General features: G+C 43.9%; 1 long non-coding RNA gene across 2 annotated transcripts; it reads right to left on the reverse strand.

The window, feature by feature from the left end:
* Nucleotides 1-20,393: 20,393 nt before the first annotated feature.
* On the reverse strand, nt 20,394-140,245 carry LOC143810169 (uncharacterized). Of its 2 annotated transcripts, XR_013222684.1 has the most exons (4): nt 140,155-140,245; nt 113,709-113,753; nt 21,185-21,333; nt 20,394-20,801 (listed from the first exon to the last, which is right to left on the reverse strand). It is a non-coding gene; the product is annotated as an uncharacterized LOC143810169 (long non-coding RNA). The 2 variants fall into 2 exon arrangements; XR_013222683.1 differs by lacking the exon at nt 21,185-21,333 and having other exon boundaries at nt 140,155-140,239.
* Nucleotides 140,246-288,358: the final 148,113 nt, after the last annotated feature.

The raw sequence follows: 288,358 nt of genomic DNA on the forward strand, positions 1-288,358 counted from the left end.
ACGAATTGGGTCCCTCTGTCAGAAACGATATTCTCAGGAATACCATGCAAACGAACAACATTTTGAAAAAACAGAGGAACCAACTCGGAAGAAGAAGGTAACTTGGGCAGAGGAACCAAATGGACCATCTTAGAAAAACGGTCACACACCACCCAGATGACAGACATCTTCTGAGAAACAGGCAGATCTGAAATAAAATCCATCGAGATGTGCGTCCAAGGCCTCTTAGGAATAGGCAAGGGCAACAATAATCCACTAGCCCGAGAACAACAAGGCTTGGCCCGAGCACAAACGTCACAAGACTGCACAAAGCCTCGCACATCTCGTGACAGGGAAGGCCACCAGAAGGACCTTGCCACCAAATCCCTGGTACCAAAAATGCCAGGATGACCTGCCAACGCAGAAGAATGAACCTCAGAGATGACTCTACTGGTCCAATTATCAGGAACAAACAGTTTATCAGGTGGGCAACGATCAGGTCTCTCCGCCTGAAACTCCTGCAAGGCCCGCCGCAGGTCTGGAGAAACGGCTGACAATACCACTCCATCCTTAAGGATACCTGTGGGCTCAGAGTTACCAGGCGAGTCAGGCTCAAAACTCCTAGAAAGGGCATCCGCCTTAACATTCTTAGAACCCGGTAGGTATGACACCACAAAATTAAACCGAGAGAAAAATAATGACCAGCGCGCCTGTCTAGGATTCAGGCGCCTGGCAGTCTCAAGATAAATCAAATTTTTGTGGTCAGTCAATACCACCACCTGATGTCTGGCCCCCTCAAGCCAATGGCGCCACTCCTCAAAAGCCCACTTCATGGCCAAAAGCTCCCGATTCCCAACATCATAATTCCGCTCAGCGGGCGAAAATTTACGGGAAAAGAAGGCACAAGGCCTCATCACGGAGCAGTCAGAACTTTTCTGCGACAACACTGCCCCAGCTCCGATCTCAGAAGCGTCGACCTCAACCTGAAAAGGTAGAGCAACATCAGGCTGACGCAACACAGGGGCAGAGGAAAAACGGCGCTTAAGCTCCCGAAAGGCCTCCACAGCATCAGGGGACCAATCAGCAACATCAGCACCCTTCTTAGTCAAATCGGTCAGTGGCTTAGCAATATCCGAAAAACCAGCAATAAATCGACGATAAAAGTTAGCAAAGCCCAAAAATTTCTGAAGACTCTTAAGAGAAGAGGGCTGCGTCCAATCACAAATAGCTTGAACCTTGACAGGATCCATTTCAATGGAAGAGGGGGAAAAAATATATCCCAAAAAGGAAATCCTCTGTACCCCAAAAACACACTTAGAACCCTTCACACACAAAAAATTAGACCGCAAAACCTGAAAAACCCTCCTGACTTGCTGGACATGAGAGTCCCAGTCATCCGAAAAAATCAGAATATCATCCAGATACACAATCATAAATTTATCCAAATAATCGCGAAAAATATCATGCATAAAGGACTGGAAAACTGACGGAGCATTAGAAAGACCAAAAGGCATCACTAAATACTCAAAGTGGCCCTCGGGCGTATTAAATGCGGTTTTCCACTCATCCCCCTGCCTGATTCGCACCAAATTATACGCCCCACGAAGGTCAATCTTAGAGAACCACTTGGCCCCCTTTATGCGAGCAAACAAATCAGTCAGCAACGGCAATGGGTATTGATATTTAACAGTGATTTTATTCAAAAGCCGATAATCAATACATGGTCTCAAAGAGCCGTCTTTTTTTGACACAAAGAAAAAACCGGCTCCTAAGGGAGATGACGATGGACGAATATGTCCCTTTTCCAAGGACTCCTTTATATATTCTCGCATAGCAGCATGTTCAGGCACAGACAGATTAAATAAACGACCCTTTGGGTATTTACTACCCGGGATTAAATCTATGGCACAATCGCACTCTCGGTGCGGAGGTAACGAACCAAGCTTGGATTCTTCAAAGACGTCACGATAGTCAGACAGGAACTCAGGAATTTCAGAGGGAATGGATGATGAAATGGAAACCACAGGTACATCCCCATGAGCCCCCTTACATCCCCAGCTCAACACAGACATAGCTCTCCAGTCGAGGACTGGGTTGTGAGATTGCAGCCAAGGCAATCCTAGCACCAAATCATCATGTAGATTATGCAGCACCAGAAAGCGAATAATCTCCTGGTGATCCGGATTAATACGCATAGTTACTTGTGTCCAGTATTGTGGTTTATTATTAGCCAATGGGGTGGAGTCAATCCCCTTCAGAGGAATAGGAGTCTCCAAAGGCTCTAAATCATACCCACAGCGTTTGGCAAAGGACCAATCCATAAGACTCAAAGCGGCGCCAGAGTCGACATAGGCGTCCGTGGTAATAGATGACAAAGAACAAATCAGGGTCACAGATAGAATAAATTTAGACGGTAAGGTGCAAATGGAAACAGATTTACCAAGCTTTTTAGTGCGCTTAGAGCATGCTGATATAACATGAGTAGAATCACCACAATAGAAACACAACCCATTTTTCCGTCTAAAATTCTGCCGCTCGCTTCGGGACAGAATTCTATCACACTGCATACTCTCTGGCGACTTCTCAGTGGACACCGCCAGATGGTGCACTGGTTTGCGCTCCCGCAAACGCCTATCGATCTGAATAGCCATTGTCATGGACTCATTCAGACCCGCAGGCACAGGGAACCCCACCATAACATCCTTAATGGCATCAGAGAGACCCTCTCTGAAAGTCGCCGCCAGGGCGCACTCATTCCACTGAGTAAGCACAGACCATTTACGGAATCTTTGGCAGTAAATTTCCGCTTCATCTTGCCCCTGAGATAGGGACATCAAAGTTTTTTCTGCCTGAAGCTCCAAATGAGGGTCGTCATAAAGCAACCCCAAGGCCAGAAAAAACGCATCCACATTGAGCAACGCAGGATCTCCTGGTGTCAATGAAAAAGCCCAGTCTTGAGGGTCGCCCCGGAGCAAGGAAATCACAATCCTGACCTGCTGTGCAGGGTCTCCGGCAGAGCGAGATTTCAGAGACAAAAATAATTTGCAATTATTTCGAAAATTCTGAAACCCGGATCTATTCCCCGAGAAAAATTCCGGCAAAGGAATTCTCGGCTCAGATACAGGTGCATGACAAACAAAATCTTGCAAATTTTGTACCTTCGTGGCGAGATTATTCAAACCTGCAGTTACACTCTGAAGATCCATTACAAACAGGTGGACACAGAGCCATTCAAGGGTTAAGAGGAGGTAAGAAGCAGCTAGACAGCAATTAAGGGCTAGGCAGCAAAACTCTGAGGGGAAAAAAAAAAAAAAAAAAAATTTCCCTTCAACACTTCTTTTTCTCCTGCTTCAGCCCAAACAATTAACACTTTGCGCGCCGGTCAAACTGTCATGATCTCAATGGCAAGAGAACATAGCATAAGCATATATAGGAACTAGCTCTTGGAAGATGGGAACTGAGCTGACCATGAACTAAACCTAACGCACAACTAGCAGTGGCCGGGTAGCATGCCTACGTTGATTCTAGATGCCCAGCCCAGCCGGAGGACTAAATAAAGCTAGCAGAGGAAAATATTAGTCCTAGCTCACCTCTAGAGAAATACCCCGAAAGGAGACAGAGGCCCCCCACATGTATTGGCGGTGAGTTGAGATGAAATAACAAACGTAGTATGAAAATAGGTTTAGCAAATTTGAGGTCCACTTACTACATAGCAGAAGACAGAAAGGACACTTTCATGGTCAGCTGAAAACCCTATCAAAAAACACCATCCAGAAATTACTTTAAAACTCTGGCATTAACTCATAACACCAGAGTGGCAATTCCCGTTCACAAGAGCTTTCCAGACACAGTAACGAAACTACAGCTGTGAACTGGAACAAAATGCAAAAACAAACATGGACAAGAGTCCAACTTATCTAGTAGTTGTCTAGGAGCAGGAACAAGCACAGAGAGGCTTCTGATAACATTGTTGACCGGCAAGCAACTAACAGAGCAGCAAGGTTATATAGCGACTCCCACATCTTGATGGGAACAGGTGAACAGAGAAGATGAAGACACCAGTTCAATTCCACCAGTAGCCACCGGGGGAGCCCAGAATCCAAATTCACAACACCGCTGCAACCATTGGTAGGTCTTTGTGGAGCCAAAGTGCGCTCCGAATTCATGGGCTTCTTTAGCTATTTCTTGAGCCATTCTTCCTGGGATGACCACTTGCCACCTTACTTCCATATCTTTTGGCTGTTGCTTCTTACGATATAGTACTGACTCTCGCACTTCCAGTCTATCCCACTGGTGCAACACACTCCTCGTTTCAGAGTCCAGATTATCTCTCTCTTGTTTGACAGGCTTCCGCTTTTGCGTTACCCACCATTTCATCTGTCTCAGCCCTTCGTCTTCATCCTGAATGTGCCCCCATTCTTCATTGGTTCTTCCCAGGGACCGAGGTAAGGCGCAGGCCTCCCTTCTTGACTGGGCCACAACCATCGGGGGCTTGAACTTATTAAAGTCTGGGGTTTCCTCCTCTTCGAGTTGTTCGTCAAGATCCCCCACTGGAGTCTCCACAGGCACTCTGAACAGCCCATCCGCATTTGCGTTTTCGGTAGCAGAGCGATAGCGGATAGTAAAGTCGAACTTGGCCAGGCGAGCCATCCACCGTTGTTCTAAGGCCCCCAGTTTAGCATTCTCAAGGTGGGCCAGGGGATTATTGTCTGTTCGGACTTGAATTTTTGTACCTGTCAGGAAGCCTGCAAACTTTTCTGTCATGGCCCACACCAGAGCCAGGAGCTCTAACCGGAAGGAGCTGTAATTGTGAGGGTTTCTTTCGCTGTCTCGCAGGGACCTGCTAGCATACCTGATGACTCTCTCATGTCCATCCTGTATCTGAGAAAGTACTGCACCGAGTCCATGTAGGCTACCATTGGTGTACAACAGGAACGGTTGATCAAAGTCTGCGTAGGCCAAAATCGGGGCCGAAGTAAGGGCATTCTTTATAGCCTGGAAGGCCTCATGTTGTCCCTGTGCCCAGGGGATGCGCTGGGTCTTCGGCACTCCAGCGGTCCCCCTCAGCAACTCATTGAGAGGACCGGCCAGCTTCGCAAAGTCTTTAACAAACCGACGGTAGTACCCCGCGAGTCCCAGGAAGGCCTGGAGTTCTCTCACTGTTTGAGGGACTGGCCACTTCTGGATAGCAGCCACTTTTTCTGGCGAGGGTAGAACTCCATCTTGTGACACAATGTGACCTAGGTACTCGATCTCCCTCTTGAAGAGGTGGCATTTCTTTGGCTTCAACTTCAGGTTATGAGCACGCAATCTTCCGAGTACCTGTCCAAGCCGGGCAAGGTGGTCTTCGAAAGAGGATGAAAACACAATGATGTCATCCAGATAGATCAGGGTAGCCTCGAAATTTAAATCTCCCAAACACTTTTCCATCAGCCGTTGAAAGGTGCCTGGAGCATTGGAGAGCCCGAAGGGCATCCGGTTAAACTCGAACAGTCCCATAGGGAGGATGAAGGCAGTTTTCTCTCTGTCTTTCTCTGCCACGGCTACTTGCCAATATCCGCTTGCTAGGTCCAGGGTGGAGAAGTACTTGGCTTTCCCCAACGCTGTCAAGGATTCTTCGATGTGGGGCAACGGATACGAGTCTCGAACAGTGCAGGCATTGAGTTTTCTGTAATCTACACAGAACCGGATGGTCCCGTCCTTTTTCTTGACGAGCACCACCGGGGCTGCCCAAGGGCTCTGAGTACTCTGCACCACTCCGGAATCCAGCATCTGCCTCAGTAATGTTTTCACCTCTTGGTACATTTTGGGCGGGATCTGCCGGTATCGTTCTCGAATTGGACGAGCTTCCCCAGTCGGGATCTCATGCGTGATGGCTTCAGTACAGCCGAAATCTTCGGCATGATGGGCGAATGCGGCCTGATTCTTCCACAGCATAGTTTCTATCGCTTGCACACGCTCAGGGCCCATAGCCTTCACATCCACTTCCATTTGCTCAAGGATGACCCATCCACTCCACTCCGGGGATGGTGTCTCTTCGTCTTCCGCAGCAACTGCTAGGGTCCACCCCACGCCTTCTTTCGGTGATAAAGACATCTCTTTCTGACTCACCACTTCACCCTTATGCAGGTACACCAGGGCCAGATCTGTCCCTCGTGGCAAGGCGACCTCCCTGGGGCTCACATTCAAAGCTCTTATGGGGACATGTCCTCGCTGGACCACAGCTATCGTACGAGCTATCATGACTTCTTGATCCACTCCTCCGCCTACCACAGGCTGAACAACCACTTCCAACCCATCAAGGTTGCGGTGAGTCCCCACTGGAAGGTACACTATAGTTTCTTGCTCGGGAGGTAGGATTACAGGTTCTTTCCCAGGAGCCCGGATGACCCCTACCGTCTGATAAGATGACACACTCTTCTGCGTCCCACAGACGCGGATCAGTCGTTGAAGGGCTTCTTGAGTAGGCTTATGTGGGGTAGCCTTCTTCCAATATCCAGGTCCCCGTTTGGTAAACATAATCTGATCGACTTCACGTAGGATATTCATTCCCAGTACTACAGGTGTTATGACCCCAGTGGACAGGGTCTCAGAGGAACGTGTAAGTCTGCAAGATACAAAAATCCAGCTCATAGGGCTGTGGTAACTGGGTTGACCAAATAGCTACTCCTAACGCCAACACTAGAAGTAGCCGGGGATCATGCCTACGGTGATCGCTAGATGACTCGCGCCAGCCGGAGAATCTAACTACCCCTAGGAGAAGAAAACAAAGACCTCTCTTGCCTCCAGAGAAAGGGACCCCAAAGCAAGATACAAGCCCCCCACAAATAATAACGGTGAGGTAAGAGGAAATGACAAACACAGAAATGAACCAGGTTCAGCAAAGAGAGGCCAGCTTACTAATAGCAGAATATAGCAAGATAACTTATCTGGTCAACAAAAACCCTATAAAAATCCACGCTGGAGATTCAAGAACCCTCGAACCGTCTAACGGTCCGGGGGGAGAACACCAGCCCCCTAGAGCTTCCAGCAAAGGTCAGGATACAGATAGGAACAAGCTGGACAAAAATACCAAACAAAACAAAAGCAAAAAGCAAAGAAGCAGACTTAGCTTGAAAAACAGGAACCAGGATCAGAGGACAAGAGCACAACAGATTAGCTCTGATTTCAACGATGCCAGGCATTGAACTGAAGGTCCAGGGAGCTTATATAGCAACGCCCCTGAACTAACGGCCCAGGTGAGGATATAGGAAAAGACAGACGCTCCAGAGTCAAATCACTAATGACCACTAGAGGGAGCAAAAAGCAAAATCACAACATACAGGCACATCTTTCTTGAGAGGCTCAGGGTCTAGTAGGATCCCTTTTCTTCCAACTGCTTGTCCACAAATTCGAATATTCATCCACACGACCCCTGTGACCAGAATCGGTTGTTGGTTGGCAGCAAACAAGCGAATCAATGTCTCTTTTTCTGGCTTGGCCAGGTTCTGGAAATGCTGCTTGAAGTACGCTTCTGACATCGTTGTCACTTGGGACCCGGTATCTACCAGGCAATCCACCAGAATTCCTTCAAATTCAGCACGTAGGATGGGGCTCCCAGCAATCAAGTGTTCATTATGATATGGAGCGGCCTCTCTTCTCGCCTCCCCCGCAGAGTACCGCACTACCGCGGGGGTTGGTAGTTTAACGGCGGCCTCCACTGGCCTTGGGTATAGTTCCGACAGTCTCTTGCAAGGTGCCCCCGTCCTCCACACTCCCAGCATTGAATGCCTCCCCCTCGCCGAGGAGTACTTCGAGCCTGTCCTCGTGCCGCCGATGCCTGACGGGAGGGGGCTTGTTCCCACTGATCCCTTGTCGATCGGGCCGAAGGATGATTGCATGAGTATGGTGGGTCAGTCTCTTGTAGTTCCCACACTCTCCGCTCCATCTGGGTCAGTTTCTCTTGCACGTTAACAAGGGACCGCTGCAAGTCTTGCACTACCTGGACCAGCACTTCTTGATGGTTTGAGTCCCCTCTGGAATTGGTGCCCTGGACACGCGTCACTCCAGACGCATAGCTTTCTTCTTTACTTCGGGCCACTGTTTCCGCCAGGACTTGACGAAACGTAAGGGCTGGATCTGCCCGGACCCGTTTTGACAGTGCTTGCCTCAAGGATGTGCTGTGTAGTCCCAAAATGAATTGCTCCCGGAGTATCCGGTCTTTAGAGACCATGCTGCCAAATCCATCTGCCTCCTTTCTCTGCACCTCTTCGAACACTTCTTGCAGTGCTGTTGCATACTGAGAAATTCCTTCTTCTTCCTGCTGCAGCCTAGAGAAAAATTTGGCGCGAAGATGCCCCGCTCTAGCAGTCTCGCCGTAGATCTCTTCCAGGAACTTCACTAGCTCCTTCAGGGTACTGCGGGTGAGTTCTGGTTGTAGGCAGACATTTCTGCGGGCTTCCCCATCTAGGGCAGTTAAAGCAATGTCCACTTCGAGGTCTGAGCTTATGTTATAAATCTTCAGGGTGCATTGCAGCCGGGACACCCAGTCGGACAGTGGCATATTCTTGCCGTCAAACTTTGGGAGCACACTAAATATGGTGCCCATAGGGAGTGTCCTTGCAGGGGTTCCACCAATGCCCACAGCATCCCCATTAATGTTAACATTCCCGCCATTGCTGTCTGCTGCCTCCATCCTGATGACAGTACCCTGCTCGCAGCGCCACTTGAAGCGATGGCCGGGGGACCACCACGGTGCAGGAAGACTACTGTACACAAGATGAGGTGCAAACAACAAAGGATAGATTTATTGGGAAACAGGAAATGGAAAGGGCAAGGAAGGTGCAAACAGGGGTCTACAATAACAAAAGATAATGCACATGAGTCAATTTGTCTGTAAATAGCACAGTGCTTGAGCAATTGCAAACTCAGAATCTATCTCACAAGCAACTTTACACAATAAAACATATATCGTTGCTACTCTGCATATAATCTCCCTGGCCTTTACTACGCAGGCCGTACGGCTACCGTGCTCTAACTACTGAAGCCTGTGCTAGGCCCTAACTGGTGCACCAGACAGGAACAGACTCACGGTGATGTTGGGGACACAGGTCCAGTCCCAGGGGGCCCCCAAAGTCCAGAACGGTGGTGCGCACGGATTCCTGTCGGCTCTGTAAAGCGTGGCCTTCTCTTTGCTCCTGGAAACCGTAAGTCCCCTTCTCCGTATCTTCGTGGCTCCGCAAACCAGCACAGAACAGCCACCCTTCGCTGCAACCGGGAAAGTCTATTTAACAATCGCAGTTTGTCTCAAGCTGTGTAATCTTCCTTGCAACCAACGACTCTTCCTTGCAGACAGAACAGCTCACAGTTCCCTCAGTTCCCTCTGGAAACTTCTTCTCTCTCGTTGCTCAGCTCCACCTCCTCCACACAGCCCCGACCAGTCCATAGCAAACACAAGAGTAGGGGAGAACAGCAGAACATACCATCACATAAGACAAGGGGATGCAGCCTCTTAAAGGGACAGTGTGTTTCTTATTATCCATAACAGCACCACCCTCTTACATTACGGCCGGCAGTCAGTCAGAGCGGGAAGCAGACGGCAAGGGACCTGACGGACACTGGAATGTGAGTATGTACTGTTTGGGTTTTTTTACATTTACGATGGTAACCAGGGTAAACATCGGGTTACTAAGCGCGGCCCTGCGCTTAGTAACCCGATGTTTACCCTGGTTACCAGTGAAGACATCGCTGAATCCGTGTCACACACACCGATTCAGCGATGTCAGCGGGACCTCAACGACCAAAAAAAGGTCCAGGCCATTCCGACACGACCAGCGATCTCACAGCAGGGGCCGGGTCGCTGGTACGTGTCAAACATAGCGAGATCGCTACTGAGGTCGCTGTTGCGTCACAAAACTTGTGACTCAGCAGCGATCTCGCTAGCGATCTCGCTATGTGAGACGGGGCCTTTACCCACAGTTCAAGCAGACTTCATGATTTTAAACCAGAGGCATAGCTAGGATTTTGGTTCAGGGGGGGTGAAGCTTCTGAGTGGGCCCCTAACCAGGTAACCTTCATTACAATTCGGTGATGTGCCCTAATAGTGGAGGAGAACCTCAGCAGATGACCGCGCTGTTACTGAAGATAATCTCTATTTAAAGACCAATATGGAAATTACCGCCATATGGTTAGTGGTATATACCAGTCCCACAGAACATAGATCACAGCACAGTTACAGATCATGTCTTACCGCTGACGTTCTTTCTGATGGAATTTTCCTGTCTTTTCCATCTGGCCCAGACCGACATGACAACTTCTTCCAGCCATGACTCGGCTGCAGAGAATACAACAAAGACACTTTTCACTTCTCATATTCCAGCCCCATCACCATCTATTCCCAACCTGCACAAACTCCTCATCCTGTTGATACCCCAATACTGAGCCGCTGCTGCCGTATGTGTCCCTATTACTCCACCTGATACCCCAATACTGAGCCGCTGCTGCTGTGTGTCCCTAATACTGCACCTGATACCCCAATACTGATACTGAGCCACTGCTGCCATATGTGTCCCTATTACTGCACCTGATACCCCAATACTGAGCCGCTGCTGCTGCATGTGTCCCTATTACTGCACCTGCTGTGTGATTCTCTGTGCCATCTAAATTCTAAAGCACCCCTCTATAATATAGAAATGCCGAGTGCAAGTACCCTAGAAAACAGTGCCCATATTTTGCCCCTAGAAAGTAATATTGTCCTGTATGCCCCTTTGATAGTCACTGTAACCTGAGTTCTCCTATAGCAAGAAGTGCCCACTTTACATTTAAAAATGTCCCGAGTCTCCCCCCTGTACAGCTCCCCTATACACAGTCTGGTGCTCTCTTATACACAGTATACTGACCCCTTAGTAGCCTCTAAACTGTTTGATGGCTCCAACACTACAATCCCCACACTGTATGATGCCCCTCTAGATAGCCTCCATATAGTATAATGCACCAGATCGTCCTCAATATAGTATAATGTACCAGATAGTCCTCAATATAGTATAATGCACTCCCCATAGGCCTACTCTATATTGTATAATGCACCCCCCATAGGCAGACTCTATAGCACAAGGCAGCACCCCATGGGCAGACCCTGTAGTATAAGGTAGCACCCCACAGGCAGACCCTGTAGTATAAAGCAGCACCCCTATAGGCAGACCGTGTACTATAAGGCAGCACCCCTATAGGCAGACCCTGTAGTATAAGACAGCACCCCCATAGGCAGACCCTGTACTATAAGGCAGCACTCCTATAGGCAGACCCTGTAGTATAAGACAGCACCCCATAGGCAGACCCTGTACTATAAGGCAGCACCCCTATAGGCAGACCTTGTAGTATTAGGCAGCATCTCCATAGGCAGGCCCTGTAGTATAAGGCAGCACCCCCATAGGCAGACCCTGTAGTATAAGGCAGCACCCCATAGGCAGACCCTGTAGTATAAGGCAGACCCCCCCATAGGCAGACCCTGTAGTATTAGGCAGACCACCCATAGGCAGACCCTGTAGTATTAGGAAGACCCCCCAATAGGCAGACCCTGTACTATTAGGCAGATTCCCCCACATAGGCAGATCCTTAAGAGTGTGAAACAGCAGGTTACAAGAGGGGAATGGTATATACAAGATTGGGAAAAAGCAAGCTTGTGGTGGAAGGGGGAATAGGCTTCGTGTTCGATGCTTACATATGGTTATGTGTTAATATTAATCAAAGCTAAGTGAACAATCACCATCTCGTCCTATCCAAAGACCACAGACAACATCTGTTAATGGACGGGCTACTCCACTCCCTTTATTTTGCAGCCACACAGCGGTACAGCTTGTAGATAAGGGCCAAAAAGAGCAAGTGCTTTAGTGGATGGCAAGCACTGCATCAAGTGGCCTCTCCTCTTTTTCCACACACACAGTGCAATCCTCAGAGGTGGCACCCCAATGCCCCTTGTTTCCCGCTGCATCAACCACTTCCAAACCCCCAACCGACTGTGGGGAATTACAGGTGTGCCATTCTGCAGAGCTGTTCACACATTCTATTCCATGATCATCGGATGTCTTCTCCAAAGATTCACAGAATCAAGAGGAGGATTGCATCTGCACGGATGCTCAAATTTTTTTCATGTTGTATTGGGGGCCAGACGAAGTATGGTCTGAGCAGAATCCAGACCCTCATCACCAGACGTTAACCACCAAAGGTAAAAGTGATCCTGATGAGACTTGGAAACCAGAGGCGCATGCAGACTGTACTGTGGTGTCAGGGCAAGAAGACGAGGAGGGTGACTCTCAGGTTGAAGAGTGTGAGAACAGAGAGGATGATGATGATGTTGTAGATCCCAGTTGGTGTGAACCCTCAGGTACGCTGCTGAGTAGCTCAGCAGAGGAGGAGGAGGAAGACGAGGAGGTTACGTTGTGACTTCCCATATAGACACAAAATGATGCAACCATGACAAGCACTGCATCCTCAACCCCATCTCTGGCTTCGGCCAGCATCAGTCGCAAGTATACAGTTCGCAGGAGCGGCAAGGGTTGCCTAGCCTGGGCATTATTTGAGACCGCAAAGGATGACCTAACACACATTATCTGTTAAATATGCACAAAAAAACCAACTCAGCAGTAGTGTTGAGCATTCCGATACCGCAAGTATCGGGTATCGGCCGATACTTGCGGGTATCGGAATTCCGATACCGAGATCCGATACTTTTGTGGTATCGGGAATCGGTATCGGGATTAATATCAATGTGTAAAAGAAAGAATTAAAATAAAAAATAGGGATATACTCACCTCTCCGACGCAGCCTGGACTTTACCGCCGTAACCGGGAGCAGTTGTACCTAAAAATGCGTGCTTGAAGGGCCTTAGATGATGTCACGGCGCTCTGATTGGTCCGTAGCGGTCGCGTGACCGCTACGCGACCAATCACAAAGCAGTGACGTCACCTAAGGTCTTTCAAGCGCTTGAAAGACCTTAGGTGACGTCACTGCTTTGTGATTGGTCGCGTAGCGGTCACGCAACCGCTACGGACCAATCAGAGCGCCGTGACATCATCTAAGGCCCTTCAAGCGCGCATTCTTAGGTAAAACGGCTCCCGGTTACGGCGGTAAAGTCCAGGCTGCGTCGGAGAGGTGAGTATATCCCTATTTTTTATTTTAATTCTTTCTTTTACACATTGATATGGATCCCAGGGCCTGAAGGAGAGTTTCCTCTCCTTCAGACCCTGGGAACCATGCAGGATACCGTCCGATACTTGGTGTCCTATTGACTTGTATTGGTATCGGGTATCGGTATCGGATTAGATCCGATACTTTGCCGGTATCGGCCGATACTTTCCGATACCGATACTTTCAAGTATCGGACGGTATCGCTCAGCACTACTCAGCAGAGGTAGAAATAAAAAAATGCAATAATTTTACAACTGCATACATGAACCAACACATGCATGATCAACATTCCTTAGTGTGGGAATCTCACTGCTCTATAATGTGGACTAGCGGGCCTCGCCAACCACCGGCTGTCCCATCAACCACATCTGCTGCTTCTTCCTCCTCCGCCACTGTGCCAAGTTTTCTCCCACAGGTGTCCAGCCGCAGAAACACCAATGGTTTACCCCCTACAGTCGGGGTGAGTGAGAGCCCGTCAGCTGTTATTGAAGTGGACATGCCTGCTGTTTTTGTGTCAACTAGCACAACACATCTCAATCCACCATAAAATCTCTGCCTGCACTTCACTTACAGTCCAGCTGTTTGACCTGTTCTTCATACTCCACCCTCTTTCAGCATAGCAGCCAGCCCTTGGTCCCACAGTTCTGGTCACGAAAAAGAATGTTTCCTCCTACACATGCCAAAGCTAAGAGCTTCAACTGCACCATCTCTAATTTGTTTGGCCATGGAAATGCTGCCTTTCTGTTTGGTGGACACAGATCGTTTCAGAAAATTAATGGCTGTTGCAGTACGCCAGTACCAGTTGCCCAGTTGCAATTTCTCCTCTTAAAAAGCTGTGCCTGTCCTACACCAGCATGTCACAGACAACATCACCAGTTCCCTGAAAAAATCCATGTCTGCCACAGTGCTTTTCACCACTGACACCTGAACGAGCAAACATGGGCAGGTGCGTAATATGTCGCTGACTGCGCACTGGGTGATTCTGGTGGCTGTAGGGGCAGGAGGTCAAGAGACTGCAAGTCTTTAAATCCTCAAGGCTTGCGGGATAAACTTCTGTATCTAACACTTCCTCCACTGCTTTTTGCACCTTCACCTCCTCTAGGGCCTCTACCTGTACCCGCAACCTTTCTCTTAATCAGGCACTTGTTCCAACAGTGCAGAAAAAATCTCCCCCCTCCTCCATACTGTGCAGCCATGGCTCACTGCAGTCAGGCAGTGTTCAAATTAATATGCCTTAGAGATCGTAGTTCCACAGCTCAAGAGTTGTGGACAGCTATCCAGGCCTGAGTTAGATCAATGGCTGTCTCCACGGAACCTAAAGCCAGAGAAGGCCATGTGCGATAATGGTGCAAACCTATTGGTGGCCCTACGCTGGAGCAACCACACACACGTGACTTGCATGTCTCATGTCCTCAATCTGGTGGTACAGCAATTTCTCCACCACCATCCTGACCTGGATATGCTGTTGCAGAAAGTATGGTCGCTGTGGGCTCACTTCCGACGATTGCACCTCGCAGGTCATCAACTTGCATCACTACAGAGGTCTTCCCGCCTACCGGTTAACCCTTTGATTTTCGATTTTCCAACATGGTGGAACTCCACTCTACACATGTTGCAGCAACTGTGGCAGCTGTGATGAGCCGTGGCGCATTATCTGCTTTTGCATAGCCTAGGCCAATGCAGAACGGACATGTGCAAATCATGCTTGTGGAATGGGCACCGATGAAGAACCTCTGCGCCTTTCTGAACAGTTTTGAAATGGCTAGATGGTTAGAGCTGACGATACCTTCATCTCAGTCAGGAGATGAAGGGGATAATGATTCACTCTTTGTTGTCTGTTGTTGACGGGAGTGGTCGGATGAAGCAACCTAGAGTGTTACACTGCCACCAACACACCATGGACTTTAAACTCATGGAAGTGCCTGACACATGAGCGCCTTCTTGCTGCACTATCGGCCACATGATGCCCGTGTTCTTATGTTCTTGCGGTTAGAAATAGTGCTGACTACTGGGTTGCTATTCTACTAGATTCACGATACAAATATAAATTTAGCCAGATGCTTCACCCCCGGAAAGAGACGTGCGCACGCTGGAGTATCGAAACATGCTTGATGACCAACTTAAGAGTGCTTTTCTGTGTGCATCACAGTTCTTGACATCTGACCATGGGAACATCAAGTCGTCATCGCAAAAAAAAAAAAAACATTAGCAGCATCAACAGTGTAAGCGGCATAAGAAACTTCTGTAAGTCGTTTCACACATTTTTTACACCAGCCCGTTCACCAGCAGAACAGAGTATCTGGAGTATCGTGGAGTATCTGGAGCTCAATATCAATGCCATTGGAGTTGTTTAGACATTTTTTACTTTTGTCATGCCTGAAAGCCAGCATTCTCTCAGAACGTGTCTTCATTGCTGCTGGTGGTGTCCTGATTGATAAGATGTCCCCTGAAAGTGTAGACAGTCTAACTTTCATCAAAATGAACAAGTGGTGGATCTCCAATGACTTTTGCACCCCAGTCGCAGACGGGGCAGACTAGTCAATGGTGTAGTTTTTGGTGTCATGTATTGATCTTGCGTTATTGCAGTCTGTGCCACTTTTGTGGTGGCTTCTCTGCCTGTTGTAGCTACTGCGGCTGGTGTTACAAACAATTATTTGAAATGTGGAGACTCGAAGTTGAATCTCCGTCTGGTGGGTTGCTTGTAGTGGAAGGTGTGTTAGAGGAATATTATACTAATTGTGCTTCGTGGAAATTGATGCCACTTTAGTGGTGTGTGACAATATTTTTTTGAAATGTGGAGACTCGAAATTGGGTCCCCATCTGGTGGATTGCCTGTAGTAGAAGGTGTGTCAGAGGCCTATTATAACAGTTTCTATTCCACGGAAATTGATACTACTTTAGTGGTGTGGAACCATAATTTTTTGAAATGTAGAGCCTCAAGTCGGGTCTCCATCTGATGGGGTGCATGTAGAAGAAGGTGTGAAACAACATCGTGAGCACAGCTACAAAGTGGTGCTATAGTTAGGCTCCCACGCCATATACTTAATCAACATAAAACTTAGCACTCAACTTAGGATGCTGGAACAGAAGAATTTATTTTGCAGTATACTCAAAACGTTTCAGTTCAACATGAACCTTCTTCAGTTACGCATACGGAATTCATGTGATGAATGGGGCCGGAAGTCAGTGGGCCACAAAAATTCTATGCTGGGGAACCACAGCCGAGGTATGCAGAGAGAAGTGCTTTAGGAGAGCGAGGTGTAGGCGTGCATGCCACCAGACGCGGAGTCCACCGCTAGTCTCCGCGTCTGGTGGCATACATTTTTCTACCAATAGTATTGTATGAAACTGATGTTTGTGCCATCTGAGTGTGGCCGGAAAAAAAAATTTGGAGGTGTTGCATGACGTGTCCGGGCTCCCAGCTAAGAAGGCTTACACGGCTCCCCTAACCACCAGGTCCTAATTGAAACTTCAATTCAAAGCTGTAAATGCTGTCCCAGACTCTGATATCTCATGCATAGCCCATGGCTGACTGCTTATGTGCCATTACAAAAGGTTCTACTGTGGATCAATTTATCAGTCAACTACCTGCATTACTTTCCTTACATTTTTCTAACAATAGAACTATGTGAAACTGATGTTTGTGCCATCTGAGTGTGGCTGGAAAAAAATGGAGGTGTTGCATGAGGTATTAGGGCTCCCAGCTAAAAAGGTTTACACTGCTCCCTTAACCACCAGATCCTCATTGAAACTTCAAGCTATAAATGCTGGGCCAGACCCTGATACCTCATGCATGGCCAATGGCAGACTGCTGCTGTGCCATTTGCAAATTTCTACTGTAGGTCAATTGATGCCACTTTTCATGGTGTCTGCCCCTAATTTTAGCTGTTTGGGAAGCTTTTTGTCACCCCTTAAATCATTGTCAAACTATTCTGCGAACATGTTCGGTGAATGTCTAAACGTTTGGCGAATCGAACCGAACTAAACCTTAAAAGATCTCTAATAAGGAGGAAGATGATGATGAGACACAGATGCTACTAATTTTTGTTGTTGTTAAGTCACAAAGTCAGGAGTACTGGGGTGCATTGGTGGAAGATGTGGTGGTGCAGATGACGAAGGCATCGACCTAACCTGGAAAGCTGGCAAGCAGAGCGTGGCCAGCAGTGCTAAGGGGGAGAGATTGACAGCACCAAAACAGATAGGATACACAATGGGGTGAACAGAGGGAGATGGAAGGCAACTGTTCCGCAGAGGACCGACACTCCTGAATTTCATCATCAAAGAGTTAGGTATTCCTCAGTCTGGGACTTTTTTAAAGATAGTTCTGAAACAAACAAATTGGCCATTTGTAACCTGTGCCATGCCAAGATAAGCAGGAGCCTGACCAATAAGAACTTAAACACCACCATCATGATCAGGCGTATGTCATCTAATCATTCGACTTGTTGGGCCAAAGTCCTGCGTCTATGATTCTTGCCATTGGGTGACACCATTGCCTCTTCCCCTGTGCTAGGTGCTTCCCAAACCCCTGTCCAAAACACTAGTGCAGGTTCTTCTGACTTACCATCATCAGGCATTTCCAAATCTCTGTCCAAGCACAGCGTTCATGAGTCTGCCGACTCATGGCAGCAGCCATCACTCAGTACTCAGTCCCAAGCCACCACTTTTTCTCTGTGTGGCATCCCTGCCTTGCCTCTTCAGGAAGAAGGAATTTAGACACCGAAACGTGCGTTGGGGAGCGAGTGCTGGCGCAACTATCAGTGGTTATGACGGGTAACTAATAACTGTTTTTCATGGCATGTGTTGTCTTTCTATGTTTGTACCAACGCTACCAAGTGTGTTCTATTGGGCCATGTTGATTGGATTTGTCTGCATGGGTGTAGTCTAATACACTGGGGCAGCTATTGCTGCCGATATCTGATGTCCACTAGGACACACACCGGTTTGAGGACTACATTTAGGCATTTATTACAGCTCTACATACTTGGTGGGCAGTAGACAAGTGATATATTATACACATGCTATGTGATACCCTTCTGCTGCACTGATATTTTGCACTGGTACTTAGCTTGGATTCATCTGCGAAATACCTTGCATTTTAATACACTGGTATATGAGCTATTTTGTACTCTGTGCTCTCTGGTTTTAATATTTTATGTGTGATTTATTATTAACAATAAAGTTTTTTCATCTTTGGTATATATCAGAATTGACTCTTTTTGCTCCTCATGGTTTCATATGATTTTTGAGTCGTTTTTTCTATGTTCACAGCATGCAATGTAGCATGCGTAAGCAAACGGTTGCTGGGTAACATATTTACCTTTTCTTGACATACAAAAATGCGTTTGGGACTAATTTTGCAAAAGATAAAACAAGGTATAAACTGGGTATCACCATGCAGAGCAAAGTTAACATCACATTACACAGTGAATGCTGTAAAAAAGAACATTTATAAACAATTCCAGACTTAATGCTTTTTGTCCATGCCTATTACTTCAAAAAAGTTATTAAAAAGTTGTTTGTACCCCAAAAAAGGACCAGGATAAAGTACAGTTTATCCTACAAAAAAATTGCTCCATCTACAGAAAAGTAAGAAAGCAATGGGTATCAAAATATGGTGACCAAAAACAACACCCCAACATTTTTTTTAGCAAGTCATTTTTTAATGCAAAAGTAGCAAAACATAAAATAAAAACTATTTGAATTTTGTATTGTTGGAATTGCATCAACCTACAGAATATAATAGATCAATTATACTTAATGGTAAAAAGTGTTTAGAAAAATAAATAAAATGTAGAATTGCTGTTTTTTTTGTTAATTTTGCCTTCCAAAGAGTTAATTAAAAAAAATCAAAACGTCTCATGTACCACAAAATGGCACCAATGAAAACTCCAGCTTGTCACGCAAAAAAATCAGCCCAATGATAAAAAATTGTAAAACTGTTGGCTCTCAGAATATGGGAACTAAAAAGCATTTTTTTTTCAAAGAGTGTATTAAATATCCAAAAGTGATAAAGTGAAATAAATTAAACCATAGAAATTTGGTATTGCTATAATTTTGCTGACCCACAGAATAAACTCTTTATTTATGCAGCAGGATAAATGGAGTAAAATTTTAAACACAAAATAAACAATGACAGAATTACTCATTTGTTTATATTTTATCCTATCCCATAAAGAGTTAATAAAAGTTTGTTAATGAGTTACATATGATGAAAAATGATGCTTCTTACAACTACAAAAATTAAACCATCCTGAAAAAAAAGTTTATTACTATGCCGCTGAAAAAAATATTATGACTCCAGGAACGTCACAATAAAAGAATGAAAAATAAAAGGTTAATCATAAAGACTAAAACTGGTTTTGATGCCAAACGGTTAAAGTACCGAACATAAAAATAATAACAACTATCATTCTTATTATTTTTATTTCATGTTATCAACTTTTTTGTTATCCAAGCTTCAATTGCTAATTTTTACTTTTTGAAATCCCATTTTATGCCGTTGACATTGGTAGCGCATTGCTTGAAAAGCTACAATAGGAGCAAGATTAAACCGAAAAAACGAGAGAGTGGATATATTGGAAGGCTGTGGAAAGGTCTGAGCCGCTGTAGATTTAGCTGGCAGATAGGTGGGGAGGAAGAGCGGAGGAGAAAATTAACAAAGGAACAGGTGTAATGGAAAGTACATGGATGTGAATGGAAAGTACATTAGGTTTCTTATTGCAGTCAGCTGCAAATGGTCAAATGAATACAGAGCTGCTAAATATTTGGCTGGAGATTGGCAAGCCATAGAATTATCTCCCAGTGACAGACCGGAGCATGAATTGAGTGGAAAATTACAGATACCAATTAGAAAGGTGTCCTGTGTATTTATTTATCAAGGTCTTTTAACATTACCTTTGCTTAAATAATTGAACTAATTTGAGAAATAAAACTTTGGAATGTGGGGTTATCTAGCTGAACGGGTGTTCAACGGCATTTGTTAAAAATGAAATGTAAAAAAATTAGACTACTTAGAGCTCCTTCATGCGTTTGTACAGATTAACCATAGGGCACTCACAAAGGTACATGTGGCCTTTTTATACCTCCATATGTCTCAGTAGGAAATCAGGATTTGTGCTATATTAGAGTCCGTGCACACTGCATCTTTTTAAGGCAGATTCCGCTTCGAACCCATGTGAAAAAGTACTAAGAAAACACTGCAAAGAATGAACATAATTCACAGCAATGTCAAAACAACTGGCTGTGCATATACATATGCTGTCTCTTTTCACTTTATTTAAACAGCTTCGAAAGTCTTCCCGCAGTTTGTGCTTGGAAGCCACTACTATTTTATATGTAGAGTGCAGGAAAAAGACGCCAGTAGGTGGTAGCAAAAGTCATCAAAAAATAAGTCACAAAAGATGCTTCACAAAAAATGTTGCATTTTGCCAAAGTGTCTTTGCCACGGAAAACTTGGTAGGTGTGCCAGGTCTAAAAGATGTCGTGAGCACATACTTTTACAGAGGTTTCAAAAGCAGGAAAAAAATGAAGCACAAAGGGCACTCTGGTAGAGGAGTATCTATAATATAACTGGAGATGTGCCCTTCTGTTTGAAACCTCCGGGGCATGGCAGTCGTCGCTTGGAGCAATGTTGGTTGGAGCATCAGCTGCTTCACCTACGGGGATGGGAGAAAAGAGAAAGAGAAGTAGATAGAGAGAGAGATAGAGACTATTTTGTGAAACATTCAAATGCACCATCAACAGTGCGCACACAGTGGGCATAGTTGACTATGAACTTTATTCTCTCCACCAGCACTGGGTTTCAGTCACAGGGCCAGAGCCAGTTCAGTCACCGCTCGGAGTATACAGTGCGGCCGCTGTAACCGCACCCCCGACACTGACTGACACTGGCTCTACATTGAAGCTCAGCTGTCAGTCAGGGCCAGGGGTGTGATTACAGCTGCTGCTCTGTATACTCAGAACAGTGACTGAACCGGCGCCACCCCCTGCGCCCTCGACTGAGACCAAATGCTGGTGGGAATAAAGTTAATTTTCTCACTGCTGCATAGGCTGGTTTCACACTTGCGTTGGGCCAAGCTGTTCATATGGGATGGATGGGGGAGCCGGCAATTGTTCAGGACCCCCCAGGTGGACACAATTTGGTCATGGTGAGTAGTGGAACTCCTGCATAAAGGGGCCTTGGTGGACCTGTGGGTAGTAATTATGAATACCCTTTGTCAAGAAGAACCCAAAATAGTCACTGAAGTAACTTGAAACTGTCAAAATAATTTTCAATTTAAATATCAACTATTGAAAATCTGTCATTGTTTTTCAATAGGTGTTCAACAGAAAAAAAAAGCTATTGAAACTGGCCTGAACAAAAATTAGGTTACTATTAACTTATTTTTTTTGTTGCACAACCTTTGGAGTTAATCACTGCAAACAAATGATTTCAGTAATTCTCATTTAAACTTCTGCACCGGTCCACAGGTATATTGGCAAACTGAAAAACTTTCAAAGAGACTAGAGGTGAACGCAAAGGTTAAGGTATATCAGTGTCTAGCAGTTAATGCAGTAAAAAAAAGAAAATTTATAAAAAGGAACAATACTATTAAGATAGGTAAGACAAAAAGAAAGGAGACGTGTGTTGTGAGTCTCAGAAGTGGGACTGCACTGGATCAGGGTCACCGGACATACAGCAAACCTACACAAACATATTAAAATGAATGGGCAACCTGGTAGCTCCGTGGTTAACATTTTAGCTTTGAAGCCCTGGGTTCAAATCCCACCAAAGACAATATCTGCAAGGAGTTTCTATATTCTCTCCGTGATTGCGTGGGTTTCCTCAGAGTTCTTCGATTTCCTCCCACGCGCCAAAGACATACTGATAGGGAATTTAGATTGTGAGCCCCAAAGGGGACTTTGATAATGTCTGTAAAGCGTTGTGGAATTAATGGTGCTATAAAAGTAAGTAAAATAAAAAAAATAAAGCCTTGAGGTGCTAATGTCTTCAAAGTGTATATTCAGACACTTTTCATTTTGAGCAATTTTCATAGTGTACGAAGGATGTCTTACAGAGGTTGAAGCACATTATCAGATGCACAGCAAAGGATACCAAACACAGCAAAATATGGGTGACTTGCCCTTCTGTTGCGGCCAACTGGACAACCTGTAAGTTGCACATTACTAATATAAAAATATATTAGACTAGTGAAAAATATACACACATTTGCAGAGAAGAGGTTTATTGCTATCAGCAGAACATTACAAATTATTGATAGCTTGAAGGGACTGTTTTACTGGATGGAAGGACATGTCATGCTATTATGAAAAAATTCTACCTTCAAATTTACAATATACCGAATGTTTCACATAAATTTTCAACTGAGCTGTCATGTGTGTGTGTGTGTGTGAGCAGGTACCAGGATGTAAGTAACGGTCGGAGGCAGAACAAGGGTTAACTAGATGGGTATTTCCTGAAGGAACTACAGATAGTGCTTTGGAATGGTGCCAGGGCTGCCCCTGCAAGACTTTCGCACTTGGGTGCCCCTCAGGCGGTCCGATTTGGTAGGCGGAGTCACTCTGGGTCTGATTTGGTGGGTTGGGTCAATCTGGGTCAGATTTGGTGGGCAGGGTCACTCTGGGTCCGATTTGGCGGGCGGGGTCACTCTGGGTCTGATTTGGCAGGCGGGGCCACTCTGGGTCCGATTTGGCGGGCGGGGCCACTCTGGGTCCGATTTGGCGGGCGGTGCCACTCTGGGTCCGATTTGGCGGGCGGCGCCACTTTGGGTCCGATTTGGCGGGTGGCGCCACTCTGGGTCCGATTTGGCGGGCGGCGCCACTCTGGGTCCAATTTGGTGGGCGGCGCCTCTCTGGGTCCAATTTGGCGGGCGGGGCCACTCTGGGTCCGATTTGGCGAGCGGGGCCACTCTTGGTCCGATTTGGCGGGCGGCGCCACTCTGGGTCCGATTTGGCTGGCGGGGCCACTCTGGGTCCGATTTGGTGGGCGGGGCCACTCTGGGTCCGATTTCGTGGGCGAGGCCACTCGGGGTCCGATTTGGTGGGCTGCGCACCTCGGGATCCGATTTGGTGGGCAGGTCACTTTAAGAGTTGATATTATCTGGCAAAACTGTGTCTTGGTAGAGTTCGTAGGCGTTGGCATAGTAACTGAGTCTGACTGTGCATATCAATGAGCTAATCAGCCAGGTGGCAGTTGGCAGTTATTTTTAGAAATTGCCTCAGAAATCAGGCCCATTATAAACGTATGGGAAAATTTCCCTATTGAAATGCATTGAAACACTTTTTTCAAACACAAATTGCGCCAAAACTACAAATCCGATCGACACGAAAAATACTTAGCACACCTCTTGGGGACGCTGGCTTCGAAATAACACCTCACTGGAGTCTGTGAGTGAAGCGGTTCGGGCCGCATTAACCGCGGACTGAATAATAAGAACTAGATGGGTATTTCCTGAAGGAACTACAGATAGTGCTTTGGAATGGTGCCAGGGCTGCCCCTGCAAGACTTTCACACTTGGGTGCCCCTCAGGCGGTCCGATTTGGTAGGCGGAGTCACTCTGGGTCTGATTTGGTGGGTTGGGTCAATCTGGGTCAGATTTGGTGGGCAGGGTCACTCTGGGTCCGATTTGGCGGGCGGCGCCACTCTGGGTCCGATTTGGTGGGCGGCGCCACTCTGGGTCCGATTTGGCGGGCGGTGCCACTCTGGGTCCGATTTGGCGGGCGGCGCCACTTTGGGTCCGATTTGGCGGGCGGCGCCACTCTGGGTCCGATTTGGCGGGCGGCGCCACTCTGGGTCCAATTTGGTGGGCGGCGCCTCTCTGGGTCCAATTTGGCGGGCGGGGCCACTCTGGGTCCGATTTGGCGAGCGGGGCCACTCTTGGTCCGATTTGGCGGGCGGCGCCACTCTGGGTCCGATTTGGCTGGCGGGGCCACTCTGGGTCCGATTTGGTGGGCGGGGCCACTCTGGGTCCGATTTCGTGGGCGAGGCCACTCGGGGTCCGATTTGGTGGGCTGCGCACCTCGGGATCCGATTTGGTGGGCAGGTCACTTTAAGAGTTGATATTATCTGGCAAAACTGTGTCTTGGTAGAGTTCGTAGGCGTTGGCATAGTAACTGAGTCTGACTGTGCATATCAATGAGCTAATCAGCCAGGTGGCAGTTGGCAGTTATTTTTAGAAATTGCCTCAGAAATCAGGCCCATTATAAACGTATGGGAAAATTTCCCTATTGAAATGCATTGAAACACTTTTTTCAAACACAAATTGCGCCAAAACTACAAATCCGATCGACACGAAAAATACTTAGCACACCTCTTGGGGACGCTGGCTTCGAAATAACACCTCACTGGAGTCTGTGAGTGAAGCGGTTCGGGCCGCATTAACCGCGGACTGAATAATAAGAACTAGATGGGTATTTCCTGAAGGAACTACAGATAGTGCTTTGGAATGGTGCCAGGGCTGCCCCTGCAAGACTTTCACACTTGGGTGCCCCTCAGGCGGTCCGATTTGGTAGGCGGAGTCACTCTGGGTCTGATTTGGTGGGTTGGGTCAATCTGGGTCAGATTTGGTGGGCAGGGTCACTCTGGGTCCGATTTGGCGGGCGGCGCCACTCTGGGTCCGATTTGGTGGGCGGCGCCACTCTGGGTCCGATTCGGCGGGCGGCGCCACTCTGGGTCCGATTTGGCGGGCGGCGCCACTCTGGGTCCGATTTGGCGGGCGGCGCCACTCTGGGTCCTATTTGGCGGGCGGCGCCACTCTGGGTCCGATTTGGCGGGCGGCCTAGTGCTTTGGAATTGTGCTGTGCTATCACTTTAAGAGCTGATATTATCTGGCAAAACTGTGCTGGTGTGGTCATGTACAGTTCGCAGGCGTTGGCATAGTAACTGGGCCTGACTGCGCATATCAATGAGCTAATCAGCCAGGTGGCAGGTACATTTCAAATTGCCTCAGAAACCCGGCCATTATAACCTATGTGAAAATTTCCCTATTGAAATGCATTACAATGAGGGGAAAAAAAAAATTTCAAACGCAAATTGCGCCAAAACTACAAATCTGATCGACACGAAAAATACTTAGCACACCTCTTGGGGACGCTGGCTTCGAAATGACACCTCACTGGAGTCTGTGAGTGAAGCGGTTCGGGCCGCATTACGTGAATAATAATAAGTTATCCACGATGGAATAACAGTATAGTGCTTTGTTCCAAAGCACTATAACAAGGAATTTTAATGAAACAGAGTTACTCCACGCAGGGAGAGGGCAAATGGGGGGATAAGGATAATAAAACGGTGTTTGGTGGACATAGGTATAGCAGGGGCAATAGAGGGTTGAGGAATGTACAAAGGTATCAAACTTATCAGTCCGGCGGTGTTGAGGATCAGTCTCTGTGAAGATAGCGGTGGCATTCCGGCCTGAACGCTTGAAGAATCCGGCGTTGTCCTGGTCAGAGATGGGTCCTGGGTTCCGGGGTCAGCAAGGGTCCTGGAATGTCCTTCGGGTCCACGATGGGTCACGATGGAGAGAGAGCAGTCCTTTTTAAGTGTCGGCACAACGCTAATACATGTGGGAGAGTCTATGTACGATGGCTGCACTCTGTTCATGGCCGGGATCTCGAGTCTAGAACTGCGCACCCTGTGGTCTGGTGATGGGGAGGGCTCACTCACGCTCGGTGACTCTGCGGGAGTGGATGTCAGGGATCTTAGTAGACGTCTCTTCCTACAGTCTCCGGTAAATCTCCATAGGCCTCTCTGACTTAAGCCTAATTTGTCCTACTGTTCAGCACAGGAGGGCTCTCACTCTGCCTTCGCACACTACAGCTTCCCACCAACCCGAGTCCCTGTTCCCCTCTTATACCCTTCACGCCCCCTGATCTCAAGTTCAAAGGTCTGTTCGGGGCACTAAACTCTTCCCCCTGCAACTTGAGTGACAGCTCTGATGGTTCCGGATTCATCCCGGGCAAGGCACGCTGAGGCTGGCTCTCCTTCTTACATGTGCATGAAGAATTACTCAATTTTGGGATATTACATGATTTGTGTCCTGCATTTCAACCCCAGGAGTACAAAAGATTTGATGGTCCCTCGTGAAGCCTTTTTATAAATTTACCCCTGAGGTCTGCAGCCCATTCTTCAGCTATCATTGCATCTAAGATAAAAGTGGGACTCGTCAATAAAGAGGAAAGCCCTTCATCCCAGTTTCCATTGCTGTCTTGCTCCACGCAGTGATATCCTTTGAGAGTGGCGGTATGATATTAATAGAAAATCTCTAGCTGGACATCAGGCTTGTTATATTTTTAGTTATTTATTAAGCAATGACAGCACAGTGGCTTGCAGTCTCGCAAGTCTGTAAATGATATCAGGTGTCCTTTATAATTAACAAGTTCCACAGTGTCCTTGCAGCAGGAACTACCACAATGTAGTGCATGTACAATAGATCTTAAGTTTAAAGCTGTAAAACTGACAATATAGGTCTTAGTTTAAAAAAAATGTGTGCACTCTTCCTTATATTATCAGTGCTATTATGGCAGGTCACATTTCTACATAACCATTCCCATATCTGTAATCTGAGAGTAGGCATTCTTATCATATGTTACCTTGCTAGAGGTCAGGGGCACTTTCCATCTAGCACACCTGCAGAAAATATATTGCTAAAAATCCCATTGAGCTTAATAGATGAGGTAACGTGGACAATAGATAGATATGATTGCCGAAAATGATGACTTGACTCATGTGAACGAAACCAGATTGTTGACAGGAGTTTTTATGTGGAGCATTATATCACTTTATCAAATGAACTTATATGTTTACCACAATGTTAACGAGCTGATAACACATTTATTACTGCTATAACGTGCAGGTGGATGAGTAAAGGTCTTGTAGGGAGAAATCTGATGTATTCAAGGCATGTGTGAGAACATATTAACCTGGAAATGTAACTTAGGAATGTAATACCATCCACTCCCCATATCTAAAAACTCACAAAAACATATACTAAAGCAAACACGTCCTTTTGACTATTTCATGTAAATTTCACAAATCTAAAGATGTAACAACTCCTTATGTAAGGATTTATCAAGAGTTATATTGGTACATATAAGTATGATAGGCTAACTGTAATATTACAAACAGTACTTTAAAATAACTGAAAAGTGAAATAAATAGAAATATAGAAAAGTTTGAATAATAATAATAATTTTATTTCTATAGCGGCAACATATTCCGCAGCACGTTACATTTTAGAATAGCCTTTTTTTCCCAGTTTAAAAAAATTAAAAATAAACAAATTTGGTATTGCTAGAAAAAGTCTGATATCTCAGAATAAAAAGGAATTAACCAATATGGTCAATGTAGTTAGAAGAACAAAATAAATAAAAAACTAAACTTGCCATTTTTCAAACACCTCACTAAAATTGAAATAAAGAGCTATCAAAACCCGAAAATGGTATCAATGAAAAACTTGTCTCACCCCTTGAAAACAAGGCCAAACATAGCTCCAATTATAATGACTTTCGGTAAAGTCTTTTATCTAAATTTTAGATCTTTAAAAGAGGACGTTACGTAAAAATTTGCCTTATCTCAGTTTTTCGCAGTTTTTAAGAGTTCTGCTTGAAGTAATTTCTGGTCATCTGATGGACACATGTACAGTTAATGAAGCTAATTTTGTTAAAAGTTCTACATCCCAGTGTCCATCATATGCCAGGGCAGAGTTTTATCCACAGGAAGTAAGTTAGGAAAGTTCCCATTGAATGACAGCAAGGAGAGGTCCTGAATCCCAAAAGGAATTGATGCATAAAGTTTTTTTTGGAGACTAGGAGAACTTTATTATTATACAGTGAATAATAATTAGACATAAGCAAATCAATTTGATGCAAATCGGATTAATGTGGAATTATTAGAAATTCACTGAACCTGGCAAATTTGAAAAATTTTTTACTCACTTTGTGTGGATCACTTTAAGTGATCACCACCATTTTATGCATTGCAGAAGATTGCATCAGCCAGAGAAGGCTTACATGAACTCAGGAGTGGCGATGGTTGTATTGCTGCCACTGCAGTTCACTTACCCATTTTTTGCATTTATACAGAAACAGGCTGTCATGATTCCACCACTCACTGAGTCCTTGAGACGCTATGAATGACAGCTCTTCCGCTCTATGGGATCAAGGGCTTGCTGAGCTGTCAGGATTGCTGAATGACAGCTGAGCCACCCAAGCTGAAGCAGAGGGGTAAGTATTGTGAATAACAGCTCAGCCATCCTATCTGGTTAGGTCTGTGGGATATCCTTCGGGTGTCATTCATTCTGGCTAATTACAGGGCTATTTAGCTCTCTGACAATGGCCAGATCATTGCCAATTGTAGCTTTGCTCAAGTGGTCTGCTCTTCCTCTGTGCTCTGAGTTGCATTCTGATCACTGCTGCGGACCTTGGATTTACCTTGATGATCTATTTGACTTATCTTTTTGCTTTGATCCGCTATATTCCTGATAGCATGACCTCGGACTGTGACCTGACTTTGCTTTTGTCTTTTTCCTTTGTTTATTATGAGCCCTATTGGTGCTGACTCGGACCTCTTGACTATACTGCCAGGAGTAGTGACTAGCGTCACATTGAGTAGTGACTAGCATAACACAGGTCACCGATATAGCAGAAAGAAAAAAAACATTTAACTCTGCAACTGCCTCACAAAGTGTGCATGTCACAAAGTACTGATTTTTTCCATATCTAGTATATTAGACAGTTTTGACAAACATAGCAACAACACCAATACTGTGACCTGTTGCCGGTGTTAATTATAGCATTGATCTATCTTTCCTTGGTCCTTTTTAGGAAATGAGGAATTGTGTTAAAAAATACAAAAGGCAAGTAAAAACAGACATTTAACTGTGTGACAATCTGCCTCACAGAGAGTGCAGGCCACAAACTGCTGATTTTTTTGCACACCCTTTTTGTTTGCCAAATTTGACATTTGTAGAAACCACAACAATGCTGTGGCCTGATGGCAATGTTGCTTTATGAGTATGCAGTGAGCCTAGCATTTCATGTTTGGTGTTTTTTGGGAAGGGGGAGGATTGTGGTTCAAAACAGTGACAAAAGTTAATTCTAGTGTAGTAAAATAATGTATGATAAAAGAAAAAATGACAATGGTAAAAATGAGTGATGGGCGGACCCGTGGATGTTCTGGTCTGTGTGGTTCAGCCGAACTTTAAAAAAACAATTCAGTTCAGGTATCAAAACGGTACCCAAACTAGAACCTGAACCCCATTCAAATGACTGGCTCAAACAGCCAGCATTTCCCAAGTTGTCATCTGTGTGACAGAATTGGAAACATCAGCTCTGATCAGCGGTGTGACGACCCAGCATTTCTTCTTAATAATGCCAGACGTAAATTCAGTACATACAAAGTCATAGACTAGTATCTTTATGTTGAGTTTTCAGTTTATTTTTATTGTAACTTATTGTCTGCTATCTTTACGAGGTAGGGACACAGGGTCATTGAACAATGGACGTTTGCTTAATTTGTTGATTGACCATTGCGTGGGTCCTGTGGCTTGTTGACCTGCAAAACAGAGAAGAACAAACTATGCAGATTGATTAAATACTAATCTCATCACACCTTCCTCTTTACTTCTGGATGATGGCTTGACAGATAACAGTTGTGAACTATATAAAGGAGAGTCCAGAGAATTTACAAACCTCAGCCAGGAAATTTCTACAGGATATTAGCTTAGGGGACTATGACACCTGCTGGAAGAAGACAGATCTGCTCTATTGACCATTGCTGAAACCTCAGTGATGTCTTGAAGAATCCAGGTTGGGACAATCAGGTCACCTGGCCACACACCTCACTGTTCTCGGTCAGCTTTCTAAGCTTGTCGTTACCTTCTCTCTGTGCTTTCCACAAGTGGGGTTAGTCAACCCTGGAAGCCCCAAAGTCGCAGCTGCTATTATCTTAGAGAGACAACGGAAGGGTGAGACTCTGTAATTTAGCACCATCTTGGGTATTTTTTCCTGGGACTGTTCTATGTATTACTGTCTGTTCGTGGTTCAATAAAGTATTGCCACACTGCTTTACCCTCACCCTGTGTTGTCTAAGTAGTACTATGCCAATGGTAAAGGGAGAGCAGACTATCAGTGGGATGATCCCTGGTCAATGTGGTCTTGAACTAGCGGACTAGAGCACCGCTGACCCCGTGTCTCCACAAGAGGTAAGATTTTCGTTACGGTTTCCACGCTGTCACTTTACTGTTTGGGTTCACCCATCTCTAGCAAAGAACAAGGTAATGTAATAGAAAAAATGTGGGAGCAACAAGTAGTAGCACCATCACCTGCACCAGCCATCTGGGTAGGAGCACTGCAAAACGCTGTTCACAGTTGTCCACCTCTGCCTCCAGCAAGTGTATTAGTGGGGGGGATGTGGAGTGCTCTATGGCTATATGACACATCACTCATCTCAGTTACAGCAGGATTATTATTATATAGATGCAAGCAATTTATGCGGCACTCACCAGTTCAAGTGATATAGTAGTCCTTTTATTCCATAAAGTGGGTACAGGACATTAAAATGATGTGCTGGGTCCAGTTGTGTGGACCCATTGAAGGGTTGTTACGTGAAACGGCCATCGTCCACTCTGCCTCTCCCTGCATGCCTCCGTAACCTGTACATTATGTTAATGTCCTGTACCCACTGTATGGAATAAAAGGACTACTATATCACTTGAACTGGTGAGTGCCGCATCAATTCCTTGCATCTATATTTGAACATTGTATATTCTGTGAGGAGCATCTAAAACAGTTCACCCAGCCGCTGTAGCTCTATAGTGTAGAATCTATTCATCCTTCCATGGATCATTACTACGTTGTCTGGTGCCACTACTTTTCTTTTTGAACATTTCAGGATTATTATTATATTTTGCTTTTATATTATTATGCATTGCTTACATAGGGCCATCATATACTGCAGCGCTTTACAGACATTATCATCACTTGGGGGTGAATCTAAATCTCCTGTCAGTTAGTCTTTGGAATATGGGAGGAAACCCACACAAACATGTGAAGAACATACCATCTCCATGTAGATGTTGTTCTGGTGGAATTGAACCCAGGACCCCTGTGTTGTAAACCAGTGCTAACCACTGAGCCATCATGCTCCCCATATGATGTTATCGCTGACAGTGACACTGTCAGTTTCAGTTAGTATGAACTTTTGAATCCATCAATAGCACCTGTCTTTTCTGACCTCTAGTCCCTTAAGATATGAGTGATAAGGAAGATATGCTACAGGAACTTCTTCCAGTTGATGTATTGGATGGGATGCCCAGTCAACATTTGGACTTGGGTGAGATAGGGCCAGAGGAGATAGAGTGAATAATTTTCTCCATGTTTTAACTGTGTTGGTGGTGGTAGTAGCAGTGATACTGGCAGTGCTAACACACCTTTGTCACATTCTCCACGTCTTCCTCATTGTATATCCACAGTAGCTATAGGGCACAACAATATATTCAATGTCCTACAGGATGGCTCTTCGTCAGCTGTAATTGGGCAATTTAGTAAGTGACAATGCCAGAAACATCATGGATGCCATGTGTTTAAACAAAGTAACACATGCTGCCTACATAGCGCACATTCTCAATTTGACTGTACCACATTTTTAAACAACTATATCAACATGAACATGGTGGTGCTCATTGCCTGGAGAGTGTGTGGACACTTCTACCATTCTTATGTTTCAAAGAAAGGCCTCAAGGATTTGCAGCGACAGAGCAGTATAATTGAGCCCTCTCTGATTTGTGACATGGCAACATGATGGAATTCAATGCTAAGAATGTAAAGTAGAGAAGTGACTGATGATATAATGGGGCAGAGAAAGTGGTGCTTGTGTTACCTTGAGATCTTCTATTGGCAGGTGATGAGGGATGTATGTATCTTAGGGCTCATTAAGACGTCCATGGAAATCGGTTCTAAACTGGACTGCAATGCACGGAATGGCCACAGGTCTCCAGACCCAAGCGTGAAAGCTTCATAAAAATATATGAATCTGTTATGCTCAGGTCAGAAGATCCGCGACCAGTCCATGCATTTCGCTATGATCTTGGACCATCTTGCATGGATGTCTCAATGTGCCGCAACTGAGGCCAATTTAAGAGGCTAAAAGATGTTAGTAGGGTAAAATGAGTTTTTATGCCCTTTATTTTGCTCTTGTGACTGTTCCAAACAAAATGCAAGGTTCACTTGAAGAATTGAGCCATCCATGGCCTTCAGGTTTACTATGATCATCGCCAAAAATATACATAGAACTTATAGCGGTAATCTAGACACCTACTGTTTAGAAAAAGCATAGAGTATTTTGATACAATATTAAATTTGAATCTGAGAACCAATAATTGCTGCTACTCTGATGGTAGCCAAAATCATTAGTCTACCTATAAGAGGATAGATGGAAAATCCTGAAGACTTTCCTGAGAGCAGGTCATACAATTTTAAAAACATTATCTTAAAGAATTGGAAACTGACTTAAATTTTTTTGCTCTAAAATTATTCTAATAATTGTGACTCTCCTGCACTTAGTGACAAATTATTATTTGCAGATAGTCAACTCTTACTAGTCACATAAACCTAGATGGTTTCAAATATATACAAGGCAATGTGAGGGAATATATTGTATGTATCTACAGGAATCAGATTGCAATATAATAGAATGTGGGGCGATATCTAGTATTTGCTGAAAAAAAAACTGTTATCTGATTTGCGCCATCAAAAATAGTTTCTCTCTTCCAAAGAAGTTCTATGCAGGAAAGCGCACTTGTGCTAATTCACGGCTTGGAGGCATACGCATTCAGCAGCATTATGTTGACTTGGCTGTGATATATTTGGCTTTGCATACTGAAGCATATGTGCACTACGCAGGTTGTTTGGCAATCTTTTAAAAAAGAGAAAAAAAAAAGTTTCTTGACATCTGTCCTGCTGTCCTCTTGCGGTTACTCATGCCTGCCTGTCACATCTGTCCCTCAAGTTGCAAGTCTGAACGTAATCACAACGAGGTATTTTCTTAACAGTGGGGCTATAAAAATCTGCTCAATTGTCAATTTTCTGATGAAGAAAAAAACCTGTTTTCATCTCCAGCAGAATATTTTTATACATGGCAGTTGGAGCCGAAAATTATTTTGGCATTTCTAAATATTCTGATATCATTGGGAGAAAAGTTTACTATTTTTCCATCTTTGTCTTCATTTTCCTTTTATACAGCTAATTCAGATTTGCGAGAAGATAACGTTCTACGAGTAGTAAGAGTGCTCTACTATCAACATCTTCTAAATCCCAGTAAAACGTTTGGACTCTCAATTTTCATCTTAATTCCATAACTACCAGTGTAAATTATATCATATACAGAATGAGCGCTCAGAAGACAGCTAGCGCTCCATTGCCACCTATTGGTTAGGTGGCACAAAAGAGCCAAATTTCTTACTCCTCAAGGAGGAGCCTTACAGCCGGCGGTCTACCCAAGGCAAAACAGTATCCCATATACTGTATGAAGAATTTTTGAAATCTTACATATTAAAGAATCTCTCCTATCAAACTTTGCATCCTCTAATTATATTGCAGTCATCATATTATATAGCACTGTGCACTTACAATTGCTTATTTTGCCCTTCTACGCAGCTAATTCTTCTCTTTTCCATTCAGTCTATGTCATCACGTGATTAAGAACTGACTAGCTGAATCCCTCTAAGCTCTATGTAGAAACAGGAAGTCTCTTTTCCCTGCACGAGTCAGCATTGGAACTTCACTCCTACTAGGACAATCCCTTTAAACACTCTGAGATGTGGATTTTGGAGCAAATCCACATAAAAAAAACCTTTGTGTGAACATACCCTAATAAGATTGTATTAATCACAGATCCACCCAATATAAATATACGTGGTAATTATTACTGATATAAATAATAAATACATTACAAAAAGATCTATAATGACAAAGTAACTACATCTCCTACCCACCATGGCCAGGGTTCAAGATGCATACTTGTGGGACCCATAACTTGGAGTAAGGGGCGCCATACGCAACAAGTAGCTGTCAGTGATGGTTGTAACAATGGTCCAGCGGACAACTATCTTTCATTACTCCTTCATACACAATAGCGCTCTGGTTTTCTCCATGAGAAAAACATTGCAAGTCTTCAGTCTTTAAACATATGACCCAAACCCATTACCACACACTAGGGATGGGTAACACTCTATTCAATCACTAAACATACTGATCCGCTCAACAGTTATTAAGCTGCACGCTGAATCGAGAAGTGTTGTACTTTTTTAGATAAAAAGTTATAACTTTATTAAGACAAACAATACAAGAAATAAAACAATGCCTCAAAACCATAAAAATCAATTGTATAATGGCAGGTAGGCGTGGAAAGAATCCTAATGGTAGCGGAAAGCACCCAGGTAATAAAGACAATATTATATTTAATAAGCCGGCCAATAGAGCATGCTAAGAAAATATCTAAATAAAATTAAATTAAATTTGGCACATGTAGTTGTTATCTATGGTTTAGAATGTTATAAGTATGCTCCAAACCTGAATGTTAATCAAATAGTGAAAAGAGGGGCTATAAATTGTGCGATATTTTTTATAATAATTTAATACTCCCACATAGGTGCTTAAGAAGTGCTATACAAAGCCCATAATCAGGAACGCTAACCAATTTGATTAACAAACCATAGACATATATGCTGCAAGCAATGAGCCCAATATCTCTGTGCAGATGGAGTGAGCGGATGAACAATGATCACTACGCCTTTTAATAAATGCTGCACTCAGCCCTGAACCAACTTAATTCGGATTGCCCAATAAGAAGAAATTTGTTCAAACCTGCTACTGTAAACAGTACAGCGAAGGACCATATATGTGATCATGTAATGTGCACTGACCAAATATGCCAGATTAATATAACTGCAACGCAAAAAACTGCATGGACTAATTTATCCTACAAGATGAATAGAAACCACTATATATGACCCACATATACCAGCGCTAGAAAGATTTTCTAAACAGAGCAAATGCCAAGTTCAATACATACAATTCTTATCAGCGCTCGCAACTAAAGCTGAGAACTGCAACTGCAATGGTGCAGCCGCGGGCAATGCAAACATGCAAACTCGTGCATGCATATAACCAGCAGTATCAAAAATATGAAACAAGGAAACTATAATATACGTATTACCTAAAAATGCGGTGCTCCCCGCTTACAGCCACACGTGGCACGCCAATCTGTGCCAAACCCCGATGTGCGTTTCGCGACAGCTTCCTCTTGGGGGAGTGCAGCATTTATTAAAAGGCGTAGTGATCATTGTTCATCCGCTCACTCCATCTGCACAGAGATATTGGGCTCATTGCTTGCAGCATATATGTCTATGGTTTGTTAATCAAATTGGTTAGCGTTCCTGATTATGGGCTTTGTATAGCACTTCTTAAGCACCTATGTGGGAGTATTAAATTATTATAAAAAATATCACACAATTTATAGCCCCTCTTTTCACTATTTGATTAACATTCAGGTTTGGAGCATACTTATAACATTCTAAACCATAGATAACAACTACATGTGCCAAATTTAATTTAATTTTATTTAGATATTTTCTTAGCATGCTCTATTGGCCGGCTTATTAAATATAATATTGTCTTTATTACCTGGGTGCTTTCCGCTACCATTAGGATTCTTTCCACGCCTACCTGCCATTATACAATTGATTTTTATGGTTTTGAGGCATTGTTTTATTTCTTGTATTGTTTGTCTTAATAAAGTTATAACTTTTTATCTAAAAAAGTACAACACTTCCTGATTCAGCGTGCAGCTTAATAACTGTTGAGCGGATCAGTATGTTAAGTCTTCAGTCTTGTCTGGTAGTGCAGTATCTGACCGAGAACAAAAAGATTGTCAGGCTAAAATTTTACATGCCAGGTCCTTATTTCTCCCAAAATAATTTGTAAGGGAAAAGTCTGGAAGTCCCCATGAACATTAGACTGTCAAACAACCCCCTCCAATATCAAAGGTTTTGCCTGCATTAGTCTTATGTTCTTGGGCGCCTCCTGACTCTTCCCAGATGATGTCAGAGGTGATACGGATTTCAGACTGCCAGACCTTTTGTTCTCAGTGTGATAAGCTAGTGCCAGAGGAATCGGTCAACGGCTTTATCATTGAGAACACAAGAGCACTCCTGTCTATGGAGGAGTCGGAAGAGATAGCTGCTGGCTGAACAATCCACCAAACCATCACTGACAGCTATCACTTATGAATGGCGCCCCTTAGGGTATGTGCACACGTCCGGATTTCTTGCAGAAATTTCCTGAAGAAAACCGGAAATTTTCTGCAAGAAATCCGCATTTTTTTTTTTGCGTTTTTTTCCGTTTTTTTCGCGTTTTTTTAGCATTCTGCAAGCGTAATTAGCTTGCAGAATGCTAAAGTTTTCCAAGCGATCTGTAGCATCGCTTGGAAAACTGACTGACAGGTTGGTCACACTTGTCAAACATACTGTTTGACAAGTGTGACCAACTTTTTACTATAGATGCTGCTTTTGCAGCATCTATAGTAAAAGATAGAATGTTTAAAAATAATAAAAAAAATAAAAAAAATGCTTATACTCACCCGCAGACAACTGATCTCCTCACCGGCGTCCGTTCCGTATAGATGGTGTGCGCGCAGGACCTTCCATGACGTCACGGTCACGTGAGCGGTCACATGACCGGTCTCGACCAATCACAGGACCGTGACGTCATCGGCAGGGTCCTTCACCGCACACCAGCTACAGGAACCAAACGGCAGCGTGCAGCACAGAGGCGGGAACACTGCGGGGGACATCGATGGTGAGTATAGGACTATTTTTTATTTTAATTCTTATTTTTTGACCAATTATATGGTGCCCAGTGCGTGGAGGAGAGTCTCCTCTCCTCCACCCTGGGTACCAACCGCACATAATCTGCTTACTTCCCGCATGGTGTGCACAGCCCCGTGCGGGAAGTAAGCAGATCAATGGACTCCTAGGTGTGCGGAATCCCTGCAATTCCGCATTTTTAATGAACATGTTGCTTTTTTTTCCGCGATGCGATTTTTTCGCGGAAAAAATCGCAACATTTGCACAAAAAATGCGGAATACACTGTAAATAATAGGAGGCATATGTTAGCGTTTTTTTCTCGTTTTTATCACGTTTTTATAGCGAAAAAACGCTAAAAAAACGCTAAAAATCCTGAACGTGTGCACATGGCCTTACTCTTTCCAAACAGATGATAAGGATCTGTCTTTGTCCAATTTCAGACTGCCAATCCTTTTATTCTTGGTGAGATAAGCCAATACCAAAGGAGTCTGACATTGGCTCTCTCTAGGTGAGCATAAATATGAGTACTCACATAGTTTTGCCATTGAGTGCGTACTTAGTAGTGCCACCCAGTGATACATGAAATGCAAAAATAGGGAACACACTCCTTGTGTAAATCTATGGATCTAGTTTCAATACCAGATCATGCACTGCTCACCTGAGAAGGTTGTGCAAAGCAGACACAACACTGGAGAGGGTGTGTCCACTAGTGACGGCTGCCGCTCCGACCACTGGTTCATGGTACTGTCGGAAGTGGAATGACTATTTTTGAGATTCAGAAAAAACTTCCAAGACATTTCGGGTGCTGTCAGTGGATGAAAAATGTTCAAAGTCAGGTAGATGGAAAGTTTTTATGTTATGACACATTTCAGAGTTGATCCAACTCCTTCCTGTTTTAATATATCTGAGGAAGTTTTTGGATCAACTCCGAAATGCGTCACACCATGAAAACTCTTCATCTACCTGACTTTGGACATTCTTCATCCACTGGCAGCACACATTTTTTTATTCTTATACGTATCCAGTGATCCATGGTATGCATTCAGTTTAATGCCACCATACAGTGCTTTGATAAAACTACAGCTAACACATTGGCGTAAGTTTGCAACTTCGAAAGTGATTAGGAAAGGATCATCATGGGTGGGATCATGGTGGTCCATAGTAATGGAGGCCTCAATCCATAAACTTTATATCCAATGAGAAGTTAAGTATACAGTACCACATTCACTTTCACATCTAATATTGCTTGGAATAGATTTTTTTTTCAACCGTGTACTTTCCACCTCACTCTTTAATACTGTTGACTTGACATTAATAAGAGTTAATGGTGAATCAGCCTAAACCAAAGTTTCATGTTTAATAGCAAAAAGCCCAGATGTTACAATGAAAATGACGGAAAAATACAGTGACCTCAATGTAGACAACCACAAGTGCCGTATGAATAAATGTCATCGGTGATTGCTGCATTAGTAACGAGTTACACACATCCTTCTGACTATTTCCAAATGACAACAGAAGAAACAGTTTGCAAGGGACCGTCCCTGAGTGCTCGCTTCCCCCTCCATTGTGTGGTGAGTAATCGCAGACACCTGCTCAGACTATCCAACCTGTTCAGGCAAGTCCCTGCTCCTATGTACTCGCCTGAACAAGTTCACCAGAGGTAGGAGGCTCTGCTCATTCAGCCCTGCAGGAATAGTCAGCTCCTTGCAGAGAGCATATGGAACATAAATAAATTCACAGCCAGGTCTGTGCAGATTATTAACCAAGAACGTCCTCAAAAGCAATGCCAAGAAGCTTAGACTTCTCATTACAAGACGGATCGTATAGTAGTCAGGTTTCCAATTGATCTATAGAGAACATGGGAGAAATGTCGGATTATTTCACTGTCTATACTGGAATGCAGTCTACTTTTCTATCCTTTTGTGTGGACCAGAATATCAGTAGTAGATATGAAATAAAAAGTGTTTTCTCTATAGGGAATATGAAGATCACAAATCCGTTAAATGAACTGGAACCATCCATGAATTGCATTGTTACAGATTCCTTTAAAGCGAACCTGTTAAAGTGAAGCACTTGCAGCATGAATTACAGGCTGGCTGCAAAATTCGAAGCAATAGCCTTCTGATACGGCTCCCATCAAGCTCTTCCCAGTGCATCATCAGATGAGTGGCAGATATCTCCTTATGTACATGCAAGGTAGAGACCTGTCAATCACCTGCTGCAGCACTGGGAGAAGCTGGCCAGCGTCAGACCAGTCTGGTCTCTGGCTATGGCCTCCAACCAGATCTTCAAAGCGTACCATCTTTGAAACAGCGGATCATTTCATAGAATAATATATCAAGCTGCAATCCCAGGTATGTGCACGGAGTCGTATTGAGGCCGTGAGAATTGACCTGCAGTAATGTCAGGATCACGTGACCAGCCCAGGTGATCAATTACTGTGGGTGTGGTTACAGGTACATAACCTGACCAGGGTGTGGGTTACGTGGTCTTCTGTGTGGTTCCTGTGTTGGATCTGAATGGTCCAAGTGCAAGGTCCTGGAAGCCTGTGCATGGGCTGTGTGCCCCGTGTAGGAAGACCTGGGAGGAGGCTTCCTGGAAAGCACATGGCTTGGACCTGGTGGCCTGTGGTGTTGGACTGAGTCCTGAATAGCACCCAGACAGGCCATGGCCTCTGTGTTGAACGGTCCCAGGTGGAATGGACGTTCTGAAGAACACAGTGTGATCATGGTCCGGCACAGTCTGTGTTAGAAGCTCCTGCGAGTGGAGTCTTCTTGGAGCACCTGAGAGACTGTGGACCTGGATGATCGGCGTTGGGGAAGCTACCGGCCTTCGGTGGCTCTGGACTGACTGATGTGTGCCGGGCAGGCAAGTTGGTGAACCCCGTTAGGCAGTTTCCCCAGGAGAGCGGACTGACAAGGAGTCAGCAGATGGCGCAGGAGCTCCCATAAGGTATCATTGTCTGATGGTGCTTGTTATGTTCCATGAACTGTGTGGTAACCCACTGCAGCTGGTCGGGAGAGGACCAGCATGTTTAGTTGCTACAGACTGAGGATATGAAACGTGATGTGATGTCCTGGTACAGTGTGTAAATGGACTGTTCACGATGTGGTTTATGATACCCTAATAAACCAGATAGACTGTTTTGTTTTAAAAACCCGTGCCCGTGTGCTGAATGTCGCGGCAAAGCGAGTGTCCCCCAATACACTCAGTAGGAATAGTCTTACATTATCTTACATTTGGTGCTCGAAGCGGGCAACGATCCAGCACGCACACGTGGAGTTGATTGCTGTAACTCGGCGGGGTTACGAAGCTGACAAGCGTTTGGCTGTAACTCGGCGGGGTTACGAAGGGGACAAGCGGCGTCCTGTGGATCGGTGGGTCCACGAAGTCGGCGGTAGAGCCTTGTGGAGCGTAGCTGCAGTGGCAGCAAGAGGTTCCACAGCAGGCAGAGCTGCAGTGGCTTGTGGTTGGCAGCCGGAGGTGCCGGTTGTATCTGACTGCAGCGGGAGCTGTGGCAGTACCAGCAGGAGCTGGTGAAGTGACATATAAAAGAGAAAAAAAAAATATATATTTTTTTTTTCTCTCCCTTTTCTGCCAAGTTGTGCTGACTCTTAAAGGGCCAGTACAAGCCCAGAGACAAAGGGGTGTACTGTGCGAACTGGGGCCTGAGTGCCGTGGGGAAGTCCACGGGGTGTATCCCAGGGTGGGGAGTATCCCTAATAGTGAGCGGTGACCCCAAATGGAGATGGTTGTCCAAAAGGGGGCGGAGTCCCAAAAAGGGGCGGTAACCCGAACAGGGGTAATGGCCCAAAAAGGGGTGGAATCCCGAAGGGGGGCTGAATCCCGAACCGGGGTGGTGTCAAAAAGCGGAGCACTTGTCCGAAAAGGGGGCGGAGCCAAAAAAGGGGCGGCAATCAGTGAGGTGTCACGACTGTGTCCTTTTTGGCTGGATGGAAAGTGTGTGCGGGGATTGATAGACCCGGGGAGAGAAGCGTGTGTGCTGAGAACCCTTCCAGGAAATTCTGTGTCACCTAGCGACACTGAATATCTCCAGGTAGCCACTATCTACATTGTCGCAGCGGAGGTTTCCACATACCATGAGGTGGCTGTAGACCCGATCTTGCCGTATCCTATGGTAATAGGACAAGATTTGGTAGCACTGTGGGAAAAGGCTGAAGTGTTTGTGGACATAATGTGGATGTCAGTTAGTAATATTGAGAAGGCGCCCCCTAGAGTTGACAGTCCTAAGGTAGGCCTGAACAAGGGAAAAGGTGCGACTGTCCAACTAACTGACCTGATGTCACCTGAAGTATGCCACAATACGACTGGTAGTGGTCTGCTGGATAAAACAAGTGGAGCTGACACCCAGACAGAGAGTGACTCGTGGCGTCATCATACTGTGGGGTGTGACACAGATTCTGGGGGTGACTGTGACAAGTCATGGCCAGTAACAAGCGCATGTGCCATGGTGACAGGTGGAGGACGGGGTCCAGGACCTGTGGTACCGGGTGGAGGACGGGGTCCAGGACCTGTGGTGACAGGTGGAGGACGGGGTCCAGGACCTGTGGTACCGGGTGGAGGACGGGGTCCAGGACCTGTGGTGACGGATGGTGGTGACTCCCATTCAGATGGTGATACCAGTGGAAAAGAGTGTAATAAGGTTGACTCAGGCAATTCTTCCTCCCGTCGCCGGAGACGTAAAAGAGCCAAAGGGGCTGAGCCGGTTGTTCCGTGTGAGGAATTGACGGAAGATGCTGAGGACCTGGGGTGTATGAAGTACTCTGAAGTCCCAGGTAAAAGGGACGAACCTAATGATGTCATCGCTGAGACCCAAGAGAGGGCCGACCCTGACAGTGCAGAGTCTGAGGGTGCAGAAGTGGAGGAGGCCACCAAGGAGGTGGTGCCTGAAGTAAATACCTCCTCAAGTAATGGATGTTCCACCAGTCCAAAGGATGGGAGGAGCGAGATAGAATGGTTAAAGAGACGGTGAACGACCATCTTGAACGAGAAAGGGTCCTGAGACAAGCGGCTGAGCGCAGAGTGGATGAGCTGGAGAAGGAAGTCTCTGAGCTCAGAGGTCACCTGTTCAGATGGCAAAATGTGTATCAGACCCTAAAGGAAGACATTGACGTGCTCAGAGAAGCACTGAAAGGCCCTCTACAAGGAAAAGAGGTGGTGGTCGCAGACTTCTCGTGTCAGTACCAGAGTGGTAACGAGGTGAAGCTGCTAATGCCCATCTTGACCCGGGGTCTGGAAGAGGATAAAGCTGAAGAGGAGTTGGCGCTAAAAGCAGAACAAGATGGTCACCCGGTTGTGACAGGTGTCTTGATGGAAAGGTCCATGGCAAGGCAGGAGCCATCTGTTCTTGAAGGAAGTGAGACTCCGCTCTTCAAGTGCGTGATAGATGTACCCATAGAGGCGCAAGATGCATGTACCCGTGAGGGTGTGCATGAGGCCTTTAAAAAGGCAGTAGAAGCGTGTAGTGTGCACTGGGCACTGGAGACGAGACAGTTGGTGATACTGTCTAATAAGGAAGTCACAGTGAAGAGGGTGGCTGTCCTGAGGGACATGCACCTACGGTGCCTCCGCACGAAACAGATGGTCCTGTTGGGGAATGGTGAGGCCACTCGTTGTTTGGAGCAAGCCAGGAAAGCTCAAAGTCGTCTGGGCTTGGTAGAGGACACAGTCCAAGTGCCCAGAGCTCTGGTAGCGAAGCTCATTGGCCGATTTGGGAAAGTGATGCAGGAGATGGTGGATATATCCAGTGTGAAGAGACTGAGGATTCCGGCTGAAGACGAGGCCCAGGTGGGTGAAGATGGAATGGTGTCATTCCTGCTTGTCGGGTCCAAGGAGAGTCTAGGGAATATCCAGATGCTCCTAAGGTATCGCATGGCATACCTGAAAGAAATGGAGCAGCTAAGACTGTACGGACGGCAGGTCAATAAACAGCTGCAGAACATAAGGTGGCGGCCGCCTTCTTCCCAAGGAAAAGGAAACAAAAGGGACATGTACAGTAGTAGACGTAGTGTTGGAGGGTCAGACTCTGATCAGTTGCTAGTCTCGACTTTATGTGGGACCAATGACCGCACCAACCGTGGGTGGTGACCCTGGAGAGAAAGGTCGAGTAAAGAGACAAACTTGACTAAAGGTTTGGTGACACAGACAGACTGTGACCTAAAGGCCAAAGCTCAAGGCCTACATGTTGACCGCTGGGGGCGGGGTAAACTCAACAAATGGATGGTTGGGTGTGATGCTCAAAACCGACTGAGGCGGTTCTCTCGACAGGTAGGGCAAGGCAACGTGCGTGACATATCCCGTGACCCCACGTGTATGACAGGTGTTCAACCCCACAAGCTTGAACAGAGGGGGGGGATATGTGATATAGTGACCCCTGTAACAGGTAGGGGGCGCTGCATGGTCTCCCCGGTATGTGCACGGAGTCGTATTGAGGCCGTGAGAATTGACCTGCAGTAATGTCAGGATCACGTGACCAGCCCAGGTGATCCATTACTGTGGGTGTGGTTACAGGTACATAACCTGACCAGGGTGTGGGTTACGTGGTCTTCTGTGTGGTTCCTGTGTGGTTCCAGTGTTGAATCTGAATGGTCCAAGTGCAAGGTCCTGGAAGCCTGTGCATGGGCTGTGTGCCCCGTGTAGGAAGACCTGGGAGGAGGCTTCCTGGAAAGCACATGGCTTGGACCTGGTGGCCTGTGGTGTTGGACTGAGTCCTGAATAGCACCCAGACAGGCCATGGCCTCTGTGTTGAACGGTCCCAGGTGGGATGGACGTTCTGAAGAACACAGTGTGATCATGGTCCGGCACAGTCTGTGTTAGAAGCTCCTGCGAGTGGAGTCTTCTTGGAGCACCTGAGAGACTGTGGACCTAGATGATCGGCGTTGGGGAAGCTACCGGCCTTCGGTGGCTCTGGACTGACTGATGTGTGCCGGGCAGGCAAGTTGGTGAACCCCGTTAGGCAGTTTCCCCAGGAGAGCGGACTGACAAGGAGTCAGCAGATGGAGCAGGAGCTCCCATAAGGTATCATTGTCTGATGGTGCTTGTTATGTTCCATGAACTGTGTGGTAACCCACTGCAGCTGGTCAGGAGAGGACCAGCATGTTTAGTTGCTACAGACTGAGGATATGAAACGTGATGTGATGTCCTGGTACAGTGTGTAAATGGACTGTTCACGATGTGGTTTATGATACCCTAATAAACCAGATAGACTGTTTTGTTTTAAAAACCCGTGCCCGTGTGCTGAATGTCGCGGCAAAGCGAGTGTCCCCCAATACACTCAGTAGGAATAGTCTTACATTATCTTACAGTACCTCAGTGTAACGGAAACAAAGTGTAACGGAAACAAATAACATGGCCGTCCACTGAATTGTCCAAGTTTTATTAAACATTGGTTTTACACTTTCTGCACAGTTTAGTTACAAATTAACTAGGGATCAGTGATTACCTGAGCTTTGTTGTATGGCTTTTATAGATTGGGTTGAACACTGTGCTTAAAGTCAAATGACTGTTAACACCTTGTTATCTCTCCTTTTATTTAGACAATGGATGCTTTGAATGTGAAGGAAATTACTTAAATCACAGATAATGGGCCAATCTTCAAGCGGGAACCATGACCTTTGGAGAGCATTTTCGTTCCTGCACTACTGAGAATCTAGTGATGTCTTGTTTGGGTTACTATGATAAGACGCTTCAAGGTCAATTTTCAACAATATCGTTGGACAGAATTTTGCTGGTCTTTTGTAAACACCTCAAAGAAAATGTGTTTGAAGTTTAAGATGAATTGGAAGTCAATGTCACAATTTTTAGCCTTTAGATAATTGTTTTTTGGAAATTTGAACAATTCATAGATTTGGTCTTTTGGATGTCACAGGGCAACAACCCTCAACACACTTCATCAGCCAACATCGGTGTGATTAATTTGTCGGAGATTGTTCAGTTATCAGATTCCAAATTTTCTAGCAACTAGACTGAATAACATTCAAATGATTATTTAGTTTGATCCTCTCAATTCACCAATGTGCCAAGTGATTAGATTTTCACCCATTTTACCAAATAAGTGAACCTTTCATGTTCTCTTGTCATAATTAATACAGTTGTGAAGGATTTAATTGTCTCTCCTGTGAAAACAAGTAATCCCTCCAGAGGATAGGTGATAACTTACTGATTTATGGGGTCAGACCACTGGGACCCAAGCCGATTGGTAGAACAGCAATTTTTTATCCCTAACAGGGATTTTTTTTATCCCTGTCAGGGGACTTTTATCCATTATGGATAGTGAACAATGCTCCATTCATTCTCTATAGGACTGTTGGAAAAAGCCAAGCATAGCTCTCGACAGTCCCATAGGAATCAATGAATCTGCAATCAAGCATGTGCACTCCTACTGATTTTCAATAGGAATAAAAGTGCCCCAATATTATTATTATTATTATTATTATACATTTTTAGAGTGCCACTTATTCCATGGCGCTTTACATGTGAAAAGGGGGCAAATATAGACAAATACATTAAATATGAGCAAAAAACAAGGCACTAACAGGTACAGAAGGAGGGAGGACCCTGCCCATGAGGGCTCACAGTCTGCAGGGAATGGGTGAGGATACACTAGGAGAGGGTAGACCTGGTTGTGTGGTGGTTCAGTATGCTGAGGATCACTGCAGGCTGTAGGCTAGTCGGAAGAGGTGAGTTTTCAGGTTCTTTTGAAGGTTTCTATGGTAGGTGATAGTCTGATGTTTTGGGGTAGAGAGTTCCAGAGTATGGGGGAAGCTCGGGAGAAGTCTTGGATGCGGTTGTGGGAAGAAGAGATGAGAGGGGTGTACAGATCTTGAGAGGATTGGAGGTTGCGTGTAGGTAAGTACCGGGAGACCATGTCACAGATGTATGGAGGAGACAGGTTGTGGATGGCTTTGTATGTCATAGTAAGGGTTTTGAAATGGAGTCTCTCGGTGATAAGAAGCCAGTGAAGGGCTTGGCATAGGGGAGAGGCTGGGGAATAGCGAGGAGACAGGTAGATTAGTCGGGCAGCAGAGTGTAGGATAGATTGGAGTGGTGCCAGAGTGCTAGAGGGGAGGCCAGAGAGTAGGAGGTTGCAGTAGTCAAGGCGGGAGATGATAAGGGCGTGCACTAGTGTTTTTGTGGTGTCGTGGTCACGGAATGCACGGATCCGGGAAATATTTTTGAGTTTGAGATGGCAGGAGGAGGCAAGGGCTTGGATATGTGGCTTGAAATAGAGGGTAGAGTCGAGGATCACCCCAAGGCACCGAGCGTGTGGGACTGGGGAAAGTGAGCAGCCATTGACATTGATGGATAGGCCTAGTGGAGGGGTAAAGTGAGATGGGGGAAAGATGATGAATTCTGTTTTGTCCATGTTCAGCTTTAGATAGCGAGCAGAAAAGAAGTCCGAGATAGCAGACAGACAGTGTGGGATATGTTGATTAGTACAGGATCTAGAGGTCAGACCCCCACAATTAATAATTTATCACCTATCCTGTGAAGAACCCTTTTAAATCAGGTCAGATTCAATAATTTCTGTTGTGAATTAGACTTTTTTGGCTCCCTCTAGTGGTTACTAGTGATATGACTCTGGGATTTCCTTCCCTCTGTTTGCACCCAGCTGGGTCGTTACTTCAGTGGTGTTGCTATATAAACCTCCTGGAACCTTAGTCCAGTGCCTGGCATCAGTGTTATCAGACACATTCTGTTTGCTCCTGTTTGCTGGTCCTGGTTCGTGCTAAATTAAGCTAAGTCTTGCTTCTTGGATTTTTGGGTTATTTGTTTGCTATCATTTTTGTCCAGCTTGTACTAAATGTGATTCCTGACCTTGCTGGAAGCTCTAGGGGGCTGGTGTTCTCCCCCCCGGGCCGTTAGACGGTTCGGGGGTTCTTGAATTTCCAGTGTGGATATTTTTGATAGGATTTTTTGCTGACCATATAAGTTATCTTTCTATATTCTGCTATTAGCTAGTGGGCCTCTCTTTGCTAAATTCCTAGCTCATTCTTATGTTTGTCTTTTCCTCTTACCTCACCGTTATTATTTGTGGGGGGCTTCTATCCAACTTTTTGGGGTATTTCCTCTGGAGGCAAGAAAGGTCTTTCTTTTCCCTTCTAGGGGTAGTTAGCTCTCTGGCTGGCGTGAGACGTCTAGGATCAACGTAGGAACGTTCCCCGGCTGCTGGTATTTGTGGTGCTAGGAATAGTTATATGGTCAGCCCAGTTACCACTGCCCTATGAGCTGGTTTTCTGTATTTACTGACTTAGCATTATTCCTGAGACCCTCTGCCATTGGGGTCATAACAGTATGCCAGGCCAATATTGAATGTTTAAAGCATTGCAGAAGTGGGATAATAAGAAAGGAAATTCTGAGTTGTTTTTTTTTTCCTTCCTTCTCTTCCTCCCCTTTACCTTTGAGTGGCGTGTGCTTGCTGCAGACATAAATGTGCAGACCTTGATTACAAGTGTTGACCAGCTGGCAGCTCGTGTGCAGGGTATACAAGATTTTGTTACCAGTAGTCCTATGTCTGAACCTAAAATACCTATTCCGGAATTGTTTTCTGGAGATCGATTTAGGTTTAGGAATTTCAAGAATAATTGTAAATTGTTTCTTTCTCTGAGACCCCGTTCATCTGGAGATTCTGCTCAGCAAGTTAAAATTGTTATTTCTTTTTTGCGGGGTGACCCTCAGGATTGGGCTTTCTCGCTAGCGCCAGGAGATCCGGCATTGGCAAATATTGATGCGTTTTTTCTGGCGCTCGGATTGCTTTACGAGGAACCCAATCTTGAAATTCAGGCAGAAAAAGCCTTGCTGGCTATTTCGCAGGGTCAGGATGAAGCTGAAGTGTATTGCCAAAAATTTCGGAAATGGTCCGTGCTTACTCAGTGGAATGAGTGTGCTCTGGCCGCAAATTTCAGAAATGGCCTTTCTGAAGCCATTAAGAATGTGATGGTGGGTTTCCCCATTCCTACAAGTCTGAATGATTCTATGGCGCTGGCTATTCAAATTGACCGGCGTTTGCGGGAGCGCAAAACCGCTAATCCTCTGGTGGTGTTGTCTGAACAAACACCTGATTTAATGCAATGTGATAGAATTCAGACTAGAAATGAACGGAAAAATCATAGACGTCAGAATGGGTTGTGTTTTTACTGTGGTGATTCTACACATGTTATATCAGCATGCTCTAAACGCCTAACAAGGGTTGTTAGTCCTGTCGCCATTGGTAATTTGCAACCTAAATTTATTTTGTCTGTGACTTTAATTTGCTCTTTGTCTTCTTACCCTGTTATGGCGTTTGTGGATTCAGGTGCCGCCCTGAGTCTTATGGATCTGTCATTTGCCAAGCGCTGTGGTTTTGTTCTTGAACCGTTAGTAAATCCTATTCCTCTTAGAGGTATTGATGCTACGCCATTGGCGGAAAATAAACCGCAGTTTTGGACGCAGGTGACCATGTGCATGACTCCTGAACATCGGGAGGTGATTCGTTTTCTTGTTCTGCATAAAATGCATGATTTGGTCGTTTTGGGTCTGCCATGGTTACAGACCCACAATCCAGTCCTGGATTGGAAGGCAATGTCTGTGTCAAGTTGGGGCTGTCAGGGAATTCATGGTGATTCCCCGCCGGTGTCTATTGCTTCCTCTACTCCTTCGGAAGTTCCTGAGTATTTGTCTGATTATCAGGATGTATTCAGTGAGTCCAGATCCAGTGCTCTGCCTCCTCATAGGGACTGTGACTGCGCCATAGATTTGATTCCAGGTAGTAAATTTCCTAAGGGAAGATTATTTAATCTGTCAGTACCTGAGCATGCCGCAATGCGTTCATATATCAAGGAGTCTCTGGAGAAGGGGCATATCCGTCCATCCTCTTCCCCTCTTGGTGCGGGATTCTTTTTTGTGGCTAAGAAGGACGGATCTTTGAGACCTTGTATTGACTATCGGCTACTGAACAAAATCACCGTAAAATTTCAGTATCCTTTGCCTCTCTTGTCGGACTTGTTTGCCCGGATTAAGGGTGCCAAGTGGTTCACCAAGATAGATCTTCGTGGTGCATACAACCTTGTGCGCATTAAGCAAGGTGATGAATGGAAGACTGCATTTAATACGCCCGAAGGTCATTTTGAGTACTTGGTGATGCCTTTTGGGCTTTCTAATGCTCCCTCAGTATTTCAGTCCTTTATGCATGATATTTTCCGGAAGTATCTGGATAAATTTATGATTGTTTATCTGGACGATGTTCTGGTTTTCTCTGAAGATTGGGACTCACATGTGGAGCAGGTCAGGATGGTGTTTCAGGTTTTGCGTGAGAATGCCTTGTTTGTTAAAGGCTCAAAGTGTCTCTTTGGAGTACAGAAAGTTCCCTTTTTGGGGTTTATTTTTCCCCCTTCTGCTGTGGAGATGGACCCAGTCAAGGTCCGAGCTATTCATGAGTGGACTCAACCCACGTCAGTTAAGAGTCTTCAGAAGTTCTTGGGTTTTGCTAACTTCTACCGTCGTTTTATCGCTAATTTTTCTAGCGTTGTTAAACCTTTGACGGATATGACCAAGAAAGGTTCTGATGTTGCTAACTGGGCTCCTGCAGCCGTGGAGGCGTTCCAGGAGTTGAAGCGCCGGTTTACTTCGGCACCTGTTTTGTGCCAGCCTGATGTCTCACTTCCCTTTCAGGTCGAGGTGGATGCTTCTGAGATTGGGGCAGGGGCCGTTTTGTCACAGAGAGGCCCTGGTTGCTCGGTAATGAGACCATGTGCTTTCTTCTCTAGGAAGTTTTCGCCTGCTGAGCGGAATTATGATGTGGGCAATCGGGAATTACTGGCCATGAAGTGGGCATTTGAGGAGTGGCGTCATTGGCTCGAGGGTGCTAAGCATCGTGTGGTGGTCTTGACTGATCACAAAAATTTGATGTATCTCAAGTCTGCTAAACGCTTGAATCCTAGACAGGCCCGCTGGTCATTGTTTTTCTCCCATTTTGACTTTGTGGTCTCGTATTTACCAGGTTCAAAGAATGTGAAAGCTGATGCTCTTTCAAGGAGCTTTGTGCCTGACTCTCCTGGAGTCACAGAACCTGTTGGTATTCTTAAAGAAGGAGTTATTTTGTCAGCTATTTCTCCTGATTTGCGACGTGTGTTGCAGAGATTTCAAGCTGGTAGACCTGACTCTTGTCCACCTGACAGACTGTTTGTTCCTGATAAGTGGACCAGCAGAGTCATTTCCGAGGTTCATTCCTCGGTGTTGGCAGGTCATCCGGGAATTTTTGGCACCAGAGATCTGGTGGCTAGGTCATTTTGGTGGCCTTCCTTGTCACGGGATGTACGGTCATTTGTGCAGTCCTGTGGGACTTGTGCTCGAGCTAAGGCTTGCTGTTCCCATGCCAGCGGGTTGCTCTTGCCCTTGCCTGTCCCGAAGAGGCCTTGGACACATATTTCCATGGATTTCATTTCTGATCTCCCGGTGTCTCGGGGTATGTCTGTCATCTGGGTGGTATGTGATCGCTTTTCAAAAATGGTCCATTTGGTGCCTTTGCCTAAGCTGCCTTCCTCTTCCGATCTGGTTCCTGTGTTCCTTCAGAATGTGGTTCGTTTACACGGCATTCCTGAGAATATTGTGTCTGACAGAGGATCCCAGTTTGTTTCCAGGTTCTGGCGATCCTTTTGTGCTAGGATGGGCATTGATTTATCGTTCTCGTCTGCCTTTCATCCTCAGACTAATGGACAAACTGAGCGAACTAATCAGACTCTGGAAGCTTACTTGAGGTGTTTTGTTTCGGCAGATCAGGATGATTGGGTGACCTTCTTGCAGTTGGCTGAGTTTGCCCTAAATAATCGGGCTAGTTCTGCTACTTTGGTTTCGCCATTTTTCTGTAACTCTGGTTTCCATCCTCGTTTTTCCTCGGGACATGTGGAGCCTTCTGACTGTCCTGGAGTAGATTCTGTGGTGGATAGGTTGCAGCACATCTGGAATCATGTGGTGGACAACTTGAAGTTGTCGCAGGAGAAGGCTCAGCGTTTTGCCAACCGCCGCCGCGGTGTGGGTCCCCGACTTCGTGTTGGGGATTTGGTGTGGCTGTCTTCTCGATTTGTTCCTATGAAGGTCTCCTCTCCTAAATTTAAGCCTCGCTTCATCGGTCCTTACAAGATATTGGAAATCCTTAATCCTGTGTCCTTTCGCTTGGATCTTCCGGTTTCGTTTGCCATTCACAACGTGTTCCATAGGTCTTTGTTATGACGCTACGTTGTGCCTGTGGTTCCTTCTGCTGAGCCTCCTGCTCCGGTGTTGGTTGAGGGCGAGTTGGAGTACGTGGTGGAGAAGATCTTGGATTCTCGTCTCTCCAGGCGGAGGCTTCAGTATTTGGTCAAGTGGAAGGGTTATGGTCAGGAGGATAATTCCTGGGTGGTTGCCTCTGATGTGCATGCGGCCGATTTGGTTCGTGCCTTTCACGCTGCTCATCCTGATCGCCCTGGTGGTCTTGGTGAGGGTTCGGTGACCCCTCCTTAAGGGGGGGGTACTGTTGTGAATTAGACTTTTTTGGCTCCCTCTAGTGGTTACTAGTGATATGACTCTGGGATTTCCTTCCCTCTGTTTGCACCCAGCTGGGTCGTTACTTCAGGGGTGTTGCTATATAAACCTCCTGGAACCTTAGTCTAGTGCCTGGCATCGGTGTTATCAGACACATTCTGTTTGCTCCTGTTTGCTGGTCCTGGTTCGTGCTAAATTAAGCTAAGTCTTGCTTCTTGGATTTTTGGGTTATTTGTTTGCTATCATTTTTGTCCAGCTTGTACTAAATGTGATTCCTGACCTTGCTGGAAGCTCTAGGGGGCTGGTGTTCTCCCCCCGGGCCGTTAGACGGTTCGGGGGTTCTTGAATTTCCAGTGTGGATATTTTTTATAGGATTTTTTGCTGACCATATAAGTTATCTTTCTATATTCTGCTATTAGCTAGTGGGCCTCTCTTTGCTAAATTCCTAGCTCATTCTTATGTTTGTCTTTTCCTCTTACCTCACCGTTATTATTTGTGGGGGGCTTCTATCCAACTTTTTGGGGTATTTCCTCTGGAGGCAAGAAAGGTCTTTCTTTTCCCTTCTAGGGGTAGTTAGCTCTCTGGCTGGCGTGAGACGTCTAGGATCAACGTAGGAACGTTCCCCGGCTGCTGGTATTTGTGGTGCTAGGAATAGTTATATGGTCAGCCCAGTTACCACTGCCCTATGAGCTGGTTTTCTGTATTTACTGACTTAGCATTATTCCTGAGACCCTCTGCCATTGGGGTCATAACAGTATGCCAGGCCAATATTGAATGTTTAAAGCATTGCAGAAGTGGGATAATAAGAAAGGAAATTCTGAGTTTTTTTTTTTTTCCTTCCTTCTCTTCCTCCCCTTTACCTTTGAGTGGCGTGTGCTTGCTGCAGACATAAATGTGCAGACCTTGATTACAAGTGTTGACCAGCTGGCAGCTCGTGTGCAGGGTATACAAGATTTTGTTACCAGTAGTCCTATGTCTGAACCTAAAATACCTATTCCGGAATTGTTTTCTGGAGATCGATTTAGGTTTAGGAATTTCAAGAATAATTGTAAATTGTTTCTTTCTCTGAGACCCCGTTCATCTGGAGATTCTGCTCAGCAAGTTAAAATTGTTATTTCTTTTTTGCGGGGTGACCCTCAGGATTGGGCTTTCTCGCTAGCGCCAGGAGATCCGGCATTGGCAAATATTGATGCGTTTTTTCTGGCGCTCGGATTGCTTTACGAGGAACCCAATCTTGAAATTCAGGCAGAAAAAGCCTTGCTGGCTATTTCACAGGGTCAGGATGAAGCTGAAGTGTATTGCCAAAAATTTCGGAAATGGTCCGTGCTTACTCAGTGGAATGAGTGTGCTCTGGCCGCAAATTTCAGAAATGGCCTTTCTGAAGCCATTAAGAATGTGATGGTGGGTTTCCCCATTCCTACAAGTCTGAATGATTCTATGGCGCTGGCTATTCAAATTGACCGGCGTTTGCGGGAGCGCAAAACCGCTAATCCTCTGGTGGTGTTGTCTGAACAAACACCTGATTTAATGCAATGTGATAGAATTCAGACTAGAAATGAACGGAAAAATCATAGACGTCAGAATGGGTTGTGTTTTTACTGTGGTGATTCTACACATGTTATATCAGCATGCTCTAAACGCCTAACAAGGGTTGTTAGTCCTGTCGCCATTGGTAATTTGCAACCTAAATTTATTTTGTCTGTGACTTTAATTTGCTCTTTGTCTTCTTACCCTGTTATGGCGTTTGTGGATTCAGGTGCCGCCCTGAGTCTTATGGATCTGTCATTTGCCAAGCGCTGTGGTTTTGTTCTTGAACCGTTAGTAAATCCTATTCCTCTTAGAGGTATTGATGCTACGCCATTGGCGGAAAATAAACCGCAGTTTTGGACGCAGGTGACCATGTGCATGACTCCTGAACATCGGGAGGTGATTCGTTTTCTTGTTCTGCATAAAATGCATGATTTGGTCGTTTTGGGTCTGCCATGGTTACAGACCCACAATCCAGTCCTGGATTGGAAGGCAATGTCTGTGTCAAGTTGGGGCTGTCAGGGAATTCATGGTGATTCCCCGCCGGTGTCTATTGCTTCCTCTACTCCTTCGGAAGTTCCTGAGTATTTGTCTGATTATCAGGATGTATTCAGTGAGTCCAGATCCAGTGCTCTGCCTCCTCATAGGGACTGTGACTGCGCCATAGATTTGATTCCAGGTAGTAAATTTCCTAAGGGAAGATTATTTAATCTGTCAGTACCTGAGCATGCCGCAATGCGTTCATATATCAAGGAGTCTCTGGAGAAGGGGCATATCCGTCCATCCTCTTCCCCTCTTGGTGCGGGATTCTTTTTTGTGGCTAAGAAGGACGGATCTTTGAGACCTTGTATTGACTATCGGCTACTGAACAAAATCACCGTAAAATTTCAGTATCCTTTGCCTCTCTTGTCGGACTTGTTTGCCCGGATTAAGGGTGCCAAGTGGTTCACCAAGATAGATCTTCGTGGTGCATACAACCTTGTGCGCATTAAGCAAGGTGATGAATGGAAGACTGCATTTAATACGCCCGAAGGTCATTTTGAGTACTTGGTGATGCCTTTTGGGCTTTCTAATGCTCCCTCAGTATTTCAGTCCTTTATGCATGATATTTTCCGGAAGTATCTGGATAAATTTATGATTGTTTATCTGGACGATGTTCTGGTTTTCTCTGAAGATTGGGACTCACATGTGGAGCAGGTCAGGATGGTGTTTCAGGTTTTGCGTGAGAATGCCTTGTTTGTTAAAGGCTCAAAGTGTCTCTTTGGAGTACAGAAAGTTCCCTTTTTGGGGTTTATTTTTCCCCCTTCTGCTGTGGAGATGGACCCAGTCAAGGTCCGAGCTATTCATGAGTGGACTCAACCCACGTCAGTTAAGAGTCTTCAGAAGTTCTTGGGTTTTGCTAACTTCTACCGTCGTTTTATCGCTAATTTTTCTAGCGTTGTTAAACCTTTGACGGATATGACCAAGAAAGGTTCTGATGTTGCTAACTGGGCTCCTGCAGCCGTGGAGGCGTTCCAGGAGTTGAAGCGCCGGTTTACTTCGGCACCTGTTTTGTGCCAGCCTGATGTCTCACTTCCCTTTCAGGTCGAGGTGGATGCTTCTGAGATTGGGGCAGGGGCCGTTTTGTCACAGAGAGGCCCTGGTTGCTCGGTAATGAGACCATGTGCTTTCTTCTCTAGGAAGTTTTCGCCTGCTGAGCGGAATTATGATGTGGGCAATCGGGAATTACTGGCCATGAAGTGGGCATTTGAGGAGTGGCGTCATTGGCTCGAGGGTGCTAAGCATCGTGTGGTGGTCTTGACTGATCACAAAAATTTGATGTATCTCAAGTCTGCTAAACGCTTGAATCCTAGACAGGCCCGCTGGTCATTGTTTTTCTCCCATTTTGACTTTGTGGTCTCGTATTTACCAGGTTCAAAGAATGTGAAAGCTGATGCTCTTTCAAGGAGCTTTGTGCCTGACTCTCCTGGAGTCACAGAACCTGTTGGTATTCTTAAAGAAGGAGTTATTTTGTCAGCTATTTCTCCTGATTTGCGACGTGTGTTGCAGAGATTTCAAGCTGGTAGACCTGACTCTTGTCCACCTGACAGACTGTTTGTTCCTGATAAGTGGACCAGCAGAGTCATTTCCGAGGTTCATTCCTCGGTGTTGGCAGGTCATCCGGGAATTTTTGGCACCAGAGATCTGGTGGCTAGGTCATTTTGGTGGCCTTCCTTGTCACGGGATGTACGGTCATTTGTGCAGTCCTGTGGGACTTGTGCTCGAGCTAAGGCTTGCTGTTCCCATGCCAGCGGGTTGCTCTTGCCCTTGCCTGTCCCGAAGAGGCCTTGGACACATATTTCCATGGATTTCATTTCTGATCTCCCGGTGTCTCGGGGTATGTCTGTCATCTGGGTGGTATGTGATCGCTTTTCAAAAATGGTCCATTTGGTGCCTTTGCCTAAGCTGCCTTCCTCTTCCGATCTGGTTCCTGTGTTCCTTCAGAATGTGGTTCGTTTACACGGCATTCCTGAGAATATTGTGTCTGACAGAGGATCCCAGTTTGTTTCCAGGTTCTGGCGATCCTTTTGTGCTAGGATGGGCATTGATTTATCGTTCTCGTCTGCCTTTCATCCTCAGACTAATGGACAAACTGAGCGAACTAATCAGACTCTGGAAGCTTACTTGAGGTGTTTTGTTTCGGCAGATCAGGATGATTGGGTGACCTTCTTGCAGTTGGCTGAGTTTGCCCTAAATAATCGGGCTAGTTCCGCTACTTTGGTTTCGCCATTTTTCTGTAACTCTGGTTTCCATCCTCGTTTTTCCTCGGGACATGTGGAGCCTTCTGACTGTCCTGGAGTAGATTCTGTGGTGGATAGGTTGCAGCACATCTGGAATCATGTGGTGGACAACTTGAAGTTGTCGCAGGAGAAGGCTCAGCGTTTTGCCAACCGCCGCCGCGGTGTGGGTCCCCGACTTCGTGTTGGGGATTTGGTGTGGCTGTCTTCTCGATTTGTTCCTATGAAGGTCTCCTCTCCTAAATTTAAGCCTCGCTTCATCGGTCCTTACAAGATATTGGAAATCCTTAATCCTGTGTCCTTTCGCTTGGATCTTCCGGTTTCGTTTGCCATTCACAACGTGTTCCATAGGTCTTTGTTATGACGCTACGTTGTGCCTGTGGTTCCTTCTGCTGAGCCTCCTGCTCCGGTGTTGGTTGAGGGCGAGTTGGAGTACGTGGTGGAGAAGATCTTGGATTCTCGTCTCTCCAGGCGGAGGCTTCAGTATTTGGTCAAGTGGAAGGGTTATGGTCAGGAGGATAATTCCTGGGTGGTTGCCTCTGATGTGCATGCGGCCGATTTGGTTCGTGCCTTTCACGCTGCTCATCCTGATCGCCCTGGTGGTCTTGGTGAGGGTTCGGTGACCCCTCCTTAAGGGGGGGGTACTGTTGTGAATTAGACTTTTTTGGCTCCCTCTAGTGGTTACTAGTGATATGACTCTGGGATTTCCTTCCCTCTGTTTGCACCCAGCTGGGTCGTTACTTCAGGGGTGTTGCTATATAAACCTCCTGGAACCTTAGTCTAGTGCCTGGCATCGGTGTTATCAGACACATTCTGTTTGCTCCTGTTTGCTGGTCCTGGTTCGTGCTAAATTAAGCTAAGTCTTGCTTCTTGGATTTTTGGGTTATTTGTTTGCTATCATTTTTGTCCAGCTTGTACTAAATGTGATTCCTGACCTTGCTGGAAGCTCTAGGGGGCTGGTGTTCTCCCCCCGGGCCGTTAGACGGTTCGGGGGTTCTTGAATTTCCAGTGTGGATATTTTTGATAGGATTTTTTGCTGACCATATAAGTTATCTTTCTATATTCTGCTATTAGCTAGTGGGCCTCTCTTTGCTAAATTCCTAGCTCATTCTTATGTTTGTCTTTTCCTCTTACCTCACCGTTATTATTTGTGGGGGGCTTCTATCCAACTTTTTGGGGTATTTCCTCTGGAGGCAAGAAAGGTCTTTCTTTTCCCTTCTAGGGGTAGTTAGCTCTCTGGCTGGCGTGAGACGTCTAGGATCAACGTAGGAACGTTCCCCGGCTGCTGGTATTTGTGGTGCTAGGAATAGTTATATGGTCAGCCCAGTTACCACTGCCCTATGAGCTGGTTTTCTGTATTTACTGACTTAGCATTATTCCTGAGACCCTCTGCCATTGGGGTCATAACAGTATGCCAGGCCAATATTGAATGTTTAAAGCATTGCAGAAGTGGGATAATAAGAAAGGAAATTCTGAGTTTTTTTTTTTTTCCTTCCTTCTCTTCCTCCCCTTTACCTTTGAGTGGCGTGTGCTTGCTGCAGACATAAATGTGCAGACCTTGATTACAAATGTTGACCAGCTGGCAGCTCGTGTGCAGGGTATACAAGATTTTGTTACCAGTAGTCCTATGTCTGAACCTAAAATACCTATTCCGGAATTGTTTTCTGGAGATCGATTTAGGTTTAGGAATTTCAAGAATAATTGTAAATTGTTTCTTTCTCTGAGACCCCGTTCATCTGGAGATTCTGCTCAGCAAGTTAAAATTGTTATTTCTTTTTTGCGGGGTGACCCTCAGGATTGGGCTTTCTCGCTAGCGCCAGGAGATCCGGCATTGGCAAATATTGATGCGTTTTTTCTGGCGCTCGGATTGCTTTACGAGGAACCCAATCTTGAAATTCAGGCAGAAAAAGCCTTGCTGGCTATTTCACAGGGTCAGGATGAAGCTGAAGTGTATTGCCAAAAATTTCGGAAATGGTCCGTGCTTACTCAGTGGAATGAGTGTGCTCTGGCCGCAAATTTCAGAAATGGCCTTTCTGAAGCCATTAAGAATGTGATGGTGGGTTTCCCCATTCCTACAAGTCTGAATGATTCTATGGCGCTGGCTATTCAAATTGACCGGCGTTTGCGGGAGCGCAAAACCGCTAATCCTCTGGTGGTGTTGTCTGAACAAACACCTGATTTAATGCAATGTGATAGAATTCAGACTAGAAATGAACGGAAAAATCATAGACGTCAGAATGGGTTGTGTTTTTACTGTGGTGATTCTACACATGTTATATCAGCATGCTCTAAACGCCTAACAAGGGTTGTTAGTCCTGTCGCCATTGGTAATTTGCAACCTAAATTTATTTTGTCTGTGACTTTAATTTGCTCTTTGTCTTCTTACCCTGTTATGGCGTTTGTGGATTCAGGTGCCGCCCTGAGTCTTATGGATCTGTCATTTGCCAAGCGCTGTGGTTTTGTTCTTGAACCGTTAGTAAATCCTATTCCTCTTAGAGGTATTGATGCTACGCCATTGGCGGAAAATAAACCGCAGTTTTGGACGCAGGTGACCATGTGCATGACTCCTGAACATCGGGAGGTGATTCGTTTTCTTGTTCTGCATAAAATGCATGATTTGGTCGTTTTGGGTCTGCCATGGTTACAGACCCACAATCCAGTCCTGGATTGGAAGGCAATGTCTGTGTCAAGTTGGGGCTGTCAGGGAATTCATGGTGATTCCCCGCCGGTGTCTATTGCTTCCTCTACTCCTTCGGAAGTTCCTGAGTATTTGTCTGATTATCAGGATGTATTCAGTGAGTCCAGATCCAGTGCTCTGCCTCCTCATAGGGACTGTGACTGCGCCATAGATTTGATTCCAGGTAGTAAATTTCCTAAGGGAAGATTATTTAATCTGTCAGTACCTGAGCATGCCGCAATGCGTTCATATATCAAGGAGTCTCTGGAGAAGGGGCATATCCGTCCATCCTCTTCCCCTCTTGGTGCGGGATTCTTTTTTGTGGCTAAGAAGGACGGATCTTTGAGACCTTGTATTGACTATCGGCTACTGAACAAAATCACCGTAAAATTTCAGTATCCTTTGCCTCTCTTGTCGGACTTGTTTGCCCGGATTAAGGGTGCCAAGTGGTTCACCAAGATAGATCTTCGTGGTGCATACAACCTTGTGCGCATTAAGCAAGGTGATGAATGGAAGACTGCATTTAATACGCCCGAAGGTCATTTTGAGTACTTGGTGATGCCTTTTGGGCTTTCTAATGCTCCCTCAGTATTTCAGTCCTTTATGCATGATATTTTCCGGAAGTATCTGGATAAATTTATGATTGTTTATCTGGACGATGTTCTGGTTTTCTCTGAAGATTGGGACTCACATGTGGAGCAGGTCAGGATGGTGTTTCAGGTTTTGCGTGAGAATGCCTTGTTTGTTAAAGGCTCAAAGTGTCTCTTTGGAGTACAGAAAGTTCCCTTTTTGGGGTTTATTTTTCCCCCTTCTGCTGTGGAGATGGACCCAGTCAAGGTCCGAGCTATTCATGAGTGGACTCAACCCACGTCAGTTAAGAGTCTTCAGAAGTTCTTGGGTTTTGCTAACTTCTACCGTCGTTTTATCGCTAATTTTTCTAGCGTTGTTAAACCTTTGACGGATATGACCAAGAAAGGTTCTGATGTTGCTAACTGGGCTCCTGCAGCCGTGGAGGCGTTCCAGGAGTTGAAGCGCCGGTTTACTTCGGCACCTGTTTTGTGCCAGCCTGATGTCTCACTTCCCTTTCAGGTCGAGGTGGATGCTTCTGAGATTGGGGCAGGGGCCGTTTTGTCACAGAGAGGCCCTGGTTGCTCGGTAATGAGACCATGTGCTTTCTTCTCTAGGAAGTTTTCGCCTGCTGAGCGGAATTATGATGTGGGCAATCGGGAATTACTGGCCATGAAGTGGGCATTTGAGGAGTGGCGTCATTGGCTCGAGGGTGCTAAGCATCGTGTGGTGGTCTTGACTGATCACAAAAATTTGATGTATCTCAAGTCTGCTAAACGCTTGAATCCTAGACAGGCCCGCTGGTCATTGTTTTTCTCCCATTTTGACTTTGTGGTCTCGTATTTACCAGGTTCAAAGAATGTGAAAGCTGATGCTCTTTCAAGGAGCTTTGTGCCTGACTCTCCTGGAGTCACAGAACCTGTTGGTATTCTTAAAGAAGGAGTTATTTTGTCAGCTATTTCTCCTGATTTGCGACGTGTGTTGCAGAGATTTCAAGCTGGTAGACCTGACTCTTGTCCACCTGACAGACTGTTTGTTCCTGATAAGTGGACCAGCAGAGTCATTTCCGAGGTTCATTCCTCGGTGTTGGCAGGTCATCCGGGAATTTTTGGCACCAGAGATCTGGTGGCTAGGTCATTTTGGTGGCCTTCCTTGTCACGGGATGTACGGTCATTTGTGCAGTCCTGTGGGACTTGTGCTCGAGCTAAGGCTTGCTGTTCCCATGCCAGCGGGTTGCTCTTGCCCTTGCCTGTCCCGAAGAGGCCTTGGACACATATTTCCATGGATTTCATTTCTGATCTCCCGGTGTCTCGGGGTATGTCTGTCATCTGGGTGGTATGTGATCGCTTTTCAAAAATGGTCCATTTGGTGCCTTTGCCTAAGCTGCCTTCCTCTTCCGATCTGGTTCCTGTGTTCCTTCAGAATGTGGTTCGTTTACACGGCATTCCTGAGAATATTGTGTCTGACAGAGGATCCCAGTTTGTTTCCAGGTTCTGGCGATCCTTTTGTGCTAGGATGGGCATTGATTTATCGTTCTCGTCTGCCTTTCATCCTCAGACTAATGGACAAACTGAGCGAACTAATCAGACTCTGGAAGCTTACTTGAGGTGTTTTGTTTCGGCAGATCAGGATGATTGGGTGACCTTCTTGCAGTTGGCTGAGTTTGCCCTAAATAATCGGGCTAGTTCCGCTACTTTGGTTTCGCCATTTTTCTGTAACTCTGGTTTCCATCCTCGTTTTTCCTCGGGACATGTGGAGCCTTCTGACTGTCCTGGAGTAGATTCTGTGGTGGATAGGTTGCAGCACATCTGGAATCATGTGGTGGACAACTTGAAGTTGTCGCAGGAGAAGGCTCAGCGTTTTGCCAACCGCCGCCGCGGTGTGGGTCCCCGACTTCGTGTTGGGGATTTGGTGTGGCTGTCTTCTCGATTTGTTCCTATGAAGGTCTCCTCTCCTAAATTTAAGCCTCGCTTCATCGGTCCTTACAAGATATTGGAAATCCTTAATCCTGTGTCCTTTCGCTTGGATCTTCCGGTTTCGTTTGCCATTCACAACGTGTTCCATAGGTCTTTGTTATGACGCTACGTTGTGCCTGTGGTTCCTTCTGCTGAGCCTCCTGCTCCGGTGTTGGTTGAGGGCGAGTTGGAGTACGTGGTGGAGAAGATCTTGGATTCTCGTCTCTCCAGGCGGAGGCTTCAGTATTTGGTCAAGTGGAAGGGTTATGGTCAGGAGGATAATTCCTGGGTGGTTGCCTCTGATGTGCATGCGGCCGATTTGGTTCGTGCCTTTCACGCTGCTCATCCTGATCGCCCTGGTGGTCTTGGTGAGGGTTCGGTGACCCCTCCTTAAGGGGGGGGTACTGTTGTGAATTAGACTTTTTTGGCTCCCTCTAGTGGTTACTAGTGATATGACTCTGGGATTTCCTTCCCTCTGTTTGCACCCAGCTGGGTCGTTACTTCAGGGGTGTTGCTATATAAACCTCCTGGAACCTTAGTCTAGTGCCTGGCATCGGTGTTATCAGACACATTCTGTTTGCTCCTGTTTGCTGGTCCTGGTTCGTGCTAAATTAAGCTAAGTCTTGCTTCTTTGATTTTTGGGTTATTTGTTTGCTATCATTTTTGTCCAGCTTGTACTAAATGTGATTCCTGACCTTGCTGGAAGCTCTAGGGGGCTGGTGTTCTCCCCCCGGGCCGTTAGACGGTTCGGGGGTTCTTGAATTTCCAGTGTGGATATTTTTGATAGGATTTTTTGCTGACAATATAAGTTATCTTTCTATATTCTGCTATTAGCTAGTGGGCCTCTCTTTGCTAAATTCCTAGCTCATTCTTATGTTTGTCTTTTCCTCTTACCTCACCGTTATTATTTGTGGGGGGCTTCTATCCAACTTTTTGGGGTATTTCCTCTGGAGGCAAGAAAGGTCTTTCTTTTCCCTTCTAGGGGTAGTTAGCTCTCCGGCTGGCGCGAGACGTCTAGGATCAACGTAGGAACGTTCCCCGGCTGCTGGTATTTGTGGTGCTAGGATTAGTTATATGGTCAGCCCAGTTACCACTGCCCTATGAGCTGGTTTTCTGTATTTACTGACTTAGCATTATTCCTGAGACCCTCTGCCATTGGGGTCATAACAAATTTCCCCCCGGGATCAATAAAGTATATCGTATCATATCGTATCGCATTGTAGATTGGCCTAATAAAATATCAAATTAATGGCCCGGTCAGCCCATGCTCTGACATAGAAATGGTCCCCAAAAATCCAGGAGAAGACAACCCAATCAGTTACTACAAGCAACCTGTAGTACTTTACTGATGCAAAGTGCACAATGAAATTAAAAGTGGAAATTAACATGTTCTGCATAGATTGCAAGCTGATCTTCATTTACAATCCATCTTTTTTTTCTAGATAAAGAGCAGTTTTGATCATAAAACTGTTACGATATTATTATATCCTGCGGGAGACAAATGTAAACAGTACATAGTGCATGTAGCTGAAACACCACAGCTCTGTGTATTGTGTAGTTCTGGGGGGACTAAAACTCAGTTCCTATTCACTTAAATAGGAGCCGAGCTACAGTACCCAAGAATGGCCATCGCACAGTGTATGGAACTGTGGTGTTTCGGCTCCACGCACTGTTTTCTGTCCACTTCTGGCTGCTGAGGGACATGCTGAGGACCATTGGGGATGTCAGATATCGGACCACCACATAACTGATATTTATGTCCAATATGTGTTCTGGGCAACTCCTTTAAGCAAGAAGCTGCAAGATGACTGGTACAGAAGGGATCACTCTAGCGATGTATAGAAGGCAGGGCTCAGGGATGGGGGGTAGTGTGTAAACTGCTACTGCTCATTTATGTCATCTCAGCCAGCCAATGTATTTATATAATTAACAATAGATAGATTGTCTATTAAACAAATGATGAAATTCTGCATACTGCCCCAGTCCATATATATATCATCGAACTTACTGTGTGGTTGACTAGTGATGAGCGAGTATACTCGTTACTTGAGATTTCCGAGCATGCTTGGGTGGTCTCCGAGTATTTCGGCGTGCTCGGAGATTTAGTTTTTGTCACCACAGCTGCATGATTTGCGGCTGCTAGACAGCTTGAACACATGTGGGGGTTGCCTGCTTGTTAGGGAATCCCCACATGTATTCAAGCTGTCTAGCAGCCGCAAATCATGCAGCTGTGTCGACATAAACTAAATCTCCTAGTACGCCAAAATACTCGGAGATCACCCGAGCATGCTCAGGAAATCTCGAGTAACGCTCATCAGTGCATCACTACTAAGGGCGTATATTTCATGCCATCCTAAAAGACCTTCCATGTACAGAAGATGCTTGGTCTGTGGGTGAGCTTAATATCAGGTTTACCACAAGGTTTCCCATGACATTTATATTCTTTTTCCGGCTCTCTACAATGAATAGCTCTGTGCATTAACACATCTTCTCCTGATTATTATTTGTGGAAGCTTAGGGCCCAATTCATTATTGTATTTGTGCCTAATTTTAGCCTTTTGTGCTGTTTGTTTTTTGCTTGCATCAAAGTCATCTTTCCATTTGCACTTTATTTGAAGTGTGTTTTTTATGTGTTTGCCTGTTTTTTTTTTGTTTGGCAGTATGAACTGGATTAAGAGTTTGTAGATGTTTAAGCTTGATTCATCTATGCAAAATTTTCAGGCAACATTTTGCGAAACATGCAATTTTTTAGGGTTAAAGGTAACAAAAATGGTTAAAGAGAGAAAAAGACTTTTTTACTTTGAGCAAAATCCATAAATTAGTTGTGCCATTTTGATGAATTTGGCACATTAAAATAACATCAGTGAATACCACATGAAAAAAAATTAGATGAGAGGATTAATAAACTAAAAAAAACCTTAGTCTTCATATTAGATGCTGTACAGTAATTTTGTAAAAAAAAACAAGTTCTTCGAAAATGTAATGCGGAATAAGTGCGTTGTATGATAACAGTTTATCTTGGCTGTTGGGGGTATGTCAGTCTGCACATTGTCAACTGCTTTCAATAACAACCAGCAGAATTGTTGCTAGCGGGAAACCATGTTTTGAGCTGTTTTGCTTTGATTTTTACCTGTTCTGCTACTAGTGCCTGAATTTCTAGTTCGGTGATAATTGCATATTGAGATGTTTTCACCTTCCTAAATGACAACCTACAAAAGCATATGCATTACACAGTTAGGGCAGGTGGCTTCTGTGGGGCTCCTGTAAAAAAAATTCCCAGCATGGTCCCTTCCATTTCTGCTCCTAATAGAGCTTGTACAAGACTCCCTTCTACAAAGGAGCTGCAAATGAGCTATCATGATGACGGGTACCGTCTCACAGTGGCACTTTTGTCGCTATGACGGTACGATCCGTGACGTTCCAGCGATGTCGCTGTGTCTGACATGCAGCAGCGATCAGGGACCCTGCTGAGAATCGTACGTCGTAGCAGATCGTTTGGAACTTTCTTTCGTCGCTGGATCTCCCGCTGTCATCGTTGGATCGGTGTGTGTGACACCAATCCAACGATGCGTTCGCTTGTAACCAGGGTAAACATCGGGTTACTAAGCGCAGGGCCGTGCTTAGTAACCCGATGTTTACCCTGGTTACCATCGTAAAAGTAAAAAAAAACAAACAGTACATACTCACATTCCGGTGTCCGTCAGGGTCCCTCGCAGTCTGTTTCCCGCTCTGACTGACTGCCGGCCGGAAAGTAAGAGCAGAGCACAGCGGTGACGTCACCGCTGTGATCTGCTTTCACTTTACGGCGGCACTCAGTCAGAGCGGGAAACAGACTGCAAGGGACCCTGACGGACACCGGAATGTGAGTATGTACTGTTTGGTTTTTTTTACTTTTATGATGGTAACCAGGGTAAACATCGGGTTACTAAGCGCGGCCCTGCGCTTAGTAATCCGATGTTTACCCTGGTTACCCGGGGCCCTCGGCATCGTTGGTCACTGGAGAGCTGTCTGTGTGACAGCTCCCCAGCGACCACACAACGACTTTCCAATGATCACGGCCAGGTCTTATCGCTGGTCGTGATCATTGGAAAGTTGCAGAGTGTGACAGTACCCTTACTCCCGATCACTGGCCAATGTGTGCATGCCGCCAATCACTAGCTAATCGGATCACTTATGCTGGCCATTAACAGTAAAAATAAAGTTATCACCAAACCGCAGGTGTCCAATCATTGGGACCCTCACCGAATGACCGAATGGAAATTTATATCTTCAATGGGGCATTTTTATCCCAAAATGGAGCAGCAGGTCAGACACATGATCACTGCTCCATGGTAAGTGATAACTTATTGATCAATAGGGGTCTGACCATTGGGACCTGCACCGAAAGGCAGAAAGGGGCACTTTTATCCCACTTGGAATTGAACATGCTCTAATGCAGCGCCATTCATTCTCTATGAGGATGTCAGGAAAAGCCGAGCACAGCGTTCACTAGATCCATAGGGAGTGAATGGAACAGCATTAGAGCATGTTCAATTCCAACTGGGATAAAAGTGCCCCTTTCTGCCTATCGGTGCACCATGGAGATAGGTGATGACTTGCTTTCACTTGGCAACCTCGTTATCATTATTGTCGTAAGTCTATTGCCCTGTGTAAACAGAGATGTGCTTCTGACAACATGCACGCTACACGGGGACAGAATAAACATGTTGAAAAGTTCTGTCCTAAAACAGTTTTTGTTGGAGCTGTGCTTGGTCAGAGGCCTACTGTCGGCTGGAAGTCCTGGCGTTTGGTGAACACCGGGCTGGAGATGCGACGAGATGGAGGAACAGACAACCGGACAGTGGTCAGGGAGCCACGGGTACAGTTGGAAAGGCAAGCAGTGAGGTGAGAGTTTTGTTTTTACCTCTTAACATTTTGCTTTTCATTTACTTCTCCTACTGCCCCCATTGATCCCTGCCCGATATCTGATCCCCCATCGTATCTCCAGCCTGGTGTTTACTCTAACCCTCCAACCGCAAGTAGGAGTTCACTGTGCCCTACTCATGGCCATAAGCCACATCCTAGAGTGAGCAGTGGGCTGCAGCTGCAAAACAACCGAGGTCTGGAGAATCAGACAACGGGTAGGGAGCAGCGGACCAGGTGAGCGGTAAGATGAGTTTAAGTATTTTTTTTATTATTTACATCTTATATATATTTTGCTCTAAAGAGAAACCCAAGAGGATAGTAAGGGACATTCAATTTAAGGAAAATAACTAAATGAATTTCCCGGTAAAATCTGCTCAAATAGGCGAATACGTACGATTGTTGCCTGATCCGCTTATCTCTAATAATCATGTGTATTGAGAGGGAGCTCTGTTTTGGAAAATGCAGTTTCAAAGTCCGATTTAAAGAGGTTTTCTCACTAAATACATTTTTTTAGTCATCCACGGGATAGGTAACAAACACATGATCACTGAAAGTCCAAATTATGGAGTCCACATCGTCCCGACAAAAAGGGTCCTACCGATCATGTGAATAGGTGAAAACTATATTTAGATGGGCAACTGTTTTAATAGAAAGATGTTATAAATTGGACCTATAAATAGATACCAAATTGGACTAATTGGTAATAAATACCTTCCAGTCACGCAATCATTTTATTCAAGGATCATTAGTAGGAAATATTTACAGACCACTTTTCTTTTATGATTTTTATTTTTATTAGGGGTAGGAAAGTGAGGAATGGATAAGTACAATATGAAAAAAGCGAAATTTAGAAGGTTCTAAGTACCGTATAAGACGACTAGGCGTATAAGACGACCCCCCAACTTTTCCAGTTAAAATATAAAATCTTCTTAAAAGTCAGGGGTTTTCTTATACGCCGTATGTCGTCTTATAGGGCCGGTGACTAATGTGCCTTTTGGGTGGGAGTGGTCCCGATGACGACGAGGGGGCGTCTCACAGGAAAGTGTGAGTGGACTATCCCCCATTACCTCATTGTAGCGCTGAAGCATGGGGTCTCTGCTGGGAGCGGCGGTGGCGGCTCTTCTTTGTGCCGTGTAGGTGCTGTGGGGCGGCGGCTCCTCTTCTGCAGTGTGGGGCCTCTGTGCTGTGGGGCGGCGGCGGCGTATTTTCATGCGGTGAGTCGGGGCTCCTCCGGCATCTTCTTAAAGCCCGGAGGCCCCGCCAGCAGCTACATTGCTACGATGCGGTGGCCTCCGGGAAAATGGCCGCTAGGGGCGGCGCATGCTCAGATTCAGATCTCTCCCGAGATCTCGGGAGACGAGATCTGAATCTGAGCAGCGGCCATTTTCCCGGAGGCAGCTCCATTGATGCGATGCGGTGGCCTCTGGGAAAATGGCCGCTGGGGGCGGCGCATGCTCAGATTCAGATCTCGTCCCGAGATCTCGGGAGACGAGATCTGAATCTGAGCAGCGGCCATTTTCCCGGAGGCCACCGCATCATAGCAATGGAGCTGCCAGCGGGGCCTCCGGGCTTTAAGGAGATGCCAGAGGAGCCCCGACTGACTGCATGAAAATACGCCGCCACCGCCCCACAGCACAGAAGCCCCACACTGCAGAAGAGGAGCCGCCGCCCCACAGCACCCACGCGGCACAAAGAGGAGCTGCCGCTCCCAGCACAGAGACCCCACGCTGCAGCGCTACGATGAGGTAATGGGGGATACTCCATGCACTTTCCTGTGAGACGCCCCCTCGTCGTCATCAGGACCACTCCCCCCCCCCACCATATACACCCGGCGTACAAGACGATACCCGGCGTATAAGACGACCCCCGACTTTTAAGAAGATTTTCAGGGGTTAAAAAGTCGTCTTATACGCCGGAAAATACGGTATCAGGAAAATGTAATATACGGTATTTCATTTTCAGCTACCAGGTGTCAAGTGCAGATAGTTTACAGAATCATGGAGAAAAAAAAAACGGCACAACTGGAAATTCAAGTGTTTAACATAAACAATATTGTTGATATGGGTGACTGTCAGATCGGCTGTGATAAAGACACCTCCTGCTACCTTGACCTTCATGGTTCCTTACACTTGAAGCATGTACTTTTGGACTGTTTATGACATTTATGAGGGAACAGATGAGCAGTACAAGAAAACTGACAAAAAGAAAAATATGTTTCTTATACACATTCTAGAACAGCAAGTGGTGGCCACACACCGGGATAAGACAGAAGTCTGTGTACTTACTGCTTCTCGGTCAACCTTAAAAATAACTGTGTTGCTCTCAGTACCACAATTCTCCTATGGGTTTCTGGTATTTGTTTTTCCTTTATTTATTTGTATTATCTGCATCCTTTTATATATATGATTTGTAACAAGTTTTTAATAATCCAAAATATACAGAGTTAACTTAATTTATGTATAGATTTTATATATAAACAAAATTCTAGAATTTCCCATTAATTTATAGCTCCGTTTCCCGAACAGGTACTCAGACCACCTGCATGTGACTCTACAGATGTTGGTAGCTTCTTTCACGCCATAAAAGATTGCTGAACTGTAGATTATATAATTATTACAATTCATTGCATATGCAAGATGTATCAATTAGGTCAAACGATCTTCTTTTTGGAAGGCTCTTTGGAGTTGCCTAATTTATCAGAGCCTACCTCGCATTCCCAATTCTGGTTTTGGTTGGACTTCTCATTTATTTATACTGTAAGACAAAACACTGAATTTTTTTTTTTTTTTGGGGGGGGAATTGTAACTCTTTAAAAACCTTTAAATCATTGGGGTTCCACTATCTTAAGTCCCACAAATGTTCAAACTGCAGCGCAGAAGAGCTCAGCTCCCGCATGAACACACACATAGCAGGGTATGTGCTTAGGACCCAGATCCTCACTGATATAGAAGGCTTTCCATCCCTGGGCACTAAATATACCTCTTTACTGGGGTCCTCATTTGTGGGAAGGGGGCCGAGGGATTTAGCTTCCTACACATGTGGTAGATGCCAACTGTGTTGTATAGCTGGCAATTATCACTAACAGCAGCGCCAGAGCTAAACTCCGATAGCTGCCAAATAACCATTAGATGCCATACTCCATTTCTCACAGTGGCATTTAAATGGATAAGTAGCCTGCTGAAGGTGCCATCTTGGTAATCCTGTGTAACCTAGACACAGGCCACCTTACTTTTACTATACAGTGCAATACTGTGGTATTTCATTATATAGAATAAGCAATCAAACAGTTGAGGCTCAATACCCATAAAAAGACTAAAAAAAAATAAGGTACTAAGTCTTAAAAAATGTTTAAAAGTAAAAACAATATAAAAAGTCGAATCCTCCTCTTTTTTATGATAATAAAATAACAAGAATAGACATATTTGATATCTACCCACCAGTAAAAGTCTAATTTATCAAAACCTAAAATTAGTTAAACCATATGACACTGTAAGGAGAAATAAAATAGGATTTTTTTTTATTACCATACATCCTTAAAAATACAATAAAAAGCAATCAAAACATTGTATGTTCCCCAGATTGGTATCATTAAAACCATTAGCTTGCCTCGGAAAAAAAAAGTTCTCATGCAGCTCAATTAATGGAAAAATAGAAAGTAACAGGACTCAGAAAATGGCAGCACAAAGCTAATTTTTTAATAAAAACTTCAGATTTTTTAAAAATCATTTAAATACAACAATTTTGGCATTGCCTTAATCATACAGACCTGGAGAAACATGTTTCCAGGTCATTTTTTGCAATACAATACATGAAAACAAGACAAAAAAAGTTGTGAAATTACATTTTTTTTCTCCATTTCATCCCACTTGGAATTTTTTTTCATTTATCAGCGCACTATATAATAAATTGAATTTTGTCATTCAAAGCAATAGCTTGTCCTGCAGAAAACAAGACATTAAACAGATATGTCAACGGAAAAATACAAAAGCTATGGCGGCTGAAAGGGAAGAAAAAAGGGAAAGTGCAAAAATGGAAAACCACTTGGTCAGGAAGGATTTAAGGGGCCATATCCCAAAAGGTTATCAAAAGTTTAAAAGACACTTTGAAGATGACATTGATTCTCATGAGAATCTGTGGAAAATAGTTTAAGGCCGGGGTCATACTAGCAATGAATACGGACGAGTGCTATAGCACTTGGACCAGTATTCCTCTATGGGGCAGTTCACATCAACATTTTTTATCTTGGCCGTTTTCAACATGTGAGTGAAATGGCAGCATGCTACGATGGTCACGACACTCGGTCGACTCTTGGCTCACTTGCACCCATATAAGCCTATGTGTGCGCATGAGACAACGCACATCACTCGGATATCATCCAAGTGCTGTGTGATATATGCTGACCCTGGCAATGGGGGAGATGGAGAAATTAATTTCTCTGCCTCCTCCGCAGCTGTGCTCCGGTCATCTCTATGCGAGAGGCTCGAAGCACAGACGCAGGACACTCGGCTCCCGCACACAGCAGAGCAGGAGCTGAGGGTCAATAGCATATCACATCCGATAAGCTGTTATGCTCAGGTTGGGAAACCCGGGGCCAATCCATCCATTATGGTCCGATCTCAGACCTATTTGTATGGAAGTCTGAATACACCCTTAGCAGTCAGGAGCTCCCAGCGCTCTCCTGAAGTGCCCTTTGCAGCTAGATGACAGGCGCTGTAGACAGAAGAGAGTAGATTTGATCCTTCAATTGTACCAGTTGGGATACTACAACGAAACCAAATTCTACTACACATGCACCAAGTACATGCAATAACTTTTATAATACTTGCAATGCTGAAAGAGTTAAGTTCTCGGTATAAAAATATGAAAAATCATCGTTGATGCAGCATTACCGCTTCCACTCTATTTAAATCCCCATTCCAAGCTTCAACTTTGTGCTAGCTACACTTTTTGCATGTTCCTCCTTGCTAACTGCCAATATTCTAAAGAACAGATGCACTGGGTCTGTGGCAAATATAGACAAATAGCTCTTAAACTGCCAAAAAAATAATTATGTAGCACCAGACCCCAGTATTTGTGACAATTAAAGACTCGGTTGAAGAAATGGTAAATATAGAAACGGCAAGTCTTTGTACAAAAATACAATCGCAAAAGTTCACATTCATAGCGGAGAACTGATCCTGACAAGCACTGCAGGAAAAAGTTACCGTAGAGCACTAAGATCCTTAAGGTAAGAGGAATGGTAAATGGTTTCTATTGCTGTTTTATAAATATAGACAACTAATGCAAATGAAGCATACCTTATATTTGGGAACATTGCTCCCAACACGTCTTATGTATTGGAAGTGAATTCACCAAACTTAGAAGAACTAGTAGATTAATGGCCTATCCTAATATTTTCGTAGCTCCTTAAAAGAACAAGAGGAGGACAAGAGTGCTAAAAAGTACTACAGTCCATGAAAGTTAGAGCAACTAAACTTTTATTTTACTTATCATCTAGGCATTACAAAGCTATGGATTTATGTAATATATACTTCATTACATTATTTTCTCCAAAACACTAAACTGTAGTGCTGTTTCAATGCCCGGTTCATGCTCCTTTAGAAGTTCCTTTGAACTGCTGCTAAGCAAAATCTGTGCACTATATTAAAAGGAACCTGAAACCATTTTTTTCATGTGCCTCTCCAGTTGGTGCCTGCGCACTTTGCTCTGCCCAACTGCAGGTAGAGCCTAAAACAAAAGTGCGCATTTTTGGCACATAATGAGTTAACTTTAGTTAAGTCCAAGTGGGTGTTATCAGATAGTTTTCACTTTAGGGGGTGTAGATCTTTTCCCTGTAGAAGATGCTATCTGATAACACTCACTCAGACTCATACAGTGCAAAATATTTTCATTGCTAACATTTCTGCAACAGAGAAGCAAAATAAATAAAAAAGTTTTATTCCACTCTGCAGCCACGATGACTTTATGTGTTCAGTTCACAATGAACATTTTTAAGGTAATTTCATTTAGTGACTGAGGGTTAATGTCAGTCACTTTTTTCCGTTATACAGTAGCTATCAAACTAGCTACCAAAACGGGAGCCTAGTAAAATGGAGATTGCATGTTGTCTCCGTCTCTTCCATGGAGGAGTGTTTCCAGCAATGTTGATTGGCAGTCAGGTAAGACCTTTTTCACAATGCTCCTATCCTCCTATCAGATGTCCGTTTCTGATGGATGCCAGGCACAATATACAGAACCTAAACTTGTAATCTCTGCATTCATTACTTACACCCATACATGAGCATCGTAGTAGTACTTTTGTTTAACAAGGACTTGTTACCAGTTCAACAGTATCCAATTTTTGCTCTCATTTTATTTTATTCTTGCTTTATTCCCTCTCCTCCCCTGAGTATTCTGATTCCTGTTATCTTAAATCTGCCAAACAGGTCCAGAGATATTATTTTGTGCAAATTTTTATGGCCTTTACAAAGGGGTATGACTCACAGGATTCCTCGGGGGCATGTCTTTAGACTGCTCTGCATTATTACCATGTGAGTCACGCCCAGTTGATAAAGACCATAAGAAGTGACACTAAATAAAAATTCCCACATCTCTGGAACTGTATGGTTGATTTGAAAAAGCTGAAAACTCAAGAAAGCAGCAACATTAAAACTAGAGCAAAGACTGGTCACTTTTGTGGCGGTAACAGGTCCTCTTTAAAGTTGTCTTTAATTTGTTACATAAACCCAGGACCGGCGTCGGTGGAGCGCCCGCCAGGGCTGTGGGGTACTCGGAACCGGGCCGGTTCTTAAAGGGGTGGTCACAGTGGCAGTGACCCAGTCCGTGGCCCTGGGCGTCCAATAAAAGAGGAATAAAGTTTATGAAAGTTATTTGTTCGTGACGCCACCTGTGGTATTCGGTCAGGGGTGACCGACGCTGCTTAAAAAGGTCCACTGGGGATGATGGTACTGTAGGTGAAGCTTACTCCCCAGGGCTCCCGGTGAAGTGGGTACAGCTGTCAGACGGTGTAGTGCCGGAAAGAATTAGAGGACACAAGTTTGCAGTCTTTTTACATTTTACTGGTAGTAGGCAGCCACAGTCCAGGGTGTGGATCACAGGTTACGGTGCAGTCCAGCCAGCCTGGAAGTGATTCAGAGATCCCCCTAGCCAGGTGGGGTTGGAAGCCTTCCTTACTGCACTGTGCGGTAGTTCATTGTTGCCTAAGGCTTCACACAAGGTCCTCACTTTCTCTCTGTCCTTTTAGGTAAGACACTACATGGCAGGCAACTCGAGCCTTTTTACAGGTGTCTGTCATGATCTCTGCAGGCAGAGATCATAGCAAGCCTATAGAGGGACAAGCTCTCGGAAGATGGAACTATACTGACCATGAACTAAGCCTGCCGCGCAACTAGAAATAGCCAGGTAGCATTTCCTATTTATCGCTAGATGCCCAGCTCTGGCCTAAGACCTAAATAGCTAGCAGAGGGAAATATAAGACCTGGCTCACCTCTAGAGAAATATTCCAAAGAAGACAGTAGCCCCCCACATATAATGACGGTGAGTTCAGATGAAACTACAAACGCAGCAGGAAAATAGTCTTAGCAAATTTGAGGTCCGCTTACTAGATAGCAGAAGACAGATAGTATACTTTCATGGTCAGCAGAAAAACACTAACAAAACACCATCCAGAGATTACCTTAAACTCTGGCATTAACTCATAACGCCAGAGTAGCAATCCCTGATCAACGAGAGCTTTCCAGACACAGTAACAAAACTTCAGCTGTGAACTGGAACAAATAGGCAAAACAAAACATGGACAAAAGTCCAACTTATCTAGTAGTTGTCTAGAAGCAGGAACAAGCACTGAGAGGCATCAGATAACATTGTTGACCGGCAAGAAACCACCAGAGAAATGAGCTTAAATAGCGACACCCACTACTGATGGAACCAGGTGAAACAGGAAAGAGGATGACAAGTCCAATTCCACAAGCGGCCACCGGGGGAGCCCAGAATCCAAATTCACAACAGTACCCCCCCCTCAAGGAGGGGGCACCGAACCCTCACCAGATCCACCAGGGCGACCAGGATGAGCCCTATGGAAGGCACGAACAAGATCAGAAGCATGAACATCAGATGCATTGACCCAAGAATTATCCTCCTGGCCGTAACCCTTCCAGTTGACCAGATACTGGAGTTTCCGTCTGGAAACACGAGAGTCCAAAATTTTCTCCACAACGTACTCCAACTCACCCTCAACCAACACCGGAGCAGGAGGCTCAACTGAAGGTACAACAGGTACCTCATACCTGCGCAATAACGACCGATGAAAAACGTTATGAATGGAAAAGGACGCAGGGAGGTCCAAACGGAAAGAAACAGGATTAAGAATCTCCAATATTCTATAAGGGCCGATGAACCGAGGTTTAAACTTAGGAGAAGAGACCCTCATAGGGACAAAACGAGAAGACAACCACACTAAATCTCCAACACAAAGCCGAGAACCAACACGACGATGACGGTTGGCAAAACGCTGAGTCTTCTCCTGGGACAACTTCAAATTGTCCATAACCTGCCCCCAGATGTGATGCAATCTCTCCACCACCGCATCCACTCCAGGACAATCCGAGGATTCCACCTGACCGGAGGAAAATCGAGGGTGAAACCCCGAATTACAGAAAAACGGGGACACCAAGGTGGAAGAACTGGCCCGATTATTGAGGGCGAACTCTGCCAATGGCAAAAAAGCAACCCAATCATCCTGGTCAGCAGAGACAAAACACCTCAGATATGTCTCAAGGGTCTGATTAGTCCGCTCGGTCTGGCCATTAGTCTGAGGGTGAAAAGCAGATGAAAAAGACAAATCTATGCCCATCCTAGCACAGAATGCCCGCCAAAATCTAGACACAAATTGGGTACCTCTGTCAGAAACAATATTCTCAGGAATACCGTGCAATCGGACAACATTCTGAAAAAACAGAGGAACCAACTCAGAAGAAGAAGGCAACTTGGGCAGAGGAACCAAATGGACCATTTTAGAGAAACGGTCACAGACCACCCAGATGACAGACATCTTCTGGGAAACAGGCAGATCTGAAATAAAATCCATCGAGATGTGTGTCCAAGGCCTCTTAGGAATAGGCAAGGGCAACAGCAGTCCGCTAGCCCGAGAACTACAAGACTTGGCCCGAGCACAAACGTCACATGACTGCACAAAGACTCGCACATCTCGTGACAGGGAAGGCCACCAGAAGGATCTTGCCACCAAATCCCTGGTACCAAAAATTCCGGGATGACCTGCCAATGCAGAAGAATGTACCTCAGAGATGACTCTGCTGGTCCAATCATCCGGAACAAACAGTCTATCAGGCGGACAACGATCCGGTCTATCCGCCTGAAACTCTTGCAAGGACCGCCGCAGATCAGGAGAAACGGCCGACAAAATTACTCCCTCCCTAAGGATACCTGTGGGTTCAGAATTACCAGGAGAGTCCGGGTCAAAACTCCTAGAAAGGGCATCTGCCTTAACATTCTTAGAACCCGGTAGGTATGACACCACAAAATTAAAGCGAGAAAAAAATAAAGACCAGCGCGCCTGTCTAGGATTCAGGCGTCTGGCAGTCTCAAGATAAATCAAATTTTTGTGGTCAGTCAATACCACCAGCTGATGCCTAGCCCCCTCGAGCCAATGGCGCCACTCCTCAAACGCCCACTTCATGGCCAAAAGCTCCCGATTCCCAACATCATAATTCCGCTCTGCGGGCGAAAATTTGCGAGAAAAGAAGGCACAAGGCCTAATGACGGAGCAGTCGGAACCTTTCTGCGACAACACTGCCCCAGCTCCGATCTCCGAAGCGTCAACCTCAACCTGAAAAGGCAGATTCACATCAGGCTGACGCAACACAGGGGCAGAGGCAAAACGGCGCTTAAGCTCCTGAAAGGCCTCTACAGCATGAGGGGACCAATTAGCAACATCAGCGCCTTGTCTGGTCAAATCAGTCAGTGGTTTAACGACATCCGAAAAACCAGCAATAAATCGGCGGTAAAAGTTGGCAAAGCCCAAAAATCTCTGAAGACCCTTAAGAGAGGAGGGCTGAGTCCAGTCACAAATAGCTTGCACCTTGACGGGATCCATCTCAATGGAAGAGGGAGAAAAAATATACCCCAAAAAGGAAATTTTCTGGACCCCAAAAACGCACTTAGACCCCTTCACACATAAAGAATTAGACCGCAGAACCTGAAAAACTCTCCTGACCTGCTGGACATGAGAGTCCCAGTCATCAGAAAAAATCAGAATATCATCCAGATATATTATCATAAATTTATCCAGAAAATCGCGGAAAATATCATGCATAAAAGACTGGAAAACTGAAGGGGCATTAGAAAGACCAAAAGGCATGACCAAATACTCAAAGTGGCCCTCGGGCGTATTAAATGCGGTCTTCCACTCATCCTCCTGCCTGATCCGCACCAAATTATACGCCCCACGAAGATCAATTTTAGAGAACCACTTAGCACCCTCTATACGAGCAAACAAATCAGTAAGCAATGGCAATGGGTATTGATACTTAACAGTGATCTTATTCAGAAGCCGATAATCAATACATGGTCTCAAAGAGCCGTCTTTTTTTGAGACAAAGAAAAACCCAGCTCCCAAGGGAGAAGAAGATGGACGAATATGTCCCTTTTCCAAAGACTCCTTTATATATTCCCGCATAGCAGCATGTTCCGGCACAGACAAATTAAACAAACGACCCTTTGGATATTTACAACCCGGTATCAAATCTATGGCACAATCGCACTCACGGTGCGGAGGTAACGACCCAAGCTTGGGTTCGTCAAAGACGTCTTGATAATCAGAGAGGAACTCAGGGACTTCAGAGGGAATGGACGACGAAATAGAAACCAAAGGTACGTCCCCATGAATACCCTTACATCCCCAGCTCAACACAGACATTGCTCTCCAGTCCAAGACTGGGTTGTGAGACTGCAACCATGGCAATCCCAGTACCAAATCGTCATGTAAATTATACAGCACCAGGAAACGAATAATCTCCTGGTGATCCGGATTGATACGCATGGTTACTTGTGTCCAGTATTGTGGTTTATTATTAGCCAATGGGGTGGAGTCAATCCCCTTCAGAGGAATAAGAGTCTCCAAAGGCTCTAAATTAAAACCACAACGATTGGCAAAGGACCAATCCATAAGACTCAGAGCGGCGCCAGAGTCAACATAGGCGTCCGTGGCAATGGATGACAAAGAGCAAATCAGGGTTACAGACAAAATAAACTTAGACTGAATGGTGCCAATGGAAACAGACTTATCAAGCTTCTTTGTACGCCTAGAGCATGCTGATATAACATGAGTAGAATCCCCACAATAGAAACACAATCCATTCTTCCGTCTAAAATTCTGTCGCTCGCTCCTGGACAGAATTCTATCACACTGCATACTTTCTGGCGTCTTTTCCATAGACACCGCCAGATGGTGCACCGGTTTGCGCTCCCGCAGACGCCTATCAATCTGAATAGCCATTGTCATGGACTCATTCAGACCTGCAGGCAAAGGGAACCCCACCATAACATCCTTAACGGCATCAGAGAGACCTTCTCTGAAAGTTGCCGCCAAAGCGCACTCATTCCACTGAGTAAGCACAGACCATTTACGGAATTTTTGGCAGAAAACTTCAGCTTCGTCTTGCCCCTGAGATAGTGCCATCAAAGTTTTTTCTGCCTGAAGTTCCAAATGAGGTTCCTCATAAAGCAAGCCCAAGGCCAGAAAAAACGCATCCACATCGCGTAACGCAGGATCCCCTGCTGGCAATGAGAAGGCCCAATCTTGAGGGTCACCCCTGAGCAAGGAAATCACAATCCTAACCTGCTGAGCAGGGTCTCCAGCTGAACGAGACTTCAGGGACAAATAAAGCTTACAATTATTTCGGAAATTCTGGAAGCTAGCTCTATTCCCTGTGAAGAACTCCGGCAAAGGAATTCTCGGCTCAGATACCGGAGCATGTACCACAAAATCTTGTAAATTTTGTACTTTCGTGATGAGATTATTCAAACCCGCAGTTACACTCTGGAGATCCATTATTGTCAGGTGCACACAGAGCATACAGAGATTAGGAGGAGAGAGAGAAAAAAGACTGCAGCAAGGCAGACTGGAGGAAAAAAAAAAAAAAAATTCCAGCAGACTTCTTATAACTCTCCTTTCTCAACCTGGGTCTTTAACACTTTATAGTCCGGTCAAACTGTCATGATCTCTGCAGGCAGAGATCATAGCAAGCCTATAGAGGGACAAGCTCTCGGAAGATGGAACTATACTGACCATGAACTAAGCCTGCCGCGCAACTAGAAATAGCCAGGTAGCATTTCCTATTTATCGCTAGATGCCCAGCTCTGGCCTAAGACCTAAATAGCTAGCAGAGGGAAATATAAGACCTGGCTCACCTCTAGAGAAATATTCCAAAGAAGACAGTAGCCCCCCACATATAATGACGGTGAGTTCAGATGAAACTACAAACGCAGCAGGAAAATAGTCTTAGCAAATTTGAGGTCCGCTTACTAGATAGCAGAAGACAGATAGTATACTTTCATGGTCAGCAGAAAAACACTAACAAAACACCATCCAGAGATTACCTTAAACTCTGGCATTAACTCATAACGCCAGAGTAGCAATCCCTGATCAACGAGAGCTTTCCAGACACAGTAACAAAACTTCAGCTGTGAACTGGAACAAATAGGCAAAACAAAACATGGACAAAAGTCCAACTTATCTAGTAGTTGTCTAGAAGCAGGAACAAGCACTGAGAGGCATCAGATAACATTGTTGACCGGCAAGAAACCACCAGAGAAATGAGCTTAAATAGCGACACCCACTACTGATGGAACCAGGTGAAACAGGAAAGAGGATGACAAGTCCAATTCCACAAGCGGCCACCGGGGGAGCCCAGAATCCAAATTCACAACAGGTGTCACTAGGATGACTCCGGGCCCTAACTGCTGCTGTGCCTTCGAGTGTAATGGTGGAGAGGTGACTTGCAATCTCCTGTCTGCTGGTTTTTGCTATGGGTCATACAGTTACCCCCACAACCTCAGTCTTCCGGCCACCAGTTTCTTGCACTTCAGCATGGAGGAAGCTCAGTCTCAGCTCCCCTCCAGCTCTTCACTTCTCCTTTGCTCCTTCCTCCTTCACAGTTTCCTACAATCTTCTCTGTTCCTCTCTTCTCTTTCAGACATGGCATCACCCTCCCCGTGAGGAAGGCAATACCACTGTGACAGCCAAAATCCTGGGGTGCACATCAGCACCCAGGCAAGTGCTCAGGGCGGGGGGCCCACTCACTGTTGGGGACACCGGTGCGCTATTGGGGCCCAGCACCCGCGAGTGGGCCCCCCCTACAAGCTTGCTCAGGGCCACGGTACTTGCGATACTCACTTCTCCCTGTTCCATTCCTGCAGCGTCTTCCACCTCCTCTGACTGTGGCATTCAGGTAAGAGGGCGCTATGACATCACATCTGTGCACCCTTTTGCCTAAGCAGTCACAATGCAGAGAGCCGAAAGTCACCAAATGAGTCCGGAGAAGAGCAGCATCCGGCGAGGAGAGGTGAGTATTTCATTTTTTTTAATGTTTGGAGCAATATATGAGACCAATTATATATGGAACAGTATATGAGGCCTATTATATATGCCTAACATATATAGAGCATCTTATTGGCCAATTACATATGGAGCATTTTATGGAGCCAATTATATATAGAGCATCCTATGGGGCCAATTACATATGGCACATTCTATGGGGCTTATTTTGCATGGAGCATTATATGGGGCCCATCATATACTGTATGGAGCAATATATGAGGCTAATTATACTGTGTGCAGCAAAATATGTGGTTCATTATACTGTATGGAGCATTATATGGGGTCCATTAGTCTGTATAGAGAAATATATGTGTCCATTATACTGTATGGAGCACATAACTCTGTACGGAGCACTATGTGGTGTCAATAAATACTGTATGGAGCAATATATGGGGCTCATTATTCTGTATAGAGCACTATCTGACAGGTTTCTGAGCTATTGCTATCAATTATATAATGTAAGAAGTAAGTGAAATCTTTGGCATTGTACTATACCTATATTTCTCTGCCGTATCTATGCATGATGAATTGTGGTATGTGTTAAATGGGCTCATTGGCATTCTTTTGCCCGGGGCCCACGAAAACCTGGAGCCGGTCTTGCATGAACCCAATCTTAAGATGAAAAGTTTGTATTTTGTAAAAAAAAATTATATATATATTTTGATACAGAAACCCAGTATTTTCTCAAAAACATGTTTACCAAGACTTTGATGTATACATCTTGTAAAACCACTGATATGATGTTACGATTGAACAAGGTGCAGGAAGGGTGTAGTGTGGTGACAAAAAGCATACATCTGCCATACCAAAAATAGCAATGCTAAAAATATACTGTATATATATTTAGATTACCGTCACTTATAATAGCTACAAGAGGAAACAGAATGTGCATCAGGTGTGCGGTATATACCTTCATACTTTTCCACGCACAGTGGTCTGTCTATATGACTCCTTGAAAACCATTTCCACTTAGAAAAACAACTACAAATATTTTTTATTCATCTTTCACTTTTTCTAAGCTAAAATACGAGGGCTGTCACAGTTTCCCAAAATCCCAAACAAAGAATCCGCGTATGATATTAATCATTACTGCTCTGCTTAATTAGTCAGACTTGCTATTATTGCCAATTTTGAAAAATTAGTGGTCAATACAGGGACACAAAATATATTGATTTTTAACCCTTATCCATCCATACAAGTATTTACAGCTGTCATTCATTAGGCTTAGGCCCCTTTCACACATCAGTTTTTTGCTATCAGTCGCAATCCATCGAATTTTGGAAAAAACGGATCCGGCGACTGATGCTGCCGGATCCGTTTTTTTTCTCATAGACTTGTATTAGCGACGGATTGCGATGGATGGTCTCATGTTTCATCTGTCGTTCGCCGGATCCCTTGAAAATTGTTTGTCCGGCGGCCGGAGACAACAGACAAAGTAAAGTTTTTTGTGTACGTTGAAAAAACGTACAACGACGGATGATCTGAGCATGCTCCGATTTTTTTAGGATCCAATTGGCCAGATCCACTAATCGGATCTGGTGAAAAAAATGGATCCGTTGCATCAGTTCTTCACAATCTGCGACGGATCCGTCAAGCCAACGGATTGTGACTGATGGTAAAAAACTGATGTGTGAAAGGGGCCTTATTCCAGAACATGTTTGGCCTGAATCATCATTACTTTTTCACCTATCTTGTGTCTAGTTTTTCCTCTTTTAGGTTGCTTTTCATTAATTTATTTATTTTAGAAAAGTTATTTTTAAGGCTAGAGTTAGTATATTTTCTCTCTTTTGAGAGAATCGGGCCGATTATTCTAATCAAACAGTGATCAGAGTGTAATCAGAGTGCAATCATAGTGTGCTCCAATTTTCTCGGATGAAAAATTGTCAGTCTGTTAAAATTGGACTGTTCTCAGATGTCAACCGAGTGCAGTCAAATTTTTTCCTTGACTTGCATGGCGGAATGCGATCCGAATTTCAAACTGAGCATACCATGAATAAATCAGACTTGTGTGTGGCCCCATAGCATAGCATTGGTCCACGTACAATCCAATGTTTTGTCGGCATGCACACGAACCGAAAATATGGCCGTCTGCACGAGCACTAAATTTCACCAGTTCGTCATTGTGGGCATAGGTTATTGTAAAAAACAAATGCTTAGAAACGTCATCTCAAAGGGTAGAGAAATATCTCAAACTAAAGAGTGGTGAACGGCAGTCTCGGGCCGTTTTCCGAGTATGTAACGTTTTGTATTGTATTGTAATCCAGATGTTTATGGCCAATTCATTATCTGCAAACTTTTAAAAAAGTCGCAAAGTTTTTCTGCAAATTTACTCCAGGAGTGATTTTTTCATTTTTGTTTTAAACAACACATTTTTGCTCAAATATTAGAGGTGCAACGTTTTACTCTAAAATGGCACAAAAAAAGGATAAAATACAAAAAGAGAGAACATTTTAATTTTGTGCAAAATTCATGAATCGGTGTGCTTCATTTTGAAGAATTTGTGCAAAAACTGGCAATGAATACCACAAGACAAAAAAGAAAAGTGACAATAAATGTAAATAATGATCCTAAAGTTATTACTGTGTCCTAGAATAATGATGACATAGAAAATCAAGCAGACAAGCACCCAGACGAGAAGGCCAAAGAAAGCGTTGCCTTTTTGACTACTGTGACTTCTGCTGCCTTCATTGACCTTGGGCAGTTATCACATGATCAAGGGCGTAACTGTAATGGGCGCAAGGGTTGGAATCGCACTTGAACCCTGGAGACTTGGGGGAGTATAATCCATTTGGCCCAAATGAAAATACCAATATTATTAAAGACCCTTGATAACTGGGGTTCCAATTTAAGATTGTGCATTGGGGTCATTGACTGAGACTTGATCAAGTCCTAATGAACCAAATTGAACTTAGGGTGGCAATAGATAAATAAAAATGAAATTGATTCCCTCAAAGGTCTTTGGGGAAAATGTCATAAAAAATAGAAAAAATATTCTAGTAAAAATAAATACAAATATTATTAAACCATTGGCATCACACCCATTTTTGGCCTTTATGACAGATCCTTTTTTTCTTCCACTTTTCAATTGTCGTGTTCCAAGAGCCATAATTATTTTATTTAATTGGCACTTAGTCATATTAGGACTTGTTGATTTTTTGGGATGAGCTGTCTTCATGTATGTCTGGGCTCCCTTCAGCTGTTTCTGCTTGTGAGCACTGTTTAGAGGTGGCAGAATAGCAGGTTTATGCACAAATGCACCATCAGCTTCAAATACCTATTTGCTGTTTTTTAATGGATTGCTGCTTCCTATTGGTGGCACTAGAGTTCTAGTCCTCTTCCTCTCTGAAGAGACAATTTTCATATTTCCCAGAGGAGCATTGCGGCTTAAAAGTCTCCTCACATTGGCATGTCAGGCTTGTCAATTCACTCTGTGTAAGGAAAAACGTTAACCCTTGGATTGTTGTCAGATGCCTTTCACCCAGCCAAACCAGACCTCACACTGATGAGGGGCAGTACCCCGAAACACAGTGTCTGAGATTCTCGTTTTGGCTTTTATCCTAAGTCATGTGACAAGGCTCGTTAAAGGGCCAATATTGATTTTTAGGATTACTACTTAGTATAGGAGGGACTAGAGTTCTAGTCCTCTTCCTCTCTGAAGAGACAACTGCTTTTTAATGGTAATTTAAACACTGCTCTCTTAATCTGATGAATTTGTCTGGCAGAAAGCTTCCTCATTATGCCTTTATCTGCATGAACTCGTCTTTTGCTCTGTATCAGCCACAAATGTATTTACAATACAATTACTACATTTAAGATTTTGTGAAATATCTAATGTTTTCATGCCTTGTCCATGGCCTTGCACTATCTGATGCTTTTTGGTAATAAATAAATTTTTATTCACTATTAATGTTAAGTAATGAAAAGAAAACAACGCTGTAATTTTTGGGGGGGTCATTTTTAAGGCTATTCACTATGCTTCATAAATAAAGTGTTAACTTTTTTCTGCTAGTCAACATGATTATGGCAATACCAAATTTATTTTTTTATGTTTTATTACGTTTATACAATTAATGTACTGTTTAAAAAATTCATTTGTTTTCGGGTTGCGATATTCTGAGAGTCACAACTTTTTATTTTATGGCATAGTTATTCATTTTTTTAGATCATTTAACTACACTGCAAGCACAACAATAAGAAATATGTGTCTTTTTTGCTGGGTCTTTTGTTCAACAGACAAACTTTTTTTTATTATTACAAATTTTATGTTTTTTTATATTTACATTTGTTTAAATAACGTAAAACATATTTTTTTTCATTTTTATTTTTAAAATGGCTACTTATCCCACTAGGGGACTTATAAATGTGATCCTTTGCTCACATGGACAATACACTGTACTACTTATGCATTACAGTGCATTATTTAACCTGTCAGTTTTTGACTGATAGGCTATCAGGCCCCACCTCAGGTGGGATCTAATTGGATGGAGGATATGGCAGACCCAGAGACTACTGTGAGGCCTCCAGGTAGCCATAATAAACCCATTAGCTTCCCGCAGTCACCCTGCGGTGAGGCTGATGGGCTGACAAAGGGAATGATCTTTTGTCAAACTCCTCACATGCCCCTGTCACTAATGACAGTGGAACCTGAGGGATTAAAGTTCTGTGATCTGTGCTATGTCCATTCTCAGCACATGCAGCAGACTGGCTGTGTGCAATAGCCGACTTCTGCTACAGATGGCATAGATGTGCCTGGGTCATCACATCTCTAAACCCCTAAGACCAGTAAAAATGCATCCAGATCTGCACTTCTGTTCAGGGCTACTCACAAAATTCACCATTTTGAGATGTACTCTTCATACCGGTTTGCTAGACCTGGACCTAATGCAACATGCTGGCAGAAAGTCGCGATCTACAATTCATGGGACCTCGAGCTACAGGCTAGGGACCCCTGCTCTAGCCTAATGGAAATTAAAGGGTAAAATAACATGAGTATTAAAAAGTTAATCATTTGGTAAGTACACTGCCCACCCTCATTTTCTTTTATATTTTCTTTATAGAAAAGTAGCATGGGGGAACTTGGAATTGAAGCAGTTATCTATGGCATACCTGAAAGGAAAGACATTTTTTGTTCCCTCAACCAATCATAACACAGGGAATTGTTGAAGGAAGCATTCTTTGGAAATTGGGACTGTCGATGGGAATTAAGACAACAATGGACCATTATGTATATACACCCGTTATCTGGTACTTAAGGGCACAGTCGTTTAGTTTTATGGGTTTTTTTTTTCAATGCTGGCAAAGAATAATTAAAATCCAATTCCCGGAGCTCCATTGCCCTCCTATAATGGAAAGATGATGCATTAGATTGGAAACTCGCCAGCAGACACTTTATTAAAATCCACATAAGACCTTAATTTTATTGGTTGTCAAGTACAAGGTTCACTTGGCTCCGACCCAAATATCTGTGCAATTAATCAGTCTTGTTAATAGGGAGGAATAAAGTGGAGCCCACAGAGGATCACCAACTCGCTAACATCTCCAGTCCTGCCTCCAGGGCTAAGGTGTAATTTTCATTCCCTAGGTTTTTGGTTAGGTTGCCTTCGGGGTTCTTTGTATATTAAGGTTATGCTGCAGTCATCACTTCATTAAAATGTGGAAGGATGTGGGAGGTTAATAAAAGTAAAGAGATCTGTTAAGTAATTACACAAATGAGCCTCCCCTTATATTACACAGAGAATTATAACATTACACATGACATGTCACAAGCCGTCAAACAAGATTTACTTTACTTCCCATATAGACAAATCTACACATCCTCCAAAAAGGCTAAATAAGGACAAAGGACCTGATTCATGATTTGCAGTTTTTTTTAAGTCACTTATTTTTTGTCTTGTGATATTCGATAATGTCATCCAAATTTTGTGAAAAATCACAAATTTTCTTTTTTTCTGTCTACACTAGCACCTGTTTTGTGACTTTTTAACATAAAAAGGTGCATGTTCCACTGAAATGCCGCCATCAAATTGACCAATATATTGAGCAAGGGAGGATTAAAGTTCATTTGCGATAAGTTTTGCAACTTTTCAAAAGGTCGTAAATGATGAACCAGGCTAAAACATCTGAAAACCCTCAACTTTACCTGCTACTGGAAGACTTAAAAAAAGAAAAACAGTAAACACATAGCAAATAGAGTTTATAAAGATAAAGAGGCAGGTGAATATGGCATAAACAAAAAAAGGCCATGGTCTGCGGACCAAAGACCTACAAGTGTCCTGATATCATCTGGCAACCCCGGTACCTCTCTGATTAATAGGCCTGACATGATGTCATTGTTGAAGTGAAGCACCCCGGAGTTTCTTCTGATTAATAGGCCTGGCATGATGTCATTGTTGAAGTGAAATACTCCGATGCCTCTTCTGATTAGTAAATTTCAAAAAACTGAACATCACATCCAAACATAGACTAAGTGTGAACAGGTGCTGAACCTAGAGTCACCAACTCATATACAGTCAAATAAATAAGGCAGCACACTGCGGCGCTAAAACATGCAAACATGAAACATGAAAATTGAACTGCATTACTGCACTAGAAATATTAAAAAATGAGAGCGTTTAGTGCATAAATTGGCAAATTCATGTGTACCTGGTAGCCACATTATCTCTCGTATACCAGGTCATAGACTTTCCTTTCCTTGCTGAGAATAAACTGTCACATTCAAACATAGACTAAGTGTGAACAGGTCCGGATGGCATACACCCACGAGTACTAAGAGAACTAAGTAATGTAATAGATAAGCCATTATTTCTTATTTTTAGGGACTCTATAGCGACGGGGTCTGTTCCGCAGGACTGGCGCATAGCAAATGTGGTGCCAATATTCAAAAAGGGCTCTAAAAGTGAACCTGGAAATTATAGGCCAGTAAGTCTAACCTCTACTGTTGGTAAAATATTTGAAGGGTTTCTGAAGGATGTTATTCTGCATTATCTCAATGAGAATAACTGTTTAACTCCATATCAGCATGGGTTTATGAGAAATCGCTCATGTCAAACCAATCTAATCAGTTTTTATGAAGAGGTAAGCTATAGGCTGGACCACGGTGAGTCATTGGACGTGGTATATCTCGATTTTTCCAAAGCGTTTGATACCGTGCCGCACAAGAGGTTGGTACACAAAATGAGAATGCTTGGTCTGGGGGAAAATGTGTGTAAATGGGTTAGTAACTGGCTTAGTGATAGAAAGCAGAGGGTGGTTACAAATGGTATAGTCTCTAACTGGGTCGCTATGACCAGTGGGGTACCGCAGGGGTCGGTATTGGGACCTATTCTCTTCAACATATTGATTAATGATCTGGTAGAAGGTTTACACAGTAAAATATTGATATTTGCAGATGATACAAAACTATGTAAAGCAGTTAATACAAGAGAAGATAGTATTCTGCTACAGATGGATCTGGATAAGTTGGAAACTTGGGCTGAAAGGTGGCAGATGAGGTTTAACAATGATAAATGTAAGGTTATACACATGGGAAGAAGGAATCAATATCACCATTACACACTGAATGGGAAACCACTGGGTAAATCTGACAGGGAGAAGGACTTGGGGATCCTAGTTAATGATAAACTTACCTGGAGCAGCCAGTGCCAGGCAGCAGCTGCCAAGGCAAACAGGATCATGGGGTGCATTAAAAGAGGTCTGGATACACATGATGAGAGCATTATACTGCCTCTGTACAAATCCCTAGATAGACTGCACATGGAGTACTGTGTCCAGTTTGGGGCACCGGTGCTCAGGAAGGATATAATGGAACTAGAGAGAGTACAAAGGAGGGCAACAAAATTAATAAAGGGGATGGGAGAACTACAATACCCAGATAGATTAGCGAAATTAGGATTATTTAGTCTAGAAAAAAGACGACTGAGGGGCGATCTAATAACCATGTATAAGTATATAAGGTGACAATACAAATATCTCGCTGAGGATCTGTTTATACCAAGGAAGGTGACGGGCACCAGGGGGCATTCTTTGCGTCTGGAGGAGAGAAAGTTTTTCCACCAACATAGAAGAGGATTCTTTACTGTTAGGGCAGTGAGAATCTGGAATTCCTTGCCTGAGGAGGTGGTGATGGCGAACTCAGTCGAGGGGTTCAAGAGAGGCCTGGATGTCTTCCTGGAGCAGAACAATATTGTATCATACAATTATTAGGTTCTGTAGAAGGACGTAGATCTGGGGATTTATTATGATGGAATATAGGCTGAACTGGATGGACAAATGTCTTTTTTCGACCTTACTAACTATGTAACTATGTAACTATGTAAGTGCTGAACCTAGAGTCACCAACTCATATACAGTCAAAGGCAGTGTGCTGCCTTATTTATTTGACTGTATATGAGTTGGTGACTCTAGGTTCAGCACCTGTTCACACTTAGTCTATGTTTGGATGTGACGGTCAGTTTTTTGAAATTTATTTTCATTAGCCTTCTGACTGAGCACTCCGCCTCTTAGCCACAGGTGTTTTAATCGCAGCAGGTCCATTACCCCTCCACAGAGAGTGAGAAATTTAGTCTAAGAAGAGGTTTCACAGGTACCCATTCAGATGAAGACGTTAATTCTCAGCGAGGAAAGGAAAGTCTATGACCTGGTATACAAGAGATGCCCTAATGTGGCTACCAGGTAGACATGAATTGTCCAATTTATGCGCTAAACGCTCTCATTTTTTCATATTTCTAGTGCAGTAATGCAGTTAAATTTTCATGTTTCATGTTTGCATGGTTTAGCACCGCAGTGTGCTGCCTTATTTATTTGTCTTCTGATTAGTAGGCCTGACTTGATGTCATTGTTGAAGTGAAGCACCTCGGTGTTTCTTCTGATTAGTAGGCCTGGCATGATGTCATTGTTGAAGTGAAATACTCTGATGCCTCTTCTGATTAGTAGGCCTGACATGATGTCATTGTTGAAGTGAAGCACCCCGGTACCTCTTCTGATTAGTAGGCCTGACATGATGTCATTGTTGAAGTGAAGCACCCCGGTGTTTCTTCTGATTAGTAAGCCTGGCATGCTGTCATTGTTGAAGTGAAGCACCCCGATGCCTCTTCTGATTAGTAGGCCTGGCATGATGTCATTGTTGAAGTGAAGCACCCCGATGCCTCTTCTGATTAGTAGGCCTGACATGATCTCATTGTTGAAGTGAAGCACCCCGGTGTTTCTTCTGATTAAAAGTCTTGGCATGATGTTATTGTTGAAGTGAAATACTCTGGTGCCTCTTCTGATTAGTAAGCCTGACACAATGTCATTGTTGCAGTGAAACACACAAATGATGTTATGCCAGTACTACTAATCAGTTAAGGATCTGGTTCAGAGACCATAGTCAACCTGGCCACGGGTCCAAAGTCCTGGTAATCATTTTGTTTGACTTGAGTATACAATACAGGGAGCCAAAACACCACACCTATATGGATCTGTTGTGTTTTCACTTTGTACATTGTATATCTATATATATAATCGTCTAAGGGGTACTTCCGTCTGTTTGTCTGTCTGTCTGTCTGTCTGTCATGGAAATCCCACGTCGCTGATTGGTCGCGGCCGGCAGGCCGTGACCAATCAGCGACGGGCACAGTCCGGCCGCGAATTCGCCCCTTCCTATTCTCTGTCAGTGCCCCCTCCAGTCAGCGCTCACACAGAGACCACTATGTCATCATCTCGCAAGACTGCAATGCATTCTTGGGACCGGAGGATCGCAAGGAGCATCGGTAAATGCCTGTGCTGGATCCGAGGGCCGACGGGAGGTGAGTATATAACTATTTTTTATTTTAATTCTTTTTTTAACAGGAATATGGTGCCCGCATTGCTATATACTATGTGGGCTGTGTTAGATACTGCATGGACTGTGTTATATACTACGTCTCTGTGCTATATACTGCGTAGCTGCGGTATATATTACGTGGCTGGGCAATATACTACATCGCTGTGCTCTATACTATGTGGCCTGTGTTATATACTGCATGGGCTGTGTTATATACTACGTGGCTGTGCTATATACTACATGGCTGTGCAATATATTACGTGGCTATGCAATATATTACGTGGCTGGGCAATATACTATGTGGGCTGTCTTATATACTGCATGGGCTGTGTTATATACTGCATGGGCTGTGTTATATACTGTGTGGACTGTGCTATATACTACATCTCTGTGCTATATACTATGTGGCTGTGGTATATATTACGTGGCTGGGCAATATACTACATCGCTGTGCTCTATACTACGTGGCCTGTGTTATATACTGCATGTGCTGTGTTATATACTATGTGGCTGTGCTATATACTACGTGGCTGTGCAATATATTTCGTGGCTGTGCAATATATTACGTGGCTGGGCAATATACTATGTGGGCTGTCTTATATACTGCATGGGCTGTGTTATATACTGCGTGGGCTGTGCTATATACTACGTCTCTGTGCTATATACTATGTGGCTGTGGTATATATTATGTGGCTGGGCAATATACTACATCGCTGTGCTCTATACCACATGGCCTGTGTTATATACTGCATGGGCTGTGTTATATACTATGTCTCTGTGTTATATACTATGTGTCTGTGCTATATACTACGTGGCTGGGCAATATACCATGTGGGCTGTGTTATATACTACATGGGCTGTATGCTACTTGGCTGTGCTATATTTCTTTGCTGTATCTGTACATCATGAATCGTGGTATGTGTTAAAGAGGGGGGCCCACTGAGACTCTTTCGCCCGGGGCCCTCAAAAACCTGGAGCAGGCCCTAGCTTCACTGAGTGTTCTTGGCCGGGCATGACCAATCAGCAACAGGTGCAGTCCGGCCGCGAATTGGCGTGGAATTTGAACCATGCTTCTCTAATTGGTCGCGCCCGGCCGGCCGAATCCGGTGTATAAATTGCATTATTCTGATAACTTCATAAATAAACTACATACATATTCTAGAATACCCGATGCGTTAGAATTGGGCCACCATCTAGTTTACAATAAGCCTGATTGTGTCGGTGTCTGGTGTCTAACACTCAACAATCTGATATTGATGACCTATCTTAAGGATATGTCAGATCGATGTTAGATCAAGTAAAATCTTAGTACTTGACAAATGCTGTAAGAGTAAATCTAAAATTAAGTACCAGTAAGGGTATGTGCACACGCTGCGGATTTTGCTGCGGATCCGCAGCGTTTCCGCAGCTGTGGATGCGCAGCAGTTTCCCATGCGTTTACAGTATAATGTCAACCTATGGGAAACGAAATCCGCAGTGCACATGCTGCGGAAAAAACCATGCGGAAACTCAGCGGTTTACATTCCGCAGCATGTCAATTCTTTGTGCGGATTCCGCTGCGGGTTTACACCTGCTCCAATAGAAAACTGCAGCAGAATCCGCAATAGAAACGGTTTTGCCCTGCGGTCTCCCAAATCCGCTGCGGAAAAATCCGCAGTCCTCCACAATACGTGTGCACATACCCTTAAGGAGGTAGTATGAAGGAGGGGAGCAAAATGTAAGAACTATGCATTACCATAAAGCTTGGTAGATTCTGAATAGAGGTCCTACAGTAAATCCATCAAAGTTAATCCTTTTCCACCAACTGGACCACAGTTTCAGCTCCGTGGACCTTTGTGTGACATGTGGAGAGTTAGATATTTTTAGATTGTTAGTGAAGCTGAGTGGAGTTAAACTGGCCATACAGTTCAGATAGCTCCTGCCTTGTTCATCTGACTGCTTTTCCTACCGAACCCCTCCTCTACAGATGCATGTATGGGTATCTCAAGTTTGCATTATTTATGAATCTAGATAGGAGAGTAAGCTACTGCCTTACATCTCTGGCAGTGGCTTATCTTCCAATAACAAAACAGATATCGGACATGGTAATTTCCATCTGCATGAACTTTTTCCTCTGTAGACCTCTGGAGTTGGGTGAAAGCTGAACTTTATGATTTATTTTATTTTACTCACTTATATAGTGTCATTAATTCCACAGCGCTTTACAGACATTATCGGAACTGTCCCCAATAGTGTTGAGCGATACCGTCCGATACTTGAAAGTATCGGTATCGGATAGTATCGGCCGATACCCGAAAAGTATCGGATATCGCCGATACCGATACCCGATACCAATACAAGTCAATGGGACACCAAGTATCGGAAGGTATCCTGATGGTTCCTAGGGTCTGAAGGAGAGGAAACTCTCCTTCAGGCCCTGGGATCCATATTAATGTGTAAAATAAAGAATTAAAATAAAAAATATTGATATACTCACCTCTCCGGAGGCCCCTGGACATCACCGCTGGTAACCGGCAGCCTTCTTTGCTTAAAATGAGCGCGTTTAGGGCCTTCCATGACGTCACGGCTTCTGATTGGTCGCGTGCCGCTCATGTGACCGCCACGCGACCAATCACAAGCCGTGACGTCATTCTCAGGTCCCAAATTCCTAGAATGAGGAGTTTAGGGCCTGAGAATGACGTCACGGCTTGTGATTGGTCGCGTGGCGGTCACATGAGCGGCACGCGACCAATCAGAAGCCGTGACGTCATGGAAGGCCCTAAACGCACTCATTTTAAGCAAAGAAGGCTGCCGGTTACCAGCGGTGATGTCCAGGGGCCTCCGGAGAGGTGAGCATATCAATATTTTTTATTTTAATTCTTTATTTTACACAGTAATATGGATCCGATACCGATTCCCGATACCACAAAAGTATCGGATCTCGGTATCGGAATTCCGATGCCGCAAGTATCGGCCGATACCCGATACTTGCGGTATCGGAATGCTCAACACTAGTCCCCAATGGGACTCACAATCTAGATTCCCTATCAGTGTGTCTTTGGAGTGTTACTCCTAGGATCACCACTTTGTTTTTGTAGATTGTTACAAATAGAGGTGGTTAATGGATAATTCAATTTGTTCTTTGATTTGAAGAATCCTTTCTTTGCTCCTTTCTAGTTACAATATTATTAGACAGTACATTCATGCACCATGGAGCATGAATTGCATAAAGCAGACCGGTTATAGATATTTTTAATAGTAATAAATAGAAAGAAAATTCTAAATTTCTGATAAAAGCCTTGATTGAGTGAAGTAATCTAAAGGTATTTTTGACATCATTTCTCAGAAAGGAAAAAGAAATGCAGCCAGCTGGAGAGGAAACCTCAGACAACTTACTAAAATAGTTCCCTTTCACGGGTTCGGATGTTAACAACTAGATGTAGAAAAAGTGAAATGTACTAACTAGCACCCTAAATTATTGTATTTGAATATGGTCTTAAGACACAGGAAACGTAAAGTCTGTACTATATTCTTTGGGTTTTTTTTACATTTTGCACATTATCTGAACACTGCTTAAAAGGAATCTGTCACCATATTTGACCCATCTAAACTATTAATAAGGCTATACAGGATATACACTGCTGAAAAAAGACTTACCTGTGTGTCTCATATCAGATTTGGTGTTGCTGAGAAATCATCTTTTATCACTTTATATAAATGTTCTTTTCCATGCTCCAGGGTGGATGGTGTCTGGAAGATAACTCTGCCTCCAGATATTATTTTAATTATAAGGGGGATTTACCAGTGTGAGGTCTAATGGTTACCAGTGCTATGAGTGTGATGTGTAATGGCCGATCTCTGGACTACTGATCTCATTGCAGAGCTGTGTGTGGTTATACCTGACACATCTGCAGGTTCCTCTCAGCTCCAGCTTCCATCTCACAGACAGATAGGGTTGCCATATTGTTGCCATACAGCAAACCTGAGAAAGAAGCAAAATATGTGTTTGCGGAAAGACAAATTTAATTTCTCCTGTTCTGTGTTAGTTACTTGTCTCACACTGGTAACTCCTCCTTCATGTAAAATAAGCTCTGGAGGCAGAGTTATCTTCCAGGCACCATCCTCCCCAGAGCCTGGGAAAGGTAATTTATATGAAGTGATGAAAGATTATTTCTCAACAAGGCATCTGACATTAGGCATACAGGGAAGATTTTTCTCAGCATTCTAAAGTCTGGATGTCCATATTAATAGTTTAGATAGGTCAAATGTGGTGACAAATTTCTTAAAGTATTATGTAATTTCTGTACTTGATGTGGTTCTGTAAAATGTAGGCAAGGCTTTTCTGGACAGTTTTTCTTTTAAAGAGATCCTGTCAGGTGTCAAAGATGAGCCCAAATGTTATTGCTCACATTGTTATGTTCTTTAATTTGTTTTAATCATAGTCATATCAATCCTGGGGCCCCAGTTTTAAAGTTGCTAAAAGTCACACTTTAATTACAAATACGTGACTAGAATACATTAGTCCTGGAAAATTCCACTGTTCAATTGCAATGGTGAAAGTAGGTTGAGTTGTATCAGTCTAAACTTCAGTGAATTACACAGATACACCAGCAGCCCGTGGCTTTGCTCTCTGTATATCCCCAAATGTAGCACGACTACTGACCAATGGAAAATTTACAAGCTTTCACTGATACAGTACAGTCCTAAGCAAGATCTGATTTTTGCAATAATGATCAATCTCAATAAGCACAGCTGAACATCAAGGGGGTGGCGCAGGAATGGCATATGCCCCGGGCGCAGCCGGTACGGGAGTATGGTCAGGCCTCCTGATGTGATGATCCGAGGTGCCTCCCCGGCAGTTTTATGAGCCAGTTGTCAAGCTGATAGCCAGCTCATAGAAGGTCCAGCACCCCGGCTCCCCGAAATTAATTGAACTCGTGAGGAAGGGGGGATGGATGCAGGCACAGTATGGAGAGTGAAGGCGGTGGGTGTAAACACAGTATGGGGAGCGAGGGGTGGGATTGCTGCAGACAAAAGTATGGGGACTGAGAAGGGGATCATTGCTGACACAGTATGGGGATTGAGGGGGATGGAACACGTAAAAACACAGTATGGGAACAAGGGGGATTGTATGATGAAACATGGTGGAATGGGTGTTGGCACAATGTGGGGGGCAAAAGGGGATGGGTGCAGATACTGTATTGTGAGAGGAGGGGGATGGGGAATGGAAAGGAGAGGGCAGTGTGGAGGGCATGAACCATAAAATGGACAATGTGTGGGTCATATTTTGTGAAGGGAACACAATGGAGAGCAATTATTTATTCATGGTTACACCCTTGAGCAGATATTTTTATTCATGAACATAAAATTCACACTGCTATTTTTAAGTGCAATGTTTTGGGATGTGCTGCAGAAGCCTGGGGAAGATGGGAGTCTGCAGAGATGAGCTGTGAATGTGAAAAGTCATTATGGCATCTGGACAACATGAAGAAAATAAATTATTATTATTTATTTATATAGCATCATTAATTCCATGGTGCTGTACATGTATCAAAATACAAATATCATTTATAGTAAACAAACTAACAATGACAGACTGGTACAGAGGGAAGAGGACCCTGCCCTTGCGGGCTTACATTCTACAGGATTATGGGGAAGGAGGTCGGGGGTTGCAGTAGCTCCGATTGTGTTGAGGTGGCCATGTGGTCATTACAGGTTGTAAGCTTTCTTGAAGAGTTGGGTTTTCAGGTTTCTTTTGAAAGATTCAAATGTGGTGGATAACTGGACATGTTGGGGCACAGAATTCCAAAGGATGGGGTATATTCGGGAGAAATCTTGGATGAGGAGCAAATAAGCATGGAGGAGAGAAGGAGGTCTTGGGAGGACCGGAGATTACATGAGGGAAGATATTGAGAGATTAGTTTGGAAATATACGGAGGAGAATGGGGTTATGGATGGCTCTGTAGGTCAGTGTTAGTAGTTTAAGCTGGATACGCTGGGAAATTGGGAGTCAGTGAAGGGATTTGCAAAGAGGGGAAGCAGGAGTGTAGGGAGAAGAGAGATTAATTAGTTGGGCAGCAGAGTTAAGGACGGATTGGAGGGGTGCGAGAGTGTTAGAAGGTAGGCCACAAAGGAGGATGTTGCAGTAGTCAAGGCGGGAGATGATTAGGGCATGCATAAGCATTTTAGTAGAGTGAGAGTTGTGGAAAGGATGGATTCTGGAAATATTTTTGAGCTGGAGGCGACAGGAGGTTGTGAGAGTTTGGATGTGCGGTTTGAAGGACAGGGCAGAGTCATAGGTTTCTCCGAGGCAGCAGATTTTGGGGACAGGGGAAAGTGTTTCATTTATTTTGATGGATAGATAAGGTAGGGAAGATATGCGAGATGGAGGAAAGATAATTAGTTCAGATTTGTCCACATTGAGCTTGAGGAAGCAAGAGGAAAAGAAGGGGGATATGGCTGATAGACACTCTGGAATTCTGGAGAGCAGAGAGGAGACATCTGGGACAGAGAGGTAGATCTGAGTGTCATCAGCATATAGATGGCGCTGGAAGCCATAGAACCTTATGAGTTGTCCCAGGCCAAGTGTATAGATTGAGAAGAGTAAGGGTCCTAGGACAGAGCCTTGAGGGACACCAACAGAGAGGGGGAGAGATGAAGAAGTAGTATGGGAGTAGGAAACGCTAAATGTGCAGTTTGTAAGGTATGAGGAGATCCAAGATAGGGCAAGATCTTTGACACCAAAGGAAGAGAGGATCTATAGTAGGAGGCAGTGGTCAACTGTGTCGAAGGCAGAGGACAGGTCTAGAAGGAGGAGTATAGAGAATTGTCTGTTAGCTTTGGCTGTCAGTAAGTCATTAGTAAAAAAGAAAGATAACTATTCCAATCAGAGACGTTATCTAGAAGGTACCTAGATGTAAATGTTTATTTGTAATACTGATCTCATCAGTACTGTGGCTCGTGTATGGTCTGCAGTCTGATGATGACTGATAATAAAAAATCCCAGGATCTTCTTGCTATTGTTAAGGACATACTGGGAGTTGTAGATTCATGCAGTACAAATATGTATGGGTCTGACCTGGCAATACAATAAAAGTACCATGAACTGATACTGGTTATGGTGATATATTCATGTACTAATCATGGTTCAGGTGATTTATTCATTTAATGAAGGTGGTTCTGGTGATGTATTTCTGTACCTATGGTGGTTCTGGTGCTGAATTCATGTATGAATGGTGGTCCTGGTGATGAATTAATGTACTAATGATGGTCCTGATGATATATTCATGTACTAATCATGGTCCTAATGATGTATTCATGTACTGATGGCTGTTCTGGTGATATATTCATGTAGTGATGGGGGTTCTAGTGATCTATTTCTGTACTGTTAGTAATTCTGGTGAATCATTTCTGTACTGATGGTGATTCTGATTATGTGTTTCTGAACTGATGGTGGATCTGGTGGTGTATGTCTGTACTGATGAGGGTTGTGATGCCGTGTTTCTGTACTGATGGGGGTTCTACTGACATATTTCTGTACTAATGGTGGTTCTGGTGATGTATTCTTATGCTTTTTTTGGTGCCGATCCTGTTCACAGGTAACAATCCACAACTTGTAAGATTCCATGATACATGTCTATGTTACTGTGTCATCTGACAAGTTAAGGGTTACTATGTCTTTGTTTATGAAAGGAGCATTAAAGGGGTTGTCCAAGTTTGTGATGAAAGTCTGTAATTACTCTATGTGACTGCAGACTTCTAAATTCTTACGGCATGCATTGCCCACTGTCAGGATTCTCTGGTGCCGGCAGTGACAACAGAAGGTCACAAAACTGCAAGTAAGCAATTTACATACATGCGGTCGCCTGCTGCTTAAACATGTGTGGCCTCACTCAATGAAAGTGAACTGAGCAAGGCAAAACACATCTAGTTGGAAGATGGAATGGGGCCAGATGTTTGCAAATCACATACTTGCACTCACATGACAGTCCACTCTTGCTGCCGTCATCAGAAAAGATTGTAATTTGTAGAATATAGGAAGAAAAAAATTTTTCTACCACCAAAAGCATAACAGTGACAATGCAGCGATATGTCAAGAATCTGCATAACTAATCATATGCTAAACAGTTGCAAGTCAAATGTATGTATGAGATATTCAAGATAATTGTCTTTAAAATGATGGTAGTCTCCCATTCGAAACAGTAGTGGATGGTGAGATATGGAGCCTGAAAGTCAAAAGTTCAAAACATTGTTACTCGTCAATATATGTTGAGTGGTGGTGGTTAGTCTATATCCATATTATGCCAGAATTGTAGGTGCTGGAATTTCTTTCGCTAACATCCCAGAATGCATTGCTTTTGCATTCACCACTGTTCACTGTCTTGCCTGCTCTAGACTGAAACACCACATCACTGCTATGACAGTCTGGAGTCTGACAGGCAGGTGAGGAGGGGTAGAGGTTTAAAGGTCCATCTCTATTTCCTGTAATCCGTCTCTGTGCCTCTTCTGCTGGAGATGGATTATGCTTGACAACAGGCAAGTAATATAGAAGAGAGACATCTAGCTGCTGGAGCTTTGAAGTGATTTTTCAGGAGGAAAATAACGTTTTTAAGTAAAGTGATTTGCATATTATTTATCACATTAACTATCAAATGAGGTCAAGTTGTCTGAACCGACAGTGACCCTTTAACCCTGCTTCAATTTTTATGTTAGATTGTAAATATACTTGTCTCACTCATCCTGGAACTAGTCCATGATTGTTTTTTAAGTCATTTATAGAATTTTTTTTTTTTTTTAAATAAAACCATTATTCTGTATACACTGCCACTTCTAAGATCAAAATATTAGAAATAAACATCTCTATAAAACTTTTTCTTTAGTACAAAACTTTAAAAACACAATGAAACGTAGTTCGGACAACTACAGCCAATAGTCATTGTATAGGGGAAAAACGGGACAGTTGATAGTCTAATTCAGTATATATTAAAGGGGTTTTCCCACCAACAAAGTAAATTTTAATTAATAGATCTTGGAATAAAAATAAGTTGCACAATTGGATGTGTTAAAAGAAAATGTTCTTGTGCTTGTACTGTGTAATGGCTTGGCAGACGAGGAAGCAAAAGAGTGTATACAGGCAGGACAGCACGGGATCACATTTGATTCTTTTTGTGGCAAAACATTTCACTGCCCATTTTTATGCAATGTCTTCCCAAAAAGAGAGAACCAGCTGCGACACCATGCTGTCCTGTCTGAATACTATTTTTTGCTTCCTCCCCTGCCAAGGAGCTGTGGTATGATCAGACTATGTCCGTGCATGGTCAGACACAGCCATTACACAGCAGAGGCACATTTATAAGATTATTTCAGCACAGGAACATTTTTTTTAAACACATCCAAGTGTGGAAATTATTATTATTCAAAGATCTATTGCTTAAAATGTTGATTAAAATTATCTTTGTTCTTGAGAAAACTTCTTTAAGGAGTTTATCCTATATGCTACATTTCATAGTTTTTTTCGCAATCGTGATGTATTTTAAAAGTCAAACATATTTTTTTCTATTTTTACAGACCTCGCAGGTGAGGTGAATGACCAAGTTCAGGAAGATAAAATGACTTGCCTAAGGTTATAAAGAGTTAATGTTAGGTATTATATTGCAGTCTCCCACATACAGTGATAGAGTTGAAACCACAAGGACATTCCATCATCTAAATGGCCGTCCCTTGTGTAAGGCAGGACTTATGTATAATGTGTACAATGTATGAACTGAAAACAGAGTCATTTTAAGGTCTTTGGTTACCTTGTTTGGTATTTACATGGAGCATAAAAAACAGAAATTGCTGTATCAGTGATCTGCCATTGGAAAATTCACATCAGTTCAAATCAGTCTTGAATTTAAAGGTAATCTGTTAGTAGGATCAACCCTCCTAAGCCATCTAAGTGGGCATGTAGGTCAAAGGATCCAATGTTTTATTCCAGAGATATCCACATTTTTCCTATATGTAAATGAGCTGTTAAGATCTATGGGCCGAACCCAGATCTCCATAAGAATCTGCCTCCTAGGATTATTTTTAATGAAAGGGAGCGTTACCAGTGTGAAACATGTAGATAAGGACAACAGACTGTCAGTCATTACATGTCTCACCTTAGTAAGGTTTCTTTTCATTTAAAATAGCGTACAACAAATTGCAAATCATTTAAACAGATTTTTTTTCTCTTCAGCAATCATGTTACATACAACAAGCACAGGCATCAGTTGTAAAATTCTCCCTGAAAGGTGCTGATTTTTAAAGGGGTTGTCCACTACTAGAACAGCCTTTTCTTGATCAAAATGTTTGGCCCTGATAAAATAATAAAGCCTATACACACCACCCATGCCGGCACAATTCTGGTGGTTTCTTTACTGATTCTTCCCAGGGCTCTCATGAGGTTGTTTTGACACCTGATCCCTGGCTCCCAATAAGCGCTGGCATCACTGTTCCTGCCTTTGGATAAAACAAACATGAATAGGAAATCTGAAGGCGGAGACAGGGATGCCAGCGCTGATTGGACACCGGTGTCACGTTTCACAACACCACACAAGAGCCCCAGGGAGAGACGAGTGCTGACACTGCGGGAATGGCGCCGGCAAAGGGGAAGTGGAACGCCCGCCAGGGCTGTGGGGTACCCAGTACTGGGTCCGGTACTCACAAGGGGATGTCACGGTGGCTGCGACCCGGTCCGTGGGCCTGGGTGCCCATGTTAAAGGGAATGTCCTTCAAGGGGTTTTGAATAAAGTTTGTGTTCATGATGCCACCTGTGGTATTCGGTCAGTGGGGACCGACGCTGCATAAAGGGGTCCACTGGGGTGATGTTAAGGCAGCTAAGATGGTATAGCTTCCCACAGGTGAAGTATGTCCCCAGGGCTCCCGGTGTATAGATGAAGATGGTGAGTGGTGCAGTAGAGAATGAGGACACAGGTTTGCAGTCTCTTTACCTGGTTTACTAAAGACTTCAGGCAGCCACAGTCCAGGGCACCAGATCACAGGTACAGGCAGGGTCCGGCCGGTTTGGAAGAGAATTCAGAATCCCCTTTACCAGATGGAGTTAAAAACCTTCCTCATAGCACGGTGGTATTGTAGTCCCTTACTGCCTATGGCTTTTGGCAAGGTCCTCACAGTTCTCTCTGTCCTCCATAAAGGTGGGACACAAACCCGTATGTGCCACTGTGACTCCTGGGTATTAGGGCAGACAGGTGATGTGTAATTCAGCTGTCTTGCCGGTTTCTGCTGTAAGTCTTAGAGTCCCTCACAACCTCGGTCTTCCGGCTACCGGTAAGCTGTGCTCTGCAAGGAGATAGCTCAATCGCCACTGTTCTCCCCAGTTATCACTCTCCTGTGCTTCCTTCACCTGCACACTCACTAAACAATATTCTTCCTTCCGTATTCTCTCTCTTTCTCCAGGAGCTGCAGCAACTCTGGCTACATGGCTCTTTCAGTCCATCCAACACTCAATGTCTTACTGCTCTCTCCTCTGTCCTCTGACATACTGCCTTCCTTTCCCTCCAAACCAGAATATAGGGAAGTTCCCCTTAATCTGTGTTCAGAGATCCCACTTCTGGCCTGGAGTGTGAACATGCTGTGTGTATTGTGTTTACCTGATAGAAGAGATCCTTCATGACTTCCAAGCATGACATCACTCTCCCCGTCACAGGAGTATAATATTATTTTATCATGGCTAAGGGAGGGGTATAAGAAGGAGTTGTCCAAGTAGTGGACAACTTCTTTAATGATTTAAGTCTCTACTTGGTGCAACTTCTTGAATGTTGCAGATCAAAGTTTAACAGGAAATGTGAATTAACTGCTACGATTCTGGTACTTCACACAGCTCACTAGTTCCTAAAATTGTTAACTCACAGTCCTTGATTCGCTATGAATTGCAAATTTTGCAAAGCCCCCAATTGCCATGGAAAGACATGTGGAACACTGAGGTCCCTAGGACAGTTTCTACTCCCTTTCAATCTCTTTAATGCAAACACAACCTTAGTGTTGACAAAGTAACCTCAGGATATATGGCTGTAGGTAGCTGTTTTTCACTACTGCGCTGGCACACACTGTCTGTGCAGTTAAATCAGTATCTTTTGAATTTTTCTCCCTACCTCTATCTCGAAGCTGTGAGATGTGATGTCCTCTCACTGTCCAGATTCACCACAAAATGGGTGCTGCATTTCCTGCCTCTGGCTCCTCCCACACTCCAAGGACATACTGATAGAGAACTTAGATTGTGAGCCCCAATGGGGACAGTAATGATGATGTCTGTAAAGCGCTGCAAAATATGATGATGCTGTATAAGTGCGCATACTGAAAAAATAAATAATGTGGAAGTCCTCATTGCCATCCCTGAGGTCATGTAATCCTTCTCTGGATGATGCAATCTTCTACTTTTTGTAAAATGCCTGAGGACATTCCTTTTATGATTAGTGTAATTCGAATTGCAAATTCTTATAATTCGCCAGATCCAACGAAATTCCTAAAATTCACCACAAATTTGATTAGCTCATCTGTAATCAAGGGTAATGAAAGGGTTAACTAAATTTCCTTTTGATCTAAAAAGTGAAGGGTTTATGTTCTATTCGAAGGGTTGCTAAAGAGAGTCCTATGTTTTGTGGGACTCCTAGGATATGGAGGCTTTGGGCAACTGCCCAGTTTCTCACTTCCTACCATTACTTAGGATCCAGAAAAGATCAAAACAGTAAAATCGCCGTGACGCTTTAATTTTTGAGAGATAATGTACAAGTTGGTACTTGCCCTCTATGCACTGTGGGAGGGAGTATAAGTGCAGGAATTTTGAGTTTTCTTGTAACAATTCCTTTTTTAATACCGGCATTTTCATAGTAATATTGAAGTTTACCATGAACTGACATTGATGAGACTTGTGCCAAGATCTTTGGAAAACAGTAGCTTCAGAGCACAGATCATGATCTCAAGAGCGTCTCACAGTTTGTATACCTGTGGAGCCTCCCCTTATTTACCTGCCACTCTGGATTTTTACAGTATTATTGATTTAATGTCAGGACTGAATACATTTGCCAACCAACCTTAATTTATCAAATATTTGCCTCTGTGAAACTAAAGGGATATTGATTTGTATGCCGGGGGCGAAGTTTCCACTGTTTACTGAAAAATCATTCCAATGACTTGTGGTTCTATGTATTGACAGGCTCTACTGGATACAACAGCAGTTACAAATGGCATTGTACAGGGAAGGCCTGGCAGCGAGATGGAAAGGTATTGATCAGTAGGTCGGTTTCGGTAAGGGTGAAGGGATGTGTCATTAACTCTTGCGAGCCTACCAAAACTCTGGGGAGTAATGGCTCAACGCCACTAATAAAGAATTAACTGGTTATAACATTACTGTAATACCTTCACTGTGCCGGCAGCAATGATTATAGGGATGTAAAATAATTACATGGGATTATATTTTGCACTTTTGTTTAATAAAAAAAACTGTTATGCTAAGTGAATTGACTAAATGTATTAAGAATTAATAAGTAGCTAAAAAATAACTGGAAACAAAAAAAGCATTTAAAAAATAGAAACAAAAACAGGTGAACATATGAACAAAATAGTCTTTAACAAAGACCCAAATTATAAGAAAAATTTCGAGTAAATTACAAATAGGTTGAAAAGACCAAAAACTAGACAAAAATAAGACTCAAATATTAGCTATATCTCCTGACTTTCCCATACATGAGTGTGTTCCTGGCCAATTATGTGTTTTCAAAAGAGGAGAAGGCTGCCGCCAAACAACTCTGGCAGCAGCTTATCTCTCCTGACAACAAAAGACTGTTGAAATTTTAACTGTTTAATTTGGTCATTAAAAATTCAAAGTTCAAACAATATATTTCACTGAATAAATCAACACGTTACATGATGAGCCGAATTAAAAAAATAAGGCAAGCTAATAGAATTAATAAAATCATGTCCCCTAAAGGTACCTTATTATCCCACCCACCGGATATAGCAAATACATTAGCGGAATTCTACTATGAATTATATAACTGAAAACTTTTACTCTTCTCCAACCTAAGAAATCTGACATTGAGAATTTCCTGTCAACTATTGATCTACCCAAATTAACTTTGGACAATCTGAAGACCTTAACATCCCCTTTTACCCCTAAAGAGATCAAGAATACCATCCAGCAGTTAAAATTATTTAATTCACCTGGCCCCGATAGATATGGAAACGAATACTATAAATCATTTAATAAAATTCTATCCCCCCAACTTTCCCAAACAGAGCATCTACTTCTGGTTCATTTCCCAAAGAGATGCTGGAAACCACAATCATCTTAATCCCCAAACCAAAATCAGACCCAACCAAAGTTACTAATTATAAACCTATCTCACTTATTAATTCTGACCTGAAAATGTATTCAAAAATATTATCAAAAAGATTGAAGGATCTTCTACCAAGCCTAATAGATAGAGACCAAATCAGATTCGTCAAAGGACGTCAAGCAATGGATGGGACTAAAAGAATAATTAATACCATTAAACTACCCCAATCTTGAAAAACCACAACAGTTATTATTACTTTAGATGCCGAGAATTCTTTTGATCGTTTAAATTGAGACTATCTAAAATCTTCTCTTAGTAAATATAGTTTTTCGGAAAATTTTGTTTCAACCATCATGGCCCTCTTTACTAAACCAAAAGCTAGAATTTATTTGAATAATTATTCCTCAAATTTATTTCAAATCTCTAACGGGACCAGACAGGGATGCCCCCTCTCACCCCTTCATTTCATTTTAGCAATTGAACCCCTGGCACAACTCATCAGGCAGAACAAAGCTATAAAAGGAATCGAAACTCCATCCCACAAATTCAAAATCAGCCTCTTCGCTGACGACATGATTTTAACTTTAACTAATCCCCAGGATTCTCTTAAGGAATTACAAACCACTCTTAAGCTTTTCCCGGAAGTCTCTTATTTTAAAATCAGAGAGAAAATTGAAAATATTACATTTCCACTTGAATGATTCCCAAATTAAAGAAATTGGTAGCATCTCAGAACTATGTTGGACAGACAACGAGATTGAATATCTGGGTGCCACTATCTCTAGGAACATCAATTCTTTGATGTCTACCAATCTGAAGTTATTATCCGACACTATATCCAGTGACCTTTCATATTTTGAAAGCCGGGTTCTGTCTTGGTGGGGAAGGACTTTAGTGATTAAAACTTTTATCCTCCCCAAAAATTTGTATATTTTTAGGACTCTTCCCCTTAATATCTCTAGTTCATATATTACCAGTATCCAGTTAACAATCAATTTGTATATATGGAATAAGAAAAAAGCAAGGACTCCCAATAAAACTCTATATAGGAGCAAGGCCTTCGGGGAAATGGGTCTACCTAATATATCCGTCATTTATTTGGCAAATCTTATAAGACAAAGAATTTACTGGGTTTCCAATGATGAAACACCGTCATGGCTTGATTTGGAATACAAATTAAACAACTACAGACCTCCGAGGGAGCTGCTCTTTAGCACCCACAACCACCAAATTTTTGCGGCCACTTTATACGCATGGAAGAAACTTTCCAAAAATCAAAAAGGTACCAATAAAACGAAATTGCTACTAAATTCCCTAATATCCCTAGCTATGACAGTCCAAAACATTACATCCAATCCTCTCTGGTCGGATCATAATATTAAAAGGAATAAAGATATACACGACAGGGACAAATTCGCCAATTTTAGTAACTTAAGGAAAGATTTTAAACGCCCTTCGTCAGCATTTACACACTCCTTAATTCTCAAGGACCAGATTCAGTATTATTTACTCAGCAAACCATTACTCTCGGAAGCAACCACTAACTTGTTAAGCAACATTAAGGATAAGATCTTCTGGAGTAATCAAAGCATATATAAGTGGTTCAATGAGGACACAGAAATGACTAAATCTTCCTATATGGTTACATGGGACAAAGAATTAAACATCACTCATCTCCTTGAACAACGGGAAAACGCTATCTTTTGTTCATATAAATCAAATATTTCCTTGATGTTACAGGAATCTTATTTTAAGATTCTAACAAGATGGTATTACACTCCAGCTCGTCTGTCACACATTAATCCAGACAATTTACCCCTGTGCTGGAGAGGTTGTGGTCGCTACGGGAGCCTTTTACATATGTTTTGGCAATGCCCCAAAATCAAATCCCTATGGGCTCAGGCCTTTAAACTGATAAATAGAATTCACGATGGTGAAGTCACAATTACTCCATAAATGGCTCTTTTGTCATTGGGGATGGACACCGTAAACCCTTCATTGAGACCTATTACAATCCATATTTTTTTGGTCATCAAAAATGCAATAGCCTTCCAAGCCCACCCACTTTTTCTGATATTATTGACAAAATTAATTTGCATAGATCTTATGAGCATAGATTTGCAATTGTTCATGACTATTTTGATAAATATGTTAAGAAATGGGGGAAATGGTTGGAAATTTATCTGGAATTAGTGAATTAATGGAATGGTGTGTGCTAGCTTAATTCAAACTCAAATGTATTAAAATTGAGTGTTAATATTTATATGTTATATGGAACCTGCTAGGACTTTTTAGTCCTCTCTGTTGTTATGTTCCCTTATCCTACCCTGACACCCTTCTTCCCCCTCTCTCCCCTCCCTTTTTTTCCTCCTCCTTCCCTTAATATGTATGTTAAAATTCAATAAAAATTATTGGAAATTAAATTTTAACTGCTTAATCATTTTCTCTTACAACAATATCTGTGGAGAACAGTTAAGAGGCCCCCATATAGCTGAGATGTTTAGCCGGATCTGACAAAATCTACAGGTTTGGCCAACTTTCATCCAAGTTGTATGAGTTCCTTTATCGGTTTACTGTCTAGTACCACATACTGGCATTGGCATGCTGACATTCTTGTTAGCCACCACTTCAGTGCACCTCTGATTTAGAATGTAACTGGTTGACACTGTTATGTGTCCACAGTACAGTTGTAGAATGTTGTAGAAATTCATTTTCCTACCCAAGCCCCGAATCTGAATTCCCTAGCCAAGGAAGAGTGGCTTTTTGGCATCCTCCTCAAGCACCCAGTGCACATGCCTCAGTCATCATACCCTGCATCAACACAATGCTTCTGTATATGAAATCCTAGGAGGATAAGTTTTTGATTTTTGTTAATGTAGCCCCTCAGCTATCTATTTCCCTGTTTCTATTCTCTGTATACGATACACCTTGTCAAGGGACAGAATAGGGCTTCATCTTCAAGTTATCTTTGACAGTAGCAGACATAGAGGGGCCTAACCCTGAAGCCTGTTAACTTATCCTAAAATAATTTTGTGCAGGCTTGTTTTCAGGTGTCACAATATCCCATTGTCTACAAGAAATAGGGATGTAGGCCATTATGGATCCCTCTTTTTCATGGGCCCCATGGCAACTTCTAAATTTGCTCGTACTACCCAACTCTCTCAAAGCATCGAGAGGCTCCCTGAAAAAGGAGAGACCACCCAAATCCGAATTGACAAATCTCTCTTGCTTTAGTGAATCCAACCAAAACATCTTGAAAAGAAGAGCTTCCAGAAGGGTCTACTGAGAAAAATGCTGAAATGCTTCATCTTTAGATAGAGTCCTGGCATCCAAACAGGCATTACCGGATCATGAAAAAGTCACGAAGGGGGCATCAAGGAGATGCAAAAATGATGCACCTAAAACCCATTCCCTTTAACCTCTCCCATCTATCATTGAACTTGATGGACATCTGTCTTTTTTCAAAGAGTGTATAGGCTGTGACATTAAAGGTCATGTTTATAGAAAAAATTGTCTCCTCCGCAATTTGTGCTCCATGGTCAATAGCCCTCAGGAGGTCTTCTGTAAAGGTTGGCAGTATGAACTTTGCAACTAATACCTTGGGGGAAATAGAGAATGACTGTGATGATGATGAGTGTGCCATGTCCCTGAAAAAGTAGACAGAATTAACATTTTTATGCAGATAAGTACAGTTTTAGAGGCCAGGGAAACTGATCCTAAAAAAGCTTCCAAAAACTAATTGCACTCAAATACATACAAACATACAATAGAGGACATGTAAAACCAATTCCAACAATTTTGTAATTGTCACACTAATCTCAGCCTCCAGCAAGGTGCGTTAATGGCTCTAATGACAATGCCTAAGTTTTTTTCAAAAAAGCTCTGCACTGGTATGATCATATTCATTCTCTTTCATAAATATATAAGAGGGAGTGAATCAATACTAATGTAATCAAATTCGTTTAGAATTTAAAAACTTGATTCCAGCTCACCTAGTAGCTCTATGCTCATCCACTTGGGGCTCCGACATTGGCCTCGCCCTGGCCTCGCCCTGGCCTCACATCAAGGAAAATAGAAAAAATTGAGTAAGACTGCTTAGTGCTTTAGGCCATGTGCACACGTTCAGTATTTTTCGCGTTTTTTTCGCATTTTTTCGCTATAAAAACGTGATAAAAATGCGAAAAAAATGCAAAAAAAACGCTAACATATGCCTCCCATTATTTTCAGGGTATTCCGCATTTTTTGTGCAAATGTTGCATTTTTTTCCGCGAAAAAATCGCATCGCGGAAAAAAAAGCAACATGTTCATTAAATTTGCGGAATTGCGGGGATTCTGCACAACTAGGAATGCATTGATCTGCTTACTTCCCGCACGGGGCTGTGCACACCATGCGGGAAGTAAGCAGATTATGTGCGGTTGGTACCCAGGGTGGAGGAGAGGAGACTCTCCTCCACGGACTGGGCACCATATAATTGGTAAAAAAAAAGAATTAAAATAAAAAATAGTCATATACTCACCTTCGATGGCCCCCGCAGTCTTCCCGCCTCTCAGGTGCATGCTGCCGCTTCGGTTCCTATAGCTGGAGTGTCTGAAGGACCTGCGATGACGTCGCGGTCTTGTGATTGGTCGCATGACCGCTCATGTGACCGCTCACGTGACCGCGACGTCATCGAAGGTCCTGCACACACACACCATCTATAGGAATGGACGCCGCTGAGGAGATCGGCTGTCTGCAGGTGAGTATAACCATTTTTTGTATTATTTTTAAACATTCTATCTTTTACTATTGATGCTGCATAGGCTGCATCTATAGTAAAAAGTTGGTCACACTTGTCAAACACTATGTTTGACAAGTGTGACCAACCTGTCAGTCAGTTTTCCAAGCGATGCTACAGATCGCTTGGAAAACTTTAGCATTCTGCAAGCTAATTTCACTTGCAAAATGCTAAAAAAAACGCGAAAAAAACGGGAAAAAAACGCAAAAAAAAAAAAGTGGATTTCTTGCAGAAAATTTCCGGTTTTCTTCAGGAAATTCCTGCAAGAAATCCTGACGTGTGCACATACCCTTAATGTACATTCTGACTGATGACAGTGGGGGACTGGGAAGCCAGCGAAAGACTAAACACCTAAGGGGTTTTACAATTTGAGGTTAGAAGAAATCAAAGCATAATAAAGAGCTTTGTATGACAATCTAGGCTTATTTGATTCAAATTTTTCACATTGAATTTCCCTGCCAAATTTGAGCAAATTGCCAAATTCAAACTTTGTCGGATTCACTAGTCTCTACAAATAAAGTAATATGGGAAACCTCCATCGTGCTAATGTAAGGAGTAGAACCCAGCTAGGCTTCCTCTGTGACGGGTCCGTAACCATTAGGGCTGTCACCTATGTTGCAGGGGGAAAAGCTTAAGGCCCCAGACTGGTCCCGGCAGTTGAGAAAAGAGGGTGTGGTTAAGCTGAGTGAACTGCAGCGTGTGATTAATCTGACAGTTACGGCGGGTACGTGCAGCGCACAAGAGGTCAGCGTAGAGGCTCCTAACGCAGAGTATCGTGAGAGAGCAGCCCTAAGACTTGAAGGCCAGAGGGCGATAAACGGAGACTGTCGTCAGAGCCTGGGAACCGATATCGCTGACACCTCTGACACCGCTGACTGTGAGAAAAAGGGTCCGTGTATGGGACATAGCTTCGCAGACCGGAGAGTCGTATCAGCCGTTGTGAACTTTATCCTGATAAGCTTCTGAACAGATCCCACATAGGGGAAACCGCCGTGCACGACAGAGACATTGCCTTGTGTATTCCGTCTCCTTCCGGACTCAAAGTCGGCAACAGGACCACAAGGAAACATCGCCCATGACAGGACCTAAGATGCCATCTTCTCCAGGACCCAGGACACCATCCTCTCCAGGACAACGCCGAATTTCCACCGCGTCATTGCCTTGGCGCCACTGTTTGCACACAGGGAATATACCGAGGACTGCGTCGGATTGATAAGTCTATTTCCTCTGAACGTATTGTCTTAGTTACTTGTTTTACTACCATGTTCCAAGTTACAGTAATTTGTATTCTGAAATTTTCCTCTACTTCTCCCTGCATGGAGTATCCACTGTAAAATTAAATCCCCTGTTAACCCTTGCTCTGACTATGTTCCATTACTGCATTACCTATGTGTCTGCTGTCTCCTTACACTACCACATTTTGATGTCTCTGTTCTCCATTTATAGTGTTGAACCAGTCTATGTAATATTAGCTCTACATGGATTGAGGGCCAATCCAAATTTTCTTCCAAAAAGAAAATCACGTTTTCTCAAGGAGGAGACATTTTGTTAATGAGGAATGAATTCACAAAAGCTAAACGTGTTGTAATCCAGCTGAGATGAGCTGTAAAGTACATTGTCCTCAGGGGAAAAGAAAGAAATTTGAGCTTGGACAGTGTCCAAATGCCCCTATGTACGGGAACACCTGAGTTCTGCAAGGAAATACCTCTGTCTATCAAGACGCTTTTTTAGAAAAAGACACCTGTTTGCTTGGGTGTTACCTGCACTTCTTCTACCCGCTTGCAGGCTTTGAGACACCTTTTGTCTGTGAACATGCAAGGCTTTCAGGGCAGGCAGGAATAGTCAAAGTAACTTTTCTTGACATTATAATATCATCACCCCCCCTCCCTATACTTAAATGGAAACTTGTAACTTTGCCATGAGAAAATCACACATTGGCAAGCGAGCATGAATAATCAAAAGCTGGAAATGAAAAGAAACTGAAAGCATTGGTAATGGGATTCAGATAAATCTTCTTACATGGTGGGTGAGAAAGACGTCTGCAAAAATTTATAGAAATGGAATGATATGTGAGCCGTCACTTTCTCTATCTAGGCTCAACTTGCATTTATTCTACAGGAGGAAGGGAAGAAAAGAAGTTGTCCACTCGTGTGGTGTTGTGACACTTGACACCAGTGCCACAGTCTCCACCTTCGGACAAATCGGCAATAAAGAGGAAGCCAGGGATCAGCTGCCGTCCGTATTTCCTATTCATGTTCAATTTGGCCAAAGTGACAGGGACGTCAGTGCAGATTTGGTAGCGGCGTCACCAGTGGCGTAACTTGAAACTCATGGGCCCCGATGCGAAAGCTCCAACGGGGCCCCCAAATATTTTAAATCTTTAATAGCAATAGTCTTTTTCTATAGGCCAAAGGGAATTTTAGGGTCCCTTAGGCTCCAGGGCCCGGGTGCGATTGCAACCCCTGCACATGTTGTAGTTACGCCCCTGGGTGTCACGTGTCACAACAACCACAAGAGAGCCCCGGTGAGAATGAGTGCCGATACTGCCAAAACGGCGCCGGCATGGGAGGTGAGTATAGACTTTATTATTTTATCGGGACATTTCAATCAAGATGGGGTTATTCTAGTAGTGAACAACCCCTTTAAAGGAGACCCAAATGTGAGTAAAAAATTCGGTTATCACATCATTTTACCATAAAGACCACCCAGTATTGGTAATCTGTGATAAAGAGGTCTAAGGCTAGGATCGTATTTTCACTCATCCGAGAGAATTGGTCCAATTGTGCAAATCACACTCTGACCAGAATTGAGTTTGATCAGAGTATGACCACAGTGTGATCCAATTTTCTTGGATGAGGAGAAGATGAAAGAAAAAAATCTCCATCTTCTCCATTCTGTCAGTCCATGAAAATTGGATGTCATCTGTGTGCAGCCCAATTTTTTCAATGGAGTCATTTAATTGTACGGCTGAATGCTATCCATTAATCGGATCCAACTCGGGCATGCTGTGAATTTTTCTTCAGCTCCATAGAATAACATTGGTCCAAGTGTGATCCAATGTTTTGACCGAAAATCAGCCATGTGCATGAGGCATGAGCCCTAATAAAGGTAGAAGATAAATATTTACAGTGTGATTATGTGTCACAATAAATGCCATCTATGAAACTTTAAATAGGTGGCACGCAAATATAAAAAAACAAATGTTTTTTTCCTAAACCTATGCCACTTTTGCAACAAGCCATGGCTGGAATTGCAGATCTGCCCTGTTCAATTTTATGCTATTTTTGGGGGTGCAAAAACATCTTTTCAAGCTCAGTTTGGTGTGCTGGATCCAATTTTCAGGCATTTTTTAACTACATGTCAAATTTTACTATCAGTGTGGCATCAATTTTATTTTGAAACAAAAAGTGTAAGCTTCTCCTAACCCCTTAAATAGTACAAAATAGGCAGAGCTTGGACGACACATGGATAGCACATCCGTTTTTTTCAGCGACCCAGTAATTAAAATGGGTGAATTTGATCTGTAAACTGGATAAAAATCAAACGTGTCCTGTTTTTTTTTTTTACAGACACTTGGTTCAATACTGCTAAATCAATATTACTTTGTGCCTGTTTTTTGCCTAGTTTTTGTTTTTTTGCTCCTTTTTTTCTTGTTTGCTCCATTATAATTTTTCCACTCGCGTTTTTTTTAGCTTGTCACTATGGGCAGAGTTTAGAATTTCCTGGCATTTTCACCTTATTCACCATTTGCAACTTTTCAAAATTTGCCACAAATGTATGCCATTCCCAATACCCCCGCCCCCCCCCTGGAGTAATTTTATGCACAACAGTAATTTTTGAGTAATTCTTGCATCATTCTGAAAAACATGTAACGTTTTCTCTAAAAAGTTGCAAAATTGCTTAACTTTTAACTTTGTTACTTTGTGCAAAAATCTGGAACTGTGTACACCATTTTGATGAATTTGGCGCAAATTAAAAATTTCAACAAAGTCCACAAACTAAAAAAAAGAAAAGTGAATTAAAAAAAGGCCTGCAAATGATGAATTGGGCCCAGGGTCCATAAAACTCTCCGATATGTCAACAGTCTTATAGACAAGAATGGGTCTGTGTAAAACAAACGTCTAAATGAAACCTTACCACATGAACACACCTCTGGAAAAAAGTGAATAATTTTAGACCTAAAACAAACGTCTAAATGAGACCATACCATGTGAACACACCTCTGGAAAAAAGGGAATAATTTTTAGACCTAAAACAAACTTATAAATAAGACCATACCATGTGAACACACTTCTGGAAAAAAGAAAATAATTTTTAGAACTAGAACAAATGTCTGAATGAAACCATACCATGTGAACACAACTCTGGAAATAAGTGAATAATTTTTAGACCTAAAACAAACATCTAAATGACACCTTACCATGTGAACACACCTCTGGAAAAAAAGTGAATAATTTTTAGACCTAAAACAAACGGATAAATAAGACCATACCGTGTGAACACAACTGTTGAAAAAAGTGAATAATTTTTAGACCTAAAACAAACATCTAAATGAGACCTTACCATGTGAACACACCTCTGGAAGTAAGTGAATCATTTTATAGACCTTCTAGATTATTGGAAGCCGAATTTAAGAAATTTTGCTGTATATAACAAAGATTGTAACTGTTTATAACTACTGGAAATCACAGAAGAACATCAGCAGAGAATTGTGAATCTGGAGACATGGGTCCAGCACGGTTATCCTTTTTGGCATAGTTTGACTGTGAATTAGCACTTTTAATATTTCATGGCAGTGACATATCACTCTGTCTCTGTAGTGACATTAGCTCCCATGAATAATCATGAAATAAAAAGAGATAATTAATATTTAACTTTGCCAGAGGGAAGTACTTACCGAGAACCATCTTTTTGTGCGCAGCAGCTGATATTTGTCAGCTGCAGGGCAGGCGTAATTAGATGCACCAGGCAGTGGTGACAAGGAGTTGAAAAGCAGCTTGTCAGCTCTGAAGTGACCTACAGCCCATGATTAAATATAGAATAAGGCGCTCTGCAGCCACAGGTGTGTTATTCATTTTTTTCATACCTGCCCTGTCTTTTATTCCAAAAATGTCCCATGATGTATAGGCAGGTGCACACTGAACTTCCTGCCCTTATCATGACATCTCAGAACCTCGCTCACAAAGCGCATCATCACTGGACGCTCCGCAGAGCTAAATTTGTCTATCATATTCCGAAACATACTCTTTATTTCTTGATTTCATGATGATGAGGATAGTTAACTTGTCTTACCTGCAGAACAATAGCAGTTTTGGAGATAAGCTTTACTACAGGCACCTGGACATAGGAAAAATAAATATTAATTTACACTGGAGAGTTTTCTAGGCATGCTCTGTGAACTGTGCAGAGGTCATTGTGCAGGGAAGAGAAGGAGATATGTTGTCACCGTGATCGCGGTAGTAGATCTTGTGTTTTTTATATTTATCCATCTTTATAATGAAGATGTTACCTTTCAATATAATCCCAATTCTTTATTTTTGTGCATAAACTAATAGAACACATCCCCTCTATAAAGCGCTGTAAAGCGCTGCGGAATATGTTGGCGCTATATAAATAAAATGATTATTATTATTATTATTAGAACACATGAAAATTATCAACTTAGTAATTAGTGATGGGCTGACCCATGGATGTTCGAGTCCATTGGGTTTGGTCGAGCATTTAAAAAAAAGCTTGGTCCGAGCACAAGAACAGTACCCAAACTTGAAGCCTAACACGCCCCATTCAAATGAATTGTGGCCTCGAATGGCCGGGGTTTCCAACACTGTCACCTGTGTGATAAGGCGAGAAATACCGGCTCTGAAGGGCGGTAAGTTCGTTATCGCCGGTCTGAGCACTGCGGTTCCCATGCTGTCACACATATGACAGCATGTGAGCCAGCAGCTCTGGCCGATGGTAAAAAGGTTACTGCCGGTCACAGGCGTCAGCTGATGAGAGTACTACTCTCATCATTGTATGCATGGTGTCGCTGATAGCAATGGTAACCAAGTTACTGCCAATCAGAGCAGTCTTTGTCATGCTGCCACATAGTTGGACAGCATGGCAAACATCGGATGTTCAGGCTGCCAAACCCGAACAGTAACACAGACTTCAGGGAGAAGTCCGTGTTTGGAGTCTGTGCACGGACACTCAATGTTTAGTATGGACCCACAAACTTTACAGTTATTGTTCGCTCATCCCTTTTTGTACTATATCTTATCTGAGAAATCTGCTTCCTTTTTCTTCTGGACTGATCATTCATGGTCAATATACTGAATTCTCAAGCAAAATCTGTCATCACTTAATACAGACTTACCCACTGTTGATATAGGAGCAGGGTTGGCATTAGGGGAAGGCGGACTAAGCAGCTGCCTAGGACCCCCCTAGGGGCCCCCATCCAGTGGCCACTATGGGACGTGTGAGTCAGGGGGGCCCGGCGCCACCCCCACCCCTGCATCGCATATTCAACTTATCAGCATCATAGATGATAGTTGAAAGCAATGATGGAGGAGAGAGCGTCAGATGACGCTTCCTCTCCCATAACTCTCCCTCTGCTGGTAAATCAGTGGGCACACAATGACATCACTTCATGCGCCACGCTGTGCCAGCAGCGGAGCTCTGCAGAAGCCAGAGCAGTGGGAGAATGACGAGAGATATTATGTTTGTGTATGTGTATATGTGTGTATGAATTATACTGTGTGTGTGGGGGGGGGAGCTGCATTAGACTATGTGGGGGGAGAAGGGGGGCTGCATTATAGTCTATGAGGGGGGCTGCATTATACTCTGAGTAGGGTTGCATTATACTGTGAGGGGGATTGCATTATACTCTGAGCCGGGTTGCATTATACATTATATTAGACATCAGTTAGGTGAAGTAAATTAATTGGCTGTGAACTTCCAGGATCTTTCTAATGGCACCGCGAGCGTGAGAACTTTCTCACGCTAATGGTGATGTCAGGTAGGTTTTAAGAGTTCACCACGAGATGCTCAGCAGTGGAAGCAGACGCTGCTCATTGTCTCTACTGGATGGCAGGCTGTATGGTCACATCATGCATCCATGCAGCCTGCCATCTAGATGTAGCGGACCTAGACCCATCATGGGACAAATGGATTATTATCTTCTCAGCAGACAGGTGAGGAATATTGTTGTTTATTATTTTAATTCTCTTACAGGTAACAATGGCTTCACTGGAATGGGGGATGCTGTAAGTATGATTTAATTAAGATTGACTAAAGAAACCTGTGTCATTCTTTAAATTAAAAACTTTTTTTCTGTGTGTGTTTTTATACAATATAACTATGGGGTTAGTAATGGGGGCGAATTATAGACGCCTCTCCATTACTGACCTCCTGGCTTGATGTCACCTGACATTACAAAGGTGATATCAACCCCCCAACTATTACCCCACTTTCCACCACATTAAGGCAAGTGGGAAGAGTGAGGCTAAATGTCAGAATTGGCAGATCTCAAAGATTTACCTTTTCTGAGGTTGCTGAGAGCTGATGTTTTTAGCCTGGGGGGGGGGAAATATCCATGGCCCCTTCCTAGGCTATTAATATCAGCCCACTGCTGTATGCCTAGCTTTTGCTGGTTATTAATTATAGGGGGACCCGGAGTCATTTTTGGGGGTGTTCCCCATTTTAATAGCCAGAAAAGGTTCAGTATACAGCTGTGAGCTGATATTAATAGCTTTGGAAGCTCCATGGGTATTACCCCCTTTCCAGGCTATTAACATCTGCCCCAGCTATCAGCTTTCCCTCTGCTGGTTAAGAAACTTACACGGAAGTCCACGCCATTTCTTTCAGAAAAAGAATCTTTGAATAATTAAATACATGTACAGTTAAGGTACCTTCACACTGAACGATATCGCTAGCGATCTGTGACGTTGCAGCGTCCTGGCTAGCGATATCGTTGAGTTTGACACGCAGCAGTGATCAGGATCCTGCTGTGCCATCGTTGGTCGGAGCAGAAAGTCCAGAACTTTATTTCGTCGCTGGACTCCCGCAGACATCGCTGAATCGGTGTGTGTGACGCCGATTCAGCGATGTCTTCACTGGTAACCAGCTTTCCTGCACTGTCAGCGCCGGCCAGCCGTAAAGCAGATTACAGCAGTGACGTCACCGCTGTGCTTTCCGGCCGGCGCTCACAGTCAGTGCAGGAAAGCACAGCGCCGGGGGACAGACACCGGAATGTAATTATGTAGTGTTTGTTTTTTTTACATTAGCACTGGTAACCAGGGTAAACATCGGGTTACTAAGCGCCTCCCTGCGCTTAGTAACCTGATGTTTACTCTGGTTACCCGGGGACCGGCATCGTTGGTCGCTGGAGAGCTGTCTGTGTGACAGCTCTCCAGCGACCACACAACGACGAAACAGCGACGCTGCAGCGATCGGCATCGTTGTCTAGATCGCTGCAGCGTCACTAAATGTGACGGTACCTTAAGCTGCACAAGCACTGTACTAATTGTAGATATCACTGACATCTTTACATCTATCCTATGTGTATGTATTGTATGTAATCTATCTATTCTATCCTGTCGGGTCCAGCTGTGATTTTACTGTGCACGGCAGATAAATTGCCGGCTTTTCATCTATCTATCCATGCATCTATCTATCTCTTGTCTATCTATCTATCTGTTTGTTTTTAAGAATATTTCCTTTGAAAATTATGTCTAACTAACAGAGAATTGCTCTATGTAAAAATGTCATTGCAATTGAACAGCAATCACACTGCACTCGGATCTAAATCGGATGCTAGGTGTTAAAAAATCGGATTGTACTCACATGAAAAATGCATGACACTCGTTTGACTTTGCAGGAACAAAATGGGACCAATTTTAAAATCGCTAGTGTGTCTCCAGTCTTACTGGACTGTTTGCCGTCATTTCATTTTTGATACAATCACTGTTTTTTCTTCTGCAGATCTAGCTGTCCTCTTAATGCTGAGCCCTGTATAACCTCGCCCACAAAACAGATTGGCAGGTTTCTGTGTACACTGTGTATTGACAGAAAGCTGCTATCATTGGTGGGGTTTGGGTTACACAGAGTAATTGTCAAGGAAGCTCGAGACACCTAGTCCTATAGTGATAATCTCCTGCTGATAAAACACTGATTGTATTCAAGCAGCAACACGCAGCCTGTAAGGCTACGTTCACATTTGCCCCTATCTTTAACATGGGGGGCGCATGGACATGCGCCTGTATGCGTTGTAATGCATTTTACGATGCATGCGTCATATTGACGCACAAGATAGGGCGCAGAGGACGCTACTTGTAGCGTTTTCCCTGCGCCGAAATTCCTGATCTTTACTATCTTATGACAACGCATGCGTCGTAAAACGCTGCGTTGTGTACATGCGTTGTTGGTTGCGTCGCCGACGCTGCGCCCAACAGCGCAAATGTGAACGTAGCCTAAGTGACACATTGGTGTAATCAGAGTCTCTGCCCCTAAATCATGCTGCTCTCTGATTACATAGCAAAAACTTGCCAACAAATTCCCTTTAAGGGGGTTCTCCGAGAATATGATATTAGTTATCTTTCCATAGAAATCAGATTGGTGGGGGTCCGAAACTCGGCATCCTATCAATCATCTGCTAACAGCTAAAGTGAATGTGTAGTGGTTGTTACTGGATACTGCAGATCAGTTCCTATCCAATCTTAGTAGAAATTTTGAAAAAATGTTTACGGAGCTTTTTTGTGTATTATTATTATCATCTATATTATATTTATTTATTAAGTTTGCGCAGAAGAAAAGGAAAACATTGTTTATCATTTTCAGCTCTAGTGAAAGTGATATTTAACTATTTGATTTCCATCTTCAGTGCAGTCCTTAAAGGTTTTGCCTTTTTCTTTCCTTCCAGCTCAATTATTAACCCATGCATGCATGAATCTGCATTGCAGCAGAAAAGTATTTGTCCCCAGGCTCTTAATTTAGGAAGGCAATGAAGACATTAGTCGAGGCGGAGGGAAACATACAAGTTTACAAATTAAGCAAGCTAACCTTTAAATCAAAACGGGCTTTAATAAGTAACATATGAAGGTCTGAACTTACAATGCCCCAGATACTGCACAATAAATGTAGAATCCTAAATGCCAAGCTAATGATGCTCATCCCCTGTACTCAACCGCCACAGAATGGAAAAGAGATGTATTTCGCTGCAGAAAGCATATGCTTTATGTGTGATAATCTGTACATTGTGCAGGGCATCTAAATCATATATCACACCTCCCGCCATAGAGCAGCACACAATAAGGAAGAAACATGTGCTTGCCTGAAGGGTAGCCATTTAAATGAAACACTCCTGGCGCCATTCAATGGTAAGCACAATATAAAGCAGATGTATCGTATGGATGTAAAGGTAACATTTGATATATAGATTTCCGCCAGCTTTTTTCTTTGTGAGTTTAGAGTTTTGTTGTCATCTGCTTCAACTTCTATGATTTAAAGAAAAACAACTCATCTTAAAAAAAACTAAAATTCAACCTCAGATATGGATTTAATAGTGGTGGATTGAATAAAATGTAAAATAAAGAGGCAATAGACAAAAGAATACAATTATTTTTCTTTTCTGCTGGAGAAAATCTAGAAACATAAGTATTCATAAGGGTATCATTTTTTTTTAATGACTTGTCTTCCACTTGACTACCTCCACTACTGCGACAATCCCGTCTCATTTAGAATTTTTACCCCTGTTAAAAAAAAAAAAAGCTTTTTCTCACCTCCTGTGCCAGCGCCATTCTGGCAGTGTCGGCACTCGCGGTCCCGAGGTTCTAGTAAGGTTGCTATGACACGTGAGCCCGGCACCCAATCAGCGCAGGCGTCACTGTCCCCGCCCTCAGATGTGTAAGTAATCCAGAGGAAGTCACTTCCTGTTAATTTCTTATCCATCTGAAGGCAGGGACAGTGACACCAGCGCTGATTGGGCATCGGACTCACGTGTCATAGCAACATTACGGGAACGCGAGTGCCGACACTGCTGGAAAGGCGCTGGAACAGGAGATGAGAATAAGCTTTCTTATTTTATTGGGGTCAAACATGGGGAATGAAAAGGGGTTGTCTAAGTAGTGGACAATTCCTTTAAATATTATGAACTTTCTAATGGAGACACCTCTGGTAGCAAAAAGAGAGATCCAGATGTCAGCTAGAATGAGCCACAGAAGTTGGCGGCAGTAGAACTTTTCACCTACGGGAGAACTATGGAATTACATGGTGGCCACTGAAATAAGTGAGTTGCCATGTAATATTTGATCAGTCTGAGTCATCAAGATCTGGAGATGTTACTAGAATTTACTCAGGGTTAAAGGGATTGTCCATAAGCCAGTGACCACAGATTACTAGTTGGAGACACTTGGTTTGAGGTATCCCCCCATAGGAATCCTAGATGTGGGAGGTCAGGAGGAACAGCTTATGGATGAATGGATTGTTATTTGTTACTATTAAAAATTGTATGGTCAACTTTAAAGAAGTGTCCCACTACTAGATAACCCCTTCAAGAAGGTGACAAAAAAATTGCTACTCTCAAACCGGTGCCACTCTTCTGTGGTCAGCATTGTATCTCCCATTGTCTCCCCACTAGATGTTGATCTCAGCAGACCAGCAGGAGACACAGTGCTGACTACAGAGGAGTGGAGGTAGCCTGGAGGGTGATTATCCATTTTTTTCCTCCCTTTGCCAATTAATAAGGAGTTGTTTTATAATTGACAACCCCTTTAAAGATGGCCATAAACTTTCAATTATAGGAAGTGTAAATCCAATAATTGTTACTATTGAGATCCCAGACCTGATTAAAAATGGAGAAATTGAGACATTCCAGACAGAAAGTGAATGTTTTTAAAAGGGAGAGAATGTAAGCTAGAGAGTCATGGGGCTTATCTTTCCTTAAGAACAAAGGACTAGCAATTGAAATTCAACATGAATGATCCTTCATGTCCCTAACCATCTTTTTGGGGTAGAGATGGGAAGACACCATGTACAGAAGACAAATGTGAACCTCTGCCATCTTAGGTTAGGTTCACATTGCGTTAGGGCAATCCGTTTAGCGCTAGCGGATTGCGCTAACGCAATGTTTTTTAGGGGCCACGTTAGGGGTCGCGTTAACGTCCCCGCTCTCGCAGATCCCCGATCTGCGAGAGCGGGGAACGGACCTCGGCGCGCCGCGGACGCTGCAAGCAGCGTCCGAGGCACGCCACAGAAGAACGGCACATCGCTAGCGCGAGCCGAAAAAGGCACGCGCTAGCGATGCGCTACAGGGAAACTTCACATTGCTGTCAATGGGTGCGCTAACGGACCCGTTCCACGGCGTTAATTGCGACATTTTCGCCGTGCAACGCTGTCCGTTAGCGATCACCCACTAACGCAATGTGAACCTAATCAGTTCAGGACCTCAATTAAAATGAAAACAGTCTATACTCAGTTCCTGACAAAATCTAAGATAAAAACAAAATGAGCAAAAACCCTGCAGTATATAAACAACAATAGTGCAGAAAAATAACATAGGGTACTCATTTAACATAATTTTGATTAAAAAAAATGTAAAAGCCATCCCACCATGTCAAGGTGACCCTATTTGGGAAAGTCCTGAACTCTAGTATTAATGCCTTACCATATGTAAGGTATTCACGTAGCAATGAGCATCGCAAAACTATGTGCTGCTACACACGGCCTAACAGTCACACTTCCAGAGGCAGTAAATTGTAATGAAGGTCCATATGTAGGACCAAAATGTTAACAACTATACGAATTGCCAATTAAACTTGTTGCCATTCACTAAACTTTCTGAGTGCCAAGTTTTTCTATTGGATTAGAAAAGTTAGAAGTAATGAAGGGAGGAAGGGAATAAGGAAGGAAGGGAGGAAGGGTGGGAAGGAGGAAGGATTGAATTGAACAAGGAAGGAAATAAGTGAACGAGGATGGGAGTGAGAAAGGGAGGGAGGAAGAAAGAAAGTGAGAGAGGAAGGGAAAGAAAAAGGATGGTGGTGAAGGAAGCAATGGAGTGAGAAAGGAAGGAAGCAAGAGAGGGAAGGAGGAAGGAAGGATAGATGGAAGGAAGAATTGGAATGTGGGAAGGAGGAAGGATTGAAGTGAATAAGGGAAGGAGGAAGGAAGTGAGAAAGGAAGGGAGGAAGGAAGAATGTGAGGAAGGAAGGAAAAGATAAAGGATGGTGGTGAAGGAAGCAATAGAATGATGAAGGAAGGAAGGAAGAATGGGAGGGTGGGAAGGAGGAAGGATTGAAATGAATAAGGGAAGGAGGACGGAAGTGAGAAAGGAAGGGAGGAAGTAAGTGAGGAAGGAAGAAGAGAGGGGAGAACGGAAGAGAGGGAAGTAGGAACGGAGAGAGGAAAGGAGAAAGGGAGGGGGAGGAATAGAAGATGGAAGGAAGATAGTAAGGGAAGAAGAAAGGGTGGAAGAAAGAAAAGGAGGAGGGAGATAGAAATGAAGGAAGAAAGGAAAAATGAGAGAAGAAAGTTAAAATTTGATTATCTTGTACATTATTAATATGGAAGTCAGAAATGTAATAAAACAATACAGAAATTACATTAAAATTCAGGACAATAGTATATATACCTTTAAAAGATCAGTAACTATTTTTTATGTTACATAACGTACATACTATACATATAATTAGTCCATATTATGTCCGTAGATCACGTCAGCATTCACGCAGCTGAGGGATAGTTCAGCGTTCTGTGGCCGTTCTACAGGTGATTTCCCTGAAGCTTCTCTATCGCTTACAAAAGAAGTTGGAAAAAAAATGCAAAACTGCCCATGGGGACAACTGACGATAGTTCCACCTGAAACCATACACCTGCTGTGAAGGCTCCTGACATGACAGATTATTCTAATCTGAAGGGAAAAACTTTGCTCCAACCAGAAAAATTGTCTTTTTACATTCTTCTGATATATAAATGAGATATAAATAAGATAGTGACACAAAAATACAGCTCCATCACATTTATCATGGAGATTAGAAATTGTCAACGATGCTTTACATTCCAAGGAACAGAGTTGATTTTTGTATTGTTTTTGTGCTTTTTTTCTCCTTTTTCGATTGCTGCTTCTATTGTGCTCCATACATGAGTATAGCATTCTAAATAATATTTTTTCACTAACTATATGTGACACAGCCTGCTGTATCCCACCTTGTCATTTAGTGCTGTGGTGATATGAAACAGTCTGCAGACCTAACGCACATTAAAGAAAAATTATAATTTTTCAGTTGCAAAAAGTTAGACCGCCTGCCGCATCACACGTTGTCATTTTGTTGGGTTGAAATTAAGCTGTCTGTAGATCTCATGCACATAACCCAAAAAAAATTTCTGTTGCTAAACGTCACACAGTAGCGGCCCTAACTTTTAAGTAGTTTGTAGCACCTAGTGTGTTATAGAGGCCTGATCCAGAGGCCACAAAAAAATTCTTCTGTACCTAGTGTCATACAGTAGGGGATATCTCATATTCAAATAGTTTGCAGCATCTAGTGTGTTATAGGGGCCTGATCCAGAGGCCACCAAAAAAATCTTGTGTTCTTAACATCATAAAGTAGGGGACATCTGACTTTGAAATTGTTTGTAGCATATCTTCTTTCTCACACAGGCCTCATCCACACTCAAACAATTCTTTCTTCTGTAACTAATGTGACACAGCACTCCATATTTCACACTGGAATTTACTGTCGCTGAAATTCAGCTGTTTGCAGAGGTTGTGCAGAGTTTAAAATCTAATTTTCTGTTGCTAATACTGTGCTCCTACAACACTATCTGAGCAACATGCCTGTAAAAAAGCTAGGCCGTGGTGGAAGGGGAATTACACTTGGTGTTCAAGGTGTACGTGGGATAGGTAGTAAGATTAGTGAAAGCACTAGTGAAGCAACAATGTCACGTCTTATGCAAAGACATCTGTCAACTTCTGTTACTGGACAGGCTACTCCACTACCTTTCTTTGGAAGATGCACAGTGGTACAACTTGTTGATAAAGCCCAGAAATAGCATGTGCTCGAGTGGATGGCAAGCGCAGCTTCAAGTGGAATATCCTCCACTTCCTCCACCTCAACATCATAACCAGTACAGTCCACAGAAGTGGCACCCAAATGCCCCTTGCTTCCCCCTGTGTCCCAACTCTCCAACTGTACAAATAACTATGAAACCACAGATGGGTGAGTCTGAAAAGCTGTTCACACAATCTATGCCATGGTCATCAGAAGTGCAGTCAAAAGCTTCACAGAGTCAAGAGGAGTAAATCTGCACCGATGTCCAAATTTTATTTAGCTTCGATTTGTGGCAGAACAAACAGCATCCTGACCCTTGTCATCAGATGTTAACCCCTGGGGGGAAGTGATCCTGATGAGACTCAGACATCTAAGGCTCATGCGGACTGTACTGTGCTGTCAGGGCAGGAAAAGGAGGAGGGCGGCTCCATGGGTGAGGAATGTGATAACACAGAGTATGATGATGATGAGGTGTTAGATCCTAGTTGGTATTAACATAGAGGCACACAGCTGAGCAGGTCATCTGAGGAGGAAGATGAGGAGGTTACATCGTGCCGTACGTTGCAGACACATAGTTAAGCAGCCACGACGAGCAACGCATCCTCAGACACAACTGTGGCTGTGACCAGCAGCGTCCGCAGGTCTGCAATTCACAGAGGTGGCAAGGGTTGCCTAGCCTGGGCCTTTTTTTGGACACTGCAAAGAATGAGCCAATTCACGCAATCTGCCAACTTTGCAAAAAAACTGAGTAGAGGTAAAAAGTGCAGTAATGTGACTACTACATGTATGAAACTTCACATGCACAACTCAAGGAATCCCACTGTGCTAAAATGCAGACCAACGGACATCTACAACCATCAGCTACCCCATCAATAGCATCTGCTACTTCTTCCTCCTCCTCTGTAACCATGCCAACTATTGGGACGCAGGTCTTTGAACACGAAACCAGTCATGCTGACTGAGAGCACGCCGTCAGCTGTAACGGATGCAGACATGACTGCTGTTTTAGACCCATCTCAGAGAACGAGCACACCACAACTTTTGCAATCCAGCGTAACATCTCCACCTACACCTCTCTCACGGTCCAGCAGTTTGTCCGGTTCACCACACTCTGCCCTCTCTCACCACTGAAGCCAGCCCATGGTTCTGCAGTTGTGGTCACGTAAAAGATTGTTTCCTCCTATTCATGACAAAAGCTAAGAAGTTGAACTCCACCATCTTCAATTTGTTGGCCGTGGAAATGCTGCCTTTCTGCCTGGTAGATACAGACTGTTTCCAAAAGCAGATGGCCGTTGCAGTCCCCCAGTACCAATTGCCCAGTCGCCATTACTTTTCTAAGAAAGCTGTGCCTGCACTACACCAGCATGTCGTCGCAGAGAACATCACCCATTGCTTGACTAAATCTATGCATCTATGTCTGACAGGATGCATTTCACCACAGACACTTAGACGAGTAAGCATGGCCAAGGGCGTTACATCTCACTGACTGGGCACTGTGTGACTCTGGTGGCTGTGGGGGCAGGAGCTGCTCCTCAAGTATTGGAATCCCCAAGGCTTGCAGGACAAACCTCTTAATTTAACACTTCCTCCACTGGTTCTGCCTCCTCCTCTATCTCCTCTAGGGCCTCAACCTGAGCCCTCAAACTCTGCCTTAATGAGACATGCATTCCAAAAGTGCAGAGCGAATCCTCACCACCTCCGTACTGCCTAGCCAGGGCTCATTGCAATCAGGCAGTGTTAAAATTGATATGCCTTGGAGATTGAAGTCATACAGCTGAAGAGTGGTGGACAGCTCTCCAGGCTGAGTTTGATCAATGGCTGTCTTGGCTGAACCTGCACCCAGAGAAGGCCGTGTCTGATAATGGTGCAAACCTGGTGGTGGCCCTATGGCAACGCAAGCTCACACACATGCCTTGCATGGCTCTTGTCCTCAACCTGCTGGTATAGCGTTTTATCTGCCACTTTCTTGGCCTAGGTGAGCTGCTCCAGAAAGCACATAAGCTGTGTGGTCATTAGTGTTGAGCATTCCGATACCGCAAGTATCGGGTATCGGCCGATATTTGCGGTATCGGAATTCCGATACCGACTTCCGATATTTTTACGATATCGGGACTCGGGATCGGAATGCATATTCATGTGTAAAATAAAGAATAAAAATTAAAAATAGGGATATACTCACCCTCTGACGCGCCCTGGTGGTAACCGATGCAACCGGCAGCCTCCGTTCCTAAGAATGAGCGAGTGAAGGACCTACGATGACGTCGCGGTCTTGTGATTGGTCGCGTGAGCGGTCACATGAGCGGTCACGCGACCAATCACAAGCCGCCACGTCATCGAAGGGCCTTCACTCGCTCATTCTTAGGAACGGAGGCTGCCGGTTGCAGCGGTTACCACCAGGGCGCGTCAGAGGGTGAGTATATCCCTATTTTTTATTTTTATTCTTTATTTTACACATAAATATGGATCCCAGGGCCTGAAGGAGAGTTTCCTCTCCTTCAGACCCTGGGAACCATCCAGGATCACTTCCGATATTTGTGTCCCATTGACTTGTATTGGTATCGGGTATCGGTATCGGCGATATCCGATATTTTTCGGATATCGGCCGATACAATCCGATACCGATACTTTCAAATATCGGAAGGTATCGCTCAACACTAGTGGTCATTTCTGCCATTTGCACCCCTGAGGTTATCGACTTGCATCGATACAGAGGTCTTTGTCCATGTCAGTTAACAGGTTGATATGCGATGTGCCGACACAGTGGAATTCACTCTGCACATGTTGCAGCAACTGTTGCAGCAACTGTAGCAGCAGTAACGAGCACAGTGGCGCAGTGGATAGCACAGCAGCCTTGCAGCACTGGAGTCCTGGGTTCAAACCCCACTAAGGACAACATCTGCAAAGAGTATGTATGTTCTCTCCGTGTTTGCGTGGGTTTCCTCTGGGCTCTCCGGTTTCCTCCCACATTCCAAAGACATAATGATAGGGAATTTAGATTGTGAGCCCCAACAGGGACAGCGATGATAATGTGTGCAAAACTGTAAAGCGCTACGGAATATGTTAGCGCTATATAAAAAATAAAGATTATTATTATTATAATGCAGTACAAGTACCATATAGCCTGGGCCAACGCAGTATGGACGTGGCACATATCACGTTCATGAAGTGGGTATAGATTAAGGACCTCTGCACCCTTATGCACAGTTTCGAAATGGCTACTAAGATGGTTAGCGCTGATGACGCCGTCATCAAAATCAACATTCCAGTCATCGCCTGTGGGGGGAGATGGTGGTCCAGAAGAGGAGGAGGCAAAGGAGAATGCAGAAGGGTTAAAATTGTGTCTAAGTTCCAGCCTGTGGTCACACAAGCGGATGCCAAGGGAGGGTGGATTACTGCCATCAAGGGGGGCTGGTGATAACAGACAAACTGTTATCGAAGGTGCAAGATCCGCGGAATAAATGGAGGAGGAAGAGGTGATGTACCAGCAACAGTCAGATGAAGAGGATAATCTTCCCCTCTCTGTTGTTCTTAGTTGGTGGGAGGGGACGGAGGAAATAAGCATTATTGTTACCAAGCCACCAACACAGCATGAGCTTGGGCCTCATGGTAGAGCACAACATATGAGTGCCTTCTTGCTGCACTATCTGCAAGATGATCCCTGTATAGTTATGATTAGGAGTACTCCTGACTATTGGGTTGTCACTCTGTTAGATGCACGTTAATGCTGGAGTATCTAAACAAGCTTTTACACAACCTTAAGAGAGCTTTTCCCCAAGACAGCAGTGAAGCACACAGTTTGCATCGCAGCTCTAGACATCCAACCTCCAGCACGTCAATTCTTCAACGCCAAAACAATAGCAGCAGCAGCAGTGTAAATGGAAGAAGCAATTTCTGTGAGTCTTTTGACACTTTTTTTTAGACCAATTCGTGCACCAGCACAACAGCCAAGTCTTACAAGTGGTGAACGAATGGAGAAGATGGTGCAGGAGTATCTAGAACTGAATATGAATACCATCAGGGAGGGTTTGGACCCTTTCACCATTTGGTCTTCCAAAATGGATGAGTGGCCTTAGCTTACCTCACACGCCTTGGAGGTTTTATCATGCCCAGCAGCCAGCCTTCTCTCAGAACGCATCTCCAGCACTGCTGGAGATGTTCTGATGGATAAGCGCAGCTGGCTGTCCCCTGAAAGTGTAGACCACCTAACTTTCATCAAGATGAACAAGTCATGGATCTCCAAGGAACTTTGCACCCTAATTGCAGACTGTACAGACTAGGTGATATTGCAATTTTTAGTGTGATACATTAATGTGATGTAACTGCACTCTGTGATACCTTTAGTGTGGCTTCTGTGCCTGATGTGGCTGCTGTTGCTGCTGATGTTAACACAAATTTGTGGAAATGTGAACAGTCATAGTTTATCTACTTGGTTAGCTGTAGTGGAAGACGTGTCAGTCCCAGTTATACTATTGCTATTCTAGTAACATTTAGTCCACTTTGGTGGTGTCAGGCCCTCATTTTTTAAAATGTGAAAACTCCAGCTTAGATTTATGCCACTTCTGTGGTGTAAGGCTCTCATTTGTTTAAATGATAACACTCATTTTTAGGTGTCCAGCTGCTTGATTGGGCATAGTGGAAGACCTGTCGGTCCTTATACTATTTCTACTGTGGTAAAACTGATGCCACTTTGGTGGTGTCTGACAATAATTTTTGGAAATGTGAACACTCCTGGTTGGGTGTCCATCTGCTGGATTGGGTGTAATGGAAGTCCTGTCGGTCCCTATTATACTATCTATACTGTGCTGAAATTGATGCCACTTTGGTGGTGTTTGCCAATAATTTTTGGAAATGTGAACACTTCTGGTTGGGTGTTCATCTGCTGGATTGGGCATAGTGGAAAACCTGTTGGTCCCTATTATACTATTTCTACTGTGGTAAAATTGATTCCACTTTGGTGGTATCTGCCAATAATTTTTGGAAATGTGAACACTCCTAGTTGGGTGTCCATCTGCTTGATTGGGTGTAATGGAAGTCCTGTCGGTCCCTATTATACTATCTATACTGTGGTGAAATTGATGCCACTTTGGTGGTGTTTGCCAATAATTTTTGGAAATGTGAACACTCCTGGTTGGGTGTTCATCTGCTGGATTGGGCATAGTAGAAAACCTGTTGGTCCCTGTTATACTATTTCTACTGTGGTAAAATTGATTCCGCTTTGGTGGTGTCTGACAATAATTTTTGAAAATGTGTAGAGTCCTGGTTGGGTCTCCTTCATGTGTTTTGCCTGTAGCAGTAGGCCTCCAAAACCATCAGGCCTCCACTTCCTTGTACTCAACTACCCAAGTTACTATCCTTAAATTTTTCTGACAATGGTAGTCTATAAAACTGATATTTGTGCCACCTGAGTGTGGCTCAGCATGAAAGCAGATAGAGGTGTTGAACATGGTATCAGGGCTCCCAGCACAAAAGGCCTACACCGATCCCTCACACACCTCATCTTACTGTGAAGTTCAATTGAAAGCTGTAAATGCTGTCCCAGACCCCAATACCTCATGCCTGGTTGATTGCTGCCATGCCATGCCTCAATTTGTACTGTGGGTGGATTGAGGCCACTTTCCTGGTGTCTGTTCCTCATTTGATGTGTTTTGGTAGGATTTGGGGCTGTTATAAGATGTTGTGCATGTGTTTGTTTTTGCCTCCCATTGACATGAATGGCATTTGGTTATGTTAATATTGCAAATTTGGCAGTCATAATCCGAACCGAACATTGAAACATTCGCTCATTTCTACTCCTGAATGTTGGGGGTCTGACTGCTGAGACTCCCAAAGATCATAAGAACAGTGCTCTGAAGAGCCTGCTCTGAATGGAGCAGAAACCGAGTATGTGCATTTCCACTTCATTCATTCTCAATGAGAGTGCTGGAGTGCTAGACTACCTTGAGCCATCCCATTAAGAATGAAAGGAGCGGTGGTGGGCATGCTCAGCCAATGCTCAGATACTGAGCTGTCGGAACTATGTTTTTTTTCAATCTGTGGGGGTTCCAGTGATATGTCCTCCAGTAATCGGGAAGTTATCTCCTTTCCCGTGGATAGATCAAGTCAGTGTAATCCATCTTTAGGAGCAGAGATGCTGCGACTGATTGCAGGAAGCGGAGGTGGCCTGTATCTCGCTGATGCCACTCTGCTGTCTGTTAAAATCCACACAGGCATAACACATTGGACAAAGCAGCAATAATGCATATTGGAAAATGAAGGAAAGAAAATTCCAGCACTAGACTTGAGTGAATAGATTGTGAACTAAATGATTTTGCTGTGAGTTCACTCTGAAATAAGAATTCATGAGAATTGGAATTTTAGGGGATTTAATTTGGCCAACAGCTGCCATATTGCTAGATTCTGATGGTCTGGTAGGAGTTACAAAAAGACAATAAATTATTATACTTACCTTGCCCCTCCACATTTCTGTCCCACCACTGCTGTTCCAAACCAGTCCTCCTATCAGCTCCTTTTTGGTGTTCATCTCCCTCCAGCTCTTCCAGAAGGTGCCACCTCTGACTAGTCTCAATGTGGAAATGCAGGACACAAAGGCCAGTGGTGAACGTCATACCCCATGTGATCACCTCAGGGCATTTCTTTTAAGGATTATTCCGAGAGAATATAAGTTGTTTCCCAATCCAGTAGATAGTGTATAAGTTGCTGATCCCTGGAGGACTTACCACAGGGAAGCTAAGTGCTCTCAAGAATGGAGGTTGTGAACCCTGAGAAATAGAGGTGCATATTATTAATTATGGGACTGCCAGAATTAGCCAAGTTCTGTACTTGACTGCCATAGACAATGAATGGAGTGGAAACAAGAATACTTACCTCTGCTCCATTCAGGACAGAGCTGCAGAGCCCTGGTCTCGGGGCTTCAAAGCCCTGATCTTCAGGAACAAGAGGTCGGACTCCAAGTAATCAACAGGTTGGTTAACTTGATTTCTTGGAAATAACCCTTTAAGACAGATAACATTTCTCATGTGCCACATGACATTATAGTGCCTGGCCAGCAGCAGTACCCACCAGTACATCACTAGATGGGAAGATGCAGCAGCAGGACAGGTATGGGGAGAATCGAGGAGAGGTGAGTATAAGAATTTAGTCTTTTTTCACCCCTTCCCATCAGATTCGATTCAAACTGAATTTATTTTATGTGAATCTCCCCCTCAAATTGAGCGCATCTACTTGAATTGGTTGGTTGCAGAATAAGAAGAAGACGTCCAAAAATCCGCTTGATCGACACCATCAAGAGCGACATTGGAAGGACCATTGGCGAACTGATATAAGCAACGTAGGATAGAACTTCCTGGAGAGCGATGATAGAATGATAGAGAGTTGTGCTCGACTGAGTGGATAAGATACAGAGATAGGCCAATTTTAATTTCAGGATCTTCATTTGCTCTGTCCAACACCTAAAATGCTGCTATATACAATAAAATTGTGGCAAACCCTCAGCTGCACTTAAAAATGTTCTTATTCACTGACAACAATGATCTTGGAAATGATACTGAAGTAGAATACAAAGTATAGTAGGACCGAATAAAAAATGGACGTAAAACCAGAAAAACCTCAGTGAGCCAATAGTGAGAACTTCTTCTCTCCTCCTTGCAGACGGATACCTGACTGACGTACTGTACACCGTACGGAGGACATGATTTGTTTAGGAAAAAAGAAATACAGACCTTTATTATGTTTGACAGGATGTCATCGTGTTCCTGCAGATCTGTAATTTCACACGTTGTATATCTGTGTGCGGTTACTGTACATTGTGTGCTGGGAATAGCCAGGGGGGAAACTCTGGAACACATACATACAATGCAGTGTATGTATTCACAAGGCCATTACATGAAATCGCTCCATAATGTAATGAGGGAATCAGGGTTAAACGGTGAGTGGGATGATGGTTTATATCCTTGCGCTGTATATAATTACCCTCTTGCTTGAAAGCAAACTTTTCTTTACCCCCCCAGTAGTTTTTCTACTTCCTATTTCATATCATTTAATGTCATTTTTCAGAATCAGTTTATTCGTAGGAGCAAAATGAGGTATTCAGATCCAAAGCTTTTAATTCCCTACAAAAATGGTGGCTTTTTACTCCTTGGAGATACAGCAATTTTGTGATCTTTTGCTCTCATTTTTTCCATCCTGCCTTTCAAGAGCCATAACTTTTTATTGTTTCCGTCGACTTGGCAGTGTGAAGACTTTTTTTTTGGCAGAGGAGTTGTAATTTTTAACGATATCATTAATGTACTGAAAAACTTGAAAAAAAATTATGTGGGGTAGAATTGAAAAAAAAGTAGCAATTCTGCAATTTTTTTTGTTTTGTTTTGTTTTTATGATGTATGCTGTTCAGTTTGTGGTAAAAAAAAATACTTAACTTTGTTCTATAGGTCAGTACTGTAATAGTGATGCCAAGCAAATAGTTTTTTCATGTTTTATTGTTTTAGAAAATATATAAAAAAATATATATTTTTGTCGATCTATAAAGTTGTTCTATTGGTACAATTTTGGAGTATATACAGTACAACTTTCTGATCTCTTTTTATTCCGTTATTAGGCAGTCAGGTAAAGTGATCAAAAACAGCAATTCTGCTATTTCAATAATTTTTTTGCATTCACCACAAATATTATGATAATTTATTAGTGCAGACTATTACAGAAGCAATAATTCTACGGTAAATATATTTCATTTGTATTTTTCTTTTCTTGAAATTTCAGGATAAGTCAGGAGATTTGAATTTTTATTTTTTTTGTTCTTTTATCACATTTTTTTAACTATTTTAAACTGTTTTTTTTCACATTTTGTATTCGTTTGCCTAGGGAACTTAAATTTGATTGCTTGTACAATATTAAAAAATTAATAATCTCATTGAAAGTACGAATACAGCAAATGGGAGTTTTCGGAAAGAACCTAGTTTCCATTGCTACATCAAGATTGCCGGGGGTTGGAATGGGACAAGGAACAAACTTCTCCCCTATATTCAACCTCTTAAATGCTTCTGTCAAACTTGACTGCATCATCTAATATGTTAATATGCTGCAATTAGAACTAGTTCCTATCTTAGCAGTTATACTCTGGTGCCAGAATAAAAAAAAAATTCTTGCATTCCAGCTACATATAGCGTTACCATAAAATAGACTTTTTACTAGTGTTCAGTTCACCATCATCTGACATTAGTTTTTACACCTTCTTGTATTGGTAAATAGCACTTGTTGAAGGCAATATTGCTTCCTGTGTGGCAGGACTCTTAAACTCCACCAGAGATGCCTACGTTACCCCCCACTTTCTGCTATCTTCCATCCATTAAAGATAACTGAAAGAGATTCTGCATCCTCTCATTACATGTGACACGTTGATTAGGACTCTAATGTGACAGAGATGGAATCTGTTTTTTGGCACATGTAGTGAAAGCTGCAAACTCAAACTATTTTTAGTGTTTCAGTCCCTCGGTGCCTGTGTAATGTGTGTGCTAAATAAAAAGCAATCAACATTAAGATTTCTGCAGAAATGTGGAGGAAGCCGTCACCGTCCGAAGATAGAACAAGCGCGTGTGTATCAAAAGAGAGGCGGAGGGGCTGCAAAAGTAAAGGGACACCCCACCAGTGTAAGCAATGAAACTGCTAATATATCCTAATACAGCTGCCTACACTCTTTAAGGATATGTTTGCATAGTGCCTTTTTCTGGAGGTCAAAAATGTTTTTGTTTTTTTACAGTTGTGCTCAAACATTTACATACCCCAGCACAATTTTTGCTTTCTTGGCCTTTTTTCAGAGAATATGAATGATAACACCAAAACTTTTTCTCCACTCATGGTTAGTGGTTGGGTGAAGACTAGTGTTGAGCATTCCGATACCGCAAGTATCGGGTATCGGCCGATATTTGCGGTATCGGAATTCCGATACCGAGTTCCGATATTTTTGTGATATCGGAAATCGGAATCGGAAGTTTCCAGTGTATGGTTCCCAGGGTCTGGAGGAGAGGAGACTCTCCTTCAGGCCCTGGGATCCATATTCATGTAAAAAATAAAGAATTAAAATAAAAAATATGGATATACTCACCCCTCCGGCGGCCCCTGGACCTTACCGATGTAACCGGCAGCCTCCGTTCCTAAGAATGAGGAGTTTAGGACCTGCGATGACGTCGCGGCTTGTGATTGGTCGCGTGAGCGGTCACATGAGCGGTCACGCGACCAATCACAAGCCGTGACGTCATCGAAGGTCCTAAACTCCTCATTCTTAGGAACGGAGGCTGCCGGTTACATCGGTAAGGTCCAGGGGCCGCCGGAGGGGTGAGTATATCCATATTTTTTATTTTAATTCTTTATTTTTTACATGAATATGGATCCCAGGGCCTGAAGGAGAGTTTCCTCTCCTTCAGACCCTGGGAACCATCCAGGATAGCTTCCGATACTTGTGTCCCATTGACTTGTATTGGTATCGGGTATCGGTATCGGCGATATCCGATATTTTTCGGATATCGGCCGATACTATCCGATACCGATACTTTCAAGTATCGGAAGGTATCGCTCAACACTAGTGAAGACATTTATTGTCAAACTACTGTGCTTTGTCTTTTTAAATCATAATGACAACCCAAAACATCCAAATGACCCTGATCAAAAGTTCACATACCCCATTTGTTAACATTTCTTAATACCATGTATTGCCCCCCCCCCCTAACATCAATGACAGCTTGAAGTCTTTTGTGGTAGTTGTGGATGAGGTTCTTTATTTTCTCAAATGGTAAAGCTTCCCATTCTTCTTTGCAAAAAGCCTCCAGTTCCTGTAAATTCCTGGGCTGTCTAGCATGAACTGTGCCCTTGAGATCTCACCAGAGTGGCTCAATGATATTGAGGTCAGGAGACTGAGATGGCCACTCCAGAACCTTCACTTTGTTCTGCTGTAGCCAATGACAGGTCAACTTGGCCTTGTATTTTGGATCATTGTCATGTTGGAAAGTCTAAGTACGTCCCATGGGCAGCTTCCGGGCTGAGGATTGCAAATTTGCCTCCAGTATTTGCTGATAACATGCTGCATTCATCTTTCCTTCAACTTTGACCAAGCTTCCTGTGCCTTTGTAGCTCACACATCCCCAAAACATCAGCGATCCACCTCCATGCTTTACAGTAGGAATGGTGTTCCTTTCATCATAGGCCTTGTTAACCTCTCTCCAAATGTAAAGTTTATAGTTGTGGCCAAAGAGTTCAATTATGATCTCATCAATCCAAATTACCTTGCTCCAGAAGTTTTGAGACTTGTCTCTGTGCTGTTTTGTGTATTGTAGGTGAGATACTTTGTGGCATTTGCGCTGTAATGGCTTTCTTCTGGCGACTCGACCATGCAGCCCATTTTTCTTCAAGTGCCTCCTTATTGTGCAACTTGAAACAGCCACACCGCTAATTTTCAGAGAGTCCAGTATTTCAACGGATGTTCTTTGTTGGTCTACCTGACCGTGGTTATGTTTTTACAGAGCCCCTGATTTTCCATTTGTTAATCACAGTTTGAACGCTGCTGACTGGCATTATCAATTCCTTGGATATCTTTTTGTATCCCTCTATTGTTTTATCCAGTTCAACTACCTTTTCCCGTAGATCCGTTGACAATTATTTTGCTTTCTACACAACTCACAATCCAGAAACGTCAGTGGCTGGATGAAAGATGCAAGAGTCCAGGGCCGTATTTAGAGTTTCTGCTGCCCTAGGCACTTTTAGTGCTGCCTCCCCCTTTGGTGAGTATGACACTATCGGCAGTGACTTTGGCAAGAATCGCTGATGTGAAAGTCGCCTTTTGCAGCAGATCCGGCAGTTTTTCCGCATGTGTCGCGTAACGGATCACTTACGGCAACACTGCGTTCGGCCTCAATCATTCCCTATGGGATTTGCGGCACTTGACATGATCTGGCAAATGCGGTACCATACCTCCCAACTTTTGAAGAAGGGAAGGAGGTATAAAGTTTGCGACGCGCGTAGCGCGCTGCGGCAAATTTTAGGCCACGCCTCTGACCATACCCATTTCACAACTAGTTACACCCATATCCACGTCCCAACCACAGCCATTTAGCACTGCTGATCACACTGTTTTATATACAATAATTATAAACAAAAAAATATAGCCACACAGTGCTCCATACTGTATAATGGCCACACATGATGCTCCATACTGTATAATGGCCACACATGATGCTCAATACTGTATAACGGCCACCACACATGATGCTCCATACTGTATAATGGCCACACACAGTTCTACATACTGTATAATGGCCACACAGTGCTCCATACTGTATAATGGCCACACATGATGCTCAATACTGTATAATGGCCACACATGATGCTCCATAGTGTATAATGGCCACACATGATGCTCCATACTGTATAATGGCCACACAGTGCTCCATACTGTATAACGGCCACACACAGTTCTCCATACTGTATAATGATCCCACATGATGCTCCATACTGTATAATGACCACACATGATGCTCCATACTATATAATGGCCATTGGCCACACATGATGCTCCATACTGTATAACGGCCACACATGATGCTCAATACTGTATAATGGCCACACACAGTTCTCCATACTGTATAATGATCCCACATGATGTTCAATACTGTATAATGACCCCCCCTCCTGTATGCATGGCTCATCTCCCTCCCATCCCATATACATGGCTCATATCCCCCTCCTGTATGCATGGCTCATATTCCCCTTCCTGTATGCATGGCTCATATTCCCCCTCCTGTATGCATGGCTCATATCCCCCCCCTGTATGCATGGCTCATATTCCCCTTCCTGTATGCATGGCTCATATTCCCCCTCCTGTATGCATGGCTCATATCCCCCCCCTGTATGCATGGCTCATATTCCCCCTCCTGTATGCATGGCTCATATTCCCCCCCTGTATGCATGGCTCATATTCCCCCTCCTGTATGCATGGCTCATACTCCCCCTCCTGTATGCATGGCTCATATTCCCCCCCTCCTGTATGCATGGCTCATATTCCCCCCTGAATGCATGGCTCATATTCCCCCCCTCTGAATGCTTGGCTCATATTCCCTCCTGAATGCATGGCTCATATTCCCCCCTGAATGCATGGCTCATATTCCCTCTCCTGTATGCATGGCTCATATTCCCCCCTAAATGCATGGCTCATATTCCCTCTCCTGTATGCATGGCTCATATTCCCCCCTGTATGCATGGCTCATATTCCCCCTCCTGTATGCATGGCTCATATTCCCCCCCGAATGCATGGCTCATATTCCCCCCTGAATGCATGAATATCTCTCCACCCCCCCACTCCCGCTCCTGCTCCCATCTTGCATGGCACGTCGGCTTATGTCCTCCTTCATCTCCCCATCCCCCGTCCCTCATACTCACCTGTCCCACATCGTGCGGCCGCGCCGACATCCCTCTCGCTCTGTCCCGACTCCCGGCACAGCACCTTCTTCCTGCATGAGCGGTCATGTGATACCGCTCATTAAGGTCATGAATATGTGCATATACATGATCTTAATGAGCGGTACCATGTGACTGCTCATTCAGGACGAGCTGTGTACGCCGAGACCAGGCATCGCTGGAGCAAGGTGAGTATCGTCTTCAAGGAGGGTGGGTGGGAGGCGGGAGGCGGGTGGGCGGCTGGGGGTGTGTGGGGGGCATGGGGGGGCGGGGGAGGTTGGTCGGTCAGGAGGTGAAAAAAACCTTGCTCAGGTGCTGCCCCCTGCATTGTCCCCGCCCTAGGCACGTGCCCTCCAGTGCCTAGTGGCAAATACGGCCCTGCAAGAGTCTGTCTGGATCCCAGAAACTCACTCAGCTTTTATGCCCACACACTGATTACAAGCAAACAGGGCACAGGTGAGGATGTTACCTTTAGTAGCCATTCAAACACATTTGTGTCAACTTCTGTGCATGTTATCAGGCCAAAATCACCACGGTATGTGAAGTTTTAATCGGGGTCATTTGGATGTTTTGGGTTGTCATTATGATTTAAAAAGAGAAAACACAGTAGTTTGACAATAAATGGCTTCACCCAACCACTAACCATGAGTGGAGAAAAAGTTTTGGTGTTATCATTTATATTCTCTGAGAAAAGGCCAAGAAAGAAAAAATTCTGCTGGAGTATGTAAACTTTTGAGCACAACTGTAAGTAGAAGACACTTGATGAATCACTTCTTTTTGTAAACCTGAAGTTTCTTTTTTAGTGTTTTTTTTTTGGTCATTTCCTTTCCTTCAACTTTTTTTATGGATTTTTTTGGAGGGTATCTGAAAAAGACTCAGAGTGATCATACGCTAATGTACCCTAGTGTTTCTTCGTATTTTTTATAGCATTTTCACTTTCATTTTATAGGTAAAAATGCAGCTCCAAATGTTACTTTAAAGTCCATAGTGAAATATTGCAAAGTGTTCATAATAATAATAATAATCTTTTATTTATATAGCGTCAACATATTCCGCAGCGCTTTACAGTTTAAACACATTATCATCACTGTCCCTGATGGGCTCACAATCTAGATTCCCTATCAGTATGCCTTTGGGGTGAGAGAGGAAACTGGAAAACCCGGAAGAAACCCACACAACTACTGGGAGAACATACACAAACTCCTTGCAGTTGTCCTTGGTGGCATCTGAGCCCAGGACCCCAGCGCTGCAAGGCTGTAGTGCTAACCAGTGAGTCATGCCCCCATGCACTTTGCATATTGGCTTTTGGAGTTATCTTAGTGATTCTGGCTTGGCCATAAAAAAAATTGCATGTGCAGAATGTAACTGCTTCTTAAAAAAAGAGAGAGAAAAAAATAATAATTTTGTTTGTTTTTTGTGAAGGAGGTTTGTTTACTTCAGTTTTCCTTTATATGCACCTTTTTTGGCTAAAATGTTTAATGACCGTTTCAACAAGCTTTAATATGTCACATGTTAGCGTTCAACCGTGGGGGGAAAAAAAGAAAAATGAGACAGATTTTTGACACCTTACACTGGAGTAGAGTGGTGTACTGCCAATAGCGGCAGGCCACAAGGCTGCTATGGGGCCCATCAGCCGGTGGGCCTATTGCCAGCATAGGCATCTTGCCCACCATTGCTAGTTCATCTGTATTAGCATCCTGGATGCTGATACAATTGAAAGCAATGAAGAAAGAAGGAACTTCAGCTGACACTTTCACCTCCATCATTATTCCTCCACTTCTGATGTCTAAGTGCAGCAGACGCGATAACGTGACTACATGGGGGAAAAAACAGGTGACATGAGTATTGTATTTTTGTTTAATCGATGAGTACATTGTGGTGGCCATAATACTATATAGAGGACTATGGGTAGAGCATTATAATGTATGTACTATATGGAGGACTATGGGGAGTGCATTATACTGTATGGAGGACTATGCGGAGTGCATTGTACTACATGGAGGACTATGGGGAGTGGACTTTACTACAAAGGGGACTATGGGGAGTGCACTATAATGTATGGAGGACTATGCAGAGTACATTATACTATATGGAGTACTATGGGGAGTGCATTATACTTTACGGAGGACTATGAGGAGTGTATTACACTATATGGAGAAATATGTGGAATGCATTATACTATATGAAGGACTATGGGGAGTGCATTATACTGTATGGGGGACTATGGGGGCGCATTATACTATATGAAGGACTATGGTGTGCAGTATACTACATGGAGGATTTTGGTATACAGGATACAATATGGAGGACTATGGGGCCCATCATACTATAAGGAGAGCTATATGGGGGATATTATAATATTTGGAGTGCTATGTAGGGGCATCATATTTGGATGGCTATGTGGGGCCTTTATAATGTTTGTAGGGTTATGTGGGAGACCTTTATACTTTATGGAGGGCTATGTGGGGCCTTTATACTGTATGCAAGCAATTGTACTGTGTGAAAGTTTGTGTGGGGCCCATCATACTGCAAGGAAGGCTGTATGGGAGCCATTATACTGTTTGAAGGGTTAGTAGGGGCCATTATACAGTGTGGTGAGGTGTTCCGCCATTATACTGTTTGTAGGCTCATTTTACTGCATTGATGGCTGTGTGAGGGTCACAATTTAGGGTTTATGCTGTGTTGGGATCACCATACTTTGCCAGAGGAGTTGAGGTGAGGTAGAGTAGGGTCATCATACTGTGCATGTAGAGGTTAGTGTGGAAGAGTTCACTGTGGGGGTATCACTCAGTGTTTGTGAGACACTTTTGTTGGCATCATACTTTATGGGTGCAATAAAAGAGGAATCTAGGGGCTTCAGTAGGAGGAAAATTACTTTGTAGAGGCTGCAAACAAAGTTGTGAGGTATGCTATTCTGTGACCCCACTGAATGATAATTGTTTTTGTTTGCTTGTTGTGGGATCCATAGAAAACAAGAGTTTTATTTGCTTTGCTCATATTTAAGGCTAATTCAGATGTCCATTGTTATTTCATGTACATAAGAGGTGTAGCTAGGGTTTTGGTTCAGAGAGGGGGGTGAAGCTTCTGAGTGGACCCCTAACCAGGCAACCTTGATAACATCTGGGTGACGCACCCTAATAGTGGAGGAGGACCTCAGCAGATGACTGTGCTGTTACTGAAGATAATCTCTATATAAAGACCAACATAGATATGGACAGTGGTAGATACCAGCCCTGCAGAACATATAACATATCAAAGTACAGTTATAGATGGTGACTTACCGCTGACGTTCTTTATGATGGAGTTGTTCACTTTTCCGGTCTTTTCCATCTGGCCCAGACCGACACAACTTCTTCCATCCAGGACTCGTCTGCAGAGACTACAACAAAGACACATTTCACGTCTCATATTTTCAGCATGTCACCATCTATCCCCAACCTGCACAGACTCCTCATCCTACTGGTACCCCAATGCTGCTGCCATATATGTCCCTATTACTGCACCTGCTGTATGGTCCTCTGTGCCCTCTAAATTCTAAAGCATGGAGGAGGAGGTGTGATGGTGTGGGGGTGCTTTGCTGGTGACACTGTTAGGGATTTATTCAAAATTGAAGGCATACTGAACCAGCATGGCTACCACAGCATCTTGCAGCGGCATGCTATTCCATCCGGTTTGCATTTAGTTGGACCATCATTTATTTTTCAACAGGACAATGACCACAAACACACCTCCAGGCTGTGTAAGGGCTATTTGACCAAGAAGGAGAGTGATGGGGTGCTACGCCAGATGACCTGGCCTCCACAGTCACCAGACCTGAACCCAATCGAGATGGTTTAGGGTGAGCTGGACCGCAGAGTGAAGGCAAAAGGGCCAACAAGTGCTAAGCATCTCTGGGAACTCCTTCAAGATTGTTGGACGACCATTCCCGGTGACTACCTCTTGAAGCTCATCAAGAGAACGCCAGTGTGAATGTACAATTTTCATAGTCATGAAAATACAGAAAAATCTTTAAATGAGAAGGTGTGTCCAAACTTTTGGTCTGTTCTGTATATTATGTTCGAGTCCCTGTGGCTGCATGATTTCCAGCTGTTAGACAGCCACAACACATGTGGGGATTCCCTAACAAACAGGCAATCCCTGCATGTGTTGAAGCTATTTAACAGCCGAGAATCATGCAGCCACAGGGACTCGAACATAATATATGAGAATGCCCGAGATACTCTGATAACACCCGAGCATGCTCGGATAAGACGTTATCCGAGCACATTCACTCATCAGTCATCACTAGTTCCCCATACAAAGAGAATTCCCAATATTGCTGGAAGTGTTCCAATTTTTCAGAAATAATCCAGGCAAATTTAGGACTGCCCCTGGTCAAAAAGAGTTTGGGCTTATGTAGAATTTGCCTTTCCAATCTGACAGGGACCAGACTCTAATGCCCCAATTTTGCCAACGGCAGTGTTGTTCGGTATGCTGCCTAGTCGATACACTTTGTGTGCTCGATATTTTGCCTTCCCAGTTTGTGGCAAAAATTTGAACTAGCCAAAAAAAACATGTGCGATTGAAGGGCACCCAATGATCTAGGATGAACTTTTCTGTATTATAACCTCTTGTACCCCTCATTTGCCGGCTACTACCACTGCGCCTTCCACAAATACACTCTAGCTCCCTTTTGCTGCCCTTGGACCATTAACCTATAAACTTGTCGACATGGCTTACACAAGGCCTCACTATGTTACCTTGTCAAAATCTGACACTGCCAGTACTGATTGTACAATGTTATATCACGCCACTTTAATAAGGGGAACGGTAGCACCTCGTTATACATTTATTCACAAATTTCCAGGAGGAATAACAGAAGAATGGCATAACATATGTTTTGTCTCTTTTTATCAGTATGTTAACTAAGATAAACATATCACGGGCACTGACAGAAGCTCTTTAAAGGGATCATGTAATATTATTTTGACATATTGCTAGGATATACCACGCCAGGGGTGTTCATTCCATTGGTGCTACCACACAGGGGCCTAATAGGTAAGGGGGAGCATTTCCCGTCCAAAGTAGGTAAAAATGTGCGTTATGATGACCAAGGGCCCATATATTGTTTTTGCACATGGACCCTCTTCTGTCTGTGTCCGCCATTATGATTGTGGGGATCTGACCTTAGCCACGTGTTGTTTGGGGCTATGTTGGTGTAGGACAGCAAAATCCTCCACTATTATTATAAGGCAGGCATTACGCGATATTTTACACCTGCCGATGGTGAAAAAACTGCCTACCACCCTGTCTTTATCCACTAAGGGCGCTATTTCCCTGGGGACGATAGAATAGCTGCTCATAGTGACATGCTAGCTTGATATGCTCGGCTGACGGTGCACAGACCGGGAGATTATACCGTAAACCACCACATAAAAAATGTTCTACTTCTCGTTCTAATGATGGGAAGCAGTAGTTTCGCTATGTAGTAAATGTCTCCGTGACTGCTCCTCGTCACATTTCATCACACGGGCTAATGTACCTTATGCTGCTGAGAGCGGCGGTTTGTGACAATGCCGTGTTTTGTGTTGCATGCACAATGGGTTAATTATGGCCTGTATCCCATCTCATATCTCTCTCTCTGTGCTGACGAAAAGACCAGTAGCAGCTGGCAGGAAATGGGTATGGAAGCTGACCACAGATAAACTGTAGGATGCTGAAGAGTTGCAGAAGATATAGTTTGGGACAGGAAGTCAAGCTGTCAGGCCACAGAGGTTTGCAGAATACATCTGCAGCGCTATTGAAGAATGTGGCCCGCAGATAATGGTCAGGGACACAGCTGTCAGTTTGCGATGAAGTAACTCCGAGGAAGCCTAAGGCCTTCTGTGGTAATGGTACGGATGTTGCTGTGTGATAGGATAAAGACAGGCTTGTCATAGGCGACATATTAGCACATTCAGCTCTGTCTCATCAAACCTAATCCTGGAGAAGCCAAAAAATGAGGAGGACTAGGTAGAGGATATCATCCCCTCACATCATTTTCGTCAAGAACATTGAGAAAAAAATTGCATAAAATCGAAAACTAATGGTAGATAAAGTCAAATAATTTATTTATTCATAGATAGATAAAAGCAGCAGTTTTCCAGGCAAAGGTTATCACCAAAAACCTCCCAAAATGAGGATTTGATGTGTTTTTTGATGTTGCAGATTTTCTATAGATAGTTAGAATTAGCTGCAATAGCAGACACAGCCTCAAATGAGAAGTGGCGCTGTTTGCTGAAAAATGGCATAGCATAGTTTCTCATCTAAGAAACAAATGCATCCGCAATCTGTGCGCTAAGATATGCTGTATGCAAACATTGAATATATGAATTGTTAGCTGTATTATTGCTATGTTGACTATACTTCAATTAAAATGTAGTTTTAATTTTTTACAAGTCAATAGTGTACACTGTGTGCAGAATTATTAGGCAAGTTGCATTTTGATCACATGATACTTTTTATACATGTTGTCCTACTCCAAGCTGTTCAACCTTGAGAGCCAACTACCAATTAAGTAAATCAGGTGTTGTGCATCTCTGTAATGAGGAGGGGTGTTGTCTAATGACATCAAAACCCTATATAAGGTGTGCTTAATTATTAGGCAACTTCTTTTCCTTTTGCAAAATGGGTCAGAAGAGAGATTTGACGAGCTCTGAAAAGTCCAAAATTGTGAGATGTCTTGCAGAGGGATGCAGCAGTCTTGAAATTGCCAAACTTTTGAAGCGTGATCACCGAACAATCAAGCGTTTCATGGCAAATAGCCAACAGGGTCGCAAGAAGCGTGTTGGGCAAAAAAGGCGCAAAATAACTGCCCATGAATTGAGGACAATCAAGCGTGAAGCTGCCAAGATGCCATTTACCACCAGCTTTGCCATATTTCAGAGCTGCAACGTTACTGGAGTAACAAAAAGCACAAGGTGAGCGATACTCAGGGACATGGCCAAGGTAAGGAAGGCTGAAAATCTACCACCTTTGAACAAGAAACAAGATACAACATCAAGACTGGGCCAAGAAATATCTTAAGACTGACTTTTCAAAGGTTTTATAGACTGATGAAATGAGAGTGACTCTTGATGGGCCAGATGGATGGGCCAGAGGCTGGATCAGTAAAGGGCAGAGAGCTCCACTCCGACTCAGACCCAAGCAAGGTGGAGGTGGGGGACTGGTATGGGCTGGTATCATCAAAGATGAACTTGTGGGACCTTTTCGGGTTGAGGATGGAGTGAAGCTCAACTGCTAGTTTCTGGAAGACAACTTCTTCATGCAGTGGTACAGGAAGAAGTCGGTATCGTTCAAGAAAAACATGATTTTCATGCAGGACAATGCTCCATCACATGCCTCCAACTACTCCACAGCGTGGCTGGCCAGTAAAGGTCTCAAAGAAGAAAAAATATTGACATGGCCCCCTTGTTCACCTGATCTGAACCCCATAGAGAACCTGTGGTCCCTCATAAAATGTGAGATCTACAGGGAGGGAAAACAGTCCACCTCTCGGAACAGTGTCTGGGAGGCTGTGGTGGCTGCTGCACGCAATGTTGGTCATAAACAGATCAAGCAACGGACAGAATGTGTGGATGGAAGGCTGCTGAGTGTCATCATAAAGAAAGGTGGCTATATTGGTCACTAATTTTTTGGGGTTTTGTTTTTGCATGTCATAAATGTTTATTTCTAAATTTTGTGTTATATTGGTTTACCTGGTGAAAATAAACAAGTGAGATTGGAATATATTTGGTTTTTATTAAGTTGCCTAATAATTCTGCACAGTAATAGTTACCTGCACAAACAGATATCCTCCTAAGATAGCCAAATCTAATAAAAAAAAAACCACTCCAGCTTCCAATAATGTTAAGCTTTAATATTTGAGTCTTTTGGGTTGATGGAGAACATAGTCGTTGATCAATAATAAAAATAATCCTCTAAAATACAACTTGCCTAATAATTCTGCACACAGTGTATGTGAAAGTTGGAAAGTTTCTCGTATATCTTACCAGAAAAATCTATGTTTTATTTGTCTCAATATTCTCAATTTGCAGATAAAAATCTGACTCCACTGAATACAGACTTTCTCTTTAATGAGATAGGAGAGACAGTTAGTGCTCATAAGGTTCTATGGAAAAGACGGTGGGAGGATGAGGGACGAGGTGAAAGCAGGCAGACATTCTTCTGCAAGTTCATCTGAAGTGACAGTTACACTTTAAAATGTAGAGGTTCTTATGGCACGTTTTAATCAAAATGTGTGTGCCCATCTGAAGGTGAAAAAGCAAAAGGGAAATTACACTAAGGCCTTGTGCAAACAACTGATTTTTTTTCAGATGAGTGCTGTCTGTGGTTTTCATGGATAGCATTTGTACCTATGATATTCTGTGGGGTTGTGCGCATGTCTGATTTTTCCCTCAGAGTGGCTCATAGAAATGATTGGTGACATGTTAGAGTTAGATCCGACAAATCCTACCCTATTAGACTTTTCTTCTGGGTTTCAGCCAACAAATTTAAAAGGCATGTCAGGATCCCAGGAAACAGAATAATAAAAGAGGTAGTAGTAACAGGAAAAGATTGAGGAGGTGAGCTCTTTTCTAAGAAAAGCACCAGAGTCAGTAGAGAACTTGGTGCCTGAAGAGAGAAGGAATCCGGTGGGAAGCCAGCAGCAGCCCGATGGTACAAACTCTTCCATCACATCTTGTGTGCCTACAACACCACTGCAAAAGTCATATCATACCTATAAAGCCCAGAAAGAGCAAAGTTATCCTATGGCAGTAATGGCCAATTTTCTCAGTGCGTCCAAGCTTCAAGCACCAGCCTGGCAAAGGCAGGCCCAGGAAAATAGGTCTACAGTATGTCACTGCAAGTAATGGGTGAGTGACTCTTGCCAACTAGTGTTAGTTCCCTTCATATTAGTTAAGGTCAAAGAGGAGCATGAAGAAGCTATAGCCTGTGGTGCGGCAGCTCTATAGTCTGTCCCAGGTGGAAGAGATTCCTCCACATGGACAAGACATGAGCGAGCAAACATTACAGAAAAGAGAGGATTGCCACCACAGAGGAAAGCATGGATGTTTGTTTCTGTGAGTGAAGAGTGTATACACTGAAAAGACAGAGATAAGTCACCACCTATAAAAGCAAAGCCTTTCTGCAGCAGAGAGTGTGAAGTGGATTACCACATTAAAGAAAGCCAGAGACAAGTGTCTGTGTGTGTGGAACTGTGACAGGGATAGTGAGTAGGCTGCAAGAGTGTAGAAATTGCAAGACAAAATCCATTACAGGGCACCAACTGAGGTGACCTTGCGGAAGGGCTGTGACCAGCATTGTGGATGTGAGCTGTGCTGCTTTCAAATAGACTATGTCTGCATGCAGGAAGTGCTGCTGAAGTGTTTGCCAGCAGAAAGTATAAGTGAAGTGCCATCAGTATTAGCTCTCTGCTGTTTACCAACCAATTACCTTTGCTTTGGCCTGTTACTCCTCAAAGAGTCTTTGTAACTAGTGATGAGCGAATGCACTCATTGCTCGGGTTTTCCCGAGCACGCTCGGGTGACCTCCGAGTATTTATGACTGCTCGGAGATTTAGTTTTCATCGCCACAGCTGAATGATTTACAGCTACTAGGCAGGCTGAGTACATGTGGGGGTTGCCTGGTTGCTAGGGAATCCCCACATGTAAACAAGCAGGCTAGTAGCTGTAAATCATTCAGCTGCCATGATGAAAACTAAATCTCTGAGCAGTCATAAATACTCGGAGGTCACCCGAGCGTGCACGGGAAAACCTGAGCAACGAGTACACTCGCTCATCACTATTTGTAACCATTAATGATGAGCGAGTATACTCGTTGCTCGGGTTTTCCCGAGCACGCTCTGGTGGTCTCCGAGTATTTATGACTGCTCAGAGATTTAGTTTTCATCACGGCAGCTGAATGATTTACAGCTACTAGCCAGATTGATTACATGTGGGGATTCCCTAGCAACCAGGCAACCCCTACATGTACTCAGCCTGGCTAGTAGCTGTAAATCATTCAGCTGTGGCAAGGAAAACAAAATCTCCAAACACTAACAAATACTCGGAGACCACCCGAGCGTGCTCTGGAAAAACCCGAGCAATGAGTATACTCACGCATCACTAGTAACTAGTGATGAGTGAGTGTACTCGTTGCTCTGGTGGTCTCCGAGTATATATGACTGCTCGGAGATTTAGTTTTCAGTGCCACAGCTGAATAATTTACAGCTAATAGCCAGCTTGATTACATGTGGAGATTTCTTAGCAATCAGGCAACCCCCACATGTACTCAGCCTGGCTAGTAGCTGTAAATCATTCAGCTGTGGCAAGGAAAACGAAATCTCCGAACACTAACAAATACTCGGAGACCACCCGAGAGTGCTCGGGAAAACCCGAGCAATGAGTATACTCGCTCATCACTACTAGTAACCATCAAGCTCATAAAGAGACATTGCAGGCATCAAGCTTTTAGAGTGCTTTCACATTGCTCTTACCATCACGTTCGCCGGTCCTGTTGGGGCTTGCATCTGAACCTCCCTGCAAAATGGGATTCAGATGTAGGGGACCATAGACTATAATGGTGACAGCAGAGTGAAGTGTGTTCTGATGTTTACCATTTTGTGTTGTGTATGCCTCCTAGACGCGGACATTCAGACTTAGCAGACTGTGTCTGAGTGTCTGCCTCCAGTAGGCGTATACCCCAGAAATGATGCACGGCAAAGCGCACGTTTATTCTCCTGGCAATATTATAGTCCATGGCCCTGTTGGCGCATATATCTGAATCCTGTTTTCTGGGGGGGGGTTTGGATGCAGGCCCCAATGGGACCCACAAACATGATTATAGTGAATAAAATCCACAAAAACTGTTGTCGGTGTTATTTTGCTTTACTTTCATTGTCCCTGAGTGTGGAAACTGATCTTTCCAAAAAAGACTAGTGTATTCATACTATTTAAAGGAGGTATCCACAAACTCAAAGAACAATCCTTACAGGTGCATCTCCACCTCAACCCAATACACTCAGCGTGATCTTAAGGTACCTTCACACGAAACGACATTATAACGATATCGCTAGCAATCCGTGACGTTGCAGCGTCCTCGCTAGCGATATCGTTTCGTTTGACACGCAGCAGCGATCAGGATCCTGCTGTGATGTCGCTGGTCGCTGAATAAAGTCCAGAACTTTATTTGGTCGTCCGATCGCTGTGTATCGTTGTGTTTGAAAGCAAAAGCAACGATACCAGCGATATTTTACACTGGTAACCAGGGTAAACATCGGGTTACTAAGCGCAGGGCCGCGCTTAGTTACCCGATGTTTACCCTGGTTACTAGCGTAAAATGTAAAAAAAACAAACAGCACATACTCACATTGCGTCCCCTGCAGTCTGCTTCCTCCTCTGACTCAGCGCCGCAAAGTGAAAGTGAAAGCAGCACAGCGGTGACGTCACCGCTCTGCTCTCACTGTACGGCGCTCAGTCAGTCAGGAAGTGGACGCAGGGGGACGTGAATGTAAGTATGTGCTGTTTGTTTTTTTTAGATTTTACGCTGGTAACCAGGGTAAACATCGGGTTACTAAGCGCGGCCCTGCGCTTAGCAACCCGATGCTTACCCTGGTTACCCGGGGACCTCGGCATCGTTGGTCGCTGGAGAGCGGTCTGTGTGACAGCTCTCCAGCGACCAAACAGCGACGCTGCAGCGATCGACATCGTTGTCGCTATCGCTGCAGCGTCGCTTCGTGTGAAGGTACCTTACGAGTGCAGAAAATAGACATCTGAAAAAATGATTATCTGCATCTTATCTAATGCTAAAGGTTGAGTGATTGATCTATTAATCTTTATTGAGTGTCTGTTTATCAAGAGATAGTGCTTCTCCATGAGGACTTCACGTATGTGGGGAATCAAAAGCTCGCTGGTGTGGTATTCTGCACTGGTAAAGATTTGCCTCTTTGTGACCCATGGAGGCGTGAAAGTTGCTGTTTTTATGCACAAGTCGTATCTGTATTTTCCATGGATAGATCTCGTACCTATTATAGTCATTTCAGGCTGTTCCCACATCCGTGTATTATTGTAAATTAAGTGGTCTGCATCAAAACACAGAGATGTCTGATTTTAATCTGGGTCATGGATGAAACTCGTCAAGGCAAGTCTATGGTTCCATGAAAAAAAAACTGAAAGCACCCAGACGCCATTCATGTGTTGTCCGTTTTTCACAGACTGTTTGGAGTGGTGTGGTCAAGTCAACTCGAACATGCTCTGATTTTTTGTCCCCGAACCGGCTCTGTCCGAGAAAAAAATCAGACATATGCACGGCCCCATGGAATAACATTGGTCTGGGTGAGATCTGATTTTATGTTGGATCACACTCAGATAGAAAATATGGTGGTCTGCACGAGTCCTACGAGTGTGTCGCTGCGAGGTCTATATCACTTCCATTTTTAGTAGACAGTGGCACCCTCACTCCACAATGACCCCAGTCTTCCTGCATTATATATCCACATAGGAAGTTATCTTGTGCCATAAATTGCTATCTCCAGCTCTTATCTCAGGATAGAATCCTTGGAAGTGACAGCCATGTTTTACTCATGATTAAAGTCTGTGATGTACTTGGAGATAAGTGTATAAAGACTGTGGGAAATTACCTCATGCAAACGAGTTCTGAGAAAGTTTTCACATCCTAAACACTGTGGGAGTCATTTACAATTGGAAAGCTGCTGTATCTCACTTAAACCAGCATTGCCCATTTGTCAAATCACTGGCCTGGATCTGTAACTGATTATAGGGCTGGAGGCGGATCGGTGTGAAACGTTTGCATGTAACAAACAATAAAGACTTGAAATAAAGAAAAACAGGCCAATAAATGATGGCTTTTCATGTAATCCAATGAAGTAAATCTATTGTAACTAACTTGTTGCTCCGTGGTATCAAAGCAATCTGATCCAATAGAAATCTTTGTAATCCAATTTCAATGGACATTTTAAAGGTACCGTCACACTAAACGATATCGCTAGCGATCCGTGACGTTGCAGCGTCCTGGCTAGCGATATCGTTGTGTTTGACACGCAGCAGCGATCAGGATCCTGCTGTGATGTCGCTGGTCGCTGAATAAAGTTCAGAACTTTATTTGGTCGTCAGATCGGCGTTTATCGTCAGGTTTGACACCAAAAGCAACGATACCAGCGATGTTTTACACTGGTAACCAGGGTAAACATCGGGTTACTAAGCGCAGGGCCGCGCTTAGTAACCCGATGTTTACCCTGGTTACCAGCGTAAAATGTAAAAAAAACAAACAGTACATACTTACATTCGCGTCCCCCGCCGTCCGCTCCCCACACTGACTGAGCGCCGCAAAGTGAAAGTGAAAGCACAGCACAGCGGTGACGTCACCGCTGTGCCCTGCTACTGCCGGCGCTCACACAGTGCAGGAAGCGGACGCCGGGGGACGCGAATGTAAGTATGTACTGTTTGTTTTTTTTACATTTTACGCTGGTAACCAGGGTAAACATCGGGTTACTAAGCGCGGCCCTGCGCTTAGCAACCCGATGTTTACCCTGGTTACCCGGGGACCTCGGCATCGTTGGTCGCTGGAGAGCGGTCTGTGTGACAGCTCTCCAGCGATCAAACAGCGACGCTGCAGCGATCGGCATCGTTGTCGCTATCGCTGCAGCGTCGCTTAATGTGACGGTACCTTTACAGTTTTCCACTTTGGTAATTTCATGGAACATTAATGTAGACACATAGAGTCATAGACCATAGGGAAAGGCTGACAGCACTCACCAAGTATGGACACCCATTCAAGCTTCAAGGAACCCACTTGGAAAATCTATGTCAGAAAGATTGAGAACAGCGTCCAATCTAGGTGATCAATTCCAAAACGATGTTCATTCCACCACAGAAATGCAACGTTTCGACCTATTAGGTCTTGATTAAGACCTTATAGGTCGAAACATTGTATTTCTAAGGTGGAATAAACCTCTTTTTGCAATTCATCACCTGGATTGGACACTGTTCTCATTCTTTCTGACATAGAATCATGGAAACGTAAGAGTTGGAAGGCTCCTCCAGGGTCATCGTGTCCAACCCACTGCTCAATGCTGAATTCACTAAATCATCTCAGACAAATGTTGGTCCAGCCTCTGTTTGAAGACTTCCATTGAAGGAGAACTCACCACCTCTCGTGGCAGCCTGTTCCACTCATTCATCACCCTCACTGTCAAAAAGTTTTTTCTAATATCTAATCTGTATCTTCTCCCTTTCAGTTTCATTCCATTGCTTCTCGTATTTCCATGTGCAAATCAGAATAATAATGATCCCTCTACACTGTGACATCCCTTCAGCTATTAAGTCTCCTTTTAGCCTTCTTTTCTGCAAGCTAAACATTCCCAGATCCTTTAACCGTTGGTGAAGAGTTTTGAGTTGTCAGGAAGAGGTAGTCAAGTCATAGTTGGTCCAGAGGTATGAATAGCTCACAGACCCTGGTGCCTAAAGGTGCCATACACTTCAAGAACTATAGACCAACAGTAGTAATGACCTGAACCGAGGAAGTTCATTTTCGGGTATCTGACCCGAACTCCATTCCAAAGTTCAGATTGAGTACCAGATCTGTACCAGTACTTGAACAAAAACTCCAACCTCATGAAAAATAATGGAAACCCGAACTTTGGGTCTGAGCAAGAAAAAAATATCTCTCTCTCCTCTTTGTCTTCGCACAGATCTCTGAACATTGTAACAGACTTCCGTATTCGGCATTCAGCACCGAACACTAACTGTCTGGTACGAATGCCGAATTTCTAGATTGGGTTTGCTCATCTCTAACCAACAACTGTTCCTTCTTACTGACTCATATACATGCCAGTTAAGTGTACATGTATTTTATTGGAAGGTACTTGTTCTCATTGCAAAAAAAATTCAGCTGGTGATATTTACTTACAGGCAATGCACTATGGGGAAAAAGTATGCAAATTAGATGCTCCCTCCTCCTTATCCTGTGTGCGACTTTAACCCCTTCATGACCGTGGGATTTTTCATTTTTCCGTGTTCGTTTTTCACTCCCCTCCTTCCCAGAGCCATAACTTTTTTATTTTTCCGTCAATTTGGCCATGTGAGGGCTTATTTTTTGCGGGACGAGTTGTACTTTTGAACGACATCATTGGTTTTACCATGTCGTGTACTAGAAAACGGGAAAAAAATTCCAAGTGCAGTGAAATTGCAAAAAAAGTGCAATCCCACACTTGTTTTTTGCTTGCCTATTTTGCTAGGTTCACTAAATGCTAAAACTGACCTGCCATTATGATTCTCCAGGTCAGTATGAGTTCATAGACACCTCACATGTCTAGGTTATGTTTTACCTAAGTGGTGAAAAAAAATTCCAAACTTTGCAAAAAAAATAAAAAAATTTGCGCCATTTTCCGATACTCGTAGCGTCTCCATTTTTCGTGATCTGGGGTCAGGTGAGGGCTTATTTTTTGCGTGCCGAGCTGGCATTTTTAATGATACCATTTTGGTGTAGATACATTCTTTTGATCGCCCGTTATTGCATTTTAATGCAATGTCGCGGCGACCAAAAAAACGTATTTCTGGCGTTTCGATTTTTTTTCTCATTACGCCATTTAGCGATCAGGTTAATGCTTTTTTTTTATTGATAGATCGGGCAATTCTGAACGCGGCGATACCAAATATGTGTAGGTTTGATTTTTTTTTTATTGATTTATTTTGATTGGGGCGAAAGGGGGGTGATTTAAACTTTTATGTTTTTTTTATTTTTTTCACATTTTTAAAAACTTTTTTTTTTCACTTTTGCCATGCTTCAATAGCCTCCATGGGAGGCTAGAAGCAGGCACAGCCCGATCGGCTCTGCTACATAACAGTGATCATCAGATCGCTGTTATGTAGCAGAAATACAGGTGTGCTGTGAGCGCCGACCACAGGGTGGCGCTCACAGCTACCGAGGATCAGTAACCATAGAGGTCTCAAGGACCTCTATGGTTACCATTCAGAAGCATCGCCGACCCCCGATCATGTGACGGGGGTCGGCGATGACGTCACATCCGGCCGCCCGGCCGGATGCGGTAGTTAAATGCCGCTGCCTGCGTTTGACAGCGGCATTTAACTAGTTAATAGGTGTGGGCAGATCGCGATTCTGCCCGCGCCTATTGCGGGCACATGTCAGCTGTTCATAACAGCTGACATGTCCCGGCTTTGATGCGGGCTCACCGCGGAGCCCTGCATCAAAGCAGGGGACCTGACGTCGGACGTACTATCCCGTCCGACGTCAGGAAGGGGTTAAGGCCGGGGTCACACTTGCGAGTGCCATTCGAGAAACTCGCGCGAGTCTCTCTCCTTAATACCCGGCACTGCCGCCGGCACTCGGGACCGGAGCGTTCAGCTGCATAGAAATACATGAAGTCGCACACTCCAGTCCTGAGTGCCGGTGACATGTAGGGATTCCCCAGCAACCAGGCAACCCCCACATGTACTTATGCTGGCTAACAGATGTAAATCATTCAGCTGCAGCTAGAAAAACGAAATCTCCGAGCACTAAAAAATACTCGGACGACCCCTGAGCGTGCTGGAGAAATCTCGAGTAACGAGTATATTCGCTCATCACTAATAGATATACATTTTCTTCAATAGCGTTGCTTCTAAAGGAAATAAAGGACAGACAGCAAAAGAGTTAACATTTAAGCCTATGTTAATTTGACCCCTGTCAATGTCACTGATTTGGCACGAAACTCAAGAAAATTGCTGTACGAAGCAACAAAACCTACAACGGAGAGTTCATGAAAGTTCCCCTGGTCACCAAGCATGCAGTGTTCTCAATGCTTCATTGCCTGATACATTATTTCAAGATTGTGATCCTTTAAAGATTAGGGAGGAAACGGAGGAATAACAGTCTTGTGTTCTGAATTACAAGCATGTAACAGAAGTCAATGTTTAATAATATAACCACAATGACAGAGGGCAATGACCCAGATTGAACGCATTGTCCTCCTGACAGCTCTGCTGGGGACTGTAATTCGTTTCTGTCACACGCTATTATGCACTGGAAAAATGTACAATGGTGAGGATTCTGGGGCAACAGTGATGGCCGCTGCTGGGATCGCAAACAAAACAGCGAAATGTTGACTGAGAGGAACGCACGTCTTGGCTCAGGAAGGATATGTCTCATATTAGACCTCTTCGATTTGTATTCTGAAATTCAACCACAGATATAATACATGCATTTCACTGTCAGATACCTACGCAATGTATACAACCGCGCAACACATTCATCTCAAAAGATGAGTCACTAAGTGGAAAGTTCCAGCTGTGCAAAATATTATTGTTTATTTTTAATGCACCATTAAAGGGATTGTCTGGAACTTTAATATTGATGACCTGTATATCCTGTATAGGTCATCAATGTCTGATCCGTGCAGGTGCGACCACTCGCTGTTCCTAGTGTGGGCAGCGACCAGAACTGATCAGTTGTGGAGCTGCACAGCTCCATTGACTGTACAGTGGCTGCGGACGGTATTGCATATACATCCTTTGTTGATTTCAATAAGGGGTGGAAGTGCAGTACCTGGCTGCAGCCACTGTGCAGTCGATGGAGCTTTGCAGCTCCGCAACTGAGCAGTTCTGGTCAACACCGGTAACAGCTGATCACTAGGTGTGGCAGGTGTCACACATCCACTCTCTATTGACTTGAATAAGGGGTGGAAGTGCAGTACCTGGCAGCAGCCACTGTGCAGTCGATGGAGCTCTACTGTGCAGCTCCACGACTGAGCAGTTCTGGTCAACACCGGTAACAGCTGATCACTAGGTGTGGCAGGTGTCACACATCCACTCTCTATTGACTTGAATAAGGGGTGGAAGTGCAGTATCTGGCTGCAGCCACTGTGCAGTCGATGGAGCTCTACTGTGCAGCTCCACAACTGAGCAGTTCTGGTCAACACCAGTAACAGTTGATCACAGGTGTGCCGGGTGTCACACATTCGCTGACCTATTGATGTGTAGTCCCCAGCCCGTCCACTGTACAGTGAATGGAGCTGCGCTGTGCAGCTCTGCAAGTGAGCAGTTCCATCCAACACCAGGAGCAGCTGACCAGTGGGGTGCCGAGTGTATTCAATGTTAAAGTCCAGGACAACCCCTTTAATCCTATGCCGCTGGTACATCTGAAGTAGGTTTACATACATATAATAGATATACTGTATAATATACAAGTGCAGAAACAAACTAACAATGACAGCCTGGTACAGAGGGGGAAAGCACCCTGCCCTCACAGGCGAACAATCTACAGCAATTTTGGGGAAGGAGACAGTAGGTCGGGGGTTGGAGCAGCTCCAGTGGTAGTAATACACAAAAACTTTTTACAGGGTTGTCCCATATCACCATGAATTATCAATTCACAGTTAGACGATTATTGTATGGTCCGTGGGGAGGAAATCCAGCTGCCGTGTCCTACACTGTCCACTGGCCTAAGTCTCCTGTGTGAATGGAACAGTTGTGAGCATGTGTAACCATTAGCCCATTTACTGTCTATAGGAGTGGTGGTCACACATGCTCATTACCATTCAATTAAAGGGAATCTGTCAACAGGTTTTAGCTATTTAATCTGAGAGCGGCATAATGTAAGGGCAGAGAGCCTGATTCCAGTGATATGTCATTTGCTCAGCACCTTGCCATAGTTTCAATACAATCAGTGTTTTATCAGCAGGAGATTATCAGTAGAGGACTAGGTGTCCCATGCAGGCCAGTCCAGCTAATCTGTGTAACCCCACCCCAACATTGATTGGCAGCTTGACTCTCATGACCCTTGACGATCAGCTGTTTGGAGGGTCTTCAGCTCTGTGTGAACTATGATACCTCTTCAGTGCTCACATTGGCTCATATTTGCCAGCCCTTTACCTAGGAGATCTTAAAGAGAACCTGTCACATCTAGAAATGCTATTTACCTGCAGATGTAGGGGTATGAGCAGGTCCACACAAGAGTATTTTGGATCTGAGCGCTGTCCATGATAAATTGGACAGCAGACGGTCAGCTCTAGGACCAATGTTTTTCAATGGGGAGGGGCAGATGAGCACACGGACCAAATTCACGAGGGAAAAAATTGCAGCATACGTCAGTTTATCCCGTGTGTCAGATGAGACTCGACCATTCATGTCTTATGGTGCGTAAAAAAAAATCAGGTTCCATATGTTCTTTATCTGCAGATTTTTCGCATCTCATGCAATTCTATGGGGAAAATACGCACAAAAAACGTAGTGTACCTGCAAGATAAATTGATAGGTTGTGGACTTACGACACGCGTAGAAGGTCGGTTTATGTAAGAATAGTAGGCATGAGATTACTATATCCTATCCACTGTGCTGAAACTGTAAGAGAACACACAGCGTCAAAAACTCACTAAAAACTCATTGTGAGGCCGGCGTCACACTTGGCGTAAGACAATACGCCACGTATTATACGTCCGTACTACGGCCGTAATACGGAGAAATGTTCCCAAAATATTGATCCGTAGTCAGGGTGTGTCAGCGTATTTTGCGCACGGCATCCTCTGTATGTAATCCGTATGGCATCCGTACTGCGAGATTTTCGCGCAGCCTTGCAAAACCGACATCTAATGGATTTATGTGCTCAAATGTTCGGGAAAACATATATACAGTATATATATATATATATATATATATATATATATATATATATATATATACACTCACCGGCCACTTTATTAGGTACACCTGTCCAACTTCTTGTTAACACTTAATTTCTAATCAGCCAATCACATGGCGGCAACTCAGTGCATTTAGGCATGTAGACATGGTCAAGACAATCTCCTGCAGTTCAAACCGAGCATCAGTATGGGGAAGAAAGGTGATTTGAGTGCCTTTGAACGTGGCATGGTTGTTGGTGCCAGAAGGGCTGGTCTGAGTATTTCAGAAACTGCTGATCTACTGGGATTTTCACGCACAACCATCTCTAGGGTTTACAGAGAATGGTCCGAAAAAGAAAAAAAATCCAGTGAGCGGCAGTTCTGTGGGCGGAAATGCCTTGTTGATGCCAGAGGTCAGAGGAGAATGGGCAGACTGGTTCGAGCTGATAGAAAGGCAGCAGTGACTCAAATCGCCACCCGTTACAACCAAGGTAGGCCTAAGAGCAACTCTGAACGCACAGTGCGTCGAACTTTGAGGCAGATGGGCTACAGCAGCAGAAGACCACACCGGGTACCACTCCTTTCAGCTAAGAACAGGAAACTGAGGCTACAATTTGTACAAGCTCATTGAAATTGGACAGTAGAAGATTGGAAAAACGTTGCTTGGTCTGATGAGTCTCGATTTCTGCTGCGACATTCGGATGGTAGGGTCAGAATTTGGCGTAAACAACATGAAAGCATGGATCCATCCTGCCTTGTATGGAGCATCTTTGGGATGTGCAGCCGACAAATCTGCGGCAACTGTGTGATGCCATCATGTCAATATGGACCAAAATCTCTGAGGAATGCTTCCAGCACCTTGTTGAATCTATGCCACGAAGAATTGAGGCAGTTCTGAAGGCAAAAGGGGGTCCAACCCGTTACTAGCATGGTGTACCTAATAAAGTGGCCGGTGAGTGTATATATATATATATATATATGTCATTGAGACACACATATACACTCACCGGCCACTTTATTAGGTACACCATGCTAGTAACGGGTTGGACCCCTTTTTGCCTTCAGAACTGCCTCAATTCTTCGTGGCATAGATTCAACAAGGTGCTGGAAGCATTCCTCAGAGATTTTGGTCCATATTGATATGATGGCATCACACAGTTGCCGCAGATTTGTCGGCTGCACATCCCAAAGATGCTCCATACAAGGCAGGATGGATCCATGCTTTCATGTTGTTTACGCCAAATTCTGACCCTACCATCCGAATGTCGCAGCAGAAATCGAGACTCATCAGACCAAGCAACGTTTTTCCAATCTTCTACTGTCCAATTTCGATGAGCTTGTACAAATTGTAGCCTCAGTTTCCTGTTCTTAGCTGAAAGGAGTGGTACCCGGTGTGGTCTTCTGCTGCTGTAGCCCATCTGCCTCAAAGTTCGACGCACTGTGCGTTCAGAGATGCTCTTAGGCCTACCTTGGTTGTAACGGGTGGCGATTTGAGTCACTGTTGCCTTTCTATCAGCTCGAACCAGTCTGCCCATTCTCCTCTGACCTCTGGCATCAACAAGGCATTTCCGCCCACAGAACTGCCGCTCACTGGATTTTTTTTCTTTTTCGGACCATTCTCTGTAAACCCTAGAGATGGTTGTGCGTGAAAATCCCAGTAGATCAGCAGTTTCTGAAATACTCAGACCAGCCCTTCTGGCACCAACAACCATGCCACGTTCAAAGGCACTCAAATCACCTTTCTTCCCCATACTGATGCTCGGTTTGAACTGCAGGAGATTGTCTTGACCATGTCTACATGCCTAAATGCACTGAGTTGCCGCCATGTGATTGGCTGATTAGAAATTAAGTGTTAACAAGAAGTTGGACAGGTGTACCTAATAAAGTGGCCAGTGAGTGTATATATAGTCTGTATTTAGATTTCATTCAGCGCGATATCTGTGAAAAGTCGGTAATTCAATTGCCGGCTTTTCATTTCTCCTGCACAAACCCGACAGGATATGAGACATGGGTTACATATAGTAAACCATCTCATATCCCCGTTTTTTTTGCATATTCCACACTACTAATGTTAGTAGTGTATGTGCAAAATTTCAGCGCTGTAGCTGCTAAAATAAAGGGTTAAATGGCGGAAAAAATTGGCGTGGGCTCCCGCTCAATTTTCTCCGCCAGAATGGTAAAGCCAGTGACTGAGGGCAGATATTAATAGCCAGGAGAGGGTCCATGGTTATTGGCCCCCCCTGGCTACAAACATCTGCCCCCAGCCACCCCAGAAAAGGCACATCTGGAAGATGCGCCTATTCTGGCACTTGGCCACTCTCTTCCCACTCCCTGTAGCGGTTGGATATGGGGTAATGAAGGGTTAATGCCACCTTGCTATTGTAAGGTGACATTAAGCCAGATTAATAATGGAGAGGCGTCAATTATGACACCTATCCATTAGTAATCCAATTGTTTGAAAGGGTTAAAAAACACACACACACATGATTTAAAAGTATTTTAATGAAATAAACACAGCGGTTGTTTTAATAATTTATTGCTCTCTCAATCCATTTCCAGGCCCTCGCTTGGCAAAATAATAAACGCACAAGATACATACCTTCTGATGTCCAATCACGTCCCACGAGGTAATCCATCTGAAGGGGTTAACTAATATTACAGGCACGAGCTGCGATAAACCACTCGCTCGTGCCTGTAATCCCCGGGTGCTGAAAGGAAAGCAGAGTGATCTATACTTACATTGAGTCGCGGTGATGCGCCCTCTGCTGGATGTTCTCATGAACTGCAGCCTGGGAACTTTTTCCCACGCTCCAGGTCATATGAGGACATCCACCAGGGGGCGCATCACCGCGACTGAAGGAAATGTAGGTCAATGACCTACATTTCATTCATTCGCCGGGGAATTACAAGCACGAGCACACCGCTGCATTAGCAGGGCTCCTGCTAGTAAAATATTTTAACCCCTTCAGATGGATTACTTCGTGGGACGTGACGGTTCAGCTGAGGGTATGTATCTTGTGCGTTTATTATTTTGCCAAGCGAGGGCCTGCAAATGGATTGAGAGAGCAATAAATTATTAAAACAACCGCTGTGTTTATTTCATTAAAATACTTTTAAATCATGTGTGTGTGTGTGTGTGTTTTTTAACCCTTTCAAACAATTGGATTAATAATGGATTGGTGTCATAATTGACGCCTCTCCATTATTAATCTGGCTTAATGTCACCTTACAATAGCAAGGTGGCATTAACCCTTCGATACCCCATATCCCACCGCTACAGGGAGTGGGAAGAGAGTGGCCAAGTGCCAGAATAGGCGCATCTTCCAGATGTGCCTTTTCTGGGGTGGCTGGGGGCAGATGTTTTTAGCCACAGGGGGGCCAATAACCATGGACCCTCTCCTGGCTATTAATATCTGCCCTCAGTCACTGGCTTTACCATTCTGGCAGAGAAAATTGAGCGGGAGCCCACGCCAATTTTTTCCGCCATTTAACCCTTTATTTTAGCAGCTACAGCGCTGAAATTTTGCACATACACACTACTAACATTAGTAGTGTGGAATATGCAAAAAAAAAGGGGATATGAGATGGTTTACTGTATGAAAACCATGTCTCATATCCTGTCGGGTTTGTGAAGGAGAAATGAAAAGCCGGCAATTGAATTACCGACTTTTCACTAACACCGCTGTGTATTTCTCGCAAGTCACACTGCTGGTCCGTGTGGAATCCGTATTTTTCTCGCCCCCATAGACTTTGATTGGCGATTTTTTTTTGCGCAATGCGCTGACAAACGCAGCATGCTGCGATTTTGTACGGCCGTAGAAAGCCGTATATTACGGATCCGTAATATACGGCTGATAGGAGCAGCCCCATTGAGAATAATTGTGCCGTATGTTATGCGAGTTTTACGGACGTAGTTTCTGCGCTCTTACGTCAGTAAAACTCGCCAGTGTGACGCCGGCCTGAGAACGTGACCTTATCATCCCCGCAGTTGCTCACTTCCAATCATTGGGGAGGATTACAGTCACCACTCATTGCACAGTGAGCGTCCCAATATTGATCCCCAACACATTGATTGACAACCACCTCTGCACCCACATATTGCACTCATACACTGCTGAGCTGGCTGTCAGTCACAGTACCAGGGACTGAATGCAGCTGCACTCACTGTACATTGAGCAGTGACTGTAACCAATTCCTACATCACTCCTATGACTGAAAGTCAGTGGCAGCAGGGAGAAAAAAAAATAATTTTCTCACTGCAGCCTCTGATCCAGTAAGTCAGATACTCAGGGTTAAAGGGAATCTGTTATGAAGTAATCTCACAGTAGCATGACGCAGAGGCACAGACCCTGATTCTAGCAATGTATCACTTTGTTTACTGTATGCAATATTTGTGATAAAATAAGTTTTCAATGCTACAGATCTAGCAGTGCTCTGAATGTTGAGATGTGTATAAACCCACCCACACCACTGATTGGCTGCATTCTGAGTATAACATATATTGACACAAAACTGCCAATCAGTAGTGGGGGCGTGGTTGGACTAGGGGGCACGAGACACCTAGTCCTGTAGTGATAACCAACTTCTAAAACACTGATTTTATTAAAACAGCAAAACATAATCCAGTAAGTGACTCTTCACTGGAATCAGGCTCTCTGCCCCTACATCATGCTGATCTCAGATTACATAACAAAATCCAGCTGTTAGATTCCCTTTAAATGCTATATAACTCACCTCTACAGCTGCATTCATAGCATTTTTGGTACTGATAGTTTCCTTTTAACCCCTCCTTGGTCTTGCTGCTCATATTATTAAGTAAATATAGCTTTATGTAAGATATTCAAAGAAAATCAGTGATTTAGTCCAAATCTGTGAACCCAACACGGACAGATCGTCCTATCCCAAAGTGATTTTCACAGCTGCCCCTGGGAGTCCCTTGTAATAAATTAGCCGTTAAAGGTAAAGCAGCCTCCAGTTATGGGCCCTGGAGACCTCACTGTGATCGCTGATCCAAAAAAAGCCATGCAATGTAATCATGTAATTTATTATTCTGTCACAAGGACAGCAGAGAGCAGAGGCGCGGATCTGCTGTAAAAACCAAACTTAAAGGCATTCCTCCATTATACAATGTCTGTGCACAAGGCTAGAAGATTAATATTACATCTTAAAGATACGAAATCCTTAGAAATCATAGTATTTCTAACAATTAATTGTGCAATGCAAAACCACTATACTGCAGGAAATTGCATCATGGGGAGAATAAGTTCCTTGGGCAGCTGACAAGTTAGGGAATATTGTCCAGAGGACATGGAGAGTCAGAGGAATAGGAAGAAACACAATTGGCTCCACATTGTATGGCATTTTTAACTTTTTTTAGGGGTACGTTCACACCGAAGTTTATTTTTATAGGGATTTTGGAAGCTGAAAAATCTTAATTTAAAAATCGCTACCGCACTAGAGTTCTAGTCATCTTCTTCTCCGAAGAGGCAATTTGCAAACATAGTTTCCCAGTAGAGCATTGCAAGGCTTAAAAGTCTGTTCACATTGGCATGCCAGGCTTGGCATGTCATTCTCCGCAAGGAAAAATGTAAACCCTTGGAACCCGGGCTTTTCACTTAGCTAAACCAAATCTCACGCTTTGCACTGACGAGGGAGCAATAACCTGAAACACAGTGTCTGCAAACTGAGATTTTGGTTTGGCTTTTATCCTAAGTCATGCGACAAGGCTCGTTAAAGGGTCAACATTGACTTTTAGGATTGCTACTTCTAATAGGTGGCTCTAGAGCTCTAGTCCTCATCCTTTCTGGAGAGGCAACTTGCATGTTTAATTTCCCAGAGGATCCTTGCAAAGCTTAAAAGTCTCCTCACATTGGCATGTCACTAAACACAAGGAGAATTAAACCATTACTAAAAGACACATGATTTTTTTTGGCGTGATTTGTGAAATCATGCAGTGTTTGATGCGTTTTTAATTTTAATAGTAAGTTCACATGGAGCTTTTTTTATCTTTTTGACATGGATTCAGCAACAAAATTCATATTTAAAAAAAACCTCTTCAATTTTGCTTGCAAGAAACGTCCTATTCAATCGAATGAGAAAGTTTATCTATAGTGCATATATTGGGTTAAAACGCGTGCAATAAAAAGCATCGTGTGAATTATTTTCGGCCTATATAAATTGTAGCAAAACGTTGTTTTTTTTTACCAGACTTTTGGTAAGGTTTTTGTGTCGGTAATGTGCTAAAAACCATTGTGTTGCTACACACCGAAATTATAACTAACACATCAAAAACCCAGCTGAAAAAAACACATCAAAAACTGCATCAAAGTAGCTTTAAATGCCCACAGGTTCGTACAACACTGTGCCAAAAATCAGGTGAAATTTAGAAGCCATTTTTAGATATGGATATTTCATCCAGAAAAATCTCCAGAAAAAATTCTACATATCAACATAACTTAATATGAGGTCTATCAAAAAAGTGAGTTTGAACGCTTCCACTGCAAGAATAAAAAGCATCAAAAATCGCACTAAAAACAATAATTAACTGGTCATTAGATTAAAGGAGTTCACAATTTAGGACAAACTCTATAATCTATAAGGGTCTCTCCAGATAATCTGTGTCCCCTGCTGTGATAATCAGCAAACCACAGTTTTACTTGGCTAGGTGTGACCTGGCAGTAGGTGTTTAATTTTGCTGCAGTGCCTCCGCAGGGTGAATGATGCATTACAAGGTAATTACATAAATGGGTTGTCGGTGAAATGCGGCACAGGACAAGTCCTCAAGAGCGACAGATACTCTTTATAACTTTTCTCCAAGAAATGAGGGTCCTGAACAGGCAATGACCTAATACTGGACTCAGCGTCCATAGGATAGGGTCTACCTTCCCGATCGCTTCTGATCTGACCTCTATGACCCGCTCCGATCCCGAGAACAGGGGCTCAATGTGAATAGAGTGGTGGTCAATCCTTGGCTTTGTTGCTCCATTCAGTCATAAGGAAACTGCCGGAAATAGTGGAGCGCTGCCCTTAGCTAGTCATCGGCACTACCATAAGACTGAAAGGAGCGGAAGTGCCCATGATCGACCACCACAACATTCACTTTGAGCTTTTCAGAGCCCCTGTTCTCAGGATCAGTGGCGGTCCCAATGATCGGACTACCAGCGATAAGAAAGTTATCTCCTACCCTATGGTTAAGGGATAACTTTGAAACTTGAGAATACCCCTTTAAGGTTGGGAATGAGCCACCATGTTCTTGTCTGGGAGCAAAAGTATGGTAATGGTAGCCCACATTAATGATATGTATTACCAACTCTTCTGCTCTATAACCAGTACAGAAATGGTTTGTAGGTAGAATAATGACTTTAGGAAACCCCGGAGCTTTCCTTTATTTCATCAGCATGTAAACCTTTGTTATCCTTTAAGTGCTACTCCACTTTTGACAATTCCTTTTCTTAGATGAGTCCCCAGAAATGCATCAATCACAGGCAGTCATGATGCTATCATCTATAAGTGTTCGATTTCTCTGCAGTGCCCCCGCAGGAGAAATGAAGTATTACACGATGCCTAGTGAAATAATCAGTTTTCTCTTTTATTTTCTAAGGGTATCACACTGTAGAGAGAAGCTATATGTGGCAAGGCCTTGTCTGATGTTAATTTAAAACACAATTATGATGAAAAATGAAATCATAGCTCCTGCCAGGATCCGAGCGGTGCCACCCCACATGTGAAAGCTTGTATAGATGTTTGCTTACATGGTCTAACTCTGTTTTCTAACTTATCTTAATCAGAAACACAAAGGGGCTCATTGTTAGGATTTGTCCTCCCTAGATTTACGGCACTGCCGTTCCAAGTGCAATAAGTCATCTTATTTCCTTGTATAACATTGCCTCAACTGCTCAGCATCACGCTATAAAAATAAAAATGTAGCAACTCCCGTCCCCATCCAATCTTATGAATGTTGGCTGCTTTTCTGCAGCACATGTGATAATATACCAGTGCTGAATGAATACATTGAAAACCCAAGTGCTCCCGAAAAGTTGTGATTCAAGACATTCGCCCAGAATAATATACCCTCCTTTCGGAATCAGAAGGGAGGGGGGAACAGTGGTGGGAACCCCAGTAATCAGCAAGTTGTTAAATATCCTGTGGACCTTTAAGGCCATGTTCACACTTTGCGGTTTTTACCGCGGAACCGCCGCGATTTTGCCGCTGCGGGTCCGCTGCAGTTTCCATTGCGTTTACATTTACATGTAAACCTATGGAAACCGCAAACCGTTGTGCACATGCTGCGGGAAAAACCGCGCAGAAACGCAGCGGTTTACATTCCGCAGCATGTCACTTCTTTGTGCAGAATCGCTGCGATTCTGCACCCATAGCATAGGAATGCATTGATCCGCTTACTTCCCGCATGGGGCTGTGCCCACGTTGCGGGAAGTAAGCGGATAATGTGCGGGTGGTACCCGGGGTGGAGGAGAGGAGACTCTCCTCCAGGCCCTGGGAACCATATTTGTGTGTAAAAAAAAGAATTAAAATAAAAAATAATGATATACTCACCTCTCAGCGCTGCACGCGGCCGGCCGGTCAGAGTTGCTGTGCGAACAGGACCTGCGGTGACGACGCGGTCACATGACCGTGACGTCACGAAGGGTCCTTCTCGCACATCATCTTTGGAACCGGACCGCCGGGTGCAGCGCCGAGGACATCGGGACGTCAGAGGGTGAGTATATAAACTTTTTTTTTTATTTTAACATTACTATTGATGCTGCATATTGCTGCATATGCAGCATCAATAGTATAGGCGGAAACCCGCAGCGGAAACCGCGGAACAAACCGCGATAAATCTGCAGGGATAACCGCAGCGGTTTTGCCCTGCAGATTTATCAAATCCGCTGCGGGAGAACCCGCAGAGGTCACCCGCAAAGTGTGCACATAGCCTAAAAGTAATATGGACACATAGGTCATATACATTTTAATAAAATAGCCCCTTAATATCTGCAATCCGATGTCTTATTTCTGAGAAATCCACGTTTTTCTTAATATGTAAATGAGCTGTTAAGATCTCTGGGCTGGACATAGATCTATCCTGAGAATCCGCCTCCAGAGCTTATTTTACATGGAAGGGGGCATTACCAGCATGACATATGTAGATCAGGAGAGAAGACTGTTAGTCATTACATGTCTCACGCTGGTAATGACTCCTTTTATTTATAACTAGATGGTGGCCTGATTCTAACGCATCGGGTATTCTAGAATCTGTATGTAGTTTATTTACAAAGTTTTCAGACTAATGCAATTTACATACAGGATTCGGCCAGCCGCGAGCAATTAGTGAAGCGTGGTTCAAATTGCCACGTAGTATATTGCCCAGCCACATAGTTTATTGCACAGTCACGTAGTATGTAGCACAGCCCACGTAGCATATTGCTCAGCCACGTAGTATATAGCACAGACATGTAGTATATTGTACAGACACGTAGTATATTGCTCAGCCACGTAATATATTGCTCAGCCACATAGTATATTGCCCAGCCACGTAGTATATTCCTCAGCCACGTAGTATATTGCCCAGCCACGTAGTATATTGTCCAGCCACATAGTATATAGCAGAGACACGTAGTATATAGCGCAGACACGTAGTATATTGCCCAGCCACGTAATATATTGCACAGTCACGTAGTGTATAGCACAGAGACGTAGTATAGAACACTACCCATGCAGTATATAACACAGGCCACGTAGTATAGAGCACAGCGATGTAGTATATTGCCCAGCCACGTAATATATACCACAGCCACATAGTATATAGCACATCCACATAATATATTGCACAGCCACGTAGTATATTGCACAGCCACGTAGTATATTGCACAGCCACGTAGTATATTGCACAGCTACGTAGTATATGGCACAGAAACATAGTATATAACACAACCCATGCAGTATACAACACAGGCCAAGTAGTATATAGCACAGCGATGTAGTATACAGCACAGACACGTAGTATATAGCACAGACACGTAGTATATTGCCCAGCCACGTAGTATATTGCACAGCCACGTAGTATATTGGCCAGCCACGTAGTATACTGCCCAGCCATGTAGTATATTGCACAGCCACGTAGTATATAGCACAGCCACATAGTATATAGCACAGAGACGTAGTATATAACACTGCCCATGCAGTATAGAGCACAGTGATGTAGTATATTTCCCAGCCACGTAGTATACTGCCCAGCCACGTAGTATATAGCACAGCCCACATAGTATACAGCACAGAGATGTAGTATATAGCACAACCCACGCAGTAACTAACACAGCCCACGTAGTATATAGCAATGTGGGCACCATATCCCTGTTAAAAAAATAATTTAAATAAAAAATAGTTATATACTCACCCTCCGTCTGCCCCCCGGATCCAGCCGAGGCATTTACCGATGCAAGCAATCAGTGAAGCAGTATTTAAATCACGCGGTTATGTCACTGATTGGTCATGCCGGCTGGGCACGACCAATCAGCGAAGCAGGATTTAAATCCCACACCTATGTCTCCGATTGGTCGCGCCGGCTGACCGCGACCAATCAGCGAAGCGTGATTTAAATCCCGTGCCAATGTGGCTGATTGGTCGCGCCTGTTGACTGCGACCAATCAGTGAAGCGGGATTTCCAGGACAGACAGACAGACAGAAAGAAAGACAGACAGACAGCCGGAAGTGACCCTTAGACAATTATACAATTATATTGTAGATAATCTCTGGAGCTGGAGGCAGCTCCTCGGGGAGATCTATGTCCAGCCCATAGATCTTAACAGATCATTTACATATCAAAGAATTTCTATTGAATTAAACATCGGATCGCAGATATTAAGGTGTCATATTATTCAGCTTTTTATGTATGACCTGCATGCCCATATAGACGGCTTAGGAGGGTTGATCTTACTGACAGATTCCTTTTAAGAAGGAACAGAAAAATGGAAAAGAGTGAAAAGGAGGAAAAGACACAGAGGTAGAGGTCATAGAAAACCTTTGTTAGAGGATATAAATAAAAACTTTTTTACTTCCTAGTTGCTGCTGATAATGGCAAAATGCTTTATTCTTCCAGACTTGGCAGCAAAGCTCCATCACAATTTGCTGCAGATATTCTTTACAGCGAGAGGAATTCTTTCTATTCTTTAGAAAAAAATTCACTTTGGGAAATTTCCCAGTTCAAATCTATATCAAATGTTGAGTAACTTCACAAATACTTTTTTTTGTATCCCGATCTGCTACAAAAATGCAGTGCATTATGGGATCCTAAATAAAAGTTAGAAAAAAACAAATGGGTCACATTAGGGTCCATAGCAAATATTTGCAAAGTGCTTGTAAAAGAAAGCACATGTTCAAGTTGTAAGTATATAATCTGAGAAATGCATGATGTAGGGGCTGATTCCAGCGATGTGTCACTTACTGGGCTGTGTGTTTCAATAAAATCAGTGTTTTATTAGGGGGTGGAGAGTATCACTACAGGACAAGGTATATTGTGCATCCTGGTTCAACCCCACCCCTCAGCATTCAGAGAACTGCTAGATCTGCAGCAGAGAAAAAACAGGGATTGTATCAAAATTATTATATGCAGACCAACAAGTGACACATCTCTGGAATCAGGGTCTCTGCCCCTACATTATGCTGCTCTCAGATTACATAACAAAAACACGGTGACAGATTCCCTTTAAAATTTGGCCCAGTTTTCAACATTTCCATATTTTTTAAAGTTTATTGTTTCAAACCTGTGGCTTAGGTTATCAAGCGGAGGTGGCAGAACATGTACAGTGCTTACAAGCTCCTCCGTATAGAGCTGGTAAACACTGTGTGATTTCTGTAGCACGCCCTTAGCTCCTGATCCCAGTCATCTTCAGTCATTTATGCTCCTCTTCCGCTTGCAGCATCAGAGAGCACAAACTTTGGTCAGACGGTGGCGCAATGTTGTTGCCACTGGTCCAAACTGACAATCAATAAGTAAAGCCCCCGTCTCACTAAGCGAGATCGCTAGCGAGATCGCTGCTGAGTCACAAGTTTTGTGACGCAACAGCGACCTCAGTTGCGATCTCGCTATGTGTGACACGTAGCAGCGACCAGGCCCCTGCTGTGAGATCGCTGGTCGTGTCGGAATGGCCTGGACCTTTTTTTGATCGTTGAGGTCCCGCTGGGTAGCACACATCGCTGTGTTTGACACCTTACCAACGACCTCGTTGACGACTCAGACACTGAATCGTCATAATAGCTCCCATGTGACATCGTTGTACAGGTCGCTACAGGTCGCTGGTGAGATGTCAAACAGTGAGATCGCAGCAGCGATCGTTGGGAAGATCTCACTGTTTGACATCTCACCAGCGACCACATAGCGACGCAGCAACGATCCCTGACAGGTCGTATCGTTGTCGGGATCGCTTTAGCGTCGCTTTAGTGAGACGGGGCCTTAACTCTCTACCCCTGGTAAGTAAGAAACCACAAGACTGGGGATCTGTAAACTTCTGAAAGTAAAGGATGAGAAAACCCCTTTAATGTGGTTCTTTGTGGTGCCTGGGGGGCTGTTTCCTTCCCTAAATCGAGAACAACCCAATATTGTCTTTAGAGATTCTCCACACAAGAAATAAAAAAATCAGTTTTTTTTGTGCTGCCTTACACATTGAGTCCTTTCAATTTTTTGGGTGCTATGTCTAAGGGTATGTTCACACACAGTATTTATGCTGTGGATTGTTCTGTCCCAAAAACCCAGTGTTGGAAGTAAAAACACTGTGTACAGAATGCATTTTTGACATATTTTTTGTGCTTTTTTACACACATTTTTTCAGATTTTTTTATTTAATTTTTTTTCATTTGAGTGGTTGAAAAATGTTGCAAAAATGCTAAAATTATTGGCATTGTTTCAAAAAAGGCCCAGAAGCTTAAAAAAAAAGCAAAGAAAGCAATTTTAGTGCATGAATGAGGTTTTTTAGTCTTATTTACTTTGCTGGTTCTGTAAAATGGGAAGAAAAAATGCTGCAAAAATGCCAACTGTAAACTCACCCTAAGGGCGCAGTCAGACGGCTGTCGCAGTGCTCGGACTGGCCGGCGGCTCTCCTGGCCCAAGTGTCACAGAGCATGGAGGTACATCCTGTCACGCTTGGGTCAGGAGAGCCGGTGGCCAGTCCAAGCAGTTGTATGTATCCTGGCCTTATCTTTGTGTAATATACTGAAACTAGATGGTGGCCCGATTCTAACGCATCGGGTATTCTAGAATATGTATGTAGTTTATTTATGAAGATTTCAGAAAAATGCAATTGAAATAGAGTGCAGGGTAGACTATGTCACCATGGAACAGACAGACCAACTGTTGGGGGGAATTTATTAACAGGGACAATATTCTCCACGCAGGGAGAAAACAGTAGAATATGAACTGAAAGATAACGATGCAAAATATGGGAGTCAAACAGTGTTACAGAAGTAAGCAGGATTTCCTGAGAAAATGAACACTTATCAGTCTGATGAGGACTTGCTTGAAGGGTCGTCTTCTCCAGCGTAGGCACCTAGAAACAGCGGCACTTGTCGTCCCTCTGTTGTCTGTGGGCTGAGTAGTTTCTAGGAGCCCGCTGCCTGGGGTTTCGGGAGTTAATGTGATATGCACAGGGTCTGAGTCTTTAGCTTTTACAGCACAGCCTATCCCGGGAAAACGATGGTCAGTTCTATTATTAAGTCTCTCACCAGGAATCAGGGGCTCTGCACTGATACCGTGGGTACCAGGGATCACAGTCTCTGCACTGATACCGCGGGGACAAGGGGGTCAAAGTCTCTGCACAGGTCAATGTCTCTACACGGGTCTCAAAGCACCCCTCTCCAGTCACAGCAGAGTCCGCTTTCATGTACTCACAAGATGCAGTCTTTCTGGGCAGTCTCCCTGTATTTGTCCTCTGACTGGGAGCCCTCTCTCCTACCCGGAGCGCAGCTGCGTCCTGCCCTGACCGCTGCACACGCTACTCTGCCACTTGCGCGCGCGCCTTTCCCACTCTCTGCCCAGCTTCCTTCCTGTCCCAGTCTCCAAGTCTGCCCCCCGGGGAACCTGTATCACAGCTCAATGGTTCCAGGCATGGAGCAGAGAAGGTAACTGCCCCCAGACTCTTCTTTTGTTCCACCTCCTTATACAATGAATACACAGGATTCGGCCGGCCAGGCGCGACCAATTAGCGAAGCATGGTTCAAATCCCGCGCCAATTTGTGGCCTGACTGCATCTATTGCTGATTGTTCGCGGCCGGGTGCAACCAATCAGTGAAGCCAGGGCCAGCTGCAGGTTTTTGAGGGCCCCCGGGCGAAAGAGTCTCACAGCCCACGTAGTATATAGCACAGCCATGTAGTATATAGCACAGCCACGTAGTATATAACACAGCCACATAGTATATAGCACAGCCATGTAGCATATTGCACAGCCCACGTAGTATATAGCACAGCCATGTAGTATACTGCACAGCCCACGTAGTATATAGCACAGCCATGTAGTATATAGCAAAGCCACATAGCATATAACACAGCCCATGTAGTATATAGCACAGCCATGTAGTATATAGCACAACCACTAGTATATAACACAGCCACGTAGTATATAGCACAGCCACGTAGTATATTGCACAGCCACGTAGTATATAGCACAGCCAGCATAGTATATAGCACAGCCCATGCAGTATATAACACAGCCCATGCAGTATATAACACAGCCCAGGGAGCATATAACACAGCCCATGTAGAATATAGCACAGCCCACGTAGTATAGAGCACAGCCCACGCAGTATATAACACAGCCACGTTATGCCACGGTGTAACGCAGTCCGTTTAACGGATTGCTAAGACGCTATGTGGGCACTGACTGGAGGGGAGTAGGGAGGGGCCAATTCGCGGCCGGACTGTGCCTGTCGCTGATTGGTCGCGCCCAGCCAGCCGCGACCAATCAGCGACGTGGGATTTCTGTGACAGACAGACAGACAAACAGACAGGCAGACAGACAAACAGACGGAAGTGGATCTTAGACAATTATATATATAGATAGAAATTCAGAGAAAAATAAGTAAAGTTTTTAAAAAGTTACACAAAATTTGGTTCAGTTTATGTTTTTTACATATTGCAACAAAGTGATGTTTTCGGCATTAACCCATCCATGTGGAGTGTCGGTGTGCTGCCTGATTTTTTATCAGAGGTCACACAGAACCATTGAGTATGTCCTATGTTCCCCAAAACCTGATCAGAATGGGACATACTCTGAGTCTCATGGATCTCATTCTTAGGGCTGTTTCATATATCCGTGATAATTGGTTTCATGTCGAATCGTGACACACGGGCACTGCTCATCTCCTGAACCGAGCGTGATGCTTCATGTATTTCTATGAGGCTATGACGCTCAGGCCAGGAGATGTGCATTGCTCGTGCATTGCGATCCGACATCGGACTGATTATCACGGATATCAGAAACAGCCCTAGGGCTCGCTCACACAAGTCTATAATTCGGACGAGTGCGATCCAATCTTTTGTGGGACAGCACTCGGTTCAATATTAATCTATGTGGCAGTGAAGATCTGCATGCTGCGAGCGTCTCTGCAAATTCCATTCAAGAGTACAGACAATGGAGAAGATGGAGAAATGAAGTTCTCCATCTTTTCAGCACCGGTGAGAATCAGGTAACAGAAAACTGACACTTTGATCAAACTCTGAGCTGATTGTCATTACGGCAATCAATCTGATGTCTGAATGGATCCATTTAACTCAATGGGGCCGTGTGCAGTTGGATAAAAAAAATCAAGCTCGGACATTTCCATGGATGTGTGAATGCAGCCTTAAATGTCACAACTATCTCCGCTCATGTTTCCATATTAAAAGGAGTTTACACCTTTAATATTTAACAGGGTCTGCACCTGCGAGGCGCACATTGTGCATTCCAGCCTGACGAAGAGGACATCAGGGCGAGTAAAATGTGAGTTCAGCTGTGCGACTGACTCACTGCCTGTTCCTGGAACCGTCTGAAGGAGGAGAGGATACTGTGGGCAGGCACTAACTGTATCATCTGGGTTGAGGCCGGTAGCAGATGGTCCTAAAACATACTTCCACGTCAGTTTTAAATAGAACATCACCCACAATCAGCTGACTGGGAGCGAACGAACAACTTTGTATCATCACAGAGGTTGCATGAAATCAGCAATCCCAAGTCTATGACGTCTACGTCAGGCTGTTCGCTGTGTGTCAGGCAGATCTTCTGCACATATTATTACAGTTTAAAAAAAAAAATTCTTATTTTTATTACATTTTTCTCATATCTTATTCCAAAACAATCATATATCTGATTAAAATGAACATATATAATGATTTATTTCTTTATTATTTTTTAATAATAAAAATAATAATAATAATAATTATTATTATTATTATTACTTTAGATGTGAGATATGATTGATCCAAAAGTGGCTGATATTATGCTCTCTAATATGTGATATAATACTTTGTCCACTAGGGGCACCATCCTATTTGTGTTTGGATTGGACTGGACTTTGTAAACTTTATAAAGACAGGAAAGTCAGAGCAAGGCGTAGAATATATTAATCGCCAGACTGCCAATTTTCTATTAGAATTATTGCATTGAAAATAAACTATTTAGGCTGTAACCACAAAGGCACATAAATGGCAACAACAGTAATTCTAAGCTATGTAGAGTGTAAGAAATAATAGCATCAGCTGTATATTTTGGCATACTAAATATTAATCTTCAGACCCAAATTCTAATGTTAAGAAATATCTAAGCAATGTCACCATAGATAAAATACATTTAGATCACCGAGAACTAGAGATAAGCAAATCTTTTAAAAATTCTAATTACCCAGATCGCAGAATATTTTTGCCCATAAATCAATTTGCTGCAAATCTCAATGTGGAATGGACAAAAAAAATTACCAGGAAAATGAGAGAGAAGTAAGAAAAGGAGAGAAAGACTCCAGAACATCATCTGACACAGAAGACTAATACTCTTATAGTATTGCTGGCTAGACTATTTGGCGAATGTTTTAGGGATTGACTCTCTGTCCTGATGGTTAGGCTCTAACATAATGACAATAATGCAAAATTATCCTAGGCTGTGTTCACACTAGCAGTATTTGGTCAGTATTTTACATCAGTATTTGTAAGCCAAAACCAGGAGTGGAAGAATCAGAGGAAAAGTATAATAGAAACATATGCACAACTTCTGCATTTATCACCCACTCCTGGTTTTGGCTTACAAATACTGATGTAAAATACTGACCAAATACTGAACATGTGAACATTGCACGTACCTTGCACAGTGGTGGTCAGAAGCTGGGACAGATCAGCGATTCCCAATAAAACACACTTTGTACGGCAGAGTCATTTTCCATCTCTAGAATCACTTTCTTTGTAGAATGTAGACTCTCATGATCAGCGTTTTCCTCTCTCTCTCCTGTAGAGTAAAATGTTAAGGTCAGCGGGGTTGTGATGACACAGCATTTATTCCTAATTAGGCCAGATGTATTTTCAGTAGGTCAAGAGACATAAACCATTGTTCATGGGAGCCTGAATGTTGACTCTTGAATTGATGTGTTTTTCTTCAGTGGGTCAAGAGACATAGGCCATTGTTCTTATGAACCTCAATGTTGACTCTTGAATTGGTTATTGTGTTGCTATCTATGGAGGACAGGGACACGGGGCAATTGAACAATCAATGTTTGCTAATATGTTGATTACCCATTATATAAGTCCATGTAGCTTGTGAAGGGTGAGACTGTAATTTTCACCATCTTGTGAATTTGCTGGAACTATATGGTTCTATATGTTGTTTTCTGTTGGTGGTTTAATAAAGTATTGCTACACTGCACACCCTGTGTTGTCTGAGTAGTATTCTGCCCACGGGGAAGGAAAGCAGGTGTTAAGTGGGATGAACCCTGTCTATGTGGTCTTTTAGAGACAGCTGGGTCAGCAAACGAGAGCAACCACTGACCCTTGCGTCTCCACAGGGGTCTTCTCTCTTTCCTGTAGAGTATAAGCTCTTATGGTCAGTAGGGTCTTCTCTCGCTCTTTCCTGTAGAGTGTAAGCTCTTATGGTCAGTGGGGTCTTCTCCCTTTCTTTCCAGTAGAGCAGTGTTCCCCAACTCCAGTCCTCAAGATCCACCAACAGGTCATGTTTTCAGGATTTCCTTCGTATTGCCCAGGTGATGGAATTCTTGCCTGTCCAGGTGATGCAATTATAACCTGGGCAATACTAAGGAAATACTGAAAAAATGACCTGTTGCTGGCTCTTGAGGACCGGAGTTGGAGAACACTGCAGTAGATTGAGAGTTCTTATGATCAGTAGAATCCTCTCTCTCTCTCCTGTAGAGTGTAAGCTCTTATGTTCAGTAGGGTCCTCTCTCTCTTTACTGTAGAGTGTAAACTCTTATGGTCAGTAGGGTCCTCTCTCTCTTTCCTGTAGAGTGTAAGCTCTTATGGTCAGTGGGGTCCTCTCTCTCTTTCCTGTAGAGTGTAAGCTCTTATGGTCAGTGGGGTCCTCTCTCTCTTTCCTGTAGAGTGTAAGCTCTTATGGTCAATGGGGTCTTCTCTCTCTTTTCGTAAAGGGTAAGCTCTTATAGTCAGTGGGGTCTTGTCTCTCTCTTTCCTGTAGAGTGTAAGCTCTTATGGTCAGTGGGGTCCTCTCTCTCTTTCCTGTTGAGTGTGAGGTTTTATGGTCAGTGGGGTCCTCTCTCTCTCATGTAGAGTGTAAGCTCTTATGGTCAGTGGGGTCCTCTCTCTCTTTCCTGTTGAGTATAAGCTCTTATAGTCAGTGGGGTCCTCTCCCTCTTTCCTGTAGAGTGTATGGTCTTATGGTCAGCGGGGTCCTCTCTCTCTTTCCTGTAGAGTGCAAGCTCTTATGGTCAGCGGGGTCCTCTCTCTCTTTCCTGTAGAGTGTAAGCTCTTATGGTCAGTGGGGTCCTCTCTCTCTTTCCTGTAGAGTGTAAGCTCTTATGGTCAGTGGGGTCCTCTCTCTCTTTCCTGTAGAGTGTAAGCTCTTATGGTCAGTGGGGTCCTCTCTCTCTTTCCTGTAGAGTGTAAGCTCTTATGGTCAGTGGGGTCCTCTCTCTCTTTCCTGTAGAGTGTAAGCTCTTATGGTCAGTGGGGTCCTCTCTCTCTTTCCTGTAGAGTGTAAGCTCTTATGGTCAATGGGGTCTTCTCTCTCTTTTCGTAAAGGGTAAGCTCTTATAGTCAGTGGGGTCTTGTCTCTCTCTTTCCTGTAGAGTGTAAGCTCTTATGGTCAGTGGGGTCCTCTCTCTCTTTCCTGTTGAGTGTGAGGTCTTATGGTCAGTGGGGTCCTCTCTCTCTCATGTAGAGTGTAAGCTCTTATGGTCAGTGGGGTCCTCCCTCTCTTTCCTGTAGAGTATAAGCTCTTATAGTCAGTGGGGTCCTCTCTCTCTTTCCTGTAGAGTGTAAGGTCTTATGGTCAGCGGGGTCCTCTCTCTCTTTCCTGTAGAGTGCAAGCTCTTATGGTCAGTGGGGTCCTCTCTCTCTTTCCTGTAGAGTGTAAGCTCTTATGGTCAGTGAGGTCCTCTCTCTCTTTCCTGTAGAGTGTAAGCTCTTATGGTCAGTAGGGTCCTCTCTCTCTTTCCTGTAGAGTGTAAGCTCTTATGGTCAGTGGGGTCCTCTCTCTCTTTCCTGTAGAGTGTAAGCTCTTATGGTCAGTGGGGTCCTCTCTCATGTAGAGTGTAAGCTCTTATGGTCAGTGGGGTCCTCTCTCTCTTTCCTGTAGAGTGTAAGCTCTTATGGTCAGTGGGGTTCTCTCTCTCTTTCCTGTAAAGTGTAAGCTCTTATGGTCAGCGGGTCCTCTCTCTCTCTCTCTCTCTCATGTAGAGTGTAAGCTCTTATGGTCAGTGGGGTCCTCTCTCTCTTTCCTGTAGAGTGTAAGCTCTTATGGTCAGTGGGGTCCTCTCTCTCTTTCCTGTAGAGTGTAAGCTCTTATGGTCAATGGGGTCTTCTCTCTCTTTTCGTAAAGGGTAAGCTCTTATAGTCAGTGGGGTCTTGTCTCTCTCTTTCCTGTAGAGTGTAAGCTCTTATGGTCAGTGGGGTCCTCTCTCTCTTTCCTGTTGAGTGTGAGGTCTTATGGTCAGTGGGGTCCTCTCTCTCTCATGTAGAGTGTAAGCTCTTATGGTCAGTGGGGTCCTCCCTCTCTTTCCTGTAGAGTATAAGCTCTTATAGTCAGTGGGGTCCTCTCTCTCTTTCCTGTAGAGTGTAAGGTCTTATGGTCAGCGGGGTCCTCTCTCTCTTTCCTGTAGAGTGCAAGCTCTTATGGTCAGTGGGGTCCTCTCTCTTTCCTGTAGAGTGTAAGCTCTTATGGTCAGTGAGGTCCTCTCTCTCTTTCCTGTAGAGTGTAAGCTCTTATGGTCAGTAGGGTCCTCTCTCTCTTTCCTGTAGAGTGTAAGCTCTTATGGTCAGTGGGGTCCTCTCTCTCTTTCCTGTAGAGTGTAAGCTCTTATGGTCAGTGGGGTCCTCTCTCATGTAGAGTGTAAGCTCTTATGGTCAGTGGGGTCCTCTCTCTCTTTCCTGTAGAGTGTAAGCTCTTATGGTCAGTGGGGTTCTCTCTCTCTTTCCTGTAAAGTGTAAGCTCTTATGGTCAGCGGGTCCTCTCTCTCTCTCTCTCATGTAGAGTGTAAGCTCTTATGGTCAGTGGGGTCCTCTCTCTCTTTCCTGTAGAGCGTAAGCTCTTAAGGTCAGCGTGGTCCTCTCTCTCTCTCATGTAGAGTGTAAGCTCTTATGGTCAGTGGGGTCCTCTCTCTCTTTCCTGTAGAGTGTAAGCTCTTATGGTCAATGGGGTCTTCTCTCTCTTTTCGTAAAGGGTAAGCTCTTATAGTCAGTGGGGTCTTGTCTCTCTCTTTCCTGTAGAGTGTAAGCTCTTATGGTCAGTGGGGTCCTCTCTCTCTTTCCTGTTGAGTGTGAGGTCTTATGGTCAGTGGGGTCCTCTCTCTCTCATGTAGAGTGTAAGCTCTTATGGTCAGTGGGGTCCTCCCTCTCTTTCCTGTAGAGTATAAGCTCTTATAGTCAGTGGGGTCCTCTCTCTCTTTCCTGTAGAGTGTAAGGTCTTATGGTCAGCGGGGTCCTCTCTCTCTTTCCTGTAGAGTGCAAGCTCTTATGGTCAGTGGGGTCCTCTCTCTCTTTCCTGTAGAGTGTAAGCTCTTATGGTCAGTGAGGTCCTCTCTCTCTTTCCTGTAGAGTGTAAGCTCTTATGGTCAGTAGGGTCCTCTCTCTCTTTCCTGTAGAGTGTAAGCTCTTATGGTCAGTGGGGTCCTCTCTCTCTTTCCTGTAGAGTGTAAGCTCTTATGGTCAGTGGGGTCCTCTCTCATGTAGAGTGTAAGCTCTTATGGTCAGTGGGGTCCTCTCTCTCTTTCCTGTAGAGTGTAAGCTCTTATGGTCAGTGGGGTTCTCTCTCTCTTTCCTGTAAAGTGTAAGCTCTTATGGTCAGCGGGTCCTCTCTCTCTCTCTCTCATGTAGAGTGTAAGCTCTTATGGTCAGTGGGGTCCTCTCTCTCTTTCCTGTAGAGCGTAAGCTCTTAAGGTCAGCGTGGTCCTCTCTCTCTCTCATGTAGAGTGTAAGCTCTTATGGTCAGTGGGGTCCTCTCTCTCTTTCCTGTAGAGTGTAAGCTCTTATGGTCAGTGGGTTCCGCTCTCTCTTTCCTGTAGAGTGTAAGCTCTTATGGTCAGCAGGGTCCTCTCTCTCTCTCATGTAGAGTGTAAACTCTTATGGTCAGCGGGGTCCTCTCTCTCTCTCATGTAGAGTGTAAGCTCTTATGGTCAGCAGGGTCCTCTCTCTCATGTAGAGTGTAAGCTCTTATGGTCAGTGGGTTCCGCTCTCTCTTTCCTGTAGAGTGTAAGCTCTTATGGTCAGTGGGGTTCTCTATCTTTCTCTATTTTATCTTCCGTATTTTCCAAGCAATTACAGTATTTTGAACTGTAATTTATTTGCTACAAATCAAATCTTCGGGGGAAATTTGATGAAGCCATTAAATTCTAATTTGAAAAAAAAATTCCTCTATATACATATATATTTACACAGGTTTAGCCAATGAAGAGTTTAAAGGGAGTAATGGGGCCAAAACCTGCTTAGGCTTTAAAATACACAAAATTATTATAACCGTACTTAGCTGTGGATGTCCATCCCACTCCAGTGCCATCTACCCTGGTGGCATATTTACAGGTTACCTGAGATTTAGGATCTAAAAGCAGGTTTTAAGTCTGGAAAATTATGATGGTTTCTTATCCTATAGTAAATCCAGATTGTACTCCTATAGACATTATAGCGCATGGACTGCTCCAAATGTATTTACGCCATTGATTTCCAGGTTGGCATCCATTATAGGACAGTAATTGCCTAGAACAGCTTGATAAAATACATTTCTTTATCTGAACACAGTTGAAAAAGCAGAAGATTGCCAATTTATCACTAAGGCTTAGGACAATTTCATACTAAGACACATCTCTTCATTCCCGCTTTGCCTATGACCAACTTCCTTCTGTTTTACGCCTCTAGGGGGAATTTTTTGGTTTGATACAATACCATTTATTTTAGTGGTTTTGATTTTGTGCTTATTTTCGCTGATTGATTCTGTATATTTGTACAATGATGAAATGCACCGGGCTCTAAAATAACTTGGGTTGTCAATGTCAGAATGACACATCCATCATATTAATGAATAACTTTGATTTTCCGACAGAAAAACCTGTCTTTGAATTTACCATCACTTTGATTCCTAAAATCGTGTAATTTCTTAGACACTCAGTCCAACTTCCCTCAGAAAGAACCTGGGAATGAGGGGACATAGCATAAGTATTATGTGTTGGATTAGATTTACATGAAGAAAATCCAATCCAGTAGACAAAGGTCTAATAAAAATAATTTAAAACTTTTTGGGGGGATCTTAAGTGTGTGTGAGGATGTCTAGACCCTTCAGTACAAACCCATGTGTGCACCACTGTTGTGCAAACTTTAGAAAGGGTCTGTTATTCATCGATCAAAATTGGTCTACCCAGTGGCATAGCTTGAAGCTTGTTGGCCCCAGTGTGAAATGTCCAATAGGGCCCGAAACTACCACATTACTTTTGATCTTCTCATAAGAGCCAAAGGGACTTTTTTGACCCACCTTGGCTCCAGGGCCAGGTTACACTACATGGTCTACCCTCCTGGATCAAATCATTTCAGACCTTAGTTGAATGTCTACTTGCTCCATACCCTCATCCTGAAGCCACCTATAAAAAAGGCTCACCACAACTACACAGGCTGAGGAATATTATCCAAATACTGTTTTTATGGCATGGAATTACCAAGAGCTCCTCTCACCCATTATCTAAATACAAAGCTGTGGTTATAACAGCCGGCTTCTACACCACTAGGACCAAGGGATCAAATCTGACCATGTTGTCAACATGTTCATCTCTTCAATCGACATTCATCCTTTTTTGTGGGTGAAGCTTACTAACTCATTTCAATAGCAAAGCCAATCTCATGTTGGGTCACATGTGGGTATACAAAGCGAGTGGCTGGCTTAGCTACTGGTATCGGTATTAGTTCTTGTTGATGGTTGTTTATAATTATAAAGCTGTAAGATCAGCGAACATCATCAAATGTCGGGGCCACTATGCAATTTGTGACATCCACAGCTCATTAAGAGGGTGCAGGAGAAGAATCCATTCCATACAGTGCAGGTGCTGGATGTGTTATACAGTCAGCACCAAGTGGAACTGCTGTGTTTGGAGCTAACTCCAATGCGGTTTAGCATGTATATAAATCATGACAGCAGCATTTAAGAAGATCGAAATGGGGAAATGTCCTTTCTGATGCCTATCGGCACCCTGCAACGTAATTCTCTGGTGCCGATTGCATTGTCATGGTAGTACCCCTTTAATTCATGTGGGTGGGCATCATAGAAAATAGGTAATTGTACAATTGGCCACAGATTGAAGTCCCATGGAAAAAAAAACAGTTAAAAGGTTAATAAATGAAAAACATTTTTTTTTCAAAATATAACAGTTCACATCACCCTCCTTTTTCCAGTAACAAATAAAAGCTAAAGAATAAAAAAAAAGGCCCCTAAAATATTTGATGTTGCCACATGTGTAACTGTCCGAACTAATAAGGTATCAGAATATTTATCCAATATAGGAAAAAATGGTAGAATAATTTTTTCTTTCTCTTTTTATGTGTTGTTTCACCTTCCAAAAAAAAGGATCAAAAAGTAATTTGGACCCCAAAACAGTATTGATAAAACCTACAGCACGTCACTTAAAAAAAAAAAAAAAAGTAAGCCTGAATACAATTCTTTTGACGAAATAAAAAGGAGGAGGAAAAAGCAAAGAGAGGCTCAAGGGCACACAAAAACCAGTTAAGAAAAATGAAGAAATGAAAAATGAAAAAGACTAAAGGAAAGCTCCTGAAAAAGATGTAATTGTTTTAATGAGATAATTAGTATTTAAATTATCACATTTAATCATTCACATTTTATTTATTATTTAAATTAATTTAATTGATTTAATTTTATTTAAATCGAAAATAAGTATTATCAATATAACCATTAAATGAATGCTGACATTTTTGCACAGGTTATGATGTGGGAAAAATTGCTGCGGAATTAACCGGACGGAGCTGTATACTAATATTCCACCCTGTTTGGTTGCAGACTACGTGGTAAGTGCGTCTGTAATTTGTCACAGAGGTGACATCGCTGAGTGGCCATTGAACTACGAGCTGCACAGGAAGCACACTTAGGAAATACGGAAACTGAGCTATGGCTTCTGTTTGCTTCACTTGAGACAGCCGCTAGTGGTGGTGACATCTCTTGCAACTCTGGGTTTAATGTTACAGCATGTGTTGGCTGGCGTGGTACCACCCATTGAGCAAATGAGGTGGTGACAGAAGCGGAAGCGTCCTGTGTTTCAAGTCGAGTGGATGCCAACTCTGTGAAGAATGAGTAGCTCTTGTAAAAGTACACCAGCAAAGTTCTGTGACCTCAACTTTTGGCCACAAGTACTCGAGCGTGAAAGGCGACTATTTAAAGACAGCCCTGCTAACAATAGCAACATCTACAGTTTTCAGTGCTTCTAAATCCAGATTTATAGTAACAGCCTCGGTACAAGAAGTGACATAACTGCTGTGCTCCGCTGGCAGCTGTAGTGACGGATCAACGGAGCTACCGAGTCTGATATGTGATCATTAGTGGAAGCCTTTTAGGAGCTGGGACGACATACAAGAACTTTTTAAAGTCCCGTCTACGATGCTGTTAGGCGAAAATGCTGGCTAATGAAAAAAATCTGTTTCAGTCTGGGCTTTGCTCCAACGAAGACGTAAATGCTTTAAATCTATCAGAACTCTATTAGGGTAGGATTGCAGGAGGCGAATTTGTGTCCTTACTCTAACCCAAACACGAGACAAGGAGGTGCACTTATGTCACAAGGGGATTTACATATTAAAAGAGGATGTCTACTTAACTTTTAAGAGAGTCCATCAGCTCAAACTGACAGTGATAACTAAGCACTTAGCCTTGTAAGGTATAAAGCCCCTACAAAAATCGCTGCCTTCGTTCTGCAGAAACTGACGTTGAATCACACATGCTAAGGCCACGTTCACACGGTCAGTATTTGGTCAGCATTTTACCTCAGTATTTGTAACCAAAACCAGGAGTGGAACAGTCTGAGAAAGAGTATAATAGAAACTCGTCACCACTTCTGTATTTATCACCCACTCCTGGTTTTGGCTTAGAAATACTGAGGTAAAATACTGACCAAATACTGAACGTGGCCTACTGATGGTGCTCGGTGCACTCGGGGTGTGGCAAAGAGGCTGAACCCACCATTCTGCCTACTAGTTTTGCATGCCCCGCCTCCCTCACTGGTGATTGACAGCACTGGCTTGACTGAGCTTACTCTACAGATGGTGGTCACTCCAGAATGTAAAAAAGATCAGAAATCCTCACTTAGTAAATGGCGGTCATATAAAAATAGCATAGTCATTCAGTCTCAGATAAAGCAGCCCTCCATCCTGAGACTGAAAAGTGACTATAAATAAGTCACGTGCAGTCACCCTACCTGGTGCTCTCCGTTTGCCTTGCACTACTTCCTTCACTCTTATTGGAGTTCCTTTCCTTCTGCTTCCAAGATGGCTGCCGCAATGACATGTGTGAGGGGGTCCATTGGTAAGTCCAAATCAAGTCTCCCCTGCTTTTCCTATTCCACAGCACAGGTGAGGAATTTCTCTTACCATTGCTACCTATGTCACTGTGATGGCCATCTTAGAAGTGTGGAGGAAGCAGCAGGAGGCAAACAGAGGGCACCAGGTAGGGTGACTGTATAAAAGAAATATAAAGTCACTTTTTGGTTCCAGAGTAAATGGTCACTTTAAATGGGTCATCAAGGGCTATATTAGTTTTTTTTACTGTGGGCCTTAGAACTAACAGGCAGATAGTTCCTAACTACCTGCCTGCCCTGCTCAGCACAGATCCCTGCCATCAGAGAGCGGTCACAGACAGCTCCTGCCAGCGATTATGTGGCTTCCGCTGCTGTCATTTTGACAGAGCAATGCTTCCTCTTCTGCTATGCTCTATTGAGGTGGTGTGACTGCCCAAATCATGTTGATTGACAGCCGAATCCCTGCTGCCTAACTGGGGACATGGCTGTCAATCACTATGACATTGAAAGTCACCTCCCATCAACAGAGCAGCCCGGAAGAGAAAGAGCTGCTCTGTTGATGTAGAACAGCTGAATTGCCAACAGGAGTGGTCGGTAACTGCTCTAAACCTGCACCAGAAAGAACAGAGAGGTAGTTGCCTCTGTTAGCAACTACCTGTCTTTTAGTGTTTTGGCTCATAGTAAAAAAAATAATTTAGTCCTGGATAACCCCTTTCAGCTCAAAGTGAACTATAAGCACAAAAAGCAGAATATTAGCAATTTGGAGAATATTATTATAACTGGAAGGGGCCATAGGCCGATTTAGCTAGGATGCTTTCTTCTATGTGGCTCTACTACAGAGAATAGAGACCTGAACTCACTGTTGGATTACGTACATTTGTAACACATGATTGGACACTATTTTATGTAGTTTTCTAAGCAGTGACATTGCACAGGGCCTGATAAGTAGAAAATGGGAAAAAGGCAACAAGCAGAGTAGAGCAGCACATATCAGTCGAAATAATGCTGCCTACATGCCATACTGCTATTTGTTGTTTTTCAATGATTGCTTTTTCTTAAGTAGCATTCTGCCAGCACTATAGGTGCTGCAATTTTTTCACTTTCCAGTGTCAAGATGATATTACAACATATATTTTGCATATTACAGAACGAAGGTAAATTGGGTGAGATCTATTGTGGATATGGGCTAATGTGTACTGCGCTTTGGCTTGTGCTGGCGATATAATAGCAGCATAAATTATATAATGGCAAGACTGTGAAGCATTGGCCAATCCATTCTCTACAGATGTGATCTTGTTAAAGCAGGTAACAGAGTCTCAGAGCAATACTTCTTCCATGGATAACTTGCGGCATCTGAGCATGTGCATCGTATGCAGTGCAGTAATATTCTGACCAGAGATCGAAACCTTGAGATCCACTTATCCTTGTCAAGTGATGTAACAATCTGATAACAAGCACAGGCAGCCTCCGAGCTCTCCACATTCCTCCCCGTTGACTGCAGCACACATGCCTGACTCTCCAGGTGGCTGCTCATGTTCTCCACAATCCCTCAGCTTCTAGAAAGCTGTAACGTTAGTATATTCTGTGTGGATCAAATGTGTTCCGTCAGCTTCCCACTGCTGATTCTTCTCACATCTAATGGATTTTTGTATAATATAGAACACAAGGACAATGTAAAAGATGATTCTGTGGCTGATACATTTTTTATTAAATTAGGAAATTTAAGGGAATCTGTCAGCAGGATCTCACACCCCAAACCATGTATATGCACTTGTTGCTCTTTCAAAAACAAGTCCAGCCATACTTTTACATAGCCAGTCTATTCCTCTGTTATTGGCAAGTCAGCATTTCATATAATATACAAATGAGGCCGAAATGCTATTTGCAGATCTGAATTCTCTGTCACTCCAGCTCTATTCCCTTGCCAGCGCCGCGACATCCTGCTTGACTGACAGTGTTTGTTCAAGTCAAGCAGGAGATGGCGGCGCAGAGTGGGGAATAGAGGTGGAGTGACAGAGGCTTCAGATCTGCAAATAGTTATGCAGCATATTTTACATCCAAATATTACAGGTTGAAAATCCACTGCATATTACAGCCCCAACATTGAGGAAGAGATTTTAAAAAAATCTCATCCACGAGCTGAGAAAATCATCAGTGTAAATTCAGCATCTCTATCTCTGCATCTACAACGGAAAGCTCAAATCCCCTACAAATAAAGTATTGTAATATTTATGCAACACATTATAATAAAGACGTAGTTCATCAAGCTCTAGTATTTACACTTTTTTAGGATTAATAAAAAGGCTGCTGTGTCCATTCGTCTAAAATATAGAAAAAAACCGTGTGCACTACTGTATGGATGGTGCTAAGGTAGGCTCCCACACCTTAAGTCAGATAAAGAAAAAACCTAGCACTCAACTTGAACTTGATGCGTGTGTGAATTTTTATTTGTAGTACCCAATAAACGTTTCGGTCCCACATACGGACCTTCATCAGTTACTACAGGTGAGAAAACCAAAATAATATAACAACAAAAATAATATGAACAACAAAAGTATATACATAAATGAGATTCAGTTATAGTGCGGCATCAATGAGGTAGCAGGTCAAGAGAATAGGCGAGAGTACATGCTGAAGAGGACCGTACGATATATAAAGGCATAATCTATCCACTAGGTGAGATATTAGAAGGTGGTAATGTGAGACACGTACCGTACCAGGGTGAGGCTTGGGCATAAGAGACAGAAGTGTCTCAGGGCACACATACATGCAGCGTCTATAAGTCACATAAGGGGTAAATTAGGAGTGTGACTAATAGTTGCTGTATTGTGAAAAAGTACCGGTGTGGAGATACCTTATCAAAGCGCTGAACTGATGTAAATGCTAGAGGTAAAGAAAACATAAGGTGAGCGCTATAATGGAAAGGGCTGTATGGGAGTGGTGTAAGGCAGCGCAAAATAAACATTACCTGATAGCGGCCAGACGTGATGTGCCGTGGTCAGACGCGGTATCCGCCGCTGGTCTGATGTGGGAGTGAGAGTGCCGCTACTAAATAGGCCTGGGGAGTATCCCTTTTGGCGCTGAACACCAATACAAATTTTGCGCTCGTAGTACCGGAAGTGACCTCATGAGAAATTGCATGTATCTGTCAAGCATGTGTGCGGCTGAGAAGCCGGCACACCAGCATGACAGGGGCCGGCGGAAGTGACGTATTTCTGTGTAGCTGTTCCTAGGGAACATGCTACGATCAACTAGGTTCCACCTAGTAGGATTGTCTCTCAGTGCTGACACAGATAGAGAAAGGGGGCGGTGCCTAACGGAGCTCCTGTGAATGGTGAAGGAACTCCGTGATTTATGCCAGTATTCAGTGCTGGATTCAGCCGTGCAGGTTGTAGGAATGGTGAAAGTGGAAGAGGAGCTTGATCCAGTGTGGTCATAGAATGGTAGAAGTGACTTCAATATAAGCGGCTCTAGTAATAGAGAAAGAACATAATTACACACATGGCATATGTTATATGAATACAACCACTTAATACTGAAACTTCGCCTGTGTGCAAGAAAAATGACATGGTATAATGGTACATATGTTAAGCAATATGAGAACAGCATTATATACAATGTAAGACCGTGTGAAGTAAACACAGGGAGCGAGGTTACAATGTCACACATATATAAGGTTGCCAACATCATCAAGGGAACCACTGAATGTCCGCTTTACTGTGGATGAGAAGTTTAACCAAAGATATAAAAACCGAATATCACTGATCAAATGGCGGATTCAGATAAATGAAGCCAAGTCATACTCCCTATTTAGACCCAACGGATGGAGAGTCTCCAAAGTGTGAATCCAGTAGGCCTCTCTACGTTTTAAACGGGCCACTTGACTTGGCTTCATTTATCTGAATCCCCCATTTGATCAGTGATATTCGGTTTTTATATCTTTGGTTAAACTTCTCATCCACAGTAAAGCGGACATTCAGTGGTTCCCTTGATGATGTTGGCAACCTTATATATGTGTGACATTGTAACCTCGCTCCCTGTGTTTACTTCACACGGTCTTACATTGTATATAATGCTGTTCTCATATTGCTTAACATATGTACCATTATACCATGTCATTTTTCTTGCACACAGGCGAAGTTTCAGTATTAAGTGGTTGTATTCATATAACATATGCCATGTGTGTAATTATGTTCTTTCTCTATTACTAGAGCCGCTTATATTGAAGTCACTTCTACCATTCTATGACCACACTGGATCAAGCTCCTCTTCCACTTTCACCATTCCTACAACCTGCACGGCTGAATCCAGCACTGAATACTGGCATAAATCACGGAGTTCCTTCACCATTCACAGGAGCTCCGTTAGGCACCGCCCCCTTTCTCTATCTGTGTCAGCACTGAGAGACAATCCTACTAGGTGGAACCTAGTTGATCGTAGCATGTTCCCTAGGAACAGCTACACAGAAATACGTCACTTCCGCCGGCCCCTGTCATGCTGGTGTGCCGGCTTCTCAGCCGCACACATGCTTGACAGATACATGCAATTTCTCATGAGGTCACTTCCGGTACTACGAGCGCAAAATTTGTATTGGTGTTCAGCGCCAAAAGGGATACTCCCCAGGCCTATTTAGTAGCGGCACTCTCACTCCCACATCAGACCAGCGGCGGATACCGCGTCTGACCACGGCACATCACGTCTGGCCGCTATCAGGTAATGTTTATTTTGCGCTGCCTTACACCACTCCCATACAGCCCTTTCCATTATAGCGCTCACCTTATGTTTTCTTTACCTCTAGCATTTACATCAGTTCAGCGCTTTGATAAGGTATCTCCACACCGGTACTTTTTCACAATACAGCAACTATTAGTCACACTCCTAACTTACCCCTTATGTGACTTATAGACGCTGCATGTATGTGTGCCCTGAGACACTTCTGTCTCTTATGCCCAAGCCTCACCCTGGTACGGTACGTGTCTCACATTACCACCTTCTAATATCTCACCTAGTGGATAGATTATGCCTTTATATATCGTACGGTCCTCTTCAGCATGTACTCTCGCCTATTCTCTTGACCTGCTACCTCATTGATGCCGCACTATAACTGAATCTCATTTATGTATATACTTTTGTTGTTCATATTATTTTTGTTGTTATATTATTTTGGTTTTCTCACCTGTAGTAACTGATGAAGGTCCGTATGTGGGACCGAAACGTTTATTGGGTACTACAAATAAAAATTCACACACGCATCAAGTTGAGTGCTAGGTTTTTTCTTTATCATTCGTCTAAAATAACATGGAGAACGCTTTTCTCTTTTCTAACTTGCTCGTTTATTAAAGGCTATCGGCAACTTTGACATGGAAAATTGTTTTTATACAGTATATGTTAGTGGTTACCTTTAATAAATAAAATTGCACTAAGTTTTAGTCATGTAAATTTCATTCTCTCCACATGCATTCCTCCTTATGTATCGCCTTGTTCCTCTCCATTAAACTTTAGTTACATTGATACTGTCTGTACAGTGCTGTGGAATTAATGGCACTATATACAGTGCCTTGCGAAAGTATTCGGCCCCTTGGAACTTTTCAACCTTTTCCCACATATCATGATTCACACATAAAGATACCAAATGTAAATTTTTGGTGAAGAATCAACAAGTTGAACACAATTGTGAAGTTGAACAAAATTTATTGGTTATTTTAAATTTTTGTTGAAATTAAAAAACTGAAAAGTGGGGCGTGCAATGTTATTCGGTCCCACTACTTTCAGTGCAGCAAACTCACTCCAGAAGTTCATTGTGGATCTCTGAATGATCCAATGTTGTCCTAAATGCCTAATGATGATAAATATAATGCACCTGTGTGTAATCAAGTCTCCGTATAAATGCACCTGCTCTGTGATAGTCTCGGGGTTCTGTTTGAAGCACAGAGAGCATCATGAAGACCAAGGAACACAACAGGCAGGTCCGTGATACTGTTGTGGGGAAGTTTAAAGCCGGATTTGGGTACAAAATTATTTCCAAAACTTTAAACATTCCAAGGAGCACTGTGCAAGTAATCATATTGAAATGGAAGGAGTATCATACCACTGCAAATCTGCCAAGACCCGGCCGTCCCTCTAAACTTTCATCTCAAACAAGGAGAAGACTGATCAGAGATGCAGCCAAGAGGCCCATGATCACTCTGGAAGAACTGCAGAGATCTACAGCTGAGGTGGGACAGTCTGTCCATAGGACAACAATCAGTCGTACACTGCACAAATCTGGCCTTTATGTGTTGTTTAAAGTTTGCAACAAGCCACCTGGGAGACACATCAAACATGTGGAAGAAGGTGCTCTGGTCAGATGAAACCAAAATCGAACTTTTGGCAACAATGCCAAACTATATGTTTGGCGTAAAGGCAACACAGCTCATCACCCTGAACACACCATCCTCACTGTCAAACATGGTGGTGGCAGCATCATGGTTTGGGCCTGCATTTCTTTAGCAGGGACAGGGAAGATGGTTAAAATTGATGGGAAGATGGATGGTGCCAAATACAGGACCATTCTTGAAGAAAACCTGTTGGGAGTCTGCAAAAGACCTGAGACTGGGACGGAGATTTGTCTTCCAACAAGACAATGATCCCAAACATAAAGCAAAATCTACAATGGAATGGTTCACAAATAAACGTATCCAGGTGTTAGAATGGCCAAGTCAAAGTCCAGACCTCAATCCAATCGAGAATCTGTGGAAAGAGCTGAAAACTGCTGCTTACAAACGATCTCCATCAAACCTCACTGAGCTCGAGCTATTTGCCAAGGAAGAATGGGCAAGAATTTCAGTCTCTCGATGTACAAAACTGATAGAGACATACCCCAAGCGACTTGCAACTGTAATCGCAGCAAAAGGTGGCGCAACAAAGTATTAAGTTAAAGGGACCAAATAATATTGCACACCCCACTTTTCAGTTTTTGAATTTCCACAAAAATTTAAAATAACCAATAAATTTCGTTCAACTTCACAATTGTGTTTTACTTGTTGATTCTTCACCAAAAATTTACATATGGTATCTTTATGTTTGAAGCATGATATGTGGGAAAAGGTTGAAAAGTTCAAGGGGGCCGAATACTTTCACAAGGCACTGTACTTTACTGGCACATGGATGGGAAAAACATGCAATAAATTTAATAGGAGGGCTTCGTCTCTTTATAAATTTGTCACATTACTCCAGTGTGCTCTTTCTATTAAAACTGGCCTATAAAACACTGGTAAAAGCCCCCAATTATCAGATATTTAGCGTTGCTCCGTTGGCATAAACAGCTCGGTCTTCCAACTTTAGCCTAATAGAAAAGAGAGGGCCTTTTCTAAATTAGCCCAATGCAGAGTACTAATGTAAGGAGAAGACTCGGACCAGGCCTACCTACTCCGTGACGGATCTGGAAGTGTCAGGGCTGTCATCCAGGTTTCGCGGGGGAAAGCTTAAAGCCCCGGACCGACCTCTGCACCTAGGAGTAGGGGGCATGGCTAAGATAAAAGGGTCACAGCGCACGGCAAATCAGTTAGTTGCCGTGGGAACGTGCATTACGCAGGAGGGCAGTGTCAGGGCTTCTGTGGGGGGGTGGGGGGCCAACTGCCAGAGCGGGGAAAAACAAGCAGAGGCAAAGAGCTGTTAACAGAGACTGCCGACAACGACGTACCTGGTCCCCGCTGACATCGCTGACCATGAGTGATAGGACACCCAGTCAGGACATAAGCCTACGCACGCACTGACGGGAGAATTGGGACACCTGCTGTGAGGGGTTTCCCTTTGTACCTGAATCGAGTTGCTCATTGTCCCTGTACGCTGATAGGGAAAGACTGTGCTGTGTCTGGCTCATCGTTTCCTGACACACTGATCACCGACTGGATCACAAGGAATCACCGTCGCCGCCAAGGGCCAAGACATCTTTTCCAGGACTACACTGGACCACGAGGAATCACCACTGCCACCAGGATCGATGACACCATCTTTTCCAGAACCATACTGGACCCCTTATGTGCCACTGCTTTGGCGCCAACGTCCACATCCTGAACTAACCGCATTCTGAAGTCATCAGACTGATAAGTTTGCTATCCTTGAACTTCCTACCCTATGATTCACACCCGCTTCCCCTGAGTTACGTCCCCTGTGTTCCTTTATACTGTTTTATCTGTTTTCTCCCTGCGAGGAGTAAACCTGTTAAATTAAACCCCACATTAACACTTCCTCTGCCTCCGATCCGTTACTGCATCTTCCTACCTGCTCACACTTGAACTTGAGGGGTATGAAGGGCTCTATATGTCTGATCACAAGCTGAATTTGCAGTTTATATCTGCAGGCAGACTATAATTCTGTGGTTTTCTCAAAGGCTACAATATTGATGTCGGAACCTTGGCATTGGCTGTCAACGTCACTTCTGCGGTAATCCAGCTTCTAGACCCCCACCTAAGGAAAGGCCATCAATTTCAAAGACTTAGAAAACTTTAGTTTCAAGAAGAAAAAAAAGTAAAAATGTAGAATGTAAGGATTAGGCTATGTGCACACATAGGAAATGTGGTGCAGAATTTTCTGCACTAAATCTGCATCTCCTGGCAGAATCCGCAGGTGTGGTTTTGGTGCGTTTTTTATGCGGTTTTAGTGTGTTTTTTGTGCGGAATTGATGTGGATTTGGTGCAGTTTTTGTGCAATTTTTACCACTGCGGATTTCTATTAATGGAGGGCTGCAGAAACGCACAAAAGAAGTGACATGCACTTCTTTGAAATCTGCAGCGTTTCTGCGCAGATTTTTCTGCACCATGTGCACAGCTTTTTTTTTCACATTGATTTACATTGTACTGTAAATCACAGTGCAGATCTGCAGCGTTTCTGCACTAAATCTGCATCGTGTGCACACAGCCTTAGGCTGCCGTCACACTAGCAGTATTTGGTCAGTATTTTACATCAGTATTTGTAAGCAAAAATAAGGAGTGGAACAAATAGAGGAAAAGTATAATAGAAACATATGCACCACTTCTGTATTTATCTCCCACTCCTGGTTTTGGCTTACAAATACTGATGTAAAATACTGACCAAATACTGCTAGTGTGACGGCAGCCTTAGACTTTCAGGAAGGTGTTGTGGTGACTGCAGTTGAGATACGGGGTGGGGTACCCTCTACGTAGTTTCAGAGTGACACCTTTGCTACCATCTGCATCTCTGTGAGGCTAAACGGATGACAGCTGGGTGATCATACCCACAGACCAAATAGCACTAAATGAGAAATCATCAAAAATATTCTCTCCAACTACAGTATCTCTCTACACGTTAAACCCTACAAGTGACACCACATAGCAAACACCCATTTTAGAATAAAAAATAATAATTTTTGAAAGTTAATATTTGATCAGAGCATAGCCATAAGTTAAACAAGGTTCAAATCTGTAAGGAAAAAATAAGCAGCATGTGCATGATATGACATTTCTAGACTTCTTAGTCACTCTGCTGGTACTGTAAAATGCTGATGGATTAGAAAATATGAATGCTTCCTTCCTGTAACAGCACCGCACCTGTCCATAGGTTGTTTGCAATATCCAATTGCATTGTTCCCTATAAATTTCCATATTGAACTACAATGTCAGTTGCAATCTATTCATCGGTTTCCAAAATAATTCTCTATTACTAATTCAGCTTTCCAATCATCATCAATAGTAAAGAAAATGTTCCTAAATTACAGAATATGCCCAAAAATAACACCAGCACCAGTCAATGCAAGTTTTCTGAGTATCCATCCTCTGCTAAGTTCATGCCCGGATTGGCAATCTGCGAAGCTGGGTAAATGCCCAATGAGCTGTGTCATTGAACTACGAAGGGAGCTGTTGGCCCTTTTAAAGCTCCTATCAGGCCTGAACAACATTCAAGCAAATAAGAAACTTGGCACTCAAAATAGCAGTCAGTGAATCAATATTTTATTGGCAATCAATATAGTTGTTTACGTTTCGGTCCTAAAATCGGACCTTCATCAGAACTGAAAAACATACAACCGGTGTGCCGCATGCAGCCCGTCAAAGGGTTTGTTGTGGCCGACAGAGCTGTCCAGAAGACTCCACTCCCGTCTTTCCTTCCTCCTATATTCGAATGTATTTGCATCTTTCAGATGTGAATACATTTGAACACTTGGGTGCCGGTACTGGGGTAGAGGAGTGCCAGTCAGTTATGGCGTCAACGTGCAGTAGTGTGATGAGGTCAGCACATTGCATTATGGAGAAAGGCACTATGTGTGTGTATAGGGAGAATTCTGGAGAGGGGCATTGTGTGTGTGTGTGTGTTTATGGGGGCATTATGGAGAGGGGCAATGTGTGTGTATGATGAGCATTGTAGAGGGGCAGTGTGTGTATGGGGAGCTTTATGTAGAGGGGCAGTGTGTATGTGTGTGGGGGATATCACTAAGCGGGGCAGTGTGGGTAAATATTATGAAGAGAGGCAGTTTATAGAGGGATAAAATGGAGAGGGGTAGCATAGGTGGGATATTATGGAGAGGGCCAGAGTGGGGGATATTATGCAGCTATGCTGTGTGGGGGGACAATATGGAGAGAGGCTGTGTGGAGGGATATTATTGAGAGAGGCAGTGTGGGGTAATATTTTGAGCAGTAAGCCCAGCAATTATTTTTTTCAGGGGTGTTGTATCGGAGATATTTTAATTTATGGGGCTGTATAATGATACTTTTATTTTTAAGGTCACGGTGTCGACATGTGCTGCATAGAAGAAGGAAGTCTGGAGCATGAAATCTCATCATGGCATCTGTGCAACAAGGAGACAAAAAGGATGGGTACAACTCCTACAAGGGAAGATGTCATCTATAAGGTACCTGGGTGAAAATGTTTGTGTGTGATCATGCCTGCATCTCAGTACTCTGGATCCTGTATGGTCCACAATCTGATTATGGCTGGTAACAACAACTCCAGCATGTCCTTACCATAGTTAAGGACATACTAGGAACTATAGGTTCATGCAATACAATTATATACGGGGCTGTCCTTACATTAAAATTGATCGCTGTCCTAAACTTGGCGCTCATATATTGAGTATACATATACTGATTGTGATTCTGATGCTGCATTCATGCACTGATGGTGGTTCTAGGACTGCATTCATGCACAAACAGTGTTTTTGACCCTGCCTCCATTTACTGATGGTGTTTCTGGCGCTGCATTGATGCACTGATGGTGTTTCTGGTACTGCGTTCACATACTGACTATGTTTCTGGAACCGCATTCAGGTATTGACAGTGGTTTTGAAGCTGCATTCCTGTACTGACGGTTGTTCTGGCACTGCATTCTTGTACTGATGATGGTTCTGATGCTGCACTCATGCGCTGACGGTGGTTCTGATTTTGTAGACAAGGACAATCCTCAGACCATCTCCAGAGAGCTGCAGCATCAACTTGCTGCAGATGGTGTCACTGTGCATCGGTCAACTATACAACGCACTGCGTTTTTTTGCCGCCATGCATAACGCCTTTTTGTATTACCAAACAACTCAATATTGGTTTCATGAGTCCACAGGACCTTCTTCCAAAAAGAAATTGGCTTCTCCAAATGTGCTTTTGCATACCTCAGCCGACTCTGTTTGTGGCGTGCTTGCAGAAATGGCTTCTTTCGCATCACTCTCCCATACAGCTTCTCCTTGTGCAAAGTGCGTTGTATAGTTGACCGATGCACAGTGACACCATCTGCAGCAAGTTGATGCTGCAGCTCTCTGGAGGTGGCCTGAGGATTGTCCTTGACTGATCTCACCATTCTTCTTCTCTGCCTTTCTGATGTTTTTCTTGGCCTGCCACTTCTGGCCTTAACAAGAACTGTACCTGTGTTCTTCCATTTCCTTACTATGTTCCTCACAGTGGAAATTGACAGGCTAAATCTCTGAGACAGCTTTTTGTATCCTTCCCCTGAACAACTATGTTGAATAATCTTTGTTTTCAGATCATTTGACAGTTGTTTTGAGGAGCCCATGATGCCACTCTTCGGAGGAGATTCAAACAGGAGAACAACTTGCAAGTGGCCACTTTAAGTAGCTTTTCTCATGATTGCATACACCTAGCTATGAAGTTCAAAGCTCAATGAGGTTACAAAACAAAAAAAAAGTGCTTTAATAAGTCAGTAAAAAGTAGGTAGTAGTATTTAAAACAAGAAAATGATAAGGGTGCCCATACTTATGCACCTGTCAAATTTTGTTTGAATGCAGATTGCACATTTTCTGTTAGTACAATAAACCTCATTTCAAGGCAGAAACATTACTGTGTCCAACAGTTATTAGATATCTGAAACTGAAATAGCTGTTGCAAAAAAAACAATTGTTATAAAACATTAAGCTTAAGGTTAAAAGGGGTGCCCAAACTTTTTCATATGACTGTATATATATATATATATATATATATATATACTAGCTGTACTACCCGGCTTCGCCCGGGTTAATGACTGCTGTTAGCAAAATAGAATGTGTTAACAAAAATTTATTCTGCACACAAAAACCACAAAACAAATAGATAGAAATGTAATTATTAAAAGGCAAAAACTAAGCTAATAGAAGAATTTCACAACATATATTAGCTTTGTTATACTGAGAATGTCTTTGTTGCCTATATTAACCAATCAGAGCTCAGGTTAATTAACTGTAGCAAAATAGAAGCTGAGCTGTGATTGGTTGCTATTGGCAGCCTGATAAATCCCCAGCCAACAGGAAGCCCTCCCCCCTGGCAGTATATATTAGCTCACACATACACATAATAGACAGGCCATGTGACTGACAGCTGCCGTATTTCCTATATGGTACATTTGTTGCTCTTGTAGTTTGTCTGCTTATTAATCAGATTTTTATTTTTGAAGGACAATACCAGACTTGTGTGTGTTTTAGGGTGAGTTTCATGTGTCAAGTTGTGTGTGTTGAGTTGCGTGTGGCGACATGCATGTAGCGACTTTTGTGAGATGAGTTTTGTGTGGTGACATGCGTGTAGCAACATTTTGTGTGTCGAGTTGCATGTGACAGGTTAGTGTAGCAAGTTGTGTGCAGCAAGATTTGTGCATGGCGAGTTTTGCGCGTGGCGAGTTTTATGTGTGGTGCGTTTTGAGTATGTGCAAGTTTTATGTGAGGCAACTTTTGCATGTGGTGCAACTTTTGTACATGAGGCAATTTTTCTGTGTGTGCAAGTTTTGCATGAGGTGAGTTTTCCATGAGGTGAGTTTTGCACGTGTGGCGAGTTTTGCGTGAGCCTAGTTTTGCATATGGCGAGTTTTGCATGTAGCGAGTTTTGCGCGTTGCGAGTTTTGAGTGGTGACTTTTGTGTTTCGACTTTTATGTGGCGAGGTTGGTGTGTGTGTGGTGAAATGTGTGCTGAGGGTGGTATATGTGTTCAAGCACGTGGTAGTGTGTGGCGCATTTTGTGTTTGTGTTCACATCCCAGTGTGTGGTGAGTATCCCATGTCGGGGCCCCACCTTAGCAACTGTACGGTATATACTCTTTGGCACCATCGCTCTCATTCTTTAAGTCCTCATTGTTCACATCTGGCAGCTGTCAATTTTCCTCCAACACTTTTCCCTTCACTTTTTCCCCATTATGTAGATAGGGGCAAAATTGTTTGGTAAATTGGAATGCGCGGGGTTAAAATTTCACCTCACAACATAGCCTATGACGCTCTCGGGGTCCAGACGTGTGACTGTGCAAAATTTTGTGGCTGTAGCTGCGACGGTGCAGATGCCAATCCCGGACATACACACATACATACATACACACATTCAGCTTTATATATTAGATATACCTGTATGTAATCTCCTGTATATAGTATATACCTGTGTGTCATCTCACCTATATATAGTATATATCTGTGTGTCATCTCCTTCTGTATATAGTATATACCTGTATGTCATCTCCTCCTATACATAGCATATACCTGTATGTCATCTCCTCCTGTATATACTATATACCTGTAGGTAATCTGCTCCTGTATATAGTATATACCTGTGTGTCATCTCCTCCTGTATATAGTATATACCTGTATGTCATCTCCTCCTGTATGTAGTATGTACCTGTATGTCATCTCCTCCTCTATATAGTATATACCTGTGTGTCATCTCTCCTGTATATAGTATATATCTGTGTGTCATCTCCTCCTGTATATAGCATATACCTGTGTGTCATCTCCCCTGTAAATAGTATATACCTGTGTGTCATCTCCTCCTGTATATAGTATATAACTGTATGTCATCTCCTCCTGTATTAGCCCTCGTTCACACGTTATTTGGTCAGTATTTTTACCTCAGTATTTGTAAGCTAAAATGGCAGCCTGATAAATCCCCAGCCAACAGTAAGCCCTCCCCCTGGCAGTATATATTAGCTCACACATACACATAATAGACTGGTCATGTGACTGACAGCTGCCGGATTCCTATATGGTACATTTGTTGCTCTTGTAGTTTGTCTGCTTATTAATCAGATTTTTATTTTTGAAGGATAATACCAGACTTGTGTGTGTTTTAGGGCGAGTTTCGTGTGTCAAGTTGTGTGTGTTGAGTTGCGTGTGGCGACATGCATGTAGGGACTTTTGTGAGATGAGTTTTGTGTGGCGACATGTGTGTAGCAACTTTTTGTGTGTCGAGTTGCATGTGACAGGTTAGTGTAGCAAGTTGTGTGCAGCAAGTTTTGCGCATGGCGAGTTTTGCGCGTGGCGAGTTTTATGTGTGGTGCCTTTTGAGTATGTGCAAGTTTTGTGTGAGGCAACTTTTGCATGTGTTGCAACTTTTGTGTATGTGGCAATTTTTCTGCGTGTGGCAATTTTTCTGCGTGTGCAAGTTTTGCGTGTGGCGAGTTTTCCATGAGGTGAGTTTTGCACGTGTGGCGAATTTTGCATGTGGAGATTTTTGCGCGTGGCGAGTTTTGAGCGGCGACTTTTGTGTTTCTACTTTTATGTGGTGAGGTTGGTGTATGTGTGGTGAAATGTGCGCTGAGGGTGGTATATGTGTTCGAGCACGTGGTAGTGTGTGGCGCATTTTGTGTGTGTGTTCATATCCCCGTGGTGGTGTGGTGATTATCCCATGTCGGGGCCCCACCTTAGCAACTGTACAGTATATACTCTTTGGTGCCATCGCTGTCATTCTTTAAGTCCCCCTTGTTCACATCTGGCAGCTGTTAATTTGCCTCCAACACTTTTCCTTTCATATTTTCCCCATTATGTAGATAGGGGCAAAAATGTTTGGTGAATTGGAAAGCGCGGGGTTAAAATTTCACCTCACAACATAGCCTATGACGCTCTCGGGGTCCAGACGTGTGACTGTGCAAATTTTTGTGCCTGTAGCTGCGACGCCTCCAACACTTTTCCTTTCACTTTTTCCCCATTATGTAGATAGGGGCAAAATTGTTTGGTGAATTGGAAAGCGCGGGGTTAAAATTTCACCTCACAACATAGCCTATGACGCTCTCGGGGTCCAGACGTGTGACTGTGCAAAATTTTGTGGCTGTAGCTGCGACGGTTCAGATGCCAATCCCGGACATACATACATACATACATACATACACACACACACACATTCAGCTTTATATATTAGATATATATATATATATATATATATATATATATATATATATATATACCATATATATACAGTGGGGCAAAAAAGTATTTAGTCAGTCAGCAATAGTGCAAGTTCCACCACTTAAAAAGATGAGAGGCGTCTGTAATTTACATCATAGGTAGACCTCAACTATGGGAGACAAACTGAGAAAAAAAAATCCAGAAAATCACATTGTCTGTTTTTTTATCATTTTATTTGCATATTATGGTGGAAAATAAGTATTTGGTCAGAAACAAAATTTCATCTCAATACTTTGTAATATATCCTTTGTTGGCAATGACAGAGGTCAAACGTTTTCTGTAAGTCTTCACAAGGTTGCCACACACTGTTGTTGGTATGTTGGCCCATTCCTCCATGCAGATCTCCTCTAGAGCAGTGATGTTTTTGGCTTTTCGCTTGGCAACACGGACTTTCAACTCCCTCCAAAGGTTTTCTATAGGGTTGAGATCTGGAAACTGGCTAGGCCACTCCAGGACCTTGAAATGCTTCTTACGAAGCCACTCCTTCGTTGCCCTGGTGGTGTGCTTTGGATCATTGTCATGTTGAAAGACCCAGCCACGTTTCATCTTCAATGCCCTTGCTGATGGAAGGAGGTTTGCACTCAAAATCTCACGATACATGGCCCCATTCATTCTTTCATGTACCCGGATCAGTCGTCCTGGCCCCTTTGCAGAGAAACAGCCCCAAAGCATGATGTTTCCACCACCATGCTTTACAGTAGGTATGGTGTTTGATGGATGCAACTCAGTATTCTTTTTCCTCCAAACACGACAAATTGTGTTTCTACCAAACAGTTCCAGTTTGGTTTCATCAGACCATAGGACATTCTCCCAAAACTCCTCTGGATCATCCAAATGCTCTCTAGCAAACTTCAGACGGGCCCGGACATGTACTGGCTTAAGCAGTGGGACACGTCTGGCACTGCAGGATCTGAGTCCATGGTGGCGTAGTGTGTTACTTATGGTAGACCTTGTTACATTGGTCCCAGCTCTCTGCAGTTCATTCACTAGGTCCCCCCGTGTGGTTCTGGGATTTTTTCTCACCGTTCTTGTGATCATTCTGACCCCACGGGGTGGGATTTTGCGTGGAGCGCCAGATCGAGGGAGATTATCAGTGGTCTTGAATGTCTTCCATTTTCTAATTATTGCTCCCACTGTTGATTTCTTCACTCCAAGCTGGTTGGCTATTGCAGATTCAGTCTTCCCAGCCTGGTGCAGGGCTACAATTTTGTTTCTGGTGTCCTTTGACAGCTCTTTGGTCTTCACCATAGTGGAGTTTGGAGTCAGACTGTTTGAGGGTGTGCACAGGTGTCTTTTTATACTGATAACAAGTTTAAACAGGTGCCATTACTAAAGGTAATGAGTGGAGGAAAGAGGAGACTCTTAAAGAAGAAGTTACAGGTCTGTGAGAGCCAGAAATCTTGATTGTTTGTTTCTGACCAAATACTTATTTTCCACCATAATATGCAAATTAAATGATAAAAAAACAGACAATGTGATTTTCTGGAATTTTTTTTCTCAGTTTGTCTCCCATAGTTGAGGTCTACCTATGATGTAAATTACAGATGCCTCTCATCTTTTTAAGTGGTGGAACTTGCACTATTGCTGACTGACTAAATACTTTTTTGCCCCACTGTATATATATATATATATATATATATATATATATATATATATATATACAGCAGTAGTAGTGTGTCCTATGGGATATACAGTTGTGCTCAAAAGTTTACATACTCCGGCAGAATTTTTGCTTTCTTGGCCTTTTCTCAGAGAATATGAATGATAACACCAAAACTTTTTCTCCACTCATGGTTAGTGGTTGGGTGAAGCCATTGATTTTCAAACTACTGTGTTTTCTCTTTTTAAATCATAATGACAACCCAAAACATTCAAATGACCCTGATCAAAAGTTCACATATCCCATTTCTTAATACCGTATATTGCCCCCTCTAACATCAATGACAGCTTGAAGTCTTTTGTGGTAGTTGTGGATGAGGTTCTTTACTTTCTCAGATGGTAAAGCTGCCTACTCTTCTTGACATGAACTGTGCGCTTGAGATCTCCCAAGAGTGGCTCAATAATATTGAGGTCAGGAGACTGAGATGGCCACTCCAGAACCTTCACTTTGTTCTGCTGTAGTCAATGACAGGTTGACTTGGACATGGCACAAGCTATCCGTCAACATTTGAATGAAATAAAACGCTATTGCGTTGTGTACAGATGAGACCAAGATACAGCTTTTCGTTAAAGCACATCATTCTACTGTTTACTGAAAACAGAATGAGGCCTATGAAGAAGAGAACACAGTACCTACCATCAAATATGGTGGAGGTTCAAAGATGATTTGCAGTTGTTTTGCTGCCACTGGCACTGGGAGCCTTGACTATGTGCATGGCATCATGAAATCTGAAGATTTGCAAAGGACTTTGGGTCGCAATTTAGTGCCCTATGTCAGAAATCTGGGTTTGCGTCCTAGGTCATGGTTCTTCCAGCAGGGCAATGAACCCAAGCTTACTTCACGAAGCACCCAGAAATGGATGGAAACAAAGTGCTGGTGAGTTCTGAGGTGCCAGCAATGAGTCCGAATCTCATTGAACACCTGTGGAGAGATCTTAAAATTCCTGTTGGGAGAAGGCAACCTTCAAATATGAGAGACCTGGAGCAGTTGGCAAAAGGAGAGTGGTCCAAAATTCTAGTTGAGCAGAGTAAGAAGCTTGTAGATGGTTATAGGAAGCGATTGATTGCAGTTATTTATTCTAAAGGGTGTGCAATTTTAGGTCATGACTGTACACTGCAAAGTACCGCATCTCCTGTCCTGTCTAATGGGTGTAATTCTCAATGTCTGTATTAGGGTACACTCACACTTTCGTATAAATGAGACGCGTGCAATCCGATAACAAATCAGTTTGCTCTCGGACCAATGTTATTCAGTGAGTCAGTACAGATATACATATTTTTTCTCAGCAGTATGTCATGAGCAAAAAATCGCAGAATGCTGTAGTCTCAATCTGAAATTGGATGGGTGCGAGAAGAATATCACGCGTCATATGGACCATCAGTATGGCATTTGATTTTTATGAATACATTACAATTCTGTAACATAGGAAACTGTAAATGGTCCTGTAAAAAAATAATAGCTGCTGAGTAAAAAGACAGATTGCATACGGACAGCACACAGATGACGAATGAAAAAAAATCATCCCACTCTCCTGGATGAGAATGGGGACGATTATTTATAAGCAAGTGTGAGCGAGCCCATATTCTGTGCTTATACACTGCACAGGACCAATTCTCATGTTCAGTATACTGGGTATAATTTTCAGGATCTGTATTATCCTGTATACATATACACTTAGCAAAACCACTTCTCCTGTCCTATTGTCGGAGAGGCAGCATTCGACATGGGGGAGGCCAGTATTGGTTTATTATTTTCTATATTCCTATGAGCAAATAAAAATAAATCTTGAAAAACATGTTTAATCCCTTTAAAGACCAAACTACTTTGTACGCTAATGAATATGATCAAGCCTCATTTTTTAAAACTGACATGTCCTTTTATAAGGTAATAACTCTGAAACGCTTCATTATACCCAGTGATTCTGAATTTTTTTTGTGACATGCTGTACTTCATGTTAGTAATACACTTTGGTCGATATGATGTTTATTTATGAAAATATCAAAAATTTTACAAAAAATTTGAAAATTTCTCAATTTTAAGAACTTTTATGCCCTTAAACCAGATAGATATACCATACATAGTTAATAAATAAAATTTCCCGTAAGTCTACTTTAATTCAGCATCATTTCTTAAATACAATTTTTTTTGTTAGGAAATTAGAAGGACTAAAAGTTTATAAATAGTGATAAGCGAACATGCTCGAATAAGGTGTTATTTGAGCATGCTTAAGTGGGCTCTCCATGATACCGTAATGCCAAACATGTAGATGCTAACTGCAGTTTAGGCACACTGTGGGGCTCAGGAGAAGAGGGCGTTTGGATTTGGTAGCGCAGATTTCGCTGGATTTCTTTTCATGGGAGACCCGTCACTTTTACAGAACCTTTGTGCTACCAGTAATGTGGTCAGCCCTCGTATTTCTGTTAACGATGACAGATCTGAGTTGGGGCTTGTTTTTTGTGGGTTGAGTAGAAGCTCTTATTAGTGACATTTTGGGATACTGAACATTTTTGATCCATTCACATTTATCATCTGATCTACGCTGCGCACTTACATGTGAGTTTTCATCTAAATCTACAAAAAAAACATGATTCAGATAAATCCCCCTGAGTGATCATTCATTCATGAGGCAGCACAGTTACTCTGGACTCTGTGTCGCTGCAGTTCAGCCCTTGTCCGACTTTTCAAAGATGCACAAAACGGTGGCCGGCTTTTACGCATGCCTAAAAAGCTTTCATGGCTGGGCCATAGTCCAGAAGGCATGCAGAGTGTCTCTATCTGCCTCATTATAGGGAATCATCTGATGGAGGTTCCATCTAAATGACATATTTCTGAGATTTACATGGAAACCCCGATGTAAGCGGTCAGCGTATAGCGCAAGGTAAATGTGAGCCAAGATTTCCTGCTATCTTTGGGAGGCAGAATGAACAAATCAACAGCAGGTGAAGAATTGCTTTGATTTATTTTTTACGCCCTTCCTCATTTAAGTGATTAAACAGCTTTATTCTCCTGGTTGATGCAATTACAGAGATACCAGATTTACATAGTTTTCTTAGGTTTTGCTACTATCACACAGGAAAAAGCCCTTTTTTTTTGCAAAAATAACTTTTTGCATAGCCATAGTTTTAGAGCTATAATGTTTCTATATTTCTGCCAACATAGTTATGTGAGCATTTGTTTTTTGTGGGACGAGTTGACATTTTTATTGGCACCATTTTTTGACACATAATATTTTTTTTATCGCTTTCCATTCCAATTTTTGAGAAGCAGACTGAACAAAAACCAGCAACTCAGAGATTGCTTTCTGGGGTTTTCTTATGCTGTTTACAGTATGGTAAAAGTGATAAGGCAGCTTTATTCTTCATGTCAGTATATTAACAGCAATACCACATTTTTACCATTTTTTATGTTTTCTACACAATAAAAACAATTTTATATAAGAAAAAATATTGTTTTTGCATATTACATGACATTTATAGCACGCCATGATGCGTGAACTGACACCTTTTCATGATGTGCTGTACACATCATTGGTTGTTAAGGGGTTAAATTGGTTATCCCAAGTTTGGAAGTTATCACCTGTCCTGTGGATAGGTGATAATGACTTTACAATCACTGGCAATCGTTGACAATCTGACCGCTTGGACCCCCATGTTCACGAGAAACAGAGCTCCAAAGAGCACCATATAAATGAAGCTGTAGTTCTTCAAACAACTTGTGTGCCATGGCTGGTTTTTTGTCCCAGTTCAGCCCTGGCTAAATTAACAATGTTATTCCACTATCACTCAGTATTATACCTAAGAGGGGCTGCCAAAAGGTACCACCAATTTGTGGGTGCTTCAATCCTCCTCTATAATTAAGCAAACTTAGTTTTTGCTCCAGGCAAAGTAAAGTGCACATATTTGATTTGCTCTGAAGGCATACCTCCCATGCTGCCATCATGTCTGTCTTGGCTATGTAGCTATGAAAAGCTAGTTTAGCAACGTCTGTGTGATCTGTAATAGTGGTCATATTAATTGGAACCAACATTTTCCCCCCCAAAAAAATTACATAATTTCCAAATGATTGTTAAATAAAGATTATCCACTTTGGATCATATTTTATTAAAAGAGCCACAAAATAAAAAAAAATGTGTGGATGTCCATCTGGTGGGATCATCAAATATTAGATGTAAGTTATTGGGTGCAAGTATTTCATTCTCTTAGTTGGCGTCACCACTTTGGGGGACTAGAATTTGTGCAGGAGCACTGCCAGAGCCCTGCAAAATGACCTTGAGCAGGCCACAAATGTGCATGTGTCTGCACAAATGGTTAGAAACCGATTCCATGAGGTTGGTCTGAGTGCCCGACGTCCACAGATGAGGGTTGTGCTCACAGCCCTACACTGTGCAGCAGGGGTGTCAAACTGCATTCCTCGAGGGCCTCAAACCATGCGTGTTTTCAAGATTTCCTTCTCATTGCACAAAGGTGCTGGAATCATTCTGTGCAGGTGATTAAATTATCACCTGTGCAATACAAGGAAATCCTGAAAACATGACCTGTTTGCAGCCCTTGAGGAATGCAGTTTGACACCCCTGCCATGCAGGACACTTGGCGTTTGCCACAGAACACCAGGATTGGCAAATTCGCCACTGGCGCCCTGTGCTCTTCACAGATGAAAGCAGGTTCACATTGAACACATGTGACAGAGTCTGGAGATGCCGTGGAGAGCGATCTGCCTTCAACATCCTTCAGCATGACCGGTGTGGCAGTGGGTCAGTAATGGTGTGGGGTGGCATTTCTTTGGAGGGCTTCACAGCCCTCCATGTGCTCGCCAGAGGTAGCCTGACTGCCATTAGGTACCGAGATGAGATCCTCAGACCCCTTGTGAGACCATATGCTGGTGCAGTTGGCCGTGGGTTACTCCAAATGCAGAACAATGCCAGACCTCATGTGGCTGGTGTGTGTCAGCAGTTCCTGCAAGATGAAGGCATTGAAGCTGTGGACTGGCCCTCCCATTCCCCAGACCTGAATCCGATTGAACACAACTGGGACATCATGTCTCGCTCCATCCACCAATGTCACATTGCACCACAGACTGTCCAGGAGTTGGTGGATGCTTTAGTCCAGTTCTGGGAGGAGATCCCTCAGGAGACCATCCACCGCCTCATCAGGAGCATGCCCAGGTGTTGTAGAGAGATCATACAGGCACATAGAGGTCACACACACTACTGAGCATCATTCCCTTGTCTTGGGGCAATTCCACTTAAGTTGGATCAGCCTGTACCTTCATTTCCACTTTGATTTTGAGCATCATTCAAACTCCAGACCTTCATGGGATATTAGTTGTGATTTATGTTGATCATTTTTAGGTTTTTTTGCTCTCAACACATTACACTATGTAATGAATAAAGATTTACAACAGGAATATTTCATTCAGTGATATCTAGGATGTGGGATTTTGAGCAGTGTATATATCACTGAAATATACCCAAGAATACGCTATACTGATGATCAATAAAGCATAAAAATTTGACAACATGTTTTGAGTGTTATATACCACTGAAATGTACCTTAGGGTTAGGGTTAGAACATGTAATGCTCTATGGATGAGCAATTGATACAGAAAATAAAATTAACAATTTTTTGGACTGTTAGACATCACTGAAATCTATCAAGAACATGGAAAACTCCATGGATGAGCAATATATTACTTGGTTCAGGCCTTTGTGGTTCCAGGTAATTGGCCAGATCTGGACCACAGGTTCCTGCCACCTCTGCTATTGCGCCAGCTTCCTTTGGTTCCAATATTCCTCCGGTCACTCCCTTGGGAGGCTCGCATGGTTCTGCCATCTTTGTCCCCCACTAAGCATGTTACACTGTATGGGTGACTAATTGAATACAGCATTAATACATTTTTAGAGTGTTGTATAGCACAGAAATGTACCCCATACCACAGAATAGTGTATGGTTGAGAAATTTAACCCAGAAGAATGTTAAATCCCTTTTTTGGAGTGATAGATATTACAGTAATGTACACCAGATCATGGAATACTGTATGGGCGAGACATTTAACCCAGCAAAATTTTTGAACACTTTTTTGGAGAGATAGATATCACAGTAATGTATCCCAGATCACAGAATACGGCATGGCTGAGAAATTTAACCCAGCAAAATTTTTGAATGCTTTTTTTGAGTGTTATATGTCCCAAAAATGTATCCCAAACCACGTAATACTATATGGCTGAGAAATGTAACCCATCAAAATTTTTTAGCTCTTTTTTGGAGTGTTATATACAACAAAAATGTACCCCACACCACAGAATACTTTATGGGTGAGTAATTGAACACAGAAAAAAATGAAAAGGCTTTTGTGTAGTGTTAGGCTACTTTCACACTAACGTCGTGCACTGCACATCGCTATGCGTCGTATTGTAGAAAAAATGCATCCTGCAAAAGTGCTTGCAGGATGCGTTTTTTCTCCATAGACTTGCATTAGCGACGCATTGCCACACGTCGCAACCGTCGGACCGTCGCCACCAAAAAACGTTGCATGTAACATTTTTTGGTGCGTCGTGTCCGCCATTTCCGACTGCGCATGCGCGGCCGGAACTCCGCCCCCTCCTCCCCGCACCTCACAATGGGGCAGCGGATGCGCTGAAAAACAGCATCCGCTGCCCCGTTGTGCGGCGCTTTCACTGCTTGTGTCGGTACGTCGCAACAACGCAATTCGTCGTGCGTCGTACGACGCTAGTGTGAAAGTAGCCTTAGATATCACATAAATGTAAACTACACCATGGAATACTGTATGGCTGAGAAATTTAAGCCAAAAACATTTTAAACTCTTTTTTGAGTGTTATTTATCACAACAATGTACCCCAGACCATGGAATACTGTACAGCTGAGAAATTTAACCCAGCAAAACTTTTGAACGCTTTTTTTGAGTGTTATATATCACAAAAATGTACCCCAAATCACATAATACTATATGGCTGAAAAATGTAACCCAGCAAAGTTTGTGAATGCTTTTTTGGAGTGTTATATACTATACTAAATTCAGAATGTATGTGATACAAAAGGCAAGGCAAACAATTAGCCATTAGAAAGGCTGTTAGTATGATGGTTCAGCTTCAGCACCAGTATCAGCGCTACAGGCCTCTGATTCGTTATACTATGCACACACAGGCCTTGACAAGCACTCTCTCCCTCCAATACAAAGTGTCACAGAGCTGTGCAATGGTGTCAGTGTCCTGTGACTGTTATTTTATAACCCTTGATGATGTCCATGGCCTGCCAATCACAGTAATGACACAACAAAGATGAATACTGCATTCCAGCAAAGCGCAGGCAATCCCCGCATGCTTATTGGCTGTGTAGCAGGTGCCAAAGATGTGGGACAGGGATTAGAGTCTTACATCGAGCACCGCCTAATTCTCGCTGAGTAACGAGCACATCTGAGCACCAAGATGCTCGAGTGATAACCGAGTATCACCGGGCACGTTCGCTCATCCCTAGTTAGTTTCTCTCCTCTTCCGTGACTGGTAATACAGGAGCTTCACAAAAATTAACAAATTGCTCCTCAGCATACAATCCATTCATCAATGACTCAAAAAATGCAACAAATGCTGAGAAAAGAGGGCAGCATTGCTAAGGAGCTTTTACATTTTCCCGGTGGTCTACTGAGTTTATGAAAACCTTTTTCTTCTGATATCCCGGTAGGCATGTGTACGTATTGTGCACCCTTCAAGCAGAGATCCCTGGACAAAGAATCTAAGAAAAACATAGGAAATTCAACCATTCTGCCTCAATGACTGCAAAGGAATGAATTCACCTTTCAGAGATGAGCCTCCAGTACATCAGCAGGAAAAAAAAAGGAACGTGGCAGACTTGTGTTTTCATAAGATGTCAGATTCAGACACGCAGCCACCTCGGCATTGACAGTAACATTTTACAACATTGATTTTCAAGTCTGACTCCTATCCAAAGTGTTAAGGTGACGTTCATCACTATTTTTGTCGCAAGATTAAGATTATAACGCACTATAGAAAAAAGACATTTCATGTTGGAGGATTTGCAGTAAAACTGAATAGGCAGCCATTTCTTTATAATGCTTAAACATATATGATTTAATATGTGATTTAAAAAAAATGTTTGGTTACATAAGGTTAAGTGGTTTCTGAGATTAGATTAAAGTAGAATTGGTGCGAAATGATTCACACAACCCAGTCCGTTGGCTACATCAGTAATCTGTGACCGCCAGACGGGAACCCTAAAACCAGCCTCATAGGTCCCGACATCCGCAGCCCTCTTTTTGGTCCTCATGAAGATGCTCACATTTTAGAATCACACTTCCTTGAATAACAAGTCTAGATTTACAGGGAAGAGGGGGCCATAGAACAAGAATGGAGAGGCACAGGAATTAAAGAGAAACAAAGCCAGATTTGGTAAAACAATGACATTTATACCAGTTTTAAAAAAATTACATGTATATGGCAAATGACAGGTTTTATTTAAATAACTTGAGGCACCAGATTTAACTTTTTTTCTAATCCAACATAGAAGTGAACATAGCCTTACTCCTCATTATAGTATTATAACCAAAAAGATAAAAGCAGTTTTTATTCTCTCTTGAAGTCACCTGTGTATATAACAGTGGGAATGGACAATGGGAAATACAAAGTGCACTTGTTAAGCCAAAAGTATGTTATTTTTGCATTTGTATACAGGGGCTTTTTACAAAATTAGAATATCATCAAAAAGTTAATTTATTTAAGTTCTTCAATACAAAAGTGAAACAAATATATTATATAGTCATTACACACAGAGTGATCTATTTCAAGTGTTTATTTCTGTTAATGTTGATGATTATGGCTTACAGCCAATGAAAACCCAAAAGTCATTATCTCAGTAAATTAGAATACGTTATAAAACCAGCTTGAAACATGATTTTAAAATCCGAAATGTTGGCCTACTGAAATGTATGTGCAGTAAATGCACTCAATACTTAGTCAGGGCTCCTTTGGCATCAATTACTGCATCAATGCGGTGTGGCATGGAGGCGATCAGCCTGTGGCACTGCAGAGGTGTTTTTGGAAGCCCAGGTTGCTTTGATAGCAGCCTTCAGCTCATCTGCATTGTTGGGTCTGGTACCTATCATCTTCTTCTGGACAATACCTCGTAGGTTAAGATCACGTGAGTTTGCTAGCCAATCAAGCACAGCGATACTGTTGTTTTTTAACCAGGTATTGGTACTTTTGGCAGTGTGGACAGGAGCCAAGTCCTGCTGGAGAATGAAATTTCCATCTCCAAAAAGCTTGTTGGCAGAGTGAAGCATGAAGTGCTCTAAAATTTCCTGGTAGACGGCTGCGCTGACTTTGGTCTTGATAAAACACAGTGGACCTACACCAGCAAATGACATGGCTCCCCAAACCATCACTGATTGTGGAAACTTCACACTAGACCTCCAGCAGCTTGGATTGTGGCCTCTCCACTCTTCCTCCAGATTCTGGGACCTTAATTTCCAAATGAAAATGCAAAATTTACTTTCATCTGAAAACACCTTGGACCACTGAGCAGCAGTCCAGTTCTTTTTCTCCTTGGCCCAGGTAAGACGCTTCTGGCATTGTCTATTGGTCATGAGTGGCTTGACAAAAGGAATGCAACACTTGTAGTTCATTTCCTGGATACATCTGTGTGTGGTGGCTCTTGAAGCAATGACTCCATCAGCAGTCCACTTATTGCGAATCTCCCCCAAATTTTTGAATGGCCTTTTCTTAGCAATCCTTTCAAGGCTGTTATCCCGGTTGCTATTGCACCTTTTTCTACCACACTTTTTCCTTCCACTCAACTTTCCATTAATATGCTTGATACAGCACTCTGTGAACAGCCAGTTTCTTTAGCAAAGATCTTTTGTGGCATACCCTCCTTGTGGAGTGTGTCAATGACTGCCTTCTGGACATCTGTCAAGTCAGCAGCCTTCCCCATGATTGTGTAGCCTACTGAAACAGACTAAGGGACTAAGCTAACACTGTGAGAATATTTCCTCAAGGTGCTAACAGGGATCTCATTGAGGTCACCACAGTTCAAACAGGCTGGGAACACAGCCTCAGTGTTGTGAATTTACTTTTTGGCTCCCTCTAGTGGCTACTAGTGATTTGACTCTGGGTTTGTCAGTCATTCCTTTTATGCTCACCTGGGTCGTTAGGTCAGGGGTGTTGCTATATAAGCTCCCTGGACCTTCAGTTCAATGCCTGGCAACGTTGATATCAGAGCTAATCTGTAGTGCTCTTGTCTACTGATCCTGGTTCCTGCTTGATTAAGCTAAGTCTGCTTTTTTGCTTTTTGCAATTCGTTATTGTTTTTTTTTTTTGTCCAGCTTGTATATTATCTGTATCCTGACCTTGCTGGAAGCTCTAGGGCGGCTGGTGTTCTCCCCCCAGGCCGTTAGACGGTTCGGGGGTTCTTGAATCTCCAGCGTGGATTTTTGATAGGGTTTTTGTTGACCATATAAGTTATCTTACTATATTCTGCTATTAGTAAGTGGGCCTCTCTGTGCTAAACCTAGTTCATCTCTGTGTTTGTCATTTCCTCTTACCTCACCGTTATTATTTGTGGGGGGCTTGTATCCTACTTTTGGGGTCCTTTCTCTGGAGGCAAGAGAGGTCTTTGTTTTCCTCTTCTAGGGGTAGTTAGCTCTCCGGCTGGCGCGAGACATCTAGCGACCAACGTAGGCATGTTCCCCGGCTACTTCTAGGGTTGGCGTTAGGAGTAGATATATGGTCAACCCAGTTACCACTGCCCTATGAGCTGGATTTTTGTACTTTGCAGACTTGCTGATATCTCTGAGACCCTCGCCATTGGGGTCATAACAGTTTGCCAGGCCAGTACTAAATGTTAAATGCATTGCAGAAGTGGGATTATAAGAAAGAAAGTTCTGAGTTTTTTTTTCTTTTCCCCTTTACCTTTGAGTGGCTTGTGATTGCTGCAGACATGAATGTCCAGACCTTGATTACAAGTGTGGACCAGCTTGCTGCTCGTGTGCAGGGCATACAAGATTATGTTACCAGAAATCCTATGTCAGAACCTAAGATACCGATTCCTGAACTGTTTTCCGGAGACCGATTTAAGTTTAGAAATTTCAGGAATAATTGTAAATTGTTTTTGTCCCTGAGACCCTGTTCCTCTGGAGACTCCGCTCAGCAAGTGAAAATTGTTATTTCTTTTTTACGGGGCGACCCTCAGGATTGGGCTTTCTCGCTGGCGCCAGGAGATCCGGCATTGGCTGATATTGATGCGTTTTTTCTGGCGCTCGGTTTGCTTTATGAGGAACCCAATCTTGAGATTCAGGCAGAAAAAGCCTTGCTGGCTATGTCTCAGGGCCAGGACGAGGCTGAGGTGTATTGCCAAAAATTTCGGAAATGGTCCGTGCTGACCCAGTGGAACGAGTGTGCATTGGCTGCAAATTTTAGAAATGGCCTTTCTGAAGCCATTAAGAATGTGATGGTGGGTTTTCCCATTCCCACAGGTCTGAATGATTCCATGGCCCTGGCGATTCAAATTGACCGGCGGGTGCGGGAGCGCAAAACCGCAAATTCCCTCATGGTGTTATCTGAACAGGCACCTGATTTAATGCAATGTGATAGAATCCTGACTAGAAATGAGCGGAAAATTCATAGACGCCAGAATGGCTTGTGTTACTACTGTGGTGATTCTGCACATGTTATCTCAGCATGCTCTAAGCGTCTTACTAAGGTTGTTAGTCCTGTCGCCATTGGTAATTTGCAACCTAAGTTCATTCTATCTGTAACTTTGATTTGCTCACTGTCATCGTATCCTGTCGTGGCGTTTGTAGATTCAGGTGCTGCCCTGAGTCTTATGGATCTGTCATTTGCCAAGCGTTGCGGTTTTGTTCTTGAGCCATTAGAAAATCCTATCCCTCTTAGGGGTATTGACGCTACGCCATTGGCAGAAAATAAGCCGCAGTTTTGGACACAGGTTACCATGTGCATGACTCCTGAACATCGGGAGGTGATACGTTTTCTTGTTCTGCATAAGATGCATGATTTGGTTGTTTTGGGGCTGCCATGGTTACAGACCCATAATCCAGTCTTGGACTGGAAGGCAATGTCAGTGTCAAGTTGGGGCTGTCATGGAATTCATGGAGATTCCCTGCCCGTGTCTATTGCTACTTCTACGCCTTCGGAAGTTCCGGCGTATTTGTCTGATTATCAGGATGTCTTCAGCGAGTCTAGGTCAAGTGCATTGCCTCCTCATAGGGAATGTGACTGTGCAATAGATTTGATTCCAGGCAGTAAGTTTCCTAAGGGAAGACTGTTTAATCTGTCGGTACCTGAACATACCGCGATGCGTTCATATATCAAGGAGTCTCTGGAGAAGGGGCATATCCGTCCTTCTTCTTCCCCTCTTGGTGCGGGATTCTTTTTTGTGGCTAAAAAGGACGGATCTTTGAGGCCTTGTATTGACTATCGGCTTTTGAATAAGATCACTGTCAAATTTCAGTATCCTTTGCCGTTGTTGTCAGACTTGTTTGCCCGGATTAAAGGTGCCAAGTGGTTCACCAAGATAGACCTTCGTGGTGCGTACAACCTTGTGCGCATTAAGCAAGGAGATGAATGGAAAACCGCATTCAATACGCCCGAAGGTCATTTTGAGTACTTGGTGATGCCATTTGGGCTCTCTAATGCACCTTCAGTTTTTCAGTCCTTTATGCATGACATTTTCCGGAAGTATCTGGATAAATTTTTGATCGTTTATCTGGATGATATTCTGGTTTTTTCTGATGATTGGGACTCGCATGTGGAACAGGTCAGGATGGTTTTCAAGATTTTGCGTGAAAATTCTTTGTTTGTTAAAGGCTCAAAGTGTCTCTTTGGTGTACAGAAGGTTCCCTTTTTAGGGTTCATTTTTTCCCCTTCTGCTGTGGAGATGGACCCAGTCAAGGTCCGAGCTATTCATGATTGGACTCAACCCTCGTCAGTTAAGAGTCTTCAGAAGTTCTTGGGTTTTGCTAACTTCTACCGTCGTTTTATCGCTAATTTTTCTAGCGTTGTTAAACCGTTGACGGATATGACCAAGAAAGGCTCTGATGTGGCTAACTGGGCTCCTGCTGCCGTGGAGGCTTTCCAGGAGTTGAAGCGCCGGTTTACTTCAGCGCCTGTTTTGTGCCAGCCTGATGTCTCACTTCCCTTTCAGGTTGAAGTGGATGCTTCGGAGATTGGGGCAGGGGCCGTTTTGTCGCAGAGAGGCCCTGGTTGCTCTACTATGAGACCTTGTGCCTTTTTCTCTAGGAAGTTTTCGCCGGCAGAGCGAAATTATGATGTGGGCAATCGGGAGTTGTTGGCCATGAAGTGGGCATTTGAGGAGTGGCGTCATTGGCTCGAGGGTGCTAAGCATCGTGTGGTGGTCTTGACTGATCACAAAAATCTGATGTACCTCGAGTCTGCTAAACGCCTGAATCCTAGACAGGCCCGCTGGTCATTGTTTTTCTCCCGTTTTGACTTTGTGGTTTCGTATTTACCAGGTTCTAAGAATGTGAAGGCCGATGCTCTGTCTAGGAGCTTTGTGCCTGATGCTCCTGGAGTCGCTGAACCTGTGGGTATTCTTAAGGAAGGAGTTATCCTGTCAGCTATTTCTCCAGATCTGCGACGTGTGTTGCAGAGATTTCAGGCTGGTAGGCCTGACTCTTGTCCACCTGACAGATTGTTTGTGCCTGCTAAATGGACCAGCAGAGTCATTTCCGAGGTTCATTCCTCAGTGTTGGCAGGGCACCCGGGAATTTTTGGCACCAGAGATCTGGTGGCCAGGTCCTTTTGGTGGCCTTCCTTGTCAAGAGATGTGCGGTCATTTGTGCAGTCCTGTGGTACTTGTGCTCGAGCTAAGCCTTGCTGTTCTCGTGCCAGCGGGTTGCTCTTGCCCTTGCCTGTCCCGAAGAGACCTTGGACACACATCTCTATGGATTTCATTTCGGATCTTCCGGTGTCTCAGGGCATGTCTGTCATCTGGGTGATATGTGATCGTTTCTCCAAGATGGTCCATCTGGTTCCTTTGCCCAAACTGCCTTCCTCTTCTGATCTGGTTCCTGTGTTCTTCCAGAACGTGGTTCGTTTGCACGGCATTCCTGAGAATATTGTGTTGGACAGTGGATCCCAGTTTGTTTCCAGGTTCTGGCGATCCTTTTGTGGTAGGATGGGCATAGATTTGTCGTTTTCGTCCGCTTTTCATCCACAGACTAACGGACAAACGGAACGAACTAATCAGACTCTGGAGGCGTATTTGAGGTGTTTTGTCTCTTCTGATCAGGATGATTGGGTGACCTTCTTGCCGTTGGCTGAATTTGCCCTTAATAATCGGGCTAGTTCTGCCACCTTGGTTTCGCCATTTTTCTGCAACTCTGGTTTCCACCCTCGTTTTTCCTCGGGACATGTGGAGCCTTCTGACTGTCCTGGGGTGGATTCTGTGGTGGATAGGTTGCAGCGGATCTGGAATCATGTGGTGGACAACTTGAAGTTGTCACAGGAGAAGGCTCAGCGTTTTGCCAACCGCCGCCGCGGTGTGGGTCCCCGACTTCGTGTTGGGGATTTGGTATGGCTGTCTTCTCGATTTGTTCCTATGAAGGTCTCCTCTCCCAAATTTAAGCCTCGATTCATTGGTCCTTACAAGATATTGGAGATCCTTAATCCTGTATCCTTTCGCCTGGATCTTCCGGTGTCGTTTGCCATTCACAACGTATTTCATAGGTCCTTGTTGCGGCGGTACGTTGTGCCTGTAGTTCCTTCTGCTGAGCCTCCTGCTCCGGTGTTGGTTAAGGGCGAGTTGGAGTACGTGGTGGAGAAGATCTTAGATTCTCGTCTCTCCAGGCGGAGGCTTCAGTACCTGGTCAAGTGGAAGGGCTATGGTCAGGAGGATAATTCCTGGGTGGTCGCCTCTGATGTGCATGCAGCCGATTTAGTTCGTGCCTTTCACGCCGCTCATCCTGATCGCCCTGGTGGTCTTGGTGAGGGTTCGGTGACCCCTCACTAAGGGGGGGGTACTGTTGTGAATTTACTTTTTGGCTCCCTCTAGTGGCTACTAGTGATTTGACTCTGGGTTTGTCAGTCATTCCTTTTATGCTCACCTGGGTCGTTAGGTCAGGGGTGTTGCTATATAAGCTCCCTGGACCTTCAGTTCAATGCCTGGCAACGTTGATATCAGAGCTAATCTGTAGTGCTCTTGTCTACTGATCCTGGTTCCTGCTTGATTAAGCTAAGTCTGCTTTTTTGCTTTTTGCAATTCGTTATTGTTTTTTTTTTTGTCCAGCTTGTATATTATCTGTATCCTGACCTTGCTGGAAGCTCTAGGGCGGCTGGTGTTCTCCCCCCGGGCCGTTAGACGGTTCGGGGGTTCTTGAATCTCCAGCGTGGATTTTTGATAGGGTTTTTGTTGACCATATAAGTTATCTTACTATATTCTGCTATTAGTAAGTGGGCCTCTCTGTGCTAAACCTAGTTCATCTCTGTGTTTGTCATTTCCTCTTACCTCACCGTTATTATTTGTGGGGGGCTTGTATCCTACTTTTGGGGTCCTTTCTCTGGAGGCAAGAGAGGTCTTTGTTTTCCTCTTCTAGGGGTAGTTAGCTCTCCGGCTGGCGCGAGACATCTAGCGACCAACGTAGGCATGTTCCCCGGCTACTTCTAGGGTTGGCGTTAGGAGTAGATATATGGTCAACCCAGTTACCACTGCCCTATGAGCTGGATTTTTGTACTTTGCAGACTTGCTGATATCTCTGAGACCCTCGCCATTGGGGTCATAACACTCAGTGACCAGAGGTAACGTCAATGATGTCACCACGCTAACTGAGGCTGCGCTCACAGGAGTTCAGTCACCAGTGGTTCTCAGTCTGGACGGTCGCATCTTGGCACCATCCAGGTTGAAAACTGTTTATTCCCCAGACATGGATTACGGCGTAGGACAGAACAAAAGACAGGTATGGTATATTGTTGTTTTTTTATTTTAGTTTTATTACAGGAGAATGAGGGCTTCGGTGCAATTAGGTGTTAGGTGAGTATAACTGTGTTTGTTATTTTTAAATAAAAAAGTAAAAGTGTGTTTTGTTTTATTTCAAATAAAGGACTTTATTCTGGCTGTGTCTTTAGTTACCATACCACTATAGGATTAGTAATGGATAGGTGTCTTATAGACGCTTCTCCATTACTAAGCCGTGGGCTTGATGTCACTGGACAATACAAAGGTGACATCAACCCCACAAACATGAACCCCACTTGCCATCAGTACAGGGCAAGTGGGAAGAGCCGGGCAAATCACTAGAATTGGAGCATCTAATAGATGTGCCTTTTCTGGTCGGCTACGGGCTGCTATTTTTAGGCTGGGGGGCAATATCCATGGTCGCTTACCAGCCTGAGAATACCAGTCCCCAGCTGTCTGCTTTAGCAAGGCTGGTTGTCAAAAATGGGGGGGACCTATGTCTTTTTTTTCAATTATTTATTTAAATAATTAAAAAATACAGCATGGGGAACCCTCTATTCTTGATAACCAGCCTTGCTGAAGCTGACAGCTGAGGGTTGCAGTCCGAAGCTGTGAGTTTTGCCAGCTGGTTATCAAAAATACAGGGGATCCCATGCCATTTTTATTATTATTTACTTACAGCGCAGGAGCGGCTGATGAATACTCCAATCATCCGCTTCTGCTCTCACTGTTATTTGCCAGTGTCAGATGATGGGAGCTGCAGTCTCATTGGCTGATGCCAGTGACCAGAGATAAACTTTATACCTCCGATCACAGCTGACCGCTAACGCTGTGTTTTGACAGCATGGGAATCGCGGCTCCCTGACTGGCAGGTATGATTTCACCACCAATTAGAAGCTGTGTTTGCTGTGCTGTCATGCACATGACAGCATGTCAAACACCCAGTGTTCAGGCAGCCAAACCCAAACAGTAACACAGACTTTCTGGTGAAGTCTGTGTTTGGTGTCCATGCCCGAACAGTAGGTTTTCAGAACGGACCCCGAACTTTACTGTTCGAGTTTGCCCATCTCTAATGTAGATACAACTGCTGGTAGTTCTGTGGTCACAGGGGACCTGACAGGTTCCTTTAAAGAAGCACTACCATCATAGTTTTTATCCTCTTACTACATTGCAATCATATTATATAGCACTGTGTACTTACAATTGCTCATTTTTCCTCTCTACCCAGATAATTTTTCTGATTTCCATTAGGTCTGTGATTAAAAACTGGCCAGCCGAATCCTTCTAAGCTCTATGTAGAGACAGGAGGTAAATTTTACCTGTATGACTCATGAGTCACTGCAAAAGTCCCTGACAGGGGTAGTAGGGAGCAGCTGGACCATGAGTTGAAGAAAAGAATGATAAATGCAGGGACAAGAGACTTCCTGTTTCTACATAAAATGGAGAAAACAGAAGAATTTACTGGGTAGAAAGCCAAATTGAGCAATCGTAAGTACACAAAATATTAAGAGGATAAAACTTTGATTTGAGTGCTTCTTTAACACACTGTAGAGATCAAAATTACATAGAGATAAGTGTCCAGACCTGCTGGAACGATGCCAGCCCCGACGTGCATTTGAGCAATATGCATATTCAGCAGGAGGTCTGCATTTTCGATTTCTACCCTGTTTATCCACTACTGGTGGTATTACCTTGACATTTGGCACATTGCACAGGATTTATTTATCACACACACATTTTTGGTTTAGCACTGTGCACCTTGTATTTCCTATTGCTCAGTCTGCTGTTTTATTATGCCACTTGCACTGTGGAATGTACTTTTTAATATGTTAATTGACCCCTTCAGCCCCCAAGCCAGTTTTCCCCTTCATGATCAAGCCAATTTTCATAATTCTCTGGAATAACTCTGGAATGCTTCCATGGATCCCAGTGATTCTTAGAATGTTTTCTCTTGACATATTGTACTTAATGATAGCGGTAGAATTTGCTTGATATGACTTGCGTTTGTATGTGAAAATATCGTAAAATTTAGTAAATTTTGCAATTTTCAAACTTTTCATTCTTATACCTTTAAACCAGAGAGCTATGTCACACAAAATAATTAATAAATAACATTTACCACATGTCTACTTTGCATCTGCATAATTTTTTAAGCATAATTTTTCTTTGTTAGGAAGTTAGAAGGGTTTAAAGTTCATCTGCAATTTCTAATTTTTCCAACAAAATTTACAAAACCAATTTTTTAGGAACCAAATCACATTTGAAGTGACTTTTAGGGGGCCTATATGTCAAAAAATACCCAAACGTGACACAATTCTAAAAACATCACCCCTCAAAGTTCTCAAAACCACAATCAAGATTATTAACCTTTCAGGTGCTTCACAGGATTTAATGCAATGTGGAAGAAATAAAAAATTAACATTTTACTTATTTTCACAAAAATCTTACTTTAGCCCAATTTTTTTATTTTCACAAGGATAAAAGAAGAAAATTACCCTAAAATGTGTTGAGTAATTTTTCATGAGGACGACGATTTCCCATATATGGGAGAAAATACTCTTTGGACACATGGCAGGTCTCTGAAAAGAGGAAGCACCGTTTGACTTTTTAAAGGCAAAAATGAATCAAGAGCAGACACCATGTTGAGTTTTGAGAGTCACTGATGTGGTCAAACAGTGGAAATCCTCCACTAATGACCCCATATTGGAAACTAGACCCCTTATGGAATGTATTTAGATGTGTGCTAAGCACCTTGAACCCCCAGGTGCTTCACAGACGTTTATACCATACAACCGTGAAAATTAAAAATACAATTTTTCCCTCAAAAATGCTTTTTAGCTACATATTTTTTATTTTGAAAATAGGAGAAAATGGACCCCAAAATTTGTTGTGCAATTTCTCCTTAGTATGCCTATACCCTATATGTGGGGAAAACTACAGTTTGGGCTCATAGCAGGTCTCACTAGGGAAGGAGCACCATTTGACTTTTTGAATGCAAAAATTGCTGGAATCAAGAGCAGACGCCATGCTGTGTTTAGGGAGTCACTGATGGGCCTCAATACTAGAAACCCTCACAAGTGACCCCATTTTGGAAACTAGACGCCTCAAGAAATTTATCTAGATGTGTGGTGAGCACCTTGAGCCCCCAGGTGCTTCACAGAAGTTTATAATGTTTAGCCAAGAAAATGAAAAATCATATTTTTCCCCAAAAAATGTTTTTAGCCCCAAATTTTGCATTTCACAAGGGTAACAGAAGAAAATGCTCATACAATTTGTTGTGCAATTTCTCTTGAGTATGCTGATACCCCATATGTTGAGGAAAACTACTGTTTGGATGCACGGCACGGCTCGGAAGGGAAGAAGCGCCATTTGACTTTTAAATGCAAAATTGGTTGGAATCATTAGTGGACATCTGTCAAGCGTTGACATCCTTTATTAAGAAAGGAGGGCCTCAAACTGTCCCTTTAACTGTGACCCTAACTATCGCTGTCGCAGGAGCATTATGAGCAGACCTGTGGAATTTTGTTTTCTGGTACCTGACCCGAACTTTATTTTAAAGTTCGGTTCAGGTACCAGAACTGTACCCGAACTGGAACCAGAACAATGAGGACCCGTACTTTTGAGCTGGAAAATTCTCTCTCTCTCTTTTTCTCTTTCTCTCTGTGAAGGACTAACTCCAGAAATCCGTACATTGCAACAGACATCTGGGAGAAGTCCATGTTCAACGTTTAGCACCAGACACTAACTGTCCAGTACGAACCCTGAACTTTTAAGTTCAGGTTCGCTCATCTCTATTTATAAACTGTCAGTTCTGCTCTCATCATTGTCTAACAAACTTGCTTCCCTGGTTACCCGAATGTTATCCTGATGACCTAGGGTCACCATGGCAACGATTGGGACTTTTCAATGATGTCACGAGGCCGCTGAATCGGAGGGGAGAGGGAGCTTCCGCCTTCTCCCTGCCTTCTAAATGCTGCAGTCAATATTAACTGCAGCATTTCGGGGCTGAAACTGCTGGGAGTGGTGCGGGCACCTGCACTCCTGGCAGTGAGAGCCAGGTTGTGTCAACTGTCATATTAGTGCAACATCCGGAGGCGATCGCACGTGCGCAGCGGCAGTGCCCACAAAACTGCCAGGACGTATCGATACGTCCAAATTTGGGAAGTCCTTCCTAAGCAGGACATATGGATGCAACTGAGGTCAGGAAGGGGTTAAAATTTAATAAAATATTATTTGGCATAATTATCTTTGTTCTTTTTCCTTGGTTTCCATTGTATCTTAGTTTGTTCAGTGTCATTTAGTCCACATTATTTGGTACCTTTATGAAAATTTCCACTTCACATTTTTTGATTTATGTAATATAGGTTAGGTACAGATATCCATGTTGCCATCATTTTCTGCAGCATGGGCAAAGCCCAAGTACAGCCATAGTAAAGTTGCTTCTTGTCTAGGAACCGACCATCTCTGGTAGGCTAAAGAAGTGGCCAGTAACCTAGACAACAAATAGTAAGCGATAAAATTAAACATCTATGCGTTCTTGAGAACAAAATGAATTGCAAAGATGCTAGTTTTTACAATCACTTTACAATTTTACCCATTTTTGATAATGTGAAAACCCCATTTACGGTAGTTGGTCTTCGTCTTAGAGAAAAATTAAAATCCATGCTATCCGGGCCATGTTTAACCTGTCGGTAAAGGTAAAATCATGTTAAGAAATATGACGACAATATCTACTGCCTGAGACCTTCAAGGTTGAAGACAACCTGTAAGTTGGGGGATCTCATAAAATATTAACAGATCAAGGATATCCTACAATCAGCCCCCACATGAGTTCATCAAAGGCAGGTATGTGGACGTAACCTTGATCTAATAAAAAGCAGAATTTGAGTTTGGGTCATTGTTCATTCTGAAGTCATAGTTCAGTGTGATGGTGGTCCATTTTGCAAATCAGAGTGCTTTGAGCTCTGAGCCATTTTCATGACATCTAGTTCATTAAGTTTCTTTCGTTATTCTTTTTTATTTTATGCAATTGTATATATCATATTGTTTTGTTCAGATTTTTTTATCATTTTTGTATATATTTTTTATAAACACTTCTGGATTAAATATATAAAATGTAATAGCTCTGTTCCTCTTGCTCTGTAAACCGCACCTCTGAAGCCATATGCTACCTGTAATGGGTGTCCAGTCAGCCTGTATATATGATTGGTGGTGGCAGATAGCAGTTCTTTTTGTTATGTGGAGGTGACAGTGACCGTATTGGGGTATACAGTTAGGTCCATATATATTTGGACAGAGACAACATTTCAGATGCAGTTGAAGTTCAGACTTTCAGCTTTCATTTGAGGGTATCCACATTAAAATTGGATGAAGGGTTAAGGAGTTTCAGCTACTTAACATGTGCCACCCTGTTTTTAAAGGGACCAAAAGTAATTGGACAATTGACTCCAAGGCTGTTTCATGGACAGGTGTGGGCAATCCCTTCGTTATGTCATTCTTAATTAAGCAGATAAAAGGCCTGGAGCTGATTTGAGGTGTGGTGCTTGCATTTGGAAGGTTTTGCTGTGAAGTAAACATGCGGTCAAAGGAGCTCTCCATGCAGGTGAAGCAAACCATCCTTAAGCTGCGAAAACAGAAAAAACCCATCCGAGAAATTGCTACAATATTAGGAGTGGCAAAATCTACAGTTTGGTACATCCTGAGAAAGATAGAAAGCACTGGTGAACTCAACAATGCAAAAAGACCTGGGCGCCCACGGAAGACAACAGTGGTGGATGATCGCAGAATAATCTCCATGGTGAAGAGAAACCCCTTCACAACAGCCAACCAAGTGAAGAACACTCTCCAGGAGGTCGGCGTATCAATATCCAAATCTACCATAAAGAGAAGACTGCATGAAAGTAAATACAGAGGGTTCACTGCACGGTGCAAGCCACTCATAAGCATCAAGAATAAAAAGGCGAGACTGGACTTTGCTAAAAAACATCTAAAAAAGCCAGCACAATTCTGGAAGAACATTCTTTGGACAGATGAAACAAAGATCAACCTCTACCAGAATGATGGCAAGAGAAAAGTATGGCGAAGGCGTGGTACAGCTCATGATCCAAAGCATACCACATCATCTGTAAAACATGGTGGAGGCAGTGTGATGGCTTGGGCATGCATGGCTGCCAGTGGCACTGGGTCACTAGTGTTTATTGATGATGTGACACAGGACAGAAGCAGCCGAATGAATTCTGAGGTATTCAGAGACATACTGTGTGCTCAGATCCAGCCAAATGCAGCCAAACTGATTGGTCGTCGTTTCATACTACAGATGGACAATGACCCAAAACATAAAGCCAAAGCAACCCAGGAGTTAATTAAAGCAAAGAAGTGGAATATTCTTGAATGGCCAAGTCAGTCACCTGATCTCAACCCAATTGAGCATGCATTTCACTTGTTAAAGACTAAACTTCAGACAGAAAGGCCCACAAACAAACAACAACTGAAAACCACCGCAGTGAAGGCCTGGCAGAGCATCAAAAAGGAGGAAACACATCGTCTGGTGATGTCCAAGAGTTCAAGACTTCAGGCAGTCATTGCCAACAAAGGGTTTTCAACCAAGTATTAAAAATGAACATTTCATTTAAAATTATTGAATCTGTCCAATTACTTTTAGTCCCTTTAAAAACAGGGTGGCATATGTTAAGTAGCTGAAACTCCTTAACCCTTCATCCAATTTTAATGTGGATACCCTCAAATGAAAGCTGAAAGTCTGAACTTCAACTGCATCTGAATTGTTTTGTTTAAAATTCATTGTGGTAATGTCTATAACCAAAATTAGAAAAATGTTGTCTCTGTCCAAATATATATGGACCTAACTGTATATATATTCTATGTGTTGGAATCGGATATGTTTGTACCATATGCTCACTTCGAGTTCCCAATTCCCAGCCTCGTAGTGTAAGTAGCCACGGCCTTGTGCATCACTTGCCACTCAGTTGCATAATTGACATGACCATTGGAGGCAGTGGGGCGGCTGTTATCCTACATCACTGCAAGTCATTGAAATCAGATCTATTTGATAGTGTTTGGGAAGCAACAAAAAGGAACCAAAGAGAAGTCCAACTATCACTCACTTATGGATTATCTAAACATTTGAAGGTAGGTGGGATAAAAATAATTGAGACAGTCTTAGAAAACATCATTTTTACACTGTGAATTCACATACATATGTCGTTGCAAACAGGGTCAGCTCAGGTGGGTTAGACATATGTTTCCATTCCAAATGTAAGAAAGCAGAAAAAAAAAAGATAACGAGTGAAACACACACAACACAGTATTAATTAAAAAAAAGCATAAAAATAAAAAAAAAATCTGACAGGAACAAAACTGCTTGTATCAACAAAACTGTGCACCATGCACAACTAACAGGAAATCACAACTGTGGATTCTCTCACATTTCATTTAATTCAGCTATTTTTATCCCCGTTAAACCCATAAAATATTTCTCATTAATTTTATTGGATTCATTTAGTTGATCAAATTAGAAATTTAGGATATTCTCAAATGTATATCATAGACACAACAGGGATTCATTGTAGATACAAACCACCGATATAGCGCGCCGCCGATAGAGATATAGCGCTGGATGATGCCACTAAGGACGGAAGGGCACAGGTTTTGATTCTTGCTACTCACCCTTTGACTAAGTTCAGACTACAGTATTTTCTGTCTAAGTGCTGTCTGTGGAAAAAAATGACAGCACTCGGGCCAATGTTATTCAATTGAACTGTTCAGATGTGTGTTTTTTCACATGGACCCAATGTACATGTGAAAAAAATCTCAACATGCGCAGTTTTTTTTTGTGTCGGTTGAGACTCCCCATATCAGTCCATGGGTGCGCAAAAAATATATATCCCATACAGAGCCACAGTACAGCATCCGATTTGTTAGACACTTTGCAATATTTTAACATAGGAAATCTGTAATTGTTTTTGTAAATTTTAACAACTGCTGATGTATAAACATGGATGCCATATGGATTGCATATGAATGACAATAGGGATGAAAATCACCTATTTTTTCTGGATGAAAGTTGGACAATTTTTTTATACACTTGTGTGAGATTAGCCTTTGCATCACACTTTGACAAATTCATAGCATAGTAATGAGCAGCTTCTCGCCAGTAGCAAAAGGAATGGGACAACCATTGCTGGGTTTTAGGCCTCTTTTACACTTCTGTCGGGAGTGTCACGTCTCAATGCGTTGGCGAGACGTACCGACGGATCTTAGAAAATATTGGTAAAACGTGAGAGAGAGAGAGAGAGATTTTTCCCCGTGTTTGAATGTGCTTCCAGGCATGCTCAGATGTAAAAACTGCATCCGTCACTGGATTTCTGCGTTTCACAGTGTGCGCAGGATCCAGTGTCCATAGGCTTCCATTCTGTGAAACGACATATGCCGCAGGAGGCGTCGGGGAACGTTTTTCCACTGCAGACAAAAAAGTTTCATGGAACGTTTTTTGGAAAAGATGGGCTGTCAAATTCCGCAGGATCCAGTGCACGACGAACATGGCAGTCAGAGTACCTCTGGCGAGCACATGGGGCTGTGCTGCCCTCCAAAGAAATGCTTCCTCACACCATTACTGACCCACTGCCACACTGGTCATGCTGGAGGATGTTGCAGGCAGCAGAGCATTTTCCACAGTGTCTCCAGACTCTGGCACGTTTGTCACATGTGCTCAGTTTGAACCTGGTCTCATCCATGAACAGCATAGGGTGTCAATGTAGAATCTGCTAATCTTGGTGTTCTCTGCCAAATGCCAATCACCCTGCACAGTTTTGGGATGTAAACCCAACACCCAGTTGTGGAGTCTGTTTCTGACATATTGGGCAGACACATGGATTTTAGTGTCTGCTGGAGGTCATTTTGCAGGGTTCTGGCACTGCCCCTCCTGTTCCTCCTTCCACAAAGAAGGAGGTAGTGTTCCTGCTGCTGGGTTGTGACCCTCCTATGGCCCCCTCCACAGCTCTTGGTATATTGGCCTGTTCATGCTCTGGACACTGTGCTGACACGCACAGGTACCCTTCTTGCCACAGGTCACATTGATGTGCCATCCTGGATGAGCTGCACTACCTGAGCAACTTCTGTGGGTTGAAGACACCACCTCAAGCTACTGTACAGTACCTATAAATGTGAGAGCAATTACAAAATTCAAAAGTGACCAAAGCAATAGCAAAAAATGATGAGAACCGAGAAATGGTCTATGGTCACCCTCTGCAGACCACTCATTTATAGGGGTTGCCTTGCTAATTGCCCATCATTTCTACCTGTCATTTGTTTAATTTGCACAACAGCAGGAGAAATCGATTCCCAGTCGGTGTTGCTTCATAACTGGACAGATTGATTTCACAGGAGAGTGATTGACTTGGAGTTACATTGTGTTGTTTAAGTGTTCCCAATATTTTTTTGAGATGTGTATTTGCATAACTGCTACAAAAATGTATACCAACATATATCAACCTATCCCAAAAAGATCCATATTCTACATCTTTTCTATAGACAGTACCCTGCTGATATGTTCAGCTGCTGAGCCGATAGCTTATCTGCAGCATATATCTAAGAGGGTGGTGCTGTTATGGACAGTAAGGAAAACGCTGTCACTTTAAGAGGCTGCACCCCCTTGTGTGGCGTGATGGAATGTTCTGCTTCTCCCCTGCAATATTCGGTGTAATGAACTAGTCTGAGCAGAGTGCAGGTGTGGAGCTGGAGCAGCGTGTGTGAGCTGAGGCTGCAGCAGAGAGGACTTTTTGTACTGATAGCTGAGAGAGAGAAGAACTGTGTCCTTATATAGCTGCAAGAGAGCCACGAAGATACAGAGAAAGGGATTTACAGTTACCAGGAGTATCCCTAGGATCCAGAAGCAAGGAGAAGACCACGCTTCACAGAGCTGACAGAATGCCGTGCGCACCACCATATTAGACTGCTGGGGGCCCCCTGGGACTGGATCTGATTCTCCAATATCACCGTGAGTCTGTTCCTGTTTGGTGCACCTGTCAGGGCCTAGTGTAGGCTTCAATAGTTAGTACACGGGAGCCGTGTGGCCTGCTTAGTATAGGCCAGGGAGGTTATATGTAGAGTAGCATCATCACTTGTTTATTGTTTACATTTGCTTGTTAGACATATTTTGAGTCTGCAATAGTTGTAGCCCTGTGCTGTTTTACGGAAAAGTTGAAGTTCATAACTCTTGTAAATTGTCTGTTGCCATTGTATACCCCTGTTTGCATCTTCCTCATTCCCTTCATTCCTTGCCTTCCAATAAATCTACCCTTTGTTGTTTGTACCTCATCTTGTGTACAGTAGTCTTCCTGCACCGTGGTGGTCTCCCGGCCATCGCTTCATATATACAGTGGGTATGGGAAGTATTCAGACCCCTTTAAATTTTTCACTATATGTTTCATTGCAGCCATTTGGTAAATTCAAAAAAGTTCTTTTTTTTTCTCATTAATGTACACTCTTCACCCCATCTTGACTGAAAAAAAAACAGAAATGTAGATATTTTTGCATATTTATTAAAAAGTGTTTATCAAAGTTTTTTTGACAGTTTTCTGGCATAAAACAGTTTGAAAAGTCACAACATTTTTGCGCAATGATAAGTTGCACAAAAATGTTGTGACTAATGACTAGTGTTGAGCGATACCGTCCGATACTTGAAAGTATTGGTATCGGAAAGTATCGGCCGATACCGGCAAAGTATCGGATCTAATCCGATACCGATACCCGATACCAATACAAGTCAATGGGACTCAAGTATCGGACGGTATTCCTGATGGTTCCCAGGGTCTGAAGGAGAGGAAACTCTCCTTCAGGCCCTGGGATCCATATTAATGTGTAAAATAAAGAATTAAAATAAAAAATATTGCTATACTCACCCTCCGACGCAGCCTGGACCTCACCGAGGGAACCGGCAGCGTTGTTTGCTTAAAATGCGCGTGTCTCCTGCTTCCCGCGACGTCACGGCTTCTGATTGGTCGCGTGCCGCCCATGTGGCCGCGACGCGACCAATCACAGCAAGCCGTGACGTAATTTTAAGGTCCTGGATGCCTAATTCTAGGCATTCAGGATTTTAAAATTACGTTCCGGCTTGTGATTGGTCGCGTCGCGGTCACATGGGCGACGCGACCAATCACAAGCCGTGACGTCACGGGAGGCAGGACACGCGCGCATTTTTAAAATTACGTCACGGCTTGTGATTGGTTGCGTGCCGCCCATGTGGCCGCGACGCGATTAATCACAGCAAGCCGTGACGTAATTTCAGGTCCTGATGCCTATTTCTGCATTCAGGACCTGAAATTACGTCACGGCTTGCTGTGATTGGTCGCGTCGCGGCCACATGGGCGGCACGCAACCAATCACAAGCCGTGACGTAATTTTAAAAATGCGCGCGTGTCCTGCCTCCTGTGACGTCACGGCTTGTGATTGGTCGCGTCGCCCATGTGACCGCGACGCGACCAATCACAAGCCGGAACGTAATTTTAAAATCCTGAATGCCTAGAATTAGGCATCCAGGACCTTAAAATTACGTCACGGCTTGCTGTGATTGGTCGCGTCGCGGCCACATGGGCGGCACGCGACCAATCAGAAGCCGTGACGTCGTGGGAAGCAGGAAACGCGCGCATTTTAAGCAAACAACGCTGCCGGTTCCCTCGGTGAGGTCCAGGCTGCGTCGGAGGGTGAGTATAGCAATATTTTTTATTTTAATTCTTTATTTTACACATTAATGTTGTATTTTACACATTAATGTTGTTTCGATACCGATACCCGATACCACAAAAGTATCGGATCTCGGTATCGGAATTCCGATACCCGCAAGTATCGGCCGATACCCGATACTTGCGGTATCGGAATGCTCAACACTACTAATGACCAATCCTGACCGGCTCCACCAAAGAGCATGGGCAAGGAGTGGCTAAGCTCCCTTGTTAACCTTATCAGAAGTTATGTCCCTTAAGTGGTATATCCTTACACAAGAAATGTTACTCTAGTCCTTTACTTAGCAATTCTGGTGACACATATGGAGGAGTAAACCACAGAGAAAATTAGAAGATATGGCTAAGGGCTCATACCCATCATCGTGAAAAAAAAAGTCCGAGTGTGGTCCAGAAAAGTCGGACGAGTGTCATGCAAGTGTCATGCGATTTTTATGGAATATGTTTTTTTATTATTTTAATTCTGTTACAGGAGACATTGGCTTCAGTGAACTGAGCGATGATGTAAAAATGGTTTAATTAAGATTCATTAAAGGAGTCTGTGTCATTATTTCAAATAAAGGACCCTTCCCAGGCTATAAACATCTGCCCCCAGCTGTCCGCTTTCCCTCTGCTGGTTAATAAAATTTAGGGGGATTCCAAGCCCTTTTTTTCAGATAAAAATTTAATCAGTAATAAAATACATGTATAGTAAGCTGCACACGCACTGTACTAATTGTATATGTCACTGACATCTGTATATCTATCTATTCTATGTGTATATATCTATTCCATCTATTCTATTCTGTCGATTCATGCTGTGATTTTACTGTACACGGCAGATGAATTGCCGGCTTTTCAAAGGACATTGGTGTGTAAAAATCAGACAACACTCGCATGGTCCAAAGGCTGTGAGATTTTTTTCTCGCACCCATTGACTTGTATTGGTGAGTCTCGTTCGAGATACGAGGACAATCGCAGCATGCTTACATTTTGTTCTCAGTCTGATTTCGGCTGAGAAAAAAAATTGCAGACCACCAGGGAATCATAGATTAACATTGATTAGATTATTTTCAGATTTCACTCGTCCTTTTCCTCGCAGATGAGTATGAGCCCTAATTCAATACGTGGCAAGTGCCTCATAATAAAATCAGAGCATCTTACCCTACCACACTGGCGCCAGTCTTAATTAATCTGACCCTTTATCTTTGTTAGTGGCTGTGCACTGGAATTGTTCGGAAAAAAGTTACACAATGTTGAAGCTCACCCCATTTGCATATATCCAAATGGTTTCTTATTTTGGCATGCAAATTGCACAGACCAAAAATGTCTTGGTGTGGGTATGTACCCATTGTCAGCTCCTCACTCGTTACCCATGCCATCACTGTCCATGGGGAAAGGGTGTTTAGCTTGTACAATAAAGCAATGCTTTCCAAACGTTTTTTTCAGCATCTGTGAGATTTGCCAACTCTTTCTGGAGCCTCCCTAACATTTCATTCAAGTTGGCAAGTAGCACTTAAATGGAGGGCATACTTGAGACATACCCAGGGATCGGCACACCACATAAGTTCATTAGAAGCCCTTCACTACAGTATTCCAGTCCCCAGCGCAGTATCTAGTGTAAGTGTTGCATATAAACTAGACTGTGGATGATATTTTGCTGTTAATATCTTCCACTTCTGCATGCACCATGACCACTTTCTCACTGTCTTATAGCTCTTCAGCCTTCCTAGTGCTCAACATCCCAGTAATGCTTTAATTTACTTTCTTTGGCTCACAGATCAACACTAAAAAGCATGGTGTAACCGATCATTACCATTCACCATGATGCTCTTCCCAATCTTGTCTGGGAAGGACCTGCAGAAGAAAAGATAGAAGTAGCTTGGAAGTAGGGCAGTATGTGGCATTCATGTTGTCCTAGAAACTTTTAGTGGTCATGCCCCCTACTGATCAATCAGACCAAGTTTATGTGACAGCGGTTTTTTCAGGCAGATCCATTTTGTAACCCACCTGAAGAAGTGCTAAATATATGCTATAAACAATTAACTCATACACTGCAATTTAAAGACAACTGGCTGTTCATATATTCAGCCTTTTGAGGTTTTTTAACTGCTTCATGTCTCCTAAGACATGAAGAGCCTAAAATAAGTGACCGGTCCATTATATGGGTGGCTTCCATCTGGAATACGCGTACCGTCAATACAATTTTACATCACCAGAACCACCATCAGTACAGTAATCCATTAGCTGAAACACCGTCACTGCAGAAAAACATCACCAGAACCTCTGTCAGTGCAATTAAACATCACCATAACCATTGTCAGTGCAGTAAAACATCACCAGAACCACCGTCAGTAAGGTAATATATCACCCGAACCGCCATCAGTACATGAATATATTGACAAGCTTAGTGCACCAATTAATTGTAGTGTCAGGTAAGTCACATATACAATTGTATCGCATTAACCCAATTTCCAGTATGTCCTTAACAATGGTAAGGAGATGCTTTAAGTTGTTGTTACCGGTCAACATCAGACTGCGGACTTGATTGATAGTGATCCATGGGTATGAGCGAGCCCAGTCTAACATCAGTTCACCTGTCTGCGCTTGACCTACACTTGAGGAGCATAGCAGCACACTCCAAGTGTCACTGCAGGTGTGCACACAATGTGACTGTGTGTGCGCATTCTGACACCTGGATCCTGTCTGTTGTGTTGTGAGGGTTGTTACTCGTGATGAGTGAATATACTCGTTACTCGAGATTTCCCGAGCACGCTTGGGTGTCCTCCGAGTATTTGTAAGTGCTTGGAGATTTCGTTTTCCTTGCAGCAGCTGAATGATTTACAGCTATTAGCCAGCTTGATTACATGTGGGGATTCTCTAGCAACAAGGCAACCCCCACATGTACTTATGCTGGCTAACAGATGTAAATCATTCAGCTGCGGTGATGAAAACTAAATCTCCGAGCACTAAAAAATACTCAGAGGACACCCGAGCATGCTCGGGAAATCTCGAGTAATGAGTATATTCGCTCATCACTAGTTGTTACGATTACAAGGACACCAAATATATCCATGTTATTTGCTGATTTGTTATGTTTATTATTTTTTTAAAATGCACATTAAAAATTAAATTATTGTAATTCTTTTTCATTATTTTTTATTAATTTTACAAATAGTAAAAAACTCTTTTATTCTTCCTCTAGAATACAGAGACATAAAAATATACTGTTATATACAGTTGTATCTCTATGTATTCTGCCTGTGGGATCAGAGCCTGCACTACAGATTAAGTATACAAAATTCTCCTATAACCTTCGCCAGAACTTGTGGCTCAGTAGAGTTCACTCCTGCCTGTAACGTTGAAGGTTGTGGGTTTTAGACCTGGGGGAAAAAATATATTGCTGTAAACAATTATATATTTTATATCTTATAGATGCCTCTCCATTACTAACTTGTGGGCTTGGTGTCAGCAGCTATAAAAGAGCAGACATCAACCCCACAAATATTAACCACACTTGCCGCCACCACCACAGGTCAAGTGGGAAGAAACAGGCAAAGTGCCATCTAATAGATGCGCCTTTTCTGGGGTGACTGCAGGTTGATATTTTTAGACTGGGGTGATTTTTAATTAATTTAAAAAAATGGCATGAGGACCCCTCTATTCTTGATAATCCAGCCATGATAAAGCTGACAGCTGAGGATTGCAGCCTGCAGCCGTCAGTTTTGCTATGATGGTTGTAAAAAAAAATAGAAGGGAACCCCCATGCCGTTTTTTTAATTTATTTATTTATAGCACAGCAGCTGGCTGATGTTACTCCCATCAGGCGGCGCCTACTCTCACTGTTGTCAGGGACAGCAGGCGTAGCCTGATGGGAGTAGTACTCTCCCATCAGCCTACATCTGTGACCGAAGGTAAACTTTTTTCCACTGGCTCACACTGTCATCTGACAGCATGGGAGCCACAGCGCTATGACCAGTGGTAATAATCTTACTGCCGATCAAAGCTACCCATGTCTCTCATGCTTTCATGCAGATGACAGCATGGGAAACACCCAATGTTCGGGGTGCTGAACCCAAACAGTAACACAGACTTCATGGATGAACTTTTGATCAGGGTCATTTGGATGTTTTGGGCTGTCATTATGATTTAAAAAAAGAAAACACAGTAGTTTGATAATAAATGGCTTCACTCAACCAGTAACCATGAGTGAAGAAAAAGGTTTGGTGTTATCTTTCATATTCTCTGCAAAATGTTCAAAAGGCCAAAATTATGCTAGGGTATGTAAACTAATGATCACAACAGTATCTATATAGTTAAATTCTCCCATGATCTCTATGTCATACTTTCTTGAGAATAGACATATGATGTAAAAAGAGTTCATCTATATCTTCAGTCTGTCCAGGTTGCCTATAGTACACACCTGCAATAATGTGCTTTCTGTTCTTCTCTACTTGAATTCTTACCCAAACAGTTTCTTTAGAGCTACCAGTCATTGAAGCTTGGATCTCTGTAGAGATGCATACAATAACATACAATGTAACACCTCCTTGCTTCTTGTTAATGCTGTTTCTAATAAATAAGTTGTAGCTTTCAGGGTTTGTATTCCAATCATGTGTATCATCCCACCAAGTTTCACTGATGCCTATGATATCATATCTCTCTTCCTGTGTTAGCAGCTCCAATTCTCCTTGTTTGTTTCTCATGCTCTGTGCATTTGTATAGACATATCTAGAGTGGGTCCTCGCTGGGTGTTGTCTTGAGGGCCTTGCACCGGTCCTGGCTGCTTTTAGCTGCTGGTGTCAGCTGGCTGGGACCATAGATTCCACAGTTCAATAAAGGTGACTGCCATTCAAACATAGAGTCTTTACTGAACATTGTCTTGGCAAATGATATATATAAGGAATAGGAGGTACTAAGTCAAACTCTATCCTTAGCCTAATGTCACTTATATAACTACCTATCTTATGTCCTAAGCCCTATGCTATGTCTTACACTATGCTGTACACCATGTCCTACATTATATATTTCCAAGATTACTCCATAACACAACACAATATATACAAAAGACGCACAACGTCATACACATTACAACGCAATTGGTGTCTTCAGGGGTAGGAACGTGACAGTTCAGTCCACACTCATTAACCAGGAAAAGGATCTAGCCATTCAAATTATGTGCGTATAAACTTTATTTTTTGTATGGGAGGCATGCAAGTGGACATTCCTCATTTTTTAAAGCACCACTTTAGCATTTTTTACTTTGTCGCTGGAGTTGGTGCTACTAACCTAAGTTCCCTGTCCCTACTCTTATACTTACGAGAAGCCATCCTCTCTTTTTATCCTTGCTGCTCCAGTTGGTTTCCAGTAGTTTGTGACTAGGGGTCAACGGATTGAGAAATTGAAGGAACTGTCAAGTTTGGTGGTGGAAGCCTGATGATATAGGGTTGTTTCACAGCCAAAGGCGTTGGATATTGGATACTTGACCAGGAATGATGGTGGTCTTAATGCTGAGCTAAATGTGAATATCGTACAAGATGAATTACTTCGTACACTCAAGTACTATGGGTACAAAAGGATGATATAGTGCTACAGCAGGACAAAAACCCAAAACATACATCGAGATTGGCGAATAAATGGTTCACAGACAATGAAGTAGAGGTGCTGGATTGGCCCCACAGTCCCCAGACCTCAACCCCATCGAACACTTGGGGGTACAGTTGAACAAAATCTGTATATATACCCAAGTGAGTCGAACAGTATGCACTACCTTTGGGAATGTGTAGAAGAGACCTGGAATCAGTTTTCAGGATAGACATGTTTGCAGCTGATCGAGAGCAGTCCAGAAGGATTCAGACAGTGTTGAAAGCCAAAGGTGGATTTAGAAAATAATAAAAATTACAATTTAGATTTTTAGGGCCAAAACATTAACAATGCAGTGACATGAAAAGAGCCTGCATAACTAATCATATGCTAAATAGTTGCAAGTCAAATTTATATATGAGATAGCCAAGATGATTGTTTATAAAATGATGGTAGTCTCACATTGGTTGCAGAAGTGAATAATAAGATATGACATGAAGCCTGAAAGTCAAAAGTTCAAAACATTGTTCCCCTTTCGCTTGTCACTGTAAGGCAGGCAATGTACTGTTTAAGGAGGGTGCCTCTGACTGAGGTGCCCCCTCACTCCCCTTCCCACCCACTCTTATGTTAAGTGGGTGGTTATTAAATGATGGGGCCAATGAAAAAGGGAAGTGGCTAGTACAGCCCCTTCCTGGTGCTTATAATGGGGCACTTTGCCTTTTCTCCTCTCTTCCCCCTGTTCGGGTCCCGAAGGTGCTTTCATATGGGGTAGTAGTGGGTTGGAAGGTGCGCCGGTCAGTTAATCCTGGGTCACCGCAGGTTAAGACTAGGGGTAGGAAACTTAGATTAGTGGCACCACTCCAGTGGTTAAATAAAAAAAAGATGGAGTCCTGCTGTAAGGGGCATTAACCCTTTCTAATAGGGACACTCACCAGGCATTATTTGTTTTAGGGGGCTCTCAGGGGATATTATTTCTTTAATGAGACATTCAGGGGCATTAGTACTGGGATAAGGGGGGCACAATACTTGCCTTGACCCATGATGTGGCAATCCAACCTACAACACCACATGATCATGTATTCCTGACTCGTGTAGTGGTATCTTTATGTATGGCACTCTTATTTGAGCGCTATATGGCAACAACAGAATTTTTTTTAGCTTTTTGCCTCTTTCCTTCTTTATGCTTTGATCTTGTCTTTATAACCTTCTGTTTTCCATAACTCACCGAATACAATTTAAAGCAGACTCCATGCTGAAAACAAAATCCACACGGCTCTGGCTGATTATTTCAGAACTGGGGTTTTTTTTATCAGATTTCATGCAGAAAATCACATAATGTGCATAGTTGGGAATAACCCATAGAGATGATCTGAACTCTTGCTATCATTATCCTTATATCTTGACATTTCTTTTTCCCGGTGATTATGAATCTTGGCGAGTGTATGATAAGAATAAAAGAAAATGATACTCTTTCTGCAACATGGTGTTTTTGAACAAGTTTTCGCAGCTGAGAGCCTCGGAGAGTTGACATAATCAGACTTTTAATGTAATCCTCCTACAGGCTGATCCTTAGCCGACTCCTGATACATCTTTGCTGCCTGACCTGTTCATTGTCTGCTCTCTTCGTTCTGGAGAACTGCTAATTACCTAATTAGGCCTTAGAGGTGAGTCAGGTACACAGGTGCAGATCCGCAGAGAACCCAGGGGATTGTTATCAGTAACCATTCATTAGCTGAGGTGGCTCAGAAGAGCAGGTGTGTGCTGGAAAATGGGCCATGACGCTGCCTCATACTGTGCCCTTTGAACTGTCAAGACATAAAAGTTTATAGATGGACGTGAGCTAAATATAATTTTTCTGAACCTTAACTTCACTTCCAGCAGTAAAAAATTACTTTAGCCCCTGAACTTGTATAGAATGTACAAATGCAAATATTGCATCCATTAAAATAAGGAAAAAAATAGGTATTATAATTCTAAATATAGCTTCTGTAAAAAACAAATAATAATAATGTAAAAAATTAAAGAGAACCCGTCAGGTCGTCTTTTTTTATCCCCTTCCACCCACACTGCCTTCAGTACTAATTGCCTATTCACGTTGCATGCTGATTTGAGATTGAGACATGGTGGAGTAAAATCAAGCTGTCCAAAATAAAAGTTTAAAAAATCACCAGTTTAATGGATTGTAGATGTACGGGAATTTCTGGATGATTGACAAGCCTGAATCAAGAATGTCACTCAAATTTGACATGTTTGACATTATCGGATGAGCTGCACATTCTCCGTCCTGATTATAAAGAGTTAAAAATCTGTAAATTACCAAATTACTGAATTTCTTTCCTAAAAAATTGTATGAAATCTAAGCAGAAATTAACCTGTGACGCAGATTTTAAAGGGAGCCTGTCATGTCCCCAAACACTATTAACTGTAGCTATGGGGATAATCAGCAGGAAAAAAGCTGCACTGAAAGCCAGGATTCCAAGAGGAAATTAACTTTATTTCTGCTGGCAGACTCCGGCTTTCAGTTATAGAGGCGCGGCCGACACTGCTCAGTACATAGCGAGCAGCGGCCGTACCTACACCCCATCACTGACTGACAGCCGGCTCAGGACTGATGTAGTTACTGTCAGGACATAGTTAGAGATGTCACTCACTCTGCACTGAACGATGACTGAAGTTGTGCCGGCCGCGCCTCTATGACTGAAAGCTGGAGGCTGCCAGGAGAAATAAAGTTAAATTTTTTCAGTTGTCAGCTGAAAAGCGCAGCTTGTTATTTTATTCTGTAAAATTTGCAATATATCAGGTGAAAAACACAGCAAACCTGCCTCTTAATCCTCAGTAAAACTATACCCAACTGCGGATTTGGCAGAACTGTGTCATGGACTTTGCTTGGATTCACAATTTTTTCCACTCAAGGGTAGGCCAATGTTTACGGCACCTTAGGTTATGTTCACACAGAGTTTTCTTTACATGGATTTTGAAACATAACATACCCACACTGTTTTGTGTCTATGGCAGGGTTGGACTGGCTGACCAGAGGACCTGAGGATCTTCCACTGGAATCAGGATCTGATAGCATCAACCTTATCTACAGTTAGAAATTTAATATCAGCAATGTGGATAGGAATTTACAAGATCTCATCCAGAGGCTGCAGGAAAAAAATCAGCATGCGATCTCAGCAAGTTTTACATCTGCAGGATGATATTTTATGCTGATTGTTTTTCGGTATCTCTGTATTTTCAGTATGGGTCCATGAAAAAACAGCACATGGATGGTATCAGTGTACAGTCTGTGTGCGGCAAAGAATAGCAAATGCTTCGTCATTTTTATCTTTATCCATCTGTGAAAAATACTGATGACTGATGGTAAAAACGGACACACAGACCGTACACTGATGACACACTGAGGGTAAAAATGGACACAAGGACAGTATACTGATGACACTCTGATGGTAAAAACTGACATAAGGACCGTATACTGATGACACACTGATCCAAAACACTGATGGTAAAAACGGACACACAGACCATACACTGGTGACACACTGATGGTAAAAACAGACACATGGACCAAACATTGATGACACACTAATGGTAAAAATGGACACAAGGACCGTACACTGATAACACACTGATGACACACTGATCAAAAACCCTGATGCCAAAATCGGACACACAGACTGTACACTGATGACACACACTGATCCAAAACACTGATGACACCGGTACCATTTTTTCAGGTACATGTTTAAACATAGATGGCGTGAATAAGGCCTTAAACTTACTATTAAACATGGGACTATTATATCTGCCATTAACCCTTTACATTCATCCAATATATTTGGCATGAGATGGAACGCTTATGCATTATTATATGTGGTATTTCGAATGACGGATTAGCATGTTTTTCTTGGCAGAAAAATACCAGGTTTTTTTTCTATACATAGCATAACTTATAGGTTAGCATGTTATTTTTGGCAACCTGTGTGGCTTACATTGGCACTAAATATCTCGGTTCTCCGTGTTTCCAAATATTCCTTCAGCTAATATCTTGCAATGATCAAACTCCAGCAACTATCATTTTTTAGAGGTTCTCTATTTCAGTGCTTGATATTATTTCTATTTTCCCTGTATACTTCTGACTGTAATATAATTTTATATTAGGGAGATGCAAAAGGAAAAGGAGGCTCACCAAGGCATAGGTGCACGGATCTGAAGAGCACACTAATGGTGCCCTACAATACCTATCAGCCATATGCTCATTTAGCAGACAGCTATTTATCCCAACCCCAATACATATGTATGCTTTGCTCAACAGAGAGAGGGGACTAAGCCACTGCCAGATACCAATGGGAGCGGGCTTATCTCTTATGAGAGCAAAAGATTGGGTATGATGAAAATCAACTTGCCCAATTCTTCTTTCCTCAGACCTCATCTGTTAAGGAAGGATCAGCACATCCCATAAACATAATCCAAAGGATAAAAGGTAGATGGCCATGAAAGATGTTCTTCATGGGCGGGTGCAAGGTTCACTAGGCTCAACTCAGATCCCCAATCAATCCAACATCTTTTCTTTTCATACATCCCAGTCATATTGGATAGTCAACCAATTGAACTAGGCTGAGTTTTCCGTTGCATGTGGGCACCTTAAATTAATAAATAGGACAACCACTTTTTAAACCAAATGTTCGGCCCCGATAAAATAATAAAGCTTATACTCACCTCCCGTGCAGGCGGCATTCCAGTGGTTTTGGCACTCGCTCTCCCCAGGGCTGTGATGCGCTGGAATGACAGATGATGCTCGGCAACCAATCAGTGCTGCCATCACTGTCCCGGCCTTCGAACAAACTGAACAAGAAGAGAATGTCCGGGCTGCAGCTGATCCATGGCTTCCTCTTCATGTTCAATTTGTATGAAGGCAGAGACAGTGACACCAGCTGTGATTGGGTGCCGGGCTCATGAGTCCCAACACTGCAACACCGGCCCGGGAAGAGCGAGTGCCAACACCGCGGGAATGGAGCCGGCACAGTAGGTGAGTATAGGCTTTATTATTTTATTGGGGCTGAATATATAGTTTAGGAAGGGGCTGTCCTAGTAGTGATCAACCCCCTTAAGGAGATTGTATATACAAGAATTATTTCTCCTTAGGGAGGCCAAAATGTCCCTTGCTCAAGATTGGGCTTAACCCTATGAATCCTTATTTCATCATACCGTAATAAATTGCAAAAAGTTCATTCTACTAAACTCAACTTTTAAAAACTATTTTTTTATTGAATCCCAGTCTTGGCAATTTAAGTGAAATAAAAAAAACCAGCACATATTGCCTTAACATTTGTTTACCAATGAAAAAAAAGAAAAAGAAGAAAAAACAAGTGAGATATTTCTATCTTGCTTTGCGAGTCCTGGAGGGCCACAGGCTGTTCTATTTCAACAGATGTTCTATTACAAGTAATAATGGAAAACACGCATATTTAAATCATTCTTAGAGGTATGCACCGCTTCCTACATTTAATGCCAGATCCGATAGTTTGGTTAAATCATCATCAAGCAACAGAAGAAGATTTAATAGGAGACAAAAAAAAAATATCTTTATGACAATGTCATAACAAACAGCCTCTGCTACTTACAAAATGCTCACCGTAATGTATGAAACGGTATTTCATTTTCCCCAAAATATGAATTCGGCAGCTGCGAGAAAAATAAAAAAAAATGAAAAAAAAGTCGTAAACGATGTCAGACAAAAGTTTGTAAGAAGCAGAGTTGGTGTTAGCTGAGGATTTCGCTTGATAGCCTGATGTACCGCGTTAAGATCGAAATAATGAACCATCAAGATGCAAGAAGAAGCTATTTATCAAGCAGACGTCATAAACTGGGAACCAACTGTGGCGCAGTTTTTAATTGCATAGCAGGGATACTCGGAGAAAAACAAGTACACAATGTCTGGAGCCAAAATACACATATTTTAAGCGTAGGTTTACACACATTTGACATCACCGCGGCGCTGCCAGGATAAGTGAATATGTTTCATCTGTTTGATCATCTGCGATGGTAACCTGCTCCGAGTCCTCCTCTGCAGAATTAACACATTTGGTGACCGCTAAGTGTGACACAGCCACTGAAAAGATTATTAATGCAAGGAGGGGAAAAAGAGAAAGCTGTCATTTTGTGATATTTATTACAGTAATTATTTTCTTTCCTCCTGTTTCTCTGCCGGTGTTCTATCGTGCGGTTTGTTAACTAGCGAAGAGGCCGAGGGAAAGGATGATCTTTCCTTATATCTAAACGAGAATCTGTTGTGATGGTTATCATCGGTACACGCAGTCTGGCGGCTCAGGCTGTATCCACACGGAGCACAAATTCAAAAAGGGGCGCGACGCGTTATATCGTCACGTTTAGTAATCTGTTAAAATAAGATTATCACTGGCACATGATGCAACGAAGACACAAGTCAAAGAATGGTGAGTAACTAATCAATGACAAGTGTTCAATATATGAATGGTATTGAATGTACATACATAATGAAGGTAATGAAGGTACTTAGCGCATAAATTGGCCAATTCTTGAGAGCCCAATGGCCACGACAAGTTGTACCTATCTCTGGTAGGACCCTAAAATTAATCAAACATGCCTCTCCGGGAATAAAAGCCTACACATTTAAAGAGCAGGATCCTGCACTAATTAGAAACTAACCAGTACCTTCTAATTGAAGAAAGCAAGTGTGAACAGGGGCCAGCTGTTATGCTTGTATAATATACAAAGTAAGGAATACAGCAACCTCTGTAAGTACTAAGATGCATGCAAACAGTGAATGTACGAAATATGGACTTTATTACCGCTGTATAGAATATACTAATAAAAATCAACATACTTAGAGAGCAAAATGGCCAATTCATGAGAGCCCATCAGCCATGACAAGGTCTTTGATAGGACCCTAAACCATCAAACATGACTTTCCTGGGCTAAAAGCCTACAAATTTAAAGCCCAAGTAGGATTGAGCACTAATTAAAAACAGGCTGATGGGAGAAGTTTGTGTGTATTTTATGCAGTCATTGCAGCCTGCACCTGTTCACACTACTTTTTTCATTCTCTTTGAGGGTACTGGACAGTATTTGATCCTTTTTTTGTAGCATACTGATGTTTGTGGTACTGTCTCCATATGTGGCTGAGCTCCTCCCAACCTCTTAAAACTGTTTTTATTTAGTGTTGGGTCCAACTCCCCTTTAAATGTGTAGGCTTTTAGCCCTGGAGAGGCATGTTTGAGACATATTAGGTTTTTAGAAAAAAGATGTGCCTTGTTGTGGCTGGTGGGTCTCATGAATTGGCCAATTTATGCGCTAAGTACCTTCATTTTATAAGTATATTCTGTATAGCAGTAATGCCGTCCAAATGTCAAATATTCAATGTTTGCACATCTTAGCAAATACAGAGGCTTCTGTATTCTTGTGTTTGTATGTTATGCATTCACAGCAGCTTGCACCTGTTCACACATGCTTTATTATTTTTTTCCTTTTAAATCAATGATAAATAATCAATAAATATAATTTAATTATTGATGAATAAACAACCATTACTAATGATATTCAATCAATCAATGATAACTGACCAACTAATTAGTGATGAATAAGCATTCATTGCTATCAATGATCATCAACTAAGGATGAATAACTAATCAATAATAAATAATGAATCAATTATTAGTGAATGATCAATCAGGGATGAATAAACCAATCTGTTGTAAATAACCAATAAAAATCAATCATTATTGATTAACCAGTCATAACCAATCAGTGATAAAATGATAAATGATTAATCAGGGATGAATAACGAATCGATAGTAAATAGCTAATGAAAATCAATTATTGTTAAAAAAAAAGTTATAACCAATATAATCAATCAATGATACCCAGTCAAAAGTGAATAACGAATCAATGATGAATTCATGATGAATGGCCAATCATAACTAATTATGAATAACCAATAAATCAATAATGAATAGCAATCATTAATTGATTAATGATAAATGATCGATCAGGGATTACTAACCAATAAGTGATATAAGTAATCAATCAAGAATGAATAACCAATCAATGATAATTTTTAAATGATGAACAATCAATCAGAACTAATCAATGATAAATAATTAGTTAAAGACAAATGATCAATCAGTCAATAAATAAATGATGCAGTCGTCCATTAAACAGTTTGTAGCAATGTTTGACTTCCCTGTTGAGCTCCATTGGAAAAATCTGCAAGAAATCTGCTTTATTATTTCACATTAAATAAAGTAACAGAACTTCCAAGTTTCAGCTTCCACTTTTTCTTTTGCATATTTTGCACCAACATATACTGCAGTGCTGTGCACAAATTGTCACCATTAACATCAGTCTTTTTCCCCAGTAGGGCTCATATACTAAATGACCTACCTCACACATACATTGGCTAATTTCATAGTAAGCCAATTAATTTTGCAGTGGGGGGAGAGATGAGTTGAAGTCCCAGGAGGGACAGAAAGCCAATAAATGGAGAACACACAACCATGGTAGATTCTGCCCGATTAAAACCGGGACCTTCACTCTGCAAAGTAACAGGGCTAAGCCATGAGCCACCATATGCAATTCCTGCCCTGATTAATAATGTATTACCCATAGCACGTCACTTATGGGAGATATATCTTTATTGCTCAAAGGAAAGATCAGTAAGAAGACAAAATACAACTTTCAATGTTCCCTTTTTCTTTGACTATGGAAACCCCAGGGGAAAAAAAGTAAAAACCACTTGGACTTATTTGGGAATTAGATTGGTATGTGTCAGCCATGCGGGCTCTTTAATGGGGTATTAGTTGGATACTTTATCTTATTTTGTCTCTATGCGGTAACAGTCATGTAAGTAGTGAATTGAAGTATTTTCTTGGCACTGCTTGACAGTGTTTTGTTGGCTAAAGTTCCAAAAAACTCCTTATAGAGACCAGTTGAGATCTGAGTCTTACAGACAAATTAGCATAGGATAAATTATGCAAATTAGTTTTCTCACAGATCAAAATAATCTCGCAATTTAGGACCCAGGATTTAATAGGTGAGCCATGAGGTAAGTACCCTATAAAGGAATCTGGGACCCTTTAACAAGTCTTGCAAAATGATCAGAAATAAAGGCAATTCCAGAAACTTATCTATAGGCAGTTCATCTCTGGGTGTTTGGCCTACATCAATGTAGAGCATGGAATGTTGTCTGTAGGTCTGGTCATACACATTAGATGGCTGTCGCCCAAAGGATCGACAACTGACAGCTATCTCTGCTGACCCTCTCATACACAAGAGCACTCGTTCAGCTCGTGCGCTCCTGTCTTCTCCATGAGAAAGCCACCGACTGTCATGTTGGATGGTGGCTTATCTCAAAGACACTCAGCAGTCTGAAATCAGACAAGCCTGATCAACATCACTCCGGATCACGATTTATCCAGTGCCCCCATACATATTAGACCGTTGGCTGAACCTATCGATATCGGCGGGTGTGAACAACATAAGTCTAATATATATAGCCAGCTAAAGGCTCCATACTTGGCTAATTTCTTTAATCAGAACCAGTACTTCTCCCACTTTGCCCGAAGGACATCACACTCAGCGAGACAGACTGTGCTCTTCACTATTGAAGAGAAAACACCCCAAAACAAGCTCTCTGTAGATGAGTTTTAAGCTTCATGTTTATCCCTGGCCATTCTCAATGAGTAAGTGAATGGTTGTATATTGACTTATATCTCTCCTAAGTGGAATTTGTAAGCGTTTGTATCTCTCTGTGACAGAGATCATTTAAAGTTGCTCCTTTCATGATAGCCTGGCATCTCTTAATATAGCTTCCATGGACAGGCTTTGTGAAAGTCACATCATTTAGTATGTCTGAGAAGAACTATTCTTTCCATCCTTTAACCCCTGTATAGGGATCTAGACGCACATGGCGCCCCATGGGTTTGTTCTAAGGAGTGGATTCTGGCCGGTGGAGTGAACTGGCAGAGAAGCATCATATAAGCTGGGTCAAAACCTGACAAGTCTGAAAACAAATCAGAATCATCAGGCAATGGTCAAAGCAATCAAAAAAATCAGCAACTAAATAATGAAGCCTGCCCAAGACTCATAGAAGCAAAATAATAATATTACTAGGTTCAGGAGTTAACTCCCAAGCTCCCTGCCAAGAATATCAATATTACCCGAAAAAAGGCGAACATAGATATGGATGCAACAGATAATTTGTGCAGCAGTGTATGTGAATTACATGGTAATATGTGGATTCTTTAAAGCATTGTTAATCAGAGACTGTATATTATTTTATGTCTGATGTGGACTGTAATTGGCTGAATTATCTTGGTACTGAGTGGCAGTATTATGTTGGTTAAACTTTTAAAAAAAAAAGTAAAAAAAAAAAGGTCAAAAGTTTAAAGAAAAGAATATCAGCCTTTGGTGTAGGACAAATTTCAAACAAGTAGGTTCTACGGTAGCTTCAGAGATACTGATCTGATTTTGGAAGTCACCAGCGTGATTTTTTATGACGCATTTATAAATAGTTTTAAACGTCTGTATGTGCTTATATATGTATGTTCTCCTTTAAAATTAAGAATTCTAACATTCATATTTTGGATTTTTACAATAAAATAGTCTTCGTTGTATTTTCTCTTCTCATTAGTCAGACATCTTTGGGAAGTTTGATTGTCAACCAGCTCGGTCTCGGATATGTTTGTAAACATATGCAGACAGCTATGTAACTTAATGAAAAAGACACAGTAAGATTCTCCAGGTACCCAATTTATCACAGCTCCACTCTGGAATTTACCAGACAACTTGTAATCAAAGCTTCACATTCTTAATTCCTAACAGAGCGAAAGGTTAGATTTTTCCTGTCCTAATATAAATTAAAACTGTGGGACGCCAGTGTTTGCATAAAAAATTATACCTGTTACCTAAAATAGAAGGGATACATCTCTCCAATCTTTTTTTAGCATATTTTTAACTGTATAACAGTTAAGAAAGAAAACGTTACTCTAATATTTTAATGTGGTTTTCGACTACAATATTTTATATATTTTATTTTTCAAAGGGTCCCACAATGGTCTTAAATTTTTTTAAAAACCTGCTGAAACCCACCATTGCTCCATGCCACTGCTGGCATCCCCTAAGTTTCAAGCTACCCCAGCAGATAATTAGAGGCCATTGATCGGCTGCAGTCGGATGACCTGGGACTCTGTCCCTAACACTAGGGGGCGCCCTAGCTCATCCTACTCCCCGGGATACTTCTGAAGGTGAAGATGCCGGGTCCTCCGCCCTTGTCTTATCACCTGAGTTAGAGCTCCATCTGTTCTCTTCCCCCACCAGGGAAGAGGGGCGCTAATGTGCACCATAGTACACCAACCCGACAAACAAGGCAACACAAACAATGGTTAACAGAAAACTCCAGGCATATAAAAATATGCACTCACATATAACAGAGGAATGCACCGGGGTGTGAAGGATAAGGAATTACCATACAAACCGTCACTAATAACTCCTCCAACTCTCCTTCTCATAAGAACTCCTCTCCCTCCCTTTTTACCACAAAAGAAACAGACTTCCCCCTTACACCGGACAACAGACAATTTATCAGAGTGGGATGCCGCGCCCACCTGCATTGGTTCCAAACTAGGCTCAGTGCTGACCTCCCTTTACCCTGGACCTCCCGCACACAGAGGTGAGTCCCTATGTCTCTGGTGACTGGATCGTGAATTTCAATCTCACCAGATCCGCTCCTCTGTAACAGCTCCTCCTCTTAATCAGTAATCATAAAAGTCATGAAATCATGAAAAGCTTTGCAATTTATTTTAATATAATGTAAAGATAACTGACAAAAGGTTATACTTAAATAGTCAAGAATAAGTAAAGGTCATTTTATATTGCTGGATATGGAGGTTTTTATAATAAGTAATAATAATTTTATTTCTATAGCACCAACATATTCCACAGCACTAAAAAATTAGAGGGGACATGTAAAACCTATATAAGACATGAGAGTAACACATATTTCAGCAATTACCAAAAGCAGTAAGGGCACTGATCGCAAGCTTATAATCTATGAGGAAATGGAGGTGATGCAAAAGGTAAAACGTGCTTGACGTGTAAGATCTAGCCATCATTATAACAAATAGGGACATTCAAATAAAACTGCATGATCTGGTCACCAGTCAGTATCTAAAGAAATACAGATAGAAAGTTCTATTGAGCTCATGGAAGGTGTGGAAGAAGAAGATAGATGGGAGCAGACTCTGAGGAAAACTTAGGAAAAGAGGACAGAGAACAGTTAGTGAGGTGAGGTGATAAGCCGGTCTAAGGAAATGTGTTTTTAGAATATGTTTAAAACTGTAGAAACTGAGAATTAACTGGATTGTCTGGCGTAGTGCATCCCAGGTAATTGGAGCAGCACAAGAGAAGTTTTGGAGACCGTATTGTGAGGTTAGCATTAGGCCTCTTTCACACGTCAGTGTCTCCGGTACGTGTAGTGACAGTTTTCTCACGTACCGGAGACACTGACACACGTAGACCCATTTAAATGAATGGGTCTATGCACATGTGCGTGTTTTCACACGGACCGTATGTCCGTGCTGAAAACACGTAGACATGTCCGTTTTTTACCGGCAGCACGGACCACAATACGGACAGCACACGTGCACACGGAGAACAGTGTGCACTCTCCTCCATGTGCACGTACCGCCCGCAGGAGAGACAGCGCTACACTAAGCGCTGTCCCCCCCCGCTGTGGTGCTGAAGGGGAAATTCATCTCTTCTCCCCCGCCGGAGAGAAGAGATGAAAGATCAAGTTTTGTTTTGTTTTTTTTTGGGGGGGTGAAAAATAAATTTTGCATGTGGCCCCCGCCTCCCCCCTCAGTGCGCCGCCTGGTCCCTTGCCGCAGAAATACTCACCTAGCTCCCGCGACGTCTCCTCTGTCCTCTCCGCGCTGGCAGATTCTCCTGTGTGAGCGGTCACGTGGGACCGCTCATTACAGTCAGGGAATATTCACTGACTGTAATGAATGGTCCCACGTGACTGCTCACACAGGAGAAGCTGGCAGCGCGGAGAGAACAGAGGAGACATCGCGGGAGCTAGGTGAGTATTTCTGCGGCAAGGGACCAGGTGGCGCACTGAGGGGGGAGGCGGGGGGCACATGCAAAATTTATTTTTCACCCCCCCCCAAAAAAAAGATCTTTCATCTCTTCTCTCCAACGAACGCTGGGGTAGAAGAGATGAATTCTGCCTTCAGCACCACATGCGGGGGGGACAGCGCTTAGTGTAGCGCTGTCTCTCCTGCACGGTCCATGTGGTCCTCAGGCGGCACACGGGCGGCACACGGATGCCGCACGTGTGCCACACTGATGTGCCACTTGAGCACACGGACATACGGACACGGATATCTCCGGTACCGGTTTTTCCGGTACCGGAAATATCAGGACGTGTGAAAGAGGCCTTATAGAGGATTTTAGTTTTGGATCATTAGCAGAACGAAGAGCACGGGTAGGGTGGTAGACAAGGATGAAAAAAGATATGTAGGGCGGTGTAGGACTGTGGACAGCTTTGTGGGTGCTAGTGATAAGTTTATATTGGATTCTGTGATGGATGGTTAACCAGTGCAATGACTGGCACAGGTTGGAGGTATCCTTGTAGCAGCTGGGCAGAAATATTACCCTGGCTGCTACATCCAGGATATATTGGAGAGGGGAGCGATATGTAAGAGGATGATCAATTAGTAGAGAGTTGCAGTAGTTCAGACTGTAATGAATAAAAATAACAGTAAGATTTTTGCTGTGTCAAATGTAAAAGGCCAAATTCTTGAGATGTTTGGCCAGCCTTTGAGAAAAGAGGCAGAGGAAAAAACAAAAAGGTGGATGGACATGTCCCAGTTTTAGATTCAGTTCAAGGAGAGGTTAAGGCCTCATTCACAAGTTACCGTAGTTTTTTTCACGTATGAGTTTCATCAGTAATTTCAGTCATCAGTTTCATAAGAGTTTTAGAAGAGTTTGGTCTGAGTTTCATCAGATTTTCTCTCATGTGAAAGAAAAACAAAAAACGTTTCTCCACCTTTCTCCTAAGGCTGGGGTCACACATGGCGTAAGACAATACGCCACGTATTATACGTCCGTACTACGGCCGTAATACGGAGAAATGTTCCCAAAATAGTGATCCGTAGTCAGGGTGTGTCAGCGTATTTTGCGCATGGCATCCTCCGTATGTAATCCGTATGGCATCCGTACTGCGAGATTTTCGCGCAGGCTTGCAAAACCGACATCTAATGGATTTATGTGCTCAAATGTTCGGGAAAACATATATACAGTGTATATATATATATATATATATATATATATATATATATTCTGTATTTAGATTTCATTCAGCGCGATATCTGTGAACAGCCGGTAATTCAATTGCCGGCTTTTCATTTCTCCTTCACAAACCCGACAGGATATGAGACATGATTACATACAGTAAACCATCTCATATCCCCCTTTTTTTTGCATATTCCACACTACTAATGTTAGTAGTGTGTATGTGCAAAATTTCTGCGCTGTAGCTGCTAAAATAAAGGGTTAAATGGCGGAAAAAATTGGCGTGGGCTCCCGCGCAATTTTCTCCGCCAGAGCGGTAAAGCCAGTGACTGAGGGCAGATATTAATAGCCAGGAGAGGGTCCATGGTTATTGGCCCCCCCGTGGCTACAAACATCTGCCCCCAGCCACCCCAGAAAAGGCACATCTGGAAGATGCGCCTATTCTGGCACTTGGCCACTCTCTTCCCACTCCCTGTAGCGGTGGGATATGGGGTAATGAAGGGTTAATGCCACCTTGCTATTGGAAGGTGACATTAAGCCAGATTAATGATGGAGAGGCGTCAATTATGACACCTATCCATTATTAATCCAATTGTAGGAAAGGGTTAAAAAACACACACACACATGATTGAAAAGTATTTTAATGAAATAAACACAGCGGTTGTTGTAATAATTTATTGTTCTCTCAAATCCATTTGCAGTCCCTCGCTTGGCAACATAATAAACGCACAAGATACATACCTTCTGATGTACTGTCAGGTCCAACGATGTAATCCATCTGAAGGGGTTAACTAATATTACAGGCAGGAGCCCTGCTAAATGCAGCTGTGCTCCGTGCCTGTAATCCCCGGCGAATGAATGAAATGTAGGTCATTGACCTACATTTCATTCATTCGCGGTGAGGCGCCCTCTGGTGGATGTTCTCATGAACTGCAGCCTGGGAACTTTTTCCCACGCTCCAGGTCATATGAGGACATCCAGCAGGGGGCGCATCACCGCGACTGAAGGAAATGTAGGTCAATGACCTACATTTCATTCATTCGCCGGGGATTACAGGCACGGAGCACAGCTGCATTTAGCAGGGCTCCTGCCTGTAATATTAGTTAACCCCTTCAGATGGATTACATCGTTGGACCTGACAGTACATCAGAAGGTATGTATCTTGTGCGTTTATTATGTTGCCAAGTGAGGGACTGCAAATGGATTTGAGAGAACAATAAATTATTACAACAACCGCTGTGTTTATTTCATTAAAATACTTTTCAATCATGTGTGTGTGTGTTTTTTAACCCTTTCCTACAATTGGATTAATAATGGATAGGTGTCATAATTGACGCCTCTCCATCATTAATCTGGCTTAATGTCACCTTCCAATAGCAAGGTGGCATTAACCCTTCATTACCCCATATCCCACCGCTACAGGGAGTGGGAAGAGAGTGGCCAAGTGCCAGAATAGGCGCATCTTCCAGATGTGACTTTTCTGGGGTGGCTGGGGGCAGATGTTTGTAGCCACGGGGGGCCAATAACCATGGACCCTCTCCTGGCTATTAATATCTGCCCTCAGTCACTGGCTTTACCGCTCTGGCGGAGAAAATTGCGCGGGAGCCCACGCCAATTTTTTCCGCCATTTAACCCTTTATTTCAGCAGCTACAGCGCTGAAATTTTGCACATACACACTACTAACATTAGTAGTGTGGAATATGCAAAAAAAAAGGGGATATGAGATGGTTTACTGTATGTAAACCATGTCTCATATCCTGTCGGGTTTGTGCAGGAGAAATGAAAAACCGGCAATTGAATTACCGACTTTTCACTAACAGCGCTGCGTATTTCTCGCAAGTCACACTGCTGGTCCGTGTGGAATCCGTATTTTTCTCGCCCCCATAGACTTTCATTGGCGTATTATTTGCGCAATACGCTGACAAACGCAGCATGCTGGGATTTTGTACGGCCGTAGAAAGCCGTATAATACTGAACCGTAATATACGGCTAATAGGAGCAGCCCCATTGAGAAGCATTGTGCCGTATGTAATGCGAGTTTTACGTACGTAGTTTTTGCGCTCTTACGTACGTAAAACACGCATGTGTGACCCCAGCCTAATAGTCCATGAAATAGTCTGTCCAGCCGCATTTTTCACAGACCCATAGACTTCCCTTGTCAAATTTGAGTCGACACGCGGATCAAAATCGGACAAGTCTGCACAATTTTGCATGGACTACCTAGTTCGCGAAAAATCAACTATTCACTATTATACGTACAAGTTCTATGCCTGAAGATATGGACAGCACTCGTATGCAAAACATGGGTGTCTGAAGGAGCTCTTAGGTGATATATTACACAAGATGAAATTTATTTTTGAGCCACACTTTTCAACCACTTTGTGGGTCAGTTACTAAGATGATGTTTTTTACTCCACTCTTAATAACAAGCTTTCCAGAGTAAGATGCACCTAATATTCAGAAGTTAGGTGCATTTAAAGAGGTGAATGCTCTTGAAGCTCAATTTTAGCTCAATTTTACATCAGCCACGCAGGGCCGCCATCAGGGCATGACAGCCATGACTGGCGTATGGGGCCCGGTGAGCAGAGGGGGCCCGCACGTCAATAGTTAACAGCCGCCGCCAGCCAGTCGGCTTGAGCGGCCGCAGTGCGCAGTCGCACTTCGCCGGCGTCTGACGTCATTGTCAGCCGCCGGCGAGTGCGTCCTTCACCTGCGTGGAGGAAGTGAGGTTCCCCACCGCAGGAGCACACGGCCAGGTAAGAACTCGTTTTTTTTTTTTTGAGAGCGGCGATCCCAGGGGTGGGGTGGGGGCAGAACGCTGGACACGCTGGGGCCCGGGGCAGAACGCTGGACACGCTGGGGCCCGGGGCAGAACGCTGGACACGGGCAGTATGCTGGACACAGGGGCAGAGATGCTGGACACAGGGGCAGAGATGCTGGACACAGGGGCAGAGATGCTGGACACAGGGGGCAGAATGCTGGACACAGGGGGCAGAATGCTGGACAAAGGGGTAGTATGCATTGCTGGACAAAGAGGCAGTATGCTGGACACAGGGGCAGTATGCTGGACAAAGGGGCAGTATGCTGGACACAGGGGGCAGAATGCCGGACACAGGGGGCAGAATGCCGGACACAGGGGCAGTATGCTGGACAAAGGGGCAGAGATGCTGGAAAAAGGGGCAGAATGCTGGACACAGGGGCAGTATGCTGGACAAAGGGGCAGAGATGCTGGACACAGGGGGCAGAATGCTGGACACAGGGGCAGAGATGCTGGACACAGGGGCAGTATGCTGGACACAGGACACAGGGGCAGTATGCTGGACACAGGGGGCAGAGATGCTGGACACAGGGGGCAGAGATGCTGGACACGGGGGCAGAATGCTGGACACGGCGGCAGAATGCTGGACACGGGGGCAGTATGCTGGACAAAGGGGCAGTATGCTGGACAAAGGGGCAGTATGCTGGACAAAGGGGCAGAGATGCTGGACAAAGGGGCAGAGATGCTGGACACAGGGGCAGAGATGCTGGACACAGGGGCAGAGATGCTGGACACAGGGGCAGAGATGCTGGACACAGGGGGCAGAATGCTGGACACAGGGGGCAGAATGCTGGACAAAGGGGCAGTATGCATTGCTGGACAAAGGGGCAGTATGCTGGACACGGGGGCAGTATGCTGGACAAAGGGGCAGTATGCTGGACACAAGGGGCAGAATGCCGGACACAGGGGGCAGAATGCCGGACACAGGGGCAGTATGCTGGACAAAGGGGCAGTATGCTGGACAAAGGGGCAGAGATGCTGGACAAAGGGGCAGAGATGCTGGACAAAGGGGCAGAATGCTGGACACAGGGGCAGTATGCTGGACAAAGGGGCAGAGATGCTGGACACAGGGGGCAGAATGCTGGACACAGGGGCAGAGATGCTGGACACAGGGGCAGAGATGCTGGACACAAGGGGCAGAGATGCTGGACACAGGGGGCAGAGATGCTGGACACAGGGGGCAGAGATGCTGGACACGGGGGCAGAATGCTGGACACGGGGGCAGAATGCTGGACACGGGGGCAGAATGCTGGACAAAGGGGCAGTATGCTGGACACAGGGGCAGAATGCCGGACACAGGGGGCAGAATGCTGGACAAAGGGGCAGTATGCTGGACAAAGGGGCAGTATGCTGGACAAAGGGGCAGAGATGCTGGACCAAGGGGCAGAGATGCTGGACACGGGGCAGAATGCTGGACACAGGGGCAGTATGCTGGACAAGGGGGCAGAATGCTGGACACAGGGGGCAGAATGCTGGACAAAGGGGCAGAGATGCTGGACACAGGGGGCAGAATGCTGGACACAGGGGGCAGAATGCTGGACAAAGGGGGCAGAATGCTGGACAAAGGGGCAGAGATGCTGGACACAGGGGGCAGAATGCTGGACACAGGGGCAGTATGCTGGACACAGGGGCAGAGATGCTGGACACAGGGGGCAGAATGCTGGACAAAGGGGCAGTATGCTGGACAAAGGGGCAGGATGCTGGACACAGGGGGCAGAGATGCTGGACACAGGGGGCAGAATGCTGGACAAAGGGGCAGTATGCTGGACAAAGGGGCAGTATGCTGGACAAAGGGGCAGGATGCTGGACACAGGGGGCAGAGATGCTGGACACAGGGGGCAGAATGCTGGACACGGGGAAGAATGCTGGACACAGGGTCAGTATGCTGGACAAAGGGGCAGAGATGCTGGACACAGGGGCAGAGATGCTGGACACAGGGGCAGAGATGCTGGACACAGGGGCTATGAATGATGCTGGACACAGGGGCTATGAATGATGCTGGACACAGGGGCTATGATGCTGGACACTGGGGCAGAATGGAGATATGGGGTATGATGAAAGACATGGGGGCATGACTGGAGACAGATGGGGAAGGATTGGAGACAGATGGGGCATGATTGGAGACACTGGGGGCAGAATTGGAGACAGATTGTGCAGGATCATGGGGCAGGATGGATACGATGGAGACAGATGGGGCAGGATGGGGGATCATATGGTGCAGAAAGGATACTCATGAGGGCAGGATGGGAGAACATATGGCTGACGCCAGGAATGAGACACACGGGGGCCAGGATGGGGAATATTATTACCATAGGGACTAATTAAGGGATATTATTACTGCAGTGATGTATTTATTTTTTGAGGACACTGTTTTAAATGAGGAGGCGGTCCTGTTACTTTGTAGAGTGACACTATGTCGCCTCTTTTTCTTTATGCGGTGTAATGTAGAAGTTGGGAAAAATTAAGTAATGTGTTCTACAAGCGGAGCTCGAGATAACTCTGTTATTTCCTGCAGAGACGAGTCCTGGCTGGAAGACATGATGGCGGTCTGTGCTGGATGAAAGATGAAGGACTTCACCTAGAGACGTCACTGGTAAGTCAGTGTTACCTATACACTGACACTATACACTGTATACTATATACAGAGCTCCTGTGTATAATTTCACTAGTGATCACTGTATTATCTGTACACAGACACTGCATACTAAGTACAGATCTCCTGTGTATAATGGCACTTATGGTGATAGTGTGGTGCTTTTTTTTATTACTGATCAGAATTGTAGTATTCAGTCACTATGTGGTGGTAATATGTGGTCTGGACATGGTGTTGCGGTATTTGTCCCTTGTATGTGATATTATTCGATCACTGTGGTGGTAATATGCGGTCTGGTCATGGTGTAGCGGTATTTGTTCTTTGTATGTGATATTATTCGATCACTGTGGTGGTAATATGTCATCTGGTCATGGTGTAGCGGTATTTGTTCTTTTTATGTGATATTATTGGTCATTTTAAAAATTGAAAAATAAATAAAAATATACCTAAATTGTTTTGCATATTTTAACAAATATTTAATAGGTTACAGCAGAGTAGGGCCTCACCAAAAGAGTCTACCGTGTTATGGTGGCGGCTTACAAAATCTTTTGGCCAAAACAAAAGCTGCCGGCTATATGTGTGATCTGGTGATGGGAACTGTTAGGGGATGTGTCCACGTTAAGTAAACGCTGCGTGTTTGACGCTGCGTGGGGCCACAGCGTCAAACACGCAGCGTCCAGATGTTCCAGCATAGTGAAGGGGATTTTATGAAATCCTGTCTCCACTATGCGTGGTAACACGCACCCGGCGGCCCTGCGACTCCGGACATGCGGCGCTTCTTTTAAGATCAGCTGCGCCGCCGCAAGCTATAACACAGGGCCCTATGTGTGGGGTGCGATGATCCCGGATGTGTGCAATGAACACATCCGGCATCATCGCGTCACAGTAGGGGGCGGGGCTTAGCGCCGAGCGGGTTTGCCGCTCCAACGCAACCGCCGGCCATCCTGAAGGTGGACACGTACCCTCAATGTGTGATTGGTGAGAAGTGGAGTTTTTCCAAGAGAGAGCGGTGGGACTGTGGACAGTTCGAGGGGTGGAGCGTGGAGGCGGGGCTGGGGTGGAGCCTGGGCGGAGTCTCAAGGGGGCCCCGAAAATTTTGCCAGTATGGGGCCCCGAAATTTCTAGTGGCAGCCCTGCAGCCACGGGCTGATACAAATTTGCGTAATGATTATCACTACTATCTGGTGCAAAATATAGTACATTTGTCAGATCCACCTCTATGAAAAGTGGTGTGAGCAGCAGAAAAAGCAAAAATATTGCAAAATATTCTTCAGTCATGCTTAATTTGTGACTTTTTTATACCAGAAAGCACACTAGACCACCACATCAAAACCCTGTCATGGGCAGACCAATCTCCAGACCTGAACCCCATAGAAAACCTCTGGAATGTAATCAAGAGGATGATGGATAGTCACAAGTAGTGTTGAGCGATACTTTCCGATATCGGAAAGTATCGGTATCGGAAAGTATCGGCCGATACCGTCAAAATATCGGATCCAATCCGATACCGATACCCGATCCCAATGCAAGTCAATGGGACGAAAATATCGGAATTAAAATAAACCCTTTATAAACTTGTAGGTTCATTCTACATGAAGGAAAACAACTAAGAATAATGTAGGATGTATTGGGGGACGTGGCGGAGACATTAAAGGCACAGAGGTTTAGCCCAATGTAATAGAATAGCAGGATTTTGGGTTTTTTTATGACGTTCGGCGGTAGAAAGATTTTGACTATGTTTATTTTTTTTTTTATTTTGTCAGATATTGATGTTTCACTACTTCCACGCCCTTCACCTTCTTTTTTACTTCTCCCACACTTTCTTCTTCATTATCCTCATCATCAGCTTCTTTGACATCAACTTCTTCACCTTATTCATCTTCTTCTTCATCTTCTACCTATTATTTTTTTGGTTACATTGTTCATATTCTTTTTATTTTACTATTATCTTCATCATATTCTACTTCTTCATCATATTCTTATTTGTGACAGGCATTCCCGTAGTTGTTATCTATAAAAGTTTGAAGATTACACCTTCCGTTCTGCCTGTCACAAAACAGTTACATTTGTCCGCGTTCAGTTTGGCCTGCAGCATCAGGCTTTAACCAGGGGCACCACGAGGAGGAACGGACTCACCCCCATACACTGCTTAGTCTTCTTCTGCTTATAATTTAGATAATATTTTTTGCTCTGATATTTAGTGTTATGCTTAATGTTCTTCTGCTCTTTGTTCTGCAGCCTCTTGTTCTTCTGCTTCTCGGTCTTCCAGGTCGTCGTCGTCTCCAGGGTCGTCGTCTCCGGGGTCGTCGTCATCGGGGTGGTCTTCAGGGTCGTCGTCTCCGGGGTCGTCGTCATCACGGTGGTTGTCGTCTCTGGTGTCGTCGTCATCTTAGGGGTGGTCTTCCGGGTCATCGTGTTTAGTCTCTTGAACTTGGAAATGTAGCAGAAGGTACAAGAAGGCTGAGAAAATGCCGAGAACCAGCTGATGGAACTGGAACTCGGATGGCTACCCGAAGGTCCAAGAGCCAATGGAACTACCGAGGACCAGCTGACGTTACTGGAACCCGGTTACTAAGCAGGAGGTACCCGTGCCTGAAAGCACTACCAAGGACCACCTGACGTTGGTGGAACTCGGATACCCAGAGGGAGGCACCTAAGCCAAAGGCTCTGCCCGGAACCAGCTGACGGTACTGGAACCAGGATGGGGAGCAGAAGGTACAAGAGCAAAAGACACTGCCGAGAACCAGCTGACGGTGCTGGAACCCGGATGGGTAGCCGAAGGTCCAAGAGCCAATGGAACTACCGAGGACCAGCTGACGTTACTGGAACCCGGTTACTAAGCAGGAGGTACCCGTGCCTGAAAGCACTACCAAGGACCACCTGACGTTGGTGGAACTCGGATACCCAGAGGGAGGCACCTAAGCCAAAGGCTCTGCCCGGAACCAGCTGACGGTACTGGAACCAGGATGGGGAGCAGAAGGTACAAGAGCAAGTGTCTGCGTGGCTTTTGCAGGACACGATGCCGGCTGCACAGCAGGGGAACAGCTGGCGGTGCTGAACCCCACTGACACATTGGCTGGTGTTTTTCTCTGTGCAGCTAGCAGTACCGGGCCCCAACTGGCGGTGTTGGAGCCCGGGGTCAGCAGGAGGAGGAGATGGAGCAGAGTGTAGGCCGAAGCCTGCACTGGCGGCAGCTTTTGGGTCTGTTGTGCCTGCGTGGCAGTTGCAGGACACATTGCCGGCTGCACAGCAGGGGAACAGCTGGCGGTGCTGAACCCCACTGACACATTGGCTGGTGTTTTTCTCTGTGCAGCTAGCAGTACCGGGCCCCAACTGGCGGTGTTGGAGCCCAGGGCTCTGCAGGGGGAGCAGAGTGTAGGCCGAAGCCTAATTGAACCAATTTCAAAGGTAACCTTTAACCCCCCCCTCAGGGGTTACAAAGTAGAAGAGCCACAGCTTATGCAGCAGTAGTGCTGCACAAGTCAAAGGTTGCTCTTTTAATTTCGCTCCTTGCACACGCTGAATGAAACACGTATAACATTTAGCCCTTTAAACAGTCAAACTGTGTTGGAGGCGCGAGTTCCCTTTGTAATGAGACGCAGCACAGATGTCAAGAATCCCACCTTGGTGCTTGGTGCAGCCTCCTGAGCGTTGTTATTTGCTGTACAGGAGTCTGCGCTGTCGTGTTATCCCCTGGCCTAGCGCTGTTAGCGCTGCCCATCTTCTGACATCATTTAATGTCGGCCGGTGCGGTTCGCGATGACCATGAATCCCAGCCCCGCAGTGTCTTAACATTGTTAAAACACTGCGGGGCTGGGATTCAGGGCCTGGCGCAGCACATATGTTCGCCTCTCACACTCGGGTCCTTACACCCGCTTCAGACTGTGCGGCGTCATCTGATCCCTTATCGCATGCCACGGCCATGAAGCCGCACAGTCCGCAGAAGGCGGAAGGAGATGAGGGACAGGCGAACTGATGCACTGATCATGCCCGTCAATCACACCCTCGCAGTCCCAATAAATAAGACAACGAGGGGCGTTGTGTGGGTCAGGGCGCCCGCAGAGGCGCAGGCAGCCAAACAATGATGCCAGAAGACGGGCAGCGCTACCAAGGGGGTTGCAGCGTGTCATTACAAAGGAAAGTCACACCACCGGGACGGTTAAATGGTCACACAGAGGACACATTTTAGACGTGTTTTCAGTTCCACATGTGCGAGGAGAATACGTTTATGAGCCACCTTGCACACATGCAGCATTACCGCTATACAAGGTGGCCTTTAAAACGTACAAACGCCTGGGGGAGGGGGGACAGGTTCCCTTCAATTTCAGTTCTTGTGTCTGCGTGGCTTTTGCAGGACACGATGCCGGCTGCACAGCAGGGGAACAGCTGGCGGTGCTGAACCCCACTGACACATTGGCTGGTGTTTTTCTCTGTGCAGCTAGCAGTACCGGGCCCCAACTGGCAGTGTTGGAGCCCGGGGTCAGCAGGAGGAGGAGATGGAGCAGAGTGTAGGCCGAAGCCTGCACTGGCGGCAGCTTTTGGGTCTGTTGTGCCTGCGTGGCAGTTGCAGGACACGTTGCCGGCTGCACAGCAGGGGAACAGCTGGCGGTGCTGAACCCCACTGACACATTGGCTGGTGTTTTTCTCTGTGCAGCTAGCAGTACCGGGCCCCAACTGGCGGTGTTGGAGCCCAGGGCTCTGCAGGGGGAGCAGAGTGTAGGCCGAAGCCTAATTGAACCAATTTCAAAGGTAACCTTTAACCCCCCCCTCAGGGGTTACAAAGTAGAAGAGCCACAGCTTATGCAGCAGTAGTGCTGCACAAGTCAAAGGTTGCTCTTTTAATTTCGCTCCTTGCACACGCTGAATGAAACACGTATAACATTTAGCCCTTTAAACAGTCAAACTGTGTTGGAGGCGCGAGTTCCCTTTGTAATGAGACGCAGCACAGATGTCAAGAATCCCACCTTGGTGCTGGGTGCAGCCTCCTGAGCGTTGTTATTTGCTGTACAGGAGTCTGCGCTGTCGTGTTATCCCCTGGCCTAGCGCTGTTAGCGCTGCCCATCTTCTGACATGATTTAATGTCGGCCGGTGCGGTTCGCGATGACCATGAATCCCAGCCCCGCAGTGTCTTAACATTGTTAAAACACTGCGGGGCTGGGATTCAGGGCCTGGCGCAGCACATATGTTCGCCTCTCACACTCGGGTCCTTACACCCGCTTCAGACTGTGCGGCGTCATCTGATCCCTTATCGCATGCCACGGCCATGAAGCCGCACAGTCCGCAGAAGGCGGAAGGAGATGAGGGACAGGCGAACTGATGCACTGATCATGCCCGTCAATCACACCCTCGCAGTCCCAATAAATAAGACAACGAGGGGCGTTGTGTGGGTCAGGGCGCCCGCAGAGGCGCAGGCAGCCAAACAATGATGCCAGAAGACGGGCAGCGCTACCAAGGGGGTTGCAGCGTGTCATTACAAAGGAAAGTCACACCACCGGGACGGTTAAATGGTCACACAGAGGACACATTTTAGACGTGTTTTCAGTTCCACATGTGCGAGGAGAATACGTTTATGAGCCACCTTGCACACATGCTGCATTACCGCTGTACAAGGTGGCCTTTAAAACGTACAAACGCCTGGGGGAGGGGGGACAGGTTCCCTTCAATTTCAGTTCTTGTGTCTGCGTGGCTTTTGCAGGACACGATGCCGGCTGCACAGCAGGGGAACAGCTGGTGGTGCTGAACCCCACTGACACATTGGCTGGTGTTTTTCTCTGTGCAGCTAGCAGTACCGGGCCCCAACTGGCGGTGTTGGAGCCCGGGGTCAGCAGGAGGAGGAGATGGAGCAGAGTGTAGGCCGAAGCCTGCACTGGCGGCAGCTTTTGGGTCTGTTGTGCCTGCGTGGCAGTTGCAGGACACGTTGCCGGCTGCACAGCAGGGGAACAGCTGGCGGTGCTGAACCCCACTGACACATTGGCTGGTGTTTTTCTCTGTGCAGCTAGCAGTACCGGGCCCCAAATGGCGGTGTTGGAGCCCAGGGCTCTGCAGGGGGAGCAGAGTGTAGGCCGAAGCCTAATCGAACCAATTTCAAAGGTAACCTTTAACCCCCCCTCAGGGGTTACAAAGTAGAAGAGCCACAGCTTATGCAGCAGTAGTGCTGCACAAGTCAAAGGTTGCTCTTTTAATTTCGCTCCTTGCACACGCTGAATGAAACACGTATAACATTTAGCCCTTTAAACAGTCAAACTGTGTTGGAGGCGCGAGTTCCCTTTGTAATGAGACGCAGCACAGATGTCAAGAATCCCACCTTGGTGCTGGGTGCAGCCTCCTGAGCGTTGTTATTTGCTGTACAGGAGTCTGCGCTGTCGTGTTATCCCCTGGCCTAGTGCTGTTAGCGCTGCCCATCTTCTGACATCATTTAATGTCGGCCGGTGCGGTTCGCGACTGTTCGCGACACAGGCTGGCTGCGCCTGTGTGGGTGCCACTGCGAGGCTGAATCTCGGACAGCGCACACACACAGGCGCAGCCAGCCTGACAGCAAATGATGTCAGAAGACAGGCAGCGCGAAATGTGTGCATGGCCAAGGGTTAACCTAACAGCGCAGGCTCCGGGACAGATTCAAACAACGCTGAGGAGGCGGCGCACGGCGCCAAGGGGGTAAAAATGACGGCTGTGCTGCGTCACATGACAAAGGAAAGTTCCACCTACCGGACGGTTGAACGCTGTGAGGGGACACATTTCATAAGTGTTAGGTTCAGCATCTGCAAGGAGCACCACGAAAAGAGGCACTTTTTCCCTTTGCATCATTACTGCTGCACAAGGTGGCTCCTTCAGTAACAAACGCCTGGGGGGGGGGGGGACAGGTTCCCTTAAATTTAACTTGTTGTGCCTGCGTGGTGGTCGCAGTACTCGTTGCCGTATACACAGCAGGGGAACAGCTGGCGGTGCTGAACCCCACTAACACATTTGCGAGGTGTTTGGCTCTGTGCGTACAGCACTTCTGGACGGCAACTGGCGGTGTTGGAGCCCAGGGACAGGTGGAGGAGGAGGAGGTTGGAGGAGGTAGGAGGGATTGCCACACACACAGCAGGGGAACAGCTGACGTTACTGAACCCCAATAACAGAGGAGCGACTGTTGACTGTGCGTACAGCACTTCTGGACGGCAACTGGCGGTGTTGGAGCCCAGGGACAGGAGGAGGAGGAGGTGGAGGAGATAGGAGGGATTGCCACACACACAGCAGGGGAACAGCTGACGTTACTGAACCCCAATAACAGAGGAGGGACTGTTGACTGTGCGTACAGCACTTCTGGACGGCAACTGGCGGTGTTGGAGCCCAGGGACAGGTGGAGGAGGAGGAGGTTGGAGGAGGTAGGAGGGATTGCCACACACACAGCAGGGGAACAGCTGACGTTACTGAACCCCAATAACAGAGGAGGGACTGTTGACTGTGCGTACAGCACTTCTGGACGGCAACTGGCGGTGTTGGAGCCCAGGGACAGGTGGAGGAGGAGGAGGTTGGAGGAGGTTGGAGGAGGTAGGAGGGATTGCCACACACACAGCAGGGGAACAGCTGACGTTACTGAACCCCAATAACAGAGGAGGGACTGTTGACTGTGCGTACAGCACTTCTGGACGGCAACTGGCGGTGTTGGAGCCCAGGGACAGGTGGAGGAGGAGGAGGTTGGAGGAGGTAGGAGGGATTGCCACACACAGCAGGGGAACAGCTGACGTTACTGAACCCCAATAACAGAGGAGGGACTGTTGACTGTGCGTACAGCACTTCTGGACGGCAACTGGCGGTGTTGGAGCCCAGGGACAGGTGGAGGAGGAGGAGGTTGGAGGAGGTTGGAGGAGGTAGGAGGGATTGCCACACACACAGCAGGGGAACAGCTGACGTTACTGAACCCCAATAACAGAGGAGCGACTGTTGACTGTGCGTACAGCACTTCTGGACGGCAACTGGCGGTGTTGGAGCCCAGGGACAGGAGGAGGAGGAGGTGGTGGAGATAGGAGGGATTGCCACACACACAGCAGGGGAACAGCTGACGTTACTGAACCCCAATAACAGAGGAGGGACTGTTGACTGTGCGTACAGCACTTCTGGACGGCAACTAGCGGTGTTGGAGCCCAGGGACAGGTGGAGGAGGAGGAGGTTGGAGGAGGTAGGAGGGATTGCCACACACACAGCAGGGGAACAGCTGACGTTACTGAACCCCAATAACAGAGGAGGGACTGTTGACTGTGCGTACAGCACTTCTGGACGGCAACTGGCGGTGTTGGAGCCCAGGGACAGGTGGAGGAGGAGGAGGTTGGAGGAGGTTGGAGGAGGTAGGAGGGATTGCCACACACACAGCAGGGGAACAGCTGACGTTACTGAACCCCAATAACAGAGGAGGGACTGTTGACTGTGCGTACAGCACTTCTGGACGGCAACTGGCGGTGTTGGAGCCCAGGGACAGGTGGAGGAGGAGGAGGTTGGAGGAGGTAGGAGGGATTGCCACACACACAGCAGGGGAACAGCTGACGTTACTGAACCCCAATAACAGAGGAGCGACTGTTGACTGTGCGTACAGCACTTCTGGACGGCAACTGGCGGTGTTGGAGCCCAGGGACAGGAGGAGGAGGAGGTGGAGGAGATAGGAGGGATTGCCACACACACAGCAGGGGAACAGCTGACGTTACTGAACCCCAATAACAGAGGAGGGACTGTTGACTGTGCGTACAGCACTTCTGGACGGCAACTGGCGGTGTTGGAGCCCAGGGACAGGTGGAGGAGGAGGAGGTTGGAGGAGGTAGGAGGGATTGCCACACACACAGCAGGGGAACAGCTGACGTTACTGAACCCCAATAACAGAGGAGGGACTGTTGACTGCGTACAGCACTTCTGGACGGCAACTGGCGGTGTTGGAGCCCAGGGACAGGTGGAGGAGGAGGAGGTTGGAGGAGGTTGGAGGAGGTAGGAGGGATTGCCACACACACAGCAGGGGAACAGCTGACGTTACTGAACCCCAATAACAGAGGAGGGACTGTTGACTGTGCGTACAGCACTTCTGGACGGCAACTGGCGGTGTTGGAGCCCAGGGACAGGTGGAGGAGGAGGAGGTTGGAGGAGGTAGGAGGGATTGCCACACACACAGCAGGGGAACAGCTGACGTTACTGAACCCCAATAACAGAGGAGCGACTGTTGACTGTGCGTACAGCACTTCTGGACGGCAACTGGCGGTGTTGGAGCCCAGGGACAGGAGGAGGAGGAGGTGGAGGAGATAGGAGGGATTGCCACACACACAGCAGGGGAACAGCTGACGTTACTGAACCCCAATAACAGAGGAGGGACTGTTGACTGTGCGTACAGCACTTCTGGACGGCAACTGGCGGTGTTGGAGCCCAGGGACAGGTGGAGGAGGAGGAGGTTGGAGGAGGTAGGAGGGATTGCCACACACACAGCAGGGGAACAGCTGACGTTACTGAACCCCAATAACAGAGGAGGGACTGTTGACTGTGCGTACAGCACTTCTGGACGGCAACTGGCGGTGTTGGAGCCCAGGGACAGGTGGAGGAGGAGGAGGTTGGAGGAGGTAGGAGGGATTGCCACACACACAGCAGGGGAACAGCTGACGTTACTGAACCCCAATAACAGAGGAGCGACTGTTGACTGTGCGTACAGCACTTCTGGACGGCAACTGGCGGTGTTGGAGCCCAGGGACAGGTGGAAAAGCAGAGGAACACAATGTAGGCCGAAGCCTGAGAAAGTCGAAAGGGAACCTTTAACCCCCCCCCAAGGTGTTTGTAGCTGAAAGAGCCAGCTTGTGCAGCACAAAAGATGCAAAAGGAAAAGGTGGCTCTTTTCATCATGCTCCTTGCAAACACAGAACTAAACACTTATAAAATGTGTCCCCTGCAACCGTAAAACCGTCCTGGAGGTGGGACTTTCCTTTGTAATGTGACGCAGCACAGCCGTCATTCCTACCCCCCGGCGCCGCGCACCGGCTCCTCAGCGTTGTTTGATTCCGTCCCGGAGCCTGCGCTGTTATGTTATCCCGTGGCCAGGCACACTTAGCGCTGCCCGTCTTCTGGCATCATTTGGTGTCAGGATGGCTGCGCCTGTGCGGCCGCGCTGGCCGAGAGCCCGCCTCGCAGTGTCTTCTGATTTAATCCCACTGGGGGCCTGGGATCCATGGACATGCGCAGTGCATATCCTCGCCTCTCACTCCCCTCCCTACGGCTTCTTAAGACTGTGCGGTGTCACGGCCGTGGCATGCTATTAGGGACCAGCTGACACCGAACAGTCTGAAGAAGCCATAGGGAGATGAGTGAGAGGTGGAGGTTCAGATATGCACTGCGCATGTCCATGGATCCCAGGCCCCCAGTGGGATTAAATCAGAAGACACTGCGAGGCGGGCTCTCTGCCAGCGCGGCCGCACAGGCGCAGCCATCCTGACACCAAATGATGCCAGAAGACAGGCAGCGCTAAGTGTGCCTGGCCACGGGATAACATAACAGCGCAGGCTCCGGGACGGAATCAAACAACGCTGAGGAGCCGGTGCGCGGCGCCGGGGGGGTAGGAATGACGGCTGTGCTGCATCACATTACGAAGGAAAGTCCCACCTCCGGGACGGTGTTACGGTATCAGTGGACACATTTTATAAGTGTTAAGTTCTGCGTGTGCAAGGTGCTAAACAAAAATAGCTACCTTTTCCTTGTGCAGCATTACTGCTGCACAAGGTGGCTCTTTCAGTAACAAACGCCTTGGGGGGGGGGACAGATTCCCTTACATTTCAGTTGTTGTGTCAGCGTGGCGGTCGCATGACACATTGCCGGCTACACAGCTGGGGATCAGCTGACGTTACTGAAACCCAATAACACTGGGTCGTATGTTTTGACTGTGCAGACGGCACTTCTGAGCCTCAACTGGCGGTGTTGGAGCCCAGGAATTTAAATTCAGGTGGTAGAAAGATGAACACAACAGGAGACCTGGATAACGTATACAGTGACCTAATTATTTAATCAGGAGGAGGAGTGGCAAATTCCTGCGAGATCCAGGCCTTGTTCATTTTCAGGAAAGTAAGCCGGTCAACGTTATCGGAGGATAGTCGCATGCGACGGTCAGTTAGTACACCACCTGCAGCACTAAAGACACGTTCCGATAATACACTGGCCGCAGGGCAAGACAGCACCTCCAATGCATACTGGCTTAGCTCTGGCCATGTATCCAGCTTTGAGACCCAAAACTTGAAAGGGGAAGAGCCGTCTGGGAGTACAGCAAGAGGGCAAGACATGTAGTCTGTCACCATCTGACGGAACCGTTGCCTCCTGCTGACTGGAGCCGTCTGTGATGGTGTAGACTTTTGTGGGGGGCACAGAAAACTGTGCCACAGTTGGGCCATACTGGTCTTGCCTTGGGCAGAGGCACTGCTTCTGCTCCCTCTTTGTGCAGAGCCTCCACCACTGCCTGGATGCACTGAGCTGCTTTGGAATGCACTAGCAGAACTTCTCTCAGTTGGAATGGAGAAGATGATGGAATTGACCAGTGTGTCTTGGTACTCCCGCATTTTTCGCTCCCGGTTCAACGGTGTGATGAGGCTTTCTACGTTGTCCCGGTAGCGAGGATCGAGGAGGGTGAACACCCAATAATCAGACATGTTGAGAATGTGGGCGATGCGGCGGTCGTTTCTCAGGCACTGCAGCATGTAATCCACCATGTGCTGCAGACTGCCAACTGCCCAAGAAACGCTGTCCCCTGCTGGAGGCGTGATCTCTGCCCGCTCGTCATCACCCCACCCTCGCTGTACACACTGAGTACTGGACAATTGTGTAACTCCCTCCTCTGGACGGATGTCTTCCTCCTCCATTGACTCCTCCTCATCCTCCTCACAAACTGTCCCCTGCCTACGCGTTTGTGAGGAACCACGTGGCGCTGACTGTCCAGAAGATGATGGAAATGGTGAATCCTCATCCTCCACCTCTTCCACAACATCATCCCTTAGCGCTTGCAGTGATTTTTCAAGCAGGCAGATAAGGGGGACAGTCATGCTGACTAGTGCATCATCTGCACTCGCCATCCGCGTGGAATAATCAAAGGGACGCAAAACCTGGCAGACGTCATTCATAGTGGCCCACTCTGTGGTTGTGAAGTCTGTACGGCGCTGACTGCGACTTTTTTGCGCCTGAAGCAGCTGGTACTCCATTACAGCTTGCTGCTGCTCACACAACCGCTCCAACATATGTAACGTGGAATTCCACCTGGTAGGTAGGTCACATATGATGCGATGTTCTGGCAGGCGGTGTCGGCGCTGCAGAGCCGCAATGCGCGCTTTTGCCGTGCTGGAACGCCGCAAGTGAGCACACTCTAGGCGGACCTTGTGCAGCAGTGCATCAAGATCCGGATAGTCCCTCAGAAAACTCTGCACGACCAAATTGAGCACATGTGCCAGACATGGGATGTGAGTGAGGTTGCCGAGGCCCAGAGCTGCCACCAGATTTCGGCCATTATCACACACTACCATGCCTGGCTGGAGATTCGCTGGCACAAACCACACATCGCTCTCCTGCTTGATGGCATTCCAGAGCTCCTGCGCTGTGTGGCTTCGATTCCCCAAAGAAATTAATTTCAAGACGGCCTGTTGACGTTTGGCCACGGCTGTGCTCATGTCGGTCGTAACAGGTACACGTTCATCACGGGTCCATGTGGAGGTGGACTGTGACGGCTCCTGCAGCGATGATTCTGAGGAACTGGTGTAGGAGGAGGAGTCAATGCGTACAGAATGGATTCCTGCAATCCTTGGAGTGGGCAGGACACGTCCTGCGCCACTCGCACGGTCTGTACCCGGCTCAACGACATTAACCCAATGGGCAGTGAGGGAAAGGTATCGCCCCTGTCCATGGTGACTGGTCCACGCATCGGTGGTGAGGTGGACCTTGCTACTGACGGCGTTCAGTAGCGCGTGTTTTATGTGTCCCTCCACATGCTTGTGCAGGGCAGGGATGGCTTGCCTGCTGAAGTAAAAGCGGCTGGGCACATTGTACTGGGGGACTGCCAATGACATCAAGTCACGGAAGCTGTCAGTCTCCACCAGCCTGAATGACAGCATTTCCAGTGACAGAAGTTTGGCAATGCCTGCAGTCAGAGCCTGTGCTCGTGGGTGGTTTGACGAGAAAGGCCGCCTTTTCTCCCATGCCTGTACTACCGATGGCTGTAGACTGGGCTGGGAGTGTGTGGATGACTGGGAAAGTGGTGCTGCGGGTGGAATTACAGCGGGTCTCTGGACAACAGGGCCAGAGGTTCTTCCACGGCGATCCTGGGAGGAAGCCGAACCAGCTGCGTGTGAGCTAGAGGAAGAGGCAACACGAGCTGAAGAGGTGGTAGCTGCCGCTGTTGGTTGGCCTACCTCTTCAGTGTGTTTTTCTAACTCCGCCGAGTGCCTGCTGCGCACATGTTTCCACATGTTGGAGGTATTGAGGTTGCTGACATTTTTCCCTCTTTTGACTTTTTGATGACACACCTTGCATCTGACATAGCAAATGTCATCTGCAACTGTGTCAAAAAAGGACCAGGCACTGCAAGTCTTGGGAGTGCCCTTTTTGGCTTTTGGAAGAGACATGCTCCTAACGGGTGCCAAAGCGGAGGCTGCAGGATCCGCAGTCTTCCCCCTCCCTCTCCCTCTTTGGGCCGTACGGGGAATCTCTTCCTCAGAGCTGCTCCCACCACCTTCCTGTCCCTCACGCCAAGATGGGTCGAGGACCTTATCATCTACACTACCCTCTGCCCCCAACTGCTCCTCCTGGGTAGTCTCAGCAGCAGAGCACGCACCAGTAAGTGGCACCTGAGTGTCATCATCAGCTGATGCGGCCTGCGATGTGGTGACCGGAGCCACTGGCCCACCCGCCTCTTCAGAGGAAGACAGAAAAAGCTGTTGGGCATCACTGCACCCTGCCTCTTCTTCCATTTCTCCAATGCTGCTTGGCTGGCCCCCTGTTTCCAAGCCAAGAGATTCAGAGAACAGAAGTAGAGACGGCTCCTGTCCTGGGCTCTCTGTCTGCCTGGGCAATTTGGCAGGTGGTGAAGAGACAGATGGCTGCTCTCCAGTGCTCTGTGTCTGAGAGGATGTGGCACTAATGGAAGTTGATGCATTAGCTGCCATCCATCCGAAAACAGCTTCAATTTGTTCTTGACGCAGCAGCGGTGTACGGCGCTCTGACACAAAGCTGCGCATGAACGACTGTTGCCTGGTGAAAGTGGGTGCTGATGAGTCACCGGTGCCCGCAGCAGGCACAGAATCCCCACGTCCCCTCCCTGCTCCGCGCCCACGCCCACGCCCACGTGCCTTACTCACTGCCTTCTTCATCTTGGTTGACTGATAAAGATAAGCAGAAAAGTACTAACGGATTTGTGTGCTTATTCCTGAGCAACTCCTCCTAACAGGTATAAGAAACACTAATTTTCTAAAGTGTGGACTAGACTTTAATATGAGCTAATGTGGCCTACACAAATGTAAAGTGGTGTAACTGGTGTGTTTGGTGAACTTTATTATTTATTTCTTTTTTGGGGGCTGAACTGACAACAGATAGAGCTGCAGTCACACGGAGACCGTGCAGACAGACGTAAATGGCGCTGCAAGGCCCAAAAACCCTCCTCTACGTTATCCTATGTAGTGTTTTTCCACAAGTTAGCTGGAGACGGGTGGAAAGACACTAATAGGATTTTTTAAAATAAATTAGCAGCAACCTACACTACTTGAAAAAAAAAGAAAATTGATTTGGCGGTATGACGCAGTGAACAACCCTGAGCTGGAGACAACCAGGCTATGGCTGCTCACAGACTACAGGGCGAGCTGCAATCACACGGAGACCGTGCAGACAGCCGTAAACGGCGCTGCAAGGCCCAAAAACCCTCCTCTACTTTATCCTATGTAGTGTTTTTCCACAAGTTAGCTGGAGACGGGTGGAAAGACACTAATAGGATTTTTTTAAATAAATTAGCAGCAACCTACACTACTTGAAAAAAAAAGAAAATTGATTTGGCGGTATGACGCAGTGAACAACCCTGAGCTGGAGACAACCAGGCTATGGCTGCTCACAGACTACAGGGCGAGCTGCAATCACACGGAGACCGTGCAGACAGCCGTAAACGGCGCTGCAAGGCCCAAAAACCCTCCTCTACTTTATCCTATGTAGTGTTTTTCCACAAATTAGCTGGAGACGGGTGGAAAGACACTAATAGGATTTTTTTAAATAAATTAGCAGCAGACTACACTACTTGAAAAAAAATTAAAATTGATTTGGCGGTATGACACAGTGAACAACCCTGAGCTGGAGACAACCAAGCTATGGCTGCTCACAGACTACAGGGCGAGCTGCAATCACACGGAGACAGGGGCAGACAGCCGTAAACGGCGCTGCAAGGCCCAAAAACCCTCCTCTACTTTATCCTATGTAGTGTTTTTCCACAAATTAGCTGGAGACGGGTGGAAAGACACTAATAGGATTTTTTTAAATAAATTATCAGCAGACTACACTACTTGAAAAAAAATTAAAATTGATTTGGCGGTATGACGCAGTGAACAACCCTGAGCTGGAGACAACCAGGCTACGGCTGCTCACAGACTACAGGGCGAGCTGCAGTCACACGGAGACCGTGCAGACAGCCGTAAACGGCGCTGCAAGGCCCAAAAACCCTCCTCTACTTTATCCTATGTAGTGTTTTTCCACAAATTAGCTGGAGACGGGTGGAAAGACACTAATAGGATTTTTTTGAATAAATTAGCAGCAGACTACACTACTTGGAAAAAAAAAAAAAAAAAAAGAACAGTATGAGGCAATGAACCACCCTCCCTGAACTGAATACAACCAGCTATGGATGGCCTATGTGGCTGCACTCAGACTAGAGAGTGGGCTGCACTCACACACACACACACACAGACCTTGCAGATCGCTGTGAAAACAGCGCTACAAGGCAAAAGCAAGGTGAATAGTAGGTGAACACAGCGGTTGCTAAATTAGCCTTTGGAAAGCACAAAGAAGCAAATCGCTATCTCTAAACTGTCCCTCAGTCAGCAAACAGCGTCCTGTCACTAACTGAATTCACAGCAGAGTGATCGCAAAATGGCGCCAGCGACTTTTAAACTGCATCATGACATCATTTCAGCAGCCAATCACAGCCTTGCCAGTAGTTTCATGCCCTCCATGCTAAACAGGATGTGCCCACACTTGGAATCATTCTCATTGGCTGAATTTCTGCATTTTGAATCTTGGAACTTCCGATTCCGGTATCCGATACGCGGCAAGTATCGGAATCCCGGTATCGGAATTCCGATACCGCAAGTATCGGCCGATACCCGATACTTGCGGTATCGGAATGCTCAACACTAGTCACAAGCCATCAAACAAAGAAGAACTGCTTACATGTTTGCACCAAAAGCAATGTGAAAGACTGGTGGAAAGCATGCCAAGATGCATGAAAGCTGTGATTAACCCCTTAGTGACAGAGCCAATTTGGTACTTAATGACCGAGCCAATTTTTCCAATTCTGACCAGTGTCACTTTAAGAAGTTATAACTCTGGAACGCTTTATCGGATCCCGCTGATTCTGAGATTGTTTTTTCGTGACATGTTGTACTTCAAGTTAGTGGTAACATTTCTTCGATATTACTTGCGATTATTTATGAAAAAAATGGAAATATGGCGAAAATTTTTAAAATTTTGCAATTTTCAAACTTTGTATTTTTATGCCCTTAAATCAGAGAGATATGTCACAAAAAATAGTTAATAAATAACATTTCTCACATGTCTACTTTACATCAGCACAATTTTGGAAACAATTTTTTTTTTTGTTAGGGAGTTATAAGGGTTAAAAGTTGACCAGCAATTTCTCATTTTTACAACACCATGTTTTTTTTAGGGACCACATCACCTTTGAAGTGATTTTGAGGGGTCTATATGATAGAAAATAACCAAGTGTGACACCATTCTAAAAACTGCACCCCTCAAGCAGCTCAAAACCACATTCAAGAAGTTTATTAACCCTTTACGTACTTCACAGGAACTAAAACAATGTGGAAGAAAAAAATGAACATTTTACTTTTTTTTGCAAACATTTTACTTCAGAACCATTTTTTTTAATTTTCACAAGTGTAAAAACAGAAATTTAACCACAAATTTTGTTGTGCAATTTTTCCTGAGTACGCCGATACCCCATATGTGGAGGTAAACCACTGTTTGGACGCACCGCAGAGCTTGGAAGTGAAGGAGCACCGTTTGACTGTTTCAATGCAGAATTGGCTGGAATTGAGATCGGACGCCATGTCGCGTTTGGAGAGCCCCTAATGTGCCTAAACAGTGGAAACCCCCCACAAGTGACACCATTTTGGAAACTAGACCCCCCAAGGAACTTATCTAGATGTGTGGTGAGCACTTTGAACCCCCAAGTGCTTCACAGAAGTTTATAACGTAGAGCCGTGAAAATAAAAAATCGCATTTGTTTTCACAAAAATGATTTTTTCGCCCACAAATTCTTATTTTCACAAGGGTAACAGGAGAAATTAGACCACAAAAGTTGTTGTACAATTTCTCCTGAGTACGTCGATACCCCATATGTGGAGGTAAACCACTGTTTGGGCGCACCGCAGAGCTTGGAAGTGAAGGAGCACCGTTTGACTTTTTCAATGCAGAATTGGCTGGAATTGAGATCGGATGCCATGTCGCGTTTGGAGAGTCCCTGATGTGCCTAAACAGTGGAAACCCCCCACAAGTGACACCATTTTGGAAACTAGACCCCTTAAGGAACTTATCTAGATGTGTGGTGAGCACTTTGAACCCCCAAGTGCTTCACAGAAGTTTATAACGTAGAGCCGTGAAAATAAAAAATCTCATTTTTTCTACAAAAATGATCTTTTTGCCCCCAAATTTTTATTTTCACAAGGGTAACAGGAGAAATTAGACCACAAAAGTTGTTGTACAATTTCTCCTGAGTACGTCGATACCCCATATATGGGGGTAAACCACTGTTTGGGCGCACCGCAGAGCTTGGAAGAGAAGGAGTGTCGTTTTACTTTTTCAATGTAGAATTGGCTGGAATTGAGATCGGACGCCATGTCACGTTTGGAGAGCCGCTGATGTGCCTAAACAGTAGAGACCCCCCACATATGACACCATTTTGGAAACTAGACCCCTTAAGGAACTTATCTAGATGTGTGGTGAGCACTTTAAACCCCCAGGTGCTTCACAGAAGTTAATAACGTAGAGCCGTGAAAATAAAAAAATCGAATTTTTTCTACAAAAATGATCTTTTTGCCTCCAAATTTTTATTTTACCAAGGGTAACAGGAGAAAATGGACCCCAGAAGCTGTTGTACAATTTGTCTTGAGTACGCCGACACCCCATATGTGGGGGTAAACCACTGTTTGGGCGCATGACTGAGCTCGGAAGCAAAGGAGCGCCATTTGACTTTTCAATGCAAAATTGACTGGAATTGAGATCGGACGCCATGTCGCGTTTGGAGAGCCCCTGATGTGCCTAAACAGCAGAAACCCCCCAAAAGTGACCCCATTTTGGAAACTAGACCCCCCATGGAACTTATCTAGATGTGTAGTGAGAACTTTGAATGCCCAAGTGCATCACAGAAGTTTATAATGCAGAGTCGTGAAAATAAAAAATATATATTTTTTAACAATAAAGATTTTTAGCCCCCAAGTTTTTATTTTCACAAGGGTAACAAGAGAAATTGGACCCCAAAAGTTGTTGTCCAATTTGTCCTGAGTATGCTGGTACCCCATATGTGGGGGTAAACCACTGTTTGGGCGCACGGCAGAGCTCGGAAGGGAAGGAGTGCCATTTTGGAATGCAGACTTTGATAGAATTGTCTGCGGGCGTTATGTTGCCTTTGCAGACCCCTAATGTACCTAAACAGTAGAAACCCCCAACAAGTGACCCCATTTTGGAAAATAGACCCCCCAAGGAACTTATCTAGATATGTGGTGAGAACTTTGAATGCCCAAGTGCTTCACAGAAGTTTATAATGCAGAGTAGTGAAAATAAAAAATATTTTTTTTCCCACAAAAAAAGATTTTTTTAGCCCCCAAATTTTTATTTTCACAAGGGTAACAAGAGAAATTGGACCCCAAAAGTTGTTGTCCAATTTGTCCTGAGTATTCTGGTACCCCATATGTGGGGGTAAACCACTGTTTGGGCGCACGGCAGAGCTCGGAAGGGAAGGAGCGCCATTTTGGAATGCAGACTTTGATAGAATTGTCTGCGGGCGTTATGTTGGGTTTGCAGACCCCTAATGTACCTAAACAGTAGAAACCCCCACAAGTGACCAAATTTTGGAAACTAGACCCCCTAAGGAACTTATCTAGATATGTGGTGAGAACTTTGAAAGCTCAAGTGCTTCACAGAAATTTATAATGCAGAGTAGTGAAAATAAAAAAATATATTTTTTTCCAACAAAAAAGATTTTTAGCCCCCAAGTTTTTATTTTCACAAGGGTAACAGGAGAAATTGGACCCCAAAAGTTGTTGTCCAATTTATCCCGAGTACGCTGATGCCCCATATGTGGGGGTAAACCACTGTTTGGGCGCACGGCAGAGCTCAGAAGAGAGGGAGTACCATTTGACTTTTTTAGCGCAAAATTGGCTGTCGTGTTTGGAGACCCCCTGATGTACCTAAACAGTGGAAACCCCCCAATTCTAACTCCAACCCTAACCCCAACACAGCCCTAACCCTAATCTCAACCCGATCCATAATCCTAATCACAACCCTAACGATAATCACAACCCTAACCCCAAAACAGCCCTAATCTCAACCCTAACCATAACCCTAATCAAAACCCTAAATCCAACACACCCCTAACCCTAATCCCAACCCTAACCCTAATCCCAACCCTAATCCCAAACGTAACACTAATCCCAACCCTAATCCAAACCCTAACCCTAATCCCAACTCTAACCCTAACTTTAGCCCCAACCCTAACTTTAGCCCCAACCCTAACCATAACTTTAGCCCCCGTCGTCACAAAAAAAGTTCAATGTAACCTTTTTTTTGTACGTCGCGTCCGCCATTTCCGCGGATGCGTGGCCGTAACTCTGCCCCCTCCTCCCCAGGACATAGACTGGGCAGCGGATGCGTTGAAAAACTGCATCCGCTGCCCACGTTGTGCACAATTTTCACAACGTGCGTCGGTACATCGGGCCGACGCATTGCGACCGCCCCGTACCGACGCAAGTGTGAAAGAAGCCTAAGGCTACTTTCACACTAGCGTCGTACTCGGCCCATCGCAGTGTGTCGGGCCGACGTACCGAGGCTAGCGTTGTAAGCGCCGCACAACGGGTGCAGCGGATGCTGTTTTTTCAACGCATCCGCTGCCCCATTGTGAGGTGCGGGGAGGCGGGGGCGGAGTTCCGGCCACGCATGCGCGGTCGGAAATGGCGGACACGTCGCACAAAAAAGTTACATGTAGTTTTTTTTGTGTCGACGGTCCGCCGAAGCACGACGCATCCGTCGCACGATGGATGCGACATGTGGCAATCCGTCGCAATGCGTCGCTAATGCAAGCCAATGGAGAAAAAACGCATCCTGCAAGCACTTTTGCAGGATGCGTTTTTTCTCCAATGACGCATTGCGACGGAAGCCAAAAAACGCTAGTGTGAAAGTAGCCTAACCCTAACCCTAACCCTAAATTTAGCCCCAACCCTAACCCTAACTCTAACCCTAACTCTAACCCTAACTCTAACCCTAACCCTAACTCTAACCCTAACCCTAACTCTAACCCTAACTCTAACCCTAACTCTAACCCTAACTCTAACCCTAACTCTAACCCTAACCCTAACTCTAACCCTAACCCTAACCCTAACCCTAACTCTAACCCTAACCCTAACCCTAACCCTAACTCTAACCCTAACCCTAACCCTAACCCTAATTTTAGCCCCAACTTGTCTTCTCCTGCCGGCCGGCAGATGGCAGCAGATGGCGGGCGCACTGCGCATGCGCCCGCCATGATGAAAAAGCCGGCTGGCAGGAGAAGACAGAAGAGGACCCAGGGACCCCGGGTGAGTATGTTAGGGTCCCCGAATCCCCCTATTTCTCTGTCCTCTGATGTGCGATCACATCAGAGGACAGAGAAATAACTGATCGCTTTTTTTTTTTTTTTTTTGCGGTCGCCGGTAAACTGTTAATTACCGGCGATCGCAAAGCAGGGGTCGGTGCAAACCGACCCCGATCATGTTCTTTGGGGTCTCGGCTACCCCCGGCAGCCGAGACCCCAAAGAACATCCGGGTGCCGGGCGGCGGGCGCACGCGCATTTTTTCCCGGAAAAAAGATGGCGGCGCCCATGGGGAGACACGAGGAGCACCGGGGGAGGTAGGTAAGTATTGGGGGGCTATTGGGGGCCATCGGGGACCACATTTCTCTGTCCTCCGATGTGCGATCACATCGGAGGACAGAGAAATTAAACGGCAAATCGCGTTTTTTTTTTTTTGTTGCGACCGCCGGTAAACGGTTAATTACCGGCGATCGCAACTCGGGGGTCGGTAAAAACCCCCCGAATCATGTTCTCTGGGGTCTCGGCTACCCCCGGCAACCGAGACCCCAGAGAAAATCTGACTCTGGGGGGCGCTATTCACTTTTTCCACAGCGCCGTTAATTAACGGCGCTGTGGATTAAGTACCCTTAGCGGCCGCCGTTAAAAGGCGTATCGGCGGTCGTTAAGGGGTTAAAAATCATGGTTATTCCACAAAATATTGATTTCTGAACTCTTCCTGAGATAAAGCAATAGTATTGTTGTTTCTAAATGATTATGAACTTGATTTCTTTGCATTATTTGAGGTCTGAAAGCACTGGGTTTTTAAAAAAAAAATTTGACTATTTTTCTTTGTCAATAAAAAAATACAAAATGTATTGCTTGGAAATTCGGAGACATGTTGTCAGAAGTTTATAGAATAAAAGAACAATTTACGTTTTACTCAAAAATATACCTATAAAGAGAAAAATCAGACAAACTGAACATTTTGCAGTAGTCTCTTAATTTTTGACAGAGCTGTATATTCAGTATATATATATATATATACAGTATATATTATGAATGTACTGTAAATCATAGGCTTGGTTCTGTAAGTCGAGAAATCTTATTATCACCTGAGGCTCATTATTAACAGCTGACCATCTTGATAGCATTGTGAGAAGTCCCCGAGGGAGTATACGTACAGCTGACCACTTCATCTCATGTGACACCATGGTCTAGCACTCTCACTAGAAAGGCCAAGAGTTAATTGACTAAAAGGTCATTTTCTCTGTGATCCTGGAAAGAAACTAATCAGGTTGCAGAGCTGTAAATGAGAATTTCACTCTTACATGGAGCGCAGGTGCAGCTAATCATACGAGGTGACCTGGGGGTGCGGAAGGATATTGCCTAGATGAGATGCAAGTAATCACCCTAATTCCACACCTGTATCAGCTACATGTACACCTTTAATTGAAACTGGGAATTTCATTTTCCTCAGTATGACTTATGAACGTTTTCACTTACTCCATTATGATCTCAGAGACATCCTGAAAATTATAACTTGATAGGAAAAAGTCTGGTGACTTTGAATGTAGAACTTCTGGCTTCTAATTTCCACAATCTGATGACATGAATTACCCTACCATATGCCTATATACTGCGCACCACCAAAGTGTGTGGTCTTATATCTTTTCCATATGTCTCCAGCTTCTGTAGTATTTGTTCCCTGTGAGCTCTATATGGTACATTTTGATGTCTCTATCATTTATGGATGAAAAACAGCACAGTACCCATTTAGAAGCTTCCCGTTAAATTTTACAAATCCAATCTTTTAACCAGCCTTTCTATAAGGAAAAATAAGAGTCCATATAGCATCCTTTTGTCTTTGCTACCATTTTTTATTTATAGAGGAACACAAATATCTTTACATAAGGTACAGAATCCTCCAAAAGATAACATAAGCCTCATAGCACGGATCCAGACCACAGAACTGATGTAGGTCTACTAAGTGGGTGTATGAGATCTGATGCTTTGCTTTTTGTGTAGCTTATGTGCTAGTTCAAGCCTCCTTATGGCGTGTAAGTGGACAAGAATACGTCAGGGAGTAGCCTCCAAGAAACCCAAAGTGGTCCTGCTTGGACTGTGGTGGAATCCCAGATGGTGTGGTCCTCAATACTGGTGAAGGGCCTCTCAGAATTGGTTGTGCCATTGTTATTTTGCAAGTTCTGTGAAAACTACATACAGATTATAATCATTACAGTGATGGCATCAAAGGGTGTAAAAATAGAAGGTGTGAAAGTTGAGGTTGCACCTGGTTCCTGGGGCCAGAGTCTGTCATTAGTCTCTATGAAATCTGATTAGTACTATAAGGTATGTGTGATATATAAGGACCTCTCATATTGGGGACCAGGACTTTTAAGTAAAAGAGATTATCCAAGACAACAATATTGATGAGCTCTCCTTTCGATAACTATCAGTCCCATTGCTTATCTGACTGTCACCAGGTGCATCCTCTCAGGGTACACAGTATACGGAGCTGGAGCTAGAACACCATAACTCTGGACACTGTGCGATGGCTGTTCTCGGGATCCTATTCTCTTCAGATGGAGGTGAGCCATCATTATCGAGAAAGGTCACTACTTGTATACGGAGCTGTGGTGCTTTGGCTTTGTTCATTTTTTACTTCTGAAAGTCAGGAGACCTTGTAAAATCTAATCGCTGGGGGTGCCGGGTGTTGGACGTCCAATGGTCCTTTGATGTGTTGACCTATCTTTGAATTTCATCAATGTTTTTGCTTTATGATATAGAAGTTAACAATTTGGGAGTTGCAACATGGTCCCCACCCCAAGTCACCGTATGGCCTTTATCTAACACTACCGCCCTTCTATAATAATAAAAAAGACTGGAAAAATGATACACACAGATTTGTTTTCAGAGGACGTAATCCTGATCCCACATTGTATTGGTCATAGTGGAGATAGTGGAGACTCTTTCACCATCAATATCATAGTCATAGACTACCACGTTTTACCTCTACTGATATCATCAACCTTCATAAGTAATACTCCCCTCTTCAACTAACGTATATATTAAAGGTTGTTACCGGTGAGCTTTTATCATGCTCTACATGGCCATAGTTATTAATGACACGAATGAAGCTTTTTCAGATTTTAGCACACCCATTACCATGCTCATTGATCAAACTGAGCTGAAAAATCAAAAGAATCGACAGAGTTCAATATTGAAATGGGAAATAAACAGGTGACTCATTGCTCACGAACTGGAAATACAAGTCTGGAATTGACTCAGTTGTCAGATGGCCACAACTGTGATGGTAATGGACGGGAGCATGATAGAAGAGTGTAATAGTCATAATAAAACAATCAGCGAGGCTCAGGTGGCTCATTAGTGATACACAATGTAATACGACCAAGATTAGGTAGGAGAGTCATGGCCATGTGACCAAGGAGTGGTGTCGGTGTAATGAGAACACCTGGGCACACAGATCACACATGAATCAATATCTGAGTGCACATATGTAAGACTATCAGCGGGTGCCATCATAGAGAGTCCGTGTTTATTAGTCTCGTCCAAAGGTTGGATTACCCGCAGATAGGCACAGTACGTCAAACTGAATGGGCTCATTTAAGGGGAATCTGTCACTAGGTTTTTCACACCTAATCTTAGCGCAGACTCTGATTCCAGATTCTGATTGGATGCCGGAGTTTTGGTAAAATCACTGTTTTATTAGTAGGAGAATTTCACTAGAGGACTAGTAAACGTGCTGCAATGTAGTTCTCCATATTTATGAGTTCTGTATAACCCCAACCCCACCACTGATTGGTAGATTTCTGCCTATGCACAAAGTACATGTAAAGCAACCAATCAGTGGTGTGGGCGGGGTTATACAAAGCTTAGCATTCAGAGAACTGGTAGATCTGCAGCAGAAAAAACTGTGATTTTATCAAAACTGCAACAAATAGCCCAGTAAATGATACAGCAATGAAATCAGGGTCTTTTCCCCTACATCATACTGCTCTTATATGGTGTAGGAAAAATCTGGTAAAAGATTCCCTTTAAGTTTAGGTGGTTAATTTGGCCATGAACAGCAGAGTTATGCTATAGGGATCTGGAGTTATGCCCCACTGTGTCATAAAAAGACAGCAATGATTTAAATGAGCAATGCACAGGTGACACGGCCTATCATGCACTCGTACATTTACACTACATGGACAAAAGAATTGGGACATACGCCTTAATAATTGAATTCAGATTTTTCACTCAGTCCCATTCACACATGTGAATAAAATCCGGCCCCACCATGCCGTCAGCCTTAGTAACATTTGTGAAAGAATGGGTTATTCTGAAGAACTCACTGATACCAGCGCCGTCCTGTAATAGGAGACACCGGTGTAACAAGTCCGCTCATGACATTTCTTCCCTCCTAAATCTTCCTACACCACCTGTGAGTGATATTATTGAGAAGTAGAAGGAACAGCAGAAACTCAGCCATGAAGAGGAGACCCTGTAACGTTACAGAGCGGGGTCACCGAGTGCTGACCCAAAACTGTAGAGTCCAAACCTCCTCTGGTATTAACATCAGCACAAACACTCCACCCTCGTTGGGAGCTTCATGGCTAAGCAGCTGCCTGCAGCCTTACATCACCAAGCACAATGAAGAGCGTCGGATGGAGTGGTGTAAAGCCACCACCACTTAAATCTGGAGCAGTGGCAACGTGTTCCATGACAGATCACACTTCCATTTCTAGTATCTGTTGGATGAGTCTAAGTTTGCTGAATACCAGAAGAACGTTACCTGCCTGACTGCATTTGAAATCATTAGTTTTAGAGAGTGGTAGGTACAAGACTTACCTATGTGGCTGATGATTCAGGTAATCTAAGACAGTGGTTAGATATTCAATATTAGTTACATAGTGGCTATATATGGACAACTACAATAGCCATACATCCATATCCCTACAATCGGTAGCTTTCAGTATGATCAATGACGAACCTCATAGAAATACAAGAAAAATTGTTTGTTTCCCACATTGATGGCTAGATTGTTGGTCTTCCACCAAACCAACCACATACAATTGGACATTTTAGTATTAATTACAAGGCTCTTGATTAAATTAGATTTTCTGAACACACTGTTCATAGTAGGATTCTTGAGATTAAGGTTTAAATTTAGGATTAAATATTCTTCTCAATGAATGGAGCAATATGTGCAATATGTGAAGGCACAAAGATATAGACTCAGATAGCGTCATCAGAAAACTTTACTGGATGGGATCAAAAATGTATAAGAGAAGGTGAAGATACCAGGATGGCAACTTAGATTACAGTAATGACTTGGAGATGACCCAATGAAATGATTTATGTAGTTAATATCAAGTAGCCATGTAACTTGTCGGCGATGATGACATTAGCTTCCAGATGTTCAGGTGCACCACACCCATGAAACTCAGACGTGTCGCAATTCATCTCACCTGGCACAATAAACCCTTTGTCATGTGCCACTGAAATAAATTAGTCCATGAGAATTAGATAAAGCAACACATCAATATCTTAGGAGCATAGAATTGATACTAACATCAATTTTCCCCCGTATAAGTTTTTCAGTATTTTTCGATATATGTTAGATACCTCTGAATACAAAAATACATTTTTGCTGCCTGATCCTTATTTCCTCCAGCATCATCTGTCAGGAAAGAGTTGGCGGCCCCCACGTACAAGTCAGGTGGTCAGCTGGTCCCTCTAAAATCTGATAGATGGAACGTGAACTTCCCACACTCTGCGGTGCTGTTCTATGGCAGCTGGGTAATGAATATGAATGAACAGAGAAATGAAAGGGACAAATGCCCTAAATAATTTTAAATGGGTTTCTTAAAATGGCAAATTATCGCCCCATCCATTGAATAGGGGATGGCTTATTGATAGCTGATGGTCCAACCATGGGGATCCTCAGCAATTCCCAAGCATAGAGCTCCACATGGACCTGCCTTGAATGGAGCAAAACTTGACCGCCACTCTAATCATTGTCTATGTCTTGAGAAAGTCAAGTAAATCACTTGCCTATTCCCAGCAGTCCCATTGAGTGTAGACAAAGCATACGTACCACCACTTCATTCAAGATTGGGTTCTGCAATGCCCTGTTTTGGGGGGCTACAAGGATATGTTCTAGGGATCGCTGGAGTATCCATTGGTTGGTAAGTAAATTAGCATTTTTATGGAAACCTCTCTAATGCACACTATTGTTTTACAGATGCAATGTGGCAGTAATAACAGTCTATGTGCTGCCTTCACACTGAGTTTACTTTTCACTTGGTTAGAAACCAAGGCATAGTGTCATGGACTCCAACCCAAAATCTGTAAAATGATCCCTGTCATGATCTCTGCAAGCAGAGACCACAGCAAGCCTATAGAGGGACAAGCTCTCGGAAGATGGAACTATACTGACCATGAACTAAGCCTGCCGCGCAACTAGAAATAGCCAGGTAGCATTTCCTATTTATCGCTAGATGCCCAGCTCTGGCCTAAGACCTAAATAGCTAGCAGAGGGAAATATAAGACCTGGCTCACCTCTAGAGAAATATTCCAAAGAAGACAGTAGCCCCCCACATATAATGACGGTGAGTTCAGATGAAACAACAAACGCAGCAGGAAAATAGTCTTAGCAAATTTGAGGTCCGCTTACTAGATAGCAGAAGACAGATAGTATACTTTCATGGTCAGCAGAAAAACACTAACAAAACACCATCCAGAGATTACCTTAAACTCTGGCATTAACTCATAACGCCAGAGTAGCAATCCCTGATCAACGAGAGCTTTCCAGACACAGTAACAAAACTTCAGCTGTGAACTGGAACAAATAGGCAAAACGAAAAATGGACAAAGTCCAACTTATCAGTAGTTGTCTAGAAGCAGGAACAAGCACTGAGAGGCATCAGATAACATTGTTGACCGGCAAGAAACCACCAGAGAAATGAGCTTAAATAGCGACACCCACTACTGATGGAACCAGGTGAAACAGGAAAGAGGATGACAAGTCCAATTCCACAAGCGGCCACCGGGGGAGCCCAGAATCCAAATTCACAACAGTACCCCCCCCTCAAGGAGGGGGCACCGAACCCTCACCAGATCCACCAGGGCGACCAGGATGAGCCCTATGGAAGGCACGAACAAGATCAGAAGCATGAACATCAGATGCATTGACCCAAGAATTATCCTCCTGGCCGTAACCCTTCCAGTTGACCAGATACTGGAGTCTCCGTCTGGAAACACGAGAGTCCAAAATTTTCTCCACAACGTACTCCAACTCACCCTCAACCAACACCGGAGCAGGAGGCTCAACTGAAGGTACAACAGGTACCTCATACCTGCGCAACAACGACCGATGAAAAACGTTATGAATGGAAAAGGACGCAGGGAGGTCCAAACGGAAAGAAACAGGATTAAGAATCTCCAATATTCTATAAGGGCCGATGAACCGAGGTTTAAACTTAGGAGAAGAGACCCTCATAGGGACAAAACGAGAAGACAACCACACCAAATCTCCAACACAAAGCCGAGAACCAACACGACGATGACGGTTGGCAAAACGCTGAGTCTTCTCCTGGGACAACTTCAAATTGTCCATAACCTGCCCCCAGATGTGATGCAATCTCTCCACCACCGCATCCACTCCAGGACAATCCGAGGATTCCACCTGACCGGAGGAAAATCGAGGGTGAAACCCCGAATTACAGAAAAACGGGGACACCAAGGTGGAAGAGCTGGCCCGATTATTGAGGGCGAACTCTGCCAATGGCAAAAAAGCAACCCAATCATCCTGGTCAGCAGAGACAAAACACCTCAGATATGTCTCCAGGGTCTGATTAGTCCGCTCGGTCTGGCCATTAGTCTGAGGGTGAAAAGCAGACGAAAAAGACAAATCTATGCCCATCCTGGCACAGAAAGCCCGCCAAAATCTAGACACAAATTGGGTACCTCTGTCAGAAACAATATTCTCAGGAATACCGTGCAATCGGACAACATTCTGAAAAAACAGAGGAACCAACTCAGAAGAAGAAGGCAACTTGGGCAGAGGAACCAAATGGACCATTTTAGAGAAACGGTCACAGACCACCCAGATGACAGACATCTTCTGGGAAACAGGCAGATCTGAAATAAAATCCATCGAGATGTGTGTCCAAGGCCTCTTAGGAATAGGCAAGGGCAACAGCAGTCCGCTAGCCCGAGAACTACAAGACTTGGCCCGAGCACAAATGTCACATGACTGCACAAAGACTCGCACATCTCGTGACAGGGAAGGCCACCAGAAGGATCTTGCCACCAAATCCCTGGTACCAAAAATTCCGGGATGACCTGCCAATGCAGAAGAATGTACCTCAGAGATGACTCTACTGGTCCAATCATCCGGAACAAACAGTCTATCAGGCGGACAACGATCCGGTCTATCCGCCTGAAACTCTTGCAAGGACCGCCGCAGATCAGGAGAAACGGCCGACAAAATTACTCCCTCCCTAAGGATACCTGTGGGTTCAGAATTACCAGGAGAGTCCGGGTCAAAACTCCTAGAAAGGGCATCTGCCTTAACATTCTTAGAACCCGGTAGGTATGACACCACAAAATTAAAGCGAGAAAAAAATAAAGACCAGCGCGCCTGTCTAGGATTCAGGCGCCTGGCAGTCTCAAGATAAATCAAATTTTTGTGGTCAGTCAATACCACCACCTGATGCTTAGCCCCCTCTAGCCAATGGCGCCACTCCTCAAACGCCCACTTCATGGCCAAAAGCTCCCGATTCCCAACATCATAATTCCGCTCTGCGGGCGAAAATTTGCGAGAAAAGAAGGCACAAGGCCTAATGACGGAGCAGTCGGAACCTTTCTGCGACAACACTGCCCCAGCTCCGATCTCCGAAGCGTCAACCTCAACCTGAAAAGGCAGATTCACATCAGGCTGACGCAACACAGGGGCAGAGGCAAAACGGTGCTTAAGCTCCTGAAAGGCCTCCACAGCATGAGGGGACCAATTAGCAACATCAGCGCCTTGTCTGGTCAAATCAGTCAGTGGTTTAACGACATCCGAAAAACCAGCAATAAATCGGCGGTAAAAGTTGGCAAAGCCCAAAAATCTCTGAAGACCCTTAAGAGAGGAGGGCTGAGTCCAGTCACAAATAGCTTGCACCTTGATGGGATCCATCTCAATGGAAGAGGGAGAAAAAATATACCCCAAAAAGGAAATTTTCTGGACCCCAAAAACGCACTTAGACCCCTTCACACATAAAGAATTAGACCGCAGAACCTGAAAAACTCTCCTGACCTGCTGGACATGAGAGTCCCAGTCATCAGAAAAAATCAGAATATCATCCAGATATATTATCATAAATTTATCCAGAAAATCGCGGAAAATATCATGCATAAAAGACTGGAAAACTGAAGGGGCATTAGAAAGACCAAAAGGCATGACCAAATACTCAAAGTGGCCCTCGGGCGTATTAAATGCGGTCTTCCACTCATCCCCCTGCCTGATCCGCACCAAATTATACGCCCCACGAAGATCAATTTTAGAGAACCACTTAGCACCCTCTATACGAGCAAACAAATCAGTAAGCAATGGCAATGGGTATTGATACTTAACAGTGATCTTATTCAGAAGCCGATAATCAATACATGGTCTCAAAGAGCCGTCCTTTTTTGAGACAAAGAAAAACCCAGCTCCCAAGGGAGAAGAAGATGGACGAATATGTCCCTTTTCCAAAGACTCCTTTATATATTCCCGCATAGCAGCATGTTCCGGCACAGACAGATTAAACAACCGACCCTTTGGATATTTGCAACCCGGTATCAAATCTATGGCACAATCGCACTCACGGTGCGGAGGTAATGACCCAAGCTTGGGTTCGTCAAAGACGTCTTGATAATCAGAGAGGAACTCAGGGACTTCAGAGGGAATGGACGACGAAATAGAAACCAAAGGTAAGTCCCCATGAATACCCTTACATCCCCAGCTCAACACAGACATTGCTCTCCAGTCCAAGACTGGATTGTGAGACTGCAACCATGGCAATCCCAGTACCAAATCGTCATGTAAATTATACAGCACCAGGAAACGAATAATCTCCTGGTGATCCGGATTGATACGCATGGTTACTTGTGTCCAGTATTGTGGTTTATTATTAGCCAATGGGGTGGAGTCAATCCCCTTCAGAGGAATAAGAGTCTCCAAAGGCTCTAAATCAAAACCACAACGATTGGCAAAGGACCAATCCATAAGACTCAGAGCGGCGCCAGAGTCAACATAGGCGTCCGTGGCAATGGATGACAAAGAGCAAATCAGGGTTACAGACAAAATAAACTTAGACTGAATGGTGCCAATGGAAACAGACTTATCAAGCTTCTTTGTACGCCTAGAGCATGCTGATATAACATGAGTAGAATCCCCACAATAGAAGCACAATCCATTCTTCCGTCTAAAATTCTGTCGCTCGCTCCTGGACAGAATTCTATCACACTGCATACTTTCTGGCGTCTTTTCCATAGACACCGCCAGATGGTGCACCGGTTTGCGCTCCCGCAAACGCCTATCAATCTGAATAGCCATTGTCATGGACTCATTCAGACCTGCAGGCACAGGGAACCCCACCATAACATCCTTAACGGCATCAGAGAGACCTTCTCTGAAAGTTGCCGCCAAGGCGCACTCATTCCACTGAGTAAGCACAGACCATTTACGGAATTTTTGGCAGTAAACTTCAGCTTCGTCTTGCCCCTGAGATAGTGCCATCAAAGTTTTTTCTGCCTGAAGTTCCAAATGAGGTTCCTCATAAAGCAAGCCCAAGGCCAGAAAAAACGCATCCACATCGCGCAACGCAGGATCCCCTGCTGGCAATGAGAAGGCCCAATCTTGAGGGTCACCCCTGAGCAAGGAAATCACAATCCTAACCTGCTGAGCAGGGTCTCCAGCTGAACGAGACTTCAGGGACAAATAAAGCTTACAATTATTTCGGAAATTCTGGAAGCTAGCTCTATTCCCTGTGAAGAACTCCGGCAAAGGAATTCTCGGCTCAGATACCGGAGCATGTACCACAAAATCTTGTAAATTTTGTACTTTCGTGATGAGATTATTCAAACCCGCAGTTACACTCTGAAGATCCATTATTGTCAGGTGCACACAGAGCCATACAGAGATTAGGAGGAGAGAGAGAAAAAAGACTGCAGCAAGGCAAACTGGAGGAAAACAAAAAAAAAAAAAAAAAAAAAAATTCCAGCAGACTTCTTATAACTCTCCTTCTCAACCTGGGTCTTTAACACTTTACTGGCCGGTCAAACTGTCATGATCTCTGCAAGCAGAGACCACAGCAAGCCTATAGAGGGACAAGCTCTCGGAAGATGGAACTATACTGACCATGAACTAAGCCTGCCGCGCAACTAGAAATAGCCAGGTAGCATTTCCTATTTATCGCTAGATGCCCAGCTCTGGCCTAAGACCTAAATAGCTAGCAGAGGGAAATATAAGACCTGGCTCACCTCTAGAGAAATATTCCAAAGAAGACAGTAGCCCCCCACATATAATGACGGTGAGTTCAGATGAAACAACAAACGCAGCAGGAAAATAGTCTTAGCAAATTTGAGGTCCGCTTACTAGATAGCAGAAGACAGATAGTATACTTTCATGGTCAGCAGAAAAACACTAACAAAACACCATCCAGAGATTACCTTAAACTCTGGCATTAACTCATAACGCCAGAGTAGCAATCCCTGATCAACGAGAGCTTTCCAGACACAGTAACAAAACTTCAGCTGTGAACTGGAACAAATAGGCAAAACGAAAAATGGACAAAGTCCAACTTATCAGTAGTTGTCTAGAAGCAGGAACAAGCACTGAGAGGCATCAGATAACATTGTTGACCGGCAAGAAACCACCAGAGAAATGAGCTTAAATAGCGACACCCACTACTGATGGAACCAGGTGAAACAGGAAAGAGGATGACAAGTCCAATTCCACAAGCGGCCACCGGGGGAGCCCAGAATCCAAATTCACAACAGATCCCCACCTATCACACGCCTGTTATAATACTAGTAGTATCACATGTATTTACACTGCTCAAAAAATAAAGGGAACACTAAAATCCCACATCCTAGATATCACTGAACGAAATATTCCAGTTGCAAATCTTTATTAATTACATGGTGAAATGCGTTGAGAACAATAAAACATAAAAATGTAAATCAAATAAATATCAGATTAATGTAAATCAAAATTAATATCCCATGGAGATCTGGATTTGGAATGATACCTACAATCAAAGTGGAAAATCAAATTACAGGCTGATATAACTTCAGTGGAAATGCTTCAAGACAAGGAAATGATGCTCAGTAGGGTGTGTGGCCTCCACGTGCTTGTATGACCTCCCTAGAACCCTAGAACGCCTGGGCATGCTCCTGATGATGCTGAACATCTTAAATGCTCCTAATGCTATTTTTTATTTACAGATATATATTACTTTTTTAAAATGTCACAAAACATAGGAATGAAATCAATGTTTAAAAAAAATTAAAAAGCAGAAAACAAACTAAAATCTTAATGGCTCGGAAACAATTATAGAAATCTGATGGAGACACATGGTGCCTGGTTTTCACTAGGATTTGGTTTATGTGCCAGAAGTAGATCATATTACATAAATTAAAATGTATTGTATAAATGGCTTAGACTGATAATAACTTTAAAAGAACTGAATTTCACTTCACCGATGTCCCACAGCTCCCACTCCAACGCCAGCCCTGTCACTGCTGCTCTCTAATTCCTAGTCCTGTCTTGACAGTGACACCCTTCATTTGGATAAGCTGAGATTTCCGCCCATTTCCAGTGTGGAGACAGAGATCAGAGGGGACTGGGTAGGCATCGGAACTGTGGTGGATCCCTGAAGGTGATTTTTTTTTTTTAATCTGTCTGCTCCCTTTATTTATTTTGTTTTCCTTGGTTACCTTTTTTGACCTTTGATTCTTCACACCAGTGGACACAGACAAAACAGGGCCCCTGCACCAGAGCAATAGATGGGCCCCTTCCAGTTCAATAGTTCATCATTATACATAATTCCACATGTTTTCGAAGGTGGAAATGGTCCCCCTTAACTTTTACGCACCCTGTATGGCTGCACAGGTTGCACCAATGATATGTGAAGCCTCTGGATCCTCATTTTAAACAGATCAGGGATTTTTATTATATTTCCCACAATGCTTTAAAATTTGGACAAACTAATTAAATGTATTATTAAAATCAACAAACGAGATCCATTTTTCTTCCACTCAGAAGACAGAAACATATCATAGAAATCATAATCTATGAAAGTTCGGTCTAATTTCTTGACTTGTCCTTGATTCAGGAGAACAAACTCCTGTGAACTGCAAAGAATACCACAATAGGAAAAATCCTTTGTTTCACAAAACGATGACTACTGAGCCTCTCTCCCACTGAACATTCCTTGGGTCAGTGTGGTTTGGAAAGGAACCCTTCCACCTACTTTAAACATCTCCAAGTGACGCACCGCAGTGCATGTTTCAATAGCAGCCTCAGGTAAAGTAAATGGAAATTTTAACCGGCAGCGATGCACCTGGTGTTTTCACATTACCCATAGATACAGTTGAATGTATTATGTTGGAGTCTTCGACAACACGCCCTACTGACAGTGCTGAGTCCTAGGTGTGGCACAACCCAGATCGGTATCACATGCAGCACTGATCCATTTACATTCCTTGTCAGCATGAAATGTATACACTTGAAGAATCAAAGTAACTGTACAAAGGTTGTCGAGTTATGTGAGATGTTTATGTAAAGACTTTTCTTCTTTACACTTTCGAATACCTGTCGTACAGAGGTAAGTGCCACCTGAACATCCAACTTCTACAGATTTCATTCCAACAAGATGTCAGATGAGTCTTCCAAAAGTTTTTTTTTTTTAGAAGTCAAATGGTAATGAATCTAGTAAGGATCGCATGAAAAAAAAATATGTATACATTTTTTTGTTTAAAGAGAACCTGCCATGAGGATTTTACACCTCAGATAAATGGCATGTGTCTACCATGTGGTGAATGGTGCTGATTAATTCCATACACTGATGGTAGAAATCCGTTTTGCAGTTTTCTGAGAAGTCCGACATTAAAATCGTAGGCAATAGAACTGCAAATGTTTCAGAATGTGACATTGCACTTGCAGGTCTCTTGCCCTCCCTCTTTATTCCCCACTCACGTGTCTGACTGACAGGTTGCATTCTCTGTGACCTGCCTCCCCTGATCGGACGCCAGCGATTCCTCCTCGCTGCGCCTTCCTGAGCAACTCATCTCCTCAGATAGGAGCAGATGAATGCACTGG

This window comes from Ranitomeya variabilis, chromosome 2 (genome assembly GCF_051348905.1).
Source record: "Ranitomeya variabilis isolate aRanVar5 chromosome 2, aRanVar5.hap1, whole genome shotgun sequence".
Lineage (NCBI taxonomy): Eukaryota > Metazoa > Chordata > Amphibia > Anura > Dendrobatidae > Ranitomeya > Ranitomeya variabilis.